This window comes from Colius striatus, chromosome 1 (assembly GCF_028858725.1).
Source record: "Colius striatus isolate bColStr4 chromosome 1, bColStr4.1.hap1, whole genome shotgun sequence".
Classification (NCBI taxonomy): domain Eukaryota; kingdom Metazoa; phylum Chordata; class Aves; order Coliiformes; family Coliidae; genus Colius; species Colius striatus.
Genome location: NC_084759.1, coordinates 151213843 through 151502200, shown reverse-complemented (window position 1 = coordinate 151502200; position 288358 = coordinate 151213843). Strand labels below are relative to the sequence as shown.

General features: G+C 42.0%; 1 protein-coding gene and 1 long non-coding RNA gene across 2 annotated transcripts; one reads left to right on the top strand and one right to left on the bottom strand.

The window, feature by feature from the left end:
- Window positions 1-96337: 96337 nt before the first annotated feature.
- ISX (intestine specific homeobox) lies at window positions 96338-123295 on the bottom strand. Its single transcript, XM_010204584.2, has 5 exons — window positions 123130-123295; window positions 115337-115579; window positions 101875-102026; window positions 97239-97355; window positions 96338-96574 (listed from the first exon to the last, which is right to left on the bottom strand). The coding sequence occupies exons 1-5, from the start codon at window positions 123293-123295 to the stop codon at window positions 96338-96340; spliced, it is 915 nt and encodes a 304-aa protein (XP_010202886.2).
- Window positions 123296-144270: 20975 nt separating this feature from the next.
- Window positions 144271-261683, top strand: LOC133624707 (uncharacterized). Its single transcript, XR_009818061.1, has 3 exons — window positions 144271-144357; window positions 222579-222692; window positions 261402-261683. It is a non-coding gene; the product is annotated as an uncharacterized LOC133624707 (long non-coding RNA).
- The last annotated feature ends 26675 nt before the right edge of the window (window positions 261684-288358 follow it).

Sequence of the window (288358 nt, the reverse complement as noted above, 5' to 3'; positions counted from 1 at the left end):
ACCTCGATGGACAAGTGTGTCTGCAAATTTATGACCAGGACCTCACCAGAGTTGAACTCCCTGAGACTTGTTTTTGACCTCTGACTATTGATGATGTTTCTAGGCGTCCCAGTGATGGGCCCATGTCCCATTTGGCAATGTACAGTACAAAAAAAAACCATGGCTCTTGTCACCAAGATTTTACAGTCTTCATCTTTCTTGCTCTTATTATGGACTGTACAGAAATTTCAGTTACATCCTGGGAGCACTTGGCCTACTGGTCAGATGTAGGCAGAGTGGAAGCAAGTCAGAATAAGCCATTAGCGTGGTTAGGAGAGGCCAGGTGCAGCGTGAAGGAACAGGGATACAGATTGCTTTGAAAATGGAAAGTCTAAATTAGCCTGGTATTTGATGATGGCAAGCATTTGATAATGATAGCTAGTAAATGTATAGGGACGGTATGTTTAATATTCTGCACCCTAGACTGAGACAGGATTCTAGCTCCCCTGCAGTTAATTTTTTTTTCTTCTTTAGTGCTGGGTGGTTTGTAACTATTAGATTGTGCCAGTGTGTGGAGGAAGGAGAATGAATTTGCAGGTGAATTTGCAAAAATGAGCATATAGCAGGATTCTTGCACATAAAAGTACTGAAGCACGAATCATTCACACTTCCCCTGATGAGACCTATCCATGCTCCTTTCCTTCCACAGAACAATAATAATAACAACAATAATAATTGTAATAGCAGCAACAACAACATGCAGTCTCTCCTACCGCACTTTTCATCAGTGCAGAAATGCTCGGGAACATTCATTTAAGTCATCCCCATTCTTCAGAGCTAATAAAAGGAACCAGCCAGCACAAACCACTGGCATTTTTGGGGTGCTTTGAAACAGCTTAGCCTTTCCTGTTTCTAGAAAAAACACGGATCCCGTTAGAGTTATACACCTAGATTATACAGGTCAGGTGGGAAAAATGTCAGGAGACTGATAGCAAATTTAAGAGACTCACAACCCTCTCAAATCCTTAATGCCCGACAGAATTGTTTCTTTGTACTCTTGAATATAAGAGGTTGTAGTGAGGGAACAGAAAAATCAAACAGTCCCCATAGGTTTTAAGACCTGAAGTACAGCTTCAGTCAGACTATTGTGAGAATACTGCTTATTTTTTCTGTTCGGAGCATCTTGCACTCTTTTGTCTACATGCCAGGGAGAGAAGATGCAAAAGGATACATGGTATGTTCACTCTGGTGTCTTCTTGGCAGTGAGATACTTATTGTATGAAATGCTCTTGCCAGTGCAGAATGTTTAGGATGTGTGCCTACTTTCTTAATGCAAGATTATTTGTGTGCTAAGGGTTTACAAGCCATGAAGGCACCCAATATGGTGTTGCCTTCCCCATATTATATCCACCAGTTATCCTTGTCTGCCAGTTTTCTCCTGCCTGCACTAAGTTGCAAATTTCTAGATTTAGTAGTCCTCTTTTTGTTCAATTTTTTTTTAGTGAAGTTTCAAGTGCAATGAGTATAAGAGGAATGAATAATAACATGAATACAAGCCCACAACCAAGTTATGTACTGAATCAAATAGAGTACTCAGAGTTATATGAGCAATTATTAGTTCACGTTGTCAGTTTTCCATTCACAAATCTCTTTTCACTCCTGCCCCATTTACCCATATTTTTTTTCATAGATTCTGTGATTTGGCAGTAACTAGAATGGGGTTAATACCTTTGATCCCTACCTATTCATGAAAAGCCTCATTTGTTTTGCACAGACAGCGCTGCTCTTCTCTGTGCACACTGCAGCACTTCTATGTTACTAGGTACCAAGGTACCCTTACAAAGAAAGCATGGCTTGTTACATTTAGATAGGTTCTTTGAAAAACAAATATATTTGAAAAGGCTTATGGCTATTTATATGGAGGAAGTGACCACAATACTACGGTGGACTTTAGGTGAAATGGACCTTGCATGCCAATTACATCAGCCATGTAATTTCCTTTGTTTTTTTTTATAAACAAAGATAGTGAGTCGTATTTAAATAGAAAGACCTGCTTCCTTAGAGAAGCAAAACTTCCAAAGATTTGTTCTGTGCATTGTTTCGGTGTTGGGGATTTACTTAAATTAATTCCCATTTGTCTTAGTTTTTTTTTTTTTGCAGGATACATTCATTCTCTTGCCTCTTATTCTGGGGATGCGGTCATTAATGAAGCCACAAGGGTGTAAGTGCATTCATTTGTATTGCCAATACAATAGCCTGAATGTTCCCCAAGGCCACAGCATCTGTCACGGTGGGGACACACTGTCTCTCACTGCTCCTTGCACTGCACCCTCTGTGTTCTTATGCTGAGAGTGGTAATGTGAGGTGGGAGGACACTGTCCTTTCCTGTCTGGTGGGGAAATAGTACCATGTGTTACAGCAGGATTAGTGGGGTCCACAGAGGAAGAGTGTGCTCCTGGATGTGGTTAGGCAAAGGGAAAGGGACAGTACTGGGTGATATAGAATCATAGAATCATTATGGTTGGAAAAGACCTTTAAGATTGAGTCCAACCACTCACCTCACATCACCAAGCCCACCACTAAACCATGTCCCACAGCACCTCATCTATGGGTCTTTTAAGTATCTCCATGGATGGGGACTCTACCACCTTCCTGGGCAGTCCATTCTAATGCTTGATAACCCTCTCGGAAAAAAGTTCTTCCTAATGTCCAATCTGAATGTCCCCTGATGCAACATGAGACCATTTGCTCATGTTCTATTATTCATCACTGGAGAAATCGACCTTTACAGGGTGGGACACCACCATCATACTGGAGGCTTTGAGGTAATGTGTTGGTAATGTGAGGCCTGGAGCTGATCTTTGTCTTGATTAATTTCTGCAACATGCCCTAGCTACCACAGGGCTGTGTCATCCTCCCTCTCTTTGTTCTCTCATTTCCTCTCTACACCAGTCAGTCAAGGTGGCAGCAGATGCTGAACATGCAGCTATGACCTTTTTGCTGCTTAAATGCAGATGCTGCTTTTACCACTCTCCTGGGCAGTTGCCTGCCTGTGCCACATCTACCTGAGATGATATTGGATTTATATTGAGGTAGGTACCAGTTTTAACTGTCTTAAATATGAATTAACTGTTTGCTGTATTGTGCCAGGCAGATCACAAGATTTGCAGCATTTTCAAGTGTAATACAGGATGAAGTTACAGGAGGAACATAGGAGATGGTTATAACATTTATTAGAGAGAGAGTGTTTATCCTGATCATTTGGCTTACGTTTGCAGTGTCACACAGGATGGTGGAAAGACCATCCCTTAGAAAGAGTGCTGAAACTTTCTAGGAATTATCACTCAAAGGAAAGATAAACTATACTGCAAGGAGCTACCAATCCACCTTCCTCAGTGATCTAAAAGCAGCTAGTCCCTGGCTTTGGGGTAAATATAGCCTCTCAGGGATCCAGTGATTTTTTTTTGTCTGTGGTTGCACTAGTAGTTGTTAAAGCCTCATCTCTCACTGGGCCATAGGCTGAAATAAATGTTAACTTAAGCTCACTTTTTTGAGTTGCAGGAGAATGAAAATAAGGACCTGTGGCATTATGTGATGCTATAAGATATCTAACTCGGAAGTCTGCACTCTGGGTCATGACCGAGCTAGTGCTGAGGACAATGTAGGTGTGGAAGGCCTCTATAAAATTAGTTTTAACTATACTTTGTACCAAGCAGACAGAAGAATCGTAAGGCTGTGATTTTTTTTTTTTGTGTATGTATGAAGACAGTATTGGTGTGAAATGAAGTAAAAACGTGGGGTAAATTTGCAAATGAGAACATTTTCTGTGCAATCTGCATCTGAAATCTACACAAGTTGAGGTGCTCCAAGATAAATCAGAGGGGACGCTCCCTCAGCTCATAGCTGACTGCCACCACACGACGATATTTTAAATTTCCTCCTTTTCTCCCTTTAATTGCTGTCCAGATGGAAGTCAAGGTTTTTCAGCATTATCTGGGGATACTGAAGCTGTGACAGTCTGAGAAACAATTTTGACCAGCCTTCTGGTGATACTGAAGCCCTCACCATGTGCCCAAGCTGCGTACTGGTCAGCTGTACACTATACACGGGGGCTAAATTGTCCTTTCAAGAGGTTCTGGTCCCAAATAAGGCATTTAATTTGCCCTACATTTAATTTGGTGGTAAACCTATGGAAGAATTTTACACTTTGTAGTTAAGGTTTCAGACTGGGGAAATCGCTAGCAAACAAGCGAAAAAAGCTGCTGTTCGTTTCCTTGAAGTATGCAACACTTGGTGTACTTACATAGGGAGAGGTAAAGAGACGGTATCAGTGTACATCCCAGTCATAACTCATTTCTCTTTTTAACAGTATCAGCCTGGTAAGGCTATTGAGTACTGATGCTGCACCTCAAGCACAGAAAGAATGGGATGTTTTATGGTCCTAAATTCAATTCACGGTTAAACGTCTCAGGTAATGGAAGCTTTTACCACATCACTTGAGGGACCATTGTATTGTCGGCTAGATTTCATAAGCAAGGAGTTTTCTTTTTTATTTAGTTGAGCTGCTTTCTTTTTTGTTCTGAAGGAATAAATGACCAAATAAAAAGCAAATCTGAAAATCTCCCCCACTGAGTCTATTTCAGTTATTGCTGTTTTCTTCACATTTTCCTCTTTGAAATGCATTAATTTCCAGTTGAAGGAACCTGAAGAAAAGATGATTATTACCAAGAAATTTGCAAATTAGAACAGCTCAAAACACCCCCACAGCAGTGTTCTGGTAAAATGAGTGAGGCTGGGCTAAAACCTCTATATATTTATTTGGATCATTCTGTATTTGGATTTAGAAATCCTATTACTGAGCTGAAATTTAGGACTCTTTAGATACATTTGTCCTGAAAATAGCATCAGTAAATTGCAAGCTCTGATAGGTGAGAGGATGGGGACAGCATCTAAGATCAAACAAGGAGAAAAGCAACAGACATTCTTCCTTTTCTGTTAAGTGCGTTTGCATATTTTCAGCACATTCAGCAAATGAATACATTCTGTGGATGGACAAAATTAGTGGTTAAAGGGAAGCAAAATGCACCAAGTATGGTATGTGGGATATTGCAGAGCTATTATACAAATCGATGCTATGCCTTCAGCAGGAGTTTTCAGTTCAATTTAGATCACCTCCAAAGGAGGAGGAGAGGGTGTTTGAATCAGACTGCTAAGATGAGTCTATACTTGGAAAAAACTCCTATATAAGGAAAGATTGAAACATTAGCAAAGAGATGAAGCAAAGGGATGGGAAATGTGCACCATCTAAGATACAGTGTAGGCATGAACGCTAATCACTGACTTGTAACAGGAAGCTTTCTTCCATATCACAAAAGGAGGCACTGAAAATCACTGCTTTCATGTTTCTCAGAGTCCAGGAGCACAGCTTTAAACAAAGGTGAAGATTTCTGTGTTAACTCTAGCGTAATTACTGTAGTTGCAAGTGCATTTTTATTTAAACACCACCATTCTGAAAAGCAGAGCCCTGCCATATTCTTGAACAGAAGTCGTATTTGGATTCTGATATCTTGTCAAGAAACTCTTTCGGGAGACAAATGATCACATAAATGTCAACCTCAGCATTTCTTAAATGTTTCTGCTCCAGTCATTGCCAGCAAAAACATCTTGGAAATGTCTTTTGGGCTGAACGTAGATCTACACAGCATTTTGTTCATTATGTTCTGAAGACATCCAGCACTGATTTTTTTTTTCACTGTATTTCTCTCTTTACCACGGCTAAGTTCACAGTTTATGTCCGTATTATCCTGCACTGGTAAACTAATGCTACCTGCCAAGATTTGTAGCGTCTTTCCTTACAAACATCGCCAGATGGCAGCAGAGTCCTTTCTGGTTTTCTCTCCCTTGCACTCCTGTTCACAGCTGCATGCTCTTGTGTGCTCCTTGTAGCCAGTTTCCAGCTTTGTAGGATATGCGAAAGCGGCTACACCTGCTGAGAAAGTACTTTCTTCTTCCTCAGCAAGAGCTTTACGTTCTCCATTTGGTGCCTCCACGAAGGCTGGGTTTTTCCTATATTCCTTGTTTTTCTCCAGAATTGTCCCAATTTGTAACTTGTAGACGCTGGTTTGTACACATGCTATTGGCTGTGTTCTTATGGTATGTTGCCTGCTGCCAGGATAATGCAAGGTAACTAAATTAGCTTTGACTAAGAGCAGAGACTGTCTCTGGAACCAGCAGAGGTTGACTCTGGAGCTCAGAGATGAAACTGGCTAACAGGAATCCTGTTAATGTCGCTATTTTCTGGTGTTCCAGTGTCAAATTTATTCAATAAAGTACTGAAAGTAAAATGTTAGGAGGAGACAAACAGCCTAAAGGGTTACAAAATTCAGAATAATTTTGATCAGGAACAATCTTCAAGTTTCACAATTCTGGAATTTAACTTAAAAAGGAGTAATTTCCAGACAGCTTCCCAGCTACAACCGTTAGATGCTGAGGCTCTGTAGCAGCCTCTTGGGTGGGTGCACAGACAGGAAAGCAGCCTGGCCAGGAGTGTCAGTGTTGCTCTGCCAGCTTTCCCAAGAAACATCACCAAACTTGAGCAGTTTCCATGAACCATTTAAATGTCAGTGACAAAACCAGGAGAAAGTTTCCTCTGGTAGTTGGGATCTGGTCTCTGTGGCTTCCATAGCTCCTTCCCTGCTTGTTTCGATGGCAAGCCAAGCTCTTGGCTCTTCCCAAGAAGGGAAGGTTTTTGTGATTCTTCTAGCTTGCTTCTTTTAACAGGAAAAAAAATCCCCAAAACCCCAAACAACCCACACTTTTATTCCTCCTAGAAGAGCTCCTTTCAGTGTAGTTTTAGGTGTGGAAATGGGTCAAGGCAGCATGGCTGTTGTCATAGATCTCAAAGCCACCTTTACCAAACTCCTGCAAAATGAAAAACTGCTGCAGTGCTCAGCAAAAAGCAGATGGAGGCTTGTAATCTTGATGTCATCAAACATGCTTCTGGATAGGGACCCTTCCAAAGTCACATCCTATGTTACCTATGACATTAATGAATTTGTTTTTTGTCAGTAACAGGAGTCGGTGCATCTGGAAACTTTCTCAGGATTGTGGGTTTAATTGTTATTCCCACAAGTGTCCCTATTAAAATTTGGTGATGGAAAGAATCTCCCAAATTGGTGCTGTTCCACTCATTTTTAAAGCCTTCTTTACATGCCTAGAGTTGTGGAAAGGTAGTAAGTAGACAAGGAGACCGTTTTATGTACTCGCACACCCAGACACTAACACGTTTAGGGCTGTAAACTTTCACCTCCTCATTCTTCTTCTTACTTAACTTTCTCCATGCTGTCCTCCAGCAGAGGTTGGGAATCTGAAATGAACTTTAAAGCAAAAATACATGCTCTCTTTTATTATGAGCATATTTCAAGGGTAAAATGGATTATACTTTTATTGGACTGAATGCATTCAGTTGCAGCAACTTTTATTATTTCAAACCAAAATTTTGTTATTCAGACAAAAGGCTAGGTGTTACCCACTATGCCAACTCTAAGCACTTTTCCTATAGTTCATGTTAAAAATAGCCTTTAGGATTTACTTGACTAAATCAGACCTCAGGAAGGTGAAGCTTGCAGAGAGAAAATCAGTGCATTAGAGCTGATAAAATGAGAAATGAGAGAGAGGGACATCAGTGCAAACTCATCAGCATCAGAATAAACTCAGAAATAGACACTCTACATTTCCATAATGGTGTCAGCTGCCACTACAGAGACAGGGTTCTATTACCTCTGTTTATACTGCTGCTAACTTAATTTATAGCAATTTATTCTATAAAAGTAGACAGTAACTTGACAGTCTGGGAAAAAAAAAATCCCTTTTGCACTGAAAATAAAAATCATAATGCACATAATAGATTTCTGAAAGTAATTTGAATGACCAGTTAAAATGCAAGGTGAGTTAGAGATATTTTTAGTAAATCTCAGTACGAATTACCTACTTTCATATGCACATTTGAGATGAATCGAGAAAGGGCAGACATGGGATATTTGCTTAGTAAGATTGGATGGGCCCACAGTAGTTTACCACTTGCAGTCTTCTTTATTTTCCTGGGGTTGCATGGGAGGAGGAAGTGAGAGCAGAAGTGGATACTCAGGACTGAAATAAGGTGCCTTTTCATGACTAGCATCGCGAGAACACAACCTGACACAGCTTTGTCCCGGCAAAAATGAGCAGCTCATGTCATTTCTGTCCAGAGGGCGGAGAAGATGAGAAATACCACGCTTTCCACAGCATTCACTCTAAGGAAGTGTCTGTATGATATTTTGTAGGCAGGCATCAGCACATTCTGCTTTTGTTCCAAAGCAGCTAATACAAGCCTCAAACTGGAGGCTTATGCTAATGCCCATCCCTCAGCACAGTGTCTTAGCTTGGACTCAGCCCTGTGCTCATCACCACTGCTCCATGTTGGGTGTGGAACTGATTGCTTTCTGTCAGATTATGTCCAGAACAAGTTATCATTGCTTTGCAGGATACCATGATGACATGTTGGGATATCAGCCCTTTGGGTGAGATTGCTTTGCAGATTGTTAAAACCCATGGCCTGGCTCAGTCAGACTTGTTTTGTTCTCAGTCAGTGGTCTCGGGTCTCTTCCCTCAATCATCGGGAGCGTGGACCATCTCTGTAACAAACAAGCCTCTTGCTGAGAAGCTTGCTCTTCTTAAGTACCTTTCAGGCTCCCTTAGAAGTAGTTCATGAGCCTTTAGAGATCCATAACCCAGAGGCAGAAAAGCATGGCTCTGGGAAGTCTCAGGGATATAATCAACAGCCTACAGGTAAACATGCTTAAATGCATTGCTGATCAGAGACGGACTGTTGAATCGGGGCCTTGGGAGCTGCCTTGTGACCACAGCTATTCCCTTTATGGCAAGGAGCTGATCTTCAAATTAAGCTGGAACACTTTCCTGTTGCAACATAACCTGTTTATGCAGGGGAAAGGAAAGGGAGGAGAGGACTGTCAATAGTTTGTAGCAATCTCTGCTCCGGATTAAAATAGCTGGGATAGAGCATAATTAGGAATACTGTCACTGCTGTGCAGATACAACCTGGTTTGAATAAAACAGGAGATGAGGTGGCAGAGAAATGAGCTGCATGGACTGCATGCCACAAAAGGAAGTGTCTAATGCAGAAATAGTAAGGTCTGGCATATCTGATAGTGACTCTGGGTGTAGAGAGACATAAGGAGTTTGCATAATGCCTGTCTGCCAGCGTTCTGGCTCCAGAAAGTGCTAGTCCAGAAGAATCTCACATCTCATGACAATGCCATGAGCAAAAAGAAGCCACTATTGCATTTTGCACCACCGTCTCAGTAGTTTCCCCAGTGCTTTAAGGGTTAACAGGTGAGGTTGCCCTCATGCAGACCATTGTTTCAGAACTGTGAGGACTCCTCCCACTTGGAAGACTCCAATATGCTTTCCCCTGAACATCTGCAGATTGGCACCACATCCTCATTTCCCATGACTGTGCAGTAGCAGATTGGGGAAGGACTGGCAACAGCCTTGGCTCCACAAACAACTTCTGTGGGTTTTCCCTATGGCATGGTAATTCACCTGGCATACACAAAACACCCATGTGAGTCACATCTGAAGGCTCACAATTGAGGTGATGGGAAAGGACAGTCTTGAGGGTAAGCTCACAGATTGATATCTCCAAGATGCATTCCCAGCTTTGTCTGTGTCAGTGCCTCAGGATCAAAGCAGTGGTTAAACTACTTTGTTGATGCCTGCACTGCTTCAGATGTGAGCTTAGTAAAAATCATTGTTAATAAAACAAAGCTGGACTGTGTTCAAAAGCCAAACTAAGTCTCAGCTTCAGGCCTCCTGGACCCCTTAATTTGCTGCTACTGGAAGCTTATCCAGCTGCTAGCCCCAAACCATTCCTGCTGCACAGCTGTGCTATATTATGTTCCTGCTCTGCTCAAAGGGAAAAGAGAATCATAGAATTGTAGAATGGTAGGGGTTGGAAGGGACCTTCAGAGATCATCTAGTCCAACCCCTCTGCAGAGGCAGGATCACCTAGATCAGGTCACATAGGAACATGTCCAGGCTGGTCTTGAAGACCTCCAAGGAAGGAGATTCCACAACCCCTCTGGGCAGCCTGTTCCACCACTCTGTTAGCCTCACAGTGAAATAGTTTTTTCTTATATTTAAGTGGAACTTTTTGTGTTCCAGCTTCATCCCATTATCCCTTGTCCCGTTACTATCTTAGAAGGGCTTTTGATTTAATGTTTCAAAGCCTTACAAAAGACCCAGGCATGAGTCTGTGTAGACTCCTTCTAACGGAGAGTTCAGATTAAGAAAAACAAGCTGTTGATTCTTTGGCTCATGTCTTTGGTTGTGTAAACCAGCAGGGCATTGATTTATAATAGGTGACAGCCTAAGACAGAGTCCGTAGCCCACATCACGAGTTGGCATACAAAAGACTTTGCTTACAGAAGTGCAAAAGGATGGTGTTTCTGGTCCTTATTAGTTTTTAGCTGTTTAAATATCACCCATTTCAGTGGGTGTCAGAGGATTAGTATCTTTGAACATCTGCCATCTCACACACTGTTTAAAACCACTTAATGGGTTGTTGGGAGAGCACAGACATGCCATGACAGTCTTTCCAAATTCATACAGTCAATCAGACAACACTGGCATGTGCAACAGTGTTGTGAGAAAGAAGAGAAATTGCCTTGTGCATGGTAAGAGGTGACAGCTCCAAGCCACGGTGCCTTATGTAACAGGATGCTAAGCTGACTGGGAGACACAAAAATCAAGAGTAGACAGGGAATAAGGAGAGACACTTCAACATGGCAAGTTGAAGAATTCTCAGTGTACAATATGTACCAAAATGAAAAAAAATCATTGCCTATGATTTCAAACCTATTTGTTGCTCCTTGAGGGCATCAGCATAATGGTTTATCATCTGTGTGAAGGCAAGGACTTGCTAGGAAACATGGTCAAGTAAAGTTTTGAAAGTTTTGATCACAGGGATGATTTCTGTCTACTTCAACTCAACTTACTTAATGTATAGAATAGCTCATTACATCGTTTTTGATAGCAATCACATATAAAGCTGGATTTTGCTTTATTTGACCACCCATCAGAAAGAAATTATGAGTCAATGAACAATTCGATATAATGCATTGAAATACACTCGTTAGCCATGCTACAGGTTACAGACAACATCATACATTGCATTCAAATAGCTGCCATTGTCAGGTCTGCAGAAGTCCGTGAAGTTTACCTTCAAGTGCTGTTCTGCTCTGAAAAGCAGTGTCTGAAAAGCTCACCGTGTGGCTCCATGTTTACTGCATTGCTCTGGTCCTTATCACATCATACTGCTTAAAAGATGTTTTCTTCCTTCTATTTTCCAGCTCAAGGTGCGATCAGAGAAGAAAGATGGATTTTTCTTCCATGTCATCTCAAAGAGGATAAGTGATACATGAATGATTTCATTCCATTTGGCTTTGTGCTATGCTTGGACAGTCCTCGTTGTCTCAGCCAGTAACACTGCTCCTGGAACATTCACCACAGTAGTTGGTTTTTATAGAATCCAGTTTTGGCTTCCCTGCCTAGTGTCATTTAGCTTTAGACAATTAATCCTGGAACTGTAGTGCTGTAAGCTGCATTTCAAGGTAAGGCAGCTTGCAGATCGGTTGGTCAGCTAAGAAGCTGTAGAATCGTAGAATCACAGAATCATTATGGTTCAAAAAGATCTTTAAGATTGTTGAGTCCAACCACTGACCTCACACTGCCAAGCCCATCACTAAACTAAACCACGTCCCTCAGTGCCTCATCTATGCATCTTTTAAATGTATCTAGGAATGGGGACTCCACCAGCTCCCTGGGCAGCCTGTTCCAATGCTTAATAACCCTCTCGGTAAAAAAGTTCTTCCTGGTGTCCAATCCAAACCTTCCCTGTAGTATGGCCTCCTTCTTTTGATGTCTATTCTCAAGCAGCAGACACCAGAGAGTGTGTATCTGCTTGTACTTGCGTGAATCAAAATCTCTCACTAACAGACGAAAGGGGAACTGAATAAAGTGAGCCATGAGGTATTGAACATGTCTGTCAGAAACATATGTGAGAAAAACTGAGCACAGTTTCACTGTGCTGCGATGCTTGTTCCATTTCAGTAGCTGCCCATGGCCCTCTGGATTTCATCTAGTTTTCCTAAGTAGCTGCCTCCTACCCTACCCTTCTTTTATGCAGATTTCCTCTTGGTGCAGCAAGGTGGCACCAATGGACACATACTGAGACTTTCTCCCTATGCTCAAAAGTGGTCTTCAGGAGTCAGGGGACAAAAGGGGATGGCCAGGAGGAAAGGTATCAGGACACGTGGGGATCAACGCAGCACAATGCCCTCTGGGTTTGTGCTTTGTGGGGTAATAAGCTCCACCTCAAAGTCTTACATTTGTGGTGTCCTCTGACATCTCTTCCTTATGGATCCTCTCATCTCTGTGAGAGCTGAGCTCACTCTTGAAAGCTGTTTTTCAGTTGTGCTGTTCAAGAATCTTTCTCCACCACTTAGACAGCTTTTGTTCACTGACTTGTCGGGATATGACAGTGTCTGACCCTCTGTCCAGCCTGGCTGGTATCACAATCAGCGTGTTCAGAAAAGTCAGTTGTGTGAAAATAGAGGGACTGGAACTCGATGGCTTTATTAACCTTCTTTATTAGCCTTGTTACCATGGGAAAGCAAATGCAGATCCAATGAGTTTTTCACCTGTTACGGTAATGTCTTATAATACTGATGCATCTGGTTTCTTCTGATGTGCCTGATGGTCTCTTGATCTGCTCTCTAGAGAGTCTGACAGGAAATGCTGGCAGTGAGCAATCTTTGCGTTTCCCAAGCAGTCTTCCCAAGATGCTTGTTTGTTTTCTTCCTAATCCACCTTGCAGCAAGATCATGAGCTCATGTGGAGTCCTACCTACACTATCTTAACAAAAATAATTACATTTTCTGTTTTAATTACAGTGAGCTCGGCCCTCCCAAAATTGGAGGATGGATTTCCCTTTGCTATAGCTGTACAGCTCTTGCTGACTTTAAGATCAGACAGTTACATGATAGGAAGCGCCCAGCCTCCTTCAGAGTTTCCCCATGTATCACCACGGGGGAAGAATCCTCATCACATTCTTGCTCAAATCCCTCCATAACCTCTAAGGGAGAGGAATTGACTCAGAAATAAATACTGCCTTCAAATACAGGTTGCTTATCTGAGTGCTGAGTGGGGCCTTTGTACAAGAACCCCTTAGGAGGCACTCCATTGCATGGTTCCCCTCCAAGGCAAGCAGTCAAGTGGTGAATCCTCCAGCAAGAGACAGTGATACAGCTTAAAATAACCTTCTTAGCCACCTCAACAGCCTTAAGCAGGTTCCTCTGGCTGTTGACACGGCTCTAACAGAGGCAGTCCCCGCCTTTACAGGAATTTTTCATATCTACAGCCTTGATAGTCAGGTTCAAGGATTGTTGCCTTTGCCAGCATCTCCAGCTATGTGTGCTCGAGTTTTGGTGTTAGTGCTCCCCTGCCCTCCTTATGGCTGTGCAGTCCATAAATTACCCTTGATGATCTCCATCACTGACCTTGGACCTTGACAATATCCTGTCCTTGTGAGTGGCAGTGAATTGGCAGTAGGTTAGGAGTAGCCTAGTAAGAGGACAGTCACCTGTGAGGTAGTATTCACAAAGAAAATAACTATATAAATATGTATATAATATATACAATATGTTAGTATAATATTAGTTACAACATAATGGATAACATGATATATAGGCTATATTACATAATATATATATAAAAATTATTATATGGCAGCTCTCTCCTTCCCCATCTCCATTCGCTGTTAAGGACAGATAAGAGGGAGCTGCTGATGACCCAAGAGGTGATGAGAATCTTCTGGGAGTCTGTAAGAAACATAGGAGGAAAGAAATGAATAGTCAATGATGAGTGGAACTAATGAATCCTGGTTTCAATATATTTTTGTCTCACAGTTGATTGTCAGTCCAATTGAAACTTTTCCTGTGGTTGGAGTGTTTATAAGACTTCTCATCCATGTGAGCTGTCTTGAGTCTAATAAGCTGTGAGTTCAGTCTGCAGACTTCTGATCATTTGGGACAACGGGACTCTGTCCTCTGCCCATATATCCTCCTTTTTTGCTATGAAGACCTTTCATTTCTACTTGTCATGCCAGTGCAATTCAGATAAAATTGTACAGTTTGCTCAAGGGAGTGAGGGAAGGAAAGACAACGCAATGGGCAGACACACATGCATTAACTTCTCTGCACAAAGAGCATTGTTGTGTGAATCCTATTTCCTTAGAAAATCTGGTTCAAAAAATGTCTGATTTTTCAGCAAAAGGAAGGTGGACTAAAACACCCTGACAGCCTTGGGGAAGTGAAGGGCTGTGCGAATGGGTTGCTCAGTTTTTATTGTCTAACTTCTATCATTGTTCTGGAGAAGGAGAAATGCCACACCTGATGCCTGAAATCTCCTGCCAGCATTTACCTCTAGCTTCTCCCCTGCAATTATCTTTTAAATAGAAGAGAATTGTTTTCTGCTCATCTTTTTTTTTTCATAAACATCATAAAATCATCACTCAAAAAGAAGGAGAGAGGGAGAGATTAATTAAGAACTTGTATTCCAGTTTGAGGCTTTCACTGATAATCAGAAACTGCTTGAGTTGCGCTTTCAAGGGTTTGTAATATGAACAGAATCTCTGGACAGGGAGACAGGCTGTAATTAATTTCTCTCTCCAGGACGATTATAGATATAAATAGTAAAACAAAGACAGGCAAATATCAGCAGAGTTGCATGTACTCCATTGTAATGTTACTCAGTAGCAGATTATTTTCTACTCAAGGTCAGTGGTTCACAGAATTAAAAGGATATGGCACCAGATTTGCAGGAGGCCATTGTTCTTGGACTTTGCCAGCACAATACTTGATAATCATTGCTTTCAGACACTTTTCTGATTGTCAGGCATAGCAAAGAAACTCTATCTTCCCATTGCATCCCTGCACTACTAGAAATCTGTCCTGTGCAGGGCTGGCAGCAGAAACTAGTTAAGCTGGATTAGTTGGAGTGTTAGTGTAGTGAGAGGGAGGCAGGAAGCCTTAGCAAGGAGATGAAAGGGAAGGGTTGGCAGAAGCCTCTAGCTGCTTTTCAGCATCTCAGGTTTCATGGGGGGAAAAAAAAAAAAAAGTGTGTGTCTTATTGCCAGGACTCTGCAGCAAATTTCAAAAGAAAGAGCAAGTCTAGTGTTGCAGCACTGAGCAAGTTCGCAGACAGCCTGCAAAAGCAGCTGTGGTATGTGAATGATGCTGATTTGTTACTGTAGGTGCCATCTCCACAGCCAGTGCTGATGCTTTCAGTGTCTTCCACATGAAATGTTTTGTTCCTGAACAAAGTCTGGGGAGGAGAGTGAAAAGGCTGGGCTTACAAAGGTTCTTGTGCTGGAGTGATGCTTTAGGCTACATTCTGTAACACTCGGGGTGGAGAACATGCTCTTGCTTTCATGTCCCACGGGGATGGGGAAGTGTAATGTTCCATGTGACTTTTTCCTATATGCCTCAGTCCAAAGCTAAGGGAAAACCAGTGAGATAACAGCCATCTCTTTCCTAGAGCTCTTTGTTAGCAGCCATCAATGTTTTTCAAAGCAGGTCAACAGCATCATTGACTATATTACAGAAAGGGACAATGAGACATGAGAATACATAGAGCAATGAGCTCACAATAGTTGCTAGCAGCAGGTACTGTGTTTTCCTATGACCAGTATTGTGCCTGACCCAAAACCTATAGGTTCCTTTAAGATAAATAAGCTTAAAAGAGCTAAACCATGAGCAGCTTTTGAAAAAAGTTGATGCCATAACAATGAAAACTGCTCCCGTTGTTCTCTCCAGGACTGTCAACAGCAACATCAGGTTCCAGCTCTGCGTGTATGTTAGCAGTAGGAATGAGACGATAACTCACTTTGAAAGCTTTCTTCTGGGGTTTCTGTAGAGATTTTATCAACTTGTTCTTGCACTGACAGTCTGCCTAAAATAAAGGACTTGGTTTTGAAAACAGAGACTCCAATATTTACTTTCAAATAAATAGAAAAGAAGCAATAGTCAGGGACTGGCAGAATAATGCAGCAGGCTCCCTTCCAGAGGAGGACAGGAAGGATAGAGCTGATGGTGTGCCATGGGTCAGAAATCGTTGTGTCAGGTGAAGAAAAATGTAGGAGTTACTGAAAGGTCCAGAGAAGGTCAATGAAGATAGAAGTGTCATTGAATTTATAGATGATGAGAGATCGCAGGAGCTCTTTAGCCAGAAATGATGACTAGTTAGTGGGAGACTTGTCTGAGACATTCACAATGATTAAAGATGGAAAGTGAAATTGATTGCTCCTTCCTTTCTTCCTTTTTTTTTTTTAAACTCTGTCCTGCAACATGGGAACAAGGGGTCACTCGCTGAAATTAAAGGGCACCAACTTTAGAGCTGCTAAAAAAAATATCTCTTTTCTTTAAAAGGTGCTGCATGTAGTTTACCCATGGAATTTATTGCTTCTCTCCCAGAGGTCTTGGAGGCAAAGGCTATGGCTGGATTTTAAAGAGGCCAGGTTAACTTCACAACTCTTTACAATGTTTGTGGCTTCCTGAGGCAAGGCAAAAAGGGCATGTATGGGGCAAAACCTCAAAAAACCTACTGAGGCAGGATGGACGTGTCTTTGTTAGAGCACAGCAGGCAGCTAGAGTGAGTTTAAACATGCCCATCCCTGTGCACCATTCTCTTGTGAGGCGTTTCTGCTTTGCTGTGGAGACATTTGAAGGGAACCTGAACTTCAACTCAGTCTCTCTTGTTCCTGGGATGAGATCTTAACAAAAACTCACCTTCACAGCTGCTCTAAGCCCCAGACGTAGCTGCTGCTGCAGGGAGAGACTGCACTGTGGGACTGGGGCTGCAGGCAGTGCCTGGGCCTCTCTCTTAGGCAGGGGCAGTGGCTGACCTGTGCAGAAGGTGAGCCTGAGTGAGCAGCTCCTGTTGCTGGGGCTGAGTGGCAGGAGGTGGTGAGAAGGCTGTGGAGTGTCAGGGAGGCCAAGGAGGAGTGAGACAGCAGGTTCCAAGCACATGGGACTCACAGCCCATGGCCCAACAGCCACAACCCCCCCCACCAGCACACATGTAAGGGAAGGGGGGCAATAATGCATAAGAATGGAAGCTTGTGACAACAAGGCCAGCTGGAGAAAGAGACTTTCCCCAAAGTCTGAGGTGCTCTTGAAGAACCACTTCACTGTTGCAGACTGAAGAGGAAAGACCCATCACATCAGGAGAAATGCTGGAGCTGAGTGAGGCAGCCTGACCTGCTCCCCAAATAACAACCAGTGCAACCAACAGAAGGTGATGGGTGACAGTGGCAGGTGACTCTCTTCCTGGTCAGAAGTCATCTGAAAGGGCCAGTTGAATTTGGCAAATGAAATGGTTACCAGGTTGAGAAACCTGGTCTGATGGAGTCTATCTATCAGAGAAGGTCAAGAGCATCTTCCATCACAGGCTCGTCAAGCTGGTAAAGAGGTATTTAAACTAAAGTTTCTGGGGAAGGAGAACCTCGGTCCATCCCATTGCTACCAGTTTGATGCTAGTGCCAGCAGGAGATGCTGAGAAGCTCATGGAGAGCATGCTTATCATCAGGACATGCTCATAGGGGGACTTAGACCACCCCAGTGTCTGTTGGAGGGACAAGACAATAGGGCAGAAGTAATCCAGAAGGTCCCTGGAATGCATTGATGATAACTTCATTCTCCAAGTGACAGAGGAGCCAATGAGGAGAGGTGCTATGATGGACCTTGTTCTCACCAACAAGGAGGGGCTGGTGAAGAATGTAAAGTGTGAGGGCAGCCTTGGCTGAAGTCACTGCGAAATGATGGATCCTTAGGGCAGCAAGGAGGGGCCACAGCAAGCTCACGACCCTGGACTTCAGGAGAGCAGACTTTGGCCTCTTCAGGGATCTGCTTGTTAGAGTACCATGGGATAAAGCCCTGGAGGGAAAAAGAGCCCAAGAAAGCTGGTTAATTCAACAGTACACTCTTCATATACCGGTTTTATCAGGATAGCTTTCTGATGAGTGCCATTTAAACATATAAACCCTTATTCTCTTCCCTGTCACCTCATCCTTCACATGTGTTGTGCATGGCCAGCTGGAGGAGATGCTTTAACTAGCAGTGGACTGCTCGTCAAACTGACATAGCAAGGCAGACTTCTTGTGAATTTTTCTGAAATCCCCAGATGGTGCCCTCCACTGAGATTGCCGTTGATCAGGTGGAGCTCTTTTCCATCTGGGCTACAAACAGATACATACACACAGAGTAAGGATTATTAATAATGCAACAGTGACTGTGATGAACCATGATAGGTGGTGACAGGAAGTGTGAGATGAATACATTCAAATCAGTGTGCCTGGCAGGTATATGAAACATTGTTGTATTAGAGATGAGACCTTTAGCACTATAACACCAATACCCCAGGCAGGAGATCCAGCATTGATGCTGTCAGTCAAACTTGATTTTCTCTAGGTTCCTCTCACTCATCACTATGGTGTAGGAGCACCTTTTGTCAAGCGCTGTTACTAGTGTCTGTCACAGGCAGTTCTTTCCTCCTTCTCTGGCTTTTGGAGAAAGAGAGTAAAATTAAAACAGGCAAATGGAGAGCAGAGTGGGTCCTTCTGTGGGAGCTATGTTACTCAGTGGACTATGTGACACTTGCAGGACACTTAATGGCTCTAGCCAGAACCCCACTGCCAAAACAATTAGTAGATATGAAAAGCAGGGTGAAAGAGATAATTCAGCTGTAAAGAGGATCACCCTTGGGTATGCAAGTGTGATTACTTTTTGAGACCATGAGCATAAAAGGGGAGGTAAAGTTTTCCAAACAGCCCATCAATCAGGGTTGTGCCTCCCTGTGTCCTTTAGTCAGGAAGGGATGAAAATATTTCTAAATTTGAACCTTGCCTTCACAGTCTGAGTGCATACTTTATCTCATGGAAAAGCAAAGTGTCCCATGATCTTTTACGTTTGTCTTCTCCTCTCTTCCTTCTTCCTAGGAACAGTTCTTCTTTTTCAGTCTGAAGAAATCAAGGCTGGGAAGAGAGCTGTGTGGTTGACAGGTCCCTTGACAATCTGTCAATGTTGAACTCCTGAATGAAGGTTACACCAAATGATTTGTGGATGATCCATGTGCAGTTAAACATGTTTGCACAAAATGCTCGTCAAATAATTCTGAATAATGAGTGCAGGTGCTAAAATCTTGATGTGTTTGCAGGTATTTCATGATCAGAAGTAAGAGCTTAAAATTTGCCAACTTCAGTTGTTCATGACAGAATAATCAGTATGCTTTACTGTGTCCTGTGGTTTCACTCTCCATTCTGTGCCTGAATTAGAGGTAGAGGAGATGCTCAGTGAGTTAGCTCTTCCCGTTCTGTCATGCAAGAAATCTCAAAAGCAACGTAGGTTGGGTTTGAGGAGTTAAGGATGAAAATCAAGACAGTCTCATGACTCAGATTCAAAGGAGACTGGAGGTGACTGAGTGCCAGTCCCATTTACCGGTGTTTCTATGAAATGAGACTGTTGTGTCAGTAGTCATGCTGTTCAGACACTGGGTCCTTGTCTCCTGATTTTACACACAGCATTCATGCTACACCTAGGTGTGTTCTGAGAAGCAATGACGTGGCCCAGGCTGGCTTTGTGTGAACCAGTGAGCTGTGCTGGGTCAAATCCCCAAAGGTTGCATCTAAATGTGTGTGAAGGAGAGCAATCAGTGACCTGGGAGAGGTTGACATTGCTGCTTGTCATGGCTTGGGCTACATGAAGACAGATACAGAAAACTTCCCTGCAATCCATTAGCCTCCGTTTCAGATCTGTGCTCTGTGGACTCTTTAGTCGTGAAAAAACCCACTAGCATCTCATGTATGAGGAGTTTGGACACTGTGGCCAAGAGCTAGATAGGACTGATGACTGGACAGTTCCCTCACCTCCAAGGGATCTTCTTCAGGAATACTTGTGATCACTTAACACTACCTACGGTATGGTTGTGGTTTAACCCCAGCCAGCAACTAAGTACCGTGCAGCTGCTCTCTCACTCTGCCCTGCACTGGGATGGGGAGGAGAACTGGAAAAAAACACGAGTAACACTTGTGGGTTGAGACAAGAACAGTTTATTAACGAAAATGAAATAAAATATAATAACAACAACAATAACAAAATATATAATAATAGTAATGAAAATTAATATAACAAAAAAGACAGAAGAATAAAACCCAGGAAGGAAAGAAAAATAACCCCAAGTGATGCCCAAAGCAATTGGTCACCACCTGCTGATGCCCAAGCAGTGATCTGCCCCTCCCCACCAAGTCCCCCCAGTTTATGTACTATGATGGTCTATGGCATGGAATAGCCCTGTGGCTAGTTCAGGTCAGCTGTCCTGGTCATGCTTTCTCTCAGCTTCTTACGTCACCCCAGCTGACTCACTGTCAGGGCAGGGTGAGAGGCAGAAAAGTCCTTGACACTGTGCAAGCCCTGCTCAGCAATAACTAAAACATCCCTGTGTTACCAATACAGTTCTCTGCACAAATCCAAAACCTAGCCCTTGACAGGTACTAGAAAGAAAATCCCAGCTGCAGCCAGGACAAGTATAGATGTGTCCGCTTTTACTGACTCTACAAAATCATGTCAACATCTTTCTCCATCCTAGACCCTAGATCCAGAGAGAAATGATAGGAGAGATTTACAGGTAGGGATTGACTGGCCAGGAGTCCTATTTCTTCTCCACAGTGAGAAGGGACTGGCCTAATTTGGACATGATAATGGGATTATGGTGGTTTAATCTACTTCCCATCACAGCTGGGGATATGGAGCTCCTGCACTGGAATACCTCTGTTGTGGGACAGATCCTACATTTGAGCTGCTCTTGAATTGTTTGTGGGTCTTGTCTCAAGAACCACAGGCTGTCTGCTCTTATTTAAAGGTCAGATGTGGTAAAGCATAGGCATAGGGATGAAGGTCTTCGCTTTAACCGCTCTAGCACCTGTACTAGTGCTGGTCAGTAACTCTACAACAATCTAGAGTAGCTGCATCTCTGATGGATAGAGTGAGACTCCCTGAGAGGGCAGCATCTGTTTGCTGGACTGAATCTGTCTTATTTAAAAAGAGAGGACTGCGGTGTTTAGGGCTGTCGTCTTGGCATATTGTGGGGGGTCCTATATGCAAATGTAATTATAAATATGAAAAACCCTTGAGAAAAATCCAAATAATTCTTAAATTGGCACAGAGACTGTACTGCTATTGCATTTGAGGTGGTCAGCCTGCTGGCCATTGCATTTCAATTACCTTTACGTTCATTTGGTGCCACTGAAGTGAAGTCATTTTCACTGATTAATGCCAAGAACCAACAGATATGTTCTTCCTTTTTCTTTTTCCTCTTTTTCAAAACTGAATTTAGAGCTAGTGAGCAGTGCCAAAATGACAGCTTTGCAGCCTGCAGTGTTTTATTTAGCCAAGGAACTAGTCCTAGCACAGCATCAGCAAGGAATGCTTTGCTCAGGAATGGATGCACTGAGGAACTGATCAGCTGCGCCTCCTCATTCAGAGGTGTGGTGCATAGTTCCAGTGCTGCAGACAGAATGTCAGCTCTGTGAATTCTCACAGCCTGTTTCAGCTACGTGAGGCACATTTTACCTTTACTGGTGAAAGGGATAATTTTTGGACTGGAGGGACTAGGTGGAAGAGGATCCTACACCTGTGCAGTGCTCAGACACTGTTGCCCCGTGTCTGACATTGGTAATGGAATGTGCATACAGTGTGTAGTGGGTTGAGAGGGTCTCTTCTCTCAGAGACAGCTTTTATTTGAGCTTTCTACATCCCTGTAGAACAAAGGGCAAAGGGTCTCCAGGGGGTTAGGCCGTGGAAGTGGTGCAGCCCAGCTAGCAAGGCTCTGTGCCTGCCTGCATAAGGGCTGCTCCTTATTCCTCAGACTGTATTGTACAACATAGAATTATTTAGGTTCAAAATGACCCCTAAGATCATCGAGTCCAACTGTTAACCTAACACTGCCAAGCCCACCACTAAACCACGCCCCTATATCTTGGATGGGAATTGTTCATGCCAATGTCTCCTTGGTGCACCCCCATGGACCATGTAGATGAGCCCTTACATGTTCCGTGGCAATGGAACTGGCAGAAATCAAGTTCCACAAATCCCAAGGCAACTGGCAGTGGAACCACAGTCTCCAGCCACCTGGCATGGAGATTGGAGTGCATTAATGTGCATTAATGCACATTAATGTGCATTAATGCACAGGGCTAGGCTGTTGTCCCCACTGTACCCTTGAACGCAGGGGAAAACAGTGACTTCAAGCCTGGGCTGGCCTTCTTGGCTCAGTTAAAGCACAATAAAGCAATGTACTGCATGTAGGGTCTTCAGGACAGGACAAGTGGTACCATGGGGAAAAAGGAATGTACTACCAATGTTTTTGTACAACAACACTTCCCATTGGCATGAAGCTGCTCAATACATACTAATGGATGACAAGAGTCAGTTAGCCCAGTCACCAGGAATGTCACAGCTCCACTGCCTGCATCTCACTCCCTTTTCCCCACCCTGCCACCTCTCTTCCTGGAGCCCTGAGAAGGAAGAGGAGAAAGGTGGATATTTATGTGTGTGTTAGGGAGATAAAAGAGAAACAAGTAGTAGGTGTGCTAGAAAGCCATCAGAAGGCATGCTTTCTTGTGACATTTTGTTATCATAATAATTATTTCAGATGCCTTTGGAGTACAATCAACAGTTGTCTCCCCGTGAACATACCTAGTGAAAGTACCTTAAATGCATGAGAGAATCTATTTATTGCTTCTCAGTTGCAGGAAGCTGGAATTACTGCTTAAATAACTTCTTAGTTCAAGTGAGGGTAAATCAATGATGACCACAGAGGACAAACAGTGCAGATTTTACTTTGTGACCCAAAGCTATACACCATCACAATTCATTTGATCTTATGATCTTTTCAAATGAAAATGGAGGTGAATAATCTCTATTTTTCCAGCTGGTATTCCTACGATGTGGCTAGGATCTGCATTACTACAATAGTTTAAGGACTTTTTTTCCTCTTTGTTTTCTTGCTTGTACATTAAAAAGTAGAATAGGAAAACCCATGATCCTGTCCTACTTAATGTGTTTGTGTATATTGCCTCTTGCTTAAGGTTTCCTCCAACGAGTCATTTAAAATCTCACTAACCATCTGCTTTTTCTGATAAATATTTCACATGATTATGGACTGAATATTGCTTTCAGCTTTGCCTGAGCCATCTTTCTAAGTCTGAGGGGTTATGCAGTGGTAAATGAGGTCAGGACCTTGTCTTCTCAGTTTTCGTTGTGACATATTCGATACGTATGAGGAGCTGGATTTACCACCTACTGCTTTGGCTTGCTCTAACCCTGACAGAAGCAGTGCAAATATATCATTGCTTGTTTTAGAGCTTTATGTCCAACAAAGTGCTGGTGGTCTATTTGATTTGATTTGATGGAAAGTGGCAGCAAGTGGTCTGGGATGTTGCATTTTCTGAGTACCACTTTTCTACATTCATGTACATCTCAGATTTACCATCTCATGCTCTTCAGGATCCCTGGATTTTACTTACTTATTGGACCACTTGTCTGGCCATGCAGCTTGGCAAATATGTAGCCATGAATTTCACTGTTAAAGCTGGAACTGTCAAGAGAGACTTTTCCATTTTCTGTAAAATATCACAAGTAATGATAGCTTACAGCATTCTTAAGTGTTGGACTTTAACCTTGTTTATTTTGACAGTTTAACTCCTCCAGCAGGTCCAGAGGTACTGTGAAGAGCACAACATGGAAGTCAAGACTTGTGTAGACAAGATGTCTACATGTTTCAAGGATATTCCAGCACCCCCGGGGTTGTCTGTGAGTTAATCCAGCTTCCACCTGTTTGCTCTGACTTCATGAGGTTTCCAGACTTTAATAAGATCCTTTCAAATGCTAGAGAGTCCTTGTAATGGTTCATGGGATGATGAGCTGAAGAAGCACATGATCTTCCAGATAGGGACCTTCTCTAGAGAAGGCATTTTAATCTTATAGCATGTTGGTGCAAGAAGTGGAGGGAGAAAGTTATGGTCTGTCAGGTGCATGTGTGAGATTAGTGGATCTTAATGGTCTCTCCTCTGACTTTGCGTTGGAATGATTTTAGTACTCACCTAAGCAAGGGGTTTAAAATATGGATTATGATCAGATGGTGGAGAGAGTCTTGGGAAAAGCCACGGAAAAGCTGTAAAATCAGCAAAAATGTCCTCTCTGAGTGTCTCTTGATTTAGATACTTGGAGCTCTCTTGTTTATGACCAAAGAAAGAATCACAGAGAGAGTTCCCTCTGCTTGTTTTCTGGAACATGGTATATTTGGTTACCACTGCTCTGACAGCAGAGCTACAGGCAGAGGAAAATTTACAGGACAGAGAGAGCTTTCAACTACCTCAAATTTAATTTAAAGAAAAAAAATCATCTCTGTGGTTACCATCTACACACTTAGACCCCCTCCATGAATCTTGAATTAGTAAAACCTGTCTCTGGGCTGTTGGATGATCTTAATTAAACAAAATTAATTATTTATTCAAATAAAATAAGACATGCCAAGACACTCCAGGGAGGCTGTAAGGATAACGTTGCCTCTTATTAGAAAAATGTGTCAATACCTCATACAAACTGGGCCCACTTTCTTTGTATTGGACCCTGTTCTCTTAAACTCTATGAGACTCAAAATAATATATTTTCATTTGCATATAGTAGAAGTCCTCCACCCCTCTCATACCATCAGTCTCTTGCTGTTTTGTGATGTGGAACTGAAAATACTAGGCAGACGTCTCTTTTCCTAAGAAGCTTCTGGCAATATTCATCCAAACTTTTAAGATCATTTATACAGCCTGGAAACTAGCAATACCAAGAAGATATTTCTTTTCCATGACACGCTGTGAGTGATTCTTGCATAAAATTGCCAAGCACTTGACAAAGTCATAATCACTAACTAATGATCTGTAATGCAATTGCTGTAATTAGTAGCGTTATTGATATTACCTTACTAAAGTAATTGGACTCACTTAACCTTTGTTTGTAGCAAGAGAAATTGGGATATTGATACTGACAAGGACTGCCATCAAGTGGACAATAAACAGTCTGTACAGCAGTTATTTGCTAGCATGCCTGCAGCTTGGTCTCATGGCTGCTATTCACCACAGCTATGTGGTTGTTTTGGAGCTGCAAGAGTTTGGTGCAGGGGAGAGTCCTTTTGGTACTCAAGCCTGCTCAGACCTTGACTGAAAGGTTAAGTGTGCTCCAAGTCCTGTGACCTGTAGATTAAGCCCACTATGTCCATATTCTTCACAGCAAGAGCTGGCTAGCTGGAGGTATCTGCTGATGGGCAGAACTGGATTGTGCTTGGCCCTCTCTAAGGAGATGGACGAGGCAATGAATTGCTAAAGTGTTCTGGACCTAGAGTTACCTCTTCAGGGGATTACAGGGTGCTCCCCATAATGTCCCATCTTGGAGATCTGTTAAAAGCTGGAGAGTCCTGTGGTGAGACGTGCTTGTTTTCCCCCCCAGTGGAGAACTGGACAGAAACCAACCACCGATCAGGTGGCAGCAGCTCTAGCTGCTAAAAGGTTGGGCTTGATTCAACGTGTTGTCATGGAAGAAAAGCTGAAAATCTGGCTCAGATTTTATTGTGAAGCCAGGAGCCAGAAAGAGAGGTTTGCTCAGACAGGTCTTCTCCAGGGAGAGGGTGAAATGACAGACGACAGATGATGTCCATGTGTTGTAAGGTGCAAGCTACTGTGAGCTGAAGTCCTACAGTAAAGCCTTTGGGGAAATCAACCTCTTTGTTTTTTAAATGACTGTGACATATTATATTGTGCTCCGTCTACTTGCTTTAATAGGAAATATCTACCAAACACGTTCATTTGCACACAGGCTGTGTGCCTGAGGGCAGCATCTCTCCTGTCCTCTCTGAAGGCTGATGGTGAGGATAAACACCACCTCTGTTCCCACTGACTGTGCAGGCAAGCTGGAGGATGTTCCTCTTGGCTGTGTAACTGTACACTTCATGGCTTGAGTAATAATAGTAATAAGATGTGGACAAATAAACCGTGTCTGTATGGAGCTCTTATTCTCCTGCTGGAGCCCCATTTTGAAGGGTGCGGGGGGTGGGAAAGGGCAGACATGTTGCAAGGGATTGCTGTGGAGAGCTGACTTTCACTTTATCAAGCGAAGGAGCCTCCTGGGCTGCATCCAGCCCCATGAGCCTCTGCAGGGCTGGGTGAGGGCCAGCCTGATGGCTCTTCCTTGCCAGGCCAACTACCTTGGTGCCGTTCCAAAGTTATCTCCTAATTAACCTTGACACAAGCCTTAGCTTTCCAAAAGCCTGCTGGACCTCTGAAAAAATTACATTTTTTCTCTGATGAGGTGCATGCAGATGAGTTTCAGCTTGTCAGGGCCAACAAACAATCTCAGTGCCTTCAGTGTACATGTGGATGCTTAAATGGATCTGTCCTCTTCATCACAGGGAAAACCTGCTATGTGCTAGAAAAATATTAATTTGCCAATCTTTAGAAAATCTATTTATAACAAAAATCTACAAGGGGGAAATTAGATTGAAAACTGACTCCAGACACCACTTAGTAAGAATTATTTCAATGCCAGTATGTGTTAAATTCAATATCTATTCCATTCATGCAGTGTAGTTTATTAAAATGAACAGCGTCTCAAATATGCATTTCTGCATTCAGTTACGTCAGCCTGTCCTTGATGGATCTATTACTGCTGAAGGATACAAATGTCTGCCGACTGCAAAAGAGTTCATGGCCATTTGATGGTGCAAAAAAAAAAGGAGAAAAAGGAGAAAGTTGAAGGCATAAAGCGTCTCAGCCTAAAAATAGTAGTGAGAACTAACCAGCAGGAGACCCATATCAGAGCAATATATAGGCTGTCTGTGGCCTTTCTTGTGACAGAGCCTGGCTGCCATATCACCGCTAACAGATGGTTTATTGTGAGCATTTTCCACTGACAGGGAGGCATTTTTCTGGGGCTATCTCAGGAGATACTGGAGCTGGGGTGCTTTTAGAAGGCTTCAAAAACATCACAAACTATGAGGGTTTGGTTTTGTTTGAGCCAATAGATGAGGTTTCTCCCCAAACCTGACCATATCTTTATGTCAGCAACCCTGTACCAGCTCTGCTCTGGGACCCCTCCATCAGCAGGCATCCCTTCACCCCCATCACTGACAGGATCTCTGGCCAGATCTGCTCCATCCTATCTTAAAATGAAGCTGCCCACAGTTTGCACTCCTGCAGCCTGAATCTACTTGAGCAGGGAGCTGGTCTGGTTGATCTCTAGAAATCCCTCCCAGCTGCTACCATTCTGTGTTTCTGTGTCCTCTGAGCAGCTCTGCATCCATCTTTTTGTTTCTCATACCATCCAGCTGCTTAAAATGTCTCTGTTTCAGGGACTAAATTGAGTGTGTGGTGGACTACCAAGGAGAAGTTACCATAAAAGTTGCAGCAGTAACTATAGTTCAAAGAGTCCGAGAAAGCAAATGAAGAATTACTAGGTATGTTGACTGATTTAAATGGGCCATCTCAGCTTCTCTACCTGCACATGTTTTTATTTTTCTGAATTTCTTGCCTCCATCTTTAATATTTTGCCACATTTAGTTTGACAACTAAGTGCGTTTCCAGTAACTTTGAAAAGCGTTTTGAGGTAAATGTGTATGGAAGATCCTACCAGAAACAGTATGTTGTTATTTTGTGTTACATGGAAACTTATTTTTCTGCTGTTTTCTCTACCAGGTTGAAAAAAAAGTTAAAACTTATGTGTGCCTGGTGGTTCTAGAGTGCTGTCCAAGTGCTAACTACTTGTGTGAGGTAAGTACTTCTGTTAGCTTTAAAAAGAGGGAGGTAATGAAGCTGACGGATGAAGACTTGCTGAAAAAGTCAGAAGAGAGCCCAGTGGCTGCACAAAGGTTAAAACCACAGATTCTGATTTGTGTTAAATCTGGTAAATCAAAATTCCCATTAGTATATTCCTGCACTGACTTAACATGATTAGAGACTTTGCATCTCTCCCTTCCTGGTGCAAGCTGAACCCCCGACTTCAGAAAATCAGGTGCTTCTCCGTGGATAATAAACCCAAATGTACTCCAAACCATTAGCCATTATTGGAAAAGCAGGGATGTGCTGTTTACAGCTGGGCTGCGGTATCTGACATGTTACACCAGTCAGCAACAGCCAGAGATGTGCTGTATGAGCACACCTTTGTGAGTTGGCTCAGTGGGACAGCTGAAGTTTTAACCCTGTAAAGTAGGGCTTCCACAAAATGCTGGGTGAGAATATCCGAAGGTCAGTCCACAGAATCACAGAATCACAGAATCACAGAATGGCAGGGACTGAAAGGGATCTCCAGAGATCATCCAGTCCAAAACTCCTGCTAAAGCACAGGAACATATCCAGCCGGGTTTGGAAACCTGCAAAGCAGGAGATTCCACATCTCCCCTGTGCAGCCTGTGCCAGGGCTCCCTCACTCTCACAGTAAAATAGTTTGCCTTATGTTTAAGTGGAACTTTTTGTGTTCCAGCTTTTGTTCATTACCCCATGTCCTGACACTTCAGACAACAGAAAAAAAGTGTCCCCCATCCTCTTGACAAACACCTTTTAAATACTTCATGAGACCCCCTGTCAGTCTTCTAGGCTGAAAGTGCAGCACCAGAGCTGTCTCTAAAAGGAATCCTTTTTTGCCACAGTTAAATCTTCCCAATCAGAGGCCTCTGTTTGGAGCCTGTCTTTGTCATATAAGACTAATTGACAAACCTCTGCACTATAATATTATCCCTGTCACTCCACTGAAACACAATAGTAATACTGGCCTCTATAAATCAACCTGATCTTAAAAAAGAGAGTTAAATGAGCATCACATTATAAACCACAAAGCGCATTCATCACTCTGCTACAAACCATAAATATGACAAGTACATCCATCAGTTTAGCACCTTTCTTTCAAGTCTGCGTACATGGATGTTAGCAACTTAATGGTTCCAGAGAGCTTTCCCTTAAATACACTGTGGAGTCTGGTCTTTCATTTGCCGTGGTTACCGGAAGTGGAGCTCAGCCATCCATAGTTGTGTTCCTGTGCTGTGACCTCCTGCAAGGGAAAAATCCACAGCTTCAGAGGGTGCACTAAAGTAACCTGCTTGGAAAGGGTTACTCTCACACTGCTCCACTGCTAGTGCTTCGACTATTCAAACTGTGGCTACAGTAGGACATCTGCTCTAAGCCATCAAGCTACACAAACTAGAAAATAGTCTAGCTCAAAAGGGATAAACAGATCTAAAGATACATTTTCAATGACTTGCTGTCAGACTGTAACGATTTATTGAGTGGGTACTCTGGATCTCCTATAATACCATGTTTTCATTACCAGCTTGGTGGATGAGCTAGGGAATTATTAAACCTACAGATGAGGACAAATTGGGAAGGGGCTCTACACACATCTGGAAGGCAAGATTTGAAATGACTAGTGGGAAAAGTGGCCCTGGAAAACAGTATATGGTTCAAGAAGGACAATCGCCAGTCCAAAGACTGATGGGTACTCTTTTGGATATGGTATCATCACACTTCAGAGATCCAAGCCAATGTTGACAGCCAGATAGAGAACAGAGAGGCTGGAAAATGTGACGGATGAAGGAAGTGAAAAAATTTGGCTTAACCAAGAGAAGAGGCGACTGAAGGCAGACATGACAATGATCTCCAAACACACAAAGAGTCACAGTAAGGTGAACAGGAATGCACTTATTCTTTCCTGTCTGCTGCAGTGAGGGAAAGAAACAATGGCTTTAGGTTGTAGAAAGAGAGATTTAAGTTTGGCATTAGGACAAAACTTCCTGGTAGTAATGACAGATAAAGCAGTGGAGTAAGTTGCCTGGTAAGGCAGTGACGTCCCTTATAGTGGGAGGCTTTGAATAGATGACTAGGCAGCATCTCTTGAAAATGGGGTGGCCAAGGTGTTTGAGCCTTTCTAGCCCTGATTTCTACAATTTTGTGTTTGGCTGGTACCAGGGCTGCCAGTTCTGTTGGTCCTACATAACAATCCATGCCCTACTTGCCCATGTTCCCCTGCACAGTTAGGTTTTGAGGAAGCATATCGAATAGTTTCCCACTTGACTCTTTCCTACCACCTGCTGAAGAAAAGGTCCAGACAAATCATTGCATCTTCCCTCATTTCTCTTGATTATTTAGGGTGAACAGCAGTGGTGCTCAGCCCAGCCCTGCTATGCTGAGGAGAACAGATGGACTTCAGAAGTAGCAAATGTGCAAACCCTCATGGAGGCGTTGCCACCAAAGTGCTTTGGCCTCCTTAGAAACAGCTCTTAAAAGTCAAATCCCAGGCACTGCTTTTAGATAGAGCAGCTGACAACATGAAGACTGGCAGTGAAATACCTAATCCTCCCAAGGGAGTTTTAGTAAAGCTAACAAATGCTATGCTAAGCCCAGTGGACAAGGATCCTGCCATGGCTAGCGCTCTAGGGGAAGGGAGTGGTAGTTTGGGATGAGTGGAAGGACCAGTAAAAGTGGATTTGGGAGAAAATGTGAAGATTCCTGTTGTACTTGCTGACTGTGGTTGTGAGGGTCTGCACCCGATGCTATGGGGCTGACAATATTCTTGCAGATCATAAGGGCTGAGACCTCATGACACTGGGGCTGATTGCCAGCTCTCCTCCTCCTGCCTGGAGAACATATTGATGCCCTTCTATCTCAGCATTCCCCTCTCACTTGTACCCAGCCTTTGTGCCACAAAGCATCAGTGCAGCCATAGCTCCCCATGCCATGATGCCACTCATCCTGTGCACTTCATGGGCCAGGTTGAGAAAGGGAAAAGAGTGGGGTCAATCCTGCCCGCTTAGGTCCCACATCCTGCCAGCTGGCCCTGCAGCCAATGGGACATTTCAATAGGTCTTTTTCCACCTCATCCATAAAATATCTTTTTTAGTCATCAGCAAATGTGTCAGCCTGAAAAAATTCTCAACAAAAAGCAGCAGCTTTCACTTGACCCCTAACAAACTCTGACCATAAGCAGATGCCTGTGGAAGAATAAGAACAGGGCAAGCATATGTGCTGCTGCTTCTAATAACTTCTGCTGATAAATAATTTAGGTCAAGTCAATACACAGAAATTACAGCAACTGAATTTAAGTGGGTGCTGAGAAAGCTGAAGGTTTATTCTGTTTCATTCAGTGTTGTACCTGAAGCCCGGGGAAATGCCTTAGGGCAAATTACAGGCTGTTATGCCTATCCAGGGGGTGAACAATGATGCAGATAAGGAGTTAGGGATCACCTGAAATGGAGCTGACTCCAGGGACAGACAGGACCTCAACACTGACCTGTTATGTCCTTTAGGTCTCAGAGTGGATTTTTGTGGGTCTGGAACCTGTGAAAAATTTGTTATTATGTTTCTTGACCTAGTGTACTTGCTCATATTCCTTGCCTTTAGCCTGCCCTAAGACTACTAGCTATGAAAGCACTTCTGGTGAACATGTTTCACCTACTTTAAAGCAGGTCAGCTCATGAATGGACTCTATAGACTACCAAGGGCTTCAGAAATAGTGGACTTGACTAGTAAGATCTCTGTCCCTCTATGAAAGAAAACATGCCAAATATACACTCAGAATGTTAAGCCAAACACCCTGAAAATGCTGTAAATGCAGAAATTACAAATCTCTTTCAAGTTTACTCCTGACCTTTCATGTCAGTTCCTTATGGTGCACTCATTAATTATGGGCTCACATGCTATTTTTTCCAGGTGCTTTTGTGCATCCTTTCTCAAGAGTAAGTTCAGTAATCAGCCCATGGCAAGTTCTACAGACAAAACACAGATGATAAAGGTTGATACTGGACTGGTTTTAATAGGCCAAGTTTAAGAAGATGCAACTGGGCACAGCTACTGCTTGAACTCCCCTCCTGCAACATTTCTCGTCTCTGATGCACAGCACAGACGTGCAATAGCTCCTACAAGTCTCACAGAGGCTTTTTAACAACGGAGAGAGATGGGAAATTGAAATAAGAAAGTTGGGGGGAGACATAGATGAAATGGCTGCATGGAGTTGGGGAAAGAGAATGTAATGCAGCTGTTTTTTGATGACCAGAAGTAGCATGTTGCATCAGGCAGTACTTAAAGAGGAAAAACAGACTAAATACTTTAATACTTTGCATTAGACTCAAGCTGAAAATCTTGTCTCAAACCAAATTTGAACATGGGGGAATTTAACTACTAGAGCCGAACTTTATGGCTACTGCACAGCTCTTGGGTAAATAATGATATAAAAGCATATTCTTTTCCTCTTAATGTCTAAATAATTATGGAGATACGTCTTTGAGAAAAAATTGACCAAGCTTAGCATATCTTCATTAGCTCCCATCTTCCCAAAGGGAAAAAAAACAAATGAGGTGCCATATTACTTAATTTACCCTGCCAGAAAAGACCATCTTTGAATGCCTGACCTGTTACAGATGTGTCACTTTTTAACATATTCAGCTTGGCTTAACACATCTTGACAGGATATAATAACCCGGCGCAGCATGTTAAGTAGAAAAGTCATCCTTTTGGACTGGGCTTTAGATCCAATAATATTGGTATAGAAAAAACGTGGGGAAAAAATAAAAAGAAGCTCTTACAAGTGGATTGTAAGAATGAGATATATTGGATCAGCTCTTTTTCAGGTGGTGCAGTCTGATGGTCCAGACAGTCAATGATGTTGTGTTGTTCAGTTGTGATGAAACTCCTGGCAGCCTTCAGTCGTTGCTGTTCCTCAAGTGTGAGAGGTTAAGATGCTTGAACAATTCATTGGACAAAATCTAGCAACTTTCAAAACTGCACACAACTAAATCTTTGAGTTTTTTTGGCGCAGTAAGTATTTCGTAGTGATTGTAAACCAAGCAATTTTGTTGTGGAATTAACAGTCATGTCAGAGGCTTCAGCCATCTAAACGCTGTGCATGTGGTGAGTGTTTGGTGATTGATGTGGATCAGTTTGCTAGACTCAGTCCAAGCCACAGTGGTGGCCAAATGTCCACAAAAGAGCAATTAAAGCTTGGAGAAGCACTGAATTTGAGGTGTCCTGCATCAAGGTTTTGGCTGCAGATGAGCAAGCTGTCAGTGAGCAAGCCTGGAAGTTACCTGTGCTGTTTTCACTGCCTGAAAAGCCTTACATTGCTCCTGCACTTCTCATGGTGGACTGTGACCAGATGGGAATGAGAAGACCCAGTCTTACTACTAGAAACAGGCCCGGGAGGTGCTTGGAGGGCAGGAGGAAGCATGGTGGGAGGGTTCTCCCAAACACTGCTTTCTCTGGGTTTCTTTGGGACTCAGCCAAGGGATTGAGTTCTCCAAGTGATGTCAGCTAGACAGAGTCCTCCAGCCTCAGCTGGGTTGGAAATATTTTTAGAATTTTTATTGTACCCTTGAGGAAAACAACCACATGAGTTCTTTGGCCTCCTACGGCCTAAATCTTAGAGTTACTTGGAGGCCTTTATAATTTCACCTTCATCAACGTGTCGTGAAATAGGCTATCCCCAGTTTATAATTGGGGGATCTCAGGCAGAAGGTAAATCAGGTGGCATGATCAAGGGTCCCTGGGAAGTTGGTGATGGATTTGGAGGCAAAGAGGCCATCCTCATGTCCCATGCCATGCAGATAAAGGCCTGTAAGTCATTAACTGGAGCTTATTGCAGCTGATGGCACTGCTCCATCTTTTTCACCAATTTTTGCCTGCTGCAAAGCCTAGCAGTGCATTTGGAAAAGCTCCTACTCACACCATGGGCTTTTGGCCAGCTCTCTGTGCTCTGCCGCCAAACGTTAGTTTGCAAATGTAGTTTACAATTTCCTCTCTCTTCACTTACCCCCATCAAGGGCTCGGCTGAATACAGCAATGAGGAAGCAAGGAGGGTCAAGTTTATAAATGACTGTGGGAAGTTTGGTTTCCATGGCTGCCAGCAATTACTGTGCAGACTCAGATGAGTGGAGATTACAGTCCAGGGCTGCTATTTTGTGCACTGGCAAGACACAATAACAAATGACAAACTTAATTCACTACTGCAGCAGGAAGGAGGCATCTCACTCTGTGAACCTGGGGCTTATCTTACAGGAGAAGCAGCTCTAAGTGGATTTCTCCTTTTTCTGGCTGTGTTGATGCCAGCTAATGCATATTCTTCAGTCACTAGCATCATCTCACCTCGGAGATCTTAAATCTATTAGTCACCCACCCTTTCTATTTCTGGACCTCGGAAATGTTAAGCAAATAAGAAAATCCAGCCCCCAGAGTAGGCTTAGAGGTCAGCCTTATTTTCTTTTTGGTTTTTAAATATTTTTTTTTCCAAAGGATCTGATGAGCTCTTTGCTAACTAAAATACAAAATAAATAGTTACTTGGCTAAGATGCAAGGTGGCAGCTTGCATTCCACAGGGGCTGGGAGCTCACCTCTCTCCAGAACATTTCCACATGCTGCCTACCATCAATACAGATGCCAGGGATTTTTTTTATAAGGTTACAACTCCACACTATGCAGCCATTTATTACTATTAGCAATCAATTAATAATGTACAGCCATCTGTACTAGCTCGACTCGCTATCGTGGCTTAAACCACAGTAAAGGGTAAGCAGTGCATGTTGCATGTTAGTATTCTCAGTAGGAGGGCTTTGTGAGAGCATCTTCAGCTATCTCGAGCCCTTCCTCTGAGTCAAAAAAATCCATCTGGGGCAAAAGGGAAACTTTGTAGTCTGCTCAGTGCTGAGAGGACACAATAATAAAATACGTAACTACATAGTGAGTTGGCACTGAGGCTGCGCTTTTCAACTGTTATCTTAGTTGTTGCGGCAATGCCCTGACACAGTAGATAAGTAAACGTTCTTTTCCAACAGACACAGGAAATAAATACTAGGAGTAGAGTTATGCATCAAGAACCAGCTTCAGAGGCAGATATCCGTCAGCAGGTAGCTACCTCACTAAAATCAATGGTACTTTTGCGATTGATCCCTTCCCCTCTGTTGGATGTCAAAAGATGTCAGATCACCCTTGCAGACACTGCTCTGGTAAGCTGAGCAGTTTGGCTTTTAGAGTCGTGCCTTGAAAGGTAGGTTTGAAAATTCTGAAACTGTTGTCCTGGATCTTATCTGGAGCATCTCCAACTCCTCAAACTGTTTCTTGAGCTGAGCAATCTGGGTTCCTCATACAGTTTGCATTAGTTTCAAGGAAAAGGTGAAATTATCTCTTTACTGCCCTCAGAGATGGCTCCGATCAGGTATTTTATCGTATGTTTTGGTGACAATATCACACTGGATATTTATGCCTGATTAATTGTGGTCAACAACTGATTTTTGAAGACATTCCTGGCTGTTCCCCATCCTGTAGGTACCACCTGGATTTTCTGTTCCTTCACACATGTTTACTTCACATGTGACTGAACTGAAACACACACACATCTGCTCTAATTCTTTCTGCCAAGTTCACCAAGAAATTACAAAGTTGTTTGTATCAGTGACCTCTCCTTACAATTTTCCATCTTTCCAAGGAGAAATTTTATTAACAAATATTAGTAGATCACAGCTATGAATATAAAATACCATTCACCTAACCCTGTGGGACCCAACCCATAAGACAAATGCAAGGTGACATCTTTCTATGTTCAATCATGTTTTCAAAGTCATCAGTCACTTTAATCCATTTACTACATACTCTGTTGGCTTTGTATTGTTCTAGGATTTAAAGCTAGCTGGTGTGTGGTATCAAGTTGAATGATTTGGAAAATATCAGCGTTTTTTCATCAACATCATTGACTTCATCAACTAAACTTGTAATCAAGGCAAAGACAGATATTAAGTTCATTTGATAGGGTCTGTTTTCCATAACCCCCTACTGATGAACATGAATTATATTCCCCCTATTAGCTGTTCCATTATTTTACCTGGGATCGATGTCAGGCTGACATGCCTATAATTACCTGGGTTGTCTCCTTTACTGTTTTAAAATATTAGCTCAACGCAAGCTTTCTGTCAGTCCTGTGGAAATTTCCTGCTGCTCTGTGAGCTGTGGAAAATTAACCTTCACAGTACAGAGGACTGTATCCAAAGCAGCACACAGCAGGATAACGTTACCTTCTCTCACTCTCTGTCACCTACCACACTCAGAAGGTGTCCTACAGCCTCCCTGTTATTGTTACAAATAGTCAGGAAAGTTGGACTTTGGTCTCTTTCCATGAGTGCAGGTCTCCCTTTCCTATCAGCATTACTACATGATGCCTTTCTTCTGCTACATACCATGGTCCTGGCTTCCACAGTGTGGGCTTTTGGGATCAGGGCTGGGGTCTCTGGTAGGGCAGTGCTCCTTGAGGAGCACATCTGAGCTATGGCTGGTGGAAGCTAAGTGCTTCCCATTGCAGTGGCTGGGCTGCTGGAGCACTGGACTGCTGGGACCCAAGAAGTGATGGTATGTGCCTGGCAGCTCTGCCTCCTTTCTGCGGAGCAACCCCAAACAAATGCTTCCCCTTTTGATGCTGTCTCCTGGCAGGAAAAACGGGGCTGGTTGTTTCCTGTCAGGGAGAAAGAGGAAGTAAATGTTAATTTGTTCTTTGTCTTTTTAATTTTTTTTTTCTTTTTGTTTTCCCTTCTTTTCTCTTGCCTTCTCCATAATCTTCTCTGTTTCTGCCTGCTTCTTAACCCTTGTCTTTGTCTTGGCTTGTGTTGCTGTTATCATACTCAGGCAGCATCTGACTAAAACAAATGAATATGCATGTAGGCACAAAAATCTACAGCATATTGGACCACAAGATGAGTGCGGTGGCTTTCATGCTCTGAAGCTGTTCTTGTATGTGTAGGCTGCTATTTTAGCTGATGTTAAGATCCCCTGTATGAGAGACTGCCACCTTTTTATATATAGTTAAAAACGGGCGTGGATAGCCATGACTTCTGTAAGGAGGCAAACAGATACATACACAGGAAAGAATTCATAATCAATAATATCAATAACATCCTAGAGCAAATACACAACCTCTTGCTCTCCTCAGTCATGTAAGCAAAACCAAAAGTCTTCACATTCACACAGAGCATGAGGGTACTGAGAAGGAGTGCCCGTGTCAAGCCAGGTTAGACACAACCCATAATTTAATAGCTGATTCTGTTTTAGCTATGTATTTCAGCATCTTCTTTTGATCTATGCCTTTGGGTACACTGCACTATCTCATCCTATTTCCAAGAAATTTTTACTGCGAGGTTCTCCGTGGACCTCTTATGCTGACCTCCTTCATCTTTTTGTGTAGCATTTTGAGAATTAAGAGAGATCTGGTGTTTGGAGAAAAAAAATCTCAAGGGCAACTGTTCTTTCTTTCCAAAAGTGGTCTGAGTTAGGGAGGGAGAAAGAGTGAAAAAAAACCCCCAGTTATAGACCAAGAAATTAGGAAGGAAATATGTCAGTGTAGAAATTTTCCTCATGGGTTATTGACAAAGGACACAGCCAGCACAGTAGCAGGGAGTGATCATCCCGCCAGGTCAATGAGATGGAAGAGACACAGAGAACTCCCTTGCATTTATGAGGACCCATGTAAGATGCTAAGCACGGCTTGCATTTGGATGCTAGTTTGCAGGCAAGTGACGTTTCTCTTTCCAACACAGGCCCCATAGAATAGTAATAAGGGAATGTTAAGGACTGGAACCAACTCAGGGTTATTTTAGCAGTGTATGTGGTTATCAGGCAAAGCCTAGCACTGGGGATCCTGTTACACACCACTGCTTCTGAGTCATTACTCCAAGCTTATGAGAGGAGCACATTTCCCTCCTGGGGGACTCCAGATAATTGTTGATTTGGAGAGTGAAGATGGATGGCAATGCTAAACTGTACGCACACACACAGACACACAGACACACACAAAATGTCAGGCTTCACTCCCCACGTTTTAAAGTAGATGCTTCAAGAAGAGGCTGAGTCATTCATTGATTTCCCTCTCCAGGATGAACCCTAAAGAATAGGTAGGCACTGACACACAATTTGTTTCTCTGTCTTTCTGATAGCAAATAAATGAAGCGACACTGACAATAGCACCAAAGCCACTCATTTACCATAAAGCACCCACCCTAGCATAAGGTGCAGAGCACTGGGATAATGATGCAATGCACCCCAGGGAAGATGGTATTGTAGCATTAACTCTTACTTGTCCACAGGAAAACAAGACTGAGCTGCAACTGGACTCATTTAGTAACTTAACTCCCAGCCTGAGTTGAAGGCACTGGAAGGCAGTAAAGTCTTTGGACCAGATAGACCTGTCCTTACCAGCATTACTTAGAGAGGAAGAAGTCACATTGTTTGTAGCTCCCAGTGTAGAGCAGACTCCAGGAAAATTTTATCTAGATGCAGAGCTGGTATGAAAAGGCTGAAATCCTTTATCCTTGCAGACTCCAGGGGCACAGGCAGGTGAGTTCACATAGCTCAGTGGCTTTACGGAGGTCACCTTAGTTGAGAAGTTTTTTTTTCCTTCTGTATTGAGCTGGGAACATCTGAACTTACTCAGTTACGGCAGCTCAGCCAATGACTGGTAATTCCATTTCTGGTGGCCACTGCCACAGGCGTACTGTAGAAACACTGCTTTAAAAGTGAGAGAACCAGGACATGTGAAAGAGAGAAGGGAAGAAGTGTTTGTTGGTGTACACGATCCCTGTGGGCAGTGGGTGGCTGGCTCATCAGTGGTTTGTCACTGAGAGAGGGAGCAGTTTCTTCCTTCTCAGATTGGATGAGTGCTGCTCGGTCCAAAGAAAATGATCTGATTTTAAGAAATTCAGAGAAGCCATTTCCTCCTATGGCATTACTCCGTATTTAACCTCTATTTATGGGCTTCAAAGCAGCAATAGCCTTTTTCTGTCACTAGTACATCCCAGCATGTCCAGGGACTGCTTTGGCCCTCAATGAAAGTAAAGTCAGCTCTTAGTGAACCCCAGGCATGCCCTGGGAAACTCATATGTTGCCAAGGTTACACAGCGACTAGTGTCCAAAATAACCAAAATCTGTCTGCTGGGCAGTAGTGCCTGCAAGACAGGCAGCTCCAGAAGGATATGTCCCATTTTGCCCACAGCAGTTTTATGTCAGGGACTCCTTTAGGTCAGGGTTAACTCCTGTTAGAGTAATATTCACATATGCTGCAGTATTTGCATGCATGACTGTGTGTGACACAAATTGTTTGAGTGCGTCTTGTGAAATGCACAGACAAGGGCCTGTCCTCCGTATCTCAGATCCTGCAGAGGCTGTTTAACCCTTGGGTTAAATAGGGTATTCACTTCTACCACTGTAGCTGGCAATGTATCCTTGCATGTTGAGGTGTGCAAAGCCCTAGCAGGTCTTGTTTCCCCATCGTGGGAGAATAGGAGTGATTCCTGGGGGTCCACCACAGCTGGTGCCTCTTTAGTGACTGGGTGATTGAGGAGGCAAGGAGAGAGGAAGGATTTCTCACTGCCCTAATGCAAACAGCAAAGAAAAACTGAAAAATTGTCAAAAATCCTGTGAGCAGCTTGTCTTTAATTACAGAGCATCAGCCCTGTGCATCAACCTGGACTGAGCAGCGGGGTCTCCCTGGGGTTACAAATGTTTCTTGCTCTCCATGCTGTTTGTCTGGGAGCTGGAAGGGATGCCAGTAAGTCATCAGAAAACATCATGTTCTCACAGACCCAGTGGTGCATTAATTTCCATAATAATATTATTTTCTTAATTATTGATAGTCTTCCTAGATGGATATAGTCTTTAAAAATGTATTAAGCAGAGATGTTCTGCCCTGAAAGAAAGAATAATAGTAAAACTTTGTCTTGTAGCTGCCTGGAGACTTTATCCCACAGCCAGATGTTTGAAGGAGAAAGAATAACCTAACAGTGAGACGTATGGCAGTGGCGAGGCTCAGTTTTTGTGACTGAGTGGCTGATCAGAGAGAGCAAGGGGTTCCCATAGCAGGGAAAGCAGAGGAGCAGTGAGGAGACCCACTGGGACTGGCAGCTCTTGCAAGCGGATGGTCCTGCTGGGAGATGGAGCCGAGGTGACCACGGGGGATTTAAACAGCTCCCAAGGGGTGTGAGCGACCAGGAGCACAGAGAACTGGGCACCACACTTGGTGCAGTCAGAGAACAACTTACTACCCACAGAGAGAGAGCCACAACCTGGAGAAGTGCTCTGGTCTCAAGCTGACAAGATGGTGAGCAGCTGCCTATGAGCTAAAGCCAGGGCTCAGAAAGAGAATACCCTGCAGAAGATGGATGCATCCACCCAGACAGAGCTGGGTAGCAAGGAAGCTTCAGTGCAGGTGGACTTCAGGGGATGTTTAAGTACATCTCTTGCTAAGGTAAGTATGTGTGATAGGTGGTATCAAGTCCAAGAGCTGCAGCATCAGGTAAAAGAGCTGCAAGAAACTATTAATAGGCTCCAAAGCAGAGCTAGAGATTGGCAGATAGTTCCAAAATCAGGCACTAGCCTCCACTGAAAATGAAATGCCTTGGACCTTGAAGCATTAACAATGGAGGACATGGATGAGCAAGATGCAGGTGGGCAAATCTCAAACAACTGATCTACCACCAACTGCTCCAGTGGCAACAGACAGCGGGCACCGTAAAAAGAAGTGATGAGTGCTTTTTGTGGGTGACTCACTGCTAAAAGGCACTGAGGGACCCACCTGTCAATTGGACAAGGAGTGGCGAGAGGTGCTACCTGCCAGGAGCTGAGATCTGAGATGTGGCTGAGAGTGCCATGTCTCATCAGGGATATGGACTACTATCCTTTACTCCTCTTCCATGTGGGCATGGATGATGTAATGAGTCATGACATTACCACAATCAAGGAGGATTAGAAAACCTTGGGGAAACAAGTGAAGGGTAAGGGAGCTCAAGGTATCCATCCTGCCTGCCAGAGGAAAAAGTGCAGTCAATAATAGAAAAATCATGTGAGTTAACTCCTGGCTTAGAGGTTGGTTTCCATTTTTATGACAGTGGGACCTTCTTCATTGACTAATTTGATAGGGAAGGATGGAATACATCTGTCTCACAAGGGCATTGGTATATTTGGGAACAGGCTGGCCAACTTGGTTAAGAGGGCTTTAAACTGAAGGACTCAGGTGGCGGGGTGCGAAATGGCAAAGTGTGCGCCATCCCATCTAACAGGGAAACAGGTCAGAGCAGGAAATGTAGAAGGCTGACTACCCTGAGAGACTGTCAAATGAAGGAGAATCCTCTTGCATCCGTTCTGGGAAACCTGTGTGTTCAAGTAATCCCCTGTGTTGCCTGTACACCAATACACGTAGCCTGGGGAATAAGCAGGAGGAACTGGAGGTGTGAGTGCGGATGCAGGGTCATGAGCTACAGAGATATGATGGGAGAGCTCACCATGACTGGAGGACAACCATGAATGGCCATGTGTTATTTAGGAAAGATGGGCGAATGAGGTGAGGGGGTGGAGTTTCTCTGTATGTAAGAGTACACTGAGCTCTGCCTGGGTGGGGATGAGGGGCAGGTTGATTGTTTATGAGTGAGAATTAAGGGGCAGGGTAATGTAGATGATGCCGTTGTGGGAGTTTGTTACAGGCCCCCTGATCAGGAGGAGGAAATGATGAGGCCTTCTACAAACAACTGAGAACTGCCTTACAATCACAATCCCTGGTCCTCATGTGGGACTTCAACCACCCTAATATTTGCTGGTGAAGCCACTCAGCCAAGCACAAACAGTCTAGGAATGTTGACGACCTACAGAATGTTGATGCCAACTTCCTGTCATAAATAGTCAGGGAGCCAACAAGGAGACGTGTGATGCTTGACCTTGTGTTAACAAAAAAAGAAGGCCTGGTTGGGGATGTGAAGGTTGGAGGCAGCCTTGGCTGCAGTGACTGTGAAATGGTGGAGTTCAAGATCCTCCGTGGAAGAAGCAGGGTACCAAGCAGGATTGCAACCCTGGACTTCAGGTGCGCTAAATTTGGCCTCTTCAATGACCTGCTTGGAAGAATCTCATTGGATGGGATTCTTGATGATAGGATTATCCAAGAAAGGTGGTTGATCTTCAAGCATCACTTCCTCCAAACCCAAGATCGATGTGTTCCTACAGCAGAAAGTGAGGAAGAAGAAGCAAGAGGCCTACATGGATGAAAAAATAACTACTGGAACTACTCAAGGAAAAGAAAGAAATGTATGAGAGGTGGAAAAAGGGCCTGGTTGCTTGGGAATAGTATAGGAACATTACCAGAGCATGCAGGGCCAAAATCAGGAAGGCCAAAGCCCTTTTGGAACTAAACTTAGCAAAGGAAGTAAAGGAAAACAAGAAGGGCTTTTTCAGGCACATCAGCAGAAAAAGGAAGATTAGGGAGAATATGAACCTGCTCATAAACACAAAGGGTGCCCTGGTGACAGAGTATGCAGAGAAAGCAGAAGTACTGAATGTCTTCTTTACCTCAGTCTTCACTGCCAGGGCTGGTCCTTGGGAAGCCCAGTCCCTGCAGGAGAGTAGAATGGTCTGGAGAACAGAAGACTTTTCCTTGGTGGATGAGGTTAGAGATCTGTTGGGCAAGCTGGACACACACAAATCTATGGGACCTGATGGGATGCACCCACAAATACTGAGGGAGCTGGCTGATGTTATTGTTAAACCACTCTCCATCTTTGAGCGATCGTGGAGGACTGGTGAGGTGCCTGAAGACTGGAGAAAGGCCAATGTCACTCCAGTCTTGAAAAAAGGCAAGAAGGAGGAGCCGGGAAACTACAGGCTGATCAGTTTCACCTCCATCCCTGGAAAGATGACGGAACAGCTCATCCTGGATGCCATCTCAATACACATGAAGGAAAAGATGGTTATCAGGGGGAGTCAACAGGGATTCACCAAGGGGAAATCCTGTTTGACCAACCTGATAGCCTTCTATGAGGGCATAACTGGCTGGCTAGATGAGGGGAGAGCCGCGAATGTCATCTACCTTGACTTCAGCAAGGCTTTTGACACTGTCTCCCTTAACATCCTCATCAGAAAGCTCAGGCAGTGTGGGCTGAATGAGTGGATGGTGAGGTGTATCAAGAACTGTCTGAATGACAGAGCCCAGAGGGTGGTCATCAACAGAGCTGAGTCAAGTTGGAGGCCTGTGGCCAGTGGAGTTCCATGTGGGTCAGTTCTTATTCAACATCTTCATCAATGACCTGGATGAGGGGACAGAGTGTACCCTCAGCAAGTTGGCTGATGACACCAAACTGGGAGGACTGGCTGATTCACCAGAAGGCTGTGATGCCATTCAGCGGTATCTCGACTGGCTTGAAACTTAGGCAGAGAGGAACCTCATGAGGTTCAATAAGGACAAGTGCAGAGTCCTGCATCTGGGGAAGAACAACCCCATGCACAGTACAGGCTGGGGATTGACCTGCTGGAGAGCAGCTCTGTGGGGAGAGAACTGGGAGTCCTGATTGATAATAAACTAAACATGAGCCAGCAATGTGCCCTTGTGGCCAAGAAGGCCAATGGCATCCTGGGATGCATCAAGAAGAGTGTGGCCAGCAGGTCAAGGTAAGTTCTGCTCCCTCTCTACTCTGCCCTGGTGAGGCCTCATCTGGAGTCGTGTGTCCAGTTCTGGGCTCCTCAGCTCAAGAGGGACAGGAAACTTCTAGAGACAGTCCAGCGCAGGGCCACCAAGATAATCAGGGGACTGGAACATCTTCCTTATGAGGAAAGACTGTGGGAACTGTGGCTGTTTAGTCTAGAGGAGACTGAGGGAGACCTCATTAATACTTACAAGTATTTAAAAGGTGCATGTCAAGACAATGGGGAAACACTTTTTTCTGTAGTGTCCAGTGATAGGACTAGAGGTAATGGACAAAAACTGGAACACAGCAAGTTCCAAATAAACATAAAGAAAAACTTCTTTCCTGTTCAGGTGAGGGAGCCCTGGCACAGGCTGCCCAGGGAGGGTGTGGAGTCTCCTGCTCTGGAGGTTTTCAAAACCTACCTGGATGTGTTCCTGAGTGACCTAATCTAGGTTAACCTGCTTGAACGGTTGGGTTGGATGATCTCTAGAGGTCCCTTCCAATGCTTACCATTCTATGATTCTATGAAATAAGGTGTTGGATAGAGGTTTCAGGAGCCTTACTTCTCTTCTTGGATGTACCAGGATTGCCCACTGTCACCTCTTCTCCCTCAGTGCCTGAGTGTGGTGCAGAACAAGATGTATTTCCCTGGAGTGTGCTTTCTTTTGAGGCTTTAATTTTCTTGCTTCTTACGCTGCAGAGGAGACAGTGATCCAGAGGATTGGTATCACATAGGGGAATCTGGCTGCTGTTGAAAAACATACAGTAGTGCAGGCAGCTTCCATGCTGATTATGAGAGAGTGTGGGAAACAGATGTAACTACATTGTGGGGAGTTCCTGGCTATTTTTCAGGTGATGCTGGCAGTCACCAGGCTCTAAGGCAATGTTCCAATGCTGTCATAAAAATAAAACCCTAGCTCTAAAGGTGAAAAATCAATGTTTCTTAGCTATGGTCTCAGATCTGCCCAGGTGTTCCCAGAGAGAGTGAGTACCTGACAGCAGATTTCTCCCTCACTATCCTCTATGGTAATGCCAAGATCCAGGTAAGGCGTCAGAGAGCAAGCATGAAGATTATCCTTATGGGAATTATGTGCTCGTATGAATAATAATCCAAACCACTTACATGGTAGTTAGCTCACAAAATCCCCTCAGAATATTATCTGCATGTTTCAGGTAAAGAAAGTGAGGCAAAGAGCTTTAGCAATTTTTAGCCTGGAGAAGATAGAGTGGGCCTTATCAATGCTTCTAAATACCTAAAGGGTGAGTGTCGAGAGGATGGGGGCAGTCTTTTTTTCTGTAGTGCCCAGCAGCAAAAGGGTAATGAGTGCAAGCTGGAACACAAAAAGTTCCACTTGAACATGAGGACAAACTTCTTTGCAGTTCAGGTGAGGGAGCCCTGGCGCAGGCTGCCCAGGGAGGTTGTGGAGTCTCCTGCTCTGCAGGTTTCCAAACCCATCTAGACATGTTTCTGTGTGACCTGATGGAAGTTAACCTGCTTTAGCAGAGGGCTGGGCTGAATGATTAGAGGTCCCTTCCAACCCCCACCATTCTGTGACTGTGTGTAATTTATCCCAGGAGCAGAGGGGGAGCAGCACTCAGATGGATTGTATGTGTGCATTCCTCTGTGCCCGCTGTTTGTCAGTGCAGTTTGTTCCCTTAAGGAGAGCAGAATCCCCTGCTAGGATTGTTTAAACTTACTTTGCAAATCTATTCCGAGTGACTACCCAAAGTAATCATTTACATGCAACCCAGTGTTGTCTCAGAAGTAATTTACTACTGATTACTTTTATAATGTGCATGGTAGTCATAGGCAATGGCACAGCTTTACATGACAATCAGCCCTACACTTTGAAGGGGAAAACCGACTGGCCCGACACAATCCAGACCCCCTCACCGGGGAGAAATGATCTGATTATTCCACAAGTCTATTGTTTGTTCTCTGCAGGAAGTTTTGATCCCCCGTTACACTCAAGGACACTCATCATTCTCGCACTCGTGGAGCAGACCACTAGGTGGAAGTGTTGTATGAGCAAGCTCAGGAGATGGCAAGCTAAGTCAGAGAGGAAAAAGGCCTGGGTTCTTGGCTTGCTTTCCCTTCAGGGACATCTATGCTAGCAGCCTGGACTCAGACTTGGTCTGTTCGTGGAAAGCGCCATTGGAGAAGGCACTCTGTCATTCTACTGGTGCATTGCTTTACGACTTGCTGTTGATTAAAATAAACAGACAAATCACAACTTAAACTGAGGTGGGTAAATGCCTCATTGAGGCAGCCTCATAATAAGGAAGCTGTTTCCAAGAAATGCTGGCAATTGCAGAGTTCCTGCTGAGCTCAGCAGTTCTGAAAAAAACCACATCAGTTCATTCAAGTGCCTTAAAAAATATAAAAACAACCAACTCAACCCCTTTGACTTTAGGGACCAGCCTGTGACAATACTGGCCTGCCACGTTGTAACTCTTTATGCCCTATTTTGCTGAAAATCAAAAATTCTGGGGAAAATGAGCTTTTGTCTGATGATCAGACAGTTTTGGCTGGAGAAGAGCTGGCATAGCAATTGGAGGAGCTGCAGAAGTGAAGTGTCTCCCTGACCCTGGGAACATGGCTTAGGTGAAGGGGGTGACCTGAGAGGGCAAAGCTGCCTTCAGTGTCAGGAGGAAGATTGATCACAAGAGGGAGGCTAAGCACTACGACTGTAGTCTGCCCATCCAGTGTGAGTGATGTGAGCTCGTCACAGGCAAAGTCGGGGACTTGCAGGCAACAGGGCAGCTTGGCTGCTCCCCTCAGACACTGAAGAATGTTGGTAAGTCTGTATCCTGTGAAGATTTCTTCCTCCAAGGTGACCCCGAGGATGTCTGTGGCTTCTTGCTTCTCTTGAAGCATGAAGGAGAGAGGCAGCAGGAGTTTCTTTGCAGCCAAAGAGGGCAGGTTTACCAGAGGAGGGAGGTGTTCCTGTGTGGGAAGCTGCTGCTTTACTTTGTTTACTCTCCCAACAGTTCCCACTTAATTAAAGTGCTCCAGCAACACTCACTCCTTGGGTGTGCAGCCTGGCTCGTTAGCTGCCTCACGTAGCGGGGTTCATGGGGCTGCCACAATTGTGTGCTCTGCAGCGGCTGCGTGAGCCAGTCAACACACCCACCGCTTCTCTTCACTGCCTGCTCAGTCTGCCTGAGCGTGATGAGCTTGTGCCTAAATGGGCTGTAAGTGTATCTCAAAAGGATAGGGGATAAATTTGTAGAACACGGCACATATCAATGTACACAGATATGGATACTGCAGTGTGATGGCTCTGTAAATCCCTCCGTGCAAACCAGCTAAGGCAGAGGGCTGAGAGCTGAGAGTTAAACGCAGGCTTTCTGGCAAGAACACTTCATTGCGCACCTGAGAGAAGGTGGTGATGATGAAAATGAGAATACCTTTTAATAGCACTCTTCTTGGAGCTATAAGGAGGAACTGTGAGTTAAAGGTACTAACAATGCAGACTCAATCATACAACCTTTAGAAGGACTTGTGCAAGTAGGAACTTCTCAGATTCCCCTGTGACAGACAGGGACAATTCCACTACATTTATTGCCTTAAGGGTTGTTGTCATTTGGGAAGTTCTATCAAGAACTACCTTTCAGGGAACTGGCTGGCCCTGTCACAGAGATGTCTCAGCCTCCCAGGCACTGAAGCTAAGCCAAGAGGTCCAGGCAGCCAGTTTTAGAAGGTTGCAGCCTCTGGTCTGCTTCACAGAGCAGATGAATTGTGCTATTTCATGCAACAGAGACATTGTGAGTTGGGATGCAACTAGTTAGCTGATGCTGACTCAGCCATGTAGCATTTTGGATTAGTGTTATTTTCCTACGTGCTCCTGTTAGTCAAAGCTGTGCAACCTTAGGTTAGTATTTTCAGTCCTTTTCTATTAGGAGACACTCATCATAACATACTAGTTTAATCCTTCCCAAAAAATTATTTGTCTCATGCCCTTACATTTTCATAGCATGTTCCTTGGTGGATCTTATAACATATTCATTACTTTTTAGGAGCCACACATAGCAGCTGAAGGGAAATTGCTGGAGGGACACTGAAGAAGTGCCTGTACCTCCTCACCATCCTCTATACTTCTCCATAGACTATCTTTTGAAGCAGACAGGTACCAGATCTACTGCTTGCAAATGGCAAAGTACCTCTTGTTTTTCCCATTTTTTATGTCTCAGGGTCTGCAGAAAGAATGTTGCTGGTGTATCAGAATTGCAATACATCGTGACTTAGTTTTATATGGTGTTGTAGTCACTGAAAAAGTGATAGCTGCTACCAGCAGTGCAGCAACTGTTGTAAGTGGGGAACAGCTTCAGAGCACAACGTAAGGCCATCAACTCTTACACCTCCTGTCTTTCCTTTGTTCTACTAAGAAGTGTCCTGTCTTGACAAATATGTCACAGTGTGAGCAGAGTTAGTGGAAGACTTGCAAATCTGAAAGCACAGATCCCTGAATCTGGCCACACTACCTCTTCAGAGAAAATGAAATGCCAGCTTCTGCAAGTTAGGGGCTGAGACCATATATTCACATGATGTATGGAAAATCCTGGAAGCTGATGGTCAGCTGGTGAGGCTCAGCCTGGGGTCAGATCACCACATCACTCAGAAGATTGGATTAACCTTGCTGGCGAGCCACTCTGTGGTGGTCTTCTGGCAAGGCTTGGCCAGGGTGGCTGAGCAACCACCAGTACTGGTCTCTCTGTGTGGCTTGGTCCTAGTGGCCAAACAAACATCCCAGGATGGTCAGAAGATCTGGATTAACCCTGCTGGCTGACCACTCTGCAGTGGTCTTCTGACCAGCAAAGTCAGAGGCCAGTGAGGCTCAGAATGTGGTCAGAAGACCACCATGTCACTCAAAAGACCCTGCTTAACGTCACTAGCCAAGCAACATGGGATGATCGGCCGGTGAGGCGAGGATGGGATGCCTGAGTGACTACCTCAGGCTATTCAGATGGCAAGTCTCAGCTGGGGTGCTGAGGGACCACTCTGAGGTGGTCTTCTCATGTGGCTTGGTCATAGTAGTCAAACGAACATCCCAGGGTGGTTAGAAGATTGAGAGTAACTTGGCCTGCCGACTATCTCAGAGTCTTCAGAAAATCACTCCTGGGTGTTAGGCCAGTGAGGCTTGGAATGGGGTCAGAAGATCCTGCTTAATCTTGCTGGCTAAGCAACATGGAGTGGCCAGCCAGAAAGACTTATCTGGGGTGCTGAGCGACCACCCTATCTTGGTTGGCCTATTAGGTTAATCCTGAGCTTCTGACCACCCGAGATGTTTGTTTGGCCACTAAGACCAAGGTACACAGGTAAATCATCCCAGAGTGGTTGCTTGGCACAATGGCTGAGCCTTGCTGGCCGTCCACTCCATGTTGCTTGGCCAGCAAGATTACGTAGGGTCTTTTGAGTGACATGACCTCTGTTCTGAGCCTGGCTGAGTGACCACCCCAGGGTGCTTGGCTGGCGAGGCTTGGAAGAGGATTAGAAGATCACATTGCTGGACAAGCAAGATAGGGTGTCTGACTGTTGAGGCCTGGCCAGGGTGGCCAAAATTCATGTGTTGAGTTTGCTTTTTCTGCTTTCCAAAAGTGAATTCCCTTCTTTTATGAAACAGCAAGATTAATACTTAGCACTTGCTAACCACTTCACATGTTTAGTGTGCTATACAAATATTAACTAATGAATCTCATCATGACATAATTAAGTCTTATTTTACAGTGATTGAATGTTATCTTACACTTTGTACAATATTGTAATTACAAAGATAGGAAAAAAAAAGCCAAATAAATTAAACGATAGAACTAAGAGTGAGAACGATTGACAGTTTTACGGTTTCTTTTTTTTTCCCCCCCTTCCGTATATCAAAGATGACTGGAGAATCCAGTACAATATTCTGAAGGCCAGGACTTGTGAGCAAATGAGTTCTGAAGATGAACAGATCCAAACAGTATTTTCAGTGCTCATCGTTTTCCATGTGCCTGAGACATAAACACCAGTTTAAGTCCAGCCTTGTTCTCCCATTGCTTTCTGAAGAAGCCAAAGCTAAATGCCAACAGCAAAGAGTACTCTTTCCTTTGACCTTGTCCTCTGAGGATAGGGATTTGCTAAGAGCACAGATCCATCCCAGCATACAGCCTCCTTGGCTTCCTGTTCAAAAGTCTATGCACTCGGCACCCCCTCACCCTCCATCCAGGACCTACCATGGGCTGTGCACCTCCTGAGGACTTGATCCTGTGGCTCCTTCACTCCTTGGTCTAATAGCAGCCCAAGGAAAGGGTAAGCAGAACACTCAGATGACCCAGTGCTGTGTGTGCCCACCCATGTGAGATGGCTGTAGCAACATGTGTTTGCTAACACACTGCTCCCCAAGCTGAGGCAATGAGCAAGTTGTGAGAGAGGGAGCAAGGACAGTGCATGAGAGGAAAGAAAGGACTGTTACTGTAACACAGAATCACCCTCCTACAGCCTCCTTCATGTTACGTGCTGTCATAAAGAGAACAACGTTTGAGTCCAAGGGATTATTCATAGGAAACTGCTTTCCAAAGGGAATGCCTTCCTCCCTTATCTCTCCTGCTTTGTTTGCCAGGGATAAAGCTCTTCTGAAGCTCCCCTCAGAACACAAGGATTGTTCTGTTGGCACAGAGCAGGTGGGGCCAAATTGCTGTTACCAGGGCAGAATGTTTGCTCTGAGGTGCCCAGCGTTTTAAATGTGGGGTTGGGCTGCAAACTTATTTCACCAGGGAGGTAAAACTGGGGGCTCCTTGCAAACAAAGCAGTCCCATGAGGCCAGCAAGGACAGGACATGAGGAAGGGAGTACCTGGCTCCAGATCACCACTTGGATAGCCAGAAAGATGCTCTGCCATCCTCCGAATATCTAGTGCTCCAGGAGAGCCAGGAGATTTTGGGATGCTATGGGATGGTGTGATTTCTATTTGGCAGAACTATTAGTGACCCAGGAGTCTGTGTTGGCAGCTGTTCTGTGGTGGGCAAAAAGATACGGCAGCAAAGTAGGCATGTGGTAGGCAACATTAACCACAAAAGTGAAAGGCCACGGGCACTCATAGAAAGGCAGTAAGACTAATTTGGTATATGACAGGAATGTTGTTAGAGGCTAAGTGCCAGGATGGGAAGATCAAGAGGATGCTGAGGGTGATCCGACAAGAAAAGAAGCAACTAAGTGGTGAGGAAACGACCCAAAAATTTACTCATGCAAATCCGGTCTAAGATTTCAGTGAGAAACAAGCAACAAGTAGCAAATCAGGGGAAGCAGGCAGAGAAGTGTTGGGTGGCTTTCTGCTTCATGGGGGGCCTGCCCTCCTTTGCAGGGTGTGTAGACAGCTGTGGTGGGCATGGTCAGCCTTGGTCTCTGAGGCATTCCAAGCATGGCTGGCCCAGGTAGCAGCAGCCTGTGCCAGTGGATCTGGTCCAAAATACGGAAGCTGCACTCCAGCCTCACCTCTGGAGAAGCAGAGTGCAAGTAGCAGAATAAGGAGCTTATGCTAATGCAGATGCAACACTTTTAGAGCACATCAAGCTCCCCATTCAGGGCTTGGGTATCCCCATGTGCCTTAAGTTTGGTTAGGTTTCCCACTGTGCTAATGAGGTGGCGATGCTCCTGGAAGGTGTAGAAAGGGATGAAGGTGCTTACGGTACTATCTAAGATGCCAGATCAGAATTTGTCTTCCTCTATCTAGAACAAAGTCCATAAAATGCTCTACATTTTAGCATGCTTCTTCTGCACTGGATGAATGCTGGAAAAGCTTTTGCTGTCTCTGGCAGTTTATTTATTTATTTATTTGTAAAGACATTTAACCATTAACATCTGAATTATATCAATTAATATCTGAGTTGGCTTTTGTGTGACCTGCAAGCCTCTCCCACCTTCTGCAGGGCTAGAGTTCCTCCCATTGCTTTATAGAAGGTGGTGTGATCAGAAGGTGACAGCAGAGAAGAAACCACCTGAGGCTGCCAGAGAGAGCAGCTGCAGTCTGTGCCCTCTGAGTTCAGATGGATCCTTAACCTGGCTTTTTGAAACAGATTATCGGTGTAAATAATAAAATATCTTGATGTGGGTAAGTGACTGCTGGGTTGATCCATCAGGCAAAGTGTGGGTACCCCATGGGAATACAGCACTCCTGAAAAATGTGGCTGGTTACACGGGAGAGTTTGAAAGGCTGGATCACACTCAGAGTCACCCATACCTCTCTTGAACTGATGATAGTCAAAGATAAGGATGAAGAGCAAAGTGCTGCTCTTCCCTGGAGGGCTGGTGGTGGCTAGCAATCCACTAGAACAGCTTCTATGGGCCCCTTCTCATTTCTCAGGCTTCACTTTCTAAATGACTGGCTTAAAATTGGCGAAGGGAGCTTTAAGCAACTTTGATTTCATTCATGGTCTCTCAGGAGGGTTAAATGGATCCCATGATGCCACCACAGCTACCAACTGCCTGGTTACCCTTTCCCCTTTGCAGAGAGGCTGCCTCTACCCCTCAATGTTGCATCTTCTAGTCTGTGTCCATGCCAGTGATCCTGCTAGTGATGTAAGAGGACTACCTTGTAGGGACTGTCACCATGACTCATGGTCTGCATGCTTCTCAGCTGGAGGCCAGCAGACAGCCTGTAGGCAAGGTCCAGCTAGCCAGGAGGCATCTAAAACTGCAAAGTCTCTTTCTGCCAGTTTTTCAGCCCCATTGGACCACAGTGCTGTAACTGGGAAAGCATCCCTCTCTTCTGGACCAAGCTGCCAGTGCTGCTCTGATGGTTGTCCCTACAGCTTGCAGGGCTGACCAGGATTGCCACATTATTTCTGGGCTGTGCTTCTGCCACTGTGTCTGCCTTGTCAGACACGTCAGTCATTGTTACTGGCACATAATGGGTGAGGGGATGCCACCAGGGCATTTCTACTCCTGCTTCCCCTGGAGTGGTGGACAAGCAAGGTGCAAACCCTGTGGAAGGAGATTTTCTTCAGGAGAGGTGCACTGGGAATGTTTAGTGCCACATTGAGTGCCGTAGTGAAAGCTACTGACCACATTGTTCACTCAAACTGTCCAACTGGGCTCCAACTGGGAGCCACTGAGAAAAAAGCTGAAGGCACTTGGCTCCATAGCAGGACTTTAGCTCGCATCACTGCCTTGACAGGCCAGACAAGGGTAAGTCTGTGCCAGCCCACAGAAAGAGATCTCTGCTGAGCCCTTCCCACACATAGAGTGGGTGCTATGCTGCTCTGATTGCTAGCTCTGATCTCCTGCTCATCCAGATACCTCACATGTGCCTCCAGGCCCTCTGTTAACATCTTTGTATGGCTTCCTATAAACCCATGCTGTTGCATGGTGTGGCAGGGAGGGTGTCTGAGCTCTGGCATCCTCCAGCTATGTGTGGAACTGTGCTTGCAGCCTGTGTTTGAGCAATTAACCTGCATGCAACAGTGAACTGGAACTGGTCTTCCAGATGTAATGCAGATACAGCTGGAGCATCAGCTGGACAAGTAGTCTGTGTTGAAGACAGAAAATATATGTCATGAGCTTGCTGCATTTAAGATGATTTGAGTCCATCTCTAATGCTGCTGGAAAAGCACAGCCATTCATGCCAGTCCCTTGTCAGCAGGTAAGTTTCTGTTGCCCTGAGATGACGGGGAAGTAATGATTGTAGAGAGAAGAGATACCGCTCAAGTCTGCAAGCACAGCAACATGGAGAGGGAAGCTATGTCCTTTCTCTCACTTAGGATCTCCCTGGGTCCCCCTTTCCTCCCCCCCAAAAAGCTCTGCATGATTATGAAACTGTGACAGCAGACAAAAACCTTCTGACTGAGGCAGAGAAGCATAGTGGGCAGCCACATACTATCAGTCAGTCCCTGGTAAATTTTCCGTGGTGAAAGTTTGTGTTTATCAAATATCAAAACAAGCCCTTTGTGAGGTGCAAGGGGTTGATCAGCTGGGGTAAGGCTGGCATTGTTTCCTCACTCGGGATCATTCTGTAATGCCTAATGAAAGACATGATAGTAGCTCCGGCGTGGATTAGCTGCAACCCTTCTGTTAACCTGTGCTATCCCACTGAGATGATACTGCAATAAATAATCAAGCACATCAGTGCATAAACATGCTGCCTGCACTCTCCTCAGGTCTTATTCTGGCAAAATGATCATTGTGTATTCCACACCAGGCTAATCATGGGGAGGAAATTTGCTGCGGACTGGAATCTCATCAAAGCAAACAACAGCAATCTCGATGAATAGCACCGACCCAAGTGTCTGCTTTAATCACTCACTCATGTGTTTCCTTCAGTAAAATAAAAGAAAACACAACACATGTAAACTTGATCACTCTTAAATGAACAGTTTAATCCTGGCATGGCTGCTGCTTGTCTACAGAAGGAAAGAGATTGTCTTTATAGACGGTCGTCCAGATGCTGCGGCACTGAGGCGTGTGTTGCATGGTAGAGGGTGCTAAGATAATAAGCAAGGGAGGGGAGTGATGATAGGTAAAAATCTGCTGCATAGGAGCTAAAAAAAGCCATAATGTAAGTAAGATGGACTGGACAAGTGCTTTGAAAATCAGGGAGCGTGTTACCGCTGCCTCAGTGGACAAGCTCAATGGCTGGTAGCAATTGCAGGCCTGGGTAATGTTGAGGGGTCATCAACCTTTTCCTTCTGGAAGAAACAATTAAGGCTGTTAGGCTGAGAGCTATTTAGAGACAAGAGAAGCTGCTGCCCAAGGCAATTTACCAGATATGAGTTAGCTCCTAAGGTCAAAGATAGGCTGCATGAAAAGTACTTCTTTAGTCTAGCTAGACTTTGAAACCTGCTCCTTCTACTGTTGTTGTGAATTGGAGGATTTCTCCTGAAACAGAAGTTATTTTTTTTTTTTCCCATGGAGCTTTAGTTATATTACATGGACTTACAGTGGTGTTGTACTTCAGCTCATTTCGGGATTAAATGCACAAATCCATTCCATTGCCCTCTCTGCCCCTTGCAGCAGAAATCCAGAGTGTCTCCATTTTATGCGAGGGGAAGCTGGACTTTTTCTTTCAGCAGTCTGTAATTATCCTATACATTATTTCATTTGCTATTTTGTCCCACTTAACTGTCCTTCCTCACTTTACACAACCCTGTAAATTATTTGGCTTGATTCAGGATTGTGTTAATAGATTTATTCCAAGGCATTGGCATTGACTCCAACAGTATAATACCTGATTTATGTCCTGTGTGAGATCAGGACCAAGCATGCCACCTCTAACCCTAAATCATTTTCTCACTTTCATATTGTAATATTGATCTGTCCATTTCAAAGTAGTCCAAGCATTCATCTTGTTATCAGATTCTCACAGGGAGCACAAGGCTATGTTCAGTCAATGATTTCTCAATAAATACTCTATTTTTAAACAAACAAACAAAAAAATCAACCCCAAAGCAGACAAACAAAAAGAGTTAATCCTTAGATTTGACTGCTTAACGAAGCTAATAAACTGTAAAACAGAGTGGAGCAAGGAGGCTAGATTTCACTATATTCATGTTGGTTTTAATTAGTGATCTACCCTGGGATAAAGCCCCTGAACTCAGCAGAGCTTGCTGCTAAATAAGATGTTATTGAGCAATAAAGAGGCCTGACTTCTCACCATGAAACTCTCAGTGCAGAAAAGCATATGTGTCCCTTGGTTGCTTGTATTACAGAATGAGGAATGTGGATTCAGGGAGAGCGAGTGGTATGTTGGTGTATCTGAAGGAATACTATCCTTTTAAGCCTGGATCCCTCAGGATCCCACTAGCTTCAAAGATCATTAGTCCAGGGCTAAGAAATTTGAGCATCCTAGAATCTCTTTCCAAGTAGCTGAAGCAGCCTGGTGCAGGGTGCATGAGAGTCATGTTAAAGGCAGCTGGCTGGAAGGAAGTTGCCAAATGGGTAAGCAGAGACACCTCACATAATGCATCCAGAGAAGCTTACCACTGGTTTTGTGGGGGATTCAGATTTCTCCTCCTAGCTGGTGCTCAGCATCACTTGCACTATTGGGCAATTTGCACTGAAGCATGGGAATGCAGCATCTATCACCCAACTGTACCATGATTGATGCAGCAACGCCTAGTACACGGCAGGTTTAATGTGCTGGTAGCTTCTCTCTGCTCCTCGCTTTTGGCTTTTCTTGTGGATTTGACCATGCATTATTTCATCTCAGCCACACCTCATTAATTTTTTAAAATGTTAATCTGTGCAGGTCTAGTAGTCTTCGTACCAGGTAGTGAATTGGCTTGTTTATTGCCAAAACTTGGGAGAAGGAAGAAGTATTAGTAAAAATATTTTCAAGGAAACATGGTTTTAGCAGGGTTGAACAGAGAGGCTATACTTAGTAGGAAACTAAACAGTGCCCAGGAACCCTCCTGGACGTGAAAATATTATTGGCTATCCTGTTAGAGGCTTCTCAGACACACTGCTGGCCTGTGTTGGCTCATGTTTGCCTATGGTATTGCTAGGCATGTTTGGGGACTGGACCATTTCACAGACCATTCCCTGGAGGAAGTTCCTCTATTCAATGCTTTGAATACAGGCGGCGCATTGGGCGGCTGCAGTATGCGCCATGGCACTTGGCATAGGGACATTCCCAAACCCTGATTTGCTAGCATAGCCATGTCCAGCGACTCCTTCACTCTACTGGTCGTTCTGTCTCCCTTCTCTTTGAACCATTGCAAGAAGGCACCCTGTTTGTGGAAAGTCTCACTCCAGCCCTGAAAAAAGAGCAGCTTGTTTCCAACACACCAGTTATCCCTGAAGACATGGCTTGCTGTAGTTAGATCGTGCACTGACACTGAGCTTACCTGGGCTCAAACACCATGAGAATTGACCTGAACACCAGCATCAGAGAAAGGTTAATACTGGGTTGAAGAGAAACAGCAAGAAGAGTCTAGACAGCTGGTGCATGATCATTATTCTGGGGATAAGGTATCGATACTAGAAAGAGGTCCTACAAGATCTTCATTAACATCCTGACCTCATGGACACTAAATCCCATTCAGAAGGCAGCATCTGTTGCCTTTATGTGAGCAGGCAATGCTGTGGTGTTTCCAAGGGGAGAATGCATCAGATGGTAATGGACTATGTGATCTGTCTTCCTTAAGTGATGCAACAGGCTGGGAAGAGTGTTAAGAAGCAAATCTTAACTGTGCTGAAAGATTGTTATTGCACACCAAGGCACTGCAACTTACGTCTTCTCAGATACTTCATGCTTGTACTTCCTGAACTGACAGTTCTATTCTACCCGTGTCACTGTTGAAATGTGCAACCTCTTGACACCATGCTGGTAGCACCTAGACAGATGATAGATGTACAAGCCTAACCCTGGCCTGCTGGCCCTACACAGACCTTTGAGCATAAAGAAACAGTTATTCATCATCTCTCATCTCAGGAACACAAGAAATCTGCTAGAGCAGGAAAGAAATGTGCAGAAAGAAAAGCAGTTTTTATAAGTATGAAAACTGATGACATTTTTGGCAGGGGGGGTGTCTACATTTCATCAAAGTTCCTGTGCTACTCATAGGCAAGAATTCAGTATCTTATTCAGTATATTATTCTTTTGGCTTAAATTAAGTATTTAGTGAGACCATAGTCAGAGTCAGGCAACATGAAGCACTAACCGCTGGTAAGTATGTACCATTTAAATGATCTGCCTATGGCCAAGTATCTCCTAGCCATCAATTTACATTCATCCCAGAGCTTTCGGCTCCACCCTAAGCTCTGAGATGGCCTCTGAGATCAGTCTCAGCAAGTCATTTAGCAAGGGATGCATCACATCTGCTTCTCAATGAAGAAAGCTGTGTGAAGAGAGAGGCCTTCTGTGCATCAGCCTCTATGTGTCAACACACGCAACTTGTCAAGGTATCATGCAAACCTCAGAGCCAAAGCCTGCCCAGAAATGCAGGGGTTGTCATTTCCATTGCTTCAGTCTGAGCGAGGCCGATCTCATGCTGCATTACATTTTTACGTGCTGCAGATGTAATTTTAAGTACCTCTATCATTTGCTTTGTGCTGTGTGCTATGCAGGTGGTGGGGAGCAGGTTATTTTTTTGCTGGCAGTTTTGAGAATGCCGTGGTTACAACAGTGCTGCCATTTGAGTAGCACCTAGTGAATAGGGTACAATATACAATCAAATAGCCTTAGCAATCCCTTTTCATTAGTGGGAGTAAATGCTTGGCACTGCATCAATCTTCTTCTCCCTCTCCTCTTCCTCTAGGAGTGCCAAGTCATTTTAAAGACATATTAAATTGCCAGAAGACTCCCAAACAAAGCCAGTCAGCCTGCTGCTCGTTTGGATAAAGTTAATTACAGCGAAGATTAAAATCTGCGGTGCTTGATTGCTGTTGTTGAGACTTACAGAATCACATTATCCCCCGGGAGCTGCTTGCCAGCTCTCCCTCCCTCTTCCTGTGCGCGTGCCTTTTCTTTGTTGTTCCTCATAATTGTTTTGTCACCTTCCTTGTGGTCTGTCTGGCAAGGCCACCCAGGACCAGAGGCTGAGCTGCTCAGGGTGTGATGTCCTACTACTGCCTTGTGTTGCTGGCGAGAGTGGCATGGAGATGCTTAGACCTTATCACCATTGGCATTGTGTCTTGGCCTGGCTACTGCTTTGGATTAAGACAGAGGGATATTTTAACCAAAGAGAATATTTCCTAGGACTGATGGTGGTGCATGTAAATAGAAGGAAGGGCAGCCTGCATAGCCATCTAGTGCTGCTTATGGGGTCCTCCTAAGTGTGTGGCTTCTGACCAGCCATGACTGCTCTTGAAGAGCCGTGTAGCTATAGCATCACAGAATTACAGAATGACAGGGGTTGGAAGGGACCTCTAGAGATCATTCAGTTCAACTCCCTGCTAAAGCAAGTTCACCTTCATCAGATCACACAGGAATGTGTCCAGGTGGGTTTGGAAACCTCCAGAGCAGGAGACTCCACACCCTCCCTGGGCAGCCTGGGCCAGGGCTCCCTCACCTGAACAACAAAGCAGTTTCCCCTTGTGTTCAAGTGGAACTTTTTGTGTTCCAATTTAAATGTATTACCCTTAGTCCTGCTGCTGGACACTACAGAAAAAAGTGTCATCTCATACTCTTGACATCCACCCTGTAGGTACTTAAAAGTGTTGATAAGGTCCCCCCTCAGTCTTCTCTTTTCTAGGCTAAACAGTCCCTATCCTTGTAGCCTTTCCTCATAAGAAAGATGTTCCTGCCCCCTGATTATCTTGGTGTGCTGCAGAGTTTAGGGTATTTCTTGTCCTTTTTTTGCTTATTATGGTACTTAACATCCCCACTTCCCCAGATGAGGTTTCAGTTCATAAGGACAAAATCAATACCAAAAATAACAGGGGAAGTGCTCGGAGAAGAGGAGAGAGAAGAAGCTTGCCCTGTGCTGACATGGAGTCCTCAGTGTTTTCCTAGACTGCTGTGGTCAATGTCCTTTGCATCAGGGTGCTTTTAGAGATGACTGGTGTGAAAGGTGTCAGAAAAGTGAAAGCGGTAAAGCACTGCAGAGAGAGATGAAGTGCTGTACGGAACCTTAATAATGTCCAGATAGGCCACAGAAAGTAAATTCCATCTGTTTTAAAAGAAAAAAAATAATTCAATACCTTCAGAAAAGATCACAAAAAGATGGATGTTTATCTAGTGGAGAATATTAGAACAGTCACAAATGCATTTTGGCTTAGTTGGGTAAAAAGGAATTAATGTCTGGTTTTGACTGAATAGCAAGAATATTAGATTAAAAAAAATACACAAAGCATTCCAAACATCTGGACTAGTTTTCTGGAAAATTAATAACTGGACACATCCCTTGAAAGCCCTGAGCAGTGTTGGATGGCTTAGGAGCTTATGGGATTTGACATCCCACCTATGGAGTGTGGGATACTTGGTCATATGGAGAAAATATGAATCAGTATGCTAGAACATGTATAACATATCTGATGGTTTTACATATTCTGGGGAAGTTAATATAAAGAACAGGCTTAATACAGTCATTGCCCAGAAGTGCTGTTCTTCTTACTTAATAATATTGCATTAAGCTTCCATGCACAGATCAGCTGCCTGCAAGCTCTTTATCTCTGCATTTTCCTCAGACATATTTAAACTCTGACTCTTATGAGGTGGCTCCATGACATGAAGACAAAGTCTGTGCCTCGGTGTGCATGTGTATGAGAGTAGGGATGCTCAGGGGCCAGTCAGCAAGGAGGAGAGAAGGAAAAACAATACTAAATGCAGAATCAGTTTGATGCTGCCTAAAGCCATGATTGTTCTTTGATGGATAAGAACACATCAGGGGATATGGAGTATTTATTTGGCATGTATCTCCAACCAGTAGATAAAGGATGAACTCCTCAGAATCACTGTATTGCAGGTTTTCAAAGGGAAAAAGCAATGTCTGGAAGTGCAGGGAAAAGAGAGCAATGCAAGATTTCTTTAAAGGGAACTTAAAGAAGCCAGCATGAAAGCAAGTACTTAGACTAAAAGCAGTTTCCTCTGCCAACTGGTTTGCTCTTTTCTCCTTGAAATTCCATTCAGAGACTTAAAAGTTGCCATTGATATTTCTCAGGACATCTCCACTCCCTCTCTCTCCTGCCCTGGCCCTCCCTTGTGCATTAGGACGTGTAAGCATTAAACTGTCACAGAAAAATAGCACCTTGAGCAGTTTTCAGGCACTTGAGGTGCTGTATCCTGACATAGTGACTTCAAACTGTGTGTACTGAGGGTGGAAGCAACAAGGCAGTGATAAAAAGCATTGGAATGGGGAATGATTGCTGACTCTGAAATAATTTTGTGCGTGCAGTGACAGAGGTTAACAGGGGGAAACGCTGCATGGTCTTGGCTGAGTGGTCACTCCAGGCTTCCTTGAGGAGGATGTTTTTGCTATATCTGTCTGTTTGTCCTTGTTATTGGTATTTGGCTTCAAGCATCTAATTGTATAGAGACTCATACACTGCTTTAACTACAATTCATCCTGGAGTAAAGCCTCTGAACCTCTGCCTTGGCTGCTTTATTCCTTTCTCTCAGAAAACATCTCACTGGGTTCACACTCTGAGTGGACTAAAACTGAGCAATTATCCAAATCACCAAGCCCTTCTGAGAGACAGAGTGTCCACTGAGGCCAGCATCCTGGCTAGCACAGTTACCTTTCTCCTGCTCTGCTGGGGATGATCCCTGTGTCTTCTCACAGAAACCACGTAGACTCTCCCTCATCTTCTCCAGGTAGGATAACCCACAGAGGCAGCAATGTGTTGGGCTTTTGGTAAGCCTGGACTCAAGAGTCCTGGGTACCTCTAAAGCTTCCACTTCATTTCAGGTGTGGCCTTAGAGGCTTGAAAATCATCCCAGCCTTATAAAATGGGGGACTCAAAAGGCACTGTTCCCAGCCAATGAAGCTGGCTTGTAAATGAGAGCCTTTCACTTTGTGCTTCCTCTCTCCCCATGCTAGAAGTGAGGATGATAATAAAATGTGAACATCAAACCTTGTTTTGTGGAGTTCTTTGATCCACAGATGGAAGGTTATATAAATGCAAAGCGCTATCATTATTTATAAGGAACACACAGTCTACAGTTCCCTGCAATCTGGCGCTGTGGAAATAAACAGGAAGGCACAAATTTAGCATGATGACTTCACTCTGGGTCTAATAAGATGTAAAGGCAGGCTGGGAAGACGTGACTTTGTTCGAACACATGATGCTGTTTTACCGGTAATTGGCACGTACAGGAATAATTATGAAAAAAAAACTAATGAAAAAAGAGTCTGATGTGCTGGATTCACAGGTGATGAAAACTGATCTGACCCCTTTTAACACAGCAATCTCTGGAAGTTTGCATCAGTTTAATTTCCCTTATCATCAAAACCTTACATTCAAAGAAATGTATGTTTGAGAAGCTGACTGCTTTCCTTCCTGGTATAAATTAACGTAGCTAAAATGTCTCCCTTAAACCAACCCTGACTTATAAGTGTTGAGTATTTTGTGCAGTTGCAGTGGGAATGCACTTTAAACTGATAACAGCCTGATAGCTTTAGAAACTGAAATCCAGGAGTTATGCTTAAGAGGAACAGGTGGGAAGGCAGCTGCTCCTCTTCTGCTAAAAATGAAAGATCAAATCCCCTCACTTCTGCCTGGCTTTAGGGAGCAGCTCTCCTCCTTCTGTCTGGTTGGTGCTGTGGGATCCCTTTTTTTACCTGTTTTGACCTTGCTTTTGTTGCCAGGGAGAAGACACAGTACAGGAAGGGAAACACAAGCTCTCTGGGACTGTGGCTCAGCTCCTCCCTGGGGAGATCCCAAGCTAGTGGAGGAAGGGGAGCTCACCAAAGGCTTGCTCACCTCTTGATTCTCTAGGAACTTGGATGCATCTGAGCTTTCTTGTACCTGGAGATTGGTAATTCAGAGTGCAAACTGAGGAGTGAAGATAGTGGGTCTCCTTGCTACCTTTGCCTTGGCTACCATGAGACTCCTTTCATGCATCAGGGAAGACACTGCTCCCTGTGATGCTCTGCAGCCCACCCATTCACTGGTCCAGACAGAACTGCTCCCAGGAGCGCAACCCAGACCTCTTAAATCCCCTGCCCCAGGAAGGCACTGTCTGAGGGCTCCCTCTCCTTCCAGCACTCTTCCTAAGCCCCAAATGAGATTAAAACTTGACCTTGCTTGCTCAGCACTGCTGGGTGGTAGGGAGCTACGTGGGCTGGGTTTGGAGCTGCAGGTGGTGTTTGGTGGCTGCTGTGAGCTGACCTGGTTATGGGGCTGTTTTACAGTGTGAGCACACTGAGCTTGTGTTCAGATCTGGCACTGCCCAGAGAGGTGAGATAACACAGAGGCAGGAGCACTCGTGGCACTGCAGTGTTCTGGCATTCAGCTCCAGCCCCCTGCCACAGAACCCACACATGGATTTTAGGTAGCAGGTCAAAGTACAGGAGCTAAGAGGCCACAGAATAAGGGCTTGGTTTTCAAGGCATTTTCGCTCAGAATTGGAAGACAGGTGAAGACCCTGAAGGGGTAAGAGAGACTGGCTTAGGTTTACTGATTATGCAGGTGGGCAAAGGGCTGTTTTGTGATTTTAAAATCTTATTCCCTCCTGCTGAGCTCTGTTTGCTCTCTGGCAAAGCCCTGCTGCCTGTAGGTTTTTCTAAGCAGCTGCATTCCCCTCTCCTGGCAAGAGGAGTTGGGGCCAGGCTGCCAGCAATGTTCACCTCTGCCTCTCCAGAGGTTCTAGGTGGAGCTCAGCCTGAAAGAAGGAGGTGCCCTTCCCTCGCCTCATCCACTTCTCCAAACAGAGGTGCAGGAATGAGTTTTCATCCTGGCCTCCCACAGGCAGGAGAAAGAGCAGGAAGTTTAGCAAAACCTGCTGAACTCCCTGCTGTTATCAACACAGGGTACACTAAGATAGAGGATGTGTCCAGAGATGGACCAAACATCATATTTGCTCCAGGAATGGCACAGATACAGAATGAGATATTTCCCAGACCCTGAGAAGCACTGAATTTCAGGGTGTTGAAGGACTTCTCACCAGTTCCATATATCTTCTGGGTATATACTCTGCCCAGCCATATAGGGGATATGAAGTGGTATGCTTGATTAATACTTCTGGACTATGCTGAAGCTAGATGGGTACTATAGGTTTTGTGGAGAGTTCCTCTTGTCTTTCATGGGAGTATATGTTCTTTGGATTTTGTGTTGTGCTCTGGAGGAATGAATCAGTCATATTTCTAGAGAAGAGATACCGTGCCAAGTGCTTTGATGCACAGTGTTTTGGGGATAAATTATGTGAAAAGAAAACCTTGTCTGAACTTTTCGTGCTCAGTCTTTCTCCCTCTGTGTCACCTGTTCAATGAATAAGTACTAATACTTGTTCTGAATATGGGACTAGCTGCTAGCATTCCTCAGAGTCTCTTACACATGATGTGCTTTGTATTGTACATCTTCTGTATTTCCTGTGAAGGTGTTCTTGCTTCTTATAGCCCTTTAGATAGACAGATATACCAAATAATTTCAGAGAAACATGAGCTCTGTCATCTTATGGTCTTCTGGATGGCTTCCAAAGTCACTGCTGTTCACAGACATTGCTCTGGTTAATTTTTCTGCTTCCCTTGGCAGTGAATGGTGCCACAGTGCTTGGGCCGGGAAAGGACATTGCTAGCTACAGCAGCCTAGGGATGTCTCCATGTGCAACAAAGTCTGGCAAAAGGTCCTCTTGCATCTAGAGCTGGATGTCTGCAGTGGCAAAAACCAGGGCAGGCTGCTGACTGCCTGCTATGAGTGTGTTAGAACCTGGTCTCTACCTATTATATGTTGGCTCCTGTGTGCATAATCCCAAGTTTCCAGTTCAGTGTTCTCAGCCATATGCTTCTTCAAAAGGAGAGGATGTATAATTCAGTGGGCAAAATCACAAATATCACTGCTGTTCCATGAAAGCTGTGATGTGACTGCAAAGCATGTGCAAAGTGAGTATCACAGCCCTTTTCTGCTGTTATGTTTGTGTTTGTTGTTCAGCTGGACTGAAACCTGGGAGCGTTGTCAAGCAGAGGAGGGTAGAGATGTCACAGAAGTGACTGCCATACCTCACTGGGCCTCAGCTTGTGGAGAAGCTCCTGTATGAAGTGGTATCCAGCATGCATTTCCCTGTTTCGCTTTACCAAGAAGCAGCAAGCTGAAATGAGCAGTATCTGCAGCCTGAATCCATTGCTCATTGCTAGTAAGTGGGCCCAGCAATAGAGAGGACTGGGAAAAATTGCAATGCATCTCCATGTCCTTTGGCATACACAACAGTTGAATACGCAGCAGTGTAAATAAATCCATGGAACAGCTTTTGTATTATTGCTCTTACACCTGGGCAAACCACTTCATCATATGCAAAGGGCAGGTTTGTAGACACATGGCATCAGCTGTAGCACCTTGCACCAGGGCTAGCTAATCCAAGATGCCACATGCTCCTGAAATATGTTCTTGGCAGTTTCTCCTGGAGTTGAAGAATTTTAACAAGCCATTTCTGCAGTGCAATGATAACTGGAAGGTTGCTAGTACTGGCACAATCAGAAGAGGGATGCATTTTACTGCTGCTACGTGACGCTGCCTTCACCATGGAGGCTAAATCCCAGTCCTGGTGAAGTCAGTGGCTTTACTGTAATTGCCTGTGGTGTCTTTACAGAGGAGGAATGACTCTTTTCCTCTGTTGGGAGGTTGCACCTTTGTTTTGAGGTGGTGTGGACAGGGAAGCATGGCAGCATGCCAACACCTGATGGGGATTACAGCAGCACATTTGTGTCAGGCAGGACCAGCGTCACCTTCTCCAGCTTCACAGACATCTTTGGTGGAGATTTTCAGTCTAAGTCACTTTCAACCGCTACTACTACTGAAAGCCTCTTGGTCAAGCAACCATGCTCCTTCCTCTCCTTACAAACCTTCCTTTCCACCTTTGAGATCCCTCTTTGTTGACTACATCTTTCCAACCTGTTTCAGTTAGCCACTTATCTCCCCACAGTTAAGCTAAGCTAAACATATGCTCTTTTATTTTTCCTTTGTAAATCAACTCATCTGTCCCTTTCATCATGTTTTACTGCTCTCCTCTGAACTCTGTTCACTTTGGACATGTGTTTCTGGTTGTTAAATGCTAAAATTAGAATAAAATTCCCCTGCTCTGGGTGTTGCCTGGCTAGGAAGGGCTATTATTACTTGCTGCAGCACCTCAGGGACAGAAGGAAAGTGACCTATTGCTGCAGGAGCTGTGAACAGCTACCTTCTTCCTCCTGGGCTAGCCAGTGCTCTCATCCTAAGAGATCTTTTACCAGCTCTCATCCTTAGAGGTCTTCTTTCACCACATGGACTGCCTTGGACAGAGCAAATCTGTCTTGCCCACTGCCACCTCTCAAGGTTGTCACCACGACTTGTCCCAGCATTAGTATTCAGCCCCAAGCTAGTGAGGGAGGCTGGAGGAGGATAGGACAAGCCTGCCTTTGCTGGCTTTGCAACAGCCACAGCCTGCCTGCAGAGGCGAAGTTCTTCCAGCTTTTTGTCATGTCATATTTCATGGCCTGCTTGCATATGAATTTATTATCTATCACTGCCAAACCTCCATCAGTTTTACTGTTTTCTGATTTTTCTTCTATGTCTTTGCATATATATGCAGGTCATTTTCTCTTGTTTTGTTTTTTTCCTTGTTTTTTTAATTTCCCTTGCATTTTTCACCTGAGAGGGAACAAATTTCATTTTCATTCCAGATCAGTCTCTCCATGTCTGCAGGTCTGTCTTCTCTCTCCTGTCTTTCTACTACTTCTAGCAGCTGTGACTTCAGCACCTAAAGGGCAGAAACATAAATAAGCAAGAGAGAATACCCAGGACAGCAGTAAAGCATGGCCAAAGTAATAAAGCTAAAAGGTTGGCTTAGTTGCATACTGGTCAGCACTAGCACGGTGTGCAGCTTTGGCTTCTGAGTTACCATGATGGTCTTCTGCTGATGTAATTGTAATGATGTCTCTTTCTGTGGGGCTGCTCAGCTGTAGCTTGTCTGCTTAAGCTCTGTGAAATGTTTTTCTTCATAAAATAGATGTTTGTAGTTAAATGCTGTTGTGAGAGGACATACAAATTTTACAAGGTCAGACCTTCAGCTGCACAGATTGAACCATATCTTCAGAAAAATCCAGCTACAGAAGCTGGAGATGCTGGGCAGCTGTTTGAAAGATTAGTTTTCTGACTAAATGCATCTGTTGCTGGTGTTTTGACAGCTTTCAAAATAAGATAGCATTTGCAAATATCCATACCTATTAGTCCAAAAGCTTTATGGGTAGCTGTTTCTCAAGGAAATATTCCCTACAGGTTATGGCTGCAAATAATTGCTGATTTGTGCAACTCACGCCCCTGATAAAAAGTGATGGGTAGATGGGGCTCCTTTAGATCTTTCTCCCTAGTAATTTGAAACAATTAATTTTGTAGTCCCAATGATTGTTCCTGAGCCTTCTGCTAAGCTTCCAAACTCACATTCCAGCTGCATTCCTGCTAAAACCAGCAGTCACTCAGCTGCCCTCCACCTCAGTGCCTCTTGAGCCCAAGGTCTCCCAGGCAACACAAAAGAACACTGAGCCTTCTGTCTGAGAGAGTTTCAGTTGTACTGTCTGGCAGGTGACATCTCACCAAGACACAGCGAGTGACCGTCCCAAGGAAAGGGGACAGTACAACCAGGATGTCTCCAAGCCAGTGCCACAGTCGACTTGGTGATGAAATACAAGATGAATAGGGCCTAAAAGACCAGTGGTATAATGAGGAAAGCATTACTATTGACTTCTTTTTTACTGTCACAGCAGCTGTCACATGTCATACACAGGACTCAGCTGCATAGATCAGAACACTGTTGAAGTAAGGTGAAGCAGTTTTTCTTCTAACTGGTGCCCTAAAAAATTACACATGTGGAAAATTATAAGCCATAAATGCTCACATGTGAGGCAGGCTGACTATATCAATTTGTTCATGGAAAGTAGAGGCATCTGCCCCTCTGTTTCCATGATACAACAAAGAAGTGTCTGAAGTACTTGGGTGACTTGTTATTCTTCCCTGACCTCAAGGGTTCCTGCCATATAAGCTGCTTGCCTCAATGAGTGTCAGAGTGCAGGGCAGGATTTGTAGGAAGATAGATCTGAGCTGCACAGTCTGCTTATGATGGCATATGTTACAGCTTCTGATGCTCCAAGTTTTCTCTGCATTTTTTAAAAGGTCAAATGAGACTTAAAGATTTAATCAAAGCAAATATTAGCGCTTCATAAAGAGTCAAGACGAAGGTGCATTTTGTATTTTGAGGATATACACTAACTGTCTGCTACTTATTTGCAATGCTGTTTGTGGAGATGTTTGCTGTTGTGCCAGGTATTCTTCAAAGAAAGCATCAAAGATGGGACCCAGTCATCAAAGCACCAGCACGTCCTTAAAATGGCCCTGAGGATTCTTCCATTTCTCTGATCGTGCTTTTGGATATTAGATCATGTGCTGTAGCCACAGTCCTATTAGCAGGATGTGGATGAATTTTCTTCTCTAAGTTAATGCCGAGTTCTCCCCTCTGGCACCCTCTGTTGCAACTGAAATTCCAGGCAAAGATTAAAAAAAAAAAAAATGGAGGACAGAAAAAAAGAAAATACCAAGAGAAAAGGAAATGTAGCTCATATTTACTGCATGACAGTTCGGATCAGAGCGCTTTGAAAAATAAATCCACCTGCTATAACAATGTGCAGTTCCCTGTGAAATGGGGGTAGGGTTATGTGGCTCCAGATTCCTGGGCTGGTTTGAGATTTCTTTGTAGCAGTAGTGCTTAGCATAGGTTGGTGACAGGTTAGGCATGTCCTTTCCTCTCAGAATTGGAGCTGTGTGGAGAAGACTGAATGGAATAATTGATTTTTTTTTAATCAGATATAATAATTGAGGAATAATGGAAAAGGAGGGTCTGGAGGAAGAAAAGCCTGGGAATTGTGGTAATACAAAAGAAAGGAATCTCTTGGGGGCAGCTCATATCAACTGAAGTGGAAGAAATATATAGGCTTTTATGTCCTTCTGGCCTCTTGTAATAGCAAAATGAAGAGAAGAGTAGGAAGTACTAAGGGAAGAAAAAAGGCAGCTTCTGCTCTCATTTACTCCACTTTCAGATTAACCCTCCGCAGTCTTGTGTAACTGAGAGTAAAATAGGATGTCGTTCCTCTCTCTCTCTCTAATTTGTGGGCTGGGAAATTGTAATGCTTCTGAAAAAAAAGGGAGCAGCTCATCAGTTACAAGGCTGATGGTGAAATGGCAGACCTAGCATGTCTGGGTTTGGGGTTTGAAAAAGGCCACTTTCAGCATGGCTGATAAGAATAAGCTTATGTCTCCTTCTGAGAAGCATCTGAAGAAAGAGTAGATAGGCTGCATCAAGCAAAAAAACCCACAAACCTCAAGAGCTGTCTTTAAAACAATAGGAAAACTTAGCAAAAGCAACTATAATTTTTCCTTATTTTCTGCTCCCTACAAAACACTTCTAGTGCTTTATGGCACTTTTCAATATCCCAGGTCACAAAGATGCACTGCCTTCCTTTGGGGAAACCTTTTACACAATGTAACACACTATCATTGCCTAGCAAAGTTTTCTGAAATTTTATAACTTAATTTGTTTCTGTATCTCTTGTTACGCATCTCTTCCTTCCAGTGATTTTGCTGTCACTCTTTTACATCTACCTTACCTGTCAGCAATTATCCTACTTATTTTTAGTCATTGCTTGGTGAACTGAGACAAACTTTGTTCTTTCCATCTTTCCTTGTTATTAAATGTCTCTGTTCTGGTAATCAATGTATATTGCTCTGCCAAAAGATTTGGGTTATTGAAGTGCCCAGAACAGAAAACAATAGTTTAGGTGTGGCAACCATAGAGAGAGAAGAGCAGAGCTTGCTGCTGCATAACAGTACTTCTGTGCACAGACAAGGGGGTTTCATTGCCTTGTCAAAGTCATATGCAATTTGTCCTCTATTATAACCCTTCATGTTCTAGTGTCGTGTGTCTCTGCCATTAAGCACCTGTGATTTCAGCTGTTTCCCTTCTCTCTCTCTCATCTCCTCAGATACACTTTTTTTTTCCCCCCCCCAAGCTTAATCTTTCATTTGAGATTTTTTTTCCCCCATTGTTCCAATTTCTCCAACTCTCAGCTTGCTCTCAACTCTCAACTCTCCTCCTTAGCTGTCTTTGAAAGCATGCTCTCACATCCTATCTGCTTGTTCCTCCAAACTGTTCCAGATCTTTAGTGAAGATATTAATGGAACCATAATAAACAATGGAAAAATAACAGACTCACTGCACCCTCCTGACACTTCCCTTTACTGGGCACATGCCACCAGGCATGGTCTGCAGCCAGCATTCTCGTTCTATCATGTCCACATCTATGCCCTTGAGAATTTGTTTTGGCTCTGTAAGAGTTCACAAGCTGCTCTACAAAATGCTCTCCTTACCAGGTGGGCAGAGCTGCATCTGGTGTATTTTCTTTCTCCATAATCATAATTTTAGCAAGTGTATCAGGAGAGCAAGTCAGCATGGCCTGATGTGCTTAACCATTTCCCATTGCTCCTAACCCACAGTGCTCCTCTGTATTCCTCGCTTGGCAGACCACTTGCTTTGCTTGTGCTCCTCAGCTTTGCTTCACAGCACTTGTCTACAGTACCCTTTCCTAAATCCCCACACACCAATATAAAGCCTTAACCTGTGTTATATGCAGCCCTTAACATATGCTATACACAACCCTTCCATGTTCCCCTCCAAGCTCACTGCAATTTATAGGACCAGAGCCTCAGCTGCTCTAAATTGTCATAGTGCCGCAGAAATCAATTGGGCTATGTGATTTGCTCACCAGCTGGGCATCTGGCTTGGATTTTATGAAAGGCCAGGACTGCAAATAGGACAATAAACACCCCTAGGGCAAAATGAGCTTGGGGAATGAAGGAGAAAAGGGGAAGAGAAGAGAAGAGAAGAGAAGAGAAGAGAAGAGAAGAGAAGAGAAGAGAAGAGAAGAGAAGAGAAGAGAAGAGAAGAGAAGAGAAGAGAAGAGGAGAAAAGACTGCAGAACAAGTCAGCTCCAGCAGCCAAAGGACCTGGAGGAGAGCCCAAAAGGAGTGAAAACCATCAGCATGTGCTTCTGTACTCTGAAAATACCATGAGTGTCCTCCCTGCAGAGGTCCTTCTGCTCCTCATTCTGATGGTCCACCCAATTCTCACACAAATTCTTTTTCTTAGCATTGGGTCACCTCCCATTTGCTTGTATTACAGCAGTATCTCTGCTCAGGTAGCAAGACTCTTACTGTACAAGGTGTTATATTTGCACAAAAAGACCCAAAACTTATCCTTAAAACCTGTATACCACCTGCCACAGGCGGGTGCAGGCTGAAAGCAGAAAACTATTATTAAAAAAGGGCATGGGCAGCTTTGTAGGCTGTGATCCTGGTCCCTAAATGCTGAGTAACTTGATTCTGTGGGGTCCTCCTTCCTCTACCAGCTTCCTTTCCTTCTTCAGGTCCCAACTTTCCATATTGGCCTTTTTCTTTTAGTGTATCTCCTGAAAACAATAAAACTGCTGGGATTTATTTCTCAGAATGATATGGTAAAAATAATACTGTGATGCCAATCTGACATTTGCAGCAGCTAGCTTGCTCCCTGCCTCTGTGTGTGTTCCTCCTGATTAGCCTTGCCCTTCACCTGCCTGTGCTGCTGGGATCTGGAGGCAGAAGTGATACCTATGGAGACTAGGTTAACCATGTGCAGCATGAGTTATCTACTACTTTGGATTTGTACAGCACCTACCCAGAGAACAACTCACTTCTCAACTGGCTCATAGGTGCTGCTGGAATACATACAAGCCATAATTAAACAAGCCTTGAACAGAATAAGCAAGTGAAAAAGAGCGTGTTTTAACATCTCTGGAAGGCATGGCAATGGCACTCTTCCATGACTTGACATCACCTTTAATCAAGGTATTTCCAAAAGGCTATTCAGACTCTGTTCATTCTTGTTAGTTACCACAAAGGATGACGGTAACAAATGTGCCTTGTGTCTGTGGCCTTCGTTTTGTGTGCTACTTTTTCAGTGAGAGAAATGGGAAGCAGAAAAAGCACACCAAAAGAAAAACACTCTGGGAAGAAGTTTAGGCTGCTCAGAGTGTAACCCAGCTGCTGTTTGTGAAATCCCATGGCCACTCTCTTAGAGGTCCAGAAGACATTCAGGTTGTCCTAGCTGAGCCACAGTAACTCACTATGTGCCTTCGCTTAGCTCGAGACAAATCGCCCTTGCTGAGTCCTTACACACAGAGCAGAATTCTGGGCTCTCTGCCTTACCACCAGCCCCATGTGCCTTCAGGCAGCTGCTGGTGACCCTGAGCAGAAACTATTTCCTTGGAAAGGGGCCTTTGCTGCTCACCTCTAAGAAATAGTTTGTACTTGAGAGGGAGAAAAGCTGAGGCTTCTAGCAATCATTAGGAAAGCACTGAGGCATATAAGCTGTTGGGTTGTTGGTCATTTGGGCAGTTCCCAAGAGGCATTTGTGTGGATAGGAGGGTGAGAAATGTGCCTTACACAACATATGTAAATGGCAACCAATTTTTCTTCTTTTTTTTTTCTCCTGAGTGCAAAAGGCCTATAAAACAATTAGAGCTTAAAATTGGACTCTTGGCAGAGAACGAGAGAGGGAGTTTATGCCTTGTTAAGTGTAATCAGTCTGGTGATAAGGGGACAATTTCAGCTGTGTGAGATATAATTACATCATAAACTCCACATTACAAACAGGGCAAGCAGAGGTGAAAAGGTAAAGAGGGAATAAACGATGGTGCCCTTTGGGGGACATGGCAGAGAAGACTTTTCTGGACTCTGTTTCCCAGAGAAACTTTTCCATCCAGAATGGGAGCTGTGAGCATGCAAGAAAGGCACTCTGGCACTTCAGGGCTAGCACATGCCCTCTTTCTGCTGGGAGGCTAGACAGGATGCCTTGCTGTGGCCACATCTGAGGTTCCACATCTGCCAGCTGGAGTGGGATGTTACTTTGGGCAAGTTAAATATTAATCATGTTTCAGAAAACAGCCAAACATTTCTTTGTGGCCTGAAGCTGGAAGAGAGTGTCTGCAGCCATGCTGCCAGCTGAATGTAGGGTGACAGCCAGCAGCCAAGGGAAAAGAGGCACAAATAACTCTCCTGAGTGGTGGTGGCTCACCTAGGGCTGAGGATGAACAACCTGTCTGCAGGGACAGGGGCTGCAACATAACCCAGCACCGCGCTGCAGAGGACATAGCTGCCTGAACAAGCGTGGGTGTACTGATGTGGAGCCCACTGCACACAGGTCTTAAACCTCAAACAAGACCCTTGAAATGTCCCACCAAAGGAGTGGTGATGCAGAGCTAAGCACCAGCTTGTCCCTCTCCCAGGCTACCAGTGGCAGCAATGGGAAAAGGTCTCCTCCCTCTATACAGGACACCCCATCAAACACAGGGAAGGGGCCAGGCACATGCAAGTATCTTGGGGGGAAGTGGTAACATTTTCTACTTTAGGTAAATAATTTTGGATATGATATTTTGAAATAAGGGAAATGGAGGAATAAAAGAAAAGCAGCACATTAGGGGGGGACATGGGTTTATTTGTCTGGAAAAAGTGTTTGGAAATCCAAGATTTTTCAGCTCAGGGACTTGGATTATTGACCAAATATTAAAATCACCTTGGGAAATTCTTCTTTTATTGTTTTTTTCCCCTCAGAAATAAATGGGATTTTTTAAAACAGTTGTTTCAGAAGCTCTGGTCCCCATTTCTGGTTTTGCTGCTAAAGTCCTGCCTTATACACTAGAGAACTGTGTCTGGTTCTGAGACCAAGAGTTCTAGTCTTTTCTTGTCACTGATATGCTGCATGGTATTAGATAAATCACTTAACCTTTCTGTGACATGCTTCCCCATCTGTAAAATGAGGCTGATAATCATATTTGCTTACTTCACAAAAGTGTTAGAAGAATGAATTATCACTGTTTTTATAACCATTTATATCTCTCTCTGGGGCAAAGACTGCTTTCTTTTTTTCTGTGCTCATGTGACAGCACAGGAGTTCTGCTCTGAAATAGATGTTTTTAAGTGCTATTATGATATAGAAAGATAAAAATTAAATATAGTTTTTGACAATGCAGCAAACAGGGTTTACAAGTATAGCAACTATGGTGGATCAGATGAAAAGTGCAGGAACTCTTTTTTTTTTTATTGGGCTGAAGAAATGATCAATTAAGTACAGTGATAACATCCTGAAATGTAACCCTGCCTTGAAGTGGGCAGTGCAACCCTCCTCTGCCAACCACTCTTCAGTAAAGGACACAGAAAAATGATTAATGTTTATACAGCTCCGTGTATAGATTATTATTATTACTTAGATTAGAGTGCTTGGAGGCTTTGGACAAGATCAGGTTGTGTTAAGAGCTTTACAAGCCTGAAATTGGAGATAGTTATCACCCTAAAAAGCTTGAGGTTAAAAGAGACAAGGCATGAACTTGAAGTTAAAAGCGATAAACCATGTCAAGGGAAGTGGAGATACACGTGTCCAAGGACACACAACAGGTCAATTCCAGAGATGGGGATTCCCAGGCTGATGTTATTTCAAATCATTCATGTCACTGTCTCTGCATGAGTCTTGGGTAGTGCCTAATGGTGCTCTCATGGAAGAGATTTCAGATGTATCTCTCAGCATCAATTCAGTCATGTGTAAGGAGCTCAGCACTCACTGACATATTACATTTAAAAAGACTAATTTGGTGCTGTCTATGAGGAAAGACTCAAGCTACAAGTAGCTTAATACAGTTTCACAGGATGGCAATGAAGCAGCCTGGATTGAACCCTGCTGTGAATCACTACTGCCAACAGCTGTAGCATCCTATAGGACTGATCACAGATACTCTCTGTAAAGTCTGGGTCTAACATCACTAGGTATTTACTTGAGGCAATTCCCTTATGATTGGCTCAGTCTTTCATCCTCATGTATGTCTTTTGGGTTCAGCAGAGAGGAAGGAAGCAAGGTCCCTAGTTTATGGACAGAGCAGTAGCAGCATGTTGAGGCCTATGCCTGTGCTTTGAGACTCAGAAGTGATTCCCAGCTTCTGGCTTTAGTTTGAGGTGAGAGCCTAAATGGATATTTATATAGCCTCCCCACTGCAGTTGGTTCCCATTGCTAGGGAGCCCCGGACTGAAGAGGAGCCTTGATATGCTCCTAACCATAGAACTGCAGGGCCATAGCTCTAAAGGAAGAGACAGGCTCCACCTGCCTGATGAGGAGGAGAGTTCTCTAGTCATGGTACCTGTGTACAAAGCCTGTCTACAGAAAATTTAGATGGAAACATTTTTGGTTGCGTGCTTGCAAAAAAACCCCAAAGCCAGTGGAAATGCACTGTAATTTTGCCACTGATAGTCCTTTCCCAGCCCAGAGCCATCTCAGCTTTGCAATGTTGTGATGTCACCGGGACAATGCTTGCATCAAGACTGAAGAACCCTGCTGCCTATGCTCCTTATGCCGTCTTTTCCACAAGGGAAAAAGCAAAGAAATCTGTTTAAAAGCCAAATCTGATGGCAGCTGGAGAAGAACCTCAAAAATTGAAATCTGCCATTGGCATGGGAAAGAAACAAAGAGAGAAATTATGGCACACAGTCCTCACATGGCTGCTTTTTGCAGTAGATGAGTGCCTGTGCATCTCAGATAACTTCTCAGAGAAAAGTGAGTGCTATCAGAAGTCAACTGAGAGAAAAAAGGAACTCGGAAATGAAGGCTTCATCCTTCTTCTGACACTTCGGGGAAAACTGATGTCCTTGTCACCTAGACTGTCAAGTCTGACCATTACACCTCCCTATGCTTTCCATACCTTCCCTGTGGTGGATGGGGAAGCTCCATCACTTTACTCTGCTACCTCAGATGAAATCAGTGTCTGATGGAGGCAATGCCTCCAGGAGTAGAGCTGAATCTGCCAGTGATGGCAACACCTTGCTCCCTGTGCTACTATCTGATGGTGAGAAATCACTGGCTGGTAGTATCAATCCCAGCTGGACACACAGCTTTGCCTGGTTTCTAAGTAGTTGGTCACATTATCTGAGCATGCTTGGTGCTCACCTGATACGTAGGCCCAGGGCTTTTTTATCCTTGGGCAAGGAAAAAGTTAACATTGTTTTGACTGTAACTGTTAAAAGGAGCCTGTCTTTGGGCTGAAACAAAACCTCAGGAAATCCTTAAAACGACTCCCAACAGTGTCAGAAAAGTGACAAGAGACTGAAGCAAGGGCTTTATAATGGAGCGACTTTTCCAATCAATTGGTGTGAGTTAATTAATTAATTGCTGCAGTTGCAATGACACTCCCTTTGGCTGAGTAATCATGAAATCAGCCACCTGAGGCTCTTAGGGAGTTAATTGCCTTAAACTTTGTTAAAGCACAGTGATAATACCATTTCAAAAATGCCATCAATGCACATTTCTTGTCTTTTGGGATCTTGCAAACCAATTCTTCACTTTGCAGAGCAAAACCTTTAGAGTTTTACTTGGAACAACTGAGTAATGGAGACAGATGAGGTGGAGAAACAGAGAGCAAACTGTGAAATACAAGTTGTGTATTATCTGAAACGGGAGCTATGCTGGTGAATTTGAAATGCCCGAGGCACACTATAAACTTTCAGTGTCCATACAGACTCCTATCCTTTCTTAAGTGTTTTTTTGTCCAGCAGGGAGTGGAGTTTCCCTACTCTCTTGGAGTCTCTCTGCTCTTTTAAGCCTCCTTCTTTTGTTCAACCTGATTTTACCTTAAAGAAGTGTTGGAAGAAATGAGAGAACTATTCTGGGAAAAGCAGAAACCCTCCTCACTTCTCTTTCACAGCTACCTATTTCTCAGACTGAAGTTGAGCTTCTCTGCACTTCAGACCTCCCTCCCAAGCGAGCTCTTTGAGACCTTAGGACAGTTGATCCTCAGTCAGTGGAAGTGGATATTTTTGGCTAGAGCCCCTGCAGGTGTCCTTTTAGGGAGGCAAAGCAAAGGACTTTGAAAGATGTCAAGCTTTCCTGAGGCAAAGCTAGCCTTGTCCCAGCAGTGGTAAAATCACTGTCAGATGAGCAAAAGCGAAACCTGTTGTGTGTCTGGCTGTCTGCCTGTCAGGCTCTTTGTCTCTTGTGCTTTCTCTGCACATTCCGCTTGTTTGTCTGCGGCTGCAGCACCGCAGTTTGCTCCGGGTGGCTGCCTTTGCTTCTTCTGCCCGTGGCTTCCATCTGTACCCTGCATACATCTGCACTTGACTCCCTGCCAAATGATGGAGAGGAGGGGAAAGAAAATTCCCACTTGGACTACAACACTGAGGACTCCATAGCCAGAGCCTGATAGAAAACTTCTCCTTTTCTTGATATCTCTAACTAGAAACAACCAACAAGAAAAAAAACCAACCAGCTGTAATAAACCAATGGGAGGAAACAGTCTTGTCCCTCAAAAGTTTATCATGTGAGAGACAGAAAGTACATATAGAAGAAACAAGCATTGAAGACCTAATGATATCGATTCCTGTATTTTTTATCACAGTCATAGAATGGTAGGTAGGGGTTGCAAGAGTCCTTTAGAGATCATCTAGTCTAACCTCCCCAGTCATTTTAGAATGGCTATTTCTTCTTATTTTTTTTTCCTCTCTATCTCTTTGAGTCTGGCTATTATAGCATAATCTCAGGGTTTGTTAAAAATTAAAAGAGAGCCTAGCTCTTCAGATAACGGAGAAAAACTTGAAACTTTTAGCCCTACAGCCTCAGAAAACAGAAAAAAAACCCAAAAGAGACTTGTGTTTTAAATGATACTTTTAAACATTCCAGAGATTTTATAGGGCAAGATTAATAATTTTGTTACTGCTTGAGTCTGACAAAACTGATGTTTCCTTCCTTTACCAGCACAAAGCATTCCTGGGCTCTGAGGGCCTTTTGGGGAGTTGACTAGGGGTTGGGTGTCTCAGATGTCCCTGTTGCAGCCCTGACATGGGCTTCTAGTGAGGGACGCTGCAGTGCTCAAATGCAAACTGCCGTTTGTCCCCTCTATCTTATCTATCAGTCACTTTGTGTGTGAGGGCACACACATATTATTAAACATAAATACAAACCCCAGGCACACATTTTTATCCTTAAGTAATAAAATCTAATGGAAGAATTTAGAGTCATGGGTTATAAAGCAATAATAGTTGTAAAATCATTTAGCAGGGTTCAAATACAGGTGAAAGGAGAAGTTCAGAAGTTCAGCGTCTAAACACATTTCCTGGGAGTTTCCTGTGACAAACAGCAAATACCCTATTGACATGATGCCAGTAACGAAAGCCCAGAACTGTTGTCAGCTGCTCCACTTCTATTTTTGAGTTCATGGCTTGTTCAGTTGTATTAGTTTTCAAGCACAGTTTTTACAAGTTATCCAGAGAGGTAAGAGTGAGGACTGACTGAAAAAGTCACTGTACAGACAACAAGAGTCCAGATTTCTGTATGGTGCCACTCTAGCCCCATGAAGAGGGAATCAGCTTTCTACTTGAAACAACACATGCAGTATATTACAGATGGAGACTACTGGCTTTGCCTGGAGGGAAACGTGTGTTGCAAGCAGGCCTGGGCACTATTTTCATTGACATCTAGTGCCCCTCCAAGTAGAGTCAGTAGACTTATCACATGTATTGCTTATATTGCAGTTTCTGCCATTTCCAGCTGGTAGCACTTTGTAACAACTACTGCTTACCTCATGTAGCCATTCCAAGTTGGGCAACAACTTTGCTAAATGTCTTCACCATGCCAAAACATAAAATGTTTGCTGTGTCCTTAAGAGATTGAGCTTGTCTTCTTGTGTCTCTGTTCCTTATTGGTTTAAGAATGAGAGCAACTAAAATCTACGCCTTCAAAACCACATGAAGCCCATCATGGGGATGACTCTAAACTCCAAGTCCCTCTTGCCATGTGGTACCAGCCCAAAGCACTGAGACAAGAATCACGTAGGAACTCCATAGCCATTGCAGTACTTAACATCCTACCTGAACTTTGGCCTAATGATGGAGGCAGATAATAAGTTATAAGGTTGCTGCCTGGATAAGAAGATAACTTTGCCCTATGCTTCATTTCGTAATTATTTTTTTTTAAATAAATGATTAGAAGGTGTGAGAGGTACCAATAAACAGAGTGTACTTTCTCTCAATAAACAAGGCCTCAGTTTCTTCAGGGAGTATTTCTCAACGGGTTAGCAGAAAGGAGAAAGCTATGATACAAGCAACACAAGGACTTTACATTTTCTTGGTCCTTGCCACTTTTTAACCTAACTAACCTTGGCAATCTAAGCTACTTAACAGAGAATCAAGGCTGTACTCCCAAACAAGCCCCAGCTACTGTCATATGTGAAGGAATATTTTCACTGTGAGAAATATTTTCACTGTTCAGGTGAGGGAGCCCTGGCACAGGCTGCCCAGGGAGGGTGTGGAGTCTCCTTCCTTGGAGGTCTTCAAGACCCACCTGGACATATTCCTGTGTGACCTGATCTAGGTTGACCTGCTTTGGCAGGGGAGTTGGACTAGGTGATCTCTAAAGGTCTCTTCCAACCCCTACCATTCTGTGATTCTATGATTCTATGATTCTATGATTCTATGATTCTACGATTCTACGATTCTATGAATATTGCCACTTCCTCAACACTGAACACTCAAGTTTTTCCTGAGAATATAAGAGGTTCCTTGTCACAATAGCATGCACAAAACTTATTTAAACGGCCTCTGCTGTTGTTGAAACAGGCTGCCATTTTGTTGTTGGGATATTTTCACACCCCTGCTGTACTGAAGCAGGCAGGCAAACAGCTAGTCCCTGAGCAAACATCCAATTAGTCCTTCTGTGCATTGCATTAACGGTTTCTGTGTCACCCTCCATGCTGACAGGGCCATAGGGAATGAGCTGCCCAGAGCAGATTTCTGATGGGCTGCTGAGGGGTATTTAGAGGACACCATGGCCAGGCAGCAGTTCAGAAAGGTCTTGAAACCTTTCACTAGCAAAAGTGAGGACAGCATCTCTGTTCTGCTTGGGGCAGGCTGGGAGCAGGCAAGGGGTTTTTCACATGGCTAGGCTGTGCTTTTTTTGGATTTGTTAGGAAAAGAAATATCAAAAAAGGCTTCAGTTCTCACACAGATTTCACATAGAATGGTAGGGGTTGGAAGAGACCTCTATACATCGTCTAGTCCAACCCCCCTGCTAGACCAGGTTAACCGAGATCAGTTTGCATGGGAACAGGCAGCTAACATATGGGCAGTTTAACTTTCTTTTGCCTGCTTTGCTCGCTCTGCTTTTCCTCTTTCTTTCTTATGCTCTGTTTTGTTTGCTTCTTCCCTTATTCCCAAAAGCTGATATGAGTTGTTTTTAGCTCTGCTCAGCCCTTTGCTCAGGGGCAGGACACAGAAAATAAGCACAGGGTCACTGGCTGGAGAAAAAAGGGCATCTCTGTGGATTGACCCCATGCTGCATCCAACAGAGATCTCTTCTGAGAGATAGTCTTGCCTACAGCAAAATGATGCTAGGCACAGAGTAAGCTTGCAAGGCCAGCTCTTTGTAAGGCAGGGAAAGTCGGCATTTTGGCTGCCTTGGTCCCTCTCTCTTCATGCTATCCTCTGTTCCTGTCTGCAGGACCTCTGAGTCTTCTTTGGAGGAGGTCATTGATTGAGAAACATGGAGACCAAGGATCACTCCCTGCCTGGGGTGGGAGATAACTACTTCTTCCTGACTTTCATTATCTACCTGTGGTTTTGCCCTCTTTTTCTCATACATGCCTTTACCCTCCTTCAGTAAAATCTTCCAACTGGCTATAAGATTTCTTAGTGCAGCCCTGAGACTACCCCAGGAGAAGAAGACAGGCAAAGCCATTCACAATTTGCATCCTTCCTGGGATCTCCAGATAGTCTCTTTCTCCAGAGAAACAGCTTAACTCGCTAGAGCATTAATGCATGAGGCAACTGGGACAAAACATCTCCTGCAGCTTCATAAACAACCAAGAAGCAGCATCATGTGCACGGTGGCTCATGCACTCAGGGCAAATGTTTATAGAACAGATTTATCACACTAACCATTGGTCACAGCATTTTATCCAGATCCTCCTTATCCGCTGGGACACCATGAGCCAGTGAGCAAGCTGTTGACAGCACAAGAGATCACACCTTTCCAGCTCAGCACAGTGGATATCAGAACCTGCAGGTAGAGATCTCCAGTGTGCACGTGCACTGGGGCTACTGAAATTGTAAGGGCTTGTGGGGCCTTGAATTCCTAGTCTGGCAGGTATCAGGTACAGGGAAACAACACATTGGCAAAGAGAAAACAGGACAGCATTATGGGTGCAAGAGCAGATATTTCATCTGCTTTTTGTAGTGGATTCCCAAGGAAGCAATTTGTGATGGGTCAATTTAGCCTACAAAAATCAACTCCCTCTGCAATCAGGAAAGACTCTGTGTGGGTTGGTTTAGAGCAAATACAACGGAGCCCGTATTGACCTGTTGAGAGAGCCTGAAGTTGTATCTAATAAGTGAAGTCTCTGCCACAGCACCTACAGAGGTCCTGATGTCCTGCTACTTTAAAATACAAAGTAGATGAATGCAAATAGCATCACACTCAGAGCAAATGCTAAGAATGTACTATACGGTGCTGCTTCATAGGGAATTGAAAATAATTCCCCCTTCATTAAATATTTTATTATTGTATAGACACAGAACCTGAAGTTGAAAAAGTTGGTCAGCTGCTCATGCTACATTCTTTGCTCTGGAAAGGGGATGCTAAGGGTAGTAACGTTTCTCACTGAAATGGTACAGCAGTGGTTCCAATTGAGGCACTTGAGGGTTAAAAATTTTTATCGGCCACCTTATTTTTCCTTATTCACCTCCATGTTCCATTTCAGCCCCACTAACACCTTGACTGGTTTATGACCTCCCTCAAATAATGTCTTGGAACCCCAGAGCTGTTGGGACCTATGGTATAATTGTAAATGAGTTAAGCTAGTTGGGAACCTAATTGCTGCTAAATGACTCGATTGTCTCACACAGATAGCAGGAAGGTCTCTCTGCACCCAGCCATCCTACAGTGCAGGAGTGAAGTCACGTAGTAGGTGGCTAAAAAATAATGCAAATGCTGCTGGCCTGCCCCATTAGTCAGTCACATGTTTCTAGTCTGTGGAGTTAACTGGCCTTCTTGAGCTTTTTCATAGGTTGGTGCTGCTTGGCAGGTTTGGGAGGCACATACCTTCAGCAGGAAGGCATGGATGCCAGGCCCTCTCTCCAGCTCAGCTGCGCTCCCCAGCCTTTGTGGAAACACACGTTATTTGTATTTTGCAACCTTTATTTCCAGATACCTTGGCACTATCAAGGTGCTTTAAGTGCAGCTCCATGTGGAGTGTGTGGCACACGCAGATCATTGCTAAATTGCACTTTCTAATTAGCACCTGCTCTGCCAGCTGGGCTGAGAGGGAGCTGGGATCCTCCTGAGCTGGTCCCAAGTAGTAAAGCTTGTGCAATGAGCAGTTTGATGAAATGAGCTCCATGTTCCCCATTCTCTCATCTAATGGGTAGAACAGTAAAGTGCTGACAGCTACAAGAGTAGATATCTACTAGGGGCAACTAGCTGTCCACCAACCTGTGTACCTACCTTTTTCACTACAGTGAAACGGCAAAAAAAAGTGCAGGAATAAAGCCAGGCTCTATGGTAGGGTCACAGCTTGTAAATGACGATGTGTGTAAAATCAAGGGCTGGTGGGTTGTATATCACATATTACCCTGTTCCTGGCAGTGCTCAGGGTGTGTGACTTTGCACCAAACTTCCCCAATGACTGCCAATCCACTGTAAGTGTTCTGCCTCAGCAGCTGAAATATTTAGGAACAGCATCTGTTGAGAGGTAGGATCACTGGACCAGGCTGTGTTTGGCACGTGTTTCTTGGTATGTGAGGAGACACAGATGTATTGTATACAATTTCTGCTTCCACGGAGGGGCAAATATCGGATTGAACGGCCTTTCAAATGTCAGGAAACTCAAGATACGGGGGAACACATGGTAAAATATTCATTCTGTAAAGAAAAATGCTGACCCTTAAAAGACCATGGATTTGGTTTATTTCTCCATGTCATTTTTGACTGGCACATGAGCACTGCTGCTGTGGTGGGCAACGCAAGCACAGCTTAGAGCAAGTGTTAAAGTCGTCAGGGTTTTTTAGTTGAGTTTTTCACAAAGGGAAATGAAAGTGATGTAAAAAGCAAGGTAAAACTTTAGTCTATAATAGGATAAATGGGGCAGTACTTAGATTAAACCACATTACTGAAGGAGCATTGATTCTGGGTGGGAGAACTGCATGCAGTTGCAAAGCTCAGCAATAGGAAGGCAGCTGTGATGCCTTTGGTTAATGAACACATTCCTGCTGTCATCAGCCCAGGCAGTGCCTTGACGCTACTCAACTAATAAGGGAGAACAAGGTTGCTTTGAGTTTTTAATATAGTACTGACCTAATGTATCGCTTCTATCTGAGTTTGTCTTTGAGTGTCAGATATTTTTCTAGCCTCAGAAGGAAACTCAGGGGTTTTGAAGCTGTTTCTGCTTGGGGAAAAGAAGCCATTAGCAGAGGCTTGTGCAGGAGCTAGCATTCACACAGGGTGGTGGCATTCTATTCATTGTGATGCTGCGAGATGTAGCAAGATAAATCATTTTAATCACAGAGCTAGCAGAGAAAGTTGCTTTCTCCCCTCAGATTTCCAGATGACCCAGGTGTAACAATGAAAGAAATAATCTCTTGAAAGGACTTGTAGCTGCTTCAGCACCAAGATTTAATATACCATAGGATGGAAATATATGGGGAACATCTGTCAATGTGTCGGCATTTTAAAACAAGGAGAGGGGAAAAAAAACCCAACCCAACAAAGAAACTCTCTAGTGGACAAAATGGAGTCTGGCTGAGAAAGACCATCTGGAAAGGATGTTATTTTGCTTTGCTTAGATTTCTTATGCCATAAACTTGCATTGTTGTCACCTCATTCTGTGCTAACTCCTCAGCACTCCCAGGGGACTCTGCCTGAAATGTCAGAGGTCAGTTTACAGCAGGGCAGTTCCAGGAGGCTGAAAGCACTCCAGTGGGTTCCAGGTACTTTGATTATTTTCCTCGCCAAAGCAGGTCTCTGCGGAGGAAAGCTGAGCTGAAGCAGTGCAGCGTGAGAAGGCACGGAGAAGTGAGTGGTAGTCCACAGACAACGTACCATGCATCTCTGGGGAGGCCAGGTACCTAGCAAACACTGTTCCTGGTTTTCACATATCCTTGCCCAGGTAGTTGTGTCAGGGTGAGGTCCCTGGGAAGGGAAACCAGCATCCAAATTATATAAAATGCTTCCATGTTTGTGTAGGTTGTTCACTTTCTTAGTGAGTGTAGACTGCCTTTCTGTAGGAAAGAGATGATAGGGAGAAACACTTCCCAACATGCCCTCCGCTCCCAGCTTGGAGCTTGTCTCTGTTGAAGGTTTTACTTGAAAAGATCATAGAATCATAGAATTGTTTTAGTTGGAAGACACCTATAAGATCATTGAGTCCAGCCTTTGTCCTAGCCCTATCAACCACTAGACTATTTCCCTAAGTACATGTCCCACAAAAGTGAATACAAAGCTATTAAGAAGAAGAAGTTAATAGACCAGAGTACATCCTTTTGTGTCTCATTGGAATACATGCAGAGTAACTCATAGCAATATCTATACATGAACTACTCATCTCTTGGGCTCCGTAGTTGCTGGCACTTAGGGAGAAACTTTCCTTTTCCTAAGCTTATCTAGATGATTTCTTCTGAATCTCCACCTGTGAGCAGGATGCAGGTGACCAGCCCTGGGGACTGAGAAACCAGATCCTTTCAGGATCAAGCCACAGACAAGGACTTTGGTTTCTATTCAGAAGTTAGTGTGGTCTGGACACCACCAGATTTTCTGCTTGCTTTGTATTTAGGTATCTAAACTCATAATTGTCAACAGAGAAATTCTGATGCCTGCTTGACCTTCCCAGAGTTTTTTCAGGGGGTCTTTATTGCCACATAGATCTCAAAATTGATGACCTGTGCAGTGAGAGGTTTTTATTCAGTTCAAGTACTGGCAAGAAGGGAGTAAGAAAGGATGTATATATGACACAGGGCACACACAGGCAGTGTCCAGACAGCTGTCTGTGGGCCACTTGAGCCAGGGGGAGGGAACTTTTGCTCAGGTGCAGCTCCTGGGTGAATGCGCCTAAATCACTTGCAGGCTGAACCTAGCTGTTGTCTCACCAGGTTCTTGCTCTGTATTGGCCAAAACTAAGCATACCTCAACTGTCATGCCAACTTACTTAGAGGTGACATTTGGCATGAGCAGTGCCTGTACTTCATCCTGTGTAAAAATGTCAATATGCCATTTGGCTATATTGGAGCTGGAGGAACAGATCCTATCCTTGGGAGATGTGATCTATTTGGTTTATTTAGTACTTTTGCTTCTCCTTTTAATTTTTTTTTTTACTCTGGGAACTTGTAGTGAGTTTAGTGAGTTAAAATCAGATTTTGAAGGGTGTCTCTTCACTGCCTGTAATAGAGAAAAAAAAAAATCAAGAGTTTCTTGTCTACTGCTAGAAAATATTTTCCATCACCCCTGGGGGACTGTACTTACAGGAGACTGTGAGTGATTCTGGAAGCAGCAGGCAGGCAAATCACTTATTTTATTAGCTATATTTTGCAGCCCAGTATGTTTGTACAGTAAATAATGTTTTGCATAAAGTCAATGGCTGATGCTGTGCTTTTTATCATGGACTGCTATTTTTTACAGCTGCTCTTTTAAGTGTCAGCGCCGAGCATTTGTTGGTGTCATCATCTACACTTTACATTGCTATGTGCAGTAATATAACTGTTCCAAACCTTTGTACTGTGACAGGGGTGTCACAGTTATTCGGGAGAGATGGAACCACACTTTGAACATTTTTCGCTCTTTGCATGGCCACATTTACGGCGTTTGTAAAATTCTGTGCGATTTTATGGCATTTGTAAAATAGCGTCATTTTATGGCAGTTGGGAAGTGCTGTGATTTCAGTGAAAAATGGACTGCACTGTCTTCAATGGGAGAGCTTTCCAATGCTACCAAGGGATAAAAAAATATACCCAAACTTTCTGAGCATAGCAGGAAACTGTTTTGAGGACAGCAGAAATTAAAGTGTTTTCTGCCTTTAGCATGTAAGTGATTATTCTTTTTGTGGTAAACAGTATTTGCTACTTTGCATGATATGTATGAGAAAAGAGTGCAGCAAGAAAACCTCTGTAGTTCAGAATTTTAATAAAGCAGAACCTCAAGGAAATTATGTATTTATAGTCACACACATATGTAAAGGAGTAATCATGTTCAAAGGCTGCCAAGTCCCTTATGTCGATAATGGTAAAATTCAGCTCTGTGCAAAGGGACAGAGAAGGGGCTTTGGGGCATGTCTTTGCTTAGTATCCTCCACGTTAATTTGTCCCTATTTTCAGGATGTAAATGCTCATGTTTGTCAGAATTAAACAGGAGTGTCATTAAATTACTGCAGTCATTTTCATTCTTTGCAGCTGTGTAACCTTCAATAACTATGGACAACTTCCCCCCACCTCAGCTTCCCTTTTTGCAGGTTTCACTCTTACCCATAATTGGAGAAAAATCCGGAGAGGGGTTGGAGGTGAAGTTTGTTAGAGCTGCTAATTAGCTGATGCCATCACGTTAGAATTACAATCCAATTCCTCAGAGGACTCCAGAGTCTCTTCTTCCCAGCTCTGAGACACATGCCGAATTTACCCTCAGAAAACAGGGGCAGATGATTAGTGCTGACATCCTCCAGCTCCCTTACTGAACAGTCTGGCACAAGGTGGTTGGTTTTAAGGGCCTTGGCTTGAATTAAAGAGTTTTCTTTCAAGGTTTTTTGGGATTTTTTTTTTTTAAATTATTAAAAAAGATTCCCAGACTAATTCAACTGAATGTGAAATTTGATGAGGGAGATTTCCTCTCCAGAGCTTCTCATTTTGGGAGGAAGGGAAAAACAACAGCAGCTCTGCTGATGATAAAATTCAATTAGAGATGAACTACCATTGATTATTTTGATTTCATTTGTGTTTATCTTTTAATTAAGCTATCCTCATCTGATTTTTAATTTTTTTAAGAGAATTTTTTAAGATAATATTTTTTTTTTGGTCCTCATTTTTCATGTATCATTCAGGAACAGGTGTTCTGTGACCCTGAATTAAAAGTTACAGTACTGTGTCTCTTATTTACAATGCTGGATGGTGAAGACAGCCTCTGTGAAGATAAAGATTGTTAAGATACAATTTATACCAAGGACAGTATCCAGGCCATGCCTGATAAAGGCATCGTGGAGCCGTGGTTTTGTGGCCACATCTGGGCTACCTGAAGCAGGCAGTCTCCCTATAGACTCTATGGAGTTTTTGTCATGCTTTAAGTCCAAAAGCCACTTAAACATGGTACATAATCTGTCTCAGAGGTGGAAGCAGCCAGCATTGCTGAGAGTATCTGCCATTACCAGCACTGAAGGAATGATCTTTGCCACTGCTGCAATTCCCAGGCAAAAAGTCATGTCTAGACCTCAGATCGGATTATAGTTTTTATTCACATGGATATGCACCCCCAGTTTTCATTGCCTGGAGGAAGATGGGATGCACAGCACTGATATGGTGGAAGAGGATAATTCCTTTTCAGGCTGGGTCACGGTGCAGGAAGGAACTCAAAGGCTATGGGAACAGTAGGAGAGCAAACATCAAAGCCCAGACAGGGCCTAGTGGTCAGGGTAGTCTGCTGGGAGAAGTGAGACTGAGGTTTATCTCCCTAATCAGCATCCTCCACATGGAAAATAGGATTAATTTTATTTTTAATAAACACTTTACTGAGTAAGAACCAGTTATTGCGTAACAGTGCAATAAAACATTTCCCGAGCTAGTGCTGTGTGCTGCAACAGGTCCTAAAAAAGCTGAGAAGACTTGGCTTCCCAGAAGAGAAGGAACTAATTTTCATAGCTCCTTCAACACAATCGTTCATTGTAACATGAGTACAAATCTAACTTTATTAAAGCAGCATTTCTAAGGTAGCTCAGTTAAACACAGAATATACGAGACGCCACCACACGCTGTTGTTTTCATAAGGACAGCAGCTTTAATATTGGAGAACAATAAATTGCCTGGAATGATATTAAGTCCTGGAACGCTGTGCTAATGCTGGTCTGCGCTTGAGTAACTCCTGTTGCAACATCAACGAGCCTCAGGCAGCAGTTTTGTTCAGTAATTAGGTGTTAGAGGTGTTTTTTTTTTTTACAGCATACAGCAATCTCTGGTTCTGCCACTAACGATGGATGTTTTCCTGTAGCTAAAGAAAGGGATTGAAATAGACTGCCATAGCCCGACTCATCATCCCTCCTGGAGCCATCCCTAGCACCCAGTTACAAAGAGCTGAACAGCGGATTTTTACAAGGTGTAGATCAGAAGTCAGTGTTTGACACATAGCACCCTACTTGTTTTGTGACTGATTACAGGAAATTACTTGTTTGATGTGTAGTTTGTGGGTTTCAAGAGTCAGCAAAGGCTCGTGACTCCTGGAGACCATTTTGGATATTTTGGGGTTGAAAATGGATGTACATTTTACATAAGACACTTTCCATTCACCTCAGGCTTCACTCAGTCCTCAAAGAGCCTGAGTCAAAAGTGAGTGGGCTGTGACTACCTAAGGAGGCTGATACTTGTGTAGTATGAGACAACACTCTGTGTGGTTTTTTTTTTTTTTTGTTCTGCAATAAGCATAGAGAGGAGGCTGTAACTGGATGTTTTGCACAGAGGAGGAAAAAGATGGTGTCGGTCATCCAGGGTTTCTGATGGCCGGGGAGACACTGCCACTGACTCACAACTTGATATCGCAAGATGATGCCACGGACAGATAGGCTGCCACTGAGAAATGACAGCATATTGAGTTGTTTGCTTGAGCCAAATGAATGCACAGAAATAACCTGAAGTACACGACACAATGTGGAATAGCACATGCTGCAAACATCCAATGCTGATCACCTGACCAACTCTCTGGTATGGGGCTGGGTGTTGATTTGGGGTTTGATCCAGTGTGGCTGCTTTTGTATTCTTTCACTCCTAGATTCTACAAAATAAGCAGTTTTATCAGCGGAATTTGTCTTTTGGCCCAGTAGACACAGTTTCATTTAGGAAAAGCATACATACATATCCACTCACATTTAAAAACCCACGTACACTCATCAGATATAGATATTGATATTGATGCCGTTACTGCCTTTTAGTAACATATGATATAATTAGATAATAAAATACCTCCTAATCAGGCCAAGTTTTTTCAGTATGTCATCAAGAATTTATAGCTCTCTGCTCTCCATGGCACAAAGGATTCTTACATACCTCATCACTCACTCCCTCCAGTGGTGCTCTGCACACCACCACTGGCAAAAGCTGAGTAAAGAAAAAGCTATCAATGTAGCTAAATCAGGCACTGAAAAGGGTAGGAAACCTCAAGAGTGAATGCTCAGCTCTGCCTCCTTTTGTGCTTGCATTGTGACAGAATCCTTAATTAAATGATTGCACTTTTTTTTTTGCCCCCCTATGGGATCAGGCTTCCTTGAACGCATAGGATAGAACGACTTACTGAAAAACAGGCCTTAGGTAGGACTTGTTTTATTCTCTTTATTATTAATTGTGGGCTTTCGGGCATTAGCTGCTGCCTGCTCCAGCATTAGAAGTATTCCCAGCCCTCTGGGCTCCCTGCAGTGTTCCACCTTGAGGGTGTCTAAGCCTCACAGACTCGTGTCTTGCAAGGGTATACAATCCCTATCCTGCAGAGAGCAACTAGAGCAGAGGTTGGCAAAGGCTTAGCACGCCACTGCCAGATCTAGAGGATCTTATTTCAGCAGGCAGGCAGTGCCAAATAGTGCCATAATGTGATCCAGCCAAGCCAAGCATGTGCAAAGGGAGCCTTGCTGAGTGAAACCTTGCAGATCAGACTACTAGCTCAGCATCCCATAGGGAAAGATAGGGCTAGACCTGCTCCTCATCCTGCCTCAGATCAGCTCTTTACCCCTAGGCAGTCCACTGTTACCCATCCATCCTGGCTCCATGAACCCAGTGACATCACCTCTGGTCATACGTCCCTGGCTCACCGTCAGTCTCCTTGCCCAGGCAGCCTTTTCTCCCTGTGTTAATTCACAGACTGTTTTCCTTCTCCAGCCACAACCCCTCCTTGCCATCCCACTGTTCATGGGGAATGTACTCCTGCTATTAGGCTTGCAGAGGTTGCTCCACTGTCCTAATCCTGAGATTTAGGTTGTGAGGCATTCAGAAACTAGGGGAACAGGGCTATGGTGGCTATCATGAGAGTCTGGGCCACGTGTTGTTCACAGCATGCCAAAAACTGATCTTGTGAGCCATCAGAGTAAGCATCATGCTGAGCTATCAGAGTAAGCATTGCCAGGGAGCAGTGACTCCACAAGCAATGTAATTGCTATAATCTGAAGGACACAGAATAAACGTGTGCAAACTGATACTTTTCAAAGACTGATACTTTGGCCAGATGACAGTAGTTGGTGACGATGATGGCAAAGAGCACAATTAACAGAAAAAGCTACCTCCATGTCAGATTTCAAGTTCCTGCTCCGAGTGCTGTTTTCAAAAGGGTGCCAGAATTTTGTCACTCTGAGTAAAAGACTACACTTTCCCCAGCCTTAATGACTGAATTGCTCAGATTTAAGACATCTGCCCGAGGCAGACAGAAAATACAGAAAAATACTGGATTTTGAAAGTTGAAATTTGGTAAAATTCAAGTTGTCTGAGAGCAGGGCAGTTGCACTGAGGAGTAAAATGCCCTCAATAAAAGATTACCCAAACACCTGTGACAGGGGCTGAGATTTAAGACCCCTTGGCAGGGACCTGCATTTCCTTAACTATAAGGATAATCCTGTGAATCACATGGTAGACCTTGAACACTGAGTACTTATCTTCTCCTCCTCAAGGCAAGCAAGGGAGAAAGCCTCTCCTGAATAGTTCCTTCTGCCATTTCATGGCAGTGGGGATATGCTTGACACTGCCTGGTACCCCTAAAAGAGCATGCCTGGGAAATCCTATGGGACAACCCTAAGTTCAGAGCAGCAAAAAGAAATTAGCTGAAGGAATAAAGCAAAAATAGCAGTAGCATTTGTTTTGTTAATGCACAGGGAGATAAAAGAGAGGAGAGAGAGAATAGCAAGGCTTCAGAGAGTGGAAAACTAGGAGCAGGTAAGCTTGATATTGCAGTGAACCCTAAACATTTTCCTAGCTTCAGCAGTCACAAACAACAGATATCGTCCCAGAGTCAGGAACATGCACAGGAAGAAAAAGTTTAAATTGGCTTTTCCTATTGTTGAGGAGTAGAAGAAATGGCTCTTTTTTTGCTATTGGAAACATTTGATGAAGCCAATAAAGACTGACAAGGCCAGGGTCTGTAAGACTGTAAATAGCAGTATCTATATTTAATTGAAGATGACGAAGGATTTGGTGAATTTCTGTTAAGTTTGACGTCTTCTGTGTGACAGAGATGAGAAGGCAATAGCAAAGAATGTGACTATGGGGGTTTTGAAATGCAGAAAAAGACTGTGAATTCTTGGCACACAGTTGCTGGCTGGTACTCTTTAAGTCTTTAACAAGCTGCATATTGTTCAGGTGGCCAACATATAATGCTTGATGTGCAGGTCCCAGGAAGTGTCACATTGACAAAGCAAGCTACCCCATGAGGGGACTCATTTTCTCCTTGAAATATCTATGAAAATGACTGGTGAAGTAATGAATCATTCACTGCTTTAAGATACAGATTGTTTTATTTTTCCTTTAAGCTGATTAAAAAAAGGAATCTGTTTGGGTTTCCTTTTAAAGTACTTAATCTAAACCCACTTTGTAGCTTTGACACCGAATTCACTTTTGATCAAACTCCAGAGTCCTTTCAGAAGCTCCAGCTCTGAAGACCGGGCCTGAAGAGCATTTCCCCTTCCTGCCCTCTCCTTTCTGCTGGGCTAATGAGGTCAAGGGGTGAGTTTTTGTTGCTAGTCACTTGAAAATAAAATTAGACTGTGCAAGTGTCTTTGGAGAGACACTGTAAACTATGGTTTTCAGCAAAAGCAAGACTATGTCATGAAAACGGGGTAAAACCTGACCCAGCAACAGTGCAAGTTTGCATGAAGACATAAGCAAGGAGAAACTGCTACAAGAGGACTTCTTGGAAGAGCCACGCTCTCCTGGCTGGATAAAAGATCACTTTTAAAAGGTCAATGGCCATTATATTTTGAATGAAGCTCTTACTTACACCCCATCTTTTTTGGTTGGTCTCTCTGCGATATAGATGTAGGCTCATTTAGTCCCCAAGCTAGAAGTGACAGCATTTTCTCATGACACAAAAATACACCAAACTGCAGAGGGGGAAAAAGGGAGCAGAGCAAGAAAATAGAAGGCAGCATTTAGAGCAAAACCTGTAGTCTAGGCTGAGGGGACATGTTGGCTAACAGATGAAGGACACTTTGCAGTCACTTAGCAAAAAGTCAGGTCAGAGCACAAAGCAGGAAAAGGACAGAAAGCCTGGTCAACAAGCATGAAGAATCATATGTTTGGCTGCTTTAAATCACAGCTTTTTTGACCCAAGGTCAAGTGCATACCTGTTTGGGATTGCAGAGCAGGAAGCAGCCCCTCTGCATGCTCTGTTTCTGACTATGATCATGGTAATCACCAGGGGAAAAAAAAGAAAAAAGAAACCTTTAAAAGTAAAAAAGAACCCTCCAAGCCCCAGCTCTCTTTTATAGCCACCCTCACAAAATGACAGCAGCAATGATAATAGAAAAGCTTTCTAGAGGCCCCTGAGCTCTCTTACTATGGTACTGTTAAAAGACATCCAATCTGGAAAATCCAGTTAGGAGTGAAAAATACTCCCAAAATGAGCTTTTGATCAGAGGAGCAATCATTGCACAAGTGCCTTCTTGCTCTGCCTACATCTGTACATTTCAGTCTGATAGGCAGCAAGTTTTCTGCACGAAATGGTCTAAATAAGAGCCGAGTAGCCTCATTGCCCTCATCCTTTTTCATGTAACACCCTTTTTAAGCCCAGATTTCCTCCTGTACAGTCAAACTGTCTTCCCCTTCAGCAGCACAGGATCCCTTCTCCCAGGTAGCTGATAACTGGGCAAAGCTGGTCCTGACTGTCAACTTGCTGCGCTCCCCATCCCCTTCTCCCCAGTCCTTATTTACCATCCTCTTTGAACTTTGTCCCAGTCTCCACCCTTTTGATTGGTGATAATTTACACTGGCTCTCGAACCTTGGTCATCCATCTAATTGTTTTTAGTCCAATTGAGAATTTTGCCCTCAATATCTATATCCCAGAAGGATTTACAAGGAAGGATTGAGGACACCAGATAGCTAGGTGAACTAAAGGGCGGTCCGAGGGCTCAGAGGTGTCTGCAGTGTGCAAACATCACTGGCAGGACTGTGTCTTCCTTGTGCTGAAGAGAAATAATTTCACTGAGATTGGTGGCCTGGCTCACTGAGAAGTCAGTGTGAAATGGAAATCGGGGCCATAAGCCAGAGGGAGGAATTATTCAGGTTACAAGGGTGTTTATGGGAGATTAAAGGATGAAACTGTCATATGGCATATGTAAGCAGAGTGTCATGGAGAGCTGTGAGACTGCAGAGGGGTCTTCCCCAAGGGGGCTGTAAACCCTGTCACTTGAGTCACTTGTAGGTGAAGCAAAAGCCTCTAAGCATCTAACATAAATAATGGCCCTTCATTTTTGTCAGGGACTAGGACAAGACAGGGTTTTCCCATCATTCGTTTCCAAGATGTTATTAAGCTAATGTGACTCCATGCTGTCACCTCTCATTGCCTCTGCCTTGGAGGAGTGATTCAGATCTGCCAAGGGAACGAAACGTTATCATGAATGGATTTGAGCCTGAACTCTGTGCCAGGCTATTTAGATAGAGATGACCACCACACATTTTTGTTTGAGAAGTGAGATGAGTCTGATGAGAGGTGATGAGGGTGTTTCTGGCTGGGATAACTGTAGCACATGTGCTGGGAGATCAGATGGACTGGTTCACTCCAAGGCAGCACAGTTGGAGCCATACACTGGTGATGAGAATTCTGATTACTTTTTTTTTCCCAGCCACCTGCTCAGGGAATACTACAGAATATTACTCTGAAGTTAGGGTGAAACTACAATTGCATTTCCGTATGCAGGTCTTGCTAGTCTGTTGTCAATCTCCTCAGATGATTTTTTTCTCTAGCAAATCTTTGGCAAGTTTAAGATAAGTTTATGCCCAAAACAATCCTATGTATCTGAAGGACTGCAGACTCCAGAGTATCCAAAAGAACCTGTGTGCCCAACCTGGCATTTTCTGGAAACAACCAAGCATAAAACAGTGTAAAAATAACATCTTGAGGACTATCACAGCCATGAAACAAGTCGATTTTCTTAATTTTTGCTTTGACGATAGATAAGGGGGAAGCAGAGGAAGGGAAAGATGCCACTATTAGATAAAACAAGATGGAAACTGGAAGACTAGGGGTTGTTGGAATTTAACAAGGTGCCAGTGCCAGAAACTGTTCTACTCTGTACTAATTTGTTCTGGCTGCAACTCAGAATGAAAATCTGAAATTGGTGAGAAAGAAGGTAATAGAATTAAGACTCTCTGGGGTTTGGACAGGTGTATATAGATGGAGATGCTACACATATCCCGAAACCTACATTTACCTGTAGGTAGGAAATCCTGAAACTTCATAAATAAACAAGAAATCCCAAGCAAAATTGTTCTATATCAAAACAAATCCTCAAAGTATTGAAGCTGCTAGCAAAAGAAAAAAAAAAAAAGGAATTCTAAGGCTTTTTTGCAAGATGAAATTGATGAAGTTTACTCAGATGCTCTGCTTCTCACCTCTATGGTCCAAACCACGGCTTCTGGAGGACCTTGGAGGCATGAAGCAGAGCTTCCAGATTCTGGGCAAGCATCATGACATATAGGAACTCTAGTTGTGGGATTATCATACCAATATGTGGAGAGGAGAGAAGGTAAGCAATAACCCTGGAAAGCCGCTTGGTTTCTATTAAAAGATTGTTGAAAATCAAACACTTCACGTCCTGACCAAAACAATTTGCCACATGCTGATCATCCCAGAATCCTCCTCTGTGCTACACAAATATTCCTCCATGATAAGCTGTTCCAATGAAGGTGCTGGCTTGCAGCCCAAGTCTGCTTGTGCAAAGAATCATGCCCCCCTTAGCATTAGCTGATTACAATGCCAGTGTCTATATTCAACCTTATTATTGCAGGAGGACAATTCATACTTTGGAATTTGCACTAATGCATGGACCTAACCTAGAAACCTTTGCATGACCACTTTTTCTTCTTTACAGTGAGCCCAGGGTGTTTAATTCAGGTATGTGTGGCTGCAGTGCAGTCACCTAAAGTTGGATGAGGTGAACGTCATAGCTAATTCCTGCTGATTTTAATCAGCAATGTGCTTAAAACCCCTTTGTTGAAGCTGAAGTTTGGTGTTATATCTGACTGGACTGTCCTTCAGATGACTGATAAGTTGACAGAGATGAAGAGGATATAAAGATTCAAGCAGGTGTGGGGAAAAATGTCTTGTGTAAAATTAACGGGAGGAATGACACAGTATAACTGTCTTCTGCTGAATAGCTGTGGCCTGGAAAAAAACCCCAAAACCAAACCCTTATATGGTTTGCACCCTGCAACAGTCACCTACTCTGTAGCTTACAGGATTACCAAACCTGAAGTACACAGAAAGCTGGTAGCAGCCAGACAACCAGAATACTATTGATTCTCTGTGATCCACTATGTAACTAACAATTAATGGCTAGAAGAAGACTGAAGGGCTGGCAGATGCAGTCTGGCCAGAGGGATTTCTGAAGTAAGCAACCTGTTCAGAATTATTAACCTACCTGCACTCCCACATGCACAGGATAGCCTCCTCAGCAAGCCTTTGGGTCACAATTTGCTTTGCTTTTGGACTCTGTCACAAATGGCCACCCTTACGAGTGACATGTCTGGGAGGGAGACCATATTTTAATGGATTTGCTCAGTAGCTTCCCCTCTCAGTGTGCAATTATGTGCTGTGGCTGCAAGACAGTGCAACTCTTTAAACAGTGCTTGTCCACAGTGTTTCCCATCTAAGTCAGTGGAAACGTTAGAGGAAGCAGGATTGCACCCTGAATTAGCAGGAAAAATAAAAGACACCATATGCTGGAAGAAGATGAATATTATGTAAATAATAAGGCATACAGATGTTTTGTAAGTGGGTAGGCCAATCTCATTGATCTGCAATTAAACCAAACTGTAGGATCATACCATCCTATTACGTCTAACAGATTAAACTCAGGCTGTCTCTTTTCGTTGCTGTTTCTGATGGAGTTTTGGAGGTTTCTTAATACAGAGATACTTCCCCGAAAACATTTTAACTAACCAGCTGATGAATTCTCTTGTCCCCAGAGAATCATGGTACCAAATCCAGAGCTCAGCACTCTTTCTCCTCTCACTGTCATATTTCAACTCCATTGTGTTTGTACCTCTTTATTCAAGACTAAAACACAGACATCAGATCAAACCCAAACCCCTCTTTCATTGACTACTTGGAAAAAAAAGTATATTGAAAGTTTGATTTTTGACCTAAACATGTTTTTATCATCCCCCAGTTCATGCAGACCAGAGTGTTATGAGGAAAGCAGCTTAAACCCACAGAGGAAAAGCCTTTTGGCTGGACTTTGGGACTATGAGCACCTCATTGCAGGCATCATGCCTGTCCCAAGTCACCAATGCAATAGGGTCATCCAACATTGTCTCGGGGCTGAGTAAAACCTCAGTCCTTTTGCAGAGCCATTCAGTGCACCATCCCCCCCAGGGAGAGGCTCTCATGGTTGAGCGGTTGGGTTTCTACAGAGCATGCTGCTCCTCAGGCAGATGGGGAGCTCCTTCCAGGTCCATGGCAGCTCTCACCCATGTTTTCAGACACTTATGGTGGCACTCCCGCAGCAAGCTGACCTTGCAGCACACCACAGGCCACCTGTTGTCCTGGCAGTCTTGTTTGAAGACAGGAAGCCCATATGGTCATGGGTGAGAAAAGCATGCCCTCAAAGTCCTCCTCTATGTGGAGCTGGCGCAGATATTGCTCCTTTCCAACTTGTGGGACAGTGGCGTGCAATAAGCGGGACGGACGTTGAAGAGCAAGTAGGGTTTTGGGAAGGGCAGCACCTCCAGGTGATGGGGGATGAAGGACAGCATGCTGGGCAGCCAGGCAGCTGTCATCTGCCCCTGCAGTGGTGAGTAGTATCCCGTGGCAGGCATGGCAGCCGCAAGCTTTCTTGGCATCAAGCTAGGAGCCTTTCAAGAATAAAAATGCAGCCTCAGGTGAATCAATACAGACTTTCAGTTAGATACAATTTACAGTCTACCTTATTTGTTTCCCTAGTGCTCAGTAATTAAGAATAAAAGTTTAGGAGAATAGACTCCCTAAAACCCAGTGGTGTGCTGTCACCCAGGAAGAAAGGCAAAGTACCTTTTGTTCTAGCCATGGAAAAACTCCTGACAGAAGAAGAGCCTGTGTGCCAGCCTAAATAATATTAAGTGTCCTGGACTTGTAAAGGACATGGGTCAAAGGCAAAAAGCACTAGTCACCCTAACAAGGCTGAGTGTTATAGAGGTACTGTCTAAAGAAACATGTCTTTCTGTCTGCAAATGTCACATTTTTTCCCGTTCAGGAAATTTCTGATGGTAAAGATAATTTAAATGAAAGCATGATTTACAGGGAAATAATTTAGAAGTGAAATCGGGAAGGATCATCCTGCAAAGACACCTCATGACATATTTACAAAATAGGTTTAATTTAATGAGTAAATGTGTTATTTGACCATATTTACTGTGATTTGTCTTCATCATATTGCCAGTTTTGTCTTTCCTAGTCTTCTTCACTAGGATAGAAGAAGTGACCCGATGAAGGATAGTTTTCTCTCTTTCAGTGACTTTATAGATATCCTCTGATACTCACTGTAATATCTGACTTGGGAGCAGGAATAAAATCAACTTCTGTCAGATGCTGAAGGCCACCAAAATTGCCAAATTTTTCATGTTTCCTCCACTTTGCTCGCTGGTTCTGGAACCAGATCTGGATATAGGCAAGAAAGAAAAGGCACAGAAATGAACAGGAGACAAAGGAGGAACTGCTCATGTACAGCTACTTCCGCTACTCTCTAAGTGAGCATCACAAAACATTGACCTCCAGCTCAGCAGGACCTGGGGCTGAATCTAAAGGAAAACACTGAGTTCAACATAGCACCTTTCACATTTTGCATAGTAGGTGAGATCCCTGTCCCATCATGACAATCTCTTTTCTCTTGGAACTCACAGAAGAGCTAAGATCAGACTGTTCAAGAGAAGACAGTGTCACAGGGTGCAGCGTGCCTTCCAGGTCTCTCCTGGGAAAACAAATCCTTTCATGGTCAAAGCTTTGCAGCAGTCAAGGCAGGAGCTGCGATTTGTTGCATAACAGGGCTCTTTCACTCTGTTCCCAAGTTAACAGACTGGGAAAAGACCTACCTAGATGTTTTGCTGAGCTGCAATAAAAATGTGTCACCAGTGGAGATGTAGTAACAGGGTTTTTCCTATATTTAGCTAGTAGTATTTTGAAATTCACATAAAGAAAGGACCTAAGCAAAACACCCAAGGGGATGAAAGCTTCTAAATTACTCAGCAGTCTAAGTACATAATCTGCCATCTCTTTTGCACTGGAAAACAGACAACTAACTTTCTCAGGGGAGTTTCTTTGATCTATCATCTGATTTGACCAGTCTGGCTTCTGGCTGAGGCACAAAAGTATTTGTTTTGCCACCACAGTAGTGTGTCTTGCTGCATTGTTGTGAAAAGTTGATTTCTCCTTCCATTGCAGTTTTTAGCTGGCTTGGGAACTGGCTGTGTCAATGTAAGCAACTGGTTCACATGAACACAAGGTATTAGTGATCAAACCCAGATGCTACTGAATGTAAATATGTATGTATTTTAAACCAAATAATGAACTGCTCAATTATTTCTGCATCTGTTGCCCAGGAAGTAATGGGAATGTCAGGAGCCCTTTGCTATATTGCTGATAGCAGTATCTAAGGTTACTGAAAGGACAGTTTTGTTTATCTGGGTTTGCATGTATTTGAGAACTACTTAGTCGGAATGAACTGCTCCATTCCCTTTCTACCATGCAGAGTTATGTGGTGAAACAGCACCATAAAAATTACTTTTCTTCAACACTGACAAAGTGATTGAGGACAGAGGGGAGACTGCAACCAAATTTCAACCTCTGAAGTGCACATTCCAAAGTCTGCACATGGGATAAAGTTGTCACTTTAGGGATTTTCTTTTTTTAGTGAAGGCAAAGCTGTGATTGCAGACTGAATTGTTCTTTTTTTACCCAACCAGCTCTCCAACACACTTACCTACAAAATGATTTCTCAGAGCCAACCCCGAATTTCTTTTGCTGGGATTAAAACCTGTTCCTCCATGCCCTGTCTACCACACAGTATCAAGCTATTGATATCATTTATTTTCTGCAGGCTACTAACCATTTTTCCAGTGCTCCTGAGTTATGGCACTGAGACAGAGCACAGCATTCCCATGTGTTTTCATGAAAGTCATACAATGCTAAAGCCAGCGATAAATGCCTCTTTAATCCTGCCTGAGATTTCACAAAAGACTCATTTGCCCTCTCAGTGGTCAGCAGGTTGTTCAAAGAAACAACGACAGAGTGCAGAAGGAGTGTGGTGTGCCCCATGTTGTAGGAATGGCCTCCATTAGTTGCTCCAAAAGATTGTCCATTTGTTGTTCTCTTGGAGATACATAACCAATGATTCAGAGCTTGATGTACTAAAGAATCAGCTTTTTTTTTTTTTTGTTTTCCAATCACCTGGCCTTCTTACTGTATCATAGCACTATCATTAAAGACTTTACTGGCTGTGTCATTCAAATTCAGCTCTGTGTCAGTAAATAGTTCCTATGAGAGCCCACCTTTGTGACTGGACACCTGTTACAGACCTATTTTTTTGCCTGTTAGCATATACTATTTGATCTACTGTTTCCAGGCAGGGTGTAGGGCCAAGGCAAGGTCCTTATAGTGACATGACATCGGTTTTATTACCTTTATCAACCTAATACAGACAATCATATAATCATTAAATCATAGAACCATAGGTTGGTTTGTGTTGGAAAGGACCTTTTAAAGATGATCTAGTCCAACACTCCTGCTGTGGGCAAGTACACTTCTTCCTAGATCTGCTTGCTCAAAAGCCTGTCCAACCTGACTTTTAACATTTTCAATGATGGAACATCCAAAGCTTCTTTGGGTAACTTGCTCCAGTGTCTTGACACCCTCATAATAAATAAATCATAAATAATTCCTTATAACCAATCTAACTCTGTTCTCTTTTCATTTTACAACTGTCACAAACAATCTCATCATAAAAAGATGAATGTGGCAACATTTATTTTCCATAAACCAGTGTTGATAAGAATTAAATATATTTGCCTTTCTTTAATTCTTCATTAACAGAGACTCATATCTAGTTTAACACTGTTTTGCCAAAAATCAATGTTTGGCCAAAGGGCCAGCCATTATCTGGATGTCCTGTTTACCCTTTAAATACTGACATCACTTTAGATTTCTTCAAGGCCTCTGGAATGTCTCTTGTGCTCCAGGGCTAATTAAATAGCAACACTGATGACCCAAAGTGCTTCTCAAGCAGCTTTTTAAGAACTACTGGAGGTAAGTCACCTGGATGTCTGGATTTAAAAATATCTGTCTGTAGCAGCTGCTGTTCAACGATGTTCTTATAGAAAATGTTTCATCATCATCATGTGATACTGCCACCTTACCTGACGTATTTCCAAGGATAGAGCAGAAATTATGACTGAACATATTTGACACTTCTGCATTATCCTTGACAGTTCCATTGTTTCTATAAAGTAACAGTTCAATATAATGATTCACTTTTTTTGTGTGTGTGTGTGTTCTTAATGGACTTCTGTTGAGTTTCTGATGATTATTTTTTGTGAGCAAAGCTTTGGCTTGTATCTTTCTGCTTTGCGTATTCATTTTTTAATAGTTTCTTGTTTCTGATGTTTACTCATCCAATACTCTTCATTTTGTGTCACATGTAGGCCTGCACACATTCAGGGATACAATTCCACCTATTCACTTAAACTATTTGATGGTAATCATACCTTTGTTTCTTGATTGGAGGACATGAGCTCTTTTGCAGTTATGGAATACTTAACTTGGTTACCCAAGGGTTGCTCACTTTCCCCTCCCTCAGTTAAATTATCTGTCTGAGGTGATTTTACTTGTACTATTTTTAGCTTTGTCGAAGCATACATAAATTCTTTGCACTTTGTTTTGTTTATATGTGACGAATGTAATCAATCAAAACTATAACAACTTGCAGCTCGTACCTAAGTTACTCATAATTTTCAGTTCTGTAGCTGGTTTCCCTTTATCAGCCAAGATGAGGTTAAACACAGAATTTCCTGTGTCACGTGTGATACTGTCTGTACTGGTAACTTGCCATTTGCAATTCATACATGAGGGGCTTTTTACTTCATGTACATCTCATCTTGATATAAATCTTTTATTTGGTTTTTTTTTTTTTTCACCTACACATTATAAATAACTTTTTAAACAGAAGATGGTCCTGTTCTTTCATTGGATTTGCTCTTCTGTAGGGAACACTGACTAGTAGCTCAGGTTGTGCTTTGTACAATTGGAAATGCATTCTGGGTGCACTAACATTGCTCACGGGCATATTGCAGCTATGTTGTTCCGATTCCCTGTCACCTAACTATGAAGCAATATCATTGTGGTTAGTTCATAGTCACAGGCAAGTCATAGTCAATAAACTGCTCTGTGTTGGACTTTGTTAGAGTGGGATATGTGCATAGAAGTGCGCCGATGAGTCTATCAGTAAGGCAAGTTCTCTCATGCAAAAATCATCACAAGAGTGCCTCGTAAACACCGCCAAATTCCAATACACAGTGGTATGTATATTTTAATGTAGCAAATTCATATGCAGCAAACATTTGGGGGCAATTTTGAACTCAGTCAGCAAGACTGCATTATGGCTGCTGGGCACTGGATTAGTTTCTGTGCACTAAAATTACAGCCAAGGCATTTATAGCCTGTGACATCAAAATACAGGCCAGTAAGAAAGCATTTTCATTTGGGCCATTATTTTCACTTTTTATTTGAGAGCCTAGAGAAGATGGATGTGCATGGCAGTTTGTGCTGGGGGTACATTAGTCTATAAAAGGCTGATAAATGATTAATAAATATTTTCATAAATGGCCAGTCTGTCGCTACAGAGTCCAACAGGTTGCTCATAACCATCTGTAACTCCCATTTGCTATGCATTTAGTATGCTTAGAGCTCCAGTTAACTCATTGATTAATCCCGTTTGGTTAGTCCCATCTGGGTGACAAATACCTTTTTCCCTATTTGTAAAAGGAGAACAGTGATACCGGCTTCCTCTGTAAGGTAACAAAGCGGTCACGTATCTCATTAGTGTTGTCACCCAGGCATATACTATTAAGAGTATACTCTGAATAAAGAATTGGTGTGGTAAATATAGCCTTTTTGAGACACAATGTACCTGAACTCTGGCTTCTGGGAGGTTTATCTTTGCTGCCAGTTGATTGCGAATATGGACATCCGGGTAGTGAGTCACTTGGAAAATCTTCTCTAGTTCCTGGAGCTGCTCAGCTGTGAATGTTGTCCGGATTCTCCGTTTCCCTTTCCTCTCAACTGTACAAACAAGGAAAATTGTATCACATTTTACAGAAGAGTGACACAGGACCACAAGAATATTCAGAGGTCCAGCAACTTCTGAAAATTTCTGTGCAGCTGGGATGGTACTTCTAACAACTTCTAGGGATGTACTTAGATAGGTGTCCGTCTCCTGACCCAGCAGTGAATGTGAACTAACTCCTTTATCGTTCAAAGAGTGAGTCAAAAGTGACACATTTGAGTGTTAATTCCATGTATCCGCTGCATGTGACAGCTAAAAGATCCTGTTTATTTTAACCACACTAGCCCTGCAGTAGATTTGTCATCAAAGTCCTTTAGTGTTGGACCAACCTTTGACCCTTTTTTTGCTCCTGTTTGTCACATGCACATATCTATTGCTAATTTATAATCTCTAATTAACTATTTGTGAAGAAATCCTTAATGTAAACAGAATGAAAGAGTAGATCCTACATTTGGCCTTGTTGCTGTTTTCATGCCTGTAATGAATCACCATTTTAATTTGAGCTCATTAGTCTTCCATCCCTATCTTTTATTGTCAGCTTTTCTTACTAAGCTTTCCTCGAGCTCTGAGGTATTGTTTTATTTCATTGTCACTTTGTCAATTTTGCTGAATTTTCTCCTGCTGTATGGCAGCAAGATCAAAGAGTACCCAAAATGCATGAACACAGTGGAGGGATGGCAACCATTCTAGAAAGACTGACTGCTGCTCTCTTCCCATACCATTCATTCGACAGTATTTAGGGATAGCCAGGAATTTCACTGCACTGTGATGGTGGCATTGAAAATGTTGCCTTACGAAGAAAACTCATAGCATTCTCCTGTCCACACTGTTGTGATATGAGGACTTTCTAATTTAGCTTAACCTTAAGAACTACAAGACCTTAAAACCCATGGAGCATATGGAGAAACCTGGTGTGGTGTGGATTCCTAAGAGGGCTCTGAGACTGCCCCACTCCTTCATTTGCTGTGGTGTAACCTCACTAAAGACTTACTTCAGCACTCCTATCATTTAAAAAATGCCTTCCTAAACTAGGGCATTTCATTTAGATTATGCATTTTGTGTGCTGTTTGGTGTAAGTTAGAATAAGGTCTAGCTTGCTCTGAAATGGTGCTGGAGGGCTTACTTCTTGCAAGAGGGAGGAGAAAAAGAGTAGAACTGAGCTCTATGACAGCCGATCTGCAGAATGTAGAGTTCAGCCTTATCCCAAGGTTGCAGTCCTCTCTGATGCACAGTCTCTTCCAGCTGACATTGAATGACCAGCACAAAAAGCCACATCCCAGGTGCTGTGAGCCACAGTTTTTTTCTGCTGAACTTGGAAAACTGCAATTTGATAGGAGCCTAAAAATTCTACTAATGCTAATGACTACAGTGAGCTTGCTACTCAATGACCTGAAGTAATTGGCAATGACACCATGTTGCTCAAGAAAATGACCTTTTTGAATATCACCTTTCGGAACTGAACAATCTAATAACAACTAATTCATACTATGTAACTAGACGCATACTCTTCCTATGGGGAACAGTTAACCAGGGGAGGTTAACTCCATCCCTCAAAGAGATTGTACCATTTCCCTCTCTTTTGTTCAATCATTAGCATAAACTTTTAGGGGCTAAAGCAGTGAAAAAGGTAACTGAATGCCTTGGCCAATAGAAACTGGGATTTGTGACAACCAGAAAATGACATTTTTCATTCTGTAATTGAAACCTCATTGTGACTCTGTCAACAGAGAAAAAAAGAAATAAAAAAATTCTATTCATAGAGTTAGTAGGAAGATGTCTAGGACAATATACCTGTAAGTGAATATATTCCATTGTGAATATTTCATCTTTTCTAAATCTTTCCAGACTTTGAAAAGAAACTAGTCATGCAATAATAACTGAGGAGTGTCATCTATCATAAACACTGTCAATACTCCTATATCTCAGAAATAGCCTAATAAAGCAGATGTCCAACACAGTTAAATCCATATAATTAGACTTTTCACTAGCCTATCAAAGTACTACTCATTAAAGTGCAGTGCCGGCTTCAGCCCTAAGAGAAAAATGTTATTTACATTGAATCTTGCTGACACTACTGGGGCAGAGATCTGAAATGAGAAATATTTTGTGTTTCTATTGAAGACAGGAATGGGCACTCTCTTCTAAGGAGCTGTGATGACATCATTGCATCTACTTGAACATTTCCAAAAGATGGTAAAGGGGGGTTTATTGCTATATGGATTAAAAGGGAAATATCAGTCCTGAGAATACAAATCTCAGGACACTAAGTCCCCTGTAGATATGTCAGAGATAATAGTTGATAATAGTGTGTCTGGTTTGAAAGATTTTCACCTCACACCTCTCTGGGGGGGCTGGCCTCCATATCCTCCTGGGAGATACTGCAGACAGGTTAAGATTAAGTACTAAGCTGATGTTTTGTCAAGCGCATCATGGTCTGTCATACAGTAATGAATCTCTCTAGTGTATCTGTGTCATTACAACGTATGGTATTTATATTTTCCTAACACAGGGCAACTGATGTAGCAGATGCCGACAACAAGTGAAGTTTGACTTGAGCTTTTCATGTTTCAGGACTTTGAGGCATCCCTGAGATGTCCTGTAAATCTCCTTGAACATGAAGCTGAGCTACTTCCCCTATCCAGGTTAGAAGATTGGCTCCACAAACCTGGGAGAAGCTGCGGTCTACCTCCAGTATTTCCAGAGAGAAGCAAGACATTCAGGCTCAAACTGTCACCACCTCCTTGTTCCTGTGGTCCCAACTACACATAAATATCTGGGATGCTGTCAGGGTTCTTGTCCTGCTAGGTTTTGTACGGCCAGTCAGTCTATGTGCCTTCCAGCAATCAGAAAGCCTTCAGGAGGAAGAGAATAGACCTGCCCACCTCCTGGAAGATTTCTAAATTATCAAAAAAAATCACAATATACATTTTTAAGAGAAGAATTAATGAAGTATGATTTCGTGACTATGCAAAGAAATAAAGATACCATATACGTTTAAAAATCTAAGATGTCACATTAATAACAAAAAAGGGTATATTTTAGTATTCCATCATAAAAAAGCAAATGATGATTTGTCTATTATAAACTGTACTGTCTCATAGATTAAACAGACTCTGTAGAATTTGTATGGCTGAACTGGACTATGATGGGATTGGAATGTATGTCAAAGAACAGCTGGATCACACTTCTTTGCAGCTGACACCACACAAACAACAACCATTAGTTCTTGCCTGTAAGCACATACGATGACAGCCATCAACTCCTCTTTGTAATGGGGAATCAAAGCTAAGGCAAGACTTTTAGTGCCCAAACCAGAGATGACTACCTGAGCTAGAAAGGAATGGTTTACATTATTAAATCATTGTAGCTGCAGGACTTTTCTGTAGAGTATGTTCATGTGCACCAGAGACAGAGATGATAATGTGGACACCTATCCTTGGCTGCCAGAGTAATAAGTTGTATGTGCTGGCAGGACACTTGGTACAGAGTTCATTGGATTAATCAACCTTGAACGATTCAAGAAATCAGCTGCTATGAGAGATGCAATATGACTATAGAGCTGAGGCATGGAACGAAATCAGTAGTGAAGATCGTGAGTCTAGAAGGAGCTGCCAAATCTGCCCTACAAAGGATATACAAGAGTAAGAAGACAAAGGCTGTGCACAGTTGATGTAAGTTTGGGAAGGAATTTTCAGCTGAGTTGAGACATCTAATGATAACTGAAAGACAGATCCATTGCCTTGAACCACACAGTATTTTGAACTTTGTTGGAAATGGGATAGGGAGTGGATCTGCCAGATAACCTTCTACTGTGTTCTGTCCCACTAGCAGCGAAGAAGCATTGAGGACCAGAGAGCACGGCTTCAGAGAGAACAGGCTAGTGAGTTTATGGTGACTCATATTAGCTTCACTTGTGCAAAAACGACCCAGATGATAACTTGGTTATGGGCAAAAGAGACTCCCTATCAGTTCACTCGTATATCCTTCACATATTTCCATCTTGAAAGGTGAACTGTTTTTCAGATGAGACTCTTATGTAAGGGAAGAATCTACAGAGTACTCAGAAGTGTCAATCCTACTGAAACCAGATTTCTCAAAGATGAAACTCATCAGATTAAAGAAAATACAATAACATGAGGTCAGCTGTGGAACAGTAGGGACTGAAGGACAGGTTTTGATTTCAACTGGAAATTAAATTAAATTGCTAACAAAATAGACTCCTGTGAACTAATCAAGGCTTTTGCCAGCGGGAGATCTAGAAGAGGGCATTTCTTTTTCTATAAATAATCAGTATTTCTTTTTTTTTTTTTTCAAACTATATAAAAAAAAATCTGGGACTCTGTTAACATTTTCTCTTGCAAGATGAAACTTTCTCTGACTAGCTTTGATACATCCCTTTGCCTTGGGACCTTAGCTTAGAGATCTCACAGCAAACAACAGCATTCAGAATTACAGTCTAATAAAGAATGTTGGTGGAAGATATAAGACTAGAAAGTGTTGGAAGTGTAACATTGGCTTTACAAACGTGGCTCTGGAGTCTCTGGGGAAATAAGACTCTGTCTGAGTTTCCTGAGCTATTTTCTATGTAAAAGCTAGGGATATTCAAGTGTGCTTTTATGCTCTGTGAAAGTCATTTTCAGGTTAGCTGACTGCTGAAACCAAGCCTGAAAATACCAGGTAGCTAAACATGTCAGCTTTTGCAGATGCTTAGAGATACAGATGTCTATACACTGCCTTATGGTCGACATTGGATGGGCCAGATTCTCCACGTTGATAAAGCAGTGTAGCTCCTTTAAATTCAGTAACTGGCTCCTTTTTTCCCCTGTAGATCTGGCTTTATTACCAGGGTCAGACTTGGAGCAAGTTGAAATGTTTGAACTTTGTGGAAATACAGATTCTTCTTGAAAGTGCGCAGTGAAAGGATGAGATCAATTAGTACAATTTACAGCAAAGCAGAATTCTGATTATATAATAGGGAAAGATTTTTTTCACCATGAAGGTAGTCTGAGAAGGCTGAGAAGTCTCAATACTTGGGGATATTCTAAATTTTACTGGACAAAGATCTAAGCAACCTGGTTTAACCTGTCTCTGATTAGAGTTGGGGTCTCTAGAGGTCCCTCCCAAGTTACTTTATTATGTGATTTCTGACCTCCGAATAGCCACGTGGACTGCAGCCCCCCATCATTCCTTTCCTAAAATTCAAGGGAATTTAAGGCTTTAATGCTATGTACCACTCAAGGAGTCTGATTTGTAATTGCTTAGTTACACAGTTTTAGCTTAGTGTAGTACAGTTTATTTCCACTGCCGATATAACATAGTTACAAGATATTAGAGATATGGGCAAATCAATACCAAAGACTACTGCTTGTACCTGAGTTTGCTAAGTAAAAGATGTGCAGCTGCAGCAATGCAACACTTGGTCAAATTGATTCTGGATAATAGTTTATAGTAGGTAAAAAGTATATTTGCACTTCTGTTTCTCAACTGCTCTGCATACCTGAAACAGCTAGATAAATGCTACCTCAGGAAAATCTATGCAATTGCATCTCCCATTTGCACTTAGCCCATTAACAGGTGAGGACTGCATCAAGTAAAAATCTAAGAGAAGGGCCAGAAGTCAGTGCTGCCACATATTTACTTTGGAGAACGAAATCTAGATAGATAAACTGGTTCCACCAGTTTTTCTTGACGGAATACTTCTCGTTGTTTCTGGACAGACACTCTCTTGTTGTATGCAATAACCAGATTTAAAGCTTTTGCTGCTTCTTTGACAAGAAGAGAGGAAACAGTTACATAAGTAAGCAAGTGGTTTTAGCTATGTGTCATGAGAAATATATTTTTATCTGAAACAAAGCTGACTGTATCATTTGTTTCTCAAAAGGAAACTCAGGAGTGCTGAAAAAGAGCCTCATTATATCTTGGTAAGTTATGGGGTTTTTTTTCTGTTTCAGCCTCTTGGAAAGAAGTTCCTCTTTCTCTTCCTTTTAATCAACCAAATAAAAACATGAGGGGCTCCCAAACCATTTCTTTTCATTCCTTTTCTGGACATTGTTCTCCTGTGGTGACATTCTGCTCATGACAGCTAAGCCCGCAGCAAAGAAACCAATTACAACTTTATCAAGGAGTTATTACAGAGTGCTGATGGCACCAGGACAAAATCTACTGGTCTGTGGACAGAGATGTGCCCATGGAAGTCCCTCTCCTAGTTAAAGAGGTAGCTCATGGCTTTCAAAGGAGCTTGTCTTGCAATATTTAGCTAGGAGTATGGCAGTGTGGCTAATCTTTATTAAAGTGTTTTTTCAGTCCTTTTTTAAGAAGGACTGACACAGCCAGTGAGACTGATCCTAATTGGATAGGTACAATGTACTTCAGATAGAGCCTCCTGCTAGCAAAATGCACCATTTAGCATCCAACTGCTGGCCATTCAGGCGTTGCTGAAGTTAAGACAGAGCAGCATGACTTGAACTTTTAAAGGCTTGACACTCTCCCTTCCGTCCACAACTCCTTGACGGAGAGTTGCTTCCACTGTGGCGCAGAACACAGTGCCTAATCACCTGACAGCAAGGCTGAAATGCAGAGAGGTATGGACTTTAGGTGGTGTGAACAGAAATGCTAAAAATACCAGGCTAGAAACCCATTTAAGCAAGCTGCAGAGGGGCAGCCAGGGGAGTTTCGTAGCCTCCTTGTCAGAGGAGTTGGCAAGCAGTAGACAGTATGTGTGAAACCATTCATGTGGACAGTTTGTTGCAGAGGATGGTACTCACCATCAGCCTCGGCCCCCGGTGAATTTAACCCTTCCCATCTGCCAGCAAAGTGATGACGATGTTTACAAATGCTTCTGCCCTGAAACGGTGTCATGCATAACTCTGGCATAGCCAGCGGTCAGCTAAATATCTGGAGGAAGAAGTGTGCAGGGCATGGTTTGATGGAACCCAGCTGACAAGGGTGTGTGTTAGATTCCATCACCTGATATCAGTTCTGTATCTAGGCTAAATGACCTGCGCCTTCATAAACTCATTCTGGGTAGGTATATGTGTGATTTCTTCATTCAGCTAAATCTCAAGCTTGAAATGTACTTTCTGTGAATGTTCAGGTGTTGTCAAACTTAGCCTTAAAAGCAGTGGCCAGCTTAACCCAGTAATGGTTCTTACCAAGGCTCCCCATCATTCTCCCCATACTCTCTGGTCACCCATTTCCCCACGTAGAAAGCTGAGTTTCTTGAAGGTTGCACAGACAGTCTGTTTTCTACTTTATTCCTGCTCTTTGTGATTATTTATACCTGCAAACCTCAAGACATCAATCAGGCATGCTTGTTTACATCCTTGACTGAGTGTGTGCACTCTCCTCAAGAAAGCACAATTCCATCATTATTTTTGTACGTGGTCTCTGCTGTTTTGCATTTCAGCATAAAGCACTTGCTAACATGATAGGTAAAAGGCCTGCCCTCAATTTCAAAGAACAGTAATAAAAAGTACCAAATCCCACAGATGTGATGAAAAGTTCCCAGACAATTTAAGAGAAACTGGTAAGTACTCGTAAGACTTTTGAAATAAACTTATCAAGATATGCTGTCAGCTTTACAAGTGATCACGTTACACACTTGACTAGAAGGAACAAATTAACCTCTGGGTCCTACGTAATGTACCTTGTGGGTCCAAAATTCTCAGGAAAGAAGAGGCTGCTCAAGGGAAAACATTGAATTGCCATTGTTTGCTTTAACTAAAAAAAAAAGAACCCAACCTTCCCAAAAAACATGAAGAAACCACACAAACACAATTTATGGTAGTTTCCCAGCTGCTGACAGCTTTGCTTTCTTCCGTGCTTACTTGTATTAGTGAGACTTCTACGTGAACAGAGTCTGAAGGGTGAGAGTAAAGGATTCAGGTTTCATACCTTTCATTTAATATCCAGGGCATGATTATAAACAATCAGTCTTCAAAGAGGGAGAAAAACAAAGAATCAGCCTTCAACAATGCCTCAGGTAAACCCACTAAATCAAGGTCAATGGTCTGCTGCATTTCTAAGTGTATGCAGGAATACTGCACTTCAGAGACACAGGGCTGCAGGGACTATTCACAGTGATAAACAGAAGATTGGTAGGGCAACTAATGGCAGCCATATTATATATATATATAGGCATTTATTTTTTTCCTCCTGCTTTTCCTTTTCATTTAGAATTGCTTCCTTTTGTTCTGCAGGACAATAGGATGCTTGTGCCCTTTCTTGCAGTTCCGTTGGTGAATTCTGGGCTGCTGATACTTATCTGGGATTATGATTACACAGTACTTCATTGTCTCTTAGGTGTGTTATAAACGCATTGGGACACGTCAGCATGTTGGGGAAAAGGCTGTTCTGCTAGAGATAAACCATGTTGTTTCACAAGGGTACATGGATTTGACCATATTGTCCAGAAATGAATAGTATAAATGAATTTATGGCTTCAGAGAAAACATAAACACAAAGCTAAAGATTCTTGCAACTGGCATCAGTACAGAGGCGACAGGACTTATACTGGAAGTTGTCCAGAACTGAGATCATCTCTGTATTTCCTGTTGTCTTTATGATAATCGCCACCAGAATTTGTCAATACACTTTGGGATCAAAGATGCTTTCATAATAATAAACCAATCAGATTAATACAAAGATCCCTGAACGTCCAGTCAGCGATGTGCAGATAATTTCTCCTATGGAAATATTTAGGTGATGCTGACTCATTATGGCAGTTTCCTCTACAGTGAATAATGAAGACATGAGCTGCAGAAAATAACATAGTCCAGTTTTTCCCATGGCCTGAAACCCACAGTTCCTGGTGAAATTAGGAACCAGCTTGATTTATTGAAGTCTGATCTACCTTGTACTTGAATTGTTGCCCTGAGAAGAAATCCCACAAGACTAGGCATCCATCAGTATTTTGAGGTAGTGCTATTATTTGGCTTCTCCAAGACACTGACTGCTCCCTCACTGGAGCAGAGGACTGGAACTGTTACCCATGTACAATGCTGGGTACACTTATTTGCTGCCTTTGGGTGTAAAAAGTAACAGTGAACACACACACACACACAAAAGTATATAATCAGACCTGATTATATAGCATGTGTAAAAGACATTGGAGAAGAATTGCCCAAGAGGATCTGAACCAGTTTGGGATCTTGCACTTGGGAGGCCTGGGAGCTGCTGTAGGTCAAGCAGGTATCCTCTTAGGCTCCAATGCTTAGCTGTAGTGAACATGTCAAGTCCCAAGGTGTCACACAGAGCAGAGGGAAGGAATTACAACGAAAATGAGATCTCAGAGTTTAACTTGGGCATTTACACAGCCATGTGGCTGTGATGCTGACTGGCAGCCGCAAGAGTTTGCCTTCCTTATGCTTAAGTTTTGAAGACCCTGGCAGCCGTGGTGGTGGCACACAGTAAAATGTCAAAAATTAATCATTTCACAGAGAGCTGGCCCAAGCAGAGTCTGTACCCACAGCTGCAAAGCAAGGCCTCTCTCAGAAGGCTCTCTTCCTAAAAAGGGTTTTATCAGTGCTGCTTCCCAAGAACCAAATTTTCCAGAAAAGTTCTGCAGAAGACCAGAGGCGAAGACACCCAACATTCGGAACGAAGGTTTACAAATTCAAATGGGAGCTTAGTTAAAACTAAACATCTTCATCAACAACCTGGATGAGGGGACAGAGTGTACCCTCAGTAAGTTTGCTGATGACACCAAACTGGGAGGACTGGCTGATTCCCCAGAAGGCTGTGCTGCCATTCAGTGAGATCTCGAACAGCTTGAGAGTTGGACAGAGAGGAACCTCATGAGGTTCAACAAGGACAAGTGCAGAGTCCTGCTCTTCAGGAAGAACAACACCATGCACCAGTACAGGCTGGGGGTCCAACAGCTGAAGAGTAGCTCTGCAGTAAGACACCTGGGAGTCCTGATTGCTAATAAACTAAACATGAGCCAGCAATGTGCCCTCATGTCCAAGAAGGCCAATGGCATCCTGGGATGCATCAAGAAAAGTGTGGCCAGCAGGTCAAGGGAGGTTCTTCTCCCTTTCTACTCTGCCCTGATGAGGCCTCATCTGGAGTCCCGTGTCCAGTTCTGGGCTCCTCAGCTCAAGAGGGACAGGGAACTTCTGGAGAGAGTCCAGTGCAGGGCCACCAAGATGATCAGGGGACTCGAACATCTTTCATACGAGGAAAGGCTGCGGGAACTGGGGCTGTTTAGTCTAGAAAAGAGGAGGCTGAGGGGAGATCTTATTAACATTTGCAAATATCTAAAGGGTGGGTGTCAGGAGGTTGGGACATCCCTTTTTTCTATAGTAGCTAGCAACAGGACAAGGGGTAATGGGATGAAGCTGGAACACAAAAAGTTCCACTTACATATAAGAAAAAACTACTTCACTGTTCGGGTGAGGGAGCCCTGGCACAGGCTGCCCAGAGGGGTTGTGGAGTCTCCTTCCTTGGAGGTCTTCAAGACCCGCCTGGACATGTTCCTATGCGACCTGATCTAGGTGACCCTGCTTCTACAGGGGGTTGGACTGAATGGTCTCTAAAGGTCCCTTCGAACTCCTACCATTCTATGATTCTATGATTCTAAACGCCACTGTCAGCATGTCTCTAGCTTATGAGGGCTTTTCCCTTTTTTGCTTACAATGCAGCTTCAGAGTTCAAAGGGCAAGAGGCATTGCTTCCTGTAAACGGTTTGTGATAAGGACACAAATCTATTTGGTTTAAATGACACTGCATTTCAAACCGTTTAGTCACAGAAGCCATTTTGTGGGGGAAAAAAAGAGACAGCAGATTTTTAGGAACACTGCAATGTCACGGAGTTCCTTGGAAATATGCTCCAAATTCACATGCAGGGTCACAGTCAGGGTGCTCTTGCTATCTCAGGCCATCTGCCCATGAAGGGCATATTGTCATATGCCATCCTCATAATCTTTCTCCTCCTCTCCAAAAAAGCACCAGACAAACCCCAGCCCTCCCACCTCCAAGATGATTGATTTCATGCTTGATTTCTTGACAGCATGCTTGATTTCTTCTGCTCCCTGACAGCTATACAGATGTGTATGCTTAGTCAGAGCCTAGTACTCTTCCTCACAAACTATGCAGGCATTTTATACAGATAGACACAGGCTTTGAGACGGAGGCGAAAGGCCATCTTTCACATCAGAAATCTCTCCTGCTGATGAGGTTGGTGCCTTTCCCCTGGGTACTTTAAGGCATCCTCAGTGTGGGTGTGAGGAAGGTCCTGGGAACAACTCCATGGAATATGCTATAGGCATTTGGTATTGCCCAGGTGCCTTCTTTGAGGACTCATAATCGGCCTATAGCTACCACCCCAAAAACATATCTGAAGCACTGCAGAGTCAATAGATATGGAAACAGAAGTTATCAACTCAAGCTGTAAGGATTACAGGCTGCTTCCAGGGGTGGTGCAGTCTACCTCTCCTGCAGGCACTGTCACTGACCTCGTCTGGGAGAGGTGACTCCAACCACAGCCAGAGGCAGGAGAAAAAGAGCTGCTGGCTCTTCGCAGTTAACGTGAAGTGGAGGAAGGCGGTGGAAGCTTATAATGCTGGAAAGGATTTAAAACCCAGGCTTCCAGCTCTCTGCTAAGAATGACAGTGCATCAACGGGATCTGAAACATCATTGTTTGTGCGCCATGGGGAAAATGGCAATCCAGTGCTTTAGAATCCTCCCTCCTCCTTCAGACAGTTTCTATCAAAGGCTCAGCAACTGCGGGAACCGGTAGCTTAGAAAATGGCAGATCATTAAACCTCTGCTTGGTTTCAAAACCCCACTGCCACCAGGCAACAGAAGGATTTTGTTTAAAATGCCTTTAAAATATAAGTTGTCAATGAAAGGGCCAGCTCAGCTTGGCTCAGTTTCGTGCAGATAATTACATGCTTCCCCCCCAGCTCAGCTGATGAGGCTGGTACCAACCACTGTGCTGGTCAATGAGGCTAAGTGCTGAGTCAGGACAGTCACCTCCCTCCTCTGTCACCCTGAGAAAGCCACCTTGAAGCTCCGGTGTGATCCCTGTGGCTCGGGACTCCCTCCCACATGAAATATACTCCTTTGTAGCGCTCACAGGCAACTCTGAGTGCCAGATACATACAGCCCTGTCTCTTCTGCGAGGAGGCATTGTGATTTTGCCCTGTTGCTGTCACCTGTGTGCATCTTACAGGGAAGGGGTAGGATAAAATATCTGCTTATCTTACAAGGTTTCTCCCTGCATCAAGACAGAAGCTGTCTCATGCAGGAGGAGGAGGTGACAGCAGCTTGTCACAAGACTCATGTATACCATAGAAGCAGCAGCACGAAACAAGGCTTTTCTTTCAAACGTATTTCACGGAAAGCAATGTTTCCTCTGCCAGCTTGCAGAGTATGTGCTGAAGAAGATGTGTGCATCTCAGGGAAGTAACCCTGCATCTGCTGTCATGCGAGCCCATTAGGAGTCCTCAATGGACTTGATCCAAATTGCTGCTTTCTTTTATTTTCAGAATGGAGGGAATAATAGCCAACTATGCAGGAAACACCTTGCTGCTACTATTGAGAACCTGTTTTCTGGAGTGCAGCATGATCATCTGTGTTAACCTTTCCTAAATCTCAAAGAGCTTAAAGCAGTTTTGTCACGTGCTATCACTAAATCACAGTCTGTCTGTCAGGAACTTGTCCAGTTTAGGTACCATGTATCCTCCTTAGCTTAAAGTCTCTATGCAACATATTGGCAAACTATATTTGTATAGACTGCTGTTTACCACTGCTCACAATTGTTGAAATTATCAGACCTACCAACATGGCCAGCCTTGAAAATTGTGCCTAACACACACTGCAATGCCAGACCCATGGCACGTCAAAAGATTGCCTATGCGCATGTGGATGACCTCTTCATCACCTGTACAGTGGGTCCAAGGTATACAGGACACATTGAGCTGAGTCTGCATGTTCAGCAGCCTCAGTCCTGGCATTGTGCAATGCCTATTTACCAGGAAACGGGCATTGCACAACCTGGAGAGTGAGGCAGCTAAATATGGTAACTCTGTAGGTTGCCACCTCAAGTAGGAGAGCAATAAACACCCAGAGCACTCTCGCTAAAATTAGTGGGGTTATCAGACCTGAGCTAGGTCTTTAGCTCAAAGGGTGGGTCTCCATGCTTTTGATGGTGAGACTGAAGAATCATCCCCTGTGACTCGCCAGGAGCTCAGCAGTAGAAATGTCTGTGCCATCCATTGTTAGATATTGCCATGTGCATCATTGTAAGAAAAAAGCTTCAGTTTTGTGTACTCTGGGAGAAAGCTTGGTTATAGAGGCACTCACCATGAAGCGGATGACCCACTGGGAAATCGCATAGCTGATCCTCCTCTTCCTCATATTTTCTTTTGTCTTCCAGGTGTTCATGTCCTGTGTCCTCACCCAGGAGGGAAGCTGGGTTGCCAGCAGGTCTCCTGTAGTGAGCTGCCTGAACTTTCTTTGTCCTGGCCATAGGTGTAGCACACATGGCAGGGAGAAGGATTTTGGCTGAAGGTAAGACACAGTCTAGTTGACTCCTGCTGCTGGAACCTGTAAAGGACACAGCACAAGACAACTTTGAATAAACCAACAGTTGTTAAGTGCACCTTCCAGTTTGCATGAAAAAATGAAGCATAGATGTGGTCTAGATAATTTACCATTCAAACCTGATCACATTTTAAATGGTCTTAACCCTTCTTTGCTATGCATCAATGACAAGATGACCCTATGTTGCAGAGTCATGATCCCAGTGACTTAGACCCCAAAATCTAACCTGTATTCTGCTTCCTTCCACCTTAAAACTCCCAATGGTCTTTGTGGGAGATTTTCAAAAAGGACTGTAGAAGCAAAGAGGCAGAAACAAATGATCAAGAAAGATCAGCTTCCCTGTCAGTATCCAAAAGGGAGGCTGCTTTTCTGAAGAACTCAGAAGTACAGTAGATGTGGAGCTCCTCTTAAAATCTGTCAGCAAGGTTGCCATGGAATTTGCTGGATGCCAACTGCTTTTAAAAATCTGTTCCTGTCTTAAATGTCCTTGTAGGTACATCTGGGACAGAGAATAGGCTAAAGGTCAGTGTGTTCCTCAGTTCAGGTCGGTTTGTCATTTCTTCTACACCTGGACTGCTTGCTGCTTGACGCTCAGCTTTACACATTAGGTGGTTCTATAGTTTTTGCCCAGGCTGCCAACGTTTTCCATCTACCTTTGTGATGGCTGACACTGATGTTATCTAGGAAGATACTGACAGCCAACTCATCTTCATGAAATCATCTGCACACTCTTGTTGACAGGAAAAACATAAGTAAAATGTATATTGGCCCATTTACAGGAGTGCATCCATGAAGCTAGCTTAGATTTGAGCAGGGGAATTCTAAACACTCTCAGTAGGAGCTGAGGGTAGCCTCAGCAGTAACCAGTGGTGACACATACGAGGACACCTGAACCTGAGTGTTGATGAAATTCATCACAGAAGCCATGGTCTTTTTTTTCTGCCATGGTGTTGTGTTATTACTAACACCATCATCTCTGTGTGTAGCAGGGGCACTGCAAAGATCTTTCAGATTAGTCTTCTGTCCTCATGAATGTAGTATAAGGCCTTACTCCTCTTTTTAAAGGTAAGTAGACCTTGCAGAGCCATGCACTAAAACATAACATGCTGGCAAGCCTCGTGGTTCAAGGTGGTGGTCTGTCTGTGGCTGTTAGCATCCCAAGAGGCATGTACCAAATACTGCCATTCTCTTACTCACTTTTTTCCGCACTAAAGCCTCACCATAAGCCCCAATACTGAGTGTTTTATGCACTGCCTTTGATAGATGCAATCAAGGCTCAGTCTTGACACTTTGGAGACAAGATAACTGGGTCTGTGCTGCTTTAATGACAAGTCTAGAATTTGATCTACTTTTCCTCCAATGCCTGGATTTCTTTGCTTCAAAAGACATGGAGGCCACACATAAGCATACTGGACCTTTTGGGGGATTTAGGTTCCATAGTTAGCATGATCCTGAAGCAAATATGACAGCACAGTTTTGTCTGCTATTACTACCAAACAATGTTAAAAACTTAGTGCAACAATGGACTGTGCTCCAAAGCAGTCACTCACATATAGACTTGGAGGTTTGTAGCACCAGTGGCTGTTCCCCTCTCTATTTCGTATCTAAACAGCAGCAGGTGGGAACCTCCACAGGATGTACTGGAAGAAGCTCCATTTTTTGATATATATATATATATATTATTTCTGGTGCAATATCCAGCTAGCATTGACAAAGCATCTAATTCTTTACACTTGTCAAACTTTCATTTTCTGAACAAATAACAAGTTCTATTCATAACCAGCCTTGGAGCAATGACAATTATAACATCTGGAGACAAAATGCCCAATTCTGTCCTCAGTAAAAGATCCCAAAATGGGAATTTTAGAGAGACCTGACAATGACATGGAGAAAATGCAGTTACAAGAGCTCTGGAAATTAGCCAAAGCCTCATATCAGTAAAGGATGATTGCTCAAATGTTATCTTTTTCAAATTGTCACCAATCTTTTGGGAACCTTCTGAACACAATTGCATGTATCTAGCCATGCTGACCTTAAGAATCTGGTATAAGGTCCACCTTTGTGTTTGAGGCATACTATGCAAAATGGGTCTAATGTAATTCCTTTAGGATCAAATATGATTGTTTTCTAGTGAGAAAACAGGTGAGGTTTTGAATAATGTGTGTGGCATAATGAAAGATAGACCTAGGAGTGGTCACTAGCAAGGGGCTGGGGTTAAATGATTTGCTCAAGAACTCAGAGAGTATCAGTGTCAGCATAGGTTTTTAGCCCAGGATTTCTATCTCAATCTGCCATCCCTAAATTACGGGCTAGTTGCACTCCCCTGCTAGCTGTGATGCTCTGAAAATGAGTATATTACAGAACTGATGGTGCTTATATCCTACAGTAGTGAAGAACATGAGTAGCCAAGCAAGGTGCTCTTTTGGGCAGCAATCAAAGCTTTCTGAGATTGATACTGGCATTTTCTAAATTATAGAAGATTTTTCATGTGTTTTCATCCTTCATATACAACAGTTTTTTTCTCTGAAATGCTCACATATGCCTGTGATAAATACAACTTATGCATGAGCGTGCATAGAATAATTAATTATAGGCTAAAGAAGAGAAAACAAGGAGAGACTGGAAAACTGTCCTAGGCAGATGTGAAAATACCAAAATCTCTGTGGAGAGCAGTAGGAGGATCTGCTGTTTAACATCAAAGAAACAAATTAGAGTGGCATGAATCTTAAAAAGAGGCTGGGAAAATCAGGGGAATTTTCTGGAGGATAAGACTGAAGGTTGATGATACTGAGTTTAAAGTACTTAACTGAGGATTAAGAGCCCGAAAGTCTAGTCTTGTTTGCCTTGCAACCTTCTCTGGTGCTTGTCTTGGACAAGAAAGAAGACTGTCTGAAGTGGTATTTCTCTATCCCAGTCGGTATTTTGCAGTGCATATTCACGTGACTCCAGCAAAGAGCTCTAAAAAATAACTACAAATTGGCATGGGGTAAAATGTCCTCCAGGGAATGCAGTTTTCTTTATTTTTTTCAGGGATGGCAATGAAATTTCAGCCTGGCACAACATGAGGTGTCTGCTACTGTCATGCATAGAAATGACCTCAACTTCTGGCTCAAAATAGTCTTTTTGACTCGACTTTCATAGGAGAGAATGGGAAATTTTAGGAAAGACAGTAAGATTCGTTTTTGGAAGCAGGAGATTATTTCAGATGGCCCAAGTTCCTTTTAAGCCCTTTTGTGTAATCACTTGTAGGCATAAGGCTTATGATTTTAGGGTCTTACTAAGGCTGGGAAACAAGGAAGACTCCATCACTGAGAAATGCAAACAGCTTTTTATTGTGCTGTTATTCTCTTGTTCCCATACCCTTTATTCCCTCCTCCCCCTTTTTTTAAGGTGGATTGTTTTCCATTGTAACAGGTGGAGTGGATTGATAATATGGGCCAGGTGGTATCTATTCAGTTATATTCCTTCAGTTCTTTCCTCTTTTGTAATAAATCTGGGTGGAGTCTTGCTAAGGGTGAAGTAAACAATCACTATATTGACATTTATGTGTGAAGTGGCCATTGAATTCCTACTAATTTGCACATCCTCTGGAGACATTCAAAACCCACCTGGATGAGTTCCTGTGTGACCTACTCTAGATGGTCCTGGTCTGGAAGGGGGGTTAGACTAGATGATCTTTTGAGGTCCCTTCCAGCCCTTGAGATTCTGTGATAATGGAGCATAACACAGCAGAATTCCAAAGTTACTGTATCTGTTACTGTTTTCGCTATTAATTTCCCAGGTGTAACTCATTCCAAGGGAAAGCATAGACTGAATTCTAAACTGTCTTTTTGTTCATTATTCCTTCTTCAACTTGGTAAGAGTCTTTAAAAAATTTCAGGATACTTCAGATCAACAGGTACGTTTCCAAGTCACCTACTAGTTGTGTTTGTGCAGTAAGCTCACAAATGGCTAATACTGCAGCTAGGAAGTATCACACTCCTAGGAAGACCACACATTCCTTATTCCAAGACCCACTGGAATTACACTGATAAACATCTGTGAATTTAGGAGCCAGGCCCAGAGTTCCTTTTAGACATGATCAAGTACTGTCCCAGCTTGTCATAAGAAGCTGGCACTATACATCACAACATCCTTTTTAGTTCAAAGAATCATAGAATTATTTAGTTTAGAAGCAATTTCCATTTGCTAGCATCCTTGGGTTTTCTTGAGAAAGGACTCCAGGGAAAGCTTTGCCTACGTTCCTCATTTCTGACATTCTGCATATCCTAATCCTCTAGTCCTACTCATCTCTTCAACTCTTAATTGCTATGTTTGGACTTCATGACAAGTGTGATCTTGGTACCTAGACTGCCTAAATCAGCAGATGAGTTGGTTGATAATTTCTGGCTTGGGTATTTACCTTATGGTAATGAGGAGTATGTGTGTGGCTCCATCTCTTGCTCTCATATGGATGGGTCATGGCTTGGCTCACGTATAAGCTATATGAGATTTGGGAAACGTATTCAAAATCCATAGTAAGATCTAACTTAGCCCTGACCTGTAGTACTTCCTTCTTTGCTGCATCTAAACTGTTCTGGGAAAGCAGCTGGATTTGTGTCCCATCCAACAAATCCCCTAGTTGATGTCAGTTCCCTGACCTTGCCCAGCACTGAGCCAAATTAGATACGGCTGACTATTTACACAACTTGTTTAATGCTAGTATTATACGGCATGAAGTTGAATGACTTTGATGAAATATAGCAATACATCCTAAGATATATAGCATAGGATATTGCACTTCTGAAATACTGAAGCCTTATCTGTAAAAATTGGCAGTTCTACTGGGAAAGCAAAGGGTAATAAACTTAAGTATTTCTTTGGTGAAATCAACAGTGAAAAAACATAATTTTCATTTTCTTTTTTTAAACATCCTTGATCAATTGCAAAAGCAATGTACAACAACATTTTGGAATTTCTCTAGAGCTTTCTTGTTTTCTCAGCTCCAGTGACAGTTAACTGAATCTTCATGTATGTATACTATTTTCATTAACATTTTACAATGCCTTAAGTATATTAATCCAAACTAAACTTTATAGCAGGGGAACAAGGAGTCACTATATCTTCCTACAAAGACAGTATCTCTCTGTCTAGGTGACGAAGCAAAGTCAAAGGCAACTACTCTGTCTGCATTGCCTCCAAGGTGAAAAACTGACTGTGCTCTCAGTAATTTGGGATGAGACAGTACTGGCACTGCAGAAATGAAATCCTGGGAACCCACTATGTCCTGCATACAGATTGGTCAGATCTGGTGCTTGGAGCAGTACACTTAGCCAAGACATGCCGTGAGGAAGGGCTTCAACATATTGATTGCAAAACAGACTTGATAAAGAAAGGTCCTGTCTCTACCACACTTCTCTGTTCCTGGAGAAGAATCTCACGTTGTTAAAATGCAGTTCTATGATCCATGTTATGAACAGCACAGACTTCATTTTCAGTGGTGTTATCTATCTCACTTTGGATCCAGTGGCACAAAGTGGCTGCCACAGGCTCTCTGGAAAGCGTTTTCAGCTTACAAAAACTGACTCCAACAGAGCTCATGTCAGCATTTTTCCCCCTTTGCAACCTAACACCTGGGCTCCTTTGGCATATGGGCATCATTATGCTTGTACCAGCATCTGCTGTGTCCTACAAAGTACCCCTACAAAGTACCACAGTTTTCCTTGTTTCAGGACACTATTTAAAACGTGGCTGGGGTTTGCTGTTATTCAAATCCAATCTGCAGTGGCAGCTTTAGGAAAGCTCTAAATGCTGCAGGGCTCCAACAGTACCATTGGTGAAACAGCCAAGTGACACTAGCTGTGGCCTTTAGCAACCTTGTTTACTTTGAAGCTTCCCTTTCTTTGAGCAGCAGGTTGGACTTAGAGATGATCCATCCAACCTCAGTTATCCCGTGCTTTTGTGAAAACTCAGCAGCACACTATCTCTTTTCCCCATATACGGGTTTTTGTGGGAAGCTGCAGGTACTGGCACAGAGGCAATGTTGTATATACAGGCCTAATAGCTGGGGATCCCACAACTGTGAGGATTGTCACGGTCAGGAAACAAACTCTGTACAGAGTGAAGTTACCCTGTGTCAGAGGTACATAAGAAAATGCAAATCTTGTGCAAAGCATGGCTGAGAGGCAGCATTAGTTGGACTGGGATCGAGCCCAGTTGCTGACTAATGTTACACTAGTGAGAGTGGTGCTCACTTTGCTGTAGCTTCCTCCATGATTTAGGCCTTGTTTGCCTTCCAGTCGTGGTTACTGTCCAGTTTGGGCATAAAGAGAGCCGAAACTATGTGAATAAGCAATGGTTATTTGGGCTACCAGGTTTTTGGAAAAATACTCTCTCCCTTGCCTCAGGGTACTTTCTGCAGTGTCCTGTGAAATGGGGTCCTGATCCACGAAAGGATCTTTCTGTGTTACAGAAAGTGTAACATTAAGCTTTGTGGAAGGCAGTTGAGCGAGAAGCGAGTGAAAATTTTCTGTCAAAACTACAGGTAATTTTTCAGTTAAGTCGGTGTGTTTGTAAACATCACCTTTTCATAGAAAAGGTAGACTAAAAAAGAAGAAATATTCTACACAGAAAATGTTCACAGAATTGTAGACTCTTAAGGGTTGGAAGGGACCTTGGAAGATCATCTAGTCCAACCCCCCCCTGCCAGAGTAGATCACAAATTGGTCTTTGTTTAAGGAAAAAAAGAGACAAATTCTGAGGAGGTAAAAGTCAACTCAAAGACTAAGCCACTAAACTGAGGAGACTAAAGTAAAAAAGACTAATGCTGTTGCTGATTTGCTAAGGTCGAAGTCAAGCTAGTTTTCTGCTAGCTTGTTTTATTTAGTTCATGAAAGGAGCTCATGCCCATGACGATAAGGAGAAATGATTAAACGCAAATGCTTTCTCTTTTCTTGTTCTAGCAATTAGGTTCTTATACTCCTTAGCTACTGCTGCCCTTACAGACCATTTCTGCTGCTTGAGGATGAGTGGTCAGATTTACAAGAAAATGGTACTTCTATGAGATATGGCTGTAGACTCAGACAGCAGTCAGCTCTTAAGTGAAACTCCAACAACTTCCTTAAGCTGCAGCAGTTTGAGGCTAACCTCCTGAATCTGAGTGCCTGTCCTTCCTTATGACAGGTGTTTTTTTTTTTTCTACTAAAAAGAGTATTGTTTTCTTTAAAGGGAAAGGCACCAAGATATTGTATTTGTTTGCAATAAGCACTTCTCATTCTTACCGAGGAGAGGTACCTGCAGTTAACTGTTCAAGTTGCATACCCACCTCTCTGGGGCTTCATAATGTACAAAATCTCACCAAAAGCTGGCAGCAGAGCCCAGACTACGGCGAGGTTGAAAGCAAATTATTTTTTAGATATCATTCCTGGATATAGAAGGAAAGATTTGTATCTGATCAGGGAAATCTGTTATTCCTACAAAAGCTAAAGAATAAAATTCTCACGTAAACAAAAGTGATAGCTTTAGAGGTTAAAAAGAAATAAGCATTTTCATTAAGTGTTATAACTGGTACTTACCACAGGCCAGTGGTGACCCTGATTTTAGGGCTAGAGGTCTCTCAGCACAGACACTTTTCCTGTTTTCATTGCGTAGGTTGGTGCTGGCAGAAGGTTTCTTTAAGATTTCCTCAATGGAAAAGGACAGGTTGGGCTTCCCCTGGCTGCCGCACACCCGGGGGTCCATCGTCTTCCTGCCAAAGTTGCCACGGGGCAGAGTCTTCTCCTGCTCTCCCGGCTCTCGGTGCACCCTGACAAACATGCAGCTGGGAAGGTGTGTGTCTCTCCTGACCCCTGCCCAGCCGACCTGCGGGAGCACCGGGAGGTGAAACAAAGGCTACTCACAAGTGAGCACACACGCCTGCACCTCTCTCCTGATCAGTTCGGGACCAAGACCTGCACTCCCGTGTCCGGGGAAGATGGCATTACAAGTGAAGGTGGAAAGTCTTACCAATCCTGACCACTGCCAAACACTCCCCAGCTGGTGTGGATTTACAGAGCTCCAAACAATTGCATGACCATCCCAGGAGGAGGTGTGCTCCTCACAGAGCTGGGCAAAAAATGCCCTGGGAAGGGTTGCTTCTTGTTGGTAAATCCATTTCTGCTTTCAGGCTGAACCCTGTGACAAGCCCACTGGGTTTTTACTGTTACAGAGTTAAAATAATCAGCAGAATGAATACTTGTCCCTCCTACCATTTACTAGCAAGAGAGATACCCTGTAAACTTTTCTTGCATACAGGGAGGTGTCACACATGAAAACCTCCCTCACCAGCAGTTCCCAGGTTATCCTTCAGCCACCCCCTCCAGCCACCAGCTTTGGCTCAGATTCTCTTTTTTTTTTCTACTTGGGAAACCCTTTGAACTTTCCAAACAGGTGCTTTTCAACATCATCCCATCTTATCAGCCACAAGAGAAAAAGAGATGGCCCTTGCAACATGCTTAGGAATATGAACTAGTGCTCTCTACTCCCCACCTAACCTCCCAAAGATAAAACATTATTTTCTTTCTCTCCTGAGCTATGAGGCAAGCTAACTTGACAATAATCCCACCAGTTGCTTGCACCTCCCAGTCAGGCATCCATGGCAGCAGGAGAAGATTTCCCACATAATGTGGATGAATGCTGGTGATTCCTCTCCTGAGCCACTTATGTCTTCTTGTTAATTTTTATTTCGGGAAGAATGTGTGGTTAGATAGAGTCCCCTTCCTTCCCTCTCCCTGCCCCAGCTGGCATTTCTTGCCTTGTTCTGGGATTACCCCTCACCTTTTAAATTGCTATGGTTGTGTCTCCCTCTCTTGCTGGGTCTTCTCTCTGCCTTCCTTATCAGACTCTTATAATTGTATTGGCAGGCCCTGCCTTATTTGTCCAATGAACTGACAATTCTTGAGCTGATATCCCATCATATGACCTCTTCATGAAGTGGAGACCAAAATTACTGTGTAACTAGGAGGCAATAAACCACACCTGATAAGATGAAAGGCTTTCGGCATTTTCCAGGTTTGAGATACTGCAAAAGTGTTGGGGGTAGTGGCAAAAAGAACAATGAGAGAGGTAAGAAAACAGTGTAGCCATTCATGGTGAAGAATATTTAATTATCTGATTTTATTAATCAAGCTTCTTCCCAGGTGACAGGGTAGACAAATGAGTGTCTTTCACACTGATTAAATGCATGGGGTAGAGAATGGTAAGTGCTCTTCTTTGTTCTCTTTACATCCCTCTGCCCAGTGGCTCTGTGGAGCTGTTTGTGTAAAGGAGGATCTTGTGCCTTCTGGTTGTGTGATGAGGTGGCAGATGTTGTGTGGCTAAAAAAAGTCTTCAGGAATTTTCTGTAAGCGGAGGACACCTTGCCCTTTCAACAGATGCATGCAGGGGGATGCCACTCTGGCCAAGCTGTCCTCTCCTGCTTTGCTGCTAGTGCCTATCGTCGTGTCTGGGCACACACACAAAGAGGGATGTCTTCCCCTTCTCTGCTTAGACATAATGAGAGAGTGGCTAATTTAGGGGTGAGAAAAGGTGAGCATATCATCTGTACACAGAGGTAAGAGAAAGAAAGATGCTCTGAATCTACAACTTGGATGAAAACTGCCCATTTAATTAAAGGGTTCCCCTTTTCCATTGTGATTCCTGATTCAAAATCCATGGAAAAGCACAGGGAGAAGCCCAGTGTATTCTTTTACAAATGCCTTACTTTCCCTACTCAGGTTGTCCCAGGCACTAAAAAGGGGACCACCGTTTTTGCCTTTACTGGCTTCCTATACAGCAATGGCTTCAAATCTCACTCACTTCCCAGATGTCAAAAGTGCAATGTCCTTGAACTCGCCTTCAGTGTATTAATTTAGCATATATGACAGTGTCTGGACCCTGATGTTTACTGTGCTATCTTTATCAGAAAATTTAAAACACAGGGCAAGCAGTTCTGGGGACCTGCAGCCTCTCCTTTTCAAGCCTTCTCTGCTGTCCATTTTTCCAAAGGCTCTTTGGAGGTGCAGGAGTGAAGCCTGTGGATGTGACTGCTTCAGTTGTCAAGTGAACACCAGGAAAGGACACATATTTCTATGCTGAGAAAAGACTTGGCTTTGGTTTGTTATTAAAGCCTTTTTGTGTTCAAGGGGTTAATTTCTTGCTGCAGGGAGAGGAGGAGGAGAATAGCAGGGGGAGGAAGAAGAGGATTTCATGGTCAAGTCTGGTAGATCCCAACACTTCTTATGAGACAATTAATATCTCTGGAGGTCACTGGCTGGGTTAATTAGCCTAGAGACTGTCATGGGAAAAAAAGCACACCTCCTATCACTGTTCTTTTCTCTAGTTCCATTTTTTTCTGAGTTAAATACACATAGTTTTAAAAGGAAGAAACAGCTTTCTAGCAGCTACGTCTCTCTGAACACTCACACTGGCTCCCAAAGAAATACATGTGCCTCTGTGTTAAAAATTTTCCAAAGAAAAGAGTATTAAGACAGACACACTCCAAGTTTTTTGTTTCACTGAAACACCTTTATTCAAGGGTCGCATCGACAACACATACCAAGTCAAACCAGCACATATTCAGAGAGTATGTTCTGCCCATCTCCACTGCCACTGCATCGCTCTGGGTAGGCACCTGCTGAGACAACACTGTAGTCCCATGTCACAAAATCAAACCATGTGTTTGTATAACTATTCTGTCTTAGTCTGCAGCTTTAAACCTCCCTGCTGTTCACAGAGACAAGTTGATTTTCTGTGTGCATTAAATGAGATGCGCACTTGCAAATTTACAACTTGAAAGCTTCCTTGTGAAGGCTTTACTTCTGTTCCGTCTTATTGTATTGTATTTTATTAAAACTGAAGGTAATGCCAACTGAGAAATATAGTTCTGTTCTTCTATATAGAAAAACACTACAAGCACTAAAGTGGGAAACAGGATGAATAAGTGACAAGTCTTGAAAGGGAACTAGAAAGCAGCAATCTAATGATGCATAAATAACATGTTTTGCATACAAAATTTCTTCAGAAATAAAAGGCAGATTTGATATAAAAATGTTTAAGTAATACCAAAAGCCTTGAACATTTTAATATTTTTTTAAGGCAAAAACGAAAACAATAATAGTAAATACTGTTTCATTAAGAAAAAAAAACCAATGAAATACTTTCTTTGGAATGATTGCTGGTTTTGAATTTCTTTGCTTTGTATTATCCAAAAATAAAGACGAGTGGTAAAAAATAGAAGCTTGAAATGCAAATGAACATTTTGCAAATTAAAATAGTTTAGTTGACCCCCTTTTCCAAATGATTGAGTTGCTGAAATGGAACAAATTATTTATGTTCAAAACAAGAAACGATTTACTTTTAAATTACCAAAGAATGAACAAGTTATTTTTTTTCTGCCAAGTTCTAATATGATGGCTTTTGTAGGGTAGTTTGGGGATATTTTTACTTTTCTGCTTGACCTGGAAATGCAGATGACTCTCATTTGTTACAATTATTGTGCTACCTGTCTAATTTAGTCTATAAATTCCTTGAGGCAGGAAACATATCTTCCCCTGGGATTGTCGAGCTCTAAAGACAGCTCTTTATACCAGAAAGCAGCTGTCTAGAACAAAATCATGCCGTGTTGGTTTTCTTCAACTCATCTAGCCTGTCCCAGGCAAATCTAGAGGTCCATAAAGCCTGTAAGGTTTTTAAAATATGATATGCTTTCAGAAGGTGAAAAGTCCTGGACATGCAGACTCGAGATCAACTTGGGATTATTGTTCTACGTTGCTTCTCAAAGAGGAAGAAGAATGGTATTTATGCTGTTAGCCAGGAAGCATGAGCATTCTTGCCTCACTGACCCCTTCTTTTGGATAAAGATGGTAACGGGATAATGTTCCACCCAACGCTTCTGAAGCATTTCCTTTAAGCCCACACTTTTGTATGTGACTCAAGTCAGAGCTGTCCGGTGTTTATGCACAGTGTGGACGCTGCAGCTCAGAACAGCTCACCTCTGAGGGCTTGCGCTCAGTCGGCTGTACAGAGCACGTCTGTGAGCTCAGGCAGTCAGAGGCACTGGTGCATAGGTACACCAGCAGCTGCCAGCGATGGTGCAGCTGTAAATTGCCCACATCACCTCTGGAGCCTTGCGACCTTGTAGGTTGCCTTCCATCCTTTACGCCTTACTGGACTCTGACAATCTCCCCAGTGACAGCCAAGCTGCTCTGATCTTCTCAAAGTTCAACAGCTGGCAATGATCTAGTAGAAAGCCCATGCAGCCTGATGTCTGGGGTCCTTTTAACCTCAGATTTATTAGCCCTGTTGTCTCCGTAGATTTCTCAACCAGCTCATAAATTAGGAATATTAATAAAAAGGACACTGTAGGTTTAAACTGATAACATTTATTATGTTTTTTTAATGGCATAATTATTATCAATTGACATTTAAAATGGCATCATAATCCATCAAGGTGAAATGAACTCAGAAAGATATTTCTCCCAGGCCAAAAATAACAACGGCGGCAGCAGGACTGCAAGAGAGGAAGCTCATAAACAGTTTGAGTCCAGGTCACTGATAACATAGTTTGGAGGTGGTTTTTAGCAGCTTCACCCTTTGTTTAATCCATTCTTGTATTTCATAATGCTTCTTCTCCCCTGCCAGGTCCTTCAAGCCCTTTACAGATATTTTTCTATAAAAAATCTTCAGTTAATACATGATGGGGAGCCTGGCTCTGTGCTTCAAATGGAGCAGGAGCTGTAATATGTGGGAAGGGCTGGAGAGATCAAAGGTTGTCCATTCATAACAATTCAGGCCTCTGAGCAGCAATTGCCTTGGAGAACTGTCCAGCATGGCTATGAACTGGCTTTGATCTGGCTGTTTGGCTGATGGAAAGTTAAAAATAAAGAAGGAATGTGCTTAGTGTACCCCATCCTTGTGAACATGAGAAGAAGAACAATTCTCTCCCCACCCACTGAAGAAGGCTACAGAGGTTACACGTACAGAAAATAAAAACAATTCTCTAAGAAAAAAAAAAAACAAACCAAACCAAAAAGGCAGCTCCAAGAATCGATACAGAGTAAAACACAGAGTCCATGACCTCTAGCTCATTATTTCAAACTGGTTGTAGTTTGGTAGTGAATAAATGTCCATAGTGATGCATGAAAATGAACTTCGCCTGTCCCAGAATGGTTCTTCATCACCAAGATGTGGAGAAGGTGCCGAATCCTCCCATGAATCACTAGCACTATGCTGCACTGCTGTTGTTTTGCAGTGATATCTGCAATTAAAGAATTAAGCCTTCGCTGCATTTTCCATTATGGTCCCCAGCACAAGATAATCTTTTAAACAGGGCCATGGCAAGTTGTCTCATTTGCCAATGGGGAGGAATCTGACACTTCCAAATGGACTTCCAAATTCAAGATCTCCTCAGGTAAATTCCTGAGAGAGGTGTTGCTAGCTAACATGCCTCAGGAGGTACTTATTTACATTTGCAAGAGAGAAAGCCTCAAGAAGTAGTTCAGATTAATTATCTAAAAGTGAAGTCCTTAGAGTATGGTAACTCCTCTTCCCTCCTCCTTCAAACTTACCATACAATACACAGGTTGGGAGTGTGACACTGACCTTTTTAGTCCCTTGTTCTTAAACACATGTGCATTGGACTATTTTTTTTAGGTAAACATCTTCTGCTAATGTGTTTGTATAAAAAAGGGTGTACTCAAAGTGAGCCTAGAAGTCTGCCTAGAAGTCAGTGAGGTTGAGCTGACCACTAGTGTCTTGGCTATATAAGAAATGTTTATGGTATAAAATGGGATGTAACAGGCAGCAATTGTCTCATTCCTGAGAAGACTTGTCTAAAGTAATTCATCTCCTGCGTACAGTTTCATGTGAAGTATCTTTCTTGTGCTGGGAACATTTGAGATTTCAAGACGTGCACCTACAGCAAAGAAGAACAAAAAGTCAAATGCTCAGGGACTCCAAAATTAAAAGTTGTTTTTTTTATTCTATTCGTTAGTCTCAGCTCAATAAAAACATTTCCTTTTGATCATGACAAAATGTTTTGTCTGGCTGTTGGACTTTGAAATATTTTTTCACCACAGTTAATTTATTTTTTAATATTAAAATAACCTTACACATGAAAAATCAATCTTTTAAAAGACTGTTGAAACAACATGTTTCATGAATTTGAAGATTTTTTTTATTTTTAATGAGTAGGGAATCCAGACAACAGCAGCCTGAGTGGTGTAGTGCTCTGTGAGTGCACAGCAAATGTATGTGTTTGCTGCTGACCCAGTTTCCTGATCTCCTAGATGCAAATATAAAATCAAATTGTTTGCTAAAAAAATATTCAGGAATTTATATTACATATGCTTATCCTAAGGCTGCTCCCTGTCTTCTTTAAACTTCAGACTTTCCAGTACCTAGATATGCAGGTTTAAAGAAATCAGTAATGAGAAAAGTGACAATAATTCATGGTTTTTCCCATCAAATACCCCAAACTCTGCTTATCCCACAAAGTGTGGGGAGTTGAACTGATCCTGATCCAGGCCCTTCTGGGTCAAATAGCCTCTTGCCTGAGGGGACCTTAAGCATTATTTCAGGATAAGCTGGGAGCTGGAATGATTTGTATTATGAAAAATTTCTCTGTAGGTCCTGAACAAGCATGGCAGGAGATCATGAAGGTGTGTCCTCAGAGGGAAAGGAATTCCCAAGAGAAGAATAAACTATTTGTTGATAGAGAAGTGAAAGCAGTAGACAAAAGTCTTGATAGCACGAGAAGATACTGAGCAAGACACTTCAGAGGAGCAGCCTGGGAGACGCTGTCCTTTGCAACCTATCCTGTCAACACATCTTCTTCATCAGTGCTAAAATTCAGTTCAAGCTCCATGAAGAGAGAGTAAAAGAGATTACACTGCAGTGATTCATTAGTTCCACTTACAAAATCTGGGGGAAAATGTCAATTCCAAATTTAGACATCAAATTTCCACCTCTGCTGGGGAGACTTGTGTCAGGCTGGCCAGATGGCAGAATGGCAAAAGAAACAAACAGTCCACCGAGGCCCTGCAAAATCTTGGGAGAGCACAACATATCTGTGTACAAGCTAGAGAAGGAAAAATAACACCTGCAGGCACACAAAGGAGATGTTCATCCACTTACCGAGGAGATAAGAGCCCCTCTCACCTGGCAGTGCTTTAACCTCCTGAGCCAGCCCTCTCCCAGGCTCCTTCCCTCCACTTTTGTAACATTGCAACTTTCCCCATCCTCTCTCTGGGGATCATGAGAAAATGATGAAGTCCACAATATTCCTAGGCTTTCAGCATTTTATTTTGTTTAATGGGCTCCAGTGGGAGCTCCTATTAATCTACTCTGGAGATAAGTGATTTTTTGTTGTGGTTGCTGCTGTTTTTGTTTGCCCCCTTCCGCCTGAGGCAGGTCATGAATTATGTGCCTGATATTTTCCTCACTCCTGGACTTCCCTGTGATGTCTCATGGGGGCCCATTAAGAGCTTCCTTGCTGCATCCCTCTAGAGAAAGGCCAAAAGCTGAAGTGGCAGAGGCAGAGAAAAGCTCTTGTGGCTCAGAGAACTACAGGATCTTTGAAAGGGGGCTACAAGTCACCATCAGGACTTGGATAAGGGCAGGACATCTCCAAAGTTACATGATTGTGTGGTAGACTGCTGAGGAGTTGAGTTGCATACCCGAATAAATTGTCCAATTACAGGATGGCTTGGGTGTTTTTCCTTCTTAAGTTGCTGACTCATGGTACTTCCACCTCTGTAGTGGCATAAGAAGTCAGACTACAGGGAAATGGACACTTCTGACCTGCAGCTGACTGCTTTCTGCCCACAAACTACACACATTTGAGCCAAAGTTTGGCTCCATCTGCTAAAGCTACCTATTGCTTTTGGTTAGAAACGCCCTAGTTTGATTCCCTTGGGTGACACCTACCACAGCCGCTTTCATGCATTTCCTGCAAGAAGCCATCCCATGTTTTTATAACTTCATTTTAAATATATTTCTGTATTTTCTGATGTGCTGCTGCCATGGGCTATGAAAATTCTTTGGACTTTATAGTTGTTTAGGTTTTTCCTTCCTTTTTTTTCCCCTTGCAGTTTGTAGTAGGAAAACAACCTTTCCATAGTTGTGTGCCAACCTGGCCTCTCTTCAAGTGCACTGTCTGCTTTTTAGCCATAAAATCACATACTGGAAAGTCCGTCTAAAGAACATTATTAGCTGAGGCTGCAGAGTCAAGTGTTGGAAAGCTAAGGCAATGCCAGACTTGAAATTGCTTCTGCTGATACATTAAGAGACAGATACATTAGGATATACTAAAAGCTTTTGTAGATGGCTGTACTCCTGCAGAAGGTGGGAGGACCTGTCTCACAGGCAGAACTGATAAATTACCTGAAAAGTTACTCATTTGCATGATCTCTTTCTTCCTCAGCCTCTTCCCTCTGCTCATTTAGGTCCATCGTTTGCATCCCCTGCGACTCCCAGTGAGTACTGAAACCAGGGAGGCTGTGGCACACCATAGCACTCTGCTGCAGATGCGGAAGAGGAGGAGGAGGTAGCAGATGAGGATTATCTGGTTCAGACAACCTCTGAGAGTGACAAAAAGATGTTTTTCAGCAGAGACAGCAAAAGACAGGAGCTGCTAGGTAGATCACCCCTCTCTGTGGTTTGCTCCTGGCTCATTTGGTCTCTCTGATGATGAGCTGTCAGTCACTGGTGAGGCACCGAGAAGGGCTACAAACGTAGTGCTATATTCTGATCCAATAAATGTTTCCATGACCCCTCTGAAGATAAAATGGAAACTTCCCCTCACTGTATGTCAACAGAATGCAGAGCAGTTGAGCTATGCATGGCCAAAGCAAGGCACTAAGAGACCCTCTCGCACAGCCAAAGAGAAATCTGGTCAAGGGTGGGTGAGGTCTGCCAGAGCCAGCTGGTGCAGGGTCTCTGCCTCACTCCCCACCCCTACCTACACTACTGGTAATGTGACAGGGCAGTCAGTTTCCTTTCTGAAGTTTACTTGCAGTTTAGCTTGCCAAAATAAAACTAACTTGAAATGTTCTGTTTACTTGTATTATTATGGGAATGTTTTGAAAAAGAAAATATTTTCAGATTGTCAACGTTTTTTTTATTAAATTCATGGAAACAGCAATTTAAAAATGAAAAATCTTTTCTGCTTTCTTTATTTATGGAAACAAAAGAGAAAAATCTCTGTAATTTCCCTTTAGCTTTAGGTACAGCCCTTCCCTCTGCTGGACATTGACAGCAGATCCAAGCAGATGTTGCTCTATTTGTGACGTGCAGGTTGTCATTTCCAGCTTTCCTTCACGGCCAGGAGGGCTAGAAGCACTTCTCAGCAGTGAAAACAGAAATGCTGTTTCAAAGTAGAACTGGAGCCCCAGGCACATGCCTGTATATTAGTTTGTCCTGGACATCATGTAGATTTGTTCTTCTGGCTCTGCAAACACAGGTACAGCCTCATACAGCTTTATCCACAGGAACCTCCCTGCTGACACCATGTACTAATTGCCATCCCTATACTGTTGACATGACTGGGTGAATACACAAGACAGCCACTGCCAGATTTAGTGATTTTTTTTTTGGTAAATATTCTTATAAATTTTCTTTACATACTAGTACACTAATGGGAGGGGTGAGATGAGATTAGGCATCAGTTTCTAACTGCCCATCGCTGTCTATTTAAAATAGTAATTTTCTTTTACTCTTTTGAGGAACCATGAAGACTATGGAATGCAAAGTCACATTTTTACGTCACAGAATCACAGAATGGTAGGGATTGGAAGTGACCTCTCAAAATCATCTAGTCATACCAATACAGACTGGGGAATGAACTCTTTAGAGAGTAGAGTAGGGGAAAGGGACCTGGGGGTCATGTTGGGCAGCAGGATGAGCATGAGCCAGCAATGTGCCCTTGTGGCCAAGAAGGCCAATGGCATCCTGGGGTGTATTAGAAGGGCTGTGGTTAGTAGGTTGAGAGAGGTTCTCCTCCCCTTCTATTCTGCCCTTGTGAGACCATATCTGGAATATTATGCCCAGTTCTGGGCCCCTCAGTTCAAGAAGGACAGGGAGCTGCTCGAGAGAGTTCAGCGCAGGGCCACAAAGATGCTGGAGTGGAGCATCTCCCTTATGATGAAAGGCTGAGGGAGCTGGGACTCTTCAGCTTGGAGGAGACTGAGGGGTGAGCTCATTAATGTTTACAAATACGTAAAGGATGGGTGTCAGGAGGATGGAGCCGGGCTCTTCTCAGTGATGTCAAAGGATAAGACAAGGGTACAAGCTGGAACATAAGACGTTCCAAAGAAACATAAGGCAAAAATTCTTCACAGTGAGGGTGACGGAGCACTGGAACAGGCTGCCCAGATGGGTTGTGGATTCTCCTTCTCTGGAGTCATTCAAAACCCACCTTGATGAGTTCCTGTGTGACCTACTCTAGGTGGTCCTGCTCTGGAAGGGGGGTTGGACTAGATGATCTTTCAAGGTCCCTTCCAACCCTTAAGATTCTGTGATTCAGTTGTCCAACCCACTTGCTAAAGCAGATCTGCCTAGATCAGGGTGTAGATTGCATCTACAAATCTGTCACCTTTAAATCAGTGCTCAGCTAAAAATGCATGTAATCTGACACTTGACGTGGGAAGTACATCTAGATGCATTCAAGTATCCTCTGCTTATACCTGAAATGTTAAGTTTCACTTAAACATTTTAAAAAAGTTGAAGCTCTGTGCTTGTACGTGTGTGTGCACGTGTGTGTGTGTGTTCAGGGCCCATCTTGGCTTCTATAAAGGCAAAATAAAAGGTTCCTTTGATTGAAATGGTGGCTGGATCAAGCTTTAAGCATGCCTGTGCATTTGCACCAACACCTGAGTGTTAGAAGTACCAAATGAATCTGAAATAATACTTTTATGGGACTATATTTTGAACTCAGGAGTTCTGAAGATGCACATTTTGGGCTTGAAGGCTTATAGTTTATAATAGGAACATCATGTTCAAAAAAAAAAATGCACCTCAGGCCTGCCTTACAAGCTAAAAGGCTAGATATTCAGTTGACTCCACCACACCACAGCTACACAGTAGTAAAAAAACTGAACACACACTCACACACACACACAAACACAAAATCATGCATAGCCAAGGACTGTTTTCTCTTGATAATGCAAGGTAATAGTGATACAGATGGCGTAACAAAATTCACAAAAAGTACTAAGACAGCTAGCACTGAATGCATTTGACTAGGGCAAGGAGCATATAGGGAGGATACAACAGAGAACAAGATGTGGTGAGAGACCATGTCAATGCAGACGTGTTCAAACTGAAGTCCAGCAGAGACAATGTCTCACTTGGGACTGTGCAGCACCATGCAGATATCCTCTTTGGATGTGCAAATAACATAGCTGTTCATGTGAAGCATCCATAGGTGACTTTGCACTGTTAATATCCTGCCTGGATAGTAAGTGTACGGAGAATCAAGGAGAGATGTAATATAATCTTTTTATTTCCTGCTTCACCCTCAAAAAATACAGTCTCTTCCTTCCACAAAAATCTTTCTATTAAGAGCTTCTCACCATGTGCAACTTAACCAAATCCAAGCTACCTCAATCCAAAGAGAGTGCAAAAGTCCTTAGTTTGGGGACCCTGCCACACTCTATTTTTTTATAACAAAGATTAATTCAGCTTGCATATCTCTTCTATTTGCAGCTGAAGGAGGGAGGAAGATGGGGAAACAACACCTAAATCCTCATGCACAAGCTGGCAGCTTAACCTGACTTGTGTTTGCCTGGTTTGCAGTTCCTTTTCCTTCTCCTCCTGTCTCCACAGTGAACTGTTGACAAATCTTCCTGGTGGTCTTCTAGAAGACCAAACATAGAGTGTTTTAGAGACACAGAGGGTTTGCACAGATTTGTGTCTGTGATGAGGAAGCTGTGATGAGTGCAGCTTGAGAGTATTTTTATTTGCTTTGAGAGAGGGGAAAAAGAATGCCAACAAGCATTTGCTTAGCCACCTTCTGCATGACAAAACACAACCAACAAATGACCTGTGTACTTTTTGTGATTCATTCTGTCAAGATTCCTGCCTTCAGTGCTGGCTGTGTATCCCTGAACCACAACTCAAGTACTGGACTTCAAGCGCTCTAGAGAAAAATTACATGTGGAGGAAATAAGGTCAAAACACTTTCTGCATTTCTCATATAGATTTAATTCATGGCTGAGAAAAGCACCAGGGTTTGGCTCACACATAGAGTGCAGCAGGAGCATTTGAAGGAACACAGACAAAAGGAGTGAAGCCATTTGCAATTTGTGCAATGTACCTAATTCATGTGTTGGCTGGCTTGGAATATTGATCAGGTGAGGGTTTGTTTTTTTTAGCTTACAACTGTTACAAAGCTTTCTCATCAAGGATGACTTAATGCCTCATTTGGCACCTTATGTTTCATCCAGGCCAAACAGAACATGCACTAAGTCAGAGGAAAAGGGAATGGCTCTGTGTTTTCAGAGGCCCTCCTTCACACCACGGCTGCATTCAGTTTTGCGGTGGGTCCTCTCAATGCAGAGTCCAAGCATGTAGCCTTGAGACCAAAAGCCTACAGTCACAAATAAAGGTTGGAGGCAGTGGGCTTGGAAATGTGCTCCAAACTGATGTAATATTCTACTAATGTGGAGATGGCAGTCACTTTATTTACCAAATTTGCAGTCTGATTTTGTTTCATTCTCCAAAAGGTAGTTTCTGCCTGGACTTCTCAAGGCACTATACTGAATTTACAGCTCACTTATCCTTTAGCACCTAAGAACCTCCTTTGTGCTAAGTGCTATGAAAGTGTAGAACAAGGAGACACTTCTGTGTGTAAGGTGTGAGGTATACAATTAATTCTGGGTTCTTATGAAAACAAAAATGTTTCAAAAGGCTTATTATGTCTTCATGCTTCCCTTGGTGGAATGGGCTGTACTGAAGCGAGCTAAACTGTGGCTGTAGTTTAAGCACTTCTCTCTGAACTTGCTTCTAGGTGCATCAAGGCATGTCAGCACCATGCAATGCAGAGATGTACAAACATGCTGGTTCCTGCAGCTAGGATTGTGCTGCACATTGCTCTACTGATACGCTGCCTCTAAGACCATGGAACTATCTCAGTTAATGGAGTCTCAAACGGATTACTTATTACTGTTCCATGGCATAAACCTGATGAAGTAATTATCTTTTACAGCATTGGCTTTTGCATCAACACACAGTGCGGCCCAGAGTGAGGAAGAAGCAGCCTCGTTCTCAGTACCCTCTCTCTGAGAAGTGAAGGACTAACTAGAAAGCTACTTCTTTCTCATCTTTTCTCAGTCTGCGCATAGACTGCTAATCTGCCAGCAGTTAGCAGCTTGCTAACAAAAGCACTGGTCTCACTGAGTTACAGCAGATACATTCCCAGGTGAAAAGTGCTACCCTGGCAGGGTCCTGGGCTCCCTATTCATTAGCTATTCCTCTTCAAGTGCTTCAGTTTAATTTCCTTCTCCCACCTCTCTTTGAGGAAGATGTGAACACAACGCCAGACAGGATTATTGGTTTTTTTTCCTATAAAAACATTAGTCTCCCACTGTTGCTGGGACTCACAGGAATTCTAAAGCCCTGTAACAGTGCCATGGCTTAGCAAATGTTACTGGAAACTATTTTAGAAGAGACTCTCTAACACTTGATTTAGTGTTAAGAATCAGATATTCCTTTATTTGGCAATGGGTGCACGGGGGATCACTCCTCCTAATGCATGCATCCTGAGAGACAAAAGAACATATCTTATACACATTTCAGAAAATAAACTATCTGGCTATTACTTACTATCTAATACATATGCAATACAGGGCAATGTTTATTATGGTTTGGGTGAAAAGTTGAAAAATATAGTCCTATATGTTTAGCATGTACACCTTTTAGCTCATTATCATAGAATCATAGCATGGTAGGGGTTGGATGGGACCTTTAGAGATCATCTAGTCCAACCCCCCTGCAGAAGCAGGTCAACCTATATCAGGTTGCATAGGAATGTATCCAGGCAGGTCTTTAACACCTCCAAGGAAGGAGACTCCACAACCCCTCTGGGCAGCCTGTGCCAGGGCTCTGTCACCCTCACAGTGAAATAGTTTTTCCTTATGTTTAAATGGAACTTTTTCTGTTCTAGCTTCTTTCCACTACTCCTTGTCCTGTCACTAGAGGTGACACTTTTGACACTAGAGGTGTCAAAGGGTGTTAACTGTAACATTAATTCCTTGGTTAATGAAGCAAAGATCTCTCTCTGGGCACTAAGGCCTCGCTGAAACCGTTTTGAAGTTGTTTATCTGCTCTGTCCTACCATTTATAGCTAAAATATAACTGTCTTGCTGCTGTAAGGCTCACTCCCTCAGCCACTTCTCATGCTGATTTTGAAGCCTCCCACTTCAAGGTGTCTGCACAACAGATAAGCAGCACAGGCACATTTGATACTTTAAACTCTTTGCTTGCAATTCTTTCACCATTTGTTCCTCATCTCAAAGTCCAAATTGTGCTTGTATAAAAAACGGTAACTAAATAAAGAGGAGGAAATGGGGAACAGTCTATAGGAATCTTGAATCTCTGGAGTCTGGTATCATCTAAACAGAGAAAAAGTAATTTAAACATTTTCTCTTCCCTGGTGACAGAAGGACTATGACAGTGAGTGCAGCAGTGAACGACTGACACTTCATAAGGGACAGTAGCACTAACAAACTCCTCTCCAAAAGCTTCATACTTCAAGTTCCAGAGTTTACCTGCACTGCCCATGCGATCTTGGACGCTTATCATGCCGCCAACCCCTCAACCTCAGGCCTGGCAGCTTCCTTGGCTCCTTCCTGCCGGGCAGCCAGGTAAGTGCCGTGCGTGGCGGGGTCTCGCCGGGCAGCCGTGCCGGGTCGCCGCCGACAGAGGGAGTCGTGTCACGGCCCGGCCGGCGCTGCGCTGATGGGCTCGCTCGCTGCAAGCCGTGCCGCCAAGGGCGCCGCGGGCTCGGCGGGGGCGGGACGCTGCGCCCGCCGCACGGCCGGAGGAGCTTCTCCACGGGGCCTAGGAGGGACGCCAACTAAAATACCGTTTCTCGCCTCCCCTCGCTGGACTGGGATTAAGATGCCCGGCTTAACGGACAAAGGGAGTTTTCTAATGTGGGGAGAAGTTGTAGAAGGAGCAGGGGAAAGCCACATGGCCTGGGTATCCCTGAGGTGCAGGGCAGCTTGGAGACCTTAGAAAGTAGGGGTAGTTTCGCAGGGGAGAGGGTTTGTTGGTGTGATCCCACCAGCAAAGCATGCCTCTAAATACTGTCTTTGGAAAAGAGGTGAATAGTAGTTTGGCATAGCTAGCTCCTGACGTCCCATTATTTACAGCAGTCAAAGCTAAAACTGTTTGTGAAGGCTTGCAGAAGGATCTCAAGAAACTGAGTGATTGGGTAATAAAATGGCAGATGAAATTCAGTGTCAATAAATGCAAAGTAATGCACATGGAGGAAAACAACCTTAACTGTATGCTCACAGTGATGGACTCTAAATGAGCTATTACCACTCTGAAGACAGATTTGGGAATCATTACACATAATTCTTCTAAAACATCAGCTCAAAGCTAGAAGTGGTCAAAAAGACAAATGGAACATTAGAAATTATTAGGAAAGAAATTGAGACCGTGATAAAAGGCATACTTTTTCTTACCATGCAAACCTATGCTGTGCTCTTGAATGCTGTCTGCAGTTCTGGTCTCTTGGCAGAATAAAATAAATTAAAAAGAAAGTATAACATAGGTGTGGAAAATATAGAACTAGAAACTTTATGAAGAAAATGACAAGGTTCACTGGAGGGAGGGAACAATTTATTAGACAGGTCAAACAAAGGCTGCAGTTTTTGAGTGATGTAGGCACAACTACAAGCTCAGGAAATAACAGTTTCTAGCTGCTGGAAAGTCAGGTGGGTTTAGTGTTAATCACTCTATCCCAGCCTTGCTTCTAACCTTTCCCCCCCCCCCCCCCCCCCAATCTGTTGGGTTGCACAGACCTTTGCATTTAGCCAGCAAGACCACGTTTATATCATTATGCTAAAGATAAAGAAATATTTTTGTCCTAAGGAAAATCAATGGCAGAATCCACTGATTTAAAGAGCAGGAAAATCAGTTCTGCCTCTAGCCGGGTCAGGTCTCACTGTGCAAGGTGTTGCAGTGATTGAAGAAAGACTGCTGGCACAGCATGAGCAGCTTGTAACAGGTAGCTTTGAGCTACCCGGAAAGTGGCAACAACTACAAGTGGGATTCATTTCAGCTAACTTCAGCTGGTGTTGAGATGCTTATTCTTCAGGCAACTGAGGTACTTCTTCCTGTCACAGTTCCAATGTACGAGGTTTGTCAGAGGAAACTAGGACAAAATACATGTCATGTTCTCAGAAAAAAAAAAAAAGAAATGAACTAAATTATCAGGAGCATAAGTCACCTTGCCTGCTTTTCAGCACCTGGAATAAGAAATTAGGATGATGCTTTTTGGACTCCTTGGGATAAGGACATGAGCTGAGAACTTAATTTCCCTGAGGAAAACAAATGTGATACTGTTTATCTTTGAGATGTAACAGAGTACCCATACTTTTCAGGTGTCTCAGTGACAGGATTAATAAGCTTCTATTTACACATTAGGAGCATCAATATTTCTGTTTGGTGCAGGATTATTGATCAGGAATCCCACTTTAGGTCATTAGTGAACTGCTGCAGAGCTGTAACTGCTTTGCCTAGCCAGGGTTTCATCCCATTCTACTGGAGAAAGACCTTCTGCCAGTGAGGATGCATCACTTCTCAGAACTGGGTCTTAACTACTGGTGCAAGAATGTTTTAGATTAATAGTAGTTAAAACCAAAGCAGAGTATTGCGGAAGGCAATTCAAATGAAAGAATGCTTTAAGTTGTATGTTATAGGAAGGAAGGAGGGAAGGAAGGGGCTAGATTTGAGGAAATCTGTTCCAGGGATATAGATTATCTCTCTCATTTTTGTTGTAAATTGCTTATGTAGCTGCTGATGTCCACGTTTCCCTTGCACTGAATCTCCTTCTGTTTTCAAGAGAAAAGCTCCAGAAACTTGATCACTAATGAAAACCTAGTATGTTTGTTCCAGAAATAATTAAAAAAATGGAAGACATGATTTTAAAATCCCAAAACACAAAACCACAAAAAGTTCCATTTAAGCATTAGAAAAAACTACTTCACTGTTCAGGTGAGGTAGCTCTGGAACAGAGTGCCCAGGGAGGGTGTGAAGTCTCCTTCCTTGGAGGTCTGCAAAGCCCTCCTGGACAAGTTCCTATGTGACCTGATCTATGTGGACCTGTTTTTAGCAGGGGAGTTGGACTAGATGATCTCTAAAGGTCCCTTCCAATTCCTACCATTCTATGATTCTATGAAAATGTCATGATTTAGGAATATTCTTCGCATTCTCTCCAGATCTCAAGCTTTATAGATATGATTTTTTGAATAGTCAACCACTGATTTTTTCCTGTCTAAAAGAAATATGTATATACACTGATATGTGTATTTATAAAACGAGAGAAAAATAAAGGGCTAATTGTCTGTTGAGAAGTGGATATATAGGGCCTTCCAGTCATCTAGTTTCCTTGGTATGCACAGTTGTTTCATATTAATTATTATGTATTACAGTGGTACTTGGCAGCTGCCACTGAAATTGTAGCTCCCTTGTTCTGTATTTGCACAAACACTAAAGAAGAATCTTAGCTATCAGTGCTTAATTTGACAAGAGAACACATGACAAGAGAGAGAAGATGCCTCCTCTCTTTAATTTCTCTTTACTATTCTTGTAATTTCTAATGGAACATTTACCCAAAGCTTGGTTAGAGGTCCCTGACCAAGCTAGTACCTTGAAATGGCCCAGGACAGTACTGTGCAGACCCTAGAACAAGCTCTGGACCCAGAAGAACCTCACAGTTGAGGTGCTGTGCCTGTACCAGAAAAGCCTTGCAGGTGGCTGTGTCTGTACCAGAGTTGTTCCTTCCATCTGGGCTGATATGGAAGAGTTGACAGGCTGGCATGACTTCCATCTTTACAGGAAGTCTGTGGAGCATTGGCAGAAAAGCCATCACTCATCTTGCCTTCAGTGACCAGCACACCTAAAGGGGCTTAGCTGAGGGCACACAAAGGGATAGCACTATAAAAATTGCAGACCTGCCTAAATCTTTCAAATTACAAGGTCCCAGTTCAGCAAACCTAATCCACAAGTGTAGTCACATCTAATTCCATGCTCTTTACTGCTCATGATTTTGCAGTATATGTCAGTTTTGGCTACACCTACTGTTTCAACATAGTTTCTGGGTATCAGCTTTTATTTGTTAAAAGAATTGCCATTAGGGCTCAGTGTTATTTCAATATGATGGTAATGCGTACATTAAAAATGCATAGGTAGATTAGATGTTTAGCATTCAGTTGGAGTTCTGGCACAGTTTGAGGGCATGAACTGTAGCCAAGAATATATGGATTCTTAAAACTGTTTCTTGTGCTAAATCTTAGCATCAGCCTGTCCATAAGCAATGAAGAGAAGGATGATGTAAAATAATGGTATTGCTACAATGCTGTCACAGTTCCCTCCCCCCCATTTTAAAAAGAAATATATTGCAAAAAAAAATCATAATGCACCTAGTCACTTTCCTCACGTCTGTCTGTCTTAACCTGATGGAAACAATGCTCTGTATTACTTCTTAGATTCAAGAGTTTATGGCAATCTTCTCCTTTTTCATTAGTTGAGCTGATTCTGTACAAAAGCTGATTAAGATTCATGAGTGATTTTGTCTCTGCAAAGAATAGGAATGCAGCTGAGGGGAAAAAAAAGAGAGAGGTTTCCGATATTCTAATCTGACCATAGGATACTGATGAGAAATAGAAACACAATTAACTTGAACTAAAATGCAACAATTTCTTCACTTGAGACTGTTCCCACAGCAAACTATTTGCATCTTCCCTCTTGTGCAGACTGATGTTGCACAGGCATAATCCTGCTTTACTGGGTCTCTGCAGAGCCTTAAAATCACAAGTATCGTAGACTTTCCTCAATCTGAGAACCCTGAGGTCTGTGGTTTCTGCAGCCAGATACGACTGCTTCAAGCCAAAGTTTCTTATTTTCTTACACCAGAAGGCTTGCAGATAGGGCAAATCAGATTCTGTTGGTTGTTGATCCTGGAGAAGCTGGAGAGAGACAAATCTCCACTCTGACCACATATGAGCTACGTACCCCAACGTGCCTGGAGCATACCTGCCAGACACTGGCAAAAGGTGAACTTGAGTTTAGATAATTCCTAGGTTACACGTCTGTCTGTAGTTCCTACTTCACACATCTCAGTGGATGCAGAGATCATTTTAATGGAGTAATTTTAGGCTGGTTGTCATAGATCTCACAGGAAGAAAAGCAGAACTAGTAACAGGATCCTTGATCCAGTGGGTTTATCAAAGAATCATAAAATCACGGAATGGTTTGGGTTGGAAGGGACCTTAAAGATCATCTAAGTCACAATCTCCCTGCCATGGACAAGAACACCTTCCACTAGACCAGGTTGCTCAAAGCCCCATCCAACCTGGCCTTGAATACTTCCTGGGATGGGGCATCCACAGTCTCTTTGAACGATGTGTTCCGGTGCCTCATCACCCTCATAGTAAAGAACTTCTTAAAATCTCATCTAATTCTACTCTCTTTAAGTTTAATTTTCCGTTGTCCTGTCACTACATGCCCTTGTAAAAAGTCCCTCCCTGACTTTCTTACGGGTACTGTCATGCTTAGAGGTGCCAGTTGGAGCAGTCCAATGCAGTGCAGTTCAGTAAAAGGGCTTTGTGCCTTCTGATGCTCCAGACCACCAGGGAGACTGATGTAAATGGTTTGTGCACCTCGGCTCTGCTCAGGGGACTACCATTCGGTGTGCTGCATAATATCAGCTTTTCCGTGCTGGGATCTGTTTTTCAAAAGTGTTGGCCAATAATGCCTATCTCCTGCCTCTCCTGGCTTTCCCATCCTGTTTCTGCAAGATACTGGGAGCAGGAGCATGGCACTGGACACGAGACAGTCTGAAGAATTACCTTCATGCTTCTGTTTAGGCACATGTGCTTCATTACTTTCTTGGATCAAGGCCTTAGCACCCTGCAGTCACCAAGTGAACAACCGTAATGTGAAATCAGTGCCAACTTTAAGCATCTAAGCAACAGAACTGGCACATTGTATTGATGCTATCTTCTTCATTAGGAAAGATGATTCAAATACCATTATTTCTTGAAAAGCATCCAGCCTGTGAAAAGATTCAGACACTGTTGATCAAGTTACCATGGATTTCTTTTGAGACATTCAAGCTATTAAGAGCAGGAATGTTTTGTCTGAAATGCTATACAGAAACCTACTGATAGAAATAATCACTTGCTAGCTGTTACCTTTCATCTTTTGTGCACAAGTAGAAGTTTACCATGTTCCTAATTACAGTGAATTAGATGAATTTGTCCTAGCAAATTAGGCCATTCAGAGTGTGAATATTTTCTGGAAAGGGAAGAGCAAAAAAGGCTTCAAACAGTGAGTCCAGAAGAAAAGGTTGTGAAAATGGGCAGACATGAGTCATAAAGGAAATGAAGAAATTGTACAAAGGAAATTAGTAGCATTGTACACAGACAGCAGAACATCTTGTGATTTGAGGATGTAATTTACTGGAGCTTCTTAAAGAACCACTTGTTATTTCGTGTAATGGGGACAGAAGCCTTCGAGGCACTCTGGAACATGAAGGTTCTCTGGACCACAAAAAGGTAATTTCTACTCTCTAATCCCTCTCTAGAAAGTTTTCAAGATGAACTGTGTAACACAACTGTGGTTACAGGATTTTATTTTTCACTACTAATTTAGAAACAAAAGAGGGACTGATCTAAATGATTGTTAAAAGTCCTCATTTACAGAAAGCCTTTTTCCAAATTTTGGTAGTGTAGAGTTGAATGGGATGTGACCACAATCTAAGAAAGTAGGGAAAGAGGAACAGCCACTCCTCAAGCTGCAGCTAAGAGTGTATGTTATCTAGTAAATGCTGTAAGCAAAGCTATAACCCCATCAACCCTTCTCCCTGTAAGTCTCTCCCTGATGTAACAGCAAGGAAAAAATGTGCAAAAATAGTATTTACTTTCACCTTAAGGTCCCATGCCATTGTAAGGGTAGTGGAAATAAGAATTGGCATCTCTATACATAAAAGTGCTACTTGTTACTATAAGCCTTTGCCCTGTCTTCCTCAGGGTTACAAGGAGTAACTGTGCCTTGTAGCACAATTGCAGAATCTCTCTCTGAAGCTGTCTGAGGTTTCAAATTGTTTAAATCCTTCCCCAGGTTATGAGAAAAGTTAACACAAATATCTCCTCTTTAATTTTTAATACAGGGGACACTGAAACTGAGAGAAGCCTGTATTTCACTTGTCTCTCTGAATGCAGCTAGCTCTGGGGCAGAATATAGTCACTTTTTAACAGTCTCTGTCACAACTGCATAATTGGCTGGGGCAGGACAGGAGGTGACTGAAAATGTAAGAATAGGTCCTTGGTGGATACTCCCTCCCTCTCTGTGTACTAGGGAAGAATCTGTAAGTTCACTGCAATTCCTTTGGAATCAAATAACTGCAGAGGACAAGCTGAGGAGGAAAAAGAAGTGTCACATTACTGTACCTCACAAAGGAGACTATGAGATTCCTTATTTAAACTCTTATGTTCCCAGTGAGACTTGGGGAAGATTATGACCTGTCTTTACTGAGAGGAAGGTGAATTTATTTAATACTTTCTTGATTTGATTGCTCATGGACTGCACTCCCTCCCAAGCCATGGCTCTCCAGCCTGGTCTGATGATTTGGATGGGAATTCCCAGTTTCCCTGCAGCTGAGCTTCACTTGATAAGAAAGTTGCCGGTATGCTTCATGCATCCCAAGGCAGATCTCCCCAAAGATGGTAATGAGGAGATTGGGCTGCCCCTTGCACAAGTGCTACTATTTTGTCACGTCACTCTTTTAACCTGTTAGTATTGTTAGCAAATGCTGCATGGCAACATCTTCAAACAGCTGGGATTGGGCAAAGGGGAGAGAGGACAAAGTTAGCTGAATCACCTCCTAAGTGGAAAAGAGAACAGAGGACACAATAGATGAGCAGCTGTAGCGGTAACATTGAGCAGCACAGCTGGATCTAGAACAGGACTGGAAGAGGATGTTTGTCCACAGCCTTTGAAAGTGATTAAGCTAGAGCCTTGAGTGGTCTGCCAGCTTAGAATAAGTGCTGCTTATTTTATTAGCTAAGCATGGATTTGAATATTTGTCCTTAATTCCAGATTGTAACATTCATGGGTTTGTGTGTGCTGTGTAAGCATTGAAGATTTGTCTGCTTTAGTAGCAGCTCCTCCATTAAACGTTTTGTATCACGTATTTTTTTTTGTGTCTGTGTCTGTGTCTGTGTCTGTGTCTGCTTTCTTATGGTGCTCTTGTATTCAAGAAGGTCCTTCAAACACTTCTGTACACATTGAACTGTACTATGGTGAATTGAGAATCATAGAATGGTAGGGTTGGAAGGGACCTTTAGAGATCATCGAGTCCAATCCCCCCCTGCAGAAGCAGGGTCACCTAGATCAGGTTGCATAGGAATGTATGGAGGCAGGTCTTTAACACCTCCAAGGAAGGAGACTCCACAACCCCTCTGGGCAGCCTGTGCCAGGGCTCCCTCGCCTCAACAGTGAAAGAGTTTTTTCTTATATTTAAGTGGAACTTTTTGTGTTCCAGCTTCATCCCATTACCCTTTGTCCTGTTGCTAGCTACTATAGAAAAAAGGGATGTCCCAACCTTCTGACACACTATCTTTCTTCACTTCCTGACACACTATCTTTCTTCACTATCTATGATGCCCGAGTGTGTATGCCCTTATCCAGGTTTGTGAACTTTTCATTATTTTTTTCATGTAATTTCCTGTAAGGAAATGCAAAATTTTGGAAAATATTTCTTGGTCCGGAGAACATTACTTCAGTTATCTTTTAGAAAATAATTTACCAAAATCAAGGTATTTTTTTAGGATTTATCAATTTCATCTGCCTCACCTTGTTTGAAATTGTCTCAGTCAGCATGATTGTAGTGGTTTTGCCTGGGCCGGGTTTTTAGTAGTGGGAGTGGCTACAAGGGTGGCTTATTTAAACAAAGATCTGCCAGAAGCTTCCCCTGTAGCTGACAGGGCTAATGTCAGTCAGTTCTAAGATGGACCCTGCAGCTAACCGAGGCCTGGCCAGTTAGTGACTGAGGTAATGCCTCTGTGAGAAGGGGAAGAAGTTGCTTGGCAGCTGCTAAACTGCAGCAGCAGCAGCAACAGGGATTGAGAATGTGAAAACATCTCTGCAGACATCAAAGTCAGTAGAGAAGGAGGGGGAGGAGAGTGCTTAGACCCTGAAAGAAAGATTCCCCTGTGACCTGTGGTGAGGACCATGGTGAGGTAGCTGTGCCCCTGCAGTCCATTGAAGCCACTGGGGAGCAGCAATCCACTTACAGCTCATGGAGCGGCAGTGGCAAAGTCCATCTGTAACGAACTGACCATAACCCCTATCCCCTGTGCTACTGTAGGGGAAGGAAGGAGAGTCCTGGAGGAGGGAAGGGTGGAGGGAGGTGTTTTAAGATTTAGTTTTATATCTCATCTGCCTGTTCTTATTGTTCATGAAATAAATAAAAACTTTTTCTTCCCAAGCTGAGTCTGTTTTGCCCAGGATGGTAATTGCTGAGCCATCTCCCTGTCCTTGTCTTGACTCACAAACCTCTCGTTATATTTCTCTCTCTCCTGTCTAGTTTAGGAGAGGGAGAGATATTATGACTTGGTGAGCACCTGGCACCCAGCCAGGGCTAAACCACCACAATAATAAAACTGATTTGGTTAAGCATTATGAGAAGAACTTTTAGCTCTAGTCTAGCAGCTAAGCTACACCATTTTGGCTTTTAATATTGAAAGTTCATCAAAATTGAAGTTACATGGCCAAAATGGCACTATTTATACATAAATATGATCCTTTTCCAGTTTACCTGCAGCTGTGGTTACGTTGTCCAAGGCAGATCTGGACACACATTTCCCAGAAGGGTACACATAAAATTATCGCACCAGCTGAACATCCTGCCACTGATTTGAACTCTGATATCAGACCTGACTAATGAATTACATCTAGAATATACTGAACCAAGACAATTACTTGCAGGTCTCTTAATACCCATGCAAAAGGGATATTAATTTCCTGCTGGTCAATGCAGACATCTCTGCAGTTTCTTCAGAATTGATATCTATGACATTTCCAGCGTGATGTCTGATCCCATCAAGATCCAACTCTTCCACAGCTTCAGGCGTGGTGAAATGAATAGCCTTTACCTAGCCCTGCAAACACCTATGGGAAGCTATACTGGAAAGTGATTAAGCAGTCTCCTTACAGCATGTATCAAGACTGGTGGCCTGTAGAGGGCTGGACCATGCACAGAAACCTATCCTCCCACTGCTTCCAATGACCGTGACCATTTCTGTCTTTGTTCAAGCACAAGGCCAAAGGGCTAGTGCTATACATGCTTTTAAAAAATAAAAATGGTCAATGTTACCTATAATTATAAAATTCTAGGCCATTTTTATCATTTACAGTTTAGCTATAGTAAATGGTTTAATTGTGTGTCACCTCTTTGCCCCTCACAGCAAGCACGTAACACTTAGCTTCAATAGGAGTTATGTGCATGTAACTATGCAAGAAATGAATATATGTCTTTGATTACAATAAGGTTATAAGCAGTGGGAGTCCATTATGATTAGCAGTAAAATGAAGGTTTTTTCATAAATCATAAATGTTACTTTATAATTTTCATTTCTCCTTATCCTTTTTCTCCATGTATATCTACAAATTTTGTCCTAATTTAGATACTTTGCAATCATCCCAAAAGCTGTTATTCATTATAACCCAAAATGAATTTGCTGAATCTTTCTTTTTTAATTTCCAAAGGATCAATTATAGCAAGAAGAAAATAAGGGGAAAAAAACCCCCCTAAACCCATAAACCCTCACTAAGAATAACAAATGTATTAAAATCACTCAATAACATTTGCCTGAATTGACTTTCTGCTTTTCTGCCCTAGGGCTAGATCGGACTTGAATGTCACTTTGCATTTTTGCAAAGTCTGCCACGTTCTGAAGTCATTATATCCCCAAATGGCAACAGAGGTGCCATTAGTATCACCTTAGCCACTCCAAAGCAGTACAAGGTGTAGTGGGGAGGAAAGAAAATGTTACTGGAAGCTGTACTATTGCAGCTGCTACCACAGTACCTTCCTAAGGTGGTACAGCATGACATTTGTTTCTTTTGGTTGCGAAGCTGTTCTTAAAAAGTATTTTCCCTGCCATCCTGTCACCTAGTGCCAATTCTGGGAGGCCACGGTTTGTATAACACAAGTGAGGGATGCAGCTCTTGTGCAGGCAGGTTTTGAGATCCCTGATGCTCATTAAAGCTTTGAGGCAACATAGGAAGAAAGATGCAATGGTTCTGAGGTGAGAGTAGGACCAGGACCATCTCTTTAGAGATGGTGCATCCATGGCGGTTGGAGGTAGGACCATGGACTAGGCAGACTGCAGCTATGCTGTACCAGCTCCTGTATCTCAGACATATGTGCATGCAATTGCAATTCAGGCCAGTACATATGCTGCTCAAATGGCCAAGAATTACATCCTTCTTTGATGTTACAGAAGACATTTGTGCTAGGAAAACAAGGAATCAAAAATCAACAGAGAAAATCTTTGGTGCTTCAGGTGAAGTTACATATCTCAGCCAAGAGGGTAGCATTTGTCTCCTGACATTCAAAGCAAATGAAGACGAGTTGTGTTTCTCAGGAGCAGATTTAGAATTATATCCTCTGGTACTGTGTACTGACCAGTCATTGGAAAGGATTAATAAGTTTACTGCCATTTCTGTTGTTTTCCATAGCTGCTTTGGTCCTGGCTGAGGAATTGCATCTGACAGAAGCCAGTTTGTGTGTGGTTCTGGAAAATGACCATTCTGTGTTTCCAAAGAACCAAGCCCTCCTGTGGAGCGGATCTGCTGCCACAACGAATCACACTGTAGCTTCCATTAACAATTAAAAAATAATTACTACCAAATACTGCATGGGTTCATAGCAAGTATCAGACACATCATCAACTTGAAACAGTGGAGCTATCATGATCAGAGGGCTAAAAAGCATGTTCAGCTCCACGTATACAGACATACAGTCGTAACTGCAGGATATCCACAGTGATCCAAATCCTGCTGTGATTAACTGTGGCTGTAGCATGTGTAAACACACACATCTGTCCATATATTTCTGCCATTTTGCACTATTTATCACCTGAAGCATTCTCTGTAAGATTCAGTTGGTAGGAGGTTTTCTACTGACTTCAGCAGGCGTTAAGTCTTGTGACTAAAGAAAATAATTTAACTGCAACTTGATCACTGGACAGATGGTGTTTGCTGTGAGGATGAATATTTGCCTTCTGTGAAAGAGAAGGCTTTTTTTTTCCAGAGAGGTGGAATGGTAACTTTTCTTCTGGAGTTTAAGGCACTGACTTTTTGCCTTGCTGTTGTGTAGGAAGATGCATGAGAAACACCTTTATATTTATCACTTTAAAATTCTTGCAAGATTATAGCAGAATGATCTCAACGTAAAACCAAGTAAGCCAATTCCTGACTGGCTCTTCCAACACCCTAAACATTCTGAGTTTTATGCTGTTTGTTCTTCAAAAGTGAATGGAAAAAAGCTCTGAATTGTTATCATGTTCTTTTGCATTTGCTTACTTTTTTCTTCCTAGAAGTCTTGAAAGCCTAGAATCAAGGTACTAGATGCAAGATGATATGCTATTTGTATATTTATAAAACCATGTTGCCAGGTTTTAAAGCAAGTGTCAACTAGCTCTATATTTAAGATAGCAAAGATTTTTATTATAAAACTGTGTTTTTCAATCATTGCAGCTTGTGAGACATCCACCTTCTAGGCTAAAATTTGCCATGCTTGGTGAATAGATTTGAAAAGTTTACATATAAAATATTCAGACTATTTTCAAGTGAGAACAAGAAGCAGAATATATTTCTCCCATTGTGTCTTATGACCCTTTTCAGCAACTGTTACGGGCAAAATGGCTGACAGTTGAAAACTGATTTGCCATGGAAATATCTATGCTTAAGTCACAATGCCCAGCCTTATTGTGAAGGAAATTGATTTTTATTTAACTTAGATATGAATGCTTGAGGATCCCATAATAACCATGTACTGTAAAGGCTTTTTCTTCTTTTTTTTTTTTTTTTGCCTAATTTTGCCTTACAACCCTGATCTTGGGAAGACTTAATGCAAATCTTTAACTTTGCATGCTCTGAGCACTTCTCTTGGCTCCAACAGAATGACCACAATGCATACAGCTTGTGTGGGTGTTACTGACATAACTTGTAACTATTCTTAATGCATAATGACTGGGCTACATTTCAAATGCTTTAACAACTTAAAATAGGTTTGAAGAACCCTTCTTAGGGTATACGTACTTCTACTACTGCTACAATCTATAGGAAACATACACAGGGCAGGGAAGAAAAATACTCCTGAATTTCATTCTGATCTTTTTTTGTGATTGGACTTCATAGCTCTCTGTAATTTATTACCTCTGTTTTCTTCAGTCTGTGCAAGGGTGCAATCTAAAATGCAGGAGTTGGAAAGCCATGGTTCAGGATGCAGGCTGGCTTTACTAAGCAACCATCCCTTTCCTTGCTCCTGAAGAAGCATTTGGCAGTTGATCAAAAGATGGACGTTTGCAATCCCTATGCTGAAGCTGGAACAGCGGGCTTTTGGCGAGCCTGGTTAAAACACTCAAAAAAATAGTTCAATCCCACAGCTATTAAAGGTGATAAGGAAGCTGTCTACTGCAGGAAAAAGGCTGGGAAACTCTACTCGGCATTCCCTTCCAATCTCTGAACACCTCTTGCAAGTATCTGCAAAAGAAGATGGAGACAGGAAACAAGAGACAATACATTAGCAACAGACATTGAAAAGTAGGTAGTAAGAAAGGATTTGCTTAACAGAACATAGCTGAAGAGTTTATAAAGGACATTTGTACATATTTCCTAGAAGAGCTCTAGAAACACATGTGTATCAGAGTGTATATAGGAGTACTTCCACTTAATTGAGGGAATCTGAACAAAGGAGAGGCATGTATGATTTGCATCCATGCTCTGTCCTCTACTGTTGTATGAACAGCAATGGACTTGACTAGAGGCACTGGAACCAGCTGTTTACCATCTGGGTATCTCCACAGTGTAGCAGCACACTGAGATGCAAGCTCCAGTCTGAAGGCATTCAAGTCATATTAATGTGACCAAGCTAATAAGCTCTGCCTTGGGGAAACTGTTACTTGATGTTTCAACAGCTGTTTAGGGTAAAATGCCAAGCCCAGACATTCTCCACGCCCAGGCAAGCGGAGCAATATGTTGTCCCTTGTACTTTCTTGCTGTCTGATTTCATGACTGATCTGCTGCATGGCCCATGTTGGATAAGGGTTGTGAAAGCCTAAAAGATGGGCAGATGGTTAAGCAACTCAAATGAATGTTAAGAAAGATAGGTATGAGTCTGTCTTTACTAGGCAAGGAAGCAAACCTAGATTTTTTCACTAGGAAGAGAATGGCCCAAACCCACCACTAGATAGGGGAAAACCTTCTACTCTCCATCCTTGGAAAGAGGGAATGGGAATATCTGCCTATAGTAGCATTCTTATGTTCCCAAAAGACAGGAAACCCCAAGTGCTAAGCCCTGCTCAGCTACATGCTCACTACATTGTTCAGTGCCATATTCAGGCTGCTCTGACATACTGACCCTCAAGCCATAGCACAGGTTTTGGATGCCAGTCTGAGGATAGCCACCCAAAAGCTCAGTGTTGTAGTTGCTATGGCCTGTCATGGTTCTGGCCTGCAGGGCCACCAGAACTACATGTGATGGAGCATGGAGAGTCATATGTGAGCTATCCCATTCCTGGCTTACATAACAGCTCCTAAGAAGGGAGACAGGGACATGGGAAAGAGTCTGTGGAGATGGAGTAGATGCACGATAGGATTGTGCCTGGCACAAATAAAGCAAATTTTTTGTGATTTGCAAATGACCATTTGTGATCCCTCTCTCAGCATTTAAGTGGGAGGAAAAGAGTGGATGCTTTACAGCATGTTGACTCTCAGTTTGCAGTGAGGGCAAGTACCAAACTGATTCCCCCTTGTTACAAGCAGTCAGAGGGCTCACGAGTAACAAAGCCAGTTTATCCAAACGAAAGGGTAATTATGTATTGCACACCTATCATTTTATCCAGGGGCTGTGATGACTCAAGCTTCCTTTCTTGCAGATAATGGCACCATTAGAATGTTTCTGCTCCGAATTAGAACAGGAACACTTGAAGAAACATGATTCATAGCCTCTTGTTATTTGTTTGGTCTATAATGTACGTAATCCCATTGTAGATAGATTGGGGTGAGAATGGGTGTAGTGTTAGGAGACCCCAACAATCATTAAAGGCCTGGGATGTTGGACTGGCAGGGGCTTGGGCATGAACATGTGTGTTACTGCCTCTCTGGGGCACGCTTTAAGGAGGATGGCAGCTTTGTTTAGTGCTGGGGAACTTACTACCTGCACCTCTTGCTGGTGTACATTTTCCATCAACTTTGAGGAATGGTGAGGTTGGCCTGGCTCCTGTTGAATTTAATCACTCATAGCTTCTCTAATATTTCCTAGGCTCAGTGGGTTGTAGAAAACTGTCATTAAACATGCAAAAGCAGCACTGACGTTTACTCTGCAAGGAGGGAGAGAACATATGGAGTGAGCCCACGCTTTGTGCACCGTAGCACTTCAGACACTGGATTAGCATCTCTTTTTCAAGTTGCTAGTCTGGCCTGGAAGGTTTGCTAATTGACTAGCATTGTTAACATGGCAAGAACATCAGTGTGTTTTCCTGAATGCAGCTGTGAGCATGATCCTAATGTAATTTTATAGCATCTGCTGCTTGATTTCTACTAACTTTCAGTAGATTATCACCAATCTTTGGCTGCTGACATCACCAGGGATATCAAGTCTGTTAGCAAGATAGTTCTTTTTTAGAGTCTCAGTTTTTCATCACCACAGCCTCCCCTTGCTCCGCACCAACACTCAATGACTGTGATAGTAACTGTGTTTGCTTTTGAGACCTTACTCCATGCCATATAACTGAGATCAATAGAAAAATATCACCTACAAAGGCTCCAAAACCGATATTTTTTTTCACTGAAAATTCAGTGAAAACTTCAAATACAATTCACAGCTTTTACATGCCAAGAAACGCTTCTAGGAATGCCATTTTGAGCAAAATGGGAGTAACTTTCTTTAACCCCAGTACTTCTATGTTTGCAGCTTGATATTTCCTCTTTGAAGTGAGAATGCAAGCAGTAAATAATAATTCTCTGCCAGAGGGAATTACTGCAATGGGTATTTGGAATTGGAGCTTAAGGCCTGTTTTGCACTATAAATGGAAAAAGACGGAAGGGGGAAAAAAGTCAGTGGTAATTGCCTTGTGGAATTTGTCACTTCTTAACTCTATTTTTCCCTCTATAAATATATACATATGTGCATGTATATTTAATGTACTGAATTATTGCTCCTTTACGTCTCCCCCTACTCCTTCCAACAATGGGGGGGGGGGGGGGGGGGGGAAGGGATAAGACCAGGCACCTTTATGGTAGGAATGCCACAGATGAATCCCATGCTTGCACCTGAACCCTTCAGTTGCAAGATCTTACACAACTCTTCCTGGAGCAATGGAAATGATGCAGGTATAGTAATAATGTTTTTGGAGTGAGCTCTGGAACTGTATTTGATGTTGGAGTTAAGTTGAAGTTGGGTAGATTAGTATTCATCTTCTTCTACAAACTGTACTCCTAATCTGTGCAATTCTCTTACTCATTACTCATTTCCAGAGTGCAAGAAATTAGAGTTATTTCTTTGACAACTAACCTAGAAACTCAAGGGCCAAGTTCTCCTGCTTCTTTGTGTGTTGTACCTATTACTTCAGCCTCCAAGCACTTTTTCACAGAAAAAAAAAAAAGGCACTAAATAGTTACTAAATCCTACATAAAGTTCATGGGACCTCTGTCAGGTTCGTTTTTGGGGGTCAGCATTCTGCATGTTCTGCATGACTGTTCTCTTTGGAGGCAATAAGGGCACCAGGTGGGGAGAATTAAGATTTTGGTATTTTGCCATCAAGGCAGTAACATTGTCTCCAAGGAAAGCTTAGTGACATCTCTTAGAGTCTTCCAGACTTCGGAGTGCCCTTGCTCCCCACTTGAATAATTTCCATAGACTTCTGTTTAATCAGAGCTGTTTTGTTAGCAGTTCTCAGAGGCACTGGCTCAGAGGACCCAAGCTGTAAACAGGGGTCACAGATTTAAATTTATCTTTAAGAAGCAGGGAATCTATCCTTCAGCTTCTTTGAAAAATGAGGTTTTGAATTTATGTTGGAGGCTATCTGCAAGCTAAGGAAGCGACTACAGCAGAAGCTCTTCGTGCCTGCTGTGGCTTCAACCATACAGAAGGCAACATTTGTACCACCTGGAATTCAGTGTCCACCTTAGACTGATGTCCAGATATGGTTACTTCTAATAATTAGTGATGATGATGCTGATAAATGCATAGATTGTGTTAGCTATGTCCCACTCCTGGGAGGAAGAGACAAAGTTGCTTGCAAGCAGAAGATGAAAAAAAAGCAGTTTTGGAAATCAACATGAGTTGGTTGCTCAGGCTTAGTGAGGATTCTGGTGGGACTCAGGAGATTTGCACTCTTTTTGACCAATGAGCTTCACCAATGGAGCCATCCTAAAAAGCACGTTTGCCCTGTAATGCCAGAAAGGGGGTAATTTTATTACAAAGCTGTATCAATTCAGCGAAACCTTCTGTCTCCAGACTAGCATAGACTCTGCAGGTTACAAATGCTCCAGCTGTATTGGTGAATATATTACCAGAGAAACAGTTTGTGTGAGGAGGTTGGATATAAAAAGGGGAACAACAAGGGCAAGTGCAGAGTCCTGCATCTTGGCAGGAACAACCTCATAAACCGGGATGGGGACTGACCTGCTGGAGAGCAGCTCTGCAGAGAGAGACCTAGGAGTCCTGGTTGTTAATAAACTGAACATGAGCCAGCAATGTGCCCTCATGTCCAAGAAGGCCAATGACATTCTGGGATACATCAAGAAGAGTGTGGCCAGCAGGTCGAGGGAGGTTCTCCTCCCCCTCTACTCTGCCGTGGTGAGGCCTCATCTGTAGTCCTGTGTCCAGTTCTGGGCTCCTTAGCTCAAGAGGGACAGGGAACTGCTGGAGAGAGTCCAGCGCAGGGCCACCAAGATGATCAGGGAACATCTTTCATACAAGGAAAGGCTGCAGGAGCTGGGGCTATTTAATGTAGGTAAGAGGACCCTGGAGGGGAATCTCATTAATGTTTACAAATATCTATATGGTAGATGTCAGAAGGTTGAGACATCCCTTTTTTCTGTTGTCTCAAGTGACAGGACAAGGGGTAATGGAAAAAAGCTAGAACATAAAAAGTTCCATATAAACATAAGGAGAAACTGTTTTACTGTTCAGGTGAGGGAGCCCTGGCACAGGCTGCCCAGGGAGGGTGTGGAGTCTCCTGCTCTGGAGGTTTTCAAAACCCATCTGGACGTGTTCCTGTGTGACCTAATCTAGGTGGACCTTCTTTGGCAGGGGGGTTAGACTAGATGATCTCTAAAGGTTCCTTCCAACCCCTATGATTCTATGATTCTATGATTCTATGATTCTATGATAAGAACTACTCTGGTAAATAGTAGGAGTGTCAGCAAGACTGACTCCTGTGCCTTGGGTTAGACTACTGGGGTGGGAAGAGGAAGGCAGAGCAGACAAATGTTGTAAGGTTTGTGATAATACAAGAAGAACTCTACCTGGGAAACTCTTTCTGGATCTGTGTGTCCCTCAGAGGGTAGCTGCCACTACAAGAAGGATTGTCTGATGAAGGTGGCCTATGAGCAGAAGCAGACAGTGACAGATTTTTTTCCTGGACTCCTTGCCATGGTTCCTTCTGCTGTTTGATAGCATCAGACAGCTTTTGGAAGGATGCATGCAAAGAAGCATATTAGGATGTGAGGAGCAAAGTGGAGAGATGTCACAGCATGGTGTGGGGAGAATAAGGGCAGATATGTAGGACAAGGAGAGAATGGAGATCAGGAGCAGTAGAAGACTGGGCATCCAAGCCTTCTTCCCAATATTTGTCATGGAAGAAGCAGAAAAAAATGTGGTAAAGTTAAGCTGAGAAAGTGACACTATTGGTGTGGGATTGAAGGTCTTTATGTAGAAGAGAAATTGGGTGAAAGTGGATGTGAGATGAAAGCAGAGTCCAAAACTTGTTTGGTATAACACAGGTCATAGGTTTTCACTAGGAGTGTCCTTCTGGAGTCTGGCATCTCATGTTGAAAGCAGGTCTTACAAAGAGACATTCAACCTGACTACAGAGATGGAAAACCCACTGTTTCCCTGGGTATTTTGTTCCAGTAATGAATCATCTGTGCTCCCAAGAAGTTGTGCCTCATTATTACGTTGGATTTGCTGGACTTCACCTTCGGGTAATGAGTTATTTTTATGTCTCTCTGCTAGATTAAAGATCCCTTTTGTAGCTAGTATTTTCTCCCCATGTGGGTAATTATACCCTGTAACCACACTGTTTCTCAATCTTATTTTTGATTAACTAAACCAGATTGAGCTCCTCAAGTCTTTCCCTGGAAGGCAGTAGGCCTTTTTGTTCTTTTTCCACTGCCAGTCTCTGAATTGCATTTTGTGACTCTTCTCACTATCCTGTCCATTTTTTTGTCACCTTTTCGAGAAGAGGATAGGAGGACATGATTCAATGTTCTTCTATCAGCAGTGCTCATTGTGGGTCATTAACCATGCCAGAACTTTAATTTTAGTGTTTTTATGGTGACCAGTATGTTATCATGTGGTTGTTTTTGTTTTTAAAGAAAATAAACAAAATATAACAAACCAACACACGAAACAACACTCTGGATTCTGAACTACAGATACTCAGATATCACCTATTAGCTGCTCCAGGCTGGGCTGTGATTTCTTCTGAGCTCCTGCTGGTGTTGGGCAGAGCTGACTTGAAAGCTGCTGCTGTGCCAGCAGGCAAGGAGTTGCTGTAGTGTAGGGCACCCTGCTCTTCAGTGCCTCAAGGACTCAGCAAGGAATATGGGCCTGCCTGCCTCACCTGGAGAAGGTGTGAGTTCTGTATTTCTTTCCAGAGAGAGGCAGAGGCTTCCACATTCAGAACATTCAAGCCTCCTAGCTTAATACTTGTGCACAGGAGATGAAGCCTTTTCCATACATGATTTGCTATTCCTTTCAAGTTAGACCCTAAAACTGCTGGCCCAAATCAGCTCATGTTCAACAATTTGTCTTTATGAATGTTAGTACTTTTGGGGGTTTGTTCTACATCACACACAGACTTTGTAAGTTTCTGTATTGGCTTTTGAATGGCAAGAATTTGGTAGCAGGAGGACTACAGGCTTCTGTGAGAAGCTTCTAGAAGCTTCCCCTATGGCCAATAGAGCCAATGCCACCAGCTCTGAGACAGACCTGCTGCTGGCCAGGATGAAACCAACCAATGGTGGTGACAGTGCTGCTGTGATAATGTATTTTAGAAGGGGAAAAAAGCAACTGCATGACTGTGGTGGTTTAGCCAGGTGTCTACCAAGTCATAATATTACTCCCCCTCCTAAACTGGACAGGAGAGAGAGAAATATAATGAGAGGTTTGTGAGTCGAGATGAGGACAGAGAGATAGCTCAGAAACTAGTGTCACAGGCAAAACAAACTCAACTTGGGAAGAAAAAGTTTTGATTTACTAAATGAACAATAAGAACAGGGAGTAGAGATAAAAAAACAAATCTTAAAACACCTCCCTCCACCCTTCCCTCCTCCCAGGACTCTCCTTCCATCCCCTCCAGTGGCACAAGGGATCGGGGATGGGAGTTGTGGTCAGTTCATTACAGATGGACGTTGCCGCTGCTTCTTCTCAGGGGGAGACCTCATCACACTTCCCACTGCTACAGTGTGGGGTCCCGCCCATGTGAAACAGTCTCTTACAAACTTCTCCAGCATGGGTGTCTCCCATGGGCAGGACCCTGTGCTGGAGCAGGATAAGAGTGTGAGGAGGAAGGAGTGGCAGAGACAATTTGTGATTAACTGACCACAAGCCCCTTTCCTCATCACTCTCTGCCACTCAGGGTGAGGAGGTAGAGAAAATCAGAAGTGAAGTTGAGCCTGGGAATAAGGGAGGGGTGGAAAGAACTTGTTTTAAGATTTTTTTTTCTTGTGATCCTACTCTGATTTTTATCGGTAATAAATTAAATTAATTTTCCCAAGTAAAGTATGTTTTGGCCATGATGGTAATTGCTGAATGTTTTCCCTGTCCCTGTCTTAACCCACAAGCCTTTTGTTTTATTTTCTCTCCCCTGTCCAGCTGAAGAGTGAAATGATAGAGTGGCTTTGGTGGTCAACTGGTGTCCAGCCAGGGTCAACTGGCCACAGCTTCACAGAGAGACCAGGGCTGGTTATTTTCTTTTGTGTCAATAATCTGATTTTCGGATTGTTATATGGAATTTCTTAATACTGTTCGCTGCACAGTATTAACCAGGGAAGTTTGAACATATTAAATGTGGTTTGTTTTTGTTCCAGATTAATTTGTTGCACATCTTAACAGTTTTTGTTAACACATTACCTTCAAATATAGAGGCTTTCTAGATGCAGATGGGTTGCTGTTGCAGACGCATCATTTTTTTTACTATCTTTTCTTTAGAGTTCTACATTTCAAGACTTTAATGTTGTACTAAGCCAAAAGAGTTATGCTAAGGTATGAAAATACAGTAATCACAATGGATGTTCTTCAGATAAACCTAATCTACAGCAGCAATCACCTAATTCCTATATAATTAAAACCAGACAGGCAGGAAGATAGGCAGAGAGAGAAAAATATTCTAACAGATCTTTTGTTGATGACATGCACTGAGGGAAAAATCAGAATAAACAGATTTAAGCATGGAGCTTAGATTGTATATTATTTCTTTCTGTTCATAACACAAAAGGAAGGGCTCATTCTGCCAAGCTTGTCTGATTGCTTGTGACGAGATTTGGAGGAATGCCTTCAGAACAAATGGAGGTTTTTCTCTTCAGTGATCCCAGTCTGGGTGCCTCAACTGGACGTCAGTGAAATGTGACACAAAGCTCCTTGATCACAGATAGAGCAGGCTTCTGATTGAGGATAAGATGAACAGTTTTTAGCCAGGACACAGAAGACACTTTCACACTAAGGAAAAAAAAAAGCTGGCCTGTGCTGTACACCACTTGATCCATATATACCCGGGGTTGTTTGTGTCAATGTGATGGCCAGTCACTCAGAGCACTTCTCCACAGAGGGGGCACAGGGAGACGAGAGCCTGCTGCAAGATGCAGGGTGTGAGCTATTTATGGGCTGAGCCAGGTGAGCACAGATCAAAGCTGGAGGTAGCACCTTATCCTAAGTGATGCCTGCAGAAAGATGGAGCAAGAAAAATTACTCCCCACTGTACAGATGGCAAGCTGACACACAGATGGCAATAGTTCAAAAAACTTAAGCAATGGCATACCAAAAGTTTATAGTCAAGCAAGGCCTTGAACAAAGATCTTCCAAGTTCCACACAGGGGCTGATGGAGGGGTGGGAGTGAGGTTGTGGCAGGAGCAAGTAAATGTCTTGACCCCAGGAGATAAAGCCAGCAGTTAAAAGGGACTGAAGACACACAGACTAAAACTATGCTATACTTAATCAGCTTAGATGCTGCTTTTGCTGTGAGCCAACACCTGGGTGTGTATGAGACTTGTGTGCTCCTACTGACCAGCCTCATTACTGCTTTTATGACCACAGTCAACTCCCCTGAGCAGTCAGACACAACTGTCAAGAGTAATCATAAAATAGAAGGGACAGGGAAAAAAAAGAAAGAAAAGAAAACAAGGTAAAGAAAGGAAATTAGAAAGCTCTTTGACCAAAGCCTTCTATGGATAGGTTTTATTACTATTATTCCAATACCTTTTACCACAGCGGTGGACCTTTCTCAGGCAGGAGATGCCAGCTGGGACAAAACAGGTGCATAGCTGGTTCAGCACACAATGTGGATTCTTGCCTAATAGGGACTGAACTCCAGCCATCAAATGCATTTCAATTAGAGTCTTGGATTTGTCTCTGAAATGTCAGACAACTCAGTGGTTGAGCCAGCTGTGCCCGTCTTCCAGGTAAAGCCTTTTACTCTGTGAGTTTAAGCAGGCTGTGCCAGGACTCCCTACTTTCCTGTGGCTGATTTGTTGCTCCCATAGGAAGCAGATTTAGGGAGTGAAGCACAAACGCTGCAAGGTTTCTACAGAAAGGCTTTGAAAGGTGAGTAAACCCACCCCTACCTCCTTAATCACCTCTGTCTGACAAGGGGAGTATTTCCATGCTTTACTATGATGAGAAGCATGGCTGGGTTTTCGGGGCCATCTCCAAAGACCGTGGCTGAGCATCATCATCTTTCTTGGAGTCTAAAGGATGTCATTGCTGAGGTGTGTTCCTGGAATCTGAGTCAGATTTGACCAACACAAGCTATCTCATAGCAGGGAGAAGAGAAGATTGTCATTAATACTCCATCTGCTGGAGCTTGGTGTCAGAATGGAGACCATTGCTTCAGCAATTTTCCAACAGGTGGGAAAGTGATTGTCAGCTATACTGACATCAGGCATGAGGCAGCAGAGTCTAGAATGCAGGGAGACAGCAGCTGGGTTTCATGGGGCCCAAGAGTGAAGAAACGTTTCTTTTCATCAGGATTCAAAGCCAAGCAAAAGGCAAAACTCTCAGGCAGCAAGCTACCGGGTGGCAGCAGCAATGTCAAGACAACAAATTCTCATCAGCTGACCTTACCTTCCTATCTGCATTATCTGTCCTAGCTGAATGACACCTTCCCATCAAATGAGGGCAGGAGAAGGAGGAAGGCAGAAGCAGACAGAGCTGTAAACTGCACTAGACTCAAACCTTCTAGTCCAAGATGTTGCTGCTCCTTCTGGGTGGAAAAGGGTATTCTCATTTTGCAAATGATAATTTTAAGCAGTTTTCCTTAAGTCACAGAGCAAACTCTGGCTACAGCTGAGATAAGCAGTAGCTTCCACATGTCCTTAACTGCATACTTTAACCATTATCATTAAATAATATTATTAAGGGAAAACCTACATGCCCTGGCTCTGACAGAGATCTGTTATGCTACATTGTCTGGTAAATTTATGACAAAAGCTGTAATCATTTTGGGGCAAAGTGGGTGAGATGGGGAAAAAAAAGTGGGAAAAAGGTTATATTCTTACCGGGAGCTACTTAAGGAATGTCCTGCCTAACACCAGTTTCTGCATAACTGAAATTTTGCCATGAGAAATTTCAAGTTTGACAACAAATTCCAATTTTCCACCGAGAAAATACAAATGACAGCTCCAGAGCTGCCTGCCTGGCAGACGTTTGTCAACTTTGTTTTCTGTCTTCTGGAAGGCAGTGGAATAAAGAGCCACTTTGACAGGCAGAAAGTCAGCAAGCCAAACAAGAAAATAATACATTCTGTTTTAACTTTTCTAAAGACTGTATGTATGCAGGATTCTTACCTAGAATTTCACTTCTACTGAAGACAATTAATTCCTCCCTTCCAAGTACTGGGGAAGCATGACAGCACTGAGCTTTGTCTATGGTGCAACGAGTCAAGAACTGAGGCACAGAAGAGACTGCAAGCTGGAATTTCCCAAGTGACACTGGCTGCTGAGCCACATTTTCAGAAGAGTTTTTGAACTTTTACACAACTTAAAATTCAAACCCATAAATTAATAGATAAGTTTAGATCAGAAGGGACACTTCTGGATCACCTTGTCCAACTCCCTGCTGCAAGTGGGGCCAACTACCAAGTTAGTTGATGTTGCTCAAGACCTTACCTTCCTAAGCTTTGAATATCTCCCAGGTCATAGAGCCCCTCTGGGTGTTTGCAGTGCTTTCACCACACTTATGGTGAAAAATTTTCCTTATATTAAATTGAAATTTTTGTTGTTGGAAATTGTGACCTTTGCTTATTCTTTTTCTAAATCTCCACTTTAGTAGCAGTAATAGTAGGGATGACTTAGGTCCTCTCAGCCTTACCTACTCTGGGTTGAAAAATTCAGCTCCCTCAGCCTCTCCTTGTGCAATCCCAAACCATCTAGGTGATCCTCCACTGATCTCTCTCCAGTTTGTCTCTATCTTTCTGGCCCCAAAATGGACATAGTACTCCAGATGCAGCCTCAAGAGAGTAGAGTAGAGGGGAGTAACCACTTCACTGGACCTATTGAGGCAGGATTGGTGAATGTACAGGAAAGGGCTGGAATGTCTCTTATCTCTTATCAGGCTTGTGTCACTTAGCAGAGTGCCATGAAAAAGAAGGGTATGATTTCTAAGAAAGTGCCCCTGAGAGAGGTCCTTATAGAGAATATAACATTATAATATGCAGAATAGAGTTGCAAAGACAGTAGCAGAAGCTGTATTGCTCTAGACATTTTCAAAAGAGATCATTCAGGCAAAATTGGAGGGGTAAACTACTCCAAGCTCAAGTATCAGCTTTTCAGAAGTAGGTGTAGAAATTAAATGGAAACCTGTCTTTTAGCTTAGAACACTGTTTTAGTGTAGGGCACAGCCTAACCAGACATGGTTTATGATGATTGCTCCAGTCCAGCTAACCTTAACCTGATTTAAAAGCGTGTAATATAACAGGGAGTGGAAAAGTGGCATCATTTATCAAGTCTATCATTGGCTGTCAGAGTAGCAGAGACTAATCTCCACGACTCATGTCCTCTGCTCCTTAGTTCAAAGCAAGTTTCTTGCATTCTGGTGTAATTCTATGAACAGTTAATCTCTTCATGGTATGTATTTTTGGCCAAATTGTACAAAACCATTGTGATGATTTCCTGATGTTGAGCATGCCAGCCTTTTCTCAGTAACCAACCATTGGTTTACCAATGATTCCAGCAAAAACACACAGGGAAGTGAAGCTAAAAAAAGGATAAGCACGGGATTGTCAGAGCACTTGAGTGAATGTGAGGCTGTTCAGAGTCAAGAAAGGGGTTAATAAGTGGAAAGGTTTGCAGGGTGAGAGTGATAACTAGCACAGGGGCAGTGAAGGGCAATGCCCTACAGACAGAGTGGTTAGGGCTGTATGTGCAACATACTATGCCCTTGTACTCATTCTCTCCCTCTTCTCTCTCTCTTCTTCTCTCCCCAAAGACAAATCTAACTTAGTGTTTGCACAGGATTGTTTCCAACAGAGATCCCCCCAAAAGGATAAGCACATCCCTGGGGTACCCTGAACGGTTTTACGTGGCCTTTTGCTAGGCTGAATGAGAGAATAATCCATTACTTAATCTTGCTGCCACTCCAAGATTGTTCCCTACAGTGTATTTTACAGTGCTTTGTCCAGGCTGGTTTTAAAACATCTGAGTGATGAGACTTCCACCAGTTTACTTGCGGGAGCTATTTTACAGGCTAACAGACATCAACATTAGCACTATTTCTTGTCACATGCATCAGCAGCTCTCTCATAAATAATTGCTAACACCACAGCTATTCTACAGTCCCAGGGAGGGTGAAGGAATATAATTGGTGAGTTGATATTCAGGTGAATAAAGGAATAAAAAGATAATGGAAATGCCAGGCTCATCCAGGAACGTCTGGTGTTTAGTTGGGTTCTAGACCCTTAAATAAGTGACAGAGAGGCAACTGGTTACCTCTGCTCTCATCCCTGAATGAATGTGAGGTAATTTGAGAGAGCTCAAGCACAGAGGGAAACTAGTCTGCTCAGGCTGCTGAATTGATTCGTGCCAGGATCTAGCAGAGTTGGCTATAGAAACCTCTATTCCCCTATAAGGCCAGCCCTAAGTAAATTACCTCACAAGTATCATGGGTTGAAAGTATAATCGGGAGAGTTACTGCAGAGTGGAGTTCCCTGTTACTGTTATTACATCGAAGGAAATGAATGTATAACCAAGAGAGTAATGTCTTGTTTAAGGTATCTTATATTCTTTTATTGAAAAGCTATTTCCTGCTCTTCAGGTTCCTTTGCAGAGGTCACCACTTGACACGATGGGTGAGAGCTTACAATCTTATATGTAGCCAGGTCTGAAATTTTCTGCATTAATGAAAGAAAAAATTGCTCCTGGCCCTTGCTGGCAAATCAGCATGTTCAGTAAGCAGCAGTGTACTCTGCATGTACTTTCAGCACTGATAATGGCTGTGACATTGGCAGATGCTTTTCAAAATTCATCTCTGCAATATTTCACTCAAGGTCCCCCTTTGGCAAGAAATTAAATAATTTTACTGTAGCACACTGGTCAATGCCACCTCCATTTCCTTTGTTCCTTATTACATGTCCATGCATCTCAACTCTTTAATAAAGAAAACCTGCTGAATACATCCTGCAGACAGTATTTCTTTTAGAACACAGCCTCTCCTTGAAACAATTGGCAGGCTGGCACATGCAGCATCTGTGATAATCTCACCGAATCTCATGCACCACAACAGCTTTAAAGACAATATGATGCTTCCTCTCTGACAAAAAACAGCAGCAAGATATTTAGGGAGAATTCAACAAATACAGAGCAGCCCATGGCCTCTGGCTTTAGAGGGAGGCCATCTGGCCTCAGGAGTCTGTTGTCTCTTTTGATCAATGTGGAATGGTTCCTTAACTATTTTCTTGTAATGAGACCACTATATTTTAAGCAGCCCTGGAACAATGCTTCCCTAGGGATCTTCTTCCACGCTAAAAAGGAAGAAGTATTTCTTAACATTCAGACTTTTCAAGTTTTCCTTTTCTAAAGCTCATCCTCTTACTCAATGCCCCATTGTACTAAGCCTGCATGAAGTCTCTTCCTCTTGGGATTTTTCTTGAAGTTGTTTGGAGGTGATTATCATATCTCCTCTTAGTTGTTGCATTGCCAAGATATACATAGCTTGCTCTTTTAATCTTTCCATATCAATCAAGCTTTCCCGCTACCTAATAATGATTGTGCCTCCTGTCTGAACTCTGTCCAGCTTTTCAATATCTTTCAGTGACATGGTGCTCAGAACAGCATAGGAGATGCCAGCTACATTTTCAGCTGTTTAGAGGTGTTCCATTCATCTGCTGTGCTGCAGAATGTCTTAAACTAGATTGCCCACCTGTCCTACTGCCTTTCATTACAACACTTAGAGCTAAGGGAACACAGGTTTCAGCACTGGACAGCTGTCAAACGGGTGGATAGTTCCTCTGGATATGTTTTACCATGATCATCCCCCAAAAATGATACTGTAACCCTCAAGGAGCATGTGCTGCCTATTTCTGGGAGGGTATTGACAATATTCTTAGGATAGATTAGTTGTTGCTTCTCTGCTTTTGTCAAACTCTTTATGGCAGCACCATCAGATCCCCCAACAGTCAGTGATGAGAAGTCTCTGTGCAGAAAACAGAAATTGTTTTGACTGTTTTCTTAAAGCTGTATGCCATATTATGAAATATTTTCTGATTTATTTATTTACTACTTGATCTAATAAGAAATACGTTTGTGATTCATACTTAATTCAAAGCATTCAGTTGCCAACCCAAATTCCTGAAAAACTGAACATGTACCCAGTTTAGCCTCAAATTTTTTAGATATTGTAGGAAGAGCTATCAAAAAAAACCCCATACAAAAATGTTTTATTATGCATCTACTATTATTTAGCAGGCAATTTTCTATTAGGGCTGAGAGAACAGCAAATACCTTTGGCTTCTGCAAGCATTGCAATCTATCAAGTAATTAGTCTGTCAAATAAGTGAATTCTCTGTCACTAATTGCAGATCGTATCAGAAAAAGAGAATCACAAACAGAAGTCATAGTCAAAAGAAAAACAAGAGAAAACTGAGAGAATGACTAAGAAAAAATATGAGAAGAGCCTTCAGGTTTGCTAAGGTTTGAACACACATAGAGGAGGAGATAGAAGAAAATGTATGAAACCTGAGGTAAAATGACATTCTGCTGTCTCAGAAGCAGAACAGGCAAAGTTTAAAGTTGAGTTCAGAGCTCTTCATCTTCACAGTGCTGAAACCACCAGAAGCAGACAAATGTGACAACATGGGTAATATAATGTTTTGCCTAATGACTGATTACACAATGCTCTAGTTATTGTCAATAAACCAATCTGGCTAGGTCAATTTGCTTTTTTCCCAGGTTTTCTTTCAAATTGTTATCAGTCAGCATTCATCACCTGAGATCTGTAATTAAGACTGGATGCATTTCCCAGATATACATTCTCACACAACTTAGAAAACCTGGCTTCTTGTAGAAACCAGTATATTTTTTTTCCTCTGTATTGCAAGTAAATGGATAATATGACATCTTCTGGCCTTAAGATCCAGAGTCGTCATTCTTTCTCAATATTCTTCCTCCATATATTCCAAGCAACATCTAGTAGTTACATTAACTTTTTAATATTTTTAAAAAAGAATTCCCTGCCTTTAAACCTCACTTTTCTATGAATGTTTCTCTTTTACCATTTTATTCATCTCGACTAGGACTTGAAACTCCCTCCCCCCCTGATTCAGCACTGAATGTGAATTTCATTAATGCACTGTTTATTTTTCTTCAAGACCAATTAATGAGGGTGATAAATGAGACAGGACATAGCACCAGTCCCCGTGGCACCCCAGTAGCTACCTCCCCCAAATTAAAATACTGCCATTTATCATTACCATTTGCTAATGTTTTTTCCACAGATTTGTAGACCCTATGGCAGTACTCCTACTGAAGCCAATCTCAATTAATTATTCAAGTACATTCATGGGAGGTGCAATATCAACTACTTTCTGAAAAGCCAAAATGCAGTATACCAATTGGAATTCCAGTAGGCACTACTACTTTAATTCTTTTAAAACCTTTTATATCTGCTTGTGAAGATTTATTCCTTTATTATTTGTACTTTAGTGGTGCCTGAAGGATCCAACTAGGATGAGGACTCATTGTCATGTTTATTACTAAAGTTTTAACTCCAGCTGTTTAGTGATTCTCTTTCCTTCTCCTGTCTCTCATATTTACTTCTTTTTCACCCCAAGGATAGAATTTAAATTAATGTAACTGTAATTGCCAGTATCACTGACAATTTCTTTTTTAGGCAATCAGGTAGGCTCTCTTTATTTTGCATATTTGCTGCTTCCACTTCATCTCTTTCAAAAGACAATTTATTATGAGTCATGTTTCCATGAAAACAGGCTCCTCTCTCTCTTTCTTTACCATGCATCTGTGCCTGCTGTGCGTTCCACACTGGAGTCCGTATCACTGATAATTCTGTGCCTGAGAAGTCTCAGTAAGTTGCATGGAGATGACTGATGTCACACTTGGACGATTAAGTAGGGAATAAGCAGCAGGAGCACATCATCTCTCAAGAAACTGAGACCTCATGTTCTCTGTGCTGGAAAATGCCAAAGAAAGATTTTAAAAAAATGTCATGGTGCCTCTTGATACAAGAAAGAATGCTTTTACATGCCTAACTGAAAAGATACTGATTCAAAAGGAGAGGGAGAAGAATGGATATTTGAATAAACCTAGTAACATCCTGAGCCCAAGGACAGATGAGTTGTGTGAACAGATCTCATATATCAGTTTTGGGCTTTGGAAGACTCACAAGGGATCACTTGGCCTCGAATTTACAGTTTCTGTAGTTTGTGATATTTTTGGTTTATTTGTTTCTTCTTTTTTTTTTCTTTGTTTCTTTTAAATGAAGGAGATTAACTTCTTCGCAGTCTTTCCTGTCTTCCCTTTCCTGGGACAACCTGGTAGCAGCATTTGACAGACACCTCATCTTCCCTCTCACCCAGGAGAGATTGCACCCCAGGCTGGAGAATATTTCATTGAAACACTGCAGAATCTTCTCAAAGAGTAGAGATTGGAGGAAATATTTTCTCCTGCCTCCTTAAACTATAGAATCTACCTGAAGGGATCGAGTACACTCTCAGTAAGTTTGCAGATGATACAAAGCTGAGTGGGTGCATAGATAATGCTTGAGTATGTTTGAAGGCAGGAAGGCTCTTCAGAGGGACCTGGCCAGGCTGGGTCAATGGGCTAAGGCCAATTGTATGAGGTTCAACAAGGCCAAGTGCTGGGCCCTGCACCTGGGCAACAACAACCCCATGCGATGCTACAGACTTGAGGAAGAGTGACTGGAAAGCTGTCTGGTGGGAAAAGACCTGGGGGTGTTAATCAACAGTCAGCTGAACATGAGCCAGCAGTGTGCCCAGACAGCCAATGGCATCCTGGCTTGGATCAGAAATAGTGTGGCCAGCAGGACCAGTGAAGTCATTGTCCCTCTGTAGCGCATCTTGGCACAGGTAAGGCTGCACCTTTAATACTGTGTTCAGTTTTGGGCCCCTCACTACAAGGACACTGAGGTGCTGGAGGCTGTCCAGAGATGGGCAAAAAAACTAGTGAAGGGTCTGGAGCACAGAGGTGAGAAGAGGCTAAGGGAGCTGGAGGTGTTTAGCCTGGAGAAGGCTGAGGGGAGACATGACCACTCTCTACAACTACCTGAAAGGAGGCTGTAGTGCGGTGGGGTCAGTTTCTTCTGCGCAGAAAGGTGATGGATTCACCATGCCTGGAGGTATTTAAAAGCCATGTAGCTGAGGTGGTAAGGGACATATTTTAGTAGTGGGTTTAGCAGTGTGAGATTAGTGGTTCAACTCGATTATCTGGAAGGTCTTTCCCAACTGGAATGATTCTGTGCTCTAATTAATTTTTCCCTCCCAGTCACATAACAGCAGTCTCCCCAGCACTGATGAAAATGTCACATCTCACTCTTCCTTTGTAAGGAAGCCAATTCATGCTTCCAAAAAGTCACAAATTGGCTGTGATTTGATTTTTTTTGTAAGATGCTTTATCTGTCAAAGGACAAGGAGCAAAGTTTTCCAGTCCCACTGAGTTCCTACAGAGGCTACGGAGACATTTCCTTAAACAAGGCACTTAGTGATATGATGGTATGCTCCTTCATGGTGCTTGAGGAAACTTGGCTACTCAGCAGCATTTTGCCTGAGTTTGGGCTAGTGCCAGACTCTGGGATCAGATCTCAACCCTGTCTCATCCTGGCTCCTGAAGTGGCTTGTTATAGCCTCTTATTATTCCTGTAATATAAAGGAAAATATTTAGTAACTCTCTTTCAAATAATCTTCAGTATAACTAGCAGCTGCCTTTGTTTTCCTGTCTGCTGACAATTATGTGCAGGGTACTGGCTAAAGGAGGTTAGGGTTTATTTTAATCTCTGTACCCAATAAATAGACATGGGCTTCTGCATCTAAAACTGAATTTCATACCACAGCTCAGCAAAGCTTTAGATGCCCCATCCCTGGAACTGTTCAAGATCACGCTGAACGGGGCTTTTAGCAACCTGATCTAGTGAAAGATGTCCCTGCCCACAGCATGGGGGTTGTAACTAGATGATTTTTAAAGCTCTTTTTTAACCCAAACCAGTCAATGGTTCAGTTCAGGTTTGTTTGTTGTAGAGAGAATCAAAATAGGGGCATCTGAGTGTGAGCTACAGTTGAGAAGAGCTCTTTAACTTTTTCCCACCTAGAGCATGCAGTTAGAGTAAACCCATTTTGTTTGACGCTATAAGCAGGTTGTTTACCCAGAGGGGTTCAAAGCTGGTTTCTGCCTGCTTTTCCCTAACCTTGGTCTTATTCAAGAGTCAATAATTCAATTCAAAACAACGCAGTGACAATGAGATGGGATTGTTTTAATGGTGTTTACTTGTTCTTAATGATGTGCTGTATCCCTGTCTCCTTGTTACAGATAGATGATAAAGAAGGGAGAAACTACATAGTAATGCAGACAGGTAAATCAAAGAAGAGACACTCCTGTTGAGATGAAAGAGAGACCCCTGCTAGTTTCTGAAAACTCACAAATGTAGGATTTTTACTGCCAAAGTTTAGATTTTTTTGCCAACTAGGTCCTAACCATAAAACCAAAGAAAAATTTCCCAGTCCAGAGCAGTTCAGAAACCTTTCCAATACAACCATTCTACCGCCCCAAAGAAAGATTTTGCCCAAAACATGCTTTCTGTCGCACTTTTTTTCCTCATTCTTTATAGATTTTATGTTCCCAAATGAGGATTTTTTTCTCCTTTTGGTCAGAGAAAATAACTGAAAACAGAATGCACTTAAGCTCATTGCCTGGGGAGAGGAAGCAAAGAAGGAAAGAAGATGAGTCTCTATCATGATTTACAGAAGTCTTGAAGTTGTGCCAGTTTGATCAGCTCAGTATGGCACATGAAACCATGCCATATGAAGCAAAGCCTCACCATACACTTTCCTCCAAGGATGTAAGGAGAAACAGAATGGTACCAGCTTTAAATTTCTACCCCTTCCTATTTTGGTCATGTCTCCAAAGACAACTAAAAAAAGATTTAGTGAAAGCCAGGATGTGCTTCTGCCTTTCTGTTTCTTTAAACATATTGCCTTGATATTGTTTCTGTATGGTGTAAGAACAGCTTCTGCAGTTCACGAGGGAACCTACTACCTCACAGACTTGTGGTCAACTCTGAGACCATGATGACTGTCACTGTTGCTTCTCCATTTTCGTGCTCTATTCATCATTTGTCTATAATTGCTACTGTACTCTATGTGCCTGTATGGGTATCAAAACTCTATCCTGAAGGGGAAGTGGGTGTGTTTTTGAGGAGTTTTGTGAGGAAGGTAGGACTAGAAGAAACTGCCTGCCTATGAGAGACTGGAGTGGACAGCTATGTTGTGATTATCTCTCATGAAATATAGAGTCATGTGGGCTTGTAGTTCCAGTGAAGGTTGTTCGCTTGTTTGCCTACAGGCTGAGAAGCAGCAGGTCTCACAGTGTTTTCGCCAGGCTTCTGGAAAAGGCTGGAAAGAGCTGGTGGCCACCACCCTTTTGAGTGCCAGTGATGTAGAGGCATAGGTCGCAGAGACAAAACAGCAGGATCTTTCTGGCAACTTTCCCCACAATAGTCCTGGTAATGCATGCTAGCCCAGGAAGATGTGAAAAGGTAATACCGATGGGAAAATGATATACATCAGAGAGTTTAAAACCATCAAGATTAGAGAGATATCTGGGATGGAGAGAGCCTACCCAGGGGAGTTCCAGCTGCTGATGCTGTGCAGAGGGTGCTCACTTGAGGGTGCCAAGGAGCCTGGAGATTTGGAGGACACATCCTGACAGGCCAAAAACTAGAAATCACCAAGTTACAAACAAATGTACAATAATACAGATAGATAAAAGCTGAAAGTCGTTTTATGCATGCATCTACCTTAACGCTGGAAGTCTAGAGAGGGAGGAATATTTAGATGTAAGTGAATATAAAGACATAAAAGACGTATTGGAAAATTGATGGAAGAAAAAGCAGATGGATAATGTAATACCAATTTGAAAAATTATACTGGAAAGACAAAATGGGCTCTATAGATGAAGGGATGGTATTATAGCCTAAAAGAAGCTTTGAGTCAAATCAGATTAACAATCAAGCAAACCTTGTCAGCATGTAATAGAAACTCTACGATTCAAACTCTAGTCCCATGTAGGAAAAACACAGCAATAAGGCTGCATTACAGACTGCCTGATGAAGATGGTGATGGAAATTGACACACTGAGGGAGATCAAGGACGGCAGGAATGAACAATAAAGGAAGACTACATTTGCCCTCATTTACTGGATAAACTTTACTGTGGGGTGTGATGTGTGAGTTGAATTTTCAGATACTGCCAATTTCTGTTTTATGAGAGTACTGGATAGAGAAATGAGAAGAGAAGGAGTCTTGACCAACGTGCTGGACTTGGTGACTGTCACAACACTGTTGGAAACAGTAGCAGTACTCTATTTAAGTCCAAATCCCTATTCCTCCTTCAAGAGCCAAGACACCCACTAATGTAGTGATGAATTTTGAAAAAGATGGACTACATGAAAGTGAGGGAGTCTTTTTAAAAAATAAGCTAAAATGAGTGGTTAAAGTACAAAAATCTTTCTTTGGACTGCACTGAGGCTGCTCAAATGTACCATGCTGGATGACCGGAGCAAACGTGTACTACCTATCAACAAATGTTTGAGAAACATGAAAAGGTAACAGGCCTAGCTTAAAAGAAGTGTGAGGGAGGTTTCTTAGGATTAAGAAGCCATTACTCAAAACCCACCAAGCTCTGTCCTACTAAAAACAAATAAAAAACCCCACCCAAAAACCAAACCCCAAAGGAACAATAGGCTGAGAATGCTGAAATACGGCAAGGGAGGCCAAAAAAAAAAGTAATTACGCTTCAACTTGCATAAAAGCAGACACTAATAATAAGTCATATTGCTACATCTTAGGGGCTAGGACACCTCTAGAGCATCTGTAAGGCCAAGGAAAGATCAAGGAGCAGGAGGTTAAAAAACAACAGTATTGTAGCAGAAAAATACTTAAATCTGTCTGACTGCACAAAGTACGAAGAATTTGGAGAAGTTTCCACAACAGAACTTTTCTTTTAGGAGTTCATCTTTCCATGTTGATATGTGGAAGTCATTAATATCTTCTGGCTATAGTCTATGTACACTTCTGAAAGCCATTCTACAAGGTCCTCGGTGACAAAATTCCTAACTTATAATGGGATAAGAACGAAAGTCCTCATGTGGACAAGTAACTAGTTATAAGATCTGAACGAGGGGGCAAGAGAAGTAAATAATTTTTGTAGAGAAGGTAGTTACCAGTGGAGCCTCACAATGCTGTTCATGAATGCATAAGCGATCTAGAGAGATAATTAACTGTGAGATATTTGCTAATGCTAAATTATTCTAAATAACAAAAGACATGATTGTGCAACACTGTAAAAGCCTCTTGCTACAGCAAGCAACTGGTTGTAAAGTAACAGCATTTGAAGCAATGCATACTGGGAAAAAATCCTAATTTTATGTATATAATGATGTGTTCTGAGCTGCCTATTACCATCAGGAATGAGATCTTCAGGTAATAATAGCATTACAAAAAAAGTCAGTTCAGGATATAGTAGTAGCCAAAAGCAATCAACATGTTAGAAATTTTGAGGAACTGATAGCAATCACAACAGGAAATATCTTTATGCCACTTGAAAAATCCATTGTACACTTGCACTTTATAGACTGAATGCAGTCTAGTCTCTTGGTCTCAGAAGGACCTTGCAGAATCAGAGAAAGTGCTACAAAAGTCAGGAAAATAATCAAAGGCATTGAATAGTTATCCCTATGAGCTGTACAAAATATACTTGGATTCTTCAACCTGGAGGAGAGATAGTGGCAAAAAAAGCGTAATGTAGATTTATTAAACCCAGGAAGTGTGGAGAAGTCCTGGCCATTTATTGACAATGGGATTATGTACTGTAGAAAGCAAACAGGTGTTACACCTCACGATGCAATCTTTCTGACTTTGGTGCACATCTGCTATTCACTGAAAAAGTCCAGTAAATCAACTATTACAATAGAATTAATGTTAATTATTGCAGAAGTGCTTGGGACAAAAACGTCGTATATATCTAGGTGCCATGATTTTATATCATAATAGCAGATGACTTGAATGACCTAATAAGTTCTCAAACATGTCTACATATGCAGCAAATTGGAATGACTACCTGGGAGTTAGCTTGTAAGGAATTATATGCTGAAATAACATTCAAGGAATGTTGTAGAAGGAGCTGATATGTTGCCCTTGTTTAGTTCATAGGCTGAATTGCTGAAAACATTCTAAGTTGCCAAGTAAAGGTTAAGGCCCACATTGAACTAGTTAGTTTAATATTACTTTGCATTACTATTGCAGTAAAATTGAGGCAAGGTAGCAGATACCTGTACAGTTCATTGCGCGGTTTTGCAAGTGCACAGCTTGAAATAGACTCTTCAGTGACTGAGTATAGTCAGCAAATCCATTGGATATACTTGTTTATAGGGGATTGTGAATGCAATTGAATTTTCAACAGAGAAGTGAGTCCCTGCACATGCATGTATACACAAGTGCAGACACACACATGCACACAAAGTCTGGGAGTTTTTCTGATTCCTGAAATGAATTTGCTACATGCCTCTTGTCCTCAAATAGCAAGTGGGATATAAAGGACATATGCACAGATCAGAAATGCAGTTCCAGTTGAACTAGATCTTTTAAAGTACTTGGAAATATGAGTGAATATCTGCAAGAGGATTTGCAATGGCTTAAGGCAAGGGAGCTGGAGTGGTGAGCTTACAAAAGCTAGAAATGAGGAGGCCAGGGTCTGTCTGTCCTAAAGCAGTGACTCTCACAAGGTAGCTCTTACTGGAATCCACGTTTTAAACCCATCATTTTATATACAGAGGAATACATGCTAGAGAAAGCCCCCCCCCCTGCATCTGGTTACAACTGCAGCAACTTAAGCAAATGAGATTGACTTGTTATCCTATAGCAGGAGAGAAGGGCTGTAGGGTCTGTGGTTCAAGCATAGTGTGTGAACTTTCCAGCTGTGCTGGAAGAACTTGCCTACAAGCTTGTCAACCTTTCCCGAAACAGGAGTCATGGCTGTTCCACATTCGTAATTGCCTATTCAGCCCTCCAGAAATATCTATAAATGTAGCACAAGTATTGCTATTAACACATTGTATGCCTTTTCCATCTGTGTACTTAGTCTGTCTGTATGAAATATCCAACTGAACCTCATGCAGAACCTGTTCCTTTTCCAAGTACTTTTCAATTACTCATTACCAGCTAGAGTGAATGCATGTACAACCCCAACTTCTGCAGAAACAATCCTTCTGCATGTGGGGATCCCTCGGATACCTGCTCCAAAGGTCAAAGTCTCATACTAGTGGTCACAAGTAGGTGACCAAAGTAAATGACACTCGTCTTGGAGGACACAAAAGAGCTGCTTCAGAATAAGAATAACCTGTGAATACTACCATTTCACATAGCAGTACCCAAAAGTCCTAGGCAAGACAGTGTACTTGGCCCCTTGAGTTTATGTGTATAAAGGCTTTGCAGGTAATTGAGAAGTGAGATTCATCTTTACAGGATACAATTTTTAATGAGATTATTATGGAGAGAACACTTGAATAAAATGTTAAGGTCACACGTCCAGATGTATCTGAGCCAGAATAGTGAAGGCTACAAGTAAGAACTGTGTATTTAAAATACTATAATTATAACTGCAAATTGCACTTCAGCCCAAGGCTTTACAGCAAAGCTGTAAAAAGTAAAACCAATTTTAATCTTTAAGAGCACTTTGTTACATTCTTCTTCTTCAAGGCTAAATACAACTAGGTCAGTAAAGGTTGGAGTTGAAAAAATATAAGCTCTTTCTCCCTAAGCCATAAATATTATCTTCAATATCAAAACCTGGATTGCTACCAAGCATACTACATGGCTCCTTGGGGAAGCTCAGTCCTGAATCTAAGCATCTATCAGAGATGCAAAAAGAAATCCAGGGTGGGAGGAAAATGAATTAGATCAATAGAGAAGAAAATCTCTCACCCATGACCTTTGGTGATTATCAGGTATCAGGTATCTATTATTAGGTAGCAGGAACAGTTGCAGCTTTCTTGATCTCGATGTGGGTCCATTTACTTTTGCTGTGGTTATACCCTTGAGTGAAAAGGTTGCTTATGGAAAACTTCTGTCTTGTGGTTTTCCCTCTTCAGATCTCAGCTAGGGAAAGCTGTCTTAATTTGAATGGATATTAATCCTGCAATTGCATGCTGCAAACCTGCTAGATTCTGGTACAAAACCCTCTTGCAGGATCACTTGTACAGTGAGAGTCACAGAGCTGAGCTCAGAGTTCAGTGCATTCTCTGTCCTTGTTTTACACTGGAGAGGAGGGACCGTGAATGTGGGCATAATTGAACTTCTGTCCTCCTGTGCTACTTCACGTGTGGTGGTTTTCATCCCATCTGAAAATGAATGTGTTGCTATGGTTTCAAGAATAAGGACCGAACATCCTTATTCCCTTCTGCTACTGCTTCTGTCTTTTACACCACTAAAAAGTAAAAATTAGTTCTTGAGGTGGAACGGTGGAATTTCATCACAGAGATTATTAGAGATAAGTAAGAAATCTTCCCAGAAAGCTCAGACATGCATATTTAGGCCTCCAGTGGTCACTTAAGAATGCATTTGCTGGTAGCACGGTATTATTAGAGTTGGTTGAATAATATTCAGTATAGAATTTATTTGACAAATGTTACAATGTTTTAAAAACAAATTACTCATCTGGTTTAAAAAAATATTATTCACAAAAATAGAGACCAGAGTGAGTTATTAAATATATTCATCAAATAAGTTGCTCAAGTTTTTCAGTATATCTGAATAAATTATTCAGCTTATTCATAATTCATTGAGATATAATTATTATTTTAAGCACTTATATAGCAATAGTAGGGCACTGGTGTAAGTAGTAAGTGACAAAAATGACAGGTATTCTGATGAATCTGTGATATAACTAAGGCTGGACTAAGGCATGGGGAAAATGAGCTTCATCCATACTTGAAGGGTAATTTGATGAGTTTTGGATTAGAGGTGACCGATTTCTGCTTATGCTCCTAGTTTTTGGAATCAAAGAGCTCTAGAAGCTTTTTCCCTGTATAAACTGGTATAAACACTTTGTTGAGATTGAACAAGGCCAAGTGCCAGGCCCTGCCTTTGTGTCACAAAACCCTCTTACAACGCTACAGGCTTGGGGCAGAGTGACTGGAAAGCTACATAGCAGAAAATGATGTAGGGATGTTGATAGACCAGCACCTGAACATGGACCAGCAGTGTGCCCCAGTGGCCAAGAAGGCCAGTGGTATCCTGGCTTGGATCGGAAATAGTGTGGCCAGCATGACCAGGGAAGTGATCGTCCCCCTGTACTCAGCAGTGGTGAGGCTGCACCTCGAGTGCTGGGTTCAGTTTTGGGCCCCTCACTACAAGAAGGACACTGAGGTGCAGGAGCATGTCCAGAGACAGGCAACGAAGCTGGTGAAGGATCTGGAGAATACATCTGATGAGGATCAGCTGAAGGAGCTGGAGATGTTTAGCCTGGAGAAGAGGAGGCTGAAGGGAAACATGATCACTCTCTACAACTACGTGAAAGGAGGTTGTAGTGAAGTTGGGTTCAGTCTCTTCTCCCAAGTAACGAGTGATAGGACAAGAGGGAATGGCCTCAAGTTGTGCCAGGGAAAGTTTACATTGAATATTAGGAAAAAATTTCTTCATCAAAATGTTATTGATCACTGGAACAGGCTGCTCATGGAAGTGGATAATTCACTATCTCTGAAGGTATTTAAAATAGACGTGGTGGTTAGGGGGACAGTTTAGTGGTGGATATGGCAGTGTTACAGTTGGACTCGATGATCTTAAAGGTCTTTCAAACCTAAGTGATTCTATAAAAAATTAAAACTGTCATAGTAATGCCAGCTTGCATATGCCAGCAGCTTGGAGAACTCTGAGCTTAGCTGTTGGAGTGTAATTCCAAACCTATAGCTTTAGGGGCAGATGGGGAGAACTTTGTTAATATTAACTACTGGGGATGCTGTTGCAAATCAGATCCCATAAAACTCCATTAGTTTCCTCCAAGGGATGGGCTACTGGAAATAAGAGGATTCAGCAAAGAAATATATAGACAGAGATGTCACAGAGTGGTAAGGTGAAGCCCACCATGCTTTCCCCTAGCACAGCTGTCACACTAGGGCAATGAGCACCTGGCTCCGCAAAAGGCTGTAGGAAGAGTGGGTGGTAATGCAGCGTGTCCCCAAAACATAAAGTTTTCATTTTTGAAAAGAGAGCTCTTCTTTCAAAGAGATGACGAGCCCCTCTCCTGTGGACTTCTCACGTTCTTTCTACTCTTTTATTGTGGAGGCAAGCCAATTTGACAGACAAGGAAGAACAAGAAATTGCCATACTGGGCCCTTTAAATGGGATTTTGTCACAAGGAGGCTAAAATTCTTCCTAATGCTCATCTTTGAAACCTACACCAGATAAGATGCATCTTATCGCTCTTCCACTTTCTAAAAAGAGAGTCAGTTCTTCTGAAAGGACAATGTAGTTCGAAAGCAAGTGAATTTGAATGGAATAGAGAAAAAACTGGTGTTGCAAATGCTCAGTTTTATTTTTCAAAATACTCGCTTTCCTCTTAACATTTTCTGACAGCATTTCTTTTCTCTAATTTTCTCTCTCAAATATTAGCCCATTTGCATGTATGTTGATGTATCATCATCTTTTCAGTCTTATCCATCTTTCGCTTTTTCTATTACTTGAAAATCAGGACTTGTGGAACAGCATCTGATGTTACTGAAGTGAAAAATTTAATGGCAGAAAGCAGTCTAAAAAAAATATTTTTTCAATGTCATGGTGTATAACTGAAAAGCCCAAATTGACATTTTTTAATAATACCTTGTGGAATAGTGTGTACCAAGAGGAGCTATCTCCATGGTGCAGCACACCTCCTCTGTGTCCTGTTTGGTGTGGTTGTTATTAAAACCCTGAATACAGCAGGCAATTTACTCGACACTAGACTGGGAATTTAGAATTGCATTAGAGGGATGACTTACATCCACAAAATGTAAATTCTATACCACCAGGAGAGGGGAGTCACCTCTCCCAGTGTATATATTTATTTATTTTATGTCCTGAAAGCTTCTTGCTAAACAAGAAGGCAATCTTTGAGCACTGAACTGTAACTCTGCTGGGCTGCCTTCTTGTTGATAAAACTTGAAAAAGCAATTTATTGTCTTGGACCTGTTTAAGAATTTACAGTGCAAAAAGGGGAGGAGTAGAAAGACGAGTCACATCTCCTACCTCTTTCAAATTCCTGCCTGTTTTTTAAGAAGTGAAATGGAAGGAGGAGAGGCTACCCAAATACACAGGCATGCACACAGACACACGATCCAAGGGAATGGCAGTGTTTCCCTTCTCCTGCATTATCTTCCTGCCCCTTGTTTTAGAGGAACACTTCCAGCCACCTCTTTGCTCTCCAAGAGGAGGAGCAGAGCAAACATCAGAACCTCTCCAGGTCTGTCTCCAAAGCTATGAACTCCAGGCTCTTGGAGAACAGACGTCCTTGCCCTGCTCCTCTCCCCTCTCACACATACCTACACCCACAACCTGTTTGAAAAGGATGGCATGGAGTCCCGGAAGCGCTTCAATCAAGGAAAGACCCAGTGTTTCTCAGAACAGTTGTAATAGCTTGGCTGTCAAACTATGTCTTGCAGTAGGAAAGAAGGATTTAGGAGGAGGGTCCTAGGGAGAGAAGCTGTTCCCTTGCCTTTTAAACTCGATACATTAGAAGGGATTAAAGAACATCAGATATTTTCCAAAACAGCTCTATTATGTAGAGATAGCATGGAAAATGTTACTGGGTTTCCAGGAGACCCTCCTGTGCTGCTTCAACTCAATAGTTCTTTCAACCAAAAGCACAAAAAACTGCCACATGTGCAAACCCGAAGTGTCTCTGTGGCTAGTCAAGGGATCCTTAGTAGTTCCCTGCTGCATCACTACTTCCAACTTTCTGTCAGCGAAGAGGTTTCCTACCACCATCTAGGACTAAGGACACTTCACAGAATCATATAGGAAAGCAATTATCTCAGTTGCTGAGCTCTGTGGCTGGTGTCTGAACCTGGGTTTAACACCCACATGAAGCTCCAGAATTTGAGTCAATACATTGTCCTTGGTTCAGGTGACATTATAGACACTTCACACATTATAATAGCTGCCATGTTGCTCTGGACTTGGTGGATTCATGACCTTCAGAAGCTCCTTTGTAAGATGACTCTAGAGAGGTAAGGCCAAGATGCTTGCTGTCTGGAAACTCTCCCATTGAGTTGTTTGGCACTTTAAGGGAATCTCCAGACACTATTTTGTGTGCCAAGGACCACAAGAGGCGCTCTCTTGTGCTTTCTGACAGCTCTGCTCCTCCTGGCTTGCATTGGACAGCCTGACCAACCTTTCTGCTTTTATTCAAAACACCTGATTTTCCCAGGGAGGCTTCTCTGGGAAAGCAATATATGTTCTGCGATTCAATCAATAGAGGTTCAGTCTGCATCTGTCCCAATAATTAACCTTGCCTTGTGCGGATGGAGGGAAGTGGGACAGAGGGGCTATGCCCGTGTGAAACGATAGGAATTAGCACGACTGCAAATGGAGAGGCAGCCTGCAGGAGGAACAGTGATTCACGGCTCTGCTTCACACTGAATGTATCTTGAAGATTAACTTTTTTTAGTATCACTTACAGACTATATAAAAATCAGAAACCCTGAAACCTGAAGGAGATTCAGCGAGAGGCTTAAGAGAAGTGCACAGCTTAGAAGGAAGTGTTACAAGTGCTCTTTAATCCTGCCCATCCATTTGCTCTTTCTTACTTTAGAACAAGGATGGAAAGGGAACTTTGCTTAGGCTATAACAAACTCTTCAGAAGTAACTGTCCTGCATGGGATAAAGATTTTCTTTCAAAGTGCCCTTAGGAACTAGGTCTTAAAAACAAAACAAAAGCCTAAGTCCCATGGCAATGACATCAATACTTGTGATTTATAAGGTTAATCTCACATGGTATCAATTGCTACCTGAGACACAAGGTCTTGCCTTGCATTTGTACTCTGTATTCATATTGTATGAGCAGGCTGGAGACAGTACTCTGGGATGTGTCCTTCAGTCCTCCAGCCTGAGGTCACTTTCCTTTCTAGCTGACTTGCTTGAAGCCCTAGACACCAGGGTACCTTCCAAGAAAACAGGATAAGTGCTCCTGCCTGCACTTGTCTCCTTCATGAAAGAAACACTTGAAGCTCCAGGTGACATGTCACTTATAGGCAACTGAGTTGGCTAGCACAGAAACCTGAGACTATTCTGTATCTTAAAAGTGTTGTGGAAGAAAACTCAGATAAATAAAAAAGGCTAAATTATCTTTTTATATCCCAGCCTTCCCAGGGAAGATGGATGTTTTTTATTATAAACTAATGCTGGCAGGCTCCATGCTGAGGAGTACAAGAATCTGCTTTGTGAACTGAAAGCATTGCCAATATATTTTGGGAAAAGGGGCCTGTCTGGAGTCAAACTGAATACCTGGTCTTTTGGGATGAGAAGGAGCAGTTAAGTAATGGCAGATGAGTTAAGGCAACTAAAAATAAAGGGTGAGCTAGAAGAAGAGATGGGGTGAGGAGGAGCTTGGTGTTGGAGTTCTCCATGTTCCCTCCTCACCTTCCTAAGCATGATAAGCTCTGCTTGGTTCATAGAGCCATTGCTCCAACTCTTTCTACTGCAGCATCTTCCCAGATACTGCTTTGGTGTGCTACACTCCACTCACAGCATCTACTCCCTGCTGCACGCTGCTCTCTGTAAAACCTAGTTTCTAAAGACTCTTGGTGCTTCATATCTCATCCAGCCTCAAACTAAATATGATAGAGGCTATGCAAACTCTCTTCCTACTGAGTTTTCATCATATTTAATGTGCTGTCAAATCACTTTTCTTTCCTTCTACTGGTATTTTCCCTCCCTCAGCTAGGATATGGGCTCACTCTGGTATGGGATCTGCATGGCTTAAAATTGCTTCTTTGTCCATCACATCAGCAACTCATGAACCATTGTTTGTTTATTTTGTCTTGATGAACCTCAAATGTACCCGAGGTTTTAAAGGAAACATTTTAGTAATTTAAAATCCTGATTAAAAGCATCTTACAACCCAACAAAAATTCAATAATAGATGAGCCAGAGCAAAAGTGTTCAACAGAAAGGATATGAGATTACTGCAGAGCATTTGCATTAGCATCATGAATACCAGGAAATGTAATACTTAGGCTGAAATAGTGTTTTCAAGCAGCAGCCAGACCTGGGGAGAGTGGGACAATATGCCAGCTCATGATTGACTTCTACAAAGACGTAATAGGCACAGAGATGACAGCTGCTCATATCTAAACACAAATTAGCTGCGGCAGTGCTGAAAATAGTGGCACAGGGAAACGTGCTCCTAACTTTGCTTCTCAGCTCCACCTTTCCCTGCATTTTTTCCCTCAGGTGAAAAACATTCCATGCCCACACCACCATAAAGGATGCGATGGACATGCCACATGACATGTCACACTCCATTTCTGAAACAGCAGGCAGGCATGTTTGTGTGCATCATGTCCAAGCGTTAACTTTTTCCATCTAGGGCCACACCATTTGTGAATTTTTCTGTGGTTTGGCTTCTTTGTCAGACCAGACTTAGAAAACTCTTGAATCAGAAGAAAGGTGGACCCAGAGGCCACACAGACACAGAGATGCCATTTCTAGGAAGCCTCATGCTGCCTATAATTTTGGAGGCTTTCTGGAAAGTCTGATTTTTCTAGAAATACTTCATTAGATTTCCAGCATCTTTTTTTATAACTAGCAGGAGACAATATAAATTTCAATCACTGTTGTTTTGTGCTAACATTGAGATATCTATAGTATCATACTGCATTTTTAGCTGTCTAGATCTACTGTACAAACATATTCTTTGTAAGTTTATGGCTTAGATGGATAAATGATTCACCTGATAAATGAAAGGATGAACTTCAGCCTTTTTTGCAAAGAATAGCACTTTTTCTAGAGCTATACTTGTTATTCATTAATAGTAGATGTACAGCACCAACATATTTATGTCTAAATGATTCATCACAAAGGAGTGTTTGCAACAGTGGCTGGCTACAGTCAGCAGTACTGAGCACGAAACTTGTTGAAAGCAACATGACGTTTCAGTCTCCCCATTGAATTGTCTAGAGAAACAGCCAGCTCCATTTTCCCTGGGTTTCAGGTTTCATGATATTTGCACCTTGGTGGCCATGACAGCTGAATCAGTGTTCACCAAATATGTTGAACTCTTTGGGACAGGTTCTCTCACTGTTTTCTACGTAATTGAGCACAAAGATAGGGAACTCGAGGTTCCATTTGCGGTGGGGTAAAAGATTGTATAAAGCTGGGTGGTCTTCTGAGTCCTTCTGCATCTGCTCAGTGAGTGAGAAACAAGATTTTAAAATGTCTTAAGGAGACAAGGAAGTATTTCATCCTCTGTATTTCAGAGTAGGTAATCTTTAGAGAATGATAGAGAATTTTTTCCCCTCTATTTGAAAATACTTTTTTATTTTTCTATGTGAACAAGAAACGAGGGATTAAGTGACGAAAGAGGGTTTCACATTCTAGATTACCCAAAGCCTCTGCTCCTTGTAGAGGAGTTCAGATCCCTGTCCACTTGTTTCATGAGAATTTTAAAGCTGTGTTACATCCCAGATGAATGTCGAACTAATGGGATTATTGGCCTATTCTGTGTTTGGATAGCCTCACCCACCTGATGATTATAGATTTAATCCTGAATTTAAATCTTTCCTGAAGGAAGCTTTGTCAAAAGCAATACATTTCCTTAAAGTTTAAGTGCTAGAAATCAATATTTGCATGGAAAAAAATATTTTACTTGATTACCATTGGAGCCAAAAGGTGATTTTCCACACCAACATTCAGAAAACATTTAGTATTTAAGTGAATAAGGTAATAAAAATATCAAGTACTTGAAAAGGAGGATCCTATGAATAATAACAGATAGAATTTGCATATTTGTTTAGGACGATCTTTGCAACCTCTCTTGGTATAACTCAATCAGCTCAAAACACCTCTCTAATGAATGCCTAGTCTGTCAACCACATCAGAGAAGCAATTAGATAATTTTGCATGACTGTGCTATTGAACTGAGCTTCACATCAATGTTAGAAAGTAAAAGGGAAAAAAAAGAGGAAAGAATAAAAACACAATGAAAAGAAAGAGGGAGGTAAGGTTGGCAAAAAACATTTGCGCATAAGGAACTGAAAGGACTGCAAGGCAACACTGCGTACTGCAGAGAAACACTGGTCCTGTGGCATGGAGTGAGTTAAAGATAACAAATAAGAAAGGACACATGAAAAAGGCACTATGTGCAGAAATTAAATTCAGTTCTTTTCTGCATGTCTGCAGGATACAAGGCAGAGATGTACATGGGGTACACATGCTGAACTCTAAGATTATGCACAGCAGTCCAGTAGCATATTTGCTCTGCTGCCTGCTGGTCTGGATCACAACCTGATGATGTGAGTTTCCAGCCCTAACATCATCCATGCATTTGCCATGGTTTATATTCCTGATAGTTCTTTCCAATAATAACTTCCCTTTAGGCACGGTTATTAAGACCTCCGTCACTGTGAAATAGCTTGTGTTCAGTGAGGCAGTCTGTTAATGGGATGTGATGCTGTATAGCAGAGTTTCATCTACTACATTCAAGAAGGTAAATGATAGATTGTTTACTCCCCTAATCCATCTAATTATGGCATCTTACAGAAAACTGGAGAAAAAGAATTTGTGCTGTAGGTGATACTGAGAGAGATCTGAGAGTATGTTGATTTAAAAGGCCATAAAGGCATTGTCTGAAATATATATAGAGTGGCTTGTCGATCTCACTATAAGAGGCAGCACTGATAATTCAGTCCCCTCAGGAGATGCCAGATACTGTAAAAATATCTATCTTCTTTTGTCATCTTTTGAAGAGTGGGAAGCTCAAGGAGGAAGCTGTAGAGCCATCCTTAGAAAGCTGCATCCAAGTATGGAAGGGAGAAGGTGTGTAAGGGGAGTTACAGCAATGAAAGCAAACTCGCAGGGCTGGGGTGTGTCTGAGGAGCAGCAGAGAGGATGTGCCTCCCATCTGCTGTCACATGATCCTTCTCCCATACTCCCTGCAGCAGCACTGCAGTACGACAGCACTCATATTGAGGAGTATGGCCTTTGATATCCCACCAACAACTCCCGGTCACATTCCACTTCATAGAGCAGAGGGCGGAGGATCGGTGCTGCTTTCCTCACTGATAGCTACTGTGAGTGAAGAGAATGAGTTGTTCTGGGAGCTCTGGTGCAAGTAAGCCATTATGTCTGTAAGGACATCTTTCCCTGTCCACTGACTTTAGTTTTTAAGGAGATATAAAGTCTGTCTGAAGCTTTTTGCCAGGTGTTTCATGAAGACTGGTCTCCATGGAGATTTCCTGGGGTTTCAGCTCACAGGATGCTGAAGGGTCCCTGCCTCAGTCTCTAAAGGAAATGCCCATGTGTACAGAGCAACCTATTACAGTGAAACTTGTTGTCAGCTCCAGGTCAGACTGGGTTAAAATTCAGCACTGCATTCCAAATTTATTGGGGAGTGTAAGAGGAGGGGATACTAACGTAGAGCACGACAACATAAACTTCTAATAGGAAAACAGACCGAAATGCAGTCTCATTTTAGTTGGCTACAAAAATTGTTGAAATTTAGGACACATTATTTTTCTAGAACACTGTCTCTTTTGCAACCTTGTTACTTTCTATACCACTACCATTAGCAAATCTGCTAATTTGTGGGTTTATTTTCTTACCCTTCTTGCTTTTTGCATCTCTCAATGTTGTATAAAGCCTTCTTTCTTCTTCCCAACCCCTCTCACTGCCCCCACTTGCTGATATTAAGTGAGGTCAGATGTCTTTAGAAATCATTGCATCTAATTATGTATGAAATAATTAATATTTTTAATAGAAGCTGCCCATGTTGGTTTTCACTGGAGTGAGAGAGAACAGGGTAAACAGTTTGACAATTAAAGCTTCATTATTATCTTCTCCCCTTTACATTCTCTGTTTATTATATCCTTCACTGCAGAATGAATAGACCAGAGCTCATTTGAGATGAACATTGTAAACAGCTCAAGATTAGTTTTTCGTCTGTTTTGTACTTTTGACAAGGCTGGGGAGCAGGGGGAGGGGGCAGGGGGGAGAAGCCTAATTTGAAAAATTAAGGAAAGTAGTAATATAGAAAAAGATTCTTTCTTCTTAACAACCTGCTAACCAGATGGCCTGCCAGACACACATACCAGGCTGGGAGAGATAATTGTTACATCTTGCAAATCAGAACTCAAAATTGTGTAGTCTGTGGAGTGTGTGTGTAAGAGATGCCGTTTTGGTTACCAGGGACTGAAACAAGGGCTTCCAGAAATACATACAGGAAGAGCTCCAGCATGCAATGCCATGACATCTGGCTCTCAAACCCTAAAAGGATAACTCCTGCAAAGTCTGTAGCAAGTGGACGGTGCAGACATTATCTTATTGTCTCTCTTATGATGAGGTTGCAAGAGATCAACATGTTGCATAAGCTTGCAAGGCAGTTGCAGTGGTTTCTCTGTTCTTGTGGAAAGGGACGAGGTGGAGGAAGGTTTTGGGTTTAGGGTTTTTGGGTTATCAGTGCAGCTGTACTAGTTTAGACTTGAGTGCAAAATGCTGAGCTTAAGCAAAATGCTTAAGTTCATGCCTGAGCTTAACTACACTTGCAGAATGCGATGGCCTTTCTTCCCCATCTCCTTCTCTCCAGTCAGCTAAAGGTGCTTGAGTGGTCTGCAGGACCCCAGGTCAGGAGGCAGTTGTCCTGCAGACAGTAAACCCTATGTTCCTTGTTGTGATGATTTTGTATCATCATGTAGTCTCCTTTGACTTGAAGGCTTTGTCCCTTCAGCCATTAAACTGAAGACAGCAATTGCATAAGGAAGGAAGGACTCACTGAATTTCAGATTTACAAAGGGATTTAGATGTCTAATGGTATTGGTAGACTGTGTGATTATGGCCCTTGGAATCCCAACTTTCAAATAAATCTCCAAATAAATCTCCATGCCTAGTCTTTGGAAAAGGCAGGTCCCACTGAAGAGAGGTTTAAAGGGCTTAAACTAAACGTTGAGCAGGATATCTTCTAGAGGCAGCCTAAAAAAGATGTCAGCCAAGGGTATTGCATGAAATTCATTCTGTTTGCAAATCTTTTAGTGAGTTGTGACCTAACTCTCATTCTAGGGTTGTAAACATGGGGAGTGAGAAATAGAGACGCTCATAAGAAAAAAAGCATTTCTTTTTTCTCTGTTACCTGTAGAAAAAAAAACCCCAAAACATGAGGGGAGGCAAAACAAATACCTCATTGGGAGGTTAATGAGAAGGTGAGAGGAGGGGATAGCCCACTGTCTCCTACAGTTCCCAGCTGCACACTGTCATCTTTCCTTCTAGTTCCTGAGCAGTAAAACTAAATGCGGTAAAAGTCAGCAGCTGAGGCTTTTTTTTTTTGGAAGGCAACAGCACCAAGCAGAATTCCTTCCTCTGTATTTTATAATTTATCTGAAAGCTATAGACATCTGTTTGGATGGCCAAGGGGAAAAAAAGCATGAGGGATTTGGGCTAAATTCAGCACCACTTAGGAAAGATGCACCTGGCCTGCCATTTGTTATGTTCTCTTCTTTTTGCTCTGTGATTTATATTTTATAAATCTTTTCCATTGTGGCTACCCTTGCTTGTCTCCTTCTGTTCCAGTTTGATCAGATTGTAAAGGTTCAAAGTGTACTCCTGTTACTTTAATTAAAGTCATTTCCCTCTTAACATGTCCTGTTAGAACAGATGTATTGGAAATCCCCAGGCACCTCCTCCCTGGTCAAAATTAGACACTAAAATGTAAACTGGCATTAGGACAAATTCCCTACGCTAATTGCTTTTCTCTATGGAGCAGGTATATGCAGGAGAAAAGATGTTTCTCTGTGCTAGCGGGTCTACTTTGTTCTCTGTAATGAGTTTATGGTGGCTACCTGCCATTTGCCAAAAAGGCTCGAGATAATAGAAACCACAAGATACATCTGGCATGATATGGTACCTTTACTGTCTCTCCCACTCATATACTGGGGATCCTGCTTTACTAGCTAGTTTCTGAATTTACCATTCCATTTTCAGTGGAGAATCGTGTCTGGCATGTGGAGATTATTTAGGCACCCTTATCCCTTGACTGGGCTTAAGGCTTGGAGTAGGAGAGGTGAAACCAGACTTGAGTTATTAAGTCATGAGATGAGGCAGAAAAACACAGTTCTATGATTATGCTCAACAGAAAAGTACCGGCTCTTGCATTTTAGCCAGCTCGTGAGGTAGCTAATTAGCCTATATGAGCTCATCCTATAGAGTATTTAGAGTTGTATCTTTCCTGCTATTGGACTTAGCTGCCCCCTTAGCTTCCTCCTCCTCCTCAATCTTACTTAATGGAGATTTATTTTCCATATGGTTTTTGTAATCCTGTGTTCAGACTTGATATTAATTTTCCTCTCTTGCAGCTTCTTTAGAACACTGCAGATATTATATTTTATGAGCCTTTCCAATCTGCTTTAAAAAGATAGCCCTTACAGGAGAAAAAAAATCCACATTTCTACAGAGAGTCATTTCATCCTGTCTAGAACATGTTAAAAAATCTAAGCAAAAGCAGCAGCTGATCCAAGCAGGAAAGCAGCTGCATGGCCAGCAAAGATTACTTTAGCCAGCCAAAGCATCATTGGCAGGCTGTGGAGGAGAGCAAAGAGGTGGTATGAAATATAAAGCTCTGCTGTTTTAAAGAGAGTAAAGCCTAATTACGGATGAAGGTTAAAAACTAAGTAAAAGATCATGGATTATGTCCTTGCACAAGGTTGTGTTTACTGTGTCTATGTTGGCCTGTCCTGGATCCCTGTGCTTCCCAGGTGATATTCCCAATCTGTGGACACTACAGTAACTTGCATGCATGCCAGACTGTATGTTAGAGAAACCTCAGAAGTTCCCAACCCTAGCAGCTGTCTCCAGAAAACACTGCTCCAAGTGTGTGTAGAGTTGCTTGTGATTCACAGTCAAGTACCACTCTAGAAAGATGCATCCTTTTAAGCATTATTGGATAATGTTAAACTGCTCCTTAACCCTTCACCTCATCAGAAATGCAGTGCAATGTAACTTCTTCTCCAGAAGCCTATGCAGATTTACAGCAAAAAGGAGGACAACAACATTAACAAAGACCTTTCCCCCTTCTCCACACATTCTTTTCTACAGACAGTGTTCCCTTATAATTTTACATGGCATGCTGGGAATTACCATCTGTTTCAGAAAACCATTGGATGAGCAAAAACCAGGCCATGCCTTATAGCAGAAGAGGAAATCTTTGAGCACCACACAGACTTCTGACAAAGAAAAGTACTGGAGAACATTGTAATTTCACTTTGTAAACAGTTCTGTTGTTCCCTAAGTGCTTCCCACAGAATAGATGAGTTTTGCACTGTCAGTTCCCAATCCCAGGTCCCCAAGGATGACATAAAAGTCTGTTGTTCTTGGGAAAACTCTCATTTCCCTCTCCTTCCTGTCCTTGGAAATGTTAATCACATATCAGTTTCCTACCCACCTCCATGCTTCATTGAGGCAGTCATTGACACCTAGTTTCCCAGCTTTCCCATAATACCTTTAGTCATTGTGCCATTCTTCAAAGGTCCTAAAATGTCGAGATGACTAAATCTTTTCAAAGTCTTCCTGTTTTCTTATTGAAAGGAGATCAGACTTGACTCATCAATGGTCTCTTAGCCAAAGTCAGCGTAACCAGCACTCAATCTGTACATTTGGAAATTTAAGTAAATTCACACTCTCTATTGAGCTCATATATTTAATATTTAAAACACCTGGGATTGTAAGCAAGCATCCAGGACAACACAGAAAGCAATGATTTTTAACTGAGATATACATCAATAATATGATTCAAATGGTGAAATCCCACAGCCTGAAGATGACTACTGTACTAACGTATAACCACGGTGAAAAATCCAGTGTTATGTGATACAAGAAAATGAACTCCATGTGAAAAATTTGTGAACAGGCAAAGGTAATGACAGCCTGATGGACAGGTATTGCATGGGATTCCAACAACAAGCAGAAAAAGTGCCTTTGAAATGAACACAAAGATGGAAAATAAGAAAGAATGCACTTGCCTACAAATTTTTCATCAGAAATCCCTTAGGCTAAAATTAGTAAAGACTTCAGTGCTGCCAAAAATTTCCTAACTATTCCATGCTACACCAGTGACTCCAGGTGGATAATGTCAGGCCACAGAACCTCTTTGTACGACATGGTTAGGTCCCTGTGTGCTATTTTTAAATCTGGAAAATACCTGTAAGTACATTTTAATTTTCTGTTCAAGCCAATTGTCATTCTAGAGTAAGGGGAGCACGTTCAAAAGTGTGTTTAACAGAGAAAAGAATACAGATGGGGGCATGTTCTGGAGCAAGCACTGTTGACAGATTTACAGGATAACCGATGAATTTTTGGAAAGCAGGTTGTACAGAATACAAAGGACACCTTGTGCCTGTGAGGGTGTGTGCATTGATGTGTATGCTGACAAGGTTTGCACAGTTTGCTTGTGTGTACATTTTCCTTTTCACACTATACTGGAGGTGAAAAGAGTCTGAGCTGGCAAGAAGACATGCAACTTAAACATGGCACAAAAGAGAGTTAGTGTTCAGATACTTGCTGGAGGATGCTACAAGGTTTGGATATTTCTGGGATGTTACAAGCTAATTTAATAGCTACTTCATATTAATTTACTTCTTGCATATTTTTTATTGGTTTTGTTTCATGCTTGATCAGAAAGGCATACTTTTTTTGAAGGTAAAACCCAAACGAAATAAATTAGAGCTCTCTGGGTAATGATGGTATCTGGGAGCTGTATTTGATGAAAAGTCCTAGTGGGAAGAGGAAGAAAAGATTCACAACTGAGTGGGTATGCAGGTTAGTCACAGTTTCCTTTTCCTTTTCCCTCTCCTCCCCTCTCCTCTCCTCTCCTCTCCTCTCCTCTCCTCTCCTCTCCTCTCCTCTCCTCTCCTCTCCTCTCCTCTCCTCTCCTCTCCTCTCCTCTCCTCTCCTCTCCTCTCCTCTCCTCTCCTCTCCTCTCCTCTCCCAGAGTTTTTTGTTTTGTTTTGGTTTGGTTTTTTTTTGCCAAGAAAGGAACTGTATGCCTCATTGTTTTTGCCTGGAACTGTATAGCTAAAGATCATATGTAATCATTGAAAACCATGCTTTCTATTTTAATGCAAATAATGTCACAAAATTGAATGATGCTCCTGAAAAGCCCAGCTCCCAGAGCAGAGAGAATATCTGCACTGACAAAAACACCACCAACTACTTCTTTCAGCACCAAAATGAGATATGTCTATTTTTTTACAAATTCTGCTTGCATTCTCTGCTTCTGGTAGTCATTGCTGTTGTCTCTGCCCAGTTGCCCATTCTCACCAAATGCAGTGGAAGGTTGCATGTCTGAAGACTGATACTGCTTTCACACCTGACTGATATTGACCAAAAACTCTTTTGGTCCTACTGATCTATCCCAGAGTGTGCCATTTTTGGAGGGTCAATCATGATGGGTAGAGGCAGACCTTTTGCTCTGGTAAACTGAGCAGCAGTCATTGGTGCTGGTGGCAGCAGGAATCTTTCTCTCTTCCTTAGCACTGCTCCTTCCTGTCTTCCCTCCACATGCTGAAGGATTTAGGCCACAAATTCTCAGCTGTTGGAAAATTCAGTTTTTCTTGCTCTACTGAAAGACATTTAGTTGACCAAGCACTATGCAATGCACATTCCTTTATTGTCTATCTGAACCATCATTGTGGAAGCCATTCTTCCCAATCACAGCACTTGACCCTCCTGATATCAACCCCAAATAATCCCTGTAAAAGATGTTTACCTTCTCAGTGTTCATGCAATGCCATGTGCACTTAAAATATCCCTCTTTTAAGAAGTACCCGGTCATTAAGTCTAGTTTCATTCTCTAATGTAGGAAAGAGCAGTTAGAACTCAACAGGTCCAGAAAGTGTCATGATTATATAGAGGGAGTAACAAGAGAGACTTCACTAGAGAAAGAGAGAACCATTTAGTTCATTGCTCCTTTGAGAATAGTGATTTACAGTTACACCGTTTGGTTTTTTTCACCAGAGTATCCACATCAATTGCACTGGAATAAAGGAGAACAGGACACTTACAGCCCCTGAGACCCTCAACATTCTGCAGTTGTTTTGGGTTGTAGATTAGATACTGCTCCTAAAGCCCATGAGTGACTTTTGGAAAACAATCTTTATCCTTGAGTGATTAGTGTGTATGCAAAGCTATCCTGGAATTCAAATGGTCCATACTTATTTTTTGAACAAATGAGTAGGAAGAGAAGAATATTAACTGTGCCTCAAAAGTGAAAATCCTGTCTTTTCTTATCATACTTGGACTGCACATTCTTTGAGGTGGCAGACCAGACTTTTCTGGAATGTTTATACAACATGATCACCCCATTACTCTTCTATGTGAAGTGCTAGTAATTATGCAAGCAGTAAGCATAGGAATGAAAATCAAGATCCTAATGGAAATCAGTCCATTAGAAAACCGTTTCTGTCCTAGCCATAGAAAGCTATTTCTCTAGGTTGGCTCTCAGTGAAGAGACAGAAATTTGGTTGTGATTTTCCAGCTGCTGTGGTGCAGTGTTTGCAGAGTTTCACCAGAGGCAATTATAGATGAACTAGTGAGGCCAGGCTACTTTTTAATCAAAATGTCAGATCATCCCATACAGAGGCAGGAAAACCTATAAATTTTGCAGCTAGATGGGCTACTGTCTTAGAACTACTATTTGTTGTTCTCTTGGCCAAGTCAGGAGTTATCTTACAAACAGCGGTAGACATGTTTGCATGGATGTGGGATAAAGAAGAGGAGAAACCAGCCTAACAGTTACCAAAAAGAAACCGTTTTCTTGGCTATACAGTTGATAAAGTATCTATTGATTATTGTATTGGGAAGGACAAAGTATAAGAAATGTCCTCTTAAATGGTTTAACTTAGTCTGTAGGCTCAAAATTGCTTGCCTGATTTGCATGAAATGACTCTCTCTGGTCTTGAGATTGATGGTTAAATCATTTTAACGCCTACTAAATTGGGATGGCCACATTTCTTTAAGCTGTTTTCTTTTTGTCTGAGAAATATCTGTGTTGAACTTGACATTCTTGATCTTCACCAAAACGGTTTTGGAAGATAATAGAGTAATTAAAAAAAAAAAGAAAAAGTGTGAATTGGCTCTAGGAATCAGGGTGCATTGAATTTTATCAAACATGCATCCATCTTTGACACTCTTACTAATTTTTACTATTTTAAAGTTGGTACCTAATCAGTTTTGATACACACTCCTTGAAACAAAGAGTGCTTATCCCAGTGCATTTTACTAGATACATGGGACTTCATTTGATCTTTGACTTTTTCCCAGGTCTCCAGGACAGAAGGGTTTGTATCAGAAAGTCAACAAGAAATTTGTGTAAAGAACCAGTTTGGGGGTCTTGCAGAAAGCCTATGGGAACATGTGGTTTGCACTGTTTTGGGAGAACTGATGGAACTAGCTGATATTGCATGAGGAGTAGAGGGAGACTCATCTGTTTCTCTTGGATTTTCGTAGCAGAGGAAGTTGGACAAAAAGGAGTCATCACTGGAAACTAGCTCATAATTCCTTTTCACAGAATCACAGAATCTCAAGGGCTGGAAGGGACCTCAAAAGATCATGTAGTCCAACCCCTGTGCCAGAGCAGGACCATCTAGAGTAGCTCACACAGGAACTTGTTCAGACAGGTTTGTTAAGCATTGAGGGTTTTTTTTTTTTTACCTTTTCCCCATCACACTACATTGAGTAGGGACTATCAATAAAAATAAAAAAAATCAAGCTTGATTCTTATTCAGGGGAAAGTTTCAGTGTTCCCCCTGTGTTTTATAAAGTTGTTTGTATTCCTGTTCTAATTTAGATTAATCCATCTTCATCATGGCTAACCCAAACTGGACAGTCTGCCATGCTATAGTCCTTGGTATTAACCTTGAAACATTTTGAGATCACAGCTCTTCATTCCTCTCACAATGGTGGGTCATAGACAGACTGTATTTGTCAGTCATTTGCAAGACTTCCCTCATTTTGAACTGTTCACTTTAATGTATGACTTTCTATCTTACACTACTCTTCCTGGTGATTTCAGTTTTAACAGGTTATCTTTTATCCATGCCCTCCTCTTTATTCTTTATGTTTGTTGCATGCAATGCTTCCCCACCTTTCCTAAGTATCTGTCCTACACAAAATACGGCCCCCAGGACAAGCAGCCATGGGGATCTATTAGGGCAGTGATAAGAAAATCAAGAGAAAGTCCTCTGGGCCCCTTAAGAATCACAGAAGATCTATATTCTCCCCTGGAAGACAAATCAGAGACGATTTGTTGGCTTTTGCTAACTCTCATTTGTTTCAACACATGATTTATCACTGGGGGTCTCCTCTTACATCTCTGAACCAAATGCCAGTTGCTTTCCACGCTTGCTTATTTCTCCAGCCACTTCAGATTCAGGTAGCATCAATTCCAATATCTTAGGGAAGGCCCTGTTTGTGCAGCTTGACAATAAAATCTATATCTTTATTCACAGCATTTAGTGAATTCATAAAATGAGGTCGATGGCATCCTAATGGTTATTTCATCTCTGGGTCCATTTTAAGCAGATGCTCAGAATACAGATGGATACACAGCTGAGATGAGGCTTGGTTGTGCAGTCATTTTGAGTTTCCTCAAAGGAAGAACCACAGCCATGATTTTAGATATGAATTTTCCACCTCTCCCCATGGCTGCAATATGGTAAAGAGTGCACTCTTTAAAAGGAGAGACTGAGGTGGTGAGTTTCTAGGGGTGACAGCAGGGAACTGGGAGCCTGTAGTTCACTTTGAGTGTTGTGTATCTTCCAGGACATGTCATGCAGGCGTGCCTGTAATGCTGTGCAGTCAAATTGGGTTGCCAGACTTCCCCTGGGTCCCAAAGCATTCTGTGCTGGCTACTAGAGTACTACTGCTGCAAAGGCATCCTCCCTTCCACAGCTATCACTTCAGTAGCTGTGAGTGCTACAGCCTTTGTCAGATTTCCCTGTCACTTTTGCCCTGACTGATGCAGGTTTGAGATGCAAGGAAAGACAGGAACCTAAGGGAAAAATAAAGTCTCCTAGGAGGCAAGGGCAGATAAAGATGATTTCAGTCTCCTTATGACTACTCCTACATGCTTCCTTTGTGCTATTGATCTTATATGTGTTTTTTTAAAAAACATCATCAAATACAGAATTGATTTCTGGATGGAAAATAGGAAGGGAAAGCAAAAGGCAATAGATTAAAACAGACTCCCGAAGGAAAGACATCTAGAAGGCAACTGTTGGGCAAGCTTTGCCCACAGTTTTGAACTGAGGAAACAAATCCTGTGATGACATCACTAATTTACCAGGACTTTTCAGCTTGGGAGATGACAATGTTCTAAGCTACAGGCTATGAAAGCATGCAAGGTGCAAGGCAGCAAGTGAGGAACTTCTAGCAGAATGCCATTAAGTACAGTCTCTGCTGTTCCACAACTGCTCGGACACTCCACTATCCTCTATAGACCACTGTCCTCATGTTTGACTATGATATCATTCCACTAGGAATTGTCTTTGATCCAATGTATAATCAGAATTTCCTTTGTTGCTTCTCTGGTGCTGAACAGAGTGGAAAAATCTCCTCCCTTGACCTGAAGGCTACACTATTGCTAATGTTGTCCAGTGTCAAGTTGGCCTTTTCCACAGGGAAATGCAACTGACTTGTGCACAACTTGTCCATTTTGATGCCCACAACTCCCTCCTTAGATCAAAACTTCATTTCTCAGAGAAAGCAGGAAGTTGTAGTATTTGGGGTACTCGTCTCTGTGAAGTGAACAAGGGAAGGTAAGTAGGTGATAAGCACCTCATCCAAGTATGCCCTGTGAATTCAAAACCAGGCCTCCCAAAAGAAAGAAATTCCTGTGTTCTTCTCCTTGCCATGAGGGAATCTTTTAAGAAACTTTGTTTTGTTTCTTCCTTCACAACTTACCAGGATTTATAGCTTTAAATGTTTTTATGCAAGGGAAAAGGAAAGGAAGCATCATTAGCATATTTGTAAAGACGTTGAAGTGCTTTTTCTTCTCCATTACTGAGAAATTGAGTCATCTTTACCCTATATAACTTCTGTCTCTGAGAGCTTTTGTTCAAATGATATTTGCTACTTACCAAACTTGATTTAGTGAGTAGGCATGCATAGAAGAGATGGAAAGGAAATATTAGCATTTTACTGGAAATTTTAAAATAGACATTAAATGGCCCCAAAATCCAGATAAGTTGGTGCTTTTATTAACTTTGATTCCTAGACATTAAAGGTTTTTCTACTACTGTTGCTCCTTCTTTTCCTGCTTTCATATTGCTCTAGCTCTAAACACAACACCTATTTTCTCCTTTGTGGCATCTCAAAATAGTATCATCCATAATTTTTTTCCACAGTTCATATACTGGATTTATAGATGTCATGGTTTAAGCCCATCAAGGAACAAAAGACTCAAGTACCAAAAGACTTGAGAATTGCCAAAGGGCAGGGAGGGCTTAATTGCCGCTTATGGTCCCAGACAAAACAGATCAGGCTACTCGGCTTGGGGAAGAAAACAGAAAGTAATTTAATCCACCACCAACTAAAACATAACTATAAAATCCCAAAACATAACCAACACAAAACAACACAGTGATTCATGAAGAAGATGAAGAGCACAACCAGCCTTTCTCCCCACCCCTCCGCTTTTCATGGGCTCCCAGTTGATAGCGATCCTTAATCTTCCAAACTACCATCTTATTTTCAACACAACTGTATCCACTCCCTGCTTCACAGTCATCAAAATTTTCTATTTTTGCATGAAACTTGTTGAGAAATCCCTACATAGGTATTTCCTCTTTCTCTCAAAACCCAATCCATTTATTCCCTGTTTCAAGCTTCTAGGAAAAAAAAACCCCTCCAGTTTTGATCTCAGACAAAAAAAGCCCTGTATTATATGTTAGTTCTTTATGAATGATTTCTTGCCAAGACTCAGGATAAATTCTCTATTGACCGTGCCTCTGATTCATTGATCTTTACAGCAGGCTCACCCAGAACCTGTTGATGTCACTGGTAAACAGTCACACAGCCAAATAACACATTTACACCACTGATGAAACTCAGCTCAGTAACTACTCCTGAGGGAGGCAGTGATTCAAGGTTTGATACAATGGAGTAGGATATTCCACTTGCAAATGGTTTCCAGCTGCTCATTTAGATATGTGTGCTAAACTAGTAAAACTGAAAAGATGCTGAAATGTAAAAGCCAAAGAAGTAAAAACCAAAATTACTGGTGTAAAAAAAAAAAAAGAGTGGCAATCAAATAAAAAAGAATCAGGACTATTGTTACACATTATTTGCAAAAAGTGCTGCTTCTCTAAGAAAAAAGCAATCCCACAAAAACAAAATATGAAGTATGAAAGAAAGAGTTAAAAGGTTCAGATCAGTTCTCCAATGCTGTATAATACTCCATCACTCACTATCACAGTATTTACACCTCCCACACAGCCTTTCCCTTGCTTCTTGTTTTGTGCTGTAATGGAAATACGCTGTTGGATTCCCACTGTTGACTTTATACATTGTTTATTAAGTGTGTAGAACATATTTTGAAAGAAACGTGTCCCAGGCTACATCAAGCTATGTCAGACTGAGATAGGTTTTCTCACAGTTTGCTAAGCTGGTGGAGCAGAAGAATTTGCTCGTCGTGATGACTAAAATGATTGATATGTTTGGTGGCTTGAAATGTGTTGATTATAGGGTATCGTAGGCTTATGTAGGTGTATGGGCAACTTTCTAGTTAGTATTTCACCATATTGCATAGCAGCAAGCATAATAAACACAGGTATTTTTAGCATGTACGATAATGTATGTTTGAACTTCTTGTGGTTTAACCCTGGTCATTGACTAAGCTTCACACAGCCACTTGCTCACTCCTCCTCCGGTGGGATGAAGGACAGAACTGGAAGAGTAAAACTGAGAAAACTAGTGGGTTGAGATAAAGACAGTTTAATAGGTAGAGCAAAAGCCACACACATAGTCAAAGCAAAGAATTCATTCCCTAGCTTCCACAGACAGGCATGTGTTCAGCCATCCCCAGGACAGCAGGGCTCCATCACTTAGGAAGACAAACAGCACCTCTCCAAATGTCCCTCCTTCCTTCTTCCCTCAGCCTTATATGCTAAGCATGATGTCACATAGTCTGGGATATCCCTCTGGTCAATTAGAGTCAGCTGTCTTGGCTGTGTCGCCTCCAAACATCTTGTAGTCCCCAGCCCACTCGTTGGCAGGGCAGAGTGAGAGGCAGAAAAGGCCTTGACACTGTGCGAGCACTGCTCAGCAATAATCAAAACACCCCTGTGTTATCAACAGTTTCTAGCACAAATCCAAAACCTATCCCCATACCACCTACTATGAAGAAAATTAACTCTACCCAGTCCAAAATCAGCACAGAACTTTAGCACATTAAAATCCTCTATTTCCTATTTAAGGATTCTAATTACCTACCAATAGCCTCTTTTGATATGCACACACCTTTTTAGAAGAAAATACAGGATAATTGTAACTTTGAGGTGAAATAAAAATCAGACAGTAAAGAAGATATTTTTAAGGCATTATGAAATTGAGGTAATTAACCCTTAACCACTTTTCACTTAACTAATTAACTGCGTGTCCTTAAAGTTTTTGTGAAAGAAATATGGTGGAGTTTCTGATTATCTACAGACTTTAAATCACACTCAGAGCATTTATAAGGAGCACCCTCCAGATAATCAAGTAGCTATGGACTTGCTGTAGCAGTTGCAAGGAGAACTTTCATAGTTAAGTAGGATATTAGAAGATCAAATAACATTCTCTGTAATTCTATAATTCAGAGCTTTTACAGAATCAAACAACTTTCTTCTGCAGCTCTCCAAGCACTTAAAACTGGAATACATTAAACTTAATCATAGACACATCATCCTCCCTTTTCTCATCTGGACAAACTAAGGCACTGAAGTGGTATTTTAGACTTGGACTGCAATGCTGGGTGCCATATCTTTGGAGTGTTCAGCTTTTGATGCTCAAAGGGGGATTAGACATCTCATAGGAACTTATCTGAGCTCCTATGTTCCACTTGCACAGTGGAAGCCTACATGACAGCAGGAAAGTGAGGTCATCACATAATTCTTTTGTCTTTTATTCTTATTCATTGTTCTTTTATTATTAATTATTCTCTTATTTTTATTTTCTCTTCTTTATTCCCTTTAGGGAAGTGATTGTCCCACTGTACTCAGTGCTGGTGAAGGCTGTGCAGGCTACACTGAAGTTTTGGGCACTTCCCTATAAGAAGTCCAGAGACGTCCCTGTTGAAGGGTCTAGAGCACATAAGGAATAGCGGAAAGGTGAAAAGAAGGCTGAAGGGAGATCTTATCACTACCTACAACTACCTGAGAGGAAGTTATAGTGAGCTGAATGTTAGTCTCTTCTCCCAGCTAACACGTGTCAGGACAAGAGGAAATAGCCTCAAGTTGCGTCAGGGGAGGTTTTGATCGAATATTAGGAAAATTTTTTCACTGAAAGGGTTGTCAAAATTTGGAACAGGCTGCCCAAGGTAGTGGTGGAGTCACTACCCCTGGAGATATTTAAAAGATGTGTGGAAACACAGAAAAAAAGATATAACATGATAAGCTGGAGTCTTTTCTAGCTTCCGTTCTTAGTCTGTCTCACAGTGCTCTCCCCAAACACTGACAGATGTAGACTGCCTGTAAAACATATTTTCCTTCCACCCTGAGTAGCTGCGTTGGCCAAGTTTTCTAATCAGTGATCAATGATCACTAGACTAGCAAATGGAACATAGGCACCCAGCAGCAGATGGCAGTGACTGTACTCAAGCATGACAGGTCTTTGCATGCAGAACTGGCTTCAGAGGGAAGCAGACTATGCAGGCCACTGATATAGAACTCTTGTTCTGCTCTGAGCCTCAAGTAGAAAGCATTTTGCTACCTGCTACGACATCTGAGTATCCTACTGAAGGTCCAGAGCATTCTTTGATATGTGCTAGAAATGTTCCTAGGAAGCCAAATAGTTTCTCTGGCTTCTGCTTTCTGGGAGTCCACAGATAGCCCTTCAGTTGGGTGAATCTCTACTGCCTTGCAGATGTAAGCAGGAAAAATAGAAAGACTAGCCTCTATAGCACTATTCCCTGTTCAGCCTAGAGATACATCCTCAGGAGAAGTAGCCATATCTGTGATTGTAGAGGAAGCACTATCCTTTGAAGGACTCTAAAGATCTGAGAGCTACCAAAAGCTATCCATACTCTTCACAATCTGCTGTTTATCCTATTTCCAAAACCTTCTGGAAATTCAACATTTGCTTCCATGCTTCTCTGAAGGAGACTAATCTAGCTCACTGCTAAGGGAACTGCTCTTTATTGTTATATTAGGACATTTTGAGAATAATACATTCCCATTTCATCTAATCATACTCCTCTTGAATGTGTAGTAGCTGCGAATATAGAAGCAGTACTTTTTTGTCTGTTTATATTGGGTAGCAGCTTCAGTTATGGGCTAGAGCCCCATTATGCAGAGATTTGTAAAAACAGCATTTGCAATAATCTTGTAGAGGGTTATCATATCCTTTAGGCATTTGGCATGTTACTCTTCGAGTGGAGGAGAGTTTGAAGGCAGATCAAATTAATCTAATTTATAATTCATACCTGTAGATAATTTTGATTAACTCCCATAATAAAGAAGTTCCAGAGCACGCCCATGGAAAGAGGCTCTGGAGCAACTTGTCTGCATCCACATCATAAGAAGAAGATGTCCAGAACAGCAGTTAGTATTCCCAGTATACTCTCAGCAGAACATCACAAGGGGCTGCTTGTTCTGTCTTGTGACACAGCACCTCCATTTGTGCCACTCAGTGTTTGCACAGGTCTTTTCTGACATTAGCAAATGAAACATGAGTTTGTATTACAAAGATTGGTGTAAATTTCATGACTATGTTGTGCTGAATTGAGATAGCCTCTACCTTCACCATACATTCTGGAAATTGCAGATATGTAAGAAAACTATATAGCCACACCATTTAAATCAATATGTTGTCATTTGCCATTAACCTTTGATTACAGCTTTCAGCTCCAGCGCTGTGCATTTCCAAATCTATTGGAATCTGTTTGGTGCGTGAGCTTTCCAAAATCTCCTTAACACACTTTATAAAAAGCAAGCAAAAATACTTGGTACGGTTCATCTCCTCATGGGTCTAAATTCATTGTGACAAAGAAACTGACGGGTCAATCTGAATGAGGTGCTTGCAGCATAGAATTTGTGAACCCTGGAGGGAGCAGGTGGAACTGTGGAGACAAGTCAGGAATTTGCAATAGCTCTGCGCTTTTAAGATTATTATGGGAGGTCCAGGGATTGCTGGATTGGCTGAAGATTAGTGTGAGTTAGATTGTGAGGCAAGTCTGGTCTTAGCTTGCTGAAACTTTATAAGACAGTAGGTAGACCAGAGAAGCATGTCTTCTAGGTAGAATTCAGTCTGTGTCTTCAAAGAGCTCATTTAAAAAAACCCAAGCCGTCTACCTCACACGGCACCTCCTATGACAGAGACATCATTTATGGAGGAAATTTTTAGGACCCACTGCAACAGAAGCAATCATCCATTTGTAAAACAGGAACATAATACCAAACAGACTGAGAATCTCTGTTGTAAAAATAACTGAATTGGATGCAAACCTTTTTTTTTTGTCTGCATAAAGCACTCAGAAACTTTTTCTGATCCATCTGTATTATATGTAGCAGTACTGTGTTATCCAAAGGTAGATTAAGTTAAACTTCTCCTCTAAAGTAGCCATTCCTTGTAACTAGAAAACAATCACAAAGTTCAGGGAATTGAATATAAGATTTACTGCTCACATTTAGACCAGTTTAAACTTTTGTGCAAGCAATAGTAGAGAATGATTAAATTGGAGAACTGAAACGTATTTATTGCAGAGAGAAATACTTCCATTTTAGAGGGAAAAAAAGTAATAAAACTCTTTTATAACAAACCTTATTGGTCCACATTTTAAGTAGACTGTCAAAGGAATTATAAACAACTATAACATTTCTATTAGCAGGGTATTTAAGTAACAATAGTATGTAAGAACTCAAGTTGTGCATGCAATCCTGTTACACTAGATATGGTAAAAGCAAACCTCTTTCAAAAATATGAATTTTAGTGGCTTTCTTTGATGGAGTGCCTAGTTAATGATTTGAGCCACCTGAAAATTACCTAGTCACTCTCTTAAGCTAGAGTATATTTGGTTGTTTAGTATTGATATTTTCCCTAGATCTTGTCCCAGTATGAAAACCTAGATCCAGGCTCTTTCTATTTCCACAAAGAATAATAGAGAGACCGTCTATAGTTCTTAGCAGAACATCTAGACATTTATCAAAACACGATACCCAAGAGGTTAAAAAAGCAAAGCTGTTGGCCAATGTCTTATCTCAGTTATAAAATTGCCTTTGAAATTCCTATTTTTCATCTTCCAGAAATATTTAGTGGAGAGAAGAAGACTGCATTTGGAATGTCCATCTTAACAACTCTCAGACCCTGAGAAAATGATTTCTTCTGAACCCTATTTCACTATTCCCTTTAAAATTGCCTTTAACAGTGTGTTTCGACTAATACTGTAAAGGGATTCCAGTTGTAAGTCAAAGTCCTCCCATCTTAATTCTGGAAAATTACTCTGTTAAATATTTATCTCCAAATATTTGACATTTCTTTTCATTTTTCTCAACAAACTACCCCTGTGTCATCCTCCTCATTTTAGCTTTATAGAAACAGTAAGCACACTTTTTCCTAGTTTGTTTTTTTGACGCCTAGGTCACTTTTACTGTCAGAATCTATTTATTGAATAAAACTGATTTTTTTCCCTCCTCAAGATACAGTGACAAATGTGCAAGATCTCCCAGTACAGGGATGTTGGTTACTAGGAAACAGTCTCCAGAGAACAGAGAAGAAGCACAAGCCTGGGACTACAAAGATTTATTTTGGAGAGGATCCTACAACAATGGTTGAAATTAGAATAATAGTAATCTTTAAAAATGCCTTTACTGAAGGACACGTTTAAAGACAGAAATGGGTGTCTGTAAGAGTCTTACAACAGTCTGCTTCTCTTGTCCTAAGAAGATGTTTCATGTAATGGTCCAAACTTTGTGGATTTATCTCAAGAAAGAAATGGAAAATGCTCTTGAGTAGAAAGAAAAAGACTCAGAGATGCCACTAAGGGTTTTTCAGTTCCTTAGCAGGAAAAAAGTTCTGCTGCTTAGATCTTTGCACTGCCTTGACACATGCAAGAAATCTTCCTCTACGTGAGCTCTTGCTGGTTAATATCTCAACCCCAAGTGGTGGAAAGGGTGCTTGAATATAGCTTTGGAATATGAACATTTAAAATCTTTGTGATTTTCTAATTTCTTATCAGCTAATTGGCAAAATAAGACTTCTAGGATAGAGTTAAGAAGCCCCCAAACAATAAAAAAAACCTGTGCAGTTTGTCCAATGCTTGCATTTTATGCCCTCTCAGAAATGGGAATATAAGTTAGGTGAAATCCAGGAGGAGAAACAACAATTCTCAAGGAAAAGATGCTGTAGACTGAGGCGTGTGGCAGAAAAAGAAAAGGAGCGTTTAATGGAGAGACAGTGAGACAGCTGAGAGGAACACGGAAAAGATCCACAGACAGGCCTTAGACATAACGGAAAAAGACACTTATCAGGGATGAGAAGATACTGCAGAATCAGTTGTAAGTACAGAAGTTATTGTGCAGATTGAAACCAATCACTGAAGCAAGTGCCTGCCTGCAAAACCATAGTGATTACTGTTGTGTATAAACGTTATCACTAGGCTGGTTTTCCTAGTCACTGAGTTAACATCTATTTTACTTAATAGCCTAATAAAATCCAGCTTCTTTGAGTTTGAAAGATTTTGATCTTCTTTGAGATGACTTCCTACAAGAGGTTCTGGGCACCTCCCTGACTAGGAGCCCTGTCACAATTACACATTCGAGATATATTATCCAAAGCTTTTCCCACATAGCTCTATGTCTCCCCTGTGAGAAAGTCCACAACATGCAGTGGGCTATATTGGCTGAAATTTCTCAGTGTGATCTGTTAAATAAACAAAATAAGAAATGATCCATCCAGGAGTCACTGAAGACAAATTTCATTCAAAACATTTGAAGTACTTGAGCAAGGCCCCAGGTATTGACGTTTCTGGATTACTTATTTAGATTAACATATTATATGAAAAGGGCAAAGACTTCTCTTTTAGCCTGTTGCAGATTCACCCATCAGCAAACAGCATGACACATGTCTCAAGGAGATTTGGAGTGAATGAAGAGTCCTGTGTTCAAGTGTCACGTATGTCATCACAGCTGTGGGAAAATAATGGAAGAAGGACAAGGAGGATAGAAAGTGCTCCCAACTGTCTTGTAGCTCGGGTGTAGAAAAATACATATGTAGTTTTAATTATTGACTATCCTTGTGTGCTAAGTAAAACATCTGTGTTCAAATAACATAAGTCTATGACAGACTTAGAAGCACCCCTATTGAACATGGTTGAGATTCCTGCCCTGCTGTGAGAAAGATCAAAGCACAGTGGTATATTTTACCTACATGAATCCCTATGAGACAGGCCCATACAGGTTTGGTGATCCTCTAGCAAGGACTGAGCTTCATAGTGTTCCTTCTTGTTCCTGCTTGTGTGCCTTTGCCTGGGTGCTGCTTTGGGGACCTTCCAGTTGGTGAACTAAAAATATAGTTTTTTTCTGTGGTTTTGTGGTTGTTCCTGTGTCTTGCCTGTGTCAGCTCACACCACAATAGTAAGTAAATCCATTTTAGATCATTCCTAGAGAGACTGTCGGTTGATAACCTGTTATGTCTGATCTGTGAGGACCACGCAAGAAAGCACTGCCTCTGGCTATTCGTCTTAGATGTAATTAGTGTGTGTGGGATGCTCTCATGTTCCAAAACACAGAGTGGAGGTAACTGCAAGAGCCAGCTGGAGCCTGGCCTTATGAAGTTAGTGCCAGGCAGTTTGAAACAAACACTAGTCTTTTCCACCCAGCAGTTTGCAGTGCTAAACACATCAAAGGCAGGCAAGCAGCCAGAAGCAGACTCATGGAGGTATACATGTGTAACGATATGATGAGCTAGATACCATGATGGGAGGTAGTCTTAACATTGACAAGTTATTCTAAGGTAAACAAAACATTGTAAGACCTCCTACTCTTAGTTTCCCCCCAAAATACAAAGAAGGTAGTGGTAAAAAGCACCAAGATAACAATTCTGAAAATGTTTGTGGCCTCTTTGAGAGAACAGCTTTACTGCATACAGCCTAGGAAGATTTCATGCACACCTTTGTGCTTAGGAGACTGAAATGACTCAAAAATGACTGACCAGACTTTGACTTCAAAGGAGAATGTTTGGAGGAATTGTACTGGTCACAAGGAAGGTGAGTTTGTACACATCACTGAAGACTAGTGATCTACCCCCATAGTAAAAAAAGCCCAAAACTCTACAGCTCCAGGAAAGTTTAGGGGCATAAGTAGATCAAGGGCAATCATGCTTGGGTCTATTTTGGTGAAGTTTTTCTCACAGATACTTTACAAACGCACTTTCTTTGATTAGTCAAAATAGCAATTTGTACAAGAAACCTGAAAAATCTGCAGATGAACAAAGGGAACTGGAATGATAATGGCCCTAAGAGAGGGATTCAGAGTCAGCGCTCATAGAATCATGGAGTCATTATGGTTGGAAAAGACCTTTAAGATCATTAAGTCCAACCAGTTCTGTGTGCTTATCTCCTGGGATCTCCAAGGAAATGGCCTTTGTTAGTACATAGTAAAAACTGAAAAGCTACAGAGGTATGAAATCCACTTGCTAAATTCCAGCTTTGATATTAAAATGGAAGAGCTCCCTTCCTAAGCCTTCAGTCTGGTATTTCATTCATTGATTTGCAAGCTTGAATTTGAAGGTGAGGACTGCAAATTTGGAGTGAGCAAAATCATTGCATTTGAATTTTACTGATTATTTGACCTTGCTAAATAGCTCTTGGAGCAATAAATCAAGAACACTGGCACAGCAGAATAATTTTTTCAAACTTTCCTTCACAGCAAATAGCTGTGAAACTTGTCCAACGGAGACTAAAAGCATGTTACATGGTTGATGTCAGTTAAGCATGAGATATAATTAAGAATAGTAGTGGATCCAGGGCTTAGACCACCAAAATCAGGTTGTATCTATTAGTGGACACTTGGATTAGTAGAATTGGAAAAGCCTTTTATATAATTCCAGAAGCTTGAACTGCTCCCTGTGTCCATCAGTCATGACTGATGTACTTGACAGGGCACATAAGTGTGAAAGAAAAATCTTCTTAAGTGCTAAAAAACAAGGGGAGGACAAAGCAGGTGACTGACAAGGTTGATAAAAATTTGATGTTAAATTCTTACAATTTCCAAACTTTCCCTGCAAATATAGCACTGGGTTTGCTCTCATATTGAGCTGCTAAGTCAATCACTGGGCCTTAACATTGTTCACAACAGTTTTTCAGGCTTTTTGAACTTCTTGATGGTGTCACTAAAATAAGACTTGCAGAATGTTGTCTATTGAATGGCTCTACCAGTTTGCGCTTGTGACCACTCAATGTAATTTGCTAGTTACTGTGAAGGCTTGGCATTTGTATGGTGTTATGGGTGCACCCTGGGCAGCAGCTAAACTCTGCACACAGCCACTCACTCCTCTCTCCTGTGCAACAGAAAGAAAATAGAAAGAGGATGAGAAGACTTGTGGATCAAGACAGAGACAGTGTTACAGGTGAAGCAAAGGTGAGCATGCAAGCAAAGTATAGGACGAGATTGTTCACTACTTCCCAGCAGCGGGCAGATGTTTAGCCACTTCTTGGAAAGCAAGGCGTCTGCCCGGTAGCAGTTACTTTGGAGAACAAACACCGCACAAGTGTTCTCCCCTTCCTCCTCATCTCCGTAAGCTTTGATAGCTGAGCACAGTGTGATGTGGTACACCTCTTTGGTCAGAAGCCCTGGCTGTGTCACCTTCCAGTTTTTTAACCATCCCATCCTACTCTGCAGGAGGCAGAATGGGAAAAAGAGAAATCCTTGATGTTCTGCTAGCACTGCAGCAATAGCTAAATGTTGGTGTATTATCAACACCATTTAAAAACCAAATCCAAAACACAGCACTATACAGGCTGCTATGAAGAAAATGATCTCCATTACAGCCAGATTCAGTGGATCCATAAGACAGTACTGAGCAGGGGCAATGAGAGAACAACAGAAATTGCAGTTGTCAACAAGAGCTGGTGAGGAGAAAAGCTTTAACATCTTCAGTCTTATACCAAACATTGTAGTGCTAGGCCTGGTAGAGCATACTGGTTGATGATTACAGGATGTGGACTTCAGGCCTGGTAACTAGAATAACACCACATCCAGCCAGTGTAATGTTACAAAATCAGGTATATAGAGTAGGACATCCTCAAAAAAGTTAATTAGCAACAACTGCATTAACTACAGTAAGTGAATTCTTAAACAACTACTGCACGTGACATTCTAATTTTGTGCTTGTTTCTATGCCAGGAGGAATTTCCAGATCAGGGACAAGAAAGCACTGCAGATAAAATCCAGCAGAGTATAAGATGTGTTCTTTTGCTGTAGGTTCTTACTCAGAGATACTGTTTATTTGATCTGCTGCTGTATCAGTACTCAACAGTTCTTCCCACATCTTCACTAGTTAGGACTAGACAATATGCTGTAGGTCTTGTCTTAGTGATATCATCAAGAAGTTGAAAGAGCCTGACAAACTATTGTGAACAATGTTAAGGCCCAGTGATTGACTTGGCAGCTCAATATGAGAGCAAAGTCAGCACTATATTTTCAAGAAAAGTTTGGAAATTGAAAGAATTTAACTTCAAAGTCTTATCAACCTTGTCAGTCACCTGCTTTGTCCTCCCAGGAGGAATCAGAGTAAGGTGGCATGAGTCCAAAACCAAACTACTTTTGAAACTTTGTCTGCCCTAGACAAGGACAAGTTGCCAGATTGTTCAGCTGGAGGTATCTGCTGTACTGCACAGATATTTGACATGTTCTCAAGTGTGGTAAAAGCAAAAATGATGCATAATGTTTTATCTAATGCACTAACTCCTTTGGCTTTTAGTTTTATTTTTTTTTACTTCACCTAACTTTTATGTATCCTTAGTGCTTTGCCACCTTCCTTTCTTGGAGTACTTTTGCTGCCTATGGGCTAATAAAGTGCCAAACAAAGCTTGCCAGTTCTGGTGAACAGGCCATCAGGGAATTTCTTGCTATGATCCAATGTGAAGTTCATGATTAGCTTGAGTGACTCCCTCAACAGTATCTTCCCCATCAACTACTCATGCAACATGAAGTGGCTTTTCTCCCTTAACTTGTTCTTCAAGCACCAGAAAAACATTGGCTTAATTTTTTAAACCTAACCCTTTTCACCAGGACTGTCTTCCTTATGTACCCAAAATGCTCCCAGGAAAATCCCACACAACCTCAAAACTTCAGACAGATCTCTGAGAGTTTTACCTAAGTTCCAGCATTCATAATATCAGTGTTCTTGAATACTTTGCAATAAAAATTTGCAAGAAAATCTTTGACAAGCCTTGGAGAAGCCACTATTTGTCATTAGAAGAAGGATTATTCTGAAAAAGTCACCAAAGACTGCTTCAAATTAATTCAGAGAAGTTAGAGGGAGTGGTCTTAAGAGACGAAATAACCAGGGGAACATTCTGACACAGAAATACAAGTTAGACACAGGTAAGGTATCAACAAAGATTTAAGCAAGTTATATGTGATCAAAGTTTGAAACCAAGAGAAAGGGACCCATTTGAGGCAGCTGACAGGAACCTCCTTTTCTGAATCCACTGTGATCCTCTTCTAAATTTTTAAAAGGTACCTGGACTGATCACTAGCTGAGTCACAGTAATTGTTCATGCACATTCCTGACCAGTGGCAAATGTGAGTTAATGTGGGAATCTCTCATCCTTCACATACTGAGGCAAAGCTCAACTTGTCTTTCATTAGCTGCAGGCTAAAGCATTCACAGAGACCGTGACAAGGGATCATCTGATGTTATTACCTTGTCATGAGACTGAAAGCTTCCACTCAGGTGCTTAAAAATAGAGGCAAGCTGACAACTGTCAATAGTCATTAGTAACTGTTTTTTCAGGGATAATGATAGAGTGCAGAAGTTGAATGTCACAGTGGTAAAGTCTCAGGTGAGGCATAGGTTTGGATAAATCATCAAAAATGGATCAAAACTACCCGTTTGAAAGTGAGCTTTTTACAGATACCTGAACCTATGAAAGTCATTGTAATTATCAAGGTTTGAAAGTACCTTTGAAAAAGGTTGTTGATTTTCCTGGGTGACTTCAAACCTTTCAAATAATAGATCAACACAGTCTCCTCCTGTAGCCTTGGGACACATGCCAAGAAAAGACAGAGGTTTTGAAAATGTTTCCTAGGTGAATGCTTACTGAACTGTGTGAGCTCCTAGTGAGCCCACAACAGGATGAGGCACTGGCCTCACAGCTCTCTTAGAGGCTAATGAAACTGCATCATTAAGCAGTGATAGACTGATCGTGCCCTGAAGATCACTTTAAACTGGGCCTGGTGAGACCATTAGCAAACACCAGCTGAGTCCTTAAGCTGTACCATTACCTTCTTCTGGGAAGCGGATACGGATGATTCTCTGTCAACTAGTATCAAATCCTTTATGATTGGTGTCCTGACAATCTCAGATATTGCCTAAGAAGGGTTGAAGGATATTTTGAGTAATGCCATCATTGCAGAATCGCCTCTCCAAGCACTTATTCACACTTTTTCACTAGCTATGCTAGTTCTACTCCAGGGAAGGGGTATATTTTGAAGGGATAGAGCTGGGATAACAGGTATCAAGCTGATTCTAATTTGATACAAGCAGTTGCGGAATACAGCTACTCTGTGCATTCCTAATCACTGCCTATTGCAATAGCCTTGTGATTACTACAGTATGATAGAGCAGCCCTTTTCATCTATGCTTAGGAGGAACCGGTTATCTGCACTGACCATCTGATGTTTAGAGAAAAATCCTTTCTTACTTTTTCCTCCTTCCTTCCCAATACGCTCCTTGCTCCTCAGTTATAGTCATGCAGGCGGAAATGCTCTCTCCAGGTGGAAAATCTGCAGCAATCAGCTGTAAGCACATAAATCAACAAACAAACATTACATAGTCCAGAGTTTCTACTAGAAGCAAACCAGTGCATGTTTACATGTATGCATGTGTATATGTCAAGAAGAAAACATCTAGACTGGACCTGTTCTGCTCCATACATCTATGGAGTAGAAGCCATCAACTTTCCTTTCCCTAGCAAACCCATGTTTTTCATGGCAGCTATGAATCAGTAAGGAAATGGATTCCTTGAGCATTGTTTCTTTGCACAATTTAATTGCTCTTCTCCAGTACTTTTGCTGTTTGCTTCAGCCAGGAAGTCCAACCATGGCTCAGATGCTGCTTCAAATGTGTTCATGAATTTTTCACCAAGGACAAGGATTCTGGCAGGCAATTTACTGTACTTACTCTTCTTCATAATTTTTTTTCACCAAAGTCTGAATAGAAGTGCAGCCACTGCATCTACAAGACAATGGTTCAAATCTGCTCAGCTGACTTAAAGGACAGTAGGGCTTATAGAGTTGACCATTACAGAGAGTCTTTTGAGGGACACTGGAGCTAGACAGCTCTTCAGATTGCAATGCTGTTTCTCTGTTTTGTACTATTATCCCCTGCTGCACTTGGAGCAAGAAGGGTGGCAAGTAAGATAACAATATAACGCCATATTTCCCAAAAGTACTTTTTCCACAGATTCTCCTCACTAGAGCCTAAAAGCTGTCAAAAGATACCAGAGTTTAAAGCTGCTAGAACTTTAAACCAGTCTTGAAGACGGAAGGGGATAATATCAGGCTTGCCCATGACAAACTGTGACATGACATGCCATGGTTAGAAGGACAGGTTGATAGCAAGGGCCCTCACCATGTTGCTCTGAGATGTGCTTGGTATGCTGCAGCACAGCTGCTGCTGGCGAGGGGAGCCAATGGGGAAACACCAGTGAAATACTAAGAACTAAGAGGTGTTCCTCTAAGAAGGTGTCATGACTGACAGCCCATTTGAAGTACATCTACAACCAAGGCATGCATAATGGGCAACAGATGAATTGGAAGACATCATGCTTCTAGAAAGCCAAAACTGCTACAATCTAGTTGCCATGAATGAAACTTGATGGGATGAATCCCACAACTGGAGTGCAGCTATTGATGGTTACAGGCTGTTTAGAAAGGACGGACAAGGAGGGAAAGGTGGAGAGGTTACCCTCTACATTAAGAAATCGATAGAATGTGAAGAGCTATCTCTGGAGAATAACCACAAGCAGGTTAAACGCTTATGGATAAGAATTAGAGACAGAGGCAACAAAGGTAACCTTGTGGCTGGTGTAAACTCCAGGACAGCTGACTAAAAAGGGAACCTAATGACGTTTCCTTACTACTGGAGGTATCGCACTCACAGGCTGTTGTCCTGCTGTGGGACTTCAACCATCTTCAACTATGCCAACAACATAGTGAGCTGAAGGCAATCCAAGAGACTCTTAAAATGCATTGAGGATAACTTCTTAAGACATGTAATAGCCCTACCAGACGTGATACAGTACTGGACCTATTGCTCACCAGTGCAAATAAGCTAATCAGTAACATCAAGGTTGGAGGCAGCCTGGGCTGCAGTAATCATACATAAGTAGAGTTGGCAGTCTTGAGGAACATAGATCAAGTGAAAACTAAAGTCAGAACCCTAAATTTTAGGAAAGCAAACTTCCAGCTATTCAAGATATTAGTCAATAGGACTCCCAGGGAAACTGCTCTCAGGGACAAGGGAAGAGAACAGACCTGAAAATCTTTAAGAATGCTTTCCATGAGAAGAAGAGCTCTCAATCCCCAAGTGTAAGAAATTAGGAAAGCAGTTGACATTTTTTGAAGAGCCTATTGCAATTGAAAAAGAGGTAATGTTTTTAAACTAAAAGAGAATAGATTTAGACTAAAGAAAAAAAATTTAAATGAGGATGGTGAAACATTGGAATATGTTACTTAGATAGGTGGCAGCATCCCATCACTGGAAACATTCAAGGTCAAGTTGGGAGATGCTCTGAGAAACCTGATGGAGTTGCAGATGTTGCTGTTCATTGCAGGGGCGTGGGACTAGATGACCATTAATCGTCCCTTCAAACTCAAACTACTCTATGATTTTATGCTTCTAAGATAAGTAAGTACGGTTCTTCATCTGGGTCTTCCTCAGCTGCATCAGACTTCATGAACTGGGTAGTTGTCATGAAGGTTGCCTAGGTGGGAAACATATTTGCACTGGAACTTAGAGTTCAGTAGGGACTCCAAGGACGACTGTGTTAGAAACAACAGCAACAGCTGATGGTTATCTCTCAGAAATGGGAATGTGTTGATAGAGCTTTAAAGGAAGGCAGCATACAAGATCAGGTGCTCAAAGAACTTTAAGATTGCCTCTCTAATTTCATCTGACTGAGATGGTGTTCAAAGTTGATGTACTTCAAAGCCATTTAAAATTATTTCAAACTTCTTTCACTTGCCTAAATTACTTGGGAGAAAACAGTCAAACCTAGTTTGTTTTTATGGAGTTTTTAGTGCAAATACATTTCTTTCTCCAGTCCTTGAGGATCAAAAGGATCATAACTCTTTAAGAAAATTACTCTGAAAAATTGTAAATTTTCACTCTTATTTCCTTATAAGAAGATCATATGCTCTTACAGCAAAATAACTTTGAAGAAACATATTCTTCTTATTATAGTCCACCAGCCCCAGTATAATATTATCTCACTCATTTAAATCCTTTTCAAAAACATCAGGGTGAGCAAGGATTCAGCAACTTCAAGTATTACTTTTAGATATGCAATGGCAAGTCATGCCTTGCTTACTTATGATATTGGTAATCTAAAGCAATGCATTCCTATGAATTTCAGCTTTTCTCCAGATTTTATCACCAAAAATTGAGATTGACTGCATAAAGGTATTTAAAGGATGCAATCAGTCAGTTTTGCTGAAGGACATCATGCAGCAATGGCCCAAATAGCAACAGTTGCAGTGAATACAACTGTAAAGCAAAACCCATATAAAGCTGCATACCTGATAACTGCACAAGCAGGTAGAAACGTGTTTTCCTAACTGCTATAGAGTAACCCTATGTATCAGCAAAAAGCCAGTGAAGTCAGTGGCTAGCAGAGAAAGCAGTCTTAAAACAAACTTGACAAACATGTTCTCTGTGCGTTACGTAGTTCACCATCTCAATGCTGCTAAACCCTTATCAGTATAACTGCCAGGTCTTTTTTATTTCACGGAAGCAGTTTTATGCCCGTGTTGTGGGACAAAACTAATCTAAAAGTAGACTCTGAGTCTTCTTTGGATAGGATATCCTTTAAATACATGAAAAAAGTTATGGAATTTACACTCTGACATGGCTGGGGAAACAGCTAAGCCATCATTATACCAAATGACACCTCAGCTGCTGGGAAGGACATCCACAAGAGTATTCCTGAGTGGGATAAAAATTGAGGAGGGCTCCAAAGCTGATTCAAGCCATGAGAGTGCTTTTCATTTCCTTTCCCTGATGAAAGAGAATTTCAAAAATATTTGAAACCAGAGGAATCTGGCAGCTTCTTTAGTGTGTCAGCAAGTCTCCCACCTGGAGGGACAAGAGTCACCAAGTAAGGGCATCTGCCACACAGCAGTTAGGCAGAGAATTTTCTCACTAAGCCAACTCTGTTCTTCAGAACAAAGGACTATGTTAAAAAACCAGGCAGCAGAACCAGTACTGCACCAATGCAGGACTCTCCAAAGGAGGATAAATATCCATTAAAGGACGTTCAAGAATTTTCTGGAAGAGATGAGAAGATCTGAGCCAAAGAGTCTAAATTTACAAATAAAACATCAGAGTAAAATTAGCTTTTGGCAAGGGAAATGCATCCCCCACCTCAGCTGTGTATTAATTAACCAGACCTTTTACTTTAGGGAATAAAATATTGCCCTTTGCTGCTTGCAGCATTTTCTTCTAACCCAGTCTCTTTGTATATCTTGAACCTGTTGAGCAACCAGAGATTTAAATTGACTGCTAATTTTGTGTTGGGTCAAATTAATTTCGAAACCAGATTAATTAAAGTAGATGAAGCTTTGTTTATCCATTATTCATGAAGCTTATTGGAACAGCAGAGAGTGCATTAGCTTTATTTAGGATATTACTTTGCTTTAATGAACTCTTTCTTTGCCTCTGAATGCTCCTTTTGAGCAGGAGTTCAGCTTTGTGTTGTTGGCATTTTTTTCTCGTTGGTGGTCTAATGCAAACAATGCAATTAGCATATTTTCTTGCTCCAAAAAAGATGCAGCTGACAATCTCCAGCAGTGACTGCCTCTCACCATAACCCTGCAAAGGGAGAGCAGAGAATGTGTACATGCCGAGCAAGGATCTCCTGATCATCTTCTCTTGCTGCAGTGGGATACTGCAGAGAGGGATAGATATGCTCGCTCAGCATCAGAGCCAGAAAATCCACAGACGGTCAGAGAAGGCTGATGGATAAATAAACTAGAACCACCTAACTGTGAGCATTGGAGTGTTGCCGTGGATGATACAGTGAAGAATTCTTGTTCCCCACAGAGCAGTGATTTATAAAAGCCAAGCTAGACATGAGGAGGTGTGAAGTATGGGCTAGAAAATATTACTGGAGCTATTACAGTGCTTTTTGCACAAACAGTGTATCCCCTCTGGATATGGTTTAATTCTCATAGCTCTGTCTAAAACGATGTATTGAGACTTGAGATACTACTTGTCTCCAAAACTACTGGCATTTATGAGAAAATGGAAGACTGGAACTCCTCAGAATAAAGAGAACAAAAACAGAGCTTTGCTCAAAACTTGCAGTACCATTGTATTTGTAGATAAAATTAGCTAAGCAAATGTAAGTTTAAACAAAGGAAAGGTTGTCTTTGGAAAGTGGATTGGACTAACTTAAACAAAATACCAAGATGCCAACTAAACAAACTGAAGTTTTCATAGAACAAAAAAATATCTATTTTACTCTACTTAGCTTGGCTGAAGAACGTTATGTTAGGTGCTGCAAATAAGACGGGATAATACATCACACAAAGATAAGTCTGTGTACAAAGAATAAAGGATAGTTTGCAAATTCAGAAGGCAAAACATTTAACTACTGAAACTCAAGTATTTTTCCTGCAAAAAAGCAAACCAATTGATAGATGTCAACGCAACAGGTTATTAATGAGAACTGATGAAATTGACGATAGAATGACTTAGGTAAACATCTAGCTACAATAGTAAGAACAATATAAGAGAATCAAACTTATATTTCAGATTGTTAAACAACAAAAAGAAATTACTATGAAATTTTCACAGAAAAAAAAAATCTTTTTTCCTCTTACATAACTTGCCTGAAGAATATTGTTTTAGGCACAGCAAAAAACCCAGGATAACAAATCACACATAGCAATCACTTGATCCTCTTAAATACAGTATTGAAATATCTCATGATCTCCGTGTATTTATCCTCACAGTCCGCTTGTGGATATGGGAAAATGATTTGTGCTTTGAAAATGAGGAACTGTGTGGAAAGAAACTGAGTCTGTGATCCTCAGAAGCATTTAGGCACCTAATTACTGTGATTTGACACAAAGCTGCAAGAATAAGGAGCTGATCTTTGAATCCAAACTCTGTTACCCTAGTCACTGCTTTGCACTCTTTTTAAGATTACGTGGTCCAAATTGGCTATTAAAGCAATTATTTTTTGTGTCTATCAACAAGAAAAATATTATTTCCTTCTGAAGAGAAGGGTGGTTGCTAAGCAAAGGAGTACCCGGCAAGGGGAATGTGAAGTGGTTAGAGAGATCAAGGCAAGAAACCAGAATGATGAAGTGAGAGTTTATGTTCCCTTTATTCATGGCACTTTTATTAGTGCTGTATTTTTAGACAGCTAAAGTGCTGTTGTAACATTACCACAGAAAGTACCAGGACCCAGAGAAGAGGTAGGAAAGGACAAAAGGATGTAAAATATGGAAGTGGGGGGATAAAACTTGCACTAAAGTTGCTAGATAGACTCAGGGATGCTGAAGACTAAACCTCATTTAATGAGGGACTGTATATCTGTTTTAGTTATTGTTATGGACAATGTTATCCAATAAACTTCTATTAAGTAGATCAGTACCAGAGGGTATACTTCCTGTTTATGAGCTGGTAATTACCACATCTTGAGCTAAATAAACTTGGAACCTGAAGGCTGAATTTCTTCTAGGAAATAAATTCTTTCAGGCTTGGCGTTTGTTAGCTGAGGAGATGGTGAAACCAAGCTGAGCAGGGAACAGTGTAGTATGTATACAATGTACGCTCAACCGGCTGCCCCAGCGCAGCTCTGCTTGCTCTCACTCTGTACCAGACACTAGAACAAAAAAAATAAGCTAGAGTCAAACTAGTTTTATTTAGGAAGTGTTTTGACCTTTCCTCTGTGCAAGTTGCAACAATATTTTTCATCTGATAGAACAGGATTTACAGAGTGTAGCCCTCAGCTCAGCAAGCTGTCCATCTGCCTTGCTTGGAAGCAAGAAAGGATGATGAGTCTGATGGCCATTTGGCTGCCCAAAGAGAGACCGTTTTTCACAAGCTTTAAAGCTAGATTAATGGAATTAACTTTGAAAAGAATCAGAGTCACTATATGGGTTCAATAAAAGCAGGTCAAAGCCACTGCCTAACAAGTCTACATTTCAACCTCCTCATGGCCCATTTTGGTCACCTAAGACTGGAGTGAAACCTGAGATGAAGTGTTGGCACTTCTGAAGTCAACAGGTGTTTCACTGCTGATTCTAATGACAAGAGGGTTAACTCTGTATATCTGGCTCGGAGAATTAAAAACAAACAGTGGTCTGGCTGGCACGGGTAGCATGCTGGACCAGAATAAACAGATAAACATAACTGCACTAACTTTATGTAAATCCCAGTGCTTTGATTGGCCGGTGGCTGCAAATAGCCAATTAGGCTGCACATGTTTGCAGATTAAAAAATGGCCATTCCACTGTGGCTGAGATGCACAGCAATCCTCAGTGTGGCTCACTGAGAACATTCCACCTCCGCTGACTTTAATTGTTATTAGTTTGCTTTATATGTTAAATAGGGGAATATTTTAATGTAATAGCTGTAAGCGCCAAAGCTGAGTGAATAATTCATAGCAAATTATTTATTCAATAAATTTAGCCTCTTTTACTCTTCAATTTTTCAGGAACAAGTTTATTATTTTCTCAAAAGAGTGGTTATTATTCAGAATTACTTTCTAATCAGTTCATCAGAATGTTTCTGGCTCTGCAGATCTCCTGGGTAGGCTATTTTTCACTAAATCAGTAAGCCACACAGCACCGTTGCCTCTCTTGCTTTGATGCATGTTACACTTTAGCAGAAGTTTCCAGTAAGTACTTAGGTTTAACTAAAGGCAACCTGACTCCTCTTGCTCCCTATGTCCCTGGTGGAAGGTGTGATGCATGTTCTGCCACTAGACTTTTACCTTCTGTGAAGGCTGGCCTAGGAAAGAGGTCAATGCTCTGGAGGTTGAGGTGAGTTTAAGACTGAGAATTTCTATGGTACTGTGGTGAAGAATGTATATAGTTATCTTGTCCTCCTCGCTTTCATACAGTAGGTGCAGGCAGAAGAGATGGAGCACGGATCACCTCAGGATCCAGGACTGGTATGAAAACACCATGACAAACTGTCCACCGATCAATGGCATCTGTCTCACTAAGTGTCAGAGGGTCTCAAAACATATGCTGTCATTATTTCTTAGTTTTAAAATGATTATTTATTTTTAAGGTTTTTAATAGTTCATAGCTAAAGGAAAGTAGATGTGGAGAGCCAACAAACACAAGGGAACAATCCTCACTCACGCGCATAACTGCATTGAGCCATGCTCTGTGCATCTCTACTGGCTCTGCTCTTTAGAGGTGAACAGGTTATAGCTCTGCTTTTTACTCTCAGCTGACTTTCCTTGAGCCTGTTTGCAGCATTGCTTAGATAATTTTTTGCAGTCACTTGTGCCTCATATCTGCACCTCATGCCAGGTGTCTGCCTCAGGTATTTACACATGTATGTGAGATCTGAGAAAAGAAGAGCTCTTCACCAAGCCTTGATAATTAATAAACCGTGCAATCTCACAACGTTTCCTGTTGTTCCTTTGTCTTCCTGCAAATTCCCCAGGGATCACTTCTGTTCCTCCTGGTGAGGTATGCTTGACCTCAAGGGCTCTGGCTCAGAGCAGCCTCTCCATTACTCACAAATCTGTGAGGCAGCACTGCATCACACCTCTTTCCAATTATCAATGTGGTTATCAGTATAATGTTGTTTGTCATTGTCATGGGGAGGGTGGGTGCTACTGTTTGCTGAAGACCAAGGTAGAAAGCAAATAGTTTGGGTAAGCTCTGCTGACAGTAGGCTACAGCTTTATTTAGTAGAATTTGTTTCATATGAATGACATCCCAAGGCAGTTATCAAAGTTAAATAATACATAATAGCAGAGGGAGAGAGAAATTAAGAGACACAGGCATGGGAATAGAGATGTTTTCAGATGAGATTTGAAAACAGATAGAGAAGCAGTGAGGCAGAAAGAAACAACAGAAAAAGAGACTGTTCCAGACGGTGGGAGATACAAGGGAAAAAAGCTTTTGTAACAGCTGTGGCTTGAGCATGATTAGACACAGAGAGATGACCAGTGCCATTTGGAGATAAAAATAGGAATGGATGAGAGGGAAAGGAGTTCTGGGGGATGGACTGGGAAAAGGCCACAGAAGGCAAATAAAGGAATGAACAGGAAGCTGTGGGACTTTGCTCTGTAAATGTCTCAATGGTAGTTTGTAAAGCCAATATACCTACAAGAAGACTTCTTTGGTGGGCATCTTGCATCCAGACAGGGCCAACTCACCACAACTACTGATAAATAAGAGAAGGAAAGGTTGTGTAGTTAGACTTTTATCCAAGCAGACATTACATGATTATTAGTTTACTTTTTACCAAGACACATCGTTTCCCTATGCATCCTCTTAAATGAAGAGTCTTTCATGTGCTTACATCCTTCCCGGCTGCTAAGAGAGGAGCTGAGATAGTGCTCCCTAACACCAGAAACTCTGACAGCTGTAGAGCATTAAATGAAATTTCTCTGTGACTCCATTCCTGACAGACCTGGACAACCTTCCCCAGGCTCACCAGTGACCACTTGGATCCTTGTGGTCCCATGCCTTCCTCAGAGCTTTTGCAGCACCACTGAGAGTTTGCACCACTCAACAAAAAGTAGCACCAGATATCTAGGAAATAGCTTCCCTGCCTTCTGTGGGAGCAGAACCTACCCACAAAAATGGTTGCAAGATGCATACTCATGTTGAACATTTTCAATGTGCTATCAGTAATGTGCTGTCAATAACAAGGAACCATTTTCTTGGTCACAGTTTTGTCAGCTTCAGTCACACTGGAAGGTGATGCAAGTTTAAGCTGCAATTTAATTATCTGCTTACAATGCAATATCATTACAATCTCCATGGCATTTTGTCACAGCTTGTGGTAGCTCAGGGCACTCATGGTTTAGGGTCAGTCTTATAAAGCTGACTGCCATGGCTTCAGAGTCACACTTCACTGCATCAGTGAAGAACTGAAGAGAGCAGGAAGAGGGAGAGCCTCAGTCCTGGGTGAGAGGAAGATGGAGCAGCAGTGACAGATGAGCAACAGAGTGAAGAAAACATTGGGTAAAGCACAACCAACACATTCCCAGGGTTCTTCAAAGCCTCTATAGGACCCATGGCACAAGGTGACGCAGCACAGAAATTCACACATTTTATGTGAGTAATTTAAACAGAGCATTGTTGAACTGTGTGGCATTTTTAGAGATGCTTCTTTGTTCATGGAGACTGCTAACCCTGTCAGTAAGGACAAATGTGGTATCCTGATACACTACTTGGTCAAGTCTATTTGGTAGACCCCACAGATGACTAAAAGTGAGAAGAAATAGAACATGGGCTCTCCACTTCTCCCAACAAATAATTAGTGCCTGGTCTGCTGACTTTATTAATTTTTTAACCTTCCTGAGGCCAATTTCTCCTGCCTCATTAAGTCTTTTTCCACTATTTCTGGCTGGGTATCTGATCTTTTCTTTGTCTTTCCAACTTGAAGAAGAGAATAAGAGCTTACTTCTGTTTGTATGTTTTGTGACTGTTTTATTAGGTTTTAGTCACAATCTTCGTTAAAAATACAAGCACTGCTTCCTTTCCATTTAGGGGCAGGAGGCAGCAGCTGCCTGGCCCTGGGCACAATAGCTGAGCATGGGAATCAGTGGTAGCCTCATTCTCCCTTCCAGCTTTCATGAGGAAAAATTCATTTAACAGCTCAGCATGGAGGGCTTTGCACATCCTCCTTCTTCCCTGTGAAGAAAAAAGCATTTGAAATGGAAGCAAGAAAAATATACGCATGCATTTCAGCTGTTTCTTCTTTCAGTTACTACTGAGTTTTTCCGTGCCCTCTGCAAACACATTTTACCCCATCTGTGTATACTCCCCCTGCACTCAGGTGACTAGCATAGAATAGACAGCAGTTTTGTTCTATTTGTTTGGCACTTGTTTTCTTTTTTTCTGTCTTTAGTTTTCTAGGAGGGACTAGTTAATCAGGGAACCTGTACTGTGTGACTGAACTAATCATACAACTGTAGAATCATTGAGTGGTTTGTATTGAAAGAGACCTTTAAAGATCATCTAGTTCACCCCCCAGGCATGGACAGGGATATCTTCTGCTAGACGAGGTTGGTTGAAGTCTCATCTAAACTGACCTTGAAGATTGACAGGGATGAGACATCCACAACTTATCTGCAACCAATCAGTTTCATATTCACCAGAGAACATGTTGCTTAGCGATAAGCCAAAGACTCCAACCAAAGTCTCATGCATTCAACAAAAAACAGCTTGAAATGAAAGACCTATGTAACTTGTTCCATCTTCTTATGAAAAGGTATGGTTATCTGAATGATCCTCTTCCAACCAAACCTGTCAATCAAACAGGAAAGTAATGTAGTAGAACTTATTAAAAGCCAATTAACCACACTAACCACAGAAGCTCAGGCATCTTCGTGGTGCCATTTGTTGTCACTGCAGCCTGAGAGTCTCCCCTGAGACGTTTGCAGAACAGCTGCCACCAGTGCTGACTAGGTTAGGTACTACACTTGATGTAGGTGCCCGACATATAGGTTGCTCTTGCCCAACGCTGAAGTGGGTCCAGGGGAAGTTTAGATTGCATATTAAGAAAACTTCTCACTGAAAGGGTTAGATAGTAGATACTAGTTAGATACTAGTTAGATACTAGAATGGGTTGCCCAGGTAGATGGTGGAGTCATCATCCTTGGAGATACGTAAAAATGCATAGATGAGGTGTTTAGGGACATGGTCTAGTGTTGGACTTGGCAGTGTGAGGTTAGTGGTTGTGCTTGGACTCCATGATCTTAAAAGTCTTTTCAAACTAAAGTGATTCTATGACAGCCTTCTATGAACACAGAGGTACCTCCCACCCTCACAATGACTTGGGAAAGCTGTTTCTCACAGTGGATATGCAAAATATTTATAAGAAACATTTATACCAAGGATCCCATATCACGTTAAGCTTCTGGTACTATTCAACCTGTCTCTCATTAGAAGCATCTGCAGTGTCTGAAGACTCTGAGCTGTTTGATAGATGTTTAAAATTGTTACACCTGGATTTTTAGAAACCAGATATTACCACACAACAATCCACAGTGCCAAGTGCATTTTTGTAATCTGAACTTTAAATGCAGATCAACTTTTTTTTCAGGCTTTTCAACAGGCTATTATTTTATGACACATTCTTCTAGCACTGTATCATACTGGAAAAACACAGGAGTCACATTCACATGGAAACACTGTGTTCCAGTGTAAGCTATTTAAACTTATACTGTTTAACATCAAATTGCTGGAGCAGGTACACTGTGTTGGATAAAATAACTCAAACTCCTCTTCTTGCAGATCCAAGGTGCAGTGTACCCAGAAGATGGTACTGTCTTTAGATGGTGCTGACATATTACAAGGACTCATTCCAGTCTGAACTGATGCAGGATGACTGTCTCAAGAATGGGAGAGGTATGTGCTAGTACTGAGTGGGTGCTTCAGCAGGACCACTTGTTTCTACAAAGATGTAGAACTCCAACTGGAGGAGTTCAGGCAGCACCCCCTGCAAAGAGAAAAGGATGAGGGGTGGGAAAAGAAGTTGGGTTGCTGGACTGACAGCCACACACCACAGACAGACTCTAGGAACCCATTCAAACAACACAGAAGGGAATTTTGTTGCAGGGTTCATGGTGATGGTGGGCCAAGCCCTACAAGGTAAAACAGTCTTACCACATGATTGCATACTGTTCAGCTCTGATACTGGCTGGGACTTCTAGGAGTGTTGATAACCATGATGACAAGCTCCTGCCAAATTTACTCACACTGCACAGTTGCTTGTAATCTGTTCTGTAGAGAAAGACTTATGAGTCCACCAGCATGGAGGGGAATTAAAGGCAACCTGTGTCCCTTAAGATAAACTTAAAGTTTAAGGCAAGCTAAAAAAATTAAAAATATATATTTACTTCTTTTTTCTTTTTCTTTTTTTTTAAAGTAAAATTTAGTTAGATTTTTATGCTGAAAATATATCTGAGGGAAAGGTAGAAAACAGGACATCCTATTTTCTGACTGAAATTGTCAATCTGATTGGAACTTTTGAAAGATAACAATGTAATGGACAAAACAAGTGTACTGAATCTTTTTAGACCATGGACATCAATCATGTGGTCTCTCTGAATATTTGTACTGACAAGTAAGATAACCACTGTCAATCACAAAAGAGTGTGCAGTGGAACAGCATTGTAATGGAGTGGTGCTCGGTCGAAACTCAGGTTTGTACTGAGGGCTGGGAATCAGGTGGGGAAGCTATGCCTTTGTCAGGTTTGTTATGAAGAACCTACTCTGTCCCTGAAGGCTGCCACAAAAAGATTTTGCCTCCCGTTATCAGGGAACTGATAATATAGGAAGTGCTGCATTGTTTCTTTTTATTATTTAAGGAAAGATAAAAGTACTTTAGTGTTACTCTATTCAATGCACAGTGACAATGAGAGAAACTGGAGACAGCAATTCAGTGGAGCAGAGACAGTCAGTGCCAGTCCAGTCTTAGTGTACAGACTACTTCCACTTGCATCACAGTTTGTGAAGCCATAAGCACTTCCCAACTCCAGGGAATACCAGGCAAAACTTGAAGCCACACACAGGGTAGTCTGAAGTTAACTGGGTGATCATTGTATGTCCCTTCCAATTGGAACTGTTCTATTCCAGTCTAGTCTATTCTAGTCTAGTCTGTTCTGTTCTAATATTATGTAACTGATATAGGCATCTATGTTTACTTTCATTTTTTTTCACCCTTGGATAAGTATCTCACTTATTTGTTTATGAGGTAGGAAGCGTGGTGGATGGCTGAACCTCAGATGAAACAGTCAAGCTTGTTCATAGCTTTATCAAGGAGACACAGCACAGACTAAATATAGGGTTTTGGGTTTCTCACTTGAATCTTCCTCGTAGGTGCACTAATCCTCTCTGAGTGGCCATTAAAGAAACAGCTTTTTTCCTCCTGTGCAAAAGGCCTTCTCTGTGCAAACAGAAAGGAGTGGTTCTTACAAGGCAGATATGAAAGTAGAATCGTGCATGCAAGAAAGGATACCAAGCATCTCATGTTACCCTTCCCTCTTGCTTCTGCAGGCCAGTCTCATATTGATCAGGGCAAGGGGGAATTCCTCCTCTCACATGGATGATGCTCTAGGGTACCAAGCAAAGACTGTGAAGGGAAACTGAGGAAGGATGATCACCACCCTGCTCCCAGCAATTCTATCTCTAGTTGATCTCCCATCTCTACTCTTTTTGACGAGATCTCTCTGGTCATGGTTCTCATCTGACTGGCAGTGCATGTAGCGATGGGAAAAGCACAGCATAAGATGTCCAGCTCTTGCACATAGTTTGTCCATGGTATATAAAGAAATTGGAACACAAATGTCTTTGTAAGCAGAGATGTTTGCAGGGAGCACATTATGTAAACAATATCCTACAAGTTCCAGTGTTATGCGGATGTGAATATTTGGATAGAGGACAGTATGATTTACAAAATATATATAGAAAAAGTTTTTCACACCCTAGAATGTCTAAAACAGCATTACATGCCTACAGTTACAGGAACAAATTGTACCTCATGCAGTTTACAACATGACAAATTGGGATCTTTGTAGTCTTCACTGAATATACTACAAAAGCAGCATACGTATAGCAAAGAATATATAGAAAGATATCTGAGGGGGACACATTTTACAGTGGAATTTCTAATTCTTTTGTGACTGCATTTAATAGAATAAAGCTGAGCTCTTTGATTATGAACATCTGTGTGTATAATCACAATGCTACCTGGAATGACAAAGACTGGATCTCACTTATTAACTTCTTGAAAAATGCTATGATCAATTTAACTTCTGTTTTTCCAAAGAAATTCTAAAACTTGTTATGTCTCTAGTAGTTTTAGTATAAGGTCATACAAATCCACAAGATAAATTTTATCCTGCTGAAATGAGCAGAACAGCTGTATCAGAATGGCTGTACATGAAGTCCACTGTTCATGGACAGATCTGTTTGAGTCTTTCATATATGTAGGCTATTACTATTAGAACAGAATTATCTTCTGAGATAGAAAACCTGTCTTTCAGCCTCATCATAAACATTTACACATGTGATACAACCATATATACAGCCAATTCAACCCTCTACTTCCCGTATGTGTTAGGTCTATGTTACAAATGATGGAACTTTTCCCTGGATATACTATTCAAGCTAGTTCCCACTTCTGTTCACCTTAGAATTGGTGGGGTTTTTTTGATGCAAATATCCATTACCAGCAGGGCCAACTGCCTTTAGTTATTTCTTGCCTGTCTAAGATCAAGGATAGGTTGCTTCTTCATGTTGTCTTCTAGAGAACTGGGAAAAGGAGTCTCCTATTCATAGCCTCCTTTGAGTAGAGAAGATAGGCAATTCAGACTCCGTATTTCAGTCTTCCATGAAGATAGACTGATACTAAAGCAAATGACTTCTCCTATGCCTCTTAAAAGGAAAGAGGCAATCTTTCCCATTCAACCTTATGTCTAGGCATGTTTGATTTGCCTTCTGACTGCACTAAAACCATCTTTAAATAGTGTATAATGAGCACAGTGTGGCTCTGCTGTCTTGTAATGCACGATTAGTTTGCTAACAACTTGTTTGAGTAGGCATGTGTGTTGCTTCATGTCTTTAAGATTATGCCTGAGCAGGAATAAAAAAAAAATAAAAATCACAATTTCCCTCCTGTTACTCCTACTCCAGTTTTCCTCTGGAGCATTCTGTCTCTCTTACGTCTGTCTTAATTAGATCATGCCAGTCCTAATTTGAGAATGCAGATTTTAAGCAGGGAGAGAGGAATGAAACACACTGACAATATGCTAATTTTAGATAGAGACAAAAGTGTCTTTTTCCATTAGGGAGGGGCAAAGAAGGAAAGGAAAGGAAAGAGAGAGGAAAAAAAACCCCAAAACACCAAAAAAACCACCCCAACCCAGAAAAAAATCTGCAGGTAGAAGTTGTATATTGTATCTGAAGTGCTGATTCTCACAAAAAGGGCTAAGAAATTAATCCGGAGAGAAGTCTACAACCAAGAACACACTCTGTTACCAGCCCTAATGGCCCTCTATCTCTTCTCACACAAGGTATACTACAGAATAGCATCACACATTTCCATTCAAATACACCCCAAACATTTTTATAACACTTAGGAACTACAGGCAAAACCAGCATGTATTTAGACTCCATACCTTCTCCTCTGCCCATCCATACTAAAGCTTGACATTACCTGTGGCTATTGCCTTCTAAAAGATTTCTCTAATGTAAATAGTTGTATATGTACGTTTAGGATAAACACGAAGTTCAAGGTTCCAGACTGTGGAGATTCTTTCATGTAAGCATAGATTTAGAAGATGATGCCTAGCACACATTGGATGTAAACATCAGCTCCCCACCAAGCAGACTTTTGTTTCAGCCTGGGAGAGGTGGGGGAAAGCCCTCAGAGTGATAAATAAGAATTTGTGCCAGGTCTTCAACTGGTTTTGAATAAATCCATTCTGCAACTGTGTGCATAAGGGAGGATTTTAAAGATGTTTATTACCGTAAATTATTTATGTCTTCCTTCCTCTGTCTGCCTCCTTTTACGGATGTAAATTATGCACATGTGGAATTTGGATCTGAGAAATACACAAAGGGGATTATACTTTAGTCCTTCCAAATTATTCCTCCTTCAGATTCACCTTGCATTTTTCCACCTCATCTCTTATCACAGAATGATCAGCTCTGAGACAGGATATTCCATGCTGACAAATCTAGGTGAGTGTCTGGAGATGGAGTTGTGGTCTAGTTTATTAATAAGAGAGATGACATTCAGGAACATTTATAAAAGCTTTTTTTTTTTTTTGGTAGATTACCTGTGCAGATTAAACTGGACTGACGAGGGTGGGAAATGGTGCTGTATGTCATCTAATTTTGGTGCTCTTCTGTTTTAGATAGCAGATTTCTCCTTGTCTGCAGAAGAATTATCCAGCCACCTACTACGATGCATTGAGCAGGTGATGTCTGCTTTTGCTCAGAGCCTACCTGGTCCAAAGGGCAAATACAGCACTGTCAGAAGCAACAAAAGTAGGTGCAGTATGGGTGGGTAGTTTCCTGTCACAGGAGTGACAGAGTGTGCAATATGGGTCTTTTATGAAATGCTGTGGTGCGGTCACATGTCAGCATAGGCAGATGAGACGTATATAGTGTAGAGACAGGTAATATGCAGGGTGGCTATGGCCAATGCATTACAGCTGGAGTAAACCCTCAGTGGCATGAACATTGCCCACCTAGTACTGCATGGTTTTATGTCAAGGATGCCTCTTTGCAGCTGATGCAAAAGGAAGGTTGGATGTAATTTAAGCAAAGAGATAGGAAGGGTAGAAACCATGCCTTCTCTGGTTTGTTCTCTGGTCTCTGTTTGGTTCTCTTCTACGTAAGAAGCTGTCTTTCCTTTTCACCCCAAACCAAGCAAACACAGTGAAAATGAAATAGAATAAAAGTGAGTTTCAGCAACTTGCAAACTAATTTTCAAAAGCTCAGACTACGGTTAAAGCATCCTGAGAGGGACTCAGCAGTAGGTCCTCTGGAGGCCATTGCACAGCCAGGAGTAGCTGGGTCACAGCAGACCCTGCAGTGCTGGCAATTCTTTTCTTCTTTAGGGAAGTAGTTTAATTAGGCGTCGTTTCAGCTGCTGGAGTTTTATGAAGGGGCAGTAGTGGAAAACTGCTCAAGGGTGTTCAGCTGGCTTTTCTTATACTTCAATTCATAGTGTTACAGACTCGTCAGATTCCCAGGTAGCAGCAGTTTCTTGTGCCGCTGGTAAGGAAGAAGTGACCTTTCCTCTCTGCTGCAGACCTCACTGCAGTCGCTTGTACCCTTCTCACACCCTGAGAACAGACCAACATATCACCCTCTGCATTGGACTTCACCTCATGATTTGTCTGCTTATTAAATAACGGTACTTACAAATGACATATTACAACAACAAAGGTCAGAACTTCAAATTTAAAGGCAAGCCCCAAATTCTTGTGGCATTTGCACTCTTCTGCTGGAAGGTTATGTGACAAGTAAGGTACAAGAATAACTTCACCATTCTCTTCAAAGTTCATAATAAAAGCTATTTATACACCAGATAATCCAAAAGGAGGAAAAGAGAAAGGAAGGGATGAGAGGAAGGGAAGGAGAGTATAAGGGAAAAGATAATATCTATGTTTTCCTCCTCCTTTCTTTTCTTTGTAAATCTTCATTAACTCATTTGCAAATTCCTGCAATATTTGTTATACTCAGACAACAGTTTTATTCATGCTCAAATGACACTATTTTTGAAACAGAAGGCTTTCCCTCACTCTGACAGAGCAGTCAGTGGTGGGGAGCTGCCTTCTTAAAATATCATAGAGGGCTTGAACTGAACAAATCAATTTTCTGTAATGTCTCTCAGGTGTTCAGAAGAAGAGAACTCAAAACCAAAATGGTAGAAGACATTACAAAAAGGAGCACAGAATGGGGTCCAGACCTGTGGTGTTACATAGCCTAACAAAGAGAATAGATGTGATCTATGTTGACCTGGTGTCCCAATCTATATTTTCTATCTGTGACCAACTAGAAATTATTGCTTCACTGTGTGGACTGTAATGTACTGGTTCCTGACTATGCCCATAGTAACATTGCTAAACTGGCTTCTAAAAATAAATCTAGAAGATCTGGCATGGACCCTAGGTTCCCAACCTCAAAACACTGAAGATCTACTCCTTTGACCATTCATTCTGACCTCTGAAATACTCTGAAATGTTTGTTTTTTTTTTTTTTCTCCAGAAAGAAGGTTGTAAAAAACCCCAGCAACAAAATAGAACATCTTTCTAAAATATATCAGATTTGACTTAAAAGTGGTCAAGCAAAGACAATCCCACATCTTTTCCCAGTAAGCTACTGCAATGTTTGGTTGACCTCATTGCGAGGAAATAGCAAGTTTATTTTCAACCTCTGAAGTTAATCTGTTCCAGATGGTACTTCCTATTTAAATCCATCATGAGAACTTTTTTACATGCCTGAACACCCTTATGCAATGATCCCAAGAACATATAATCATAGAAATGCTTTGGTTAGAAAAGACCTTTAAGTTCATAGAGTCCAACCACTAACCTCACACTGCCAAGTCCACCATTACACCATGTCCCTCAGCACTTCATCTACATGGCGCTTAAATATTTCCAGGGATGGGGACTCCACCACCTCCCTGGGCAGCCTGTGCCTGTGTTTAACACTGAAAAAGTTCTTCCTAATATCCAGTCTAAACCTCCTCTGGCTATGTCATTGACTAAGTCACAATGAGCTACTGTCACCTCTGAGTATGTGAAGAAACGAATGGAGTAACTGGATAAAATGTTATCCTTCCCCTAATATAAAACCTTATTTCTGTGCAAACTACACAGGGATTTCCCAGGTGGAAAGCTCCTTCTAGATCTTTGCCTTATATGGTAAAACAAAGTTCTTCAGTTCCTTAAGACTTCCATTGTGAAAGTTTGTTTTTCCTGCCACTGGGTCATTTCTGTGTCTTTCTTCAAGTGCCTTTTGATATTTGCAGCATCCTGTCATGAAGAGCATGCACAAGGGCAATGACTTTCTGTCATGAAATAATCTTGGAAAAGGTGTAATGAGGCTCTATGATAGACCACAAAAACACTGTCCCTCTACTCCTGAAGATAAAACTACATCAGTGATAAGGCATTGAGACTCAGACCCTTCTGACCAAAAATCAAAAGCAAATATTTCAGCCTTGGGATTTTCTCAAAAAGCAAGTGAAATATGATAACTTTCTGGGCCTGTCAGTTTCTTTGCTTGGACTATGAAAGCACTATGAAAGACTTCTGCCAATTTAATTTCTGACAGGTACCTTCTAAAAGATAATTGGATCCATGGTAGGTTTCCTGGGCTCTCTTTTGGGTGCTATTATACGAGCTGTGTTTCACCATGACCTAGCTGAGTCCACAGTTTACAGCTATTAAAGTTAGTTATGCTACTCTGGTTTTAATTTTGCTATGTACTTTTGGCTTAAAGCACACTATGCTAAATCAAAAGAAGCAAAACACACCTTGCAAGACTGCACTATTGCCTTGGCTTTCCTTCCAAAGCTGAAAAGCATCCTTGCAGTGTACGTATTTTTAACCTTTCTCTACCCCCGTTAAGGAATAAGATGCAGATGAGCTTCAAACTCTTATCCTCTGAGTTGTAGTGAAATCTGCCTCTCTTAACAAGCAGCCTTTTGATTGTTCTAAGCACACCACAGCTTGGTCCCTGTTTTCCTTGACACTTTGCCAAGCCCATTACACATGTCTGAGCAGCCAGAGAAATAGAAGAATTATGATTTCCATTTGGCTTCCACTACTGCTTAGTCTAATTTTCACTGTCTTAGAAATACAGCAACTGTTTTTCTTTTGTTTTATTTTTCCTTGTCATTTTGCCATTTTCCTTTTGTTTTTTCTATCAGAAATACTGAACAATAGAAAATTGCTAAAATAAAGTCCCCTTCCTCTACACTGTTTTTTCATTAATTAATGACTTATTTGTTCTAGAACAAGATTTCATTATCTGAAGAAGGGTTTTTTTCAGGAAAAAGTGTGTTAATGAGGTCACATGTAACCAGAACATATGGAATTACCTTACCATTATCTCCATTTCAACTGTTTTGGAAGAAGGGTGACATCAGGGTATGTGTGCATATGAAGGAAGGCAGTAGCTATGGCTAGCAGAACATTCTTGTACCATGTGAATAGGAAAGAATGTACCTCTGGAGTGAAAGCTTTTGCTTTTCAGAAAGATCTCTGCGGGTTGGAGGAATAAGCCAACGGGAAACTTGTGAAATTCACTAAGAGCAAGTGCAAAGTCCTGCATCCAGCGAGGAATAACTTCTTCCAACAATACAGTCTAGGGATTAACTAATTGGAGAGCAACTCAGCATGTGCTGAGAACATGTCTGTATACAAACAATTTAGGAAGTTTCTGGAACTGATAAGGATAATTTACTTATGGATGTGCTAGACAAGCTGACAGAAAAGATGCTGTGCTATGAGTGCTGCTCAAGGGTGGAAAACAAATGACAGGGAAAACAAAAGCAGTTTTGCTGCTTTTAGCTGCTCTTCCAAGACCATCTCTTAAAGCCCAAGAATGGTCCATTCCAATTCATGGGAAAATGAACAAATGTGCTTGGATGCAGTGGGAATTTCTGACTCAGCCCCACCCCCCCCCAAAAAAAAGGGAAATGTGGAAAATGAAAATCAAGACAAAGAATGTAGAAGAGCAGCATGAAGGTCAAAACTGTCAATGTATCTGGAAAGTCCTGTTTTGCTGGAAAGTTCTTCTCTGAGGCTTCCTAGAGAGTTGTCTTCAGGGCAGAGTCTGAGAAAGGAGGGGATGGAATAGCAGAGAAAGACTGAGGTAAGGACGACTCACGCAAAGTAAGTATACACAGCTTGTGAGTCCTGATGGGTTACTTCCAAAGTTACTGAGCAGGCTAACTGATGTCTTTGCAAAGCTATTCTCTGTCCTCTTTGACAGATCATGATGATCAAAAAGGTTCCTTCAGATTGCAAAAAGCCAAACAGCACACTTGTGCTTTGAGATATATTTTTGTTTGAGGAAAGAGGGGGAAAAAAGATTCAGGGAAGTGTAGGTCTGTCCTCAATCTCTAGAAAGTTTATGAAGTAAATCATCCTGGAAGCCATGCTCAGGCATAGGAAGAACAAGGTCTCTGGGAACAGCCAGCATGCATTTACCAAGTACAAGTTATCCAACAAAACTGATTGCATTCTCTGATGATATATAACTGACTATAGATGAGAGTGATAGATGTTGCTCACCTAAACTTTAGGGAGGCTTTTGACAGTTTCCAATAACATCTTTATAGAGAAATATGGTTTGACTGGATGACTTAAAAACCAAGTCAAAAACTGCAGAGTGCAGTTTAGGTGTCAGCTGTTCAAAGACTAGTTGACAAGCAGTTACCAGTTCTGATCCTTGAAGGTCAATAAAGTGGCAGATGCTGTGTGATATTTTCATTAATACCTCAGCAACAGGTCAGAATGAGTTCCTGCTGAGTTTACAGATGATGATAAATTGTATAGAGCACTTGAAGCACTGGAGAACAGAGCTGCCATTCAGAAGGACCTTGATAAAATGAAGGAATGGTCAGACAGAAGCTTCCTGAAATTTAGTAATGGCAAATGTTTCATTCTGCATTTGGAGCACAATAAACCACATGCTTCTCAGAGGTGCTAAAGAAAAGGAAAAACAACAATTTGCAACAAGGGAAATTCCAGTTGGACTTGAAGAAATCAAATTTCACAGTGAGAGTGTTCCGATGGTTGTGTGAGTCCCATCCTTGCAGCTAGTCAAGATTTTTACTTGATATGTCTACAAGCAACCCAATCCTAGTTTGCCTTCCAAACTAAATTATCACACCTATCTGTGATTTTCAATGTTGCTGAAATTTTTGGGTCTTTGAAGCACATACATTTATATGGGATTACCTCAGCTGTTGCCATATTTCTTAATCCACAAAATGTTGCCTCTAGCATACTGGGTGGGACTTCCTAGAAGAGTGTAAGAGTTTTCCATGAACAAAAAGTCAAAATCAAATTACAGGATTTGAGAAGATCCACCAGTTCTTCATAGTAAAAGGGAACTCAAAAGACTGTATTCTTAAGAATCTTTTCTACATATTTGATTTTATCTTCCTATGTGTCCACTAGTTGTTCAATGGAAGGGGGTACACATCCACTTCTCTTCTTGCTATGTTTTCTTCTTGAGTGGACATGATTTCAGAATGACAGGGTCCGAATTGCTAGATACTTAGACCATTGTGATGCTTGTCAAAATGTCACAGGACCCTCAAGTGCTGAGAAGAGTCTGAGGTGAGAGAAGTCAAGCTTGCTGGTTCTTTGCTATTCCCACTAGCAAATACAGACCCTAGAGCTTATTTGTAAAGATTGTTTTCTGGTCTATAAACTGTCAGCCTCTGACAGACTAGCAGGTGGTTACAAGTTATTCCTCTAAGAAACTACAGTTACTTCTGCTTGAGCTAAGAGTTTGATACAACAGAACTGGATTAATAAGTCGATGCAGTTAGTGCTGAGGCTTCTCATGTCTATTACAGTCTGAAGCTACTCTGGTCTGAAGTCCTGAGTGTCCTTGTCATGCACATGTGTTGAAGCTTTGCAAAGAGAAACTCTCCCACAAACCTTTGCTTTCTTGCTTATGAACCCATCTATGAAACACCACACTAGCCTTTCACATTCCAGGCAGAAGATAGCAGCACATTAATGCCCGTGTCAGATGTAATACGACCGCTCATATTTGAAGAAGCTTTATTCTGCTTGTGCATTTCAAAGTGACATCATAATGCTACTGTCTAAATTTCCAGTTCTAGTTTATCCAAATGTTCAAAGAAAGTATCACAAGGTAGAGTATGAGGAATGACAACAGTGGTCTTAATCCTAGAGCAGCTACTCTGAGAGAACACTCAAGAATACTGCCTGTCTTCCCCTGACATGAAGAAATACTGGAAGCCCTTGCTGTTGTGACTGCTTTGGCTGTGGTTTGGAGCCTGGGAGGCAAACTCTGAGTGGTGAAACTGAATCTTCCTTAGGACACAGGACAACCAGCAGAGAAAGTCTTTCAGAGATGGTGGGGCAAGTTTGAGGTCCTCAGCCATTAACTAGCACTATGTCTTAGTCATCATTGGACCCAACTTTGTAAGCCTGTAGTTGTATTTCTGAGTGACTGTTGCCCCATGGAGTCAACACTTAACTCTTACTGATGCAGTCAGTGCAGAAGAGCAGAGGCAATATTTTGAACATTAAGTGACATTCATTCTCTTGGAGCAATAGCAAGTTCCTCCAAACAGGCAGAGGTAGTGTTGTCTGATTTATTAAGGGGTTGACCTGTTGCAAGGACAGATACTACTTTTGTAGTGACCACAATTTCTATGAGGAAGATGAAGATACAGCATCAGAGTAAAAAAAAAAATAAGATCACATGAAAGAAAAAAAAAAGAGAAGAATAAATGAAGGTTTTGATCATTGCAGCATGCCTTCAGAAGATCATCATAGAATGGTAGGGGTTGGAAGGGACCTTTAGAAATCATCTAGTCCAACCCCCCAGCAGAAGCAGGTTCACCTACATCAGGTCACATAGGAACATGTCCAGGTGGGTCTTGAAAACCTCCAAGGAAGGAGACTCCACAACCGCTCTGGGCAGCCTGTGCTACTGCTCCATCACCCTAACATTGAAATAGTTTTTTCTTATATTTAAGTGGAACTTTTTGTGTTCCAACTTCATCCCATTACGCCTTGTCCTGTTACTATCTACTATAGAAAAGAGAGATGTCCCAACCTCCTGACACTCACCCTTTAGATATTTATAAATGTTAATAAGATCTCCCCTCAATCTCTTCTTTTCCAGACTAAACAGCCCCATTTTTCACAGTCTTTCCTCCTGCCAGGAAGATGCCAGACATAGAGCCTGAACCCATGCCTAGGCTCAGGAGGGAACTGAGAAATGCATGTTTGAGGATGGTATGAGACTACTGCTTTACTGTAACTGAGTAGAAGTCATATGAGATCACTGGTGAAGGATCAGTGCCTAGGAAATTATGTCCACCATAACATTCCATGCTAAAATAAAAAGGATAAAAAATCTAGGTGAGCTGATGTGATAAAGAATTAGACAGCAGTGGCAGTCAGAAGGAACAATCCAATAGGCAACCTCTACCAGAAAGTAAACTTATAGGTCAGCTATTACACTCAGCTCCACTGCTCTTGGGTTATTAACATTGTATTTGTGTGGAGCTGGTGAACGTTTTGTGAGTGAAAGTGTTGCTGTGCAACAGCAAAAACTTGCCAGAAATTAAAATTCACCAAATTTACATGAAAAGAAGAGGGGAAAATAATCAGTTCTCATGAACAAGGTTTTTCAGCTGACTTGATCCTAGGCAATTAATTTCTTGTAAGAAGAAACTTATTTTGCTCTATGGGAGAGGGATAAAATATCCATGCCATAAAATATGGTGAAGGCTGAAGGAAATTGAGCTGAATTCACGAAAAAAAAGTCAAGCACAGAGGTCAAGTGAAATTGCTTCATAAAATGTTCATTTCTAACTTTTCTGCAGAGCTTCAACCAGCACAGCAAAAGCTCTGATTTCCCATTACCCTTATTTCAAATTCTCTCTTCTCAGCAGCTCAGTTACCACAATAGTTACAGGAATCATTCCTCAACAATTTAAAAAAAAAAAAAAAAAAGGAAAAATCCAACAAACAAACAGAACAGATCCTGAAACTTGTCCTGTTCAATCCAGCCTATCCAAGGGCAAATAAAACCAAGGTTTTATTTTCTGTTTCTGCCTGGCAGGGGGCAGCATTTCAGGACTGAACACTTTCTACTGAAACAAAACAAAATAAAACAAAACAGAGATTATATTTGAAGCTTTTCTTTTTATCTTTTAAAAAGCAAAATCTGGTCTCTACAGTTGCCCTTCCTAGATACCACAGATATATCCTGCCAAGAAAAGCATCTTGTACCTGAGCAAATATCATTTAACTCCCTACAATCTAAGCAGTAGAATCAAGTGTTGGATCTGCAAATAAGGACCTTAAATCCTCTCTACCTCATAAGAGAGATAATTTCTTGACTATACAGGTGGAGTTCCTTTGCCCAGTATGTAGAGCTATTGAGAGTTGGAAGACTTCAACCTAAACTGAGTTTTCAATATCTCTCCACATAGCAAGCTAAGGACTTACCTTGGCAATTTCTTCAAGTAGCAATCAAGGAGCAATAACTGACAGTCATCTGCCAACTGATTATTTAGAGAATGCCTGTCACAGCCTTATACATTTGGATTAAAGTTGAGAAAATACCATAGTTCACGTCCCTGTCTATGGATATTCACTTTTATCACAAAGCCCTCTTTGCAACAAATTTATCAGCAAACACAAATGAGCTATTCATTGAGAAAATGCTGTAGACAACAGGCTCAATAAGACCTAGAAAAGTTGTCTCATAAAGGTTAGTAATTCAGAAAAAAATTATGAGGCAGGGATGTGCTGCTTGCAACAGGAGAGATTAGAGCTGTCTAAGCTTTTAGACCTATGAGAACAAAAATCTTAGGCAAAAGAAGGCTTTAGAAGTGGCATATTAGGTTTTAACCAGAGCAGATTTGTTTCTCATTTTAGATGTGGTCAGAGGCCTCTGTACTATGCTTCCCCTCCCCCCCCCCTCCCAATTTGTTGCAAGTTGTGTGAAATGTAGACCTGTTAGTGAAGTGTTATTTCATTGTGTAAGGGCATAAACACATGCACTTGCTAATTATTACCAGTTCTTTAATTCAGAATGTGTGTTGACACGATTTTGACCTGGCCAGCCAGCACAGTAAGATAAACCCAAGTCGTATTTCAGGGATGGCACAAGCTGCAGGTTTGTCTTGGTAGACTGTTCAAAGCAATACTGCTTCACTTCCTTCCCTCTGGTCTGAACTGCAACTGTAATCCCAGCAGGTCTGTGCTTGCTACAACTTATCCTTCACAAATACATCCTCAGCAATGAGCTACAAAAAGCCAGCTCTGCTGGCATCTGAAACAAGACATAAACAATCATAGAATTATTTAAGTTGGAAAAGACCTTTAAGATCATTGAAACCAGCTGTTAAGCTAACACTGCCACTGACATCACTAAATCATGTCCCTAAGCATCATATCTACATGGCTTTTAAGTACTTCTAGGGATGATAATTGCAGTGCTACCCTGGGCAGCCTGTTGCAATGCTTGATAACTGTTTTGGTGAAATATTTTTGCCTAATCTCCAGTTTCCCATGGTGCAATTTGAGGCCATTTCCTCTTGTCCTATTGATTGTTGCTTGGAAGACGAAACTGATCCCTACCCTTTCAGGTAGTTGTAGAGAGGCTTTACTCCAGACTAAATAATCTCAGTATCCTTAGCCATGTTTCATAAGATTTGTGCTCTAGACCCTTCACCAGCTTCATTATCCTTCTTTGGATGTGCTCCAATACTTCAATGTCTTTATTGTAGTGAGGGGCCCAAAGTTGAACACAGGTCCAGCTTCACCAGCACCAAGTACAAAGGAACAATCACTTCCCTGGTCCTGCTGGCCACAATATTTCTGATCCAAGCCAGGATGCCATTGGCCTTCTTGGCCACCTGGTCATACTGCTAGCTCATGTTCAGCTGTATCTCAGACAACAGCCCTAGATCTTTTTCCGTTAGACAGCTTTCCAGCCACACATCCCCAAGCCTATAGCATTGCATGGGGTTGTTGTGGCCCATTTGCAGGACTTGGCACTTGGCCTTATTGGCCTCAGCCCATCAATGCAGCCTGCCCAAGTCCCTCTGGAGAGCCTTCCTGCTCTCAAACAAATCTACACTCTCAACGTGGTATGGTCTGCCCACTGACTGAGAGTGCCCTCAATCCCCTAATCTAAATCATTGATAAAGATATTCAGCAGAACTGGCCTAAAAAATGAGCCCTGGGGAACACTACAGATGACCAAATGACAGCTGGATTTAACTCCATCCACCAACACTCTTTTGGCTCATCCAGCCAGGCAGTTTTTCACTCAGTGAAGAGTATGCCTGTCCAAGCCATAAGCAATGAGTTTCTCCAGGAGGATGCTGTGAGAAATGGTGTCAAAGGCTTTACTAAAGTCTAGGAAACCCACATCCACAGCCTTTCAATCATCTACTAAGAGGATCACCTTGTCACAGGAAGAGGTCAGATTAGTCAAGCAGGACCTGCCTTTCGTAAAGCCATGCTGACTGGGCTTGATCACTTGATTGTCCCATACATGCTGGTTGAGAACACTCAAAATACTCTGCTCCATAACCTTCCCTGGCACCAAGGTCAGTCTGATAGGGTTGTAGTTCTGCACATCCTCCTTATGGCCCTTCTTGTGGATAGGTGGCGCATTTGCCAGCCTCTTGTCAATATGTCCAGTTAGCCAGGTCTGCTGATAAATTATTAAAAGTGACTTGGTGAACATTTCTGCCAGCTCTCTCAGTACTCTTGAATGAATCTTAACCAGCCCTGTAGACTTGTGCATAAGTGGTGTAGCAGGTAGATAACCATTTCCCCTTGGATTTTGTGGACTTCATTCTATTCCCCTTTTGTTCCTTCCAGCTCAGGAGACTGGGTATCTCAAGAATAACTGGTCTTAATATTTAAGATTGAGGCAAAGAAGGCACTAATTACTTCAATATTTTCATCAACTTTCATCACTATATTTGCCCTCCATATAATAAATGAAGGAAATTCTCCTCAGCCCTCCTTTTGTTGCTAACATATTTATAGAAACATTTTTTATTACGTCTTATGGCAGTAGCCAGATTTATTTCTGGTTGGACTTTGTCCCTTCTTTTCTTCCCATATAACCTCACAACACCTTTGCAGTTCTCCTGAGTTGCCTGTGCCTTCTTCCTAAGGTCATAAACTATTTTTTTCTTCAGTTCCATCCAAAGCTCTGTGATCAACCAGGACTGTATTTTTCCCCATGAGCTCATCTTTCTGTACATGGAGATGGCCTTCTCCTGTGCCTTTAAGATTTCCTTCTGAAGAATGTCCAGCCTTCCTGGTCCCTCTTGCTTCTTTGTCTTCTAACCAGGACAAAGGCTGCACTCCGATAGTAGGAGTTCTGTTAACCCCCCTCATTACTTCTCCAAGAACTGAAAACTCTGTAATTTTGTGATCACTATGCCCAAGATGGCCTCTAACCATCACATCACCCAAAAGTTCTTCTCTATTTATAAAAAACAAGTTCAGTAAAATGCTTTCCCTACTTGGTTAAGTTACTGGCTACATCAGAAAATTGTCTTCCACACACTCCAGGAACCTCCTAGACGGTCTCCTCTCTGCTGTGTTATGTTTCCAGCAGTTACCTGTTAAGTTGAAGTCCCACACTAGAACAAGGGCTAGCGATTGAGAGATTACTCCCAGATGATTATAGAATATTTCATCTGCCACTTCATCCTGGTTGAGTGGTCTATAACATACTCTCACCATCGTTTCTGCTTTGTTGCCCCTCCCACCCTTATCCATAATCATTCAACACTATCGTCACCATCATTAAGCTCTAGACAGTCAGAACTCCGAGGGCTACTCCACTGCCACTTCTTCCTTGCCTGTCCCTTCTGAAGAGTTTATAGCTATTTGTTGCAGCACTCCAGTTGTGTAAGTCATCCCACCATGTTTCTGTGATATCATAGTTTTCCAACTGCACATTGACTTCCAGCTTCTCCTTTTTGTTGCCCATGCTGTGTGCATTGATGTAAATGCACTTCAGTCAGGCTATTGATCTCGTCACCTTTTTTGGTGGAGAAGCTCTAATTCCTATGTGATCATTCTCAAGTGCTTCCATGTTTTCTAACATATCTAATAATCCTAGCATTTCTGCTGCCACTTGGCTCTCCATCACCTACCTCCACTGAAGTGGCAGACGAAAAGACCTTGCTGACACAACATCCCTCAGATATTGGTGTTCCACCTCCAGGTTATTTCTAGTGAGCCTGACTTTATCCTTTTCCCAATTCAAATCTAGATTAAAGCTCTTTCAATAAGCTCTGGTAGCTTCTGTACAAATATCCTTTCCTTTAATTCTGGTGTCTCCAGTAGGCCTGGTCCTGTGCAAACTGAGTTGTGATCAAAAACCTCCCAAATCTGTCTTGTGACACCAGGCTCAGAGACAGATCTTGGTCTACTGTCTCTTCCTATTTTTTCCCTCATTCCCTGCAACAAGAAGGATAGGGGAGAACACTACGTGTGGTCCTGATCCCTTAACCAGTCATTCCAAGGCCCTGAAGTCTCTCTTGATTACTCTTGGACATCTTGTTGCAGCTTCATTGCTGCTCACACAAAAAAATCAATGGTGGATTGCTGCCTCAGTGTAGGAAGCTTTCTCTTCACATCTTTAAGTCTAGTCCCAAGAAGGCAGCAGACTCCCTTAAGAAGTGGATCTCATCTGCCCATTTGACCTTCTGTTCCCTTCAGGAGAGAGTATCCTATGACAATAATCTGTCTTTATTTTTTTTCCTTTATGGAGGCAGTTTTGAGGCAGAGTATAGACTGACTTAACCTCAGCAAGACCTCCAAGCTAGATGAACCACTGTCTCCGTTATTGTTTGATTCCACTTTCACAGACTCATACCTTTTTACACATCAGTACCTGGGAAGGTGGGCTAGATACACATCTGTACACACAAGCTGGTTCTGAGCTAGGATATGTTCCCTGCATACTGACAAAGAGATGATATGACAATCCCTACCCATACCTAGACACAGGTACTTCAATGACAGCATATTGGATGGCCAAGCAAGAGAACTGGACTCAACCATCAATGTGATACTATCACTTCCAGAAAACTCCATGCATAAAGGAAAGCTGAAGTAGGTCAGTTGAGGCAACAAGTGAATTCATCTATCAGAGCTAGAGCCCCTCCCACCAGCACCTCATTTATTGTTGTCTAATTAGAGCTGCAACCAAGTACAGAAATTCAATAGATACCTTTTCCCCTGCTTGGTTGTGCATTTCAGGGAGCATGTCTCGTACCCTAAGGCTCCACATACCTTATGTCACAGTGCATAGCTTCACAGAAGAAGCTTTATCTGTTGTTTAGACAGAGTGCCCTGTGTTCCCTTTGTCTGGTCTAAAGAGTATTAGTTACCAAAGAAACACTCTCAGACCAGATTTGTGGATCAATGAGTATCTACACCTGCTTTTCTTCCAGGCAGACCTATGGGGTGACATCTTTGAAAGATTCTCACACCCTTCATATCATCTTGTAGCTCTTGCTATACTCAGAACAGCTACTTGAGTGCCAGCCACAGTTAGAAGGCCTTTGGATAACAGCATGAAAAAAATACAGAGTGTGACTAAGTCAAGGAAGTGAAAATAAAGTGTGAAGCTGAACACAGACTTGAAAGTGTTTACTTCTTCCAAAATGTAAGAAAATACAGTCGTTTACCAGCATGCCTCTCCTTTTCATGGCAAAGAGGGGGAACTGCAGCAGGCCAACCAATAATTTCCCTCCCTAGCGTGGCAAATACCATGCTTCCATAACAATCTCATGCTCCATCCATGGAACTTTTTATGAGCAGCCCATGGCTTAGTAGGGCAAGCACATCTGGACCCCATTGCCAACAGCACACTGATTCCACATGCAGACTTGCAGTCTACACAGCAGATTGTCTGATTTCTAAGCTGTTCAGAGTATAGCTAGAGCCAGCATCTCAACTTTTCTGGTGTGGGGATTCTTCCAGGCAGGTTTAAAAAGTAGTGAAATTTTTCACAAGTCTTCTATTTTCATTGAAAATATGGCAATGTCCTATGCTGAAGAGAACATGAAGGAAATGGGTGCAGAGAGACTCTTTTTGAACTGGTACCAGTAGAAGCAAGATTTAGCTACATGCTAAATCCAAGACATTGTGTGTTAATGTTTGACTTAAAGTTCGTGAACACTAGAGTTGAAGAGCTAAGTTTTATTTGTGGAATTGTGGAGATAGTCTAACAGCTGATGTTCAAAAAGTGCACTTCTGGAATGTGGAAGCTGTGCTGTGATATGCAGACTTGAGGTAAGAGTTTCCCTGCAATTCTAAACCATCATTTATTTATGCTTGTAGATCCGTGCTGAATGATATTAAATAGCATTTCAGAAACTGTGTTTGGGAGAGCAGCGGAAAGAATAGAAGGTATGAGCAAGAATAAAACCGGGATACTTTTGATAAAAGAATTGCTTGACAGATACGAAGGTGAAGTTATTTTTTTTTGCTCAATAAGGATGTAGCTTTTCGGAATTTGGGAAAGTGTTTTTTGTGGCATCGCTAGCAACACCACTAAGCATGAACAAAGACTCGGGTTAACATGCAGCCTTCTCTTTTGCTACCTCTTCCAAATACCATTGTCTAAGGGAAAGGAGAAAAAAGATACTTTGATAAAAGAACAGATTTAGTGTTCTCCCTATTTCTTGCCTGTTTGAGTGATTTCATTTATTGAGGTTACAGGATTTTGGTGGAAGTGTTTTCAAATATTTTCTCCTGAAAAAGTCTGAACTTAGAGTTGAAAACAGTGTTACATCACAACTGACTTCATTAACATCCTACAATGTTCTTCTCATAAGTACCTAAGTACTCATCTCGTAGCTACTAGTGACACTGAGGATTCAAGTTCTTTAGTGCTGCCCATTTACATGAGCCATCATATAGGATGCTAAATATATTAAAATTAACATAAAATCTCACAAGACAGATAGTATCAGAGGTATTGTGGAAGATCTATCCAGAACTGTGCCAAAGGCAATCATTGAAGTTGATTCATCCAGCAGGCAACTTTTTCTATGAGCATCATTCTGAATCAAACTGACCTACATTTCAGCTCATTTATAGTTCAGTGGGATGTGAAAGAAACGTCCCCAGCTTTTCAGAATTGGACAGGAGGGTTTGGCATGGCAACTGTAGCTACAGAACAGAGAGCATTCAAACGAGGGTTAAATTCAGAGGAGGCTGTGCTATGGAAAGGGGGCTTTGCTTTGCCACCGCTCTCACTCATTATCAATAGAAAAATCTGTCCATCCTTCAATATAGGAACAGGCTTAAAACTTCACTACAATTTATCTCACAGTATGCAGGCCTCTCCCATCTCCTCATGTAACTGATCATAAATCCAACTTTAGCATAATTGAAAGAATAACTCTAAAACATTAACCTTTTTTCCTTCTAAGATCTAGGAGAAGTTGAAAGGATTGCAACAGTAAGTAGTGAGTTGTCCAACTTCCTGTTAAATCATTCATCTCCAGTCTATTCCTCCAGCAAGTGTTAACTACACAGGTGATCCATGTATGCCACTCTGCTCATTTGCTATGTGCCTTGTAATGCATTTATCTCTGCCTGCTAACAACAGGTCTTCTAGTATTTCAAGGAACAGATACTGTGAAAACTGAGGACAGAGACTAAGACTGTGACCATTCAATTCATCACTTGGGAGCTTAAAACTAAAAATATAAACCATATGTTACACATGTGATCCTTAACAAAAATAGACCAAAAACCCCAGGAGTTAAAAGTTCTAAACGTTTGCTTAAAAATTCAAATCTACAGCTACATTCTGCTTTCATGGTTTTCTTCCAAAGAAAATGTCAGAAGTAACTAGCAAGTATTGAAAGCTGTCTTCCGCAACTTATTTCTGCCCTAAACCATTTGACTACTGGTCCATATTTCTGCCTTTAATTACTTGCAAAGCTTCAAAGATGCAAGGGCTACAAAGAAGAAACAGGTATAAGAAGGCAGCATAAAAGTAAAAAGCTTACTTAGCCCAAACTAGATTTAAAAATGAAATTTTCCTTAATCATAGCATGCAGTGAAGTAAATGTTTTTTTATGCCAACTGCACAACCAAGAGAGGTTGTATAGCCTTATCCAGACCTTATTCACACATGATGGTTGTGGTGGATTTGTTGTTTTAATTATGCATGCTCTGAGAGTAGAAAGTTGAATTCATAATGAACTTCCAATGCCATCAAGGAGAAAATCAACTTCATGTGCTGAAGTAATGTACAGAGTATTTTTGCCTTATCCCAGCCTACAAAACTGTTGCCAGAGACAGCAGGAGGGAGATAAGTCTCACATATAGAAAAACCACAGTACACTTACTACATCTCTCATACCCATCCCTTGTTGCAAATTACCTCTATAAAGCACACTCCTCCACCTAGCTGAATAGCTAGCTCGGTCTTCCCTTACTTCTCCCTGGGCAGTCAAGCTAAGTCTCCCACTTGTTCACTCCTTGTCAGTTAATTATAATGACTCGGTAGCTCCAAAATGTACCCTAGAGATATTATTCACTTCCAGAATTTGGTGTTCAAACATGTCTAGCAGACATCCCAGAAAAAAACTAGTTGAATTTTTGTAGCTTTATCTCTTCTAATAGCCCCATTTCATGTGTAAACTTAGAAACAGCTGCTGTCATGTGTTCAAAATGTTACACATTTGTCCTAGAGTTTGTTTATTGAGTGGGGAGGAAAGAGGTGAAAAAACACTTTCAAAATGCTTTCATTCATGAAGACACCTCCCGTACTGCTATTTATTCAGCAAGACCTCCCGTGTTTTCCTTCTTTTTACCTAGTGAAAACAAACTCTTCACTTCTCATTTTTCTCTGCAAATTTTAGCCAGAAATGTGACAGTTTTACTAGTCACTTTGGATAGCCATTATGCTACTGACAGATTAAAATAATAACAGTACCTTATAGAAGTGAAGTACCAAAATAATGTACGCTAATTAGCTATCTTTAATTCTCTGTACATACTATTTAGTTTGATAAATACATCCTTGTCTCCCCATTTTACAGAAGAAGGAACAGAGGTACCAAAGAGATCAAACCTTCTGATCCAAATTAATAAAAAGTTTGAAACATAGCTTGAGTTTGAATCCAGAACTCTGACGTGACCAGTAGGCTTCCAAGTATATGTTTCCCCAGGGGAAGGAAGAATGAAAAAACCTGTCAACTCACTTGGTCACTCTGAAATCCAGCTAAAACTCTTCCTGGTGCTATAAAAAGAGGACTGAATCGCAACATGTTCATAAAGCCTTTTGTTTTCACACTGTAAGCTTTGATTCTCAATTGGGTCAGTCTGATGGCAAGCAAAAAACTATTTGCTTTTAACAATTGTTTGTTGGCCTGCACAAAACAAATTGGGTGTTATCCTGATCTTACACGGAATGGGAATTGAACACAATAGCCATTACAGCTGTTAAAATAACTTACGGTGATTTATATGCTCAGTGAATGAAAGCATTTTTCTTCTTGCAAAAAAGTCAAGGCTTCCACTAAAGAGGGATCCATTGGAATCCTCATAGTTTCCCAAATGCAGATGTTTTGTTTTGATGTGTCAAGATTTATGCCTATACAATTTGGTATAAACATAAGCAATGCAATTTTCATCTGTCTTTCCCAATGAACATGATAGCCACTTCAGAGAGGAGAAATGAGCTTATATTAATTTCAATAAAGTGTGGAATTAGGCATCCAACAAGAATTATTCTGATGGTATTGATATTCAGTACTTCATGACTGATCAAAGATGTTAAAAGGATGAAGAGAGTCTCCTGAAGATCTGTGGGTAAGGTTTGTTCCTTCAAGAGCATAATATTAAAGCATCAAGATTAAAGTGGCAGGTGTTTACCTTTTTTACCCAGAAGTTCTGCAAAGCATCTTGAAATATTTGTGCGTCCTTCCTGTAACTGGAGCAGAGATAAGCTTTCAAGTCTTGAAATTGAATTTCTATCCTCTGGAGGGCTTTAGAGCACCATCCATTTTTCACACTGTAAAGACAGGGTGCCTGTGTCAATCCATTTTTAATAGCTGTGATTAGTTTTGTTTCTTGATTCAACAAATGCAGCTCATTTCATTTGGAATGGAGGAACAAGAAAGGGTAAAGAAAACGTCCTAAGAACCTTTAAGCTTTTCACAGACCGCATGAACTTTGCCCCAGCATGGCTTTTAGTCTCCCAGTACCTTAATTTTCTATAGCTGGAATGAAGTTGTTCAGTGCTTTTACACCCTGCTTCCCAAAGGAGAAACTACATGCCTGATCCTGGACTCTTTTCAATAAATCCTGTCTGCTGTTATTGTAGGGCTGCGTCTATGACAGTATGTTCAAGTATGACCAGAAATGTTCAAGACCTGGAGTATGGCTGTTTACAATAAATGGTCAGGTAGTCTGTACTCTGGCAAATCTTGGCCTGTGTGGTTAGTTTTCAGGCATAATTGGTCTGACTTAAACCAGGTCTGTTGCAAAGGGTGTAAAAACTGGAAGCAGTTTCCTAGGAAGGTTGAGCATCTCATATATTGGTGAATAAGGCAGAGATGCTTCAAATCAAGCAGCACCCAGTCTATTTGTGTTTGTTCATGAAGTTTGGATGTAGAAGTAGTCAGCCAATTGCTCTTTTCAAAGATAGGAAAGTCTAAATTTTTAAACCAGTAGATTAAAAATGGGGTTTTGTTGTTTGTTTGGGTTTTTTTCCCCCAGTAATAAATAAGTCACTTGCTTTTACTCAGTTTCATTTTTCCTCTTCTGAGTTACCATTTTCCAAGTGGAATGCAATAAAAATGTGTAAAATTAAGGCTTGACAATTGTCTTAAAGTGGTCAGACGAGCATTTCACCAAAAAGATATTAACTTCTTTCGAGAGATGATTGCAGTGGTGCAAAGCATCCAAGTCAAAATAATGTCAAGATTAAAATCACCAATTCTGTTTCATTTATCTTGCACAGGATGAGAACTCATTTTGAATATGCCAAAAAGTTCTAATTTTAGTAGCTTTACCCATCCAATGAGCAAACAGCTGCCAGTTAACCAAACCAATTCTTTCTTTATCACTCATTAGCACAATGAAAGGCCGAAATAATTTGTCTGCCAAAACAGACATACTGAGTCTGCTTGCACATGCAGTACAACCCAAGGGCAAGTCCTAGGTTTAACAATGCAAAGAGTTAGCAATCACAGCTTATCAGTTCCGGCATTCAAGAGAGCTCTGGTGACTACCTGTTGACAAATCAGAAAGCATTCAGAGAAAAAAATGCAAGTCTGTAAGGCTTAAATGTGTTAATTTTACCTGGCTCATTAAAACAGTTGCCAGATCATGACCTACAACTGCCTACTGGGAAAATGGGAAAAGGTTCTGACAGTAAAGGGTAAAGTCCAGATACTTGACTAAGGTGACACAAATTTAGACTGGAAATCAGAGATACTTCCAGAATGCCGTGATCAAGGGGAAAATTTACTGAAGGATGTATGGATAATCAGTCAGTTGAATTTCAGATGATATTGCCTTAAACAAAAGAACTAGGTCTGCCTGAAACAGTGATTCTGGTGCACAAATTTCTTGAAAGAATCATAGTATCCTTTAGGATACTATGGAACTTAAAGGAAAGGAACTTAAAGATCCTTGAATCCAACCATAAGCCTATACTGCCAAGCCCATCACTAAACCATGGTCACATCCAAGCGTCTTTTAAATATCTCCAGAGATGGAGATCCAACCACTGACCTGGACAACCTGTTCCTTCCAGTGAAGAATTTTTTCCTAGTATCCAATCTAAATTTTCCCCGATGAAACCTGAGACAGTTTCCTCTTGTCTTATCTCTTCTAACTTAGGAGAAGAGAATGTCGCCCACATAGGTACAACCTCTTTATTTGCACATAGAAAAAATACAATACAGTACACAGCTCCTCCATACCCAATATGTCCTCATGTTATCATGGACTTTGCCGAGGGAAGAATATTTGTTTGAACATCCTTTTTTTGCAGATATGAGTAACAACCATTGCAGTTATGAGATGAAAGTGTGTAGAGAAACACTCGGGGAGGGCAGGCAAGAAGCATACTTGTTACTTGCATCGAGTTGTGTGTTCTGTTTGAGGTATCCTACTGAAGCATCTTTGAACTGAATTACTAGGTACACATGCATTCCGCCTCCGTACAATACCTCCCTTGGAGAAACTGGGAAACTGAATTCCCTATAAAAGCTTCAGGCTTCTGCTTTGGGAAGACACATGGCTTTTACAGGGATACAAACTTTAGGCTAGATGACTCATGCCTGTAAAAATACGTAGTTGAAATGCAGTTAAAGAGACATTTAACCCAAACTAGAGTAGAATTACTTGCCCTGATAAGCCTTTATGTTAAAAGTAGTGATACAGCTCAATCCCTCCTAGGCTTCTGGCTTTGTCAGTGTTTAAGCAATTGCCTTATATGAATATATGACATATTGAAAGGTAATAGACACAAGGTTAGCTTAAACCAAGTAGTATTACTTCCCCTGCATTTCTGGCTATCAATCTCATTTGGGAGACAGGAATTTCCAAACTGCAAATTGTTTCAGCATCGCCACTGGCAGCAACTGCTAGCTGGCCATGCACAAATATGGTACAGTGCTAGGGAAATTATTCAGACAACATCTGTGTCCTACTTTGAAGTAGCTTGTGTACAGCTCTGCACACATCTGTTTAGGAATCGCATCTAAAGGCATTTATATCTTTTTCTGCTTATTATAAAAACAAAAAGCTCTTATTAGATGCTTTCTTCTCTCGTTGTTCTTGTAGCTTCCACTATGTTTCCCTTAATATTAATTTGTCTACTGCACCATACTGAGTCATGAAAAAACTTTTTTTGAAAATATGAAAGGCAACTACTAGTTGTGTTGGTTTTGACTAGGATAATTAATTTTCTTCATACTAGCTAGCATAGGGCTATATTTTTGAGTGTTTGATAACACAAGGATGTTTTAGTTATTGCTGGGAGTCAAGGCCAAGCAAGCGGGCTAGAGGTGCACAAGAAGCTATGAAGGGACATAGAGGGGTCAGTTGACCCCAACTGATTCAAAGGATATCCCAGACCAAGTGATGTCATGCTTAGCATATAGGGCTGGGGGAAGGAGGATGGTGAGAACATTCAGAGTGCTGGTGTCTGTCTTCTGAAGTAACTGTTACATGTGATGGAGCCCTGCTATCCTGGAAATGACTGAACACCAGCCTGCCCACGGGAAGTGGTGAATAAATTCTTTGCTTTGCTTTGCTTGTGCGTATGGCTTTTATTTTATCTATTAAACTGACTTCATCCCAACCTGCAAATTTTCTCACTTTTACTTTTTTGAATCTTTTCTCCATTCCACCAGAGGGGAGTGAGGAAGCGACTGTGTGAGGCTTAGTTGACAGCTGTGGTTAAACCATGACACTAATGCTTTTGATTTACTTGAAGAAAACCTGCAGCAGGTTTTTTGTTTTGGCTTTTTTTATTCAACTGACACGCTCTGAACTATTAAAAATAATGGTGCTCTTTGAACTGTGTTTGAGGTCAAAGAAATATAGAAACAAAAACCTTTGCCTACACCACTTTGGTGACATCAAATCAAAAAATGCTAATGCCTGTACAGACAACTTTTTTTGTGGGATCTTTGCATTTTTGTGGAGGAGAAAGGTCATGGAAGGTTAAAGATGTAAGGGAATGTTTTACTTGAGTATTTACTGCTCATGAGCCCATTTTAGGAGCTTTGAAAAAATGCAAATATATTCGTAACAATCCTAGTTTATTAATGTACCTCTCCAGAAAACCAAAGACATCAAAAATCCAATGGGCGATTCTACAGTCAGACTTTTCTTTAGATGCAGATGGTTATAACTCCTGACTTGGACAGCTACTGTGCTTTCCTTGCAATCTGTCCATTTTGCAGAGCAGAGCTCCAAGACCAAACACACATACAACTAATACTAAAGCAGTCTAATGACTACAGGGAGATCATTGCTAAATGCAGTACTGCCTCTTTCATCAGCAGCCATCCTGAAGTGCAGAATTTGATACAAATGTCACAGTCTACAAAACATCAATTGACTCTTTACCTTTAGCTTGACTGTGGGAGTGACATGGCTATCTTTCAGTCTATTCGACTGCTGAAAAATTTAAGTGGAATTAAGCTTCTAGTAGCAATCAGTCACAGATCGAGGTAGTAGGATTACAGTTTCCTTTTTCTCATTTAAAAACCTCCAGTCTTCCTCCTGGCAATTTCTGCAATGAGTTCTGTGTTATGAGGAATGAAACACCTGCAGCTCTAGTGAGAAAACATAATTGAATGCAAAATAAATTGCATTTAACATTAAAACAAATTCAAGGGCTACTTCACAGTGTGTATTATTCATTTCCATATTTAATTTATTAGGCTTAATATTTTAAAAAATTAAATAAACGTCATCCTACCTATTTTGCCTATTGGCCTGAAGCATTGCAGGTATTCCAGATGTCAGAAAATTTACATGCACTTTGTTGCTCTGTACACAGGCCCTTGAACAGTCACATACAATTGCATACATACCAAGGCATGAAATATGCATATTTTCATGCATTTTAGAGAAAGTTATGAAAAAGTACTGTCCCTTTATTACTTTTAATATTGCTTTTCTCATTTTGTTTCTCCTTGCTTTCCCAGACTTTCTTCCCCACTACCATCTGCTATATCTCCCCTGTTTTCCCCTACAACCTTTCTCTCCCTTACACTGCTCTGTACTTAATATAGATTACAAATTTTTCAGAGTCTAGAGAGCAATATCCCCTCCAGAAAAACAACTACTCAACCTCACATCCCCCAAGGGTTCTTCCTCCTTGATTTTTTTTCTCCTCTTTCATAAACCTGATTTTCCCCCCTTACTTCTTCCTCACTACAATTGCCCTTGATTCTTTTTCAGCAGTAAAGCTTAAATCTCTAACCCTCTTGCAGTGCAGTTATAAAAAAGCTGCTATCGTTAGCTTAGTATATAAGGTGTCCATGCTAAAAATAGCATTATTTGATTAAAGAAAGATAACTGAGATGCTCATCCATGGGATTAGTGTCTCGAGAGTATGCAGGTTCAACATAAGGAAGACAGTAATCCATCTCCGAGTTTCGGTATTACTGTTGCAGAAAATGTGATGAAGTGAGAATATATTATGTCTCTTGTGACAGTACAATCAAAAAGGAGAAAGATCTGTGAAGAGAATGGTCATCTTGGAAGGAAAAGTATACATGCTGTATTTTTTCTCTAGTACATGGATTGAAAGAGATATGTTGTCTCAACTTAAAATCTATAACACTTTTCTAGAAGATGGACACCCATGCAGATTCAGTCACCCTGTCTCTAATGTACTGCCTGCCCCAGGAGAGGCAAATCCTCACTGACACAATGGAAAGCTGGGAAAATGATGAACATACTCTTGGTGCTAGCTTCAAATTCATGATGCGGTTGAACATTTTCTAGAGGATTTCTTATAGACTTTCTTTTCTGTGGTGTGTCATCAGAAGGATTTCGTCCACTCAGGAGACTGGACAACCCAGGTCTTCTCACTTCTCCTAAAAAACTAAAGCAGAGCTTTCTCCACCTTTCCAGAAGTAGTTTAGCAATGCTTATCGTAACTATACTCTCTGATTAGAGTGAAAAAATATGTCAGGAATCCTTCTAGTTTAAAAACAGTGACTGATAATGTGGGCGGATGGCTGTCTGCTGAACTGCGCCCAAAGGAGCTAACAGAGTAGAAATGAACCACTGCCTGCTTTGAGAGGTTGTCTGACTCTTTTACCAGTCACCACCAAAACCAAATCAGTCAGCCCACAAGGATGAGGATAATTTACTTTCTCCACAGAAGACCTAGTTAGTGGGGGATCAGGATGAGTTTGGACCTCCAGGTATGGAACATCCCTGTTTTTCTTACCACTGCTCTACCTCTGAATCTATTAGTAAAGCAATTGTTTTGCGAGTGTCAACCTTTCAAGATAGGTCTAAGAGTAAGGACTGTGAATTGACAGGTTCAGCTTCATGCAACTCCCACTACACTGCAAGCCAAATAGAACAGCTTTCCTCGTTGTTGTTGCTGAAGATGTTCAGTGAAATCACATATGTTTCGGGACCAAGACTGCAGACCTTCTGGTTTTGCAAGAGGCACACCCTACATCTCTTTTTTTTTTGATTCATTGTGGCTTGATAATGAGAAAACTGTAGGCCCAAGGGGAACCCAACTCAGGGGAAGATGGGAGAGGAAAAAGTAATAAATACCCCTTGGAAGAACACTTTTGGAACCAAGGAGTGAAAAGACAAACACTTTCAGTCCTCAATGTGCCATGTAGAAGGTCACAAGGGATTTTAAGGAAAACTGCCAGATTGCTTCCTCAATGGCATCAGTTCAGTGGAGCGGGTCCCTGCAGTGCCTAAAATAGGGAAGCACTGGGTTGAAAAGTGTGCTCTCATACGGAAAAGAGGAAAAGCTGCTTTTCAATCACAGAAAATACTGCATTGAGTAAAGCTTTTCAGCTAGCTCTGAGATTCAGTCACCCTTGGAAATAGCCACAAGCACAGTTTAGCTAATACCATCCAAATAAGCACATTGATCAGTGACCTTTGCCAGGTATTTTCTAAAGGTACCATTTCCATAATTTCTGACCCTTTAGCAATGATATCCAGATCTCGCAACAAGCCACAGACACTTTTCATTGTAGCATCCATTGTAACCCACGTTAATAATAAATACATTTTTAAAAAGCTGTCAAAGAAATCAATGGTCACAAGTATCACAAGAAAGGACTGAGAGCTAGAAATAACAATAAGCTTTCCATAAGTCACAAGGAATGAGTTAGGAGTGACGATACATTTTGCTATCTTTAGTTTTCTACTGACTTTGATAAGGAGGGGTTTTTTTTTGTTATCATGGCTTTTGCAAACACTATGCAGGAGGTCTAGCTTTTGTTAGAGAGGTATGAACATACAAGAACCCTCTTCCTCTTCTTTTTGGAGGATTCTCTTTTAGAAAGACTTTCTCTTTAAAAAGGATAAGGGAAAAACTCATTCCACAAATATAGAATCTATCCCACCTGTTATTTTTCTTTCATGTTTATAGTTCATAGCTGCAAAACCATAAGCTGTGATTGAAGTTTTGGTCTTGAGACATTAAGATCCATCCTTTCCAGTGCAAGTTACAGCTGACCTCCCAGCCTTCCTACAGTCAAGGATCTTCTATGGTCTGCTGCAAGCAAGTATATGGAACTCTTTATGACCTCTGGACATGCCACAGCTGGTGATAGCTGCCAACAAGTAACCAGAATTATCAGGAAGGGACACACCTAAAGAAATATCCTAATTTGAGCCTTCAAATCTATCCAAGAATAAACTAAGCTTAAAATCAATCCAAACAAGAGAATAATCATATAGCTGTAATTTCTCCTCTTCCTATTTTTCCTCATTCTCTCCTCCACCACACCTAAATCACTCTGAATGGAATTTGGTATATTTATTTACAGTACTTCCTTCACTTTTCAATTATCCATGGGCTATATGGAGCCCAGGAGCTGAATCCCACCCAGACACCTCAGTCCAAGCTGTTTGCATCTCTAGTTCATCTGAGGAAAGCTGCTGCATCTCAGCATCTCAGGAATCTCATTTTTCACTTCCCAGTAAATCATGTATCTTGTTTTATACTGCACTAAAAATGCTGGAAGTCACTTGTTTTCTTTTTCTCATTAATTTCTGTATTCATACAGGAGGAGAGGATCATCAGCTTGAAGTTCTTGTCTCTTTTCAAAGGCCTAGAGAAGCAAAAGAAGTGAGAAACGTTCTAGAATTCTAAGTGTTTCCCCTGCTCTACTAGCAAATTATCTTTGCTCAGATCCTCTCCAGCTATTAAGAGAATTTATCCTTATGGTTGCCTACACTGGTGTGCTTCTCAGGTACCAGTTAACTCCCAAAACTTAAAAAAAACCAAAACAATCAAACAACAACAAATAAACAAAAAAACCTCCAAACCCAAAGCTCCCTAAAAACTAAAAAGTTCTCTGATAGCTTGCTTTCTGCTATCCATAGCCTAACCTACAATCCCTCACACAACACGTTGTCTTTCTGTTCATACAACATGTTTGAGGCTCAGCAGCTGCTTTTATGGTGTGTCTTGTCATTACTTCCTAGACCTTCAAATTCCATTTGGTTTGGGTTGCAGAAGACCTCAATGGGGACTTAATTCTACTGGAGCTGCTGCAGGTTGTCTTTCTCCTGAAACAGCCATCTCTCACTGTGATTGATTTCTATTTTATCGTTTTATTTTACTGTGGCTTTCTCTTTAGTATGTTCACAAGTGTCTCTTACTGAGGCGGAAATCTGAACAATAAGTTCTTTTTTAAAAGTATCTTTTTAAAAGCTCTATATTTGTGGCACACACTACATCTATCAGACTATCTGATGAATTTAGTGAAATTAACATAAAAAAGGTTTAGCACAGGGCACTGGACTGGAAATCCAGATCATTTTCCTTAGTTTTGGCCTGATAAATGAAGTTGTGCACATTGCTTTTGCCTCTGTGGTTTAGTTTCCCCATATATAAAGTAGTAAAAAGCTATTAAACTCATTCATGAAGTGCTTTGAAAGCATTAATGAAGAAATCTACCATGTAAAAATTTTGGTATCATTGAAGCAGAGGGAATTTTTAAAATTCAGAGGCCTGTGTTTAAAGGCTTGTAAAGAATTAACAGATACTGAATTTCCTTCCGTTTGTATAGATCTCATTTGCTAAAAGATGAAAGAAAGACACAAAGGAGTAATCATGCACATAAAGTAGGTTGGGCTGTGGAAGTGATGGGGGCCAGGTGCCTGCATTGTTTTTCCAATTGCATCAGGATTATGAGTAAACTTTGTCGAGTATCAGGTTTTCTAAGCAGATTAAAATGGAGTGAATTTCTTACAGCTGACAGGATCTCCCATCAACCATGCGCTCTACTGCATTCCAAATCTGAATTCCCACAGTATTTATGCACAGAAAATTGCACACTGCTGTCTAATGGTGCTCTTAAAAGCGCAAATCAAGTCCTTACATCCCACTGAAATCACCTGTGTCTTTAGGTGCTGTGCAAAATCCTAGTTAAGTGCCAACTTTCACCTGCAGGTGCCTACAACAACTTAGAAAATAAGGCATTAAGTGAGCCAGAAGTCTAAATCCCATCAAATTGTCAAGAGTATAGGGACCATTTTCAGTCTGCCTAAGGTGGTGGTAAAAATATATATTGAGATGCCAGCTGTGGGGTCTTAGCTTGAAGCAGGAGTCCATGCAGTGACTAGTCACAGACCTCTTACTGTAAGATTTTCATGTCATGGTCGTGACTGCTGCTGTCCATTCAGAACTGTCTCACTGATCACCATCACAATTAGGAGCAGCAGCCTAGGTTTGCAGCAGGTTGGGGTTGCAGCAGACAAATCAGCTTTACATGACATGTGATCATGACTCAATACCTCTGAACACAGAGCACAGACTTTGAATAACTGTGCACATTTCTTGGGACAGAAGAGACAGCCAAATAGGAATAAATAGTTCTGTGGGAAAATATCTTGCTCCTCTGCATGAAGATGTTCCTGTGGAGGTTCACTGAACCTCTGTTGTCACTTAGGAACTTTCAAAGGCTTTATGCAGGATGAACTTGGATCGAGTGGCTTTACCTCAGCTGCTTTTTCATAGACAGACATATTCTTTCCATCCTTCTGCTCCTCTCCCATCAGCTTTCACTTCCCCACACCAGTTCTGATGATCACTCTGTGGAATTTAGGAACTTGCTAGAAAGAAAAATACGTTTTTTTTCTTAATTCCAGAGCTGTACACAACTGAAATCAGTGTCCATTCAGAGCATGTTTATGAAGGATTTTGGTTTGATTTGCAGCTTGTGTAGGCATGCATTAGCCTTGCAAAATAGAAAAGATTGCTTATTGTTCTAGATGTGTAGGGCAAGATTGCAAGAGAACTTCATCCTGTGCACATACAAAAAATATATGGGCCTAATTAATTTTCTTTCATTCTGTATTATTTTATAGTCTTTGTGTTATGCTGGTTTTGAAAATAAAGTAAGCAATTTCCAGACCCTTTCCAGAAGATTTAATCTCGGTACCAGTCTGTTTGTGTTGTTTGTTTATATTTAACAGTTTTCTCTGACAGGACAATGGAAATACGCTTGGCAGTTTCAAGTTTAATTTATAAATTATTATAGAACTTTCCTATGCAATCTAACAGGAAATGGTAATTTTCCTCCATGTCTTGGGATCACCCTGTAGAAGATGCTAATGCACAGTTGCTCTGCTGTGGTAGATTTAGGCTGTTGGATGACTGAAGCAACTTGCATAAATAAAAGTCTGTATCTTTGATGTAGCTACTGAATCAATGCAAAGGGAGCTTTACATCCATTTTGCAGCTTACTGATTCTTGGGACGTTCTGTTGATGGGAAAATTCCTGCTGGAAAGTTAAAACTGGAAATGACCAACATAATCACAGCAGCCTCCCATATTGTCTTCCCATAGGGTAAAAAATTGAAACTGCAAGAGACATTTTTGTATCAGCTGGTTCTTTACAGAAATGGCAAGTAAGCAGTTGAACTCTTTGTGAGAGTTAATGATGGATGTTTAAAGTTTACCCAGGCTGAGAAAGCAACAAGATTCTGGAAACTAGGAACATATTCTGAGGAAACACCTTTATCTACTTAGGTTATTGTCGCAATCCACACTCGGGACCTGCTATTGACTGCTTTCAGTGGCAATATAGCCTTTGATCTGACTTGGCATAGATGTTCTTATGAAGAAGAAAAACTTCCTAGAAGAAATTCTGAAAAACTTGCAAAGAAGCTGTAAGCTTTGTGAGTTCAGTGCAGCAGAGACCAGTGGGAGAGAATATGGCATCTTGCTAATTAATGGGCTGAATTGTCAGGCAACTTTAAGCTCTCAATGGGCTAGTCAACTCCATTAATCAGCTCAACACTGCATGGGTCTTCTCTAATATTGCTGTTAGTGCCATATTCTATTAATAATAAAAATTCCAATTAAATGACATTTTACAAGTCTGTCTTTTCCATGTTCAAATGAAACCTGAAGTCACGGTACTTGTTGTCTCTCTTTTATAGGATTTTGTGGTTATTGTTCTGTAACATCTGTTTTAGAGTGGAGTTTATTTGCTCAAAATCTCATTATAATGTGTAACACACAGCAAATACTACATGCAGTTGTCCTATTAGTTTATTTTAATTTGTTTTTATAATGTATCTAACAATTAAAAAGACACCATTTAGATGAACATCCAGACATCTCTGAACATCTGTGGATTTAATTTCCAGATGTTGTAGGAATATTTTTTTAAGTACAAGTTCACCGCTTTTTGTGCTTTTTGATTCACTTGAAACCTGGAACTCAAAATGATACTCACTTAAAAATAGCACAGTAAGCCTGGTTTGTAAATTATGCAATCTGCTTTCAGGAGGCAGGCAAAACAGAGGAAGAAAGGAGAGAAGGTCTGCTTTGACAAAAAAACCCTGGTAAAGTTGGCTAGGTTCATTTCCAGATGGCATGCAGATTTGATTAAAAGTTGACATCTGAAACTTGCCCAGTGTCTGTGAGTTCAAAGCACAGCTGAAATTTTTGGTTTATTTCCTGTAGGAGTGAGATTTTGATGGGCATATCTTAAGCAAAACTCTTTGCCTAACACATCTCTCAGATGTTAATCAGTAGATGAAATCTGAATCTCTCAAATAATCTCTGAAATCACAAGGACATCGACTAAGAGCCTTATGCTGCACTGTGTCACCCTAAAGTCTTTCTAACAGGACTGTTTTTACTGGTTCACAGTGCCACATCCTGATACGGAAGAAGGCAAGACATTCAGACTATTCTGCTCAGGATCTTTCCTCTAATATTCATAGAATCACGACTGTATATTAAAGTTCTGTCTTAATTATGAGTTCTGTTTCAGATTAATCAGTAACTCAACTTTATGGTGTGAGATGTAAGAAATAAGAAAAAGAGTCTTCAAGCTCTTTCACTGTCTCTGATTTGTTATGTGCACTTCTTAGCTGTGGACTGACTGGGACCAAAGATGTATTTGCTATTTGTGTCCAAAGAGTTCTCCACCAAGCAACTTGTACATACCACAGGGAATCTGGGGTGTATGTCCATAAAACCTTTGGAAAACTTACTATAGAGATCAACTGCGTTTTGGATATGTTGCTTCTTTGTTATCATGTAACTACTCACTGCCCTAGCACATGTCATGTCCTTAGTCAGCAGAAGTCTCCAAAGCCAGTCAGTTAGACAGAGAGCACTGTGTTCAGTCTCTGCCAAGTATCAACCATACCTGCCCTCTATTATGGAAACCACAGAACTATCAAAGATGTATCCATATGGGTTCAGGACTGATGAGTTCAAGTGGATATGCTTTCATGGAGACAGAGGAGAAGAAGGATGCAGAGAATGCAATCAGCAGTAAATGAGAACAAACTGTTGAGTCAGTCTGACTGGCTCTGTGCTGTATCTGTGGAAATCAAGCCATACAACTTCTGCTGATTTTAGAAGCTCAGAATGGGACATTTCTTGCTTTTAAAAGGCAACGGGGAAAAGAGAGAAATCATAGAATCATAGAAAGGGATCTTTAGAGATCATCTAATCCAACCTCCGTGCAGAAGCAGGTAAACCTAGATCAGTTCACATAGGAACATGTCCAGGCAGGTCTTGAAGACCTCCAATGAAGGAGACTCCACAACCCCTCTGGGCAGCCTGTGCCAGGGCTCCTTCACCTGAACAGTGAAATTGGTTTTTTTTATGTTTAAATGGAACTTTTTGTGTTCCAGCTTCATCCCATTACCCCTTGTCCTGTTGCTAGATACAAGAGAAAAAAGGGATGTCCCAACCTCCTGACACCCACCCTTTAGATATTTGTAAATGTTAATAAGATCCCCCCTCAGTCTTCTCTTTTCTAGACTAAACAGCCACAGTTCCCACAGCCTTTCCTCGTATGAAAACTTACACTGCATCAAAAAAAGTGTAGCCAGCAGATCAAGAAAGTGATTCTCCCCCTCTACTCTGCTCTTCTTAGACCCTACCTGGAGTGCTGCATCCAGTTCTGGGTCCTCTAATAAAAGGACATGGAGTTATTATAGTGAGTCCAGAGGAGGGCCATTGAAGGGCTGGAGCAAGTCTCCTCTGAAGACAGGCTGAGAGAGTTGGAGATGTTCAGCCTGGAAAAGACTGGGGAGACCTTACTGCATCCTTCCAGTTCCTAAAGGGGCCTACAAGAAAGCTGGACAGGGACTTTTTACAAGGACGTGTAGTGATGGGACAGAAGGTAATGGCTTTAAACTGAAAGAGGGTAGATTTAGATGATATATTAGGAAGAAGTTCTTCCCTGTGAGGGTGGTGAGGTACTGAAAGTGTTCAAGGCCAGGTTGGACAAGGCTTTGAGAAACTTGATCTAGTGGAAGACATACCTATTAATTGCAGGGGAGATTGGATTAGGTGATTTTTAACATCCCTTCCAATCCAAACTATTCTGTGATTCTATGATGTTGCAACTGCATGAGGTCCTTAAATTCCATATGGTTTGCTTCATAAGGAGAGACAAAATTTGAAGCCATCCCTGGTCTGCCACATTGAGCCAGGTGTTTGTATTAGCCTTGCAGTCAGTCCTCCTCTGTGACTCTTGGCATGCCAGCACTGTCAGTCCAGCAGGAGTTCAAGCTGTTCCCAAGTTCAGTTGCTACCCACATTGTCTATTTACAAGCTTACCCTCTGACACAGCCTCTGGTCAAGCTACAGACATCAAGGGGAGAGGCAGATTCAGGAGTTTCTCCACAAACCTCAGCAACTTGGAATGATAGGACAAATACTTCTACAATCCAGTTTACCACTAAGTTTCTGAAACCTGCTGGTTTTGTTTTTCAAGCACAGCATGGCTTTGAGATCAAACTTTAGCCAGGTTACTGCAGGCAACAGGGCTGGAAAGTAGATCAGCCATGAATTACTAGTGCAGATATGGCCTTTGGTGTAGAGGCAGGGTAAGCAAAAAGTGGTAGACTAAATTTCACTAAGACCTAGGGACTGTAGGAAGGAGGGAAGGTAGCCTCAAAGGATGTCTCATAAAGATCCCTAGAGGGAAATATCTGTACATCCTGTGGGGATCTGGTTCAACTCACAGCCTCCTAACTGCAACTAGTCACTATGATCATCTTTTCCCTAGAATGTCTGAAAAAAGCTTTCCAAGAAGCCAACATGGTCTGGAAATAGGGATGCCTCCTTCTTTCCCTAATAAACATAATCTTAATCTGATTTCTACCCCTTCTGCTTTCTCAGTACCAGTCTCCTCTTCACTCTGAGCTTCAACAAGTGATCATTGTTGCTACCACTGTGCTGGTTCTACCATCAGGAGTCCCACAAGTGCAGAGCAGACCCCACAGCTGATAAGGCTGGATCACCCTGTCAAAGTGGATCAGCCTGCCAAAACAGCCAGACCTGTTGGTATCAACGGAAAGAAAGACTTGCTGAGTTGCATAAGCTTTGAGGAAAACCAAAATGCTGCTTCTCTCGAGCTCTTCAAATAGCTTCACCCATTGCAAAGTGAAAATGAATGAGTTAGATGACAGAGTGTGCTTACTGTCCTGAATCAACTTGTGCTTCAGTTAGAACACATTTTTAACAAGATACCAGTTTTGTACCAGTGCACAACATGTGCCAAAAGAGTATATTAGCTCCAAAGGGGAAAGAGAATTATGGAGTGGAATACAAAAAGGTTCAGATGTAATGTGTCATGTCTTCAACTATTATAAAACACCTCAGAACCTCTGAAGCTGCAAGATCTATACTGATTTACTACATTGTACAAATCTGAGTCCAGACTTTTTCTTGGTTTGTTTTTGAGGAAAGCTTTGCACTTCATTGTAATGCTGTTGTTGAAAGAACAGGTAAGGGTTTGTATTTGTGGAGTTATGATGAAGTGTGCTGTACTTTGTACTTGATAAGAATTTATTAGGTAGTTAGAAGATTTATGTCTTTAATGATGCATTTCCTCTGCTTTTATGTATTTGGTGTTTTGAAAATGACAGCTTTGTAACTAATGTAACTTTGCTTAATTACAGCCCATTTTCTTCAAAACCTGTAGGGATATGAATTTTAGAGCAGACTTGCTTTCACGGAAAATCTGAAGGGATAGAAGTTAACTTCTGCATATCTAAAAGGACAAAGAAATGGTAGTAAAAACAAAGTGGAAGAATGTTAAATGTCAAGTCAGTTACTGCTTTTGCCATAGAGAGACCAATTCCCTTCAATGACTTTGAAGGAGTAAGGATTATTAAATGCAAATTTTAAATTTCATTTAAAAATCCAGTTAATGATTCAAAGATATTAGACATTGTGCTATTTACTGATTTGAATGAAGTATGTGTTTAATGTAGGATTTCTGCTATGCCAGATACAAAACATGAACAGACAATGTAGAAGCACTAAACAATCTGGCTGGGTACAGTTATTAAGCCAACAGCATTAACATAGGCTTCACCACAGAGCACCTAGAACACAGAGCAATGTTTGGCAGCTAAAACACATGCTTTACTGCTTAGATTCCTAAAGTATTTACTTAAAAGTAAGTCTCCACATCCCTGGCTTAGAGTTTCAAATCACAGAGAAAATGGCCTCCCCAAGAGGCAGACAGTCCAAGGATGGAAAGGAAAAATATGTAAGGACACAAATGACAAATTTGAGTTATGCTCAAGAAAACTTGATTCACTGTAAATGTCATTGCAGATGAAGCTCTTCAGGAGGAGTGCAAGAGCAGACAGGACCTGGTGGATGAGCTCTGTGCTGGCTGAATACATCCCGGGAAGAAACCTACTGTGACAATTTCAAGTGGTATTCATTTCAGACTGTTGGTGAGTTGCTCACCAGACAGAGATTATGTGGGTTTCTTACAGAGGAGGAAGTGTTTTTGTGATGCACAACCCACTTGGAGCACAAATTTCATCTATAAAGCCACAGAGCAAGTGTTCATTCTTTTTTTTCTCTTTCCCTCTTTTGGCAGAAACAGTTAGAAGACGTATTTCTTGACATTGCTCTTTGTCAAGAATAACAAAGTCCTACAGAAAACACTGTTTTATATAGGACATTGAAATACAGCAACAAGGCTTGATAGACAGAAAAACAACAACTGGTACATGATTAAATTATTGCAATCAATCATGTTAAGGGATCTGAGACAGTGCTGGCCAGCTCTTACCTGATGCATGTCACCCTGTTTGGGTGTGTTTTAATAACATGAGGGTCCTCCTTTTCCCTCCTGTCGGTGTCAAGTAATAGAGCACTAGCAGTATGTGGGGACCAGTTCTACACAAATGCTGGGGGTCTGTCCCTCTAGTGAAAGCAATCTGGTTCTCCTAGTCAGTGGTGCTTGTATATTTTCTGCCACAGTTTCCATAAAACCCTTCTGGTTACAGCTGTGGTTTTGTTCCTGAAATTCACTTGTCATGCTAAGTTTTCCATGCTTTGTCTCTGACCAAAGATAAATCTTTATCTGATGTCTAAAATGTATTACAGAATTCTCAAATCTACAGTTAATTTAATCAACATTAAAGATATATTTGATTACTTTAATTAAAAACTGTTGTTATGTAGCACTCAGGCATTTAGCTAGAACACTTTACTTCATCATGCTAGAGTGATTACTCAGAGATTTCATCCAGAGTGTCTAGGATAGGTATTGTATTATTCATATTACAGCTAATCACCTTCTGGCAAGTATAAAACCTCACATTTGCTAGCACTGTGACGTTAACACTCACTCCACAAGAAGCTTCCACTAGACATTCTTGTGACTACAAAGTTTTCAGGGGTCATGAGGGAAAATAAAGGAGTGAGATTTTTGCCTAGACTATTGTGTGGGCCAACACTGATGTTTGCCTGTACGTTGAACCAGGAAGATGCAAGTCTGTTTTGATTCCCAAACTGTGAGCGTGTTACTGGGGTCACAGACCTGAGGTGATGTTGCAGGCCTCTTGTAAAGATGCATGAATTGGAGGGCAGTAGACTGCTAAGCTGCTATGGCTATTGGTAATTTAATGCTACAGACACGTTGTTGTCTTTGGAGCAGGCTAAGTTCTGTAGATAAAACATGCAGCTCTTACAGCTGGACTGTGGGCTTGCAAAGTTTCTCACTGAGCACAAGTGAAGGATGGTATGGGCAATGCCAGTGAGCTGATGTCACCTATCCAAGAACCCTCTTTGATCTCAAGGGAATTGTTGAAATGCTGGGGAAGCCTCTGTCAGACTTATGACTCTGGTTAGCAGCCAGGCACTGCTGCCTAAGAATGAAAAATCCATGCGAGGCATGGAGAGGAAAAGTTAACGTAATATTAAAACTAGAAATATCCATCTGTCAAATGAAATGCCCTGCTGTTTGATCCCATTTACTGGAGTAAGGCTTTATATCAAGGCATCTTGGGTTTTAAATTACATGTCAGATATAATTTTGCACTGTGGACATGAAATGTGGGACTGTCCTTTAAGGGAAGAAAAGATCAGCTCAGCTCGAAGTGGCTGACTAATAGTGAGTTCACTCACATTATGGTTCCAACTCTGGCAGCCAGCCACAGCTACGAATAAAGGTTTGGAAAGCAGCCATGGTCACTGACAGCAAAGTCCGATGCTGACTTGGGTATCTCCAGCTCCCTTGGAAGGCATCCCTTCTGCCAGAAGGACCCAGAAATTAGAGCCCCTCTACATTTCCTTGAGGATCGTATGTTGGCACCTGCAGCAAGCTCATTTTGGGGAGGAGTTGCAGTGTTCACGCTTCTCATATAGATAGAGGAATAGGAATCCAGTGGCCAAACCTCGTCGTGGGTTTTCTAAGTTTCTTCAAAGGCCACCAGCCTGTGAGCATAATTGTACAAAACCACATTTCCTTTCCTATGGAACAACACCTCTGAATATATATTCAAACTTACTTAAAGAGGTTTTCTTCCTCTCACAAGCCATTTATCTGCCTTATTTTATTATCTAGTCTCATTGTATCCTTGCTAGCTGTGTGCCTGTTGGGATGTGAAGGCAGCATTAGAGCTTGTGTTTCTATTGTTGTACTTTCTGTCTCTCTCTGCCTGAATTTTTATGCTAGAATAAATTTTGAGGGTGATTATCTACCTTACTGATGTGATGGGAAGATTCAATCATTCTGTTCTTTAAATTAAAAGCCTTGAAAACCTAGCATAGAAGGCAGTGCCCAAGGGCAAGTTTTAATTCAGTGTTCTCTCACTGGTTATCACCTATAGCACACTAATGTCCAGAGATCTCAGTGCAGATCTGGGCTGCATTGTGCAGGGTGCTGTGTGAATCTCGGAAAAGGAGTCAACCTCTGCTGATTTTAGCCATCTAAAAGTGAAGCAGCTATGTTGAGTTGGTTGAAAAGGTTCTCTCTACAACAAAAAAGACACCAGTCCATTCTAGGATACATATTTCAGAAAAAAAGAAAGGAGTTTGGTTTTGGTACCTTAGTCTCAGGAAGCTCAGTTGTGTAGCTGTTTTCACCTCAGGAAGAGATAGCCCTTAGACCATGTGAATTCCAGTTTCTGCCACGAACAATAGGGCAAGGGGTCGTTAGAGAAAAACAGTACCAAGTGGTGAAATGATTTGCATGTCTCAAAGTAGAGAGGGAAACAGAGATCAGACCTCCTGACGCCTTAGCCTGATGTTGAGCCACCAACTCAACTGGATTATTCAAACAATATCTCCCTGGCTCAGTGAAGATGAAAGCTGGTTTACCCAAGCTCAGGTGAGATCCCAAAGACAAGTATATGAAAAGGTTTCTATGCAATTATTTCTTACTTTTCCCATAGAAGGAGGCAGAACTTGAGGAAGCCTTGCAAATCTTTGTTAAGATCTACAATTCTCTCTACAGGAAGCTCTTCACACCAAAATTACTTTTGGGCATGTTGCTCTCCATGTGATTGTCCATATGAAGCCTTCGACTTTGTCACAGGCTGATATCTGCATCAGGTACTCCATCCTCAAGAGCCTCTCCTTGATGACTTTTTAATCAGATGAGTGGTCAATTACAGAGTTGGATTGAGTCAGTTAAACACAATGGATCTTTTTTTTTTTTCCCATTTTTACTCTCTATTTACAGATTGTCTGGGAATACATGAGGATTTCCTCAAATGTATTTGTTATTGGAAATGATTCATGTCTTTTGCTAACAAATAATTCTTAGCCTCTAGATTGTTCACATGCAATTTGTTGAGGATATTTGGAATGCATGCAACGTTGGTTAGATACATAATTCACTTCATATTGTTACTGTGCCCTGATTGTATAATTTATATAACAAAAAACAGGGAAAATTACGAATTTTACAATTGCTTGCACAATGAGAAATTTACTCTCAGTGAATATTTGCAGATTCAGTCTCAACATTCATTTTTCATGAGCATTCATTTTGGCAAAGCTGCTTTGCTAAAGTATTTCTGGAAAGTAAACACCAAAAGGATCTTAAACACAGACAAAAGGGTGTGGGGAAACACAGGCGTTCAGTGGAAAGCGCTCTCTGGATTCATCCAAGACTGGGCTGTTTTGCCCAGTCCCTCATCTCATTGCTGGTCTGAAAATGGAAAGTAGCTGTCAGTGGAAATGAAACTGAGTGAGACAAAACGGAATGCTATTGTGAGCCCATTGCTGGCACTATAATTCAGAAACCCAAGCTGTACACAGGATGTCTGAAACTGTCCCCATCTATCTTAGCTGGTTTTTTGAAAGGTGTCCCCTCCACTCTTACCTTACTTTTCTCTTCATTTGCCCAACATATAAGTTCACTCTATTTTTTTTTTTCTGGTATTAATTTCTCTGCTTGTGCCCTGCAGTAATGAGAGCTGGGCCCAGGCCACAGCAGGGACTCCACGGCTGCCTTTGGGTCCGTTGAGAGTGCAGGTGACACTTCTTTGCCTGCACAGACCTCCACGCTCAGGAAGACTTGAAAGAAGAAAAGGAGAGGCATTCAACTCCCCACTGCTGCTGAGGGAACCTCTAAGCACAATGGGACAGCCAGCAAACCAGACTCATGCTACACTGACAAGTGTAGTGCAGTGTTGACAGCTTTGGAGCAATCCCTTGAGAAATTGGAGGCTGCTGTGATTTTTAATTCCCTCACAGTTGAGCTCTACTGAGTCACTCAAGCGAAGTATGGCAAAGCTTGAAAGCCTTGAAGGCATTATTTATTTATTTTTACAAATCCTGCAATAAGTCAGTTCAGTTGTTTTGAGATTGCTTTATAATCTTGGAGATTTTTTTGCTGTTTTTTCCACTCCTTTTAGGTGGAGAGTCCTTTGGTTCTAAGTCTCAGAGCCACCTAGGTAACACCATGGCTAAAAATCATGGCATTCCCTTGAATTGCTGAATCCTTCCACCTGCTGCTTATCTCATGCTGACTCATGGAGAGCCAGGGCAGAAAGGCTAGGAGAGCTATTATATGAACTCATCAGTAAACTAGAGCTGATTTTCAGTCAAGCTTTGTCATTTGTCTATGTGTGCCCATGTATAGCTATGAAAAGCACTGTCCTTATGCTGAGCTACCAGAATAAAGCAGCCCATACCCTTGATCCATAGTTAAGCCCTAGTGCCTCTAATTCTGAGCACAATTTTACAAGCCACATGCTAATACCCGAGAAACCCAGTCCTGCCCTGCTATTTCCTCTGGCTCTGGAAGGTTTATTCCTTCTGGATTCTTTTCTTCTGCAAAGGTGGTGGTATGACTGCAATCAATTTTTATTGTGAGCGATGGAACCTTACTTGACCGTTTCTTCCGAGAGTGTAGATTCTCCCTCAGTGTGTAACAGTACTGAAATTGGAGGAATTTGGTCCTGTTCTGGGAGGGGAGTTGGACTAGACGATCTTTCTAGCTTCCTTCCAGCTCTTAAGATTCTGTGATTCTGTGAATTGCTTCAACATCATAGTTGGCCATATTTGTCCATCTGGACAACCAAAACATGTATCATGTGCCTTTATGGGCTCTCAAGCACATACAAGTCTTTGTAGTTGTGTTGTATGTGTAACCTTGCATCAGCGATCATCCCTCTGTGGCACAGCACACAGCACGGCACACACTGTCAGTGATGAGGCAATTGGTGCAGAAACTAGTAGATACCTCCTTAACGGGAGTCTGCTCCAGACATTGAAGTGAAAGAGGACAAAATCTTTTTTGCCAGCTTGCACGGTGCAGCATCCGCCGCCTCATGCTGTAGCTGCTCTCTCTGTACATGCCCGGCTGCAGACTTTAATTAACTTCCCTGACTGAACAGAGACGTTGCTAATGAAGCGGCTAATTCTGAGGGCAGGGGGCATGTTCCATCATTTAGTGCGTTCGTGTGATTCCAGCATCCCATAATACCCTGTTTTCTTCATCAGTTAGTTCCTATTCTATTTTTTATATTTATAACTCTAGCTCTCTCCTTTCCCACATGGGTGTCTGTGTTCTGGCTTCAATTACATTTCTGCAAAAATCTATCTGAGCTGGATACAAAGCTTCAGTTCAAGACTTACCAATATCTAATCTCAGGAGAAAAAAGTGCCATGTGAAGTAGAAAACCCCAAACTGGATTTATGTGCTCACTTGGAATTAACACAAGCCTCTGAATAAGATTTCTCTCCTTCCTCAGAATGGATTCTGTCCATAACTACTCTGACAAAATAAAATAAACTAGCTTTTTTTCCTTCTTGTTGTTCACCATTTGCTATTGTCAAGGCACCACTATTTTCACTGTGGAGCAAAGGTGGTGCATCCAACTGGAGGTTTAATATTTGATACAGCCTCTGGCTGGGTCTCTGAATAGATGTAAACCTCACCAATGTGGCATCTTGAATTTTTTTTTCCATTGATTTGTGATTTTTTTTAACTGCATCTTATCCTCAAGCCAGTTTGTCCTAGAAACTTTGATGAAGTTTAGTTGAAAGGTCTTGGAATCAATTTTGAAAGAAGGAAAAGCTCAGAGGGAATGTACTTCTTGGAAACTCAGAAACTTGAAAATGACACAGACTCCAGAAGATATTGAAAGAGTGAGCAAGGGCTGAAAGAAGCCTGCAGTTCCAGATGAAAAGACATGGTTAAGGTGTTGTCTTTCTCAAAGAGGAACAAACTTTCTCTTAGGCAATCCCATCACCTTCATTTCTGCTTATTGCACTCTGTCAGCCATTGCCTCTCTCAGGCAGGTCTGAAAAGCTCATCACCATTATAGTTCAGGAATATCCGGTGCAACATCCAATTTTTGTAAGCTTGGGCAAAAAGGAGGACCTAACCACTCATTGTGCTTTGGAGGCAGAGACGAAAGAGACAGACAGGACTATATTAGAAGAACTTATTACATATCTGAACACCCAGCAGCAGGCATTAGGTAGGCTCTTGGAAGACACAGAACTGTGAAACTTCCTGTAGAAATTTCATGGGCCATGGTCTGGAAAATAACTTCTGCAGACCTCTTATCCTTCCTTAGCACTACACTCCCATTCAGCTAAAGAAGGGAGGAAGAAGAAGAAAGATACTACTGAGTTGAGGGAACAGAAAAAGTTTGGGCCAGAAACAGAAGGAACTGAGAAAAGATGTAGCTGGTTGTGGGGAACGAGCTAGATCCCAAGGCAGGGAAAGAAGGGAAGCCTGTGTTGGAGGAGGTCCACAGGCAGCAGTAAGGGAGGCAGTAAAAGAGCTAGCTATTTGCTCATTTAATTATCATGCTTTTAATTTGTAATTGAGAAATTAAATGATTTTTTGTGATTCATCCAGAGGAAATTTCCCGAGGTGCTGAATACAGTTTGCTAAAATGAAAGATGATATCCTGCTATTAGAAAGATGATTATTGCACACTGGGCTGAGGGGTTGTTATAGAAAGATGCAGCTTAGCAGTCCATCTCTCTTGTCTTAAACACTACCTACTTAGCCTTCAACATTATACATGCTGCTGGAAGGGAGCTAACTGGGGTTGCTCCTCCATCCTTTGGCAAGTTGTGTGAGATCAATATCTCCATGTTTTCTCAGTGTCCTGACTGATTTCTGAAGGTGAAGACACTGCATGAGAGGGGAGGAAAGACAGGAAAAGTGGGAAGTGTGAAGAATGTGAGAAAAGTGAGGAGAGGAAAAACAGAAGGTGAGGTAGCTAAGGCCTTGGTAGGAAAGAACTCCTCCGTTCCAGACGCAGAGGAGGGGGCAAGTGCCATGTCCATCACAGCTGCCAGGCAGAAATGAAAGCTTTTGTGTACACCAAGGATATGACTCCTTTTTGCAAACTGGAATCATCCTTCATAGGGAGGATCAACAGAGGAATAGGACAAGGAGCCCTGGAAGAAGCTGCCCAGGGAGGATGTGGAATCTCCTTTGGAGTTTTCCAAACCTGTGTGGACATGTTCCTGTGTGACCTGATCGAGGTGAACCTGCTTTAGCAGGGGGTTGGACTAGATGATCTCTAGAGGTCCCTTCCAACTCCTGTGATTCTATGAAGTTCAAAAGCACTGAGGAATGCCTTCTGTATGTTGTGATTTAGGGTTCAATCACATTATTGCTGTTAGTTTGGTTGTTGTTGTTCAGAAAGGAGGAAGACCTAACTCAGAAGATTTTAATGATCTTTTCTCAATAACTGAGAGAGACCCGAGAAGAAAAAGAACCTCCACAACAGCTAAAAAAAGCCAGATCCTGATACTAGCCTTGATTTAAAGCATACTGATGCTAACAAAATAAAAATACAACTGCCAATAATGAAGTGAAAACAAACATGAAATGCAGTGTCATCTTATTCACCATTACCAAAAACACATTTTTTCGCTTTTAACTGTGTATTGACTATATTGATTCCAGCCTTCTTTAAAGCAGTACTCTGTTCAAAGACACTCATGTACATTACCAATTTCTCATTAGAGGAGCAACATACTGAAAGCAAATATTGCCTCTGGTATATGGAAGTTAAAATACATACTGCAAGCTTGTGGTTTTGTCCTGCACATGTTAATGTAGAGAGAAAAGTATTGCTGCTGAGCCAGAAACAGGAGCTATTTTTAGCTACTGAATATTAATAAATCAGTAAGTTCCCTATCTTTCATGAAAGCATGGAGGTTACAGAAATAAGCTATCAAATACAGTTGTAGGAATAAAAAACACTAAGAAATCCTACACCATTTGAACTTCAGCCTTGTCTCACTTGCTGATCGGGGATGTTTGTGAGGTGGATTGCACGGAGTCCTCTAGCGACAGAACAAATATACTGCAAGTGCACGTGGGATCCTGAAGGATTTCCAACTAATTCCTGGTTAGAAAATAGCAGGTCATGGTGGTTGTAAAAAAAAGAGATGCTAGTCAGTAACTTTCAGAAATGGACTGACATCCTTTGACACACTTCTGAGTGCCCATTTTCTGCCTGGGATTAAGAATCACTGGAGGCAATAGTCCTGAGCTCTATGTATCAGAGCACCATTTGCACCTGGACAGAACAATGTTTTACCCTCATTTTAAGCAAATTTAGCACAGCACCAGAAATTACACAGGGGAAAGGTAGAAGTAAGCTGAATCCATTATTATTTACTATCTACATCATTATACTTTAAAGCTGTAGCAAATTCAGAGATCAGCGTTTTGTCTGGATAGGCACTGGGCAAATATAGAGAAAAAGACAGTATTGTTTTTCCTTTTTTTTTTCTATTCCTTCCCCCTCTTAGTGCTCCTTCTGAGAAAAACATGGGGTAATAACCAAAAGCTCTATCTGTAAGCTCTCTGAAGTCAGGATTTTTTAAATCTTACATAAGCTTGGAGATCTGAAGCTCTGAATGTCACCAAATGAACTGAGATAAAAGTCCCCATGCTTACCATACCCACAGAATGGGAAAAACGATGTAAGATATGTTAGTAACCTGTGACAGTGATTTTTGGCTGGAAGACACAGACACCACAGCTACTGCCACCCACTTTGACCTACAGCTTCCTGTTTTACCAATGCTGATAGGTTTAATTCTCAAATGTTTTCTCAATCATTCCCTGCACTGTAGGAAGACACATATTACTCTTCAAGGTAAGTGTAGATGACACTTCACATTTTGTAGGATTGTCAGAAAAATGAAAGAACTGGGCTAAGTCTGAGCAATGCTGAGCCTGGCTCAGCCTGTTTTTGGGTGTGCCCAAGAAGGGATGTACAAGATGAAAGAAACAGCCAACACACTATGATACCCATATATGTCAATGAATGTGTTTAGACTTCCTAAAGAAATTGCACCCAGATAATTGTTTAAAATAACCATTAGTGCACCAGTACTATGCAGAGGATGCACTGACTTGTCCACATTCCACTTCTGCTAGGCAAAATTTCCACTCTTTGGTTGTACTCGCTGTCTCCGAAAACTTTTCTTAATGCCTGAGATAAATGGGAAACAATAAAGCTCAGCTTTTATAGCACTTTTCATGCAAAATGTACCCTTAAGCACTTTACAGAGTTAAATCACACAGTTACAGAATTAAATAATGTAAATTTAATTTTTTCAGCTTTAATGTATTACTCCTTGTTTTATTGCCACTGTCCAATTTGAATAATTCTTTCCCTTCTCTTTTAGTGCTATTATTTAATATTTATATAACAGTCCTGACTAGAGATCTCAATAAGACTGATCTGGGTGTTGTATAGCCTGAGTAGTCACACTTTATGCTACTCAAGAGCAGATGCTGCAGAGATGAATTTTGAATTCTATTCAGTTTCACAGAAGTCCTAAGAGACACTTCAGTCAAGTGTGGACACGTGATCATCCTAGTCTGACTGTGGGTGAGATGTTTGTGGTTTTAAAGAGCCCAAGATGATCTTCTGAATGTTGGCCTGGGTTTTCAGAAGTTCTTGGCTCATGCTCAAGGAACAAGTGTGCTCTTTGGACACAAGCTAGGTCTTTGGTGTGCACCATGCCAACCAACATAGGTCTGGTGAAAACCTGTGCGAGGAGACAGAGATGAACTCTTTGAAAGTCTGGTCAGTATGCTCTGTGTGAAGGAGTTTAAAGAATTGGGGTCTCAGTGACTGCATCGCTCTGTCAGAAAGCTGTCAGGAGGCAAATAATGAGCACTGCAATGCTCAGTGTCTGTGTAGATAAGTGGCCAGAGGCACAGAGAAATGTGGAGATCTGCTTGAAAGGGGATTGAGCACCAGTATGTCATGGACAGGAGTGACTGGTTGTGGATCAGACACAAGGCTTGCTGGGGCTACAGGGTCACGTGTACAATCCTCAGTGCTTGAAACAAGCCCATGCTTTAATTTCATTGTTATTTCTGGAGTGATAACTTTTGGCTCCCTGCAGTTTGCTAGCAGAACGGCAAACTTCAAGTGTACTGACCTTTCTATTCTGAGCCAGCTTTCACCACTCCCTCAGAAACAGTAGTGAGCCCCAGGGGACCACAGCCCACAGGCTGCAAGCCACTGTCCTAGATAGTCCTCAGGCTGTTCTGAAGTGTCAGCTTACCCAAGGATGCAAAAATCCTGACCTTAGCACAACCTTTCTGGAGGGACAAGCCCAGAAAAAAATAGAAACCCCATGGATTGCTCTGCTGAAGTAATCTTTCATGGGCAGTTGTCCGAAACCAAGAGACAATACACTGAACACCAGAACCACTTCCTTACAATAGAAGTTCCTCTCTATTTATTTCATCTTATTGCTTGCTGGATAACAGCCAGGTCCCATTCCTAGTGGCCTTTCACAGATCTTATCTACCTCATCTTCCTCATGTCCTTCACCAAAAACTGGACAGAAGTTTCTCAGTTAAAGGTTTTGTTGGTTTTTTTTGTTTTGTTTTGTTTTTTTTTCTTTTGTCAGTCCAACAAAATAAAAATCTATCAGGAACCTGTATTGATTTTATAAAACAGTCTGAGGGAAAATAGTTTTCCTGTTAACTTCCTTTTCCCCTGGCTACCCACTCAGGCAATGCTGCAGAACCAAGTATCTGCTAGCTGTGGGAATTGCAAAAGGAAGATGCTCAGACCAAGCAGAACGCTCCACAGCAGGCATCTCAAAACCTTGCTGTTCAAGTGACTTGGGAAATACTACTGATTTTATTAAGAAAAACTATAATACAGTAAAATTTCAGGAGTCCTGTCCCACAGTATGCATGGGTTTGACCTTGCTCTGTCAGTCTTCTCCACTTGATGCTTGCATGTCTGATCATACTTGTCACACAAGAGCACTAATTCTTTTGTTTTCCCACACCTTGCTTCTCTTTTCATGCTTCCCCTTCCTCCCCACCATTGCCCTGCCCACAGATTGTTTTGCCAAAGCCCTCTCAGATACTTTCTGGTCTTCTCCCTGAAAGCTCTTCTCCAAAAGATCTTTGCCAGAATAATACTTTCAAAAAGCTCATTGTCCCACTTAGCTCCAAATAAACCTTTGAAACACACCAAGATGCTGTAGAAAACCAAAGAGCAGAATTAATGTATTTTCATATGAAAGCTCTTGACCTTGTGCTCTCTACAGATCCTCTGTTACCATCTATAACATTTCCCTGGAGGCTGCTGTCTGAATATACAAACAAGCAAAGGGACAAGAAACATTCAGAAATAACAAAAGCTCCCACAAAACCCTGAAGGGCCTTTCCACTGCTGTAGAGAAGTACTCTCCAGGAGTCAGAAGGAAACTTCTGAACACCAAAACAGAAGTGCTGAGGCACTTCCCTTAAATTTAAAGCTCCCTTTAATGCTATTTGATTTGGTATTATAAGCCCAAGGGGTCATTATTCTCCAGTTATCATAAGATAACTCTGAGGTATATGGCTTAGAGCAGTTTCCATTTCCCTAGTGAGGGAAATATAGGGAGTCCATTCCCATGGCACTCCAAGCAACTGTCCAAGGTGTAGCCTTTTACAGTTGACTTTGATTGCTTCATGTCCAAACCCAATGCAGCACTCAAATAGGGTACTAGAACTTTATGTATTGGAAATCCTACAGCAGCCAAGAGAACAGCAGTGATTCAGTTCAGAAAATCGTGGCTATGTGAAACTTTGATATGATTGATTTTACAAAGAACCAGAGTTACTGCCTTTGAGACCAAGGTGAGTTTTTGAGACTGAAGCCATTCTCTAAAGTTCAAGTTCTGTATGTCTGATGTTTTTTAAATGTGGATCTATAAATGTAATTTCAAACTCCAGCAAGTAAATGAAAGAAAGTGTAGAGAGGATGTGCTGAACTGTCCTGTCTTACCTATGCATATGAACAGGATGTTGTTTCTCCTAGTTGCTTTTTCTGAAGCAGTTAGTTTTGCACCTTCTCCCCGGTAAAAGAATCTATAGCAATCTTAGTTTAACGCATCTTGCTGTTGGATCACAGGTTTCCTAAAAACCCACTCTCTTTTTTTCCCCACTTTCATATCTTCTGTCCGTATCCAACTTCTTTTAGTAATACTATTGCCTCTCTGAGACACTGTGAAAAACCTCCTCTGACTGCCTGAAGCTGAAGAAAGAGCATGAGACAGAAATAGGTCCTGGGGCTATGGTGCGGATGCTGTGGGAAAGCCTCTGCAGGAGCAGAGGCTATACAGGACTCCTCTGCTATGCATGGAGGGCTATCTAGGTCCTTTGACACCTTACAGACAAGGGTTCTCACAGCTTTTGACTCACAGTAGCCCAATATTGAGTCATACATCTGAGGACAGTGCACACCAACATGCAACCACTGTGCAGGATGTTCTTCTGCAGTGCAGTGCCACAGCCTCTTTCCCACTGTAGGATGCTGTAGATTACGGCTATACATGGGAGTTCTGGGATGAGAAAGAAGCCAAAACATCATGAAAGAGAGATTAACTGTGCAAATGGTCACATAGGATGCAGAGTCCAGGAAATACACAACCGGCAGCAAGCACCAGCTGGTCCTTTTAGCTCTCTTTTCTTCTTGACCACATCTTGTTTCACATTTCTCAGGAAACCAGGAGAGACTCATATTCACTATTTCTAGTATTTTAGGCTCTCCAGTTCATGGTGCTGTTGCTCTGATCATTAAGCTTTATCTCTTTATATCTAATTTCCTTCACATTGTAGTCTATAGGGCAGCATCATCGTTCCTTCTGTCACACTGTCAGGCACATATACTATCTGGTGGGAAGGAAATAAAGACACAGTGTCATCTCTGACTTGATTACCTTCTCTTGTTAATATTTTAATAGATGCATAATATAGCTTTTATATTTGAGAAGAATTCATTAGTTTACAAATTAGAAGCCTGAAGCAAATTTTGCTACCACTGAGTGATTGTGTTTCTAGCAATATGTCTGTATGTACTTTTGTTTTTTAAGATTGTGTTTGTGAATTATAAGTCAGATGAGTCAGTACCTAAACTTTTGAGACACATGTGATCATTTCTTCTTCTTACAGTCTGTTCTTCTACCTACACCTCTCATCTCTTCAAAACTTAAAACCTACCCCCCAATCTCCTCTTCAGAGGGAAGAAAATATATCTTTTCCTCTAGGAAATCAGTTGGGCTTGAGAGGAAAAAACCTGACAGTGACACTGCATACTTTACTTTGAGAGAAGCTCAGCAGCTGCATCTAGAGTCTGTATAATTGCCATGAGCCTTAAGTGACTTGCAAGGTGAGGCTAAAAGATTAATGTCTCCAAACCCCTCAGGTGTGAAAAAATACCCTAAATCTGAATCTCCAGGAAAAAACTCAAAAGAAGTAGATTCAGTTAAAAAAAAAAGTCCCCAAACTAATGAGACAAATCTATGCCTTTATCTGGGATTATAGGCACTAGTTTGATACCACTGACAGCTCATCTTTCCGTTCCACTCATGTCCTGAGAGTTTAATTAGTGTTATGAACTCCATTCCTATCCAAGAATAAGATAGGAGAAGCTTTCAGGTAAGAAGCATCTGGCAGGTAAGGATGACAGAAAAGTACTCTGTGAAAAGAAATGTGAAAGCTTCACTGAATTTCAACAATTTGGCCATTATATTTTTCTATGTGATTTTCCTTTTTCTGTTTAAGAAGATGGAGCAAATAAGGCAGAAGGATTGATTAAGGTAGCAAATAGTTAAGAGCCAAAGATGCTAGTTTAAGCGTTCTCAGACCAGACCTGCTGTGGTGACACCCCATGTCAACAGCTTGCTGGAACAAAACCAGTAGAAAACATGAACCCCCAATATGTCAGTACTTCACCTTCCTTTGGCACACGGAGGGTGTCAATTGCCAAATTTGTCTAAGCATTGGCATTGGACATGCTTGAAGGAGACGCAGTGGAAAAATCTCCCAGAGGTTTTTGCCTAATTAAAATGACTGCTATCCTACACCGACAAACCTCTTTTCTCTGCTTGTCTCAGTGGGTGAGATCATCTCTCAGACAGATTCTGTAGCACAGCTGGCCTCTTTTCCTGGCTTGAATGGCAAAAAATAAAATCCTCTGTAGCTCTAAAGAAAAAAAAAAGCATTAGTATCCCTGTGGTGGGGTGAAATGAGCCTTCATGTCACAGAATCCACATCCTGAGAGTCTGGTGCTGTGTATTTCAAGCTTCAGGGAATGTGATTTGGCAATCCTGGGAAACAGGAAAGACAAAGGGACCATTTGGGAAACCTAGGGATTGATCTCACCTGTGTTTAACCACCTGAAAGGCATGTAGTATAGGTCTCAGTTTTTCGGTAGTCAGCAGAGAGTGATCACCACCTCCCACCACTTGCCAGATCTCCCTCTTTGCCCTCCTTGGCTGTTGCAGTCAGGAATGAACTGCCTTTAGAAAGTGAGAGCACTGTAATTTACTATCAGGGAGAACTGAGTGACTTGAAGGAACAGCAGAAGAACTCTGGAGAAACAGCTTTTTAATTAACCTGAATTCTTTCTATGGTCAAAACATATAGGAAGATGCTGCAGTCATTAGGCTGACAGAACACCCACCATGAAAATCCACAGTGAGGTCCAGCTCTGGTCTTGGTCTCTGTAACTGTCTTGATGTAGCTGGAGGCAGTCTTGACTATACGAGCTTGAGTGGATGGTGCCTCTGAAAAATTCCAGAGTGATAAAGTCTCAAAATTACACAAAAAAATTATTCTCCTTTTAAATATTTAGAGAATCTAGCTCAGCATCTGCTGGAGTAAGCATGAGTGTGACTTTGTAGCTCTGCATGCCTCAGGGATGTGGCTGGCAGGAAACAAAATATGACGTGACTTCAACTGAGTAACAGTTCCCTGGAAATTCACAGTTTATTAATCCTTCTCACTTCAAGAATAGCAAAAGGATGGTTGTTTGTTTCCTTATTCTTTCTATTTAAAAGCCAGACTATAGACCTGGGACATCAGTCAGATGTCACTCCTCTCTCTGTGGTAAGCATTTCTGTGTGTAGTCCCTGAGTTTGAAAGAGTTGGTATCTGTAATGGACTCAGCAAAGCACAAATAGAGCTGTCCAGTTCTTAATGTCTCCCTGCTTCTAGCAACTATCACAAGCAGCATATACACTAAACAATAAGTTGATACGGTCATGTTTAGGTGTAGATACATCTGACAGTTAGTGCACCCATACTCTTAGAATCATAGAATCATAGAATGGTAGGGGTTGGAAGGGGCCTTTAGAGATCATCTAGTCCAACCCCCCTGCAGAAGCAAGTTCACCCAGATCAGGTCGCATAGGAACGTGTCCAGGTGGGTCTTGAAGACCTCCAAGGAAGGAGATTCCACAGCCCCTCTGGGCAGCCTGTGCCAGGGCTCCCTCACCTGAACAGTGAAATAGTTTTTTCTTATGTTTAAGTGGAACTTTTTGTGTTCCAGCTTCATCCCATTACCCCTTGTCCTGTTGCTAGCTACTATAGAAAAAAGGGATGTCCCAACCTCCTGACACCCACCCTTTAGATATTTATAAATGTTAATAAGATCTCCCCTCAGTCTCCTCTTCTCCAGACTAAACAGCCCCAGTTCCCGCAGCCTTTCCTTATATGAAAGATGTTCCAGTCCCCTGATCATCTTGGTAGCCCTGTGCTGGACTCTCTCCAGCACTTCCCTGTCCCTCCTGAGCTGAGGAACTCAGAACTGGACACGGGACTTCAGATGAGGCCTCACCAGGGCAGAGTAGAGGGGGAGAAGAATCTCCCTTGACCTGCTGGCCACACTCTTCTTGATGCATCCCAGGATGCCATTGGCCTTCTTGACCACGAGGGCACATTACTGGCTCATATTTAGTTTATTATCAGTCAGGACTCCCAGGTCTCTCTCTGCAGAGCTGCTCTTCAGTGGTTCGACTCCCAACCTGTACTGCTGCATGGGGTTATTCCTTCCCAGATGCAGGACTCTGCACTTGTCCTTGTTGAACCTCATGAGGTTCCTCTCTGCCCAACTCTCAAGCCGGTCGAAATCCCACTGAATGGCAGCACAGCCTTCTGGGGAATCAGCAAATCCTCCCAGTTTGGTGTCATCAGAGAACTTGCTGAGGGTACACTCTGTCCCCTCATCCAGGTAATTGATGAAGATGTTGAACAAGACTGGCCCCAGAATCAATCGCTGTGGAACTCCACTGGCCACAGGCCTCCAACTCAATTCTGTGCCATTGATCACCACCCTCTGGGCTCTGTCATTCAGCCAGCTCTCGATCCACCTCACTGTCCACTCATCCAAGCCACACTGCCTGAGCTTTCTGATGAGGATTTTGTGGGAGACAGTGTCAAAAGCCTTGCTGAAGTCAAGGTAGATGACATCCACTGCTCTCCCCTCATCTAGCCAGCTGGTTATACACTCATAGAAGGCTATCAGGTTGGTCAAACAGGATTTCCCCTCAGTGAAGCCATGTTGACTCCCCCTGGTAACCATCTTATCCTTCATATATTCAGTGATAACATTCAGGATGAGTTGTTCCATCACCTTTCCAGGGACGGAGGTGAGACTGACCAGCCTGTAGTTTCCTGGGTCATTCTTCTTGCTCTTTATGAAGACTGGAGTGACATTGGCCTTTCTCCAGTCCTCAGGCACCTTGCCTGTCCTCCATGATTGTTCAAAAATGATGGAGAGAGGCTTAGCAATCACATCAGCCAGCTCTCTCAGCACTCTAGGATGCATCCCATCAGGACCCATTGACTTATGAGCCTTAAGCTTGGCCAACAAGTCTTTACCCTCTTCCTCTTCCACCCAGGGCAAGTCCTCTGCTGTCCTGGCCATCCTGTTATCCTTGCCAGACTGGGCTTGCGGAGGGTCAGCCTTGGCCGTAAAGACTGAAGCAAAGAAGGCATTCAGTACTTCGGCCTTCTCTGCATCCTCAGACACCAGGGCACCCTCAGTGTTTAGCAGCGGGCCCACATTACCCCTCACCATCGTTCTGCTGCTGATGTACTTGAAAAATGCCTTATTGCTGTCCTTAACCTCCCTGGCTAAATTTAATTCTAGAAGGGCTCTAGCCTTCCTAGTTGCACCCCTGCATGCCCTGGCAATGTTCCTATACTCTTCCCAAGAAGCCAGTCCCTGTTTCCACCTCTGCTTTCTGCCTGAGTTGTCCCAGCAGATCCTTGCTCATCCATGGAGGCCTCCTACCTCCTTTTCCTCCTTTCTTGCACATTAGAACACACTGATCCTGGGCTTGGAGGAAGTGGTGCACATTTACTGCAAATAACTAAATAAAAGGTGTTTCTGGACTCAGGAAAGCTTCAGATGTTGCATGCAGCATTTAATTAATGTGGCTCTATGACTCTTTAATAATTTTGTGTCCAGAAAAACTAAAGGGAACATACAAGTGACTACACACATTGCTATAGGCATAACTTAAAATAATCAATATTAACCTTTCTGGACTTCTTTTACTTTGAAATTTTGTTCAAAATAGGATATGAGAAACTAGAGAAAATATGACATATGCTAAATATTAGGGAACAATTTCTCATAGTAAAACCAGCAAGGAATGGAGTCCTAGGGAGTGATGGAATAAACCAAGATACTGCCTTTTGAGGCTGTGTGATGCTCATCACTGTACATGTTGAAAGCAGGGTAGATATCATTCATCAAAAATGGCTCAAATTCTAGGAACAAGTCCTGACCAGGAAAGATGACTTTTACAGGTTCCTACTAACCTTACTTTCTCTGCACACATTACAAATTGTTATTTTTTAAGTTAGATAATTGTTATGAAGTTGTTAAGTGGGTCTACTCAGCTCTTGGTCAGGGTGTACTCAGAATTTTCATTAACATCTGGGATGCACTGGAATGCAATGATAAAGGATACAGCAAACACTCCCAGGACTATTACCAAACCATATGAGTTGCAAGTACCTTGGAAGGCAGGGAAGCTATGATAAGGATGATGACAAACTTTAGGAGCTGGTATGAAATCAGTAAGTCTGAATCAGTAAAGACACAGGAAAGGAAGGGTAATGGATAGCAAAACAAATCAGGGAGTAATTGGGTAAGCAGCAGGACAGCAAGGATGTATGAAAGCTCTTTAGTTGCCCTTAGACTAACTGTAAGGCTAGTGTCTGGTGTATTTATTCATAGAATGGGCTGCTTCTGTGAAAGAAGCACTGAAAGAAGCACTAACAAGGCCCAGAAGGCCTTTTGCACTAGGGCCTGGGGGAGGGAATGAGCTGGAGCAGACAGGGAAGTTGCTTTGAGGAGAATAATAAGAAATAGGAAACATGAGGCAAACCTTGAAGGCAAGGAAGAACTAATATAGTCAGAGATTGGGAGATGCATAAATCTTTCGTCGTGCAGAAAGATGTTAAACGGGTGATATGAGAGAGAATTATCAGACAGTGAAGGGCAAAAAATGTTTTCCCTTAGATTTGCACGCATGCTTACTTCATGGGTTCCTAGAACAGGAGCTGTGTACTCTTTCCTTCCTAGAAGCCTTCTAATGTTCTCACAGTGCAATAAAGCTACTCAATATGCTGCAAATACGGTGAGAAGGGCCTCTAAACTTCTACTTAGAAAGCTTAATTATCAAGCAGAACTCTGGAAATACCATAGCTATCTTTTCTCTCTGCTGCTTACTCCCTGACATCTCTGAAGGGAGGTGAGGATGGGATGGTGGATGAGATGCTGGCAGTCAGGAGTAGCCAGACCTGTGGTGTCCACAGCTGACCACCCATCCTCTACAAAGAAGAGATAAAGAGATGGGGAGAGTACCTTGATCTCCCATCTTGCTTCAAAGAAGTTGCCTTCCTTTTCAGTGCTTGTTAATGAGCTATACAGTTAGGGGCTGCCTGCAAACAGTTCTAGGGAACTCTTTTGTTATGCTACACCTACCACAGTGGGGTCAGTGTTTATAAGGGAGTGTCTGAATATGATAGACAAAGAAGAAAAATGGTGAAGCTTTTAAAGAGTTGCCCGTTGCTTGGAAAGTTCATGAAGAGCAGGCTGTCTTGTTCTTCTTCCATGAGGCACACCATGAGGAATAATTTGCGAACTAAAGCCTAGCTCTTGAGCAACTTAGACACAACTTCTCAGTATGTAATCTTTCTCCATCAGTCTGTTCTCTGTGCTATTTCCCCATGCAAACCTCTTGGTTCCTACAAAGTCTATTCATGCAAATCAAGAGAGGAAGGGCTTAATTGAGAAAACAGTAGCTCTAAGATAGAAAGACACTTGCATTTTCCCAGGAATCTTCAGCCAGTATTACAAAGTCTTCTAGTTTCTCTGACTAAATATCTTCTAGAAGCATTTTAAAGTGAAGATAATGCTGTTTGGACTGAAAGCAGTAGAAGAATATTGCAGAATATCCACTTACATTGTACTTAGCATCTTATACCAATATACTTTAGCCCAATGCTCTGCCTCTAAGTGTGATTTCTGGGAACTAAACAGATAATGTAGGAGAAATACAGAAGGAAATCTTTTTCAATTTCTCTTTACTCATAGCTAAACATAACTCTCCTGTCTGCTCATTATTGCATCCTCCATGTAACTTCAGTAGTGACATATCTGTGTCATAACATCTGATCTGTTGCTGGTATGCAGCTGCCAATGTGAAAGATGTAGCTGACACTACACACTATCTGATCTCCACACAATCTCTCATCTCATGCTTGAACACTGAATATCACATACAAAACATAACTTCTTGTTTTGTGGCCCTCAGCCCCAAAGTTCTTGCATAGCTCAGAAGTAATAAAAACTCTTTGTGATTTAGTGAATAAATACATTGAAGCTTTTGAGATGAGATAGGGCTTAAAAGTGACAAAAATGAAAGCCCAAGGGACAAATATTTCTGCCTGAAAAGCCAGGATGTTTGTTTAAGCACTGTGAAAGATTTTGCACCAACAAGAAATGCACACACACAGTTATTTGCTGACACTTCAGGAAGACTTCAGAAACTTTATTATATAGACAGGAAAAGAAACAAGAAATACAGAAGGAAGCAATGTTGACAGCAGTAAACAGGGGAAAAAAATCAATAATGTTATTTTGTTTAACCTGTGGTGTTTTCACAGAGGGACTATGGGGCTCAGGCACAACGTAGCTGGCTGTAGAGCCTTTACCTCCAGTCCTGATCAGCCTGGTTGCTGTCAGACGTTGTTACAGCTGGTTGCTGCAATGGGATCCAGGTGGTACTTCAGTTGATCCATCTCACAAGCTCACATTAGAGTGGAGGTGTCAAATGTTATTAAATAAAATGGAACCTGTGTTTGAAGTGACAGAGTTACCCAGGAGCTCAGAAGATCCCTTGATAGATAGCCTAGCCACAAGCTGTCTCCATGCTAGTGGAGTCCAGGCTGGGTGTTGGACTTCTGCCAGGCCGTTGTGAGAAGGAAATCCAGACATATGGGCTACAAAGAGCTCTGACTTGGTCTGGTCAAGTCCCCAAGGTGAACAGCTGGCATATAAGGACAATAGGCCTGGAATCACTTCCCCACTCTGTTCAGACACAACCTCAGACACTAGATGTAATCCTTAAATCCTGACGCTACCTCCGCTAATCATTTGCTGAAGTCTGAGGCACTACCTGACCTGCAGATCAGTCCACTGATAGTGTACCAGGCCTGGTTTTATACAGACCTTTCATTTCTAGAGATGAGCCAGTTAAATCTGAGAGTGGCTCAGGCCTGAGAGAAGGCTGTGTTTCTTCCTCTTCCAGTAAAGCACATATCTCCCAAGGTTTCTGGGAAAAAAAGAATTAAGGACAGCTGTGGTGGTTTAGGCCCATCCAGGGACAAAAGACCATGATGAGGCTTATGTACCACAGACTTTGGAACTCCCAAGGACAGGGAGGGCTTAATTGCCACTTATGGTCCTGGACAAACCAGACAAGGTTACTCATCTCAGGGAAGAAAACAAAACTTAATTTAATCCACCTCCAACCAAAACATAACAAACAGCAATATCCAATGGAAAAAAACCCAACAACACAGAGTATTCCAAATGATGGAAATGCATCCAACTCTTTAAGATTATCTTCCTCCCATCCCTTCTCTCTTCCCGAGCTCAGATCCCTGAGCCTGGTATCATGACCTCCTCCTCCCATAAGCAGTGCTGGGGACAGGGAATGGGGTCTGCAGTCAGTCCTTTCCTGATGTCTCGTGATGTTTATCACACTCTGAGGAGAAGTGCTCCCCACCAGTCCTCCCTTGCTCCAGCTTGGAGTCTCCAACACATCGGGCAGCCCTGCATGGGCCACTCTGATGAGATCCTGCAAGCCCAGTTCATCTTCTCAGGGTTGGGATCTAAACTGCTCACTCCCTCTGACCCAGAGTCTCCAGCTCTCATCCTCTCTGTCACGAGGTCTCTACTTCTTGTTGTGGGCTACAAGGGTGTGTCTTGTGCAGCATTGCTCCTTCTGTCTTTTCCTGACTGTGGGGTCTGCATAGTTGCCTCCATCTTACCCTTCCCTTCCACGTCATTCTACAGACTTCAAATTCCCATCCCTATATAGTGTTTGCAGAGGCACCAAACAGGCCCAGTCGGGCCACAGGTGAGTCCAAACTTGCGAATTGGGGGAAAGTTTTGAAACTCTTTACCGGGTCTGCAATGCAGCCCCCTCCCCCTGTTACCAAGCAAAGCATCTGCTTGCAAAACCATGACAACAGCTTATGAAGTACCTGCCTTGTTTGTCTGTATAGGTGTTCCAAAAGCCAGATAACTTAGAGCACTTGATTAAAACTAAAACATACCAACCACCTTTTAGCAGAATTTAGGAATGTGGGTCCAGTCTACAGTTAAAACACTTCTCACAACAGCAATCCATGTGTTTCTACTCCACCTTTTAAGGTCTATGCTGTCATACCTGCATTGCTAGCAGCACGTAGCCTGGTTTTAAGCCAAACACAGAGTAATAGTAGCACAGACTAACCCCTCATGTGCCTCCTTCTTCTCGTGCAACTGGAGTGCAGGCTAGTAAAAGAGGGAAAATGAGAGTTTCTCCTTCAGCTCTCCTCACTAAGGATAAGTGATTGAAGCAGTCTTTCCTGCACAACACTCCTGGCAAACAGCCCACTTGTTGTGTGCAGGTCTGTCTCTTGTGGGGAGGGACAGAGGACCAGGACCCCAGCATGTACTCAGTTGTAGTCCTGAAGAAATTCTTGTTCCCCAAGCTCCAAAATATTACCTCATTTATAATGAGGAGTATTTAAATACATCATTTTAAGGATATTAAAATCTTAATTAATCCTTTTAAAGTTTATTCCTTTTAAGTCCATGGAAGAAAGATGAATATTGTAACTGGCAGGTTTTATGGCTTGCAGACATATCATTAGCAGATGATCTCACAACTAAGGCTGAAGGTTCAGGCAGTTGAATTGACTTGGCTGAACATGGCTAACTCAGCACATAACACTTGGCACCCAGCTTGAGGGGAAGAAGTACCCTGTCATTGGCACTGCTGCTTTTAAGAAGGTGAAAGCATGGAGCAGCACAGAACTGAACACAGGAATGCCATGTTTGCAAGAGAAAATGCATGTGTATATGTTGGAAGCGGTGTGCACCTTCCTTTCACTCCAAGGCTTCCAAGCTTTCATGTAGCCCTTGACAATAATTTTTTCTTACTCTCCTATCCATTGAGTTCACCAAATAAACACTCTGCATATGTTTACTGCCGCACTTGAGGAATACCTAGTGCAGTGTGGGGTTATCACTACTGAAAACTGGGAAGCTATCCTTAAAGCTTCCCATCCCCAGTCTGACCACAGTGTGCTGAGACCACAGGTAGGTGTGACACTGTACCAAAGTGAACCTTCAGCTTAGAGTCTGGAGACATGAGGCTGTTACTGCTGCCACAGTTAGCTGCTTCATGGAATGCCTAGGTGTCTCTGTTTAGCATGACATCGTGCCAGGTAGGTTTACCTAAGGAAGGACCATTTAATTCCCTAGTCATCCATATCTGTGTTTGTCAAAGGCTGGAATGTGGTAGCCATTTGCACTTGCTGAAAATACAGTAACACCTTCTGCTTTTTAAACAGCACCTTTCTGACACAGATCTAAAAGTGCTCATGACAAGGTGAAAACCCTGAGCCCTTTGACAAGCAGGCAGTGCTAATTCTGCTAAACAGAGAAGCAAGAGCAAAGGGAAATTAAAAGGCAGGTCTTCAGAAGCATTATGGTGTCTAAAGAGCACTTAAGCACCTCCTCTCATTCACTGCAGTCAGATAGGTGTGAAAATCTCAGTGCCTATTGATTACCCTTAGACACCTTGACATCCTTAAAAGTCTGTCTCTTGATTTCCAAGTGACTCTACAAATTCACATACAACATAAGTGGCAACTCCAGGTACAAAGCTGGGGTGATAGAGTGCCTCCTTCTGTACTTCAGGCCTCTGCATCACCCTCTCCTTTAAATACATGGATGGCGATTAACCTATGGCAATAGTGTTCATTAGGCCTCATGTCCTGCCTGAGATTCAATTTGGGGAAATTATGTTCCAGATAGTCAGAATACCCTCCTTCTTCTTTAACAAATGGATGCAGTATTGTTATGTTATTACATACTGATTTATAAAGCACCTTTCACATCTATCACAGTGCTGTATGATCTAATTACAAAACACCTGAGACTGAATAAGAAGTATCTGGGCAAGAAAATTGCTTGAGGCCTGACCTTTAATGCACTGAAAGAATCAGAGGTTTTTAGTGAGTGGAAGAACCAAGATGAAGAAATCCATCAATTCTATTTGTGTATACATATAGGAGCAAGAGCCTAGGTACCAGCAAAACTGTACAATTAAGAAGAGGCCAGATAGAAGAATTATGAATAAAATGGAGGAACTTTTGTTGGTTACTGTCTTCTCCATACCTCAGAGACCAGGGAAATCAAGGAGGAGTGATACTTTTGACTTTTCTGGGCTCTCTGATATCCCTAGGCTGAACAGTAAAGATGTTGGTACCAAAGGCCTGCTGTGTCACATTGCAAATCTAGTGTATGTGTGCAACGATTGCTATCCATATACCTTTTCAAACAGTTCAAGGAAAAAAAAATATCATTAAAGTACCTTTTTTTTTTCTGGACAGATTTTTTTTTCCTGTCTAAACTCTGAAGATTACAATTCACCTTCCTGAAGTAATCTCCTTGATCTTTATAATTAAACCTCATCTAAATAGTTTGGTCACTTTCATGAACTAATTTTAGTGACTTATGGTTTAGAAGGTTCTTTTGTCTTAAGCCTCTGTTTCCAGGTGCTTAGAACTTTCAGAAAAGAATATCCTTTGGGCTCACAATCTATGTTTGCAGAGATCAAAGCTGACCTAGGAGTGGAAAACAATTGACAGGCAAGAAGATATGAAATGGTAATTTTCCCTCCCGCTTCTTTCTTTCTTAACTTCACAATTATTTAGACTATATCACATTGTTTCTACCTGTGTTTAGGGAAGACTTCTCAGAAGACTGAAGAGATGAGGAACATATCTCATCAGTAATAAACATGATGCATTTTTTGGCTTTTTAATACAGATATGTTGTTCTCAGAGTTTGAGGTGTTTAAACAACAGCAAACCTGTAACAAAACAGAAGGATAATTTAATGCAGAATAACTTGAATCATTCCTCTCTTCCCCACCACAAAATATTAGCTACTTTAGGCTTGAACCAAAGACTTTTAATCCTGTGGACTTTTATTAAGCTGATTTCAGCCAGCACCAGATCTTATGTCATGAATATATTGCTTAACTTGAATTCTGTACCACTATAAAATCATCTGTTTTTATAGGTCACAGAAAAGCTTCAAAGCCATGTTTATACTAATTCTCCACTCTTTAAGAGAGGTCTCAAGAAAAAACAAGGAGCTTCAGGATGGATAAAGACCAAACAATGTCCTATGCCGCCAGGGATTGTCTGGCACCCTACCTCTTCTTTGAGATCTCATGGTGTCCAGCACAAGGACCTAGCTCACTGACTTTATGTTACTATATCTAGAAAAAGGTTTAATAAATCTGGAGGATGAAATCTGCCAGAAAACTAATAGGGATTCACATGGTTTCAGTTCCAAAGAGGTTCAGCAAATGTCTTCTAGGTCAGTGAAACAAAACTAGTCTATGTTCAAGTTCTTTGAACAGCCTCTGCTCAGATTCAGAGCTGCAGACTGAGACAAGGTTATCTCAGATGTCCCATCCATTTTTTTCATTCCCCAGGAAGAGTGGCTTTCTGAACAACAGGTGATTTACTGCAGTACGTCTTTCCTGGCCCCTAAGCTTTGTAGCATCTCAACCAAACTGAGGAACTGCCTTGGAAATCTGCCTTTGTTGTCTGAGATGCCTGACCTATCCTTACATGTCCCTTTTAATTAAATAACACTCGATTTGGTTTAGTAGAGATAATAAAAGATGATGAAGATAGTACGAGGTATCTTTACCTTGCCAGGCTGATTTGGTGAAGCTGCAAATCCAATCTGCGTGACTAAAAACCACTTCTGTTTGGGGGCTGGAGGGGAAAAGCCATCTTTGTCTTTCCTAGCATTCTCCTCTAGGGAAAATTAAAGGTGTCTAGAGTTTTCTTTGTTTTCCCTCTGCCATCCCATCTTTCACTTTCTGGTTCTTTAACTCCCAATCTCCTTTAAATTGCATTAAAGGAATAGAAGAAACCATTGCTTTTCTCTTTTCGCCTTGGAGCTAAAAGCTTTCTTGTTTCTTCACAACGCTTGTTAAATGTGATAGACAGAGTGAAAGCTTCATAAATCATAAACAAGCAGAGGACCTAAATAAAAGTCACTGCAAACCGAGGAAAAGAGAGGCCACAGTATGCACATTAAGGCTAGCACCAAGCACGCAGTTCTTATTTTAAGCTATACTAGCAGGAGGTAGAGGGCATGCTTGTTTTGTATCTAAGCCAGGAATTTAAACAAAAGCCAGTGGGCTATGAAAATCATTAAGAAATAGCTCTGCAGTGTTATGGCCACAGATAGATGCAGCTTTCCACTCTCCAGTTTTGCCTGTCCATCTAAATTCACTACCTTTTTTTATCTCTATATCTCCTATGTATGAATGAGTGATATAGCAGAGAAAAAAGCAGAAGCAGTCCACCTTCCCTCAAAGGAAAGCTTTTGTTGGTGATAGGGAAGCAGAGCAAGTTAATGAACAAATCAGAAAAATGGCCCCCAACTGCCTTGCTGATGGGGTCCAGAACTCTCATGGTCAATCTCTTCTCTGTTGCAGACAAACTGGGTTATCCCAGAGTAAGTCTGCATCACAATTCAGGTAGAGCTGGCATATGTTATCAGTCAAGAATGTATGTAATGAGCATGTTGGTGTCCTCATCTCAGTCTTAGGAGTGCAGGTGCTGCTGACCATGCTTTTCTGAGAAGATTTCTATTTGTGAGGAACTTTCTTGATATCAGCGGAGCACATTTCTTCCCTGACGCAGA

Excerpts from the sequence above, each read along its gene's own strand:
- ISX (XM_010204584.2), bottom strand. The coding sequence starts at position 123,295 with ATGGACCCCCGGGTGTGCGGCAGCCAGGGGAAGCCCAACCTGTCCTTT. Across the intron at positions 115,580-123,129 it reads AGGGTCACCACTGGCCTGTG|GTTCCAGCAGCAGGAGTCAA; the intron begins GTAAGTACCAGT and ends TGTCCTTTACAG. Across the intron at positions 102,027-115,336 it reads AGTGGGTCATCCGCTTCATG|TTGAGAGGAAAGGGAAACGG; the intron begins GTGAGTGCCTCT and ends TTGTTTGTACAG.